Raw genomic sequence first — 288358 nt, 5'->3', positions numbered from 1 at the left:
ATGAAGAAATAAAGAGGACAAAGAGAGGTAATAAAAGGGTTACAAACCAAGAAGTGTATTGTGACTGTGACCAACAAGGAAATTTGGAAATGGGTGACTGAACACCCAAGGATGTCCTGTCAGCTAGTCACAGCTACATCTGTTCAAAACCTGACAACTGCTTAGCACCATTTCAAGGTGTCACATAGAGATACATAGCAAATGACAGTCATGGATGTTACTTTAAGAGCACTTAAAATTTAATAGATGAGATAGCACAATTAAATGCCTATATATCCATAAACAATCTGGCCCTTGCTTGCCTCTCTACTTATTCTTTATTTCTTTCATAGCGTGTGTCACAACCTGCAATACTTAGGTTATTTATTTGTGTTCTTGCTTGGTGTGGCTTCCCTCCAGCTGGGATTTGCCTGGTAGGAGGGAGAGCATCCATCCCAATTATTTACGACTGCTACTCTAGATCTTACGCACAGGAATATAAATTCCAAATAAACAGGGACCATATCTACCTTACTTACCATTGTCATCTCAGGACCAAGGAAAGTGCACCTAGTAGAATCTCGAAACAATTTTTTAATAAGTAAATACCAAAAAAAAAAGAGCAACACCTATATAGAGACATCATATAACTTTATCTTCTGAATGCTGCTGCTAATCATTAATACAAAATCAAGGGAGAACCTGATTCAAAGACATAAGAAAAAATTTGAAAGAATTTAGATGAGAAAAAAAGAAATCCCCCGACCCAGGAAATCTATTCCTACTTCATTTTCCTTAGTGAATATTGAGATCATAAATCAGAAAAAAATTAGTAGAACATGAAAGATCCTATAAGAATCTCATCATGTGACCTTTAATTAGACTTCAAGAGCAGTGGGGTTCTGCTGGTACTCACAGACTTTTCAAGGTTAAAAGCAGGATAAGACTCATAATAACCTCGTTGAATCATCCAATTTAACTCAGTCATCCCAACTGTAAATGCTAAACTAGTGAAGTTCAAGGGTATGGCACTAAACACCAGATAGAGGAATTTCATTGATGACCCTTAGATTTTCATTCCTTGCATTGTGCTTTTTTTTGCCCCATGTGCCTTCCTTTGGCCAATGAGATGTTAGCAAATATGATGGATGCAGAAAAGTGCCTGCACACTGGCCCACGCTCTCCTTTTGCTTTCTCCTTCACTATAGCCACGAGGACAGGCCTGGACTAACCTTCTGGAGGAGAAGATACATCGAACATAGCTATTGTTCCTCGTCCCAGCTGAGGCTATCCCAGACCAGCTGAAAGAGTTAGCCTTCCAAAGTTCAACCAGCTGCCTGGGCAGTCACTATAAACACATAATGAGCACAGCCAAGATGGTAGCACTTCCTTGCTGGCCTATAGATGTGTACATTGCTGAGTTTTAGAGGGGTTTGCATCATTATTGTAGCAACCTAATAACAAACTCTTATAGATTAATAAACATTAATTACCAGTAAAATAATACTAAATGCAAATATGTTTGTTCTTAATGAATTAGGTGTTTATAGTTTAGAGTTTTGGTTTCTCTAAAACTGCACACATCTTCCCTCTAACCACATCTACATCACTGGTGCTGAGCAGGCCTGAGAAGGACGCACTTAGAGAAGAGATGTGAAAAGCCACAGCAGGTTCAGCAACACAGTGGTAGATGTCACCTTTGTAGCACTGTTGGAGAGCCAGTATTTTGCATACACATCATCCAGGATCGAGAGCACAGCCTCCATGGCCTCCTCAGAGGTGGGCTGGATCTGAGCTTCATGCAGAAGAAACCCCTCGGTACCATTGTCCCTCAGCTCAAATGTGTATGAGTAGGGGATCCCGATGTCTCGAGCCCAGTCTCTTGAAGACCCTGATGTGGGATCTGTAAATGAAAACATGAAGACAGAAGTAGAAATCTCACTTGTAAAGGACAGATTTCCTAGGGAATAAGAGCTCAGTCAATATAAAAAGGGAGTGGTTTCATTAAGAGTTCCTGGAGATGTCTTCTCCATCTCCTGATGGGCTGCCCCTACACTGCAGGGACTGTGTCTTATTTAGCCTGTCTGCTCCCATAATCTGGCCCTGCACCTGGCACATAGCAGAGGTTTGGTTGGAGCTTCTTAGCTGAATCAGAGTCTAGTTAATCTCATAGCAAAAGGCAAGAGTGAACTGGTAGGAACAGAAGTAAAATGACCCACAAGAAAACTTGATGCAATATTACGTAGGTGGGATGCCAGAGGGCAGAGGAAGTGGTGGTTGGGGCTGGGAGAAGCAATACCCTCTTTTTGCAACTAAATTCTTTTCTTTTAGTTTCTTTCTCCAGGACTCATTCTGCTCTGCTTTCTTAGCTTGATGGAATTGAATTAACTGGCCAAGGGTCAGTGTACAATATCCATACTGTTAACTCCTGTGCTTTCTAACTTGCCAGCTCTTTTTAACTGGAGCCAGAGAGTCTCTGGTCTGAGACTGTATTTTTTTTTTTTTTCTTTAGTTCATACCTTATCCCTAGAGAGTATAATTCTGGACTTGAAGAGGTTCCCTTTTATCCTTGGTCATTTTGATTTGTACAACTCCCTGTTGATCCTAGGAGCTCTTCTATTCCTCTCCTGCCCACCTCACCACCCAAACTCCATTGATTTCTTTTGTGCCTTAGATACTACTGAGAAGGAAAAAAAAGATACTTACATAAAATATCTGCACTTGATCCAACTCTATAATTGGTTCCATGCTTTGCTTTCAATGCATTTGCTGCCTTCTGTCCAACTTGAATCTGTAGGTGGGAAATGCAGAGACAGATATCTGGTGTTAAAAATAAATCCGACAATCCAAGCGTTTGGTATTTTGTCCAGATCGATCTGTAGAGTTTTAGATCATCTTTCCAACTTCCCATTGAACATAAACATCTGGGTAGCCTGTTGGTATCTCAGATTAAAATACTCACTTTCAATTTCATCATTTCTCCCACCAATAAGACTGTTCTGACTTTACTATTTCTGGCATTGCATGCTCCTTAACATACACGGAAAATCCTGCAATATCTTTGACTCTCCCTCTCTGTTACCAACTTTCATTTCCAGTACCATGACCATATGTCAGGCTCATTACCTGAACTGGTCTGTTGCTTCTTCTAATAAGTTTCTCTTTCTCTCATCAATCCTTATCCCAATTTATTCCACCTGGCTTTCAGATGAGTAGAGCCATGATCATGATCTTGCTGAAAAGCTCCTAATAACTCCAGATTGCTCACTGAATTAAGTACAAATGTTAGTCTAGTTTTTGAGATCCTCTACAGTATGGCACTAACCCAGCTTTCCAACACCATCTTCTGGACGTCCACCCTAGAGTATAGTCAAACTCAAATTTCCCCTGGGTTCCTCAGTCTTTCTACTTTTCCTCAGTATGTTCCCTCTCTCTGGGATCTCTATCTGTTTAAATTCTACTCAACCTCAAAGGGCTTTCTGAGATGCCAACTTCTCCATAGAGATTTATCTGGTCACCCCAACTGGATTTCATCTTTCCACACTTCAAATCTCCCACAGCCCTTTGTCCACACCTCTTTTATGAGTCCTCTTATTTTTCTTTATTGATATTTGATGACATCTCTCATAAAAATTTCTGAGCTGGAAGGCACATTTGTCCCTGTACCCACCATGTCACCTTACTTCACTGGAAATTCCTTAGAAACATATGATTTCTAAGGTCTCAACCTTATTCCCTGCAGACCCTTTCCTGAGATCAGTTACTGAGGTCTGAGTCTATTGGCTGTGCTTATTGGCATTCTGATAAATCCTACTGCATAGATCTGTCCTCACTCAGACCCTCAAAGTATTCCCCACCCCAGATTCCTCCATGTTATATTCCACCCACCAAATGGTGCATCCCAATACTTTTTCTAGATTCTACAAAAACACCACCAATCCCTTGTCACTCCTGCCTGTACTATGATCCACCATTGTTTTAGTTGGGCTTATAGATGCGTCGGCTCTCCTGACTCTCACTAATGCTGGGCCTAGTTTGAGATGCTGACTCTCCTTTCCTGGCTCTGCACTGCCCAGATGAATGCCAAGATGTGACAGAGGAGTACTTGGGTGGAGTGAGGAAAAACCCAGGAAAATTCAAAAGGAAGAATAAAAAAGGCAGTCAGTGGTGGTGTTGTTGTTGTTGGTGGTGTGTCTGTGTCGTACGCAGCAGCTGTGGACAGCATCCTTTGGGAACTTGGGACTTTCTGGGTCTGGCTAAATTAAAAGAAAAATTTAAAAACATGTTAACCTGAGCATCTCTGCAAAGTTGTTACCTTTTCTCCACTCACCGCTGAGAATTCTACCTTTGCTCATGCACCTGCTCTCTCTCTCTCTTTCCCCCATCATTCTGAGTCTGCCCCAACTCCTGGGTTTGTGTTGCCTAAAACTCAGATAATGGGTAGGAAAGGCTGAAGATCTACAAGGTATAAAGCTTGTTTAATAGCTTACAGTGTAGAAAGAAGAGAAACTTATAAGACGGAGGGGAGACTCAGAAAGAGATCTCTAGGGAGAAAAATGCAAGCAAGGAAATGACCGTGAAGGGTGGAAAGAATGCAGGGAGCCGCTGTGTGACGTAGGGGAGAGCAGGAGGCCTGGGGAAGCACCGCTGTGATTTTTATCAACGACATCTTTCCTGAGTTCCTTGAGAGTTGTCTAGCAGTGATATAAATTGTTTTCAATTATTTTTAATTCCTATGTGTGTCCTGTTTCTTTGAATGAAACTCCATATCATCTGATCCATGGTGGGCCTTACCTTTCACTTGGGATTCATGGATTAGCCCCAGGCTACATTTTCAATCCAAATGATTCCTTACTTCCCCTCACCCTGAGCTTACCCCTGACAATCATTTCTTCTTTCCATTGCCAGCCTTATGTTATTCTCTATAGTTCCTTTTCCTCAAATCCTGGCTGTAGGGTAGGAAATAGTCTTCCCAGAAATAGTCTTCTCCCCCATCTTTACAGACAAAAAACTCAAAACTTTTGGACTTTATTTTTTTTAAAGAATTTTCCAGGCTGGGGATGTGGCTCAAGTGGTAGCGCGCTCGCCTGGCATGCGTGCGGCCCAGGTTCGATCCTCGGTACCACATACAAACAAAGATGTTGTGTCTGCCAAAAAAACTAAAAAATAAATATTAAAATTCTCTCTCTCAAAAAAAAAGAATTAAAGCTCCAAATTATTTTTAAAAAAAGAATTTTCCATTAGTAATTACTATGGGAAAGCAGATAAGGGATATATATATAATTTATTTATACCATATATCATATTTAAAAATATATATCATATAATATTATATATTTCATATATATACATATATGTATATATATGTTTGTATATATATATATATATATATATATATGTATATATATGTTTGCGTGTTTATATATATTTTTGTGTGTGTGTTTGTGTGTGTATACCCACAAATATGAAATGGTCCTCAGCTTATAAATCAGGTGATTTCCAAGAAGATGCTGTGGAATCCCCCAGACTTTTGACTTCAATTTCTGTCTCTAGGGTGGAGCTCTGAGTATACTTCTCTCTCCTGATGCTGTATTGCAAGGCCACAGAGATTCAATACCTCTGTGGCCCTTCTCAGGTTAAAAGTATTTCCTGGTAAAAATGATAAAAACTCCTTTGCCAGTAGAACATGATATACACTCTAAAGACCTCTATAGCCTGATGGGCAACTCCTTCTCCAGGCCTAGAGAAATGCCTGTAAGCATGAATTCACAGGCAGGTGTATGATTAAGGACCTGGCATGTGCAGGGAAGAACCAGAGCTTGGGATGTTATAAAGAGGTTTATATGAAAATAATTAAAGTGGAAATAATGGAAGCATGTAAAACATTAGAATTCTTAGAGTTATTCTAATTGCCAGAGCAGTTTAGAAAAGGAGCTATATATAGTAATGTTTCCCCTACATAGTGATTGCCAAAATGTCTGTCATGCAGTGTAATATTTACCATGATTTCCAAAAGTTTTTGGTTTTGTAAATACAGATAGATTAATTGCTAGTCTTTGGTGATTGTAAATAATGTTAGAAATGAAAATCTCTTTGGAGCAGTTGGCTTGATTCTGTGTCTTTGTTCAAAGCTTACCTACCCTGACAACATAAAAGCACCACTAAGTGGCTTCAATAAGGTTGAAGCATGATTGCTAATTTTTCACACTGAAAAACGAATTATGGAAAATTCTTAGATTAAACATTTATGTGAACTCTTCAGCACCTGGGACTGTAAGAGATACAAGAGAATTTTCCAATTTCTATGTTTAGTACTAAGGATTTGCTAGTATTCTTGTCTTAGAGTTACCACCTCTAGTGTCAGCGTGATTGCCCCAAGTCTCTCCTGACTTCTTACTAACTCTATAGCCTTTGTCACTGGGATCTAACCAGATAACCTGTCAGTAACACAGGCCTTCTAACCTTTGAATATAGACCTTGCAAAATAGTCATGTAGTATCTGTCTTCCTGAGCCAAAAAGAGAAGGAAGAAAAGTACTGGGGTATATAAATGCTGGTGAAAAGCCATTCCCACCAAAGATCTTTCTGTTGGTGAAGACCCCCTTCCCATTAAGGATCTATAATGTCTTTGGAGAGTCCCTTGGCTTTGTCACAACTCCTTTGAAGGAGAAAGTAGAAATCTACAACTAAAATCACAGAAACTGAGGATGTAGAAGTTTCTGAGCTTCTTGACTGAAATCTCTTCTCTGCGTATTTCTTTATTGAAGAAACTTCCAGGGCTTATCGATGAGGAAGAAATGGCACATAGTTGACTGGGACTCTAAATTATCATTGCTGCTAAAAGTTGTGAACCCTTTCTGAATAGAGAGAGACAGTGTAAGAATAATGGCACCAAGGTGGTCATGGGAGTCCAGCTGGGCCTCCACCATTTCCTGTCTATAGGGGTCTGCAAATATAGTTATCCCAAGGTCTCAGTTTCTACATCTCCAAACTGAGATTATTTTGTTGTTATAAGGATCAACTGAGATAGTGGCTGTAAAATCCCTTTGTAAATAGTAAAGATCTAGTCAAATGTGGGTTACTTCCACTGTCTACAAAATGACCGCAATACAAGTTTTCCTGGATCAAGGGAGGAAAAGTTATTGTACAAAAGGTTCTGGAGTATTGCTGGATATTTTAAACTGCTGGTGGAAGGTTTCCCTCCAATAAAAATCTGTAGTGGGTTTTCCTTTTGTATCCAGATCTTGTGTTTTATGGGTCATCTTCCAGTAAGAAAGGGTGAGGAAGCATAACATAACCAGCAGGCCTCTGAGATAAGTCTGTCTCACATCCATTCCAGCATTTGCACATAATGAGGGGCTTCTTAAACAGAAAATAACAAGCATTAGCAAGAACATGGAGAAAGTGAACTCTATGCATTGTTGGTGGATACATAAAATGGTGCAGCCGCTATGGAAAACCATCTAGTGTTTCCTCAAAAAGTTAAACCTGGAATTATATGATCTGGCAATTGCGCTTCTGGATATATATCCAAAAGATTTAAAAGCAGGGTCTTGAAGAGATATTTGCATACCCATACTCATAGTAGCATTATTTTCAATATCTGAAAAGTGGAAGCAACCTAAGTGTCCATTGGTGGATAAATGGATAAGCAAAACATGACCTATACATATGATGAAATATAATTTGGCCTTAGAAAGAAATTTTGACAACATCCTACAATACAGATGAACTCTGATAAAATAAGTCAGCTATAAAAAGACAAATACTACATGATTCCATTTATATGAAGAATCTATGATAGTCAAACTCATAGAAACAGACAGTGGAATGGCAGTAGCCAGGGGCTGGTAGTAGAGGGAAACAGAGAGTTGTTGTTTAGTGGGCTTCAATTACACAAGATGAAAAAGTTCTGGCAATTAGTTGCACACCACTGCGAATACTCTGGTCTCTACAGTTAATAAACGGTTAAGGTGGTAGATTTTCTATTAAGTGTACTTTATCACAATTAGAAACTGAAAAAAATAATTAAAAATAAAAATAGTAAATATTACAACAATTGTGTATGTGCCCTCCCTTTGTTTTGTGACTATTGTTCTCAGGTTTACAAAAGAGCAAAAAGTCCACTTCTTTTTAGCAGTTCTGCCCACCAGGGCTTGGGTAAACTGCCTCAGAAAGGAACGTGGATAAAACACGAAAGAATTTTCCTGCACCAGCTTGCCTCTTGTTGGTACTTCCCCTTACAGATATTCCCCGGCAAATGATGTAGAAAGAGTTTAAAAGAAAATAGAGAATTGTGTTTAGCAGAGAAGAGAGCAGATATTATTTAGCCGTGTTATTCCAGATATGCCATATTCCACTAACAGCTGGCAAGTTCTTTAAAGCATGGTTCAAGAGCTGTAATTGCCGATTGGAGCTTCAAGAGAATTTACAGAAATCTGCAGATTATTAGCATAATCATCTCATTTATATTATAGGCGAATACCTAAGATGTCTCCCAACTTGACACTTTATGAAACAGGTAGTTAATTAATGTAGGTAAAGCAGCATTTAACCCAAAGCCTTCTCAGCAGGCATCTGGCAAGGAACGAAACACAGAAAGAAAGAAAATAAGGATGAGCAGAGAGAAGACGAGGAAGGCTGCAGGCTCCCTTGCAAAAGGAGACGAGGAAAAGGAAAGCGGAGGGCCTCCTTGGGTTTCTCTAGAGACCTCAGGGCTGTGCTGTGGACTTACCAGTTCTTCGTGGTTACTTGGTTTATTTTTGGTGTAGCCATATGGAGTGAGGATGAGCTGCCCGTAAGAGTGGATGGTCAAGAAGCACAAAATGTCTTCCTTCTTGCTTTCTACAAAACTGGAGACAGCTTTAGTCTCTGGTTCAGACACTGGTTCTGTCCCACAAAATGTTAAATCTTGGCAGTTTTTGGAAGCACCAATACCTGTGAAAGTACAAGAAACGACAAAGAAGCCTTCATGATCTCCGCCTGGAAATGAATGAAGGCAAAAAGTCATCCTTGCTTGGAGCATCTGTGGGTGGTATCAAAACTTGACCTTGGTTGACTAAGTCAATCCCGAGTAAATCAGTCGGCTTGGGTAGTCACCAAGGATAATCAGGCAAGAAGCAAGTCAGAAAGGCAGGAGGCCTGACATTAGGATTTAGAAACCAAGTCCATGGCTCAGGAGAGAGAGTGCAAAAATGAAATGGCATTTCGGTAATCTTTCACTTAAACCTGAGGTGAACCCTGAAACAAATGTTTGGGAATCAGTCTCCAAGTGCCTAAGTCTGATTCTGATAATTTTCTTGGCCTAAGTCGCTCCTTCAGTGTCTTACTGGCTTAAGTCTCATTAGAGCTATTTTGCAAGGATGTAAGTAGTCCTCCTTATTAACAATAATAAAGCTCATTAATAAAACTCAATCAAGTTGAGCACCTCTTACATGCTCGGTCTGCACCCAGCCTCTCTCTCCTATGTAGCATCCCATTTAATCCTCATGGTGACCTTCTGATAAAGGTGGGATTATGGTGACTCACATTTTACATAAGAGAAAATTAAAGCAGAAAGATGAAGTGATTTTTTTTTTCCAAGACCACTCAGCTGCCAAGTCTGAATATTAACCCTTGCCATCTGGTGAGTGGTGATGCTCTTAACCATTCCTGCCTCTATCTGCTTCCAATTCTTTGGGCAGACTGAGATTTGGAAACATAATAGTGCCATAAGGAGAAGAAAATGTTTGCTTTGCTTATTGCCACCTCCCTGCTGTACAATAATCTCCAAGGATAATGCTCTGGGTTTTCTTTTCTTTATGATGATCTAAATATCTTCAAACAAAGTGAAGAATTTTAGATATATCTGTACTGATCTAGGTCTGCTTTGTCCTTGTTTAACTATCTGCACTTGAAGAGAGTCCTGTACATGAGTGTCAATGACTCTTACTATAGACATATAATGTCAACTCTTGGAATAAAACTGGACAGAATGCTCAGAAAGAGGTACAAAATTTTTAAAAATGATATCTTTAGTAATTCACCTCACTCCTTGTTTCTTGCCTCTTTTTCCCCTCCATCAATTCATTCAGTAGATATGTACTTACTACACCAGGACACATTGAAATTTCGATTGAGATCCGATCCAAAACATGTACCATTATTGTGGGATGAACGGGATTTCCTCCAAAGACGATCCTGTAACAGAGGAACCAAAAAGGATGTTGCCATTCCAAGGCTTCATAAATCACAGTGTTAGTGGTGACAGGTGGTCCTTGAATGTGAAAAATGTTTCCTAGGATTATCTGGAAAAACTTGCTTTTAACATGGCGAAGCCTATGCATGTAATTTTTAGTCTGGAAGATAGACTAGCAACCCCCAATCATAGAAACATCTGTACAACCAAAAGCATTCAAATGTGTAAACAATCAAATTGAAGGAAGTAGTTTGGCTTTTTCCTCTGGAGCAGATCAGCTGTGCCTGTGGACGTGACCCACTTACTCAGAGCAAGTCTCTGAGTCATTTTTAAGGGCTGAGTAATACAGGATGAAAGGGAAATAGCTTGACAGATGGAAAAAGGCTGTTCCAGGTGTATCAGAGATGGTCTCTGCACGTTTCTGGAAGCAGATGACTGATGAGGGGAGATGGAGAGAAAGACAAGTTTCACCAGCCAAGCTCGGAGGGAGGGACTCAATTCACACAAAGGCAAGAAAGTCTGTTCCAGAGACAGAGACACCCCCCACACACACACACACACACACAAGGGACTTTGCGGGAGGGGAGCAGAGGGAGGAAGAGTGCTCTCTAGAAAGAGGGAGTGACAAGCTTTAGAAACATTGTCAGGACAAAGCTGTCTATGATCTACTCCACAAAAAGACCTCATGGGATGTTTGCCCTTCCATGAATGATCACATCGAGAAATATAGCTTTGTTTAGTTTTTAAACATCATTTATTTCCTTAAGCCTCCAGTACTGATCTGAGGCAGATACAGGTTGGTACATAAGTTTTATATCCATATAATTCTAACTGGGTGATGGGCAATTCAAAAACATCATGAAGATAGTCAAGGAGAAAATTGGACTAGAAAATTGGGAAGGTGTCAGAAACCAAGAAAATACCCTAGACTTCAACTCCAAGAAGGCTGTAGGTTTGCTCAATCTTAAAATTGACTTTGACTCTTTGATTAAAATATGTCTAGCTGATTTTTATCCCATGAGGTTTTCATTTATTTACATGGGTACCACATATTTTTATAGCTAGAACAGGGGAGGTTGCAGTAGGGAGCCGAATGGAACTTTAGTTCATGAACGCATCCCAGGACCAACCCCGGGTACTCACAGTTGTCCACGAGTAGATGTAGCCATCTATGTTAAGAACTGGAAGCACATAGAAGTCCAGATTCCTAAGGAACCTGTTTATTCTTGGATTATCTTTATAGTTTTGTAGAATCTGGAAATTTAAGAGATAAACGTTTGATTCTAAGAAGTTTTTTTCCTCACGATTTTCTGTGGATTTCAATTTATCACTGCATAGTACACCTCTACCCTCCAGTTCCCACCCCTCCTTAGTTATCTTATTCTTCATAGTTGTGGTTCTCAAACTTTATCATGCACCAGAATCACCTGGAGGACCTTGTAAAATAGATTGTCCGGCTTTATCTGCTTTCCTTTTACCTCCCTCTCCTCCTGAGCTTCTGGTTTACTAAATTTCAGATGAGCCAAGAATTTGTATTTTCACCAAGTTCCCAGTTGATGTTGATGCTTTGGTTTGGAGGCCACATTTCAAGAAGTACTTCTGTGGGCTACTTTATTTCTATACATATATAAATAAATTGAAAATATTATATGTAATACTTTAAATATTATATATCACATAAATATATAAAATTATAAATATGTATTTATATTTAGGTTTCTGAAAACACTGACACAAAAAGTATCAGATTACTTTTAAAGGTTTCTTACTCCCCTAAAGGAGGGGGTATAAATAATATACAAAAATTCATTGTGCTGAGTATTTTCCATATGCCAAATCTTTTAATCCACATGGCAAACCCATGAAATAGCCATTTCATACACCCTTGACAGGTGAAAAACTAGGGTTCCCAGTGTAGGAAATTTGCCCAATACTATTTAAAAGAGACAGACCCAGGGTTCAAACTCATCTATGACTCCCAAGATGTATTGTCTTTTATAGTTAAATATGTATATCCTCCAATAAAAGTGACTTTGGATGTACTAGAAAGAGATCAGGATACTAACTTTTCAGAAAAGCTACTCATTGACTCTCTTTCTTTCTTTTATTTTATTTTCTTTCTTTCTTTCTTTTTTTTTTTTTTTGGTAGTGGTGCTGTGGATTGAACCCAGGGCCTTGTGCAAGCAAGGCAAGCATTCTACCAACTGAGCTGTATCCCTAGCCCCCTAACTCTATTTCACTTGAGGTAAAGGATTAGTTTCATGAAGAGTTTCATTGTTAACATGTGAAAGGAGCATAGATTCTAAGTTGCCAAGAAGTAATAGGTGTTTTAAGAAGTATTTTACCATTAGGAAGAAACTTAACACACTCACTTCTTTCACAAACCACTGACAAAAAGCAGGAGCAATCCATTCTCTGGCATGAATTCCACAGTCCATCCAAATGATCTTCTTGGGGTTATCGGATGGTTGGCTGATCTGTGGAGCGGGAGCATCCATGCTCGATTACCAAATAGTCACTTATTATTGTAAGCCACTGTTACAGGGTGAAAAACTAGGGTTCATTCATGAACATGAACTAGGGTTCATGTTCATTCCCCTGCATCTCCCTTTCTTATTGCACTCTGGTTTCAAGAATGTGACAACATCGTTTGTGGAGTCATCCAACAATGTGACCCTTCCCCCTGCTACTCTTTGTGTCCTGCTTGTTGACTTCCTTGGTAGTTCTTCTCTGGACCATGCACACCCACCCAAAAAGTGGCCTTCTCCACACCCTAAGTTATTCCCTAATGATGGACAAACATATAAGTCCCCAAAGCCACAAGCCAAAAGGCTAAATTCCTATAAACCTTATGACAGTTTTATACATAGAGTTCATTCAGAGTAGCAAAGTTCACAAGAGACAATGTTAAAGAATCAAAAGGATTTAAAATGAATCCCAATCTTAACCTTCCTGAAACTGTGAGGACATCAAAATACACAATCTCCTGAAACACTAATGGAATTCTCCTTTTGCTTGGAGATTCCTCCAGGCCCAGACAGCTCAACCTTCTTTCTTCTCTGCACGTTTGTTATTCTTGGACATAGTCCCGGTTCACTTCAGCAAGAAAGATGCCCTCCTTCTTCAGAGGAGTGGGCATATAGGAATTAAACTAGCAATCGTGGATTCTCCTTTGTGGAGAAAGGGCTGTAAATAGTCCCATGCTTTAACAGTCATATCTGTTTTACATTTGTTAGTGGCCTAGACCAGTGCTTTTTATTGAAAATCACTGGAAGCTGGGCTGGTGAAGGCTCTCTCCCTCCAGGAGATACTTAAAAATTGAGATAAATACATGGCTGGACCAATCATATTCAAATTCCTTAACCTCATCTATTTTTCAAAACTTCCAGGGCAACTCCTAATTTACCTCCTAATTTGAATAATTGCCCTATTTTATCAGAGCATGTGTGTTAATTATAAGTTTACCTTTATTGCCTCCTTATTATATACTCGTTCTATGCTTTATCACATGCCCTGGGAAAAGGATGTTGTGTCATGTTGTCTTAGTTCAGAGTTGAGGGTCTATTGAAAATCAGGTTGGCAGGTGCACCGTTCTTCCACATCACCAACTACTTCATCCCTGGATAAATTTTATTTCTGATACACACACACACACACACACACACACACACACAGTAGTTGTGACACTCTCCATATGAGGTTTTGCTTTGTAGATTGACATTATCTGTACAAGGAGTATAAAAGCAGCAAAATAAATAACACTATTTCTTAATGACAGACTATTTTGGTGGAGGTACCTGAAGAGTGGACTTGGCCAGCAATATCAATGTCTCTGAGGTACTTGTTCTAAAAATCAAGTGTGCATCAGGATTAGCAGGGACTATTAAAACACACGTGGTTAGAATCCATCCTGAGAATATGCTTTTCTAGCCAATTCCCAGGTGATGCTGATGCTGTGAGTGCAAGGTCCACCGTTTGAAAACCACTGGTTGGGTGCAGTGGTTGTTAACTCAGCTAGAGATTGAAATCACCTGGGGAGCTTTCAAAGCATGCCTGGACCCATCTCTGTAGGTGTCACCTAGGCAACAAATTATTCTGCAGTTTCCAGGCTATTATTATGTGTAGCCAGCATAGAAAACCAGTGGTCCCGAACTGGGAGCCCAGAAGTCCTGGCCTTGTGGAAGAGTGGCTGTCTAGTCCAAGTAGTTTTCACCATGTTACATGCAAAAGGGGCAGCAGAACCTGGAGACCTGGTTGTTCCCCTGGCTGTGGAATTATTCAGCTGTGGGACCTTAAAAAAGTCACCTTGCTTCTCTTGATCTTTGTAACTTCAAATTTAAAATGAAAGAACTAATAATGAAGATTGTCTGCAACTTGAGAAAATACTTTTATGAAAAAAAAATTCTCTCTCTCTTTTTTTTTAATAAAAAGAGAGAACACTTTAGAAAACATTTAAAATGCAGATGGCAAGTGAACTGGCTCTGGCGGAGGCATGAGTGGGGAACGGCCGCCTCTGGGGCCTGCTGCTTTTAGTCCTACCTCTCTAGCCCCACCCACATGATCAAGGCATACACATCAATATGTTTGGAGTTTTAAAAGCCCAGTTTGGAGTGGAAAGGAAAATGACTTTCTGCTCTGCTCCTTTTAACTTCTCCCACATTTCTGATAGAGCCCTTCCTTAGTTGTCAACATGACCCTCAGATGGAGAAGGGGTTCTCCAAGGAAGGCCCTTCTGGCCCTTTCACTCACCTTCAGGTAATACATGGGCCTTTTCTCAAATGTCATTCCCAGGAGATGCTGTGTCACCACTTCTGCATGCTTCTCACTGATCTGGCTCATCCACAGATAGATCTGAAACAGCCCAGGAGACCATGGCTATCAATAGGAAGAGCCTTGATTACCTCTAAGATAACCTTTGCTCTCTTGTTTACTGTTGTAAACAAAACAGAAAACCAAACCTGTGTACCATTTCTCTCCCACCTTTCTTTTTCTCTAAAACTCTACTCTGCCTACAAGTCTTAGGACACCCTGCTGAACTAACTTTATGAATAAGTAATTGAGAATTAACAACTTTAATAATCCACCAGGAACACTGAGAGACAATGTATAGCACAACCTTTTCACCATCATTAGAATTTGCTTTCCTGTGGCACATAGTCAAGCCAGAAATTTCGGGTTAAGCTTATCTGGTGGGTCCTTCTTCCATCTTTATGGATCCCAATGATTGTGGTTTGGATGTTGTTTGTGCTCCAAGGGTTCATGTGTATTGGAGACTTGATCCCCAGTATGGTGATGTGGAACTTTTAAGAGGTGTGACCTAGTGGGAGGTCATTAGGTTATTGGGAGCTCTACCCTAAGAAGGGAAAACCGTTCTCTGGAGGGAACTCTCTTGGGGATGAATGGTGACAAAAGCCTAAGCCTGACCCCTAGACTCTCTAGCTTCCTGTTTGATGATGTAATGTCTTCCTCCCACATATGATCCTGCCTTTGCCACCCACCATGAGCAGATGCAGCTAAACTAGAAACTGCACCATGCTCTTTGGACTTTTCAGGCTTAAAATTTATTTCAGCAAAATAAACTTCTTCTTTATAAAGTTAAGCCTATCTCCCTCAGCTATTTCATCATAGTAATGAAAAGCAGACTAATGCACCAACAATGTCTTTTGCTATGTTCTAAGATTAGAAAAAAACCCTGTTATGCCCTTCCCCAAACATGTAAACTGAGGTTTCTAACTCCTTATTTTGACATGGATATTAACAAAGAAACCTCTCTTGTGCATCCTTAAAACAATCATGACGTCCGGCTCCTCCCCCATGTAAAGTCCTTGCTCACCTCCTCCATGGGGTGGTACTTGTTGTAGGAATAGGTCTCCAGGTTCTTCCACGGACTCCCTGTCTTGTCCACAACCTGACTTCTGTGTTGTGCTAAGGATCTGCAAAGGGAAGAACACAGGATCAAAAGCAGTGAAGAAACAAAGGATATTCTGAAGGTTAGAAAGTTGATCAGAAAGGTAGCAGAAATCAGTGTGCACAGGATTTGAAGTACAAAAACCAGTGTTGAATCTTGGCTCTGTGATTTACTAATTGTGAGATCTTGGGCAACGATTTAGCCACTCTGAGCTGTAATTTCTTTATCTATAGGGTGAGGACAATCATTTCAACCTTGCAGGGAAACTAGGATGATTCAATAAGACAGTGCAGATAAAACACACTTTTAAATTTGTTAAAGAAATAATAGCTAAGATTTATTGAACTCAAACTTTTTATGAGACATGCACTGTTCTAAGCAATTTAAATCTCATTTACTTCTCTCTAACACTCTGAGATAGATACTCTTATTATCTCTATTTCAGACATGAAGAAACTGAATCACCTGGAAAGTGTTATTGGGATTTAAACCTTAACAGTCTGACTAAAGAGCATGTAATATTAACCACTGTGCTGAATATAATGGTGAGAACTAATCTTTATACAGTGGTTTATCTTTTCTTTAAGTAAACATTTTTAGAGCACTCTTAGGTTCACAGCAAAATTAAGTGGAAAGTACAGATGGTCCCATTCACCCCATTTTCTCACACATGCAAAACCTCCTGCCATTATGAGCTTCCAACAGCACAGTGGCACATTTGTTACAACCAATGAACATAAACTGACACATCATCACACAAAGTCCAAAGTTTATATCTGGGTTCATGCTTGTACATTCCACGGGTTTGTACAAATGTTTGATGACACATATCAAGCATTATAGTATCCTGCAGAATAGTTTTACTGCTCTAAAAATTCTCTGTGCTCTGCTAATTCAGCTTTCACTCTCCCAACCCCTGGCAAGTACTTATTTTTTTCTATTGCCATAGTTTAGCTTTTGCACAATATCATATAGTCAGAAGAATACAAGATGTAACCTTTTCAGACTGGCTTTTTTTCAATGACTAATACACATTTCCTCCATGTCTTCTCATGACTTGATTACTCATCTCTTTGTTGAGTCTGTATAATATTCCTTTACTTGCATGCACAATAATTTATTTAACTATTCATCTATCAAAAGGCATCTTGATTGCTTCCAAGTTTTTGGCAACTATTAATAAAGCTGTCATAAACATTCATGTGAAGGTTTTTGTGATGACATTTTTTGATTCATTTATTCACTTGAGTGAATCCTAAGAAGTATAATTTCTGGATCATAGGGTAAAGTATGTTAAGTTTTGTAAGGAACTAACTTCCAAAATTGCTGAAACCTTTTGCATTCCCACCAGTAATGAATGTGAGTTCTGGTTGCTCCACATCCTCAGTAACATTTGGTATTGTCAGTGTTTGGAATTTGGGTCACTTTAGTAGATATGCTATGGTATATCATTGTTTCTTAATTTGAAATTCTCTATTGACAGATGATATAAAACATTTTTTACATACATTTAATTACCATCTCTATATTGTCTTTGGTAATGTAACTCTTCAGATTTTTTTGTCCATTTTTAAAATCTGATTGGTATTTTTTAAAATTGATGAGTTTTAAGAGTTCTTTGTATATTTTGTACCCAAGTTTTTTCTCAGATCTACCTTTCCTAAATATTTTCTCTGAGTTCATGGCTTGTCTTCTCATTGTCTTCACATTTGCTTTTGCAAAGTAGAAGTTTTTAATTTTAATGAAGCTCAGCTTTCATATATTGTGCCTTTTCTGTTGTATCTATAATTTAATTGCCATACCCCAAATCATTTTAGGTTTTACCCTAAGTTATCTTCTAGAGTTTTATGGTTTTGCATTTAACATTTAAGCCTGTAATACATTATTGAATTAATATCGTGATTCACTCTTTTGTGTCTGGATGTCTAGTTATTATCCTGGTATTGTGTGTTGAATATTTTGCTCTGTTGTATTATCTTTGCTCCTTTGTCAAAGATAAGTTGGCTATATTTATGTGTATCTATTTCTGAGTTACCTGTTTTCTTCCACTGATCTGTCAATTCTTTTGCCAATACTACAGTGTCTTGATTACTATAGCTTCATATTTAGTTTGGAAATCAGGTAGTGTCAGTTCTCTGACTTTATTCTTCTCTTTCAACAATTTGTTAGCTATTCTGTGACTTTTATTTCTCCACATAAACTTTAGAATCAGTTTTTAAAAATATTTTTTAGTTGTCTATGGACTTTATTTGTTCATATGTAGTGCTGAGGATCGAACCCCAGGGCCTCACACAATCTAGGCAAGCGCTCTACCACTGAACCACAACCCCAGCCCTAGAATCAGTTTGTTGATAACCACAAAATAACTATCTGGAATTTTGATTGAGATTGCATTGACTTTATAGATAAAGTTGTGAAGAAATGACATCTTGACAATTTTTAATATTCTCATTTATGAGCATAGAATATGCCTCTATGTATTTGGTTCTTCTCTGATTTGTTTCATAAGAATTTTATGGGTATGCTGGGTTTACTAGATTTATGCCTAAGCATTTCAGTTGGCAGGTATTAACATAAATGATAACATGTTTTCTTTTTATTTAAAATTACCTATTCATTGCTTAGTACATAGGAAATCAATTGATTTTCCTATTTTAACCTCATCCCAACAACTTTGCTATAATCATTTATTTGTATTGGGAGTTGTTTTGGTTCCTGATTCTGATTTTCTACACACACAATCATGTCATTTGCAAACAAGAACAGTTTTATTTCTTCCTTCCTAATATGTATACCTTTTATTTCTTTTTCTTGTCTTATTTCATTAGCTAAGGCCTTCCATCAGAATGTTGAAAAACATTTGTGAGGACAAGTATTCTTTTTTTGACTGATCTTAATGGGCACCCTTCTAATTTTTCACCATTAATTATGATATTCGCTACAGGGTTTTTATGTTCTCTATGTATTTATTATGTTCTTAATTATATACTATGAGTAAATATGTTCTCTTAGGGTGCTAGTTGAAGTTGTTCTTTTTATATCATAAATGAGTATCAGATCTTGTCAAATACTTTTTCTACATCTATCAATATGATCATGTGATTTTCTTTCGTTAGCCTGTAGTTGTAGTGGATAACATTAATTGATTTTTGAATGTTGAAGCAGACTTGCATAACTGGGATAAATTCCATTTGGTCATGGTATGTAATTCTTTTTATATATAACTATATTGAATTTTCCAATATTGTGTTTATATCTATGTTTATGAGGGATTTTGTTCTGTAGTTTTCTTTCCTTATAATGTCTTTGTCTGATTTTGGTTTTAGGGTATTTCTGGTCTCATAGAATGGATTAGGAAGTATTCTTTGGGCTTCTAACTTCTAAAGGGATTATAGAGAATTGGTATAACTTCTTCTTTAAATATTTGGGAGAATTCACCAGTGTACCCATCTGGATGTGATACTTTCTGCGATGCTTTCTGTTTGAGAGGGTTATTGATCATATATTCATTGTCTTTAATAGATTTAGGCTTGTTCCAACTATCTACTTGTGATTTATCTTTTAGCAGTTTAATAAGACCACACAGTTCCTCCTCTGTACCAGATATTGCATTAAAAATTCGTACAGCCCTCTGAAGTGTTATTATTTAGATTCTACAAGTAAGACCAGGAGAAATTAAGTCACTTGCAAAGAGTCACAGAGCCAGTAAGTCATACAACTATTAGTCTCTCTCTAAACCACACAAACATTTGATGAATGTTTTAGATACTAGCCAAAAAGCTTTGTTTAAGCAAGAAATTGGGTTATGATTTCATTGTAAAAGCATACTGTTAATTCATTTGCCCAGTAAATGATTACTATGGCAAGGGAACAGGGGTATGAGTTTTTGATGATGCTGTGATGCAAACTTTTGTACATTATCCTGAATTGCAAGAGAATGTGTCAGAGATCTAATGAGCTAATATTTCAATAACGTTTATCTGTTTTTCCACTATCAAAAAAGGAGAAACTTTTATGGTATTGTCCCTTCTTTATCTCTAAGTTTTCATTTCTTTATTTGTAAAATGAGAAAATAACAGCATCTTCTCAAAGGATTCTTATAGGGATGAAATAAATTAATCCATGTTTAACAATTAACACAAAATTTCTATGAAATCAATTACTTATAAATTTTAAAACACAATAATTCAAAACAAAGCAAAAAACACATTTAGATGCGATGCTATTAAAAATAAAAATTTTACTAAGAATAATTTAGCCATCTAATTAGTATTATTCTTAAACTATGCCAAGCTACAAAATATTTTGATATAATTAACTGAAACACAAATTCTAACCATTATCTAAGTCCAACAAATAGATAAATTATATTTTAATTTTTTTACCTAGTTCATTTAGTAGTATGTACCACAACTAACTACTCTAATGGAAATTGATTTCTTCACAGAATTTCATAACTTTAAACTTGGAGTTGCATTAATTATTCTTAATTATTAATAATACTTAAAATAATAATTTGAATTTAACAGAAGCTCTTTGTCCTCAAAATTGTAAATGTTTAATTACACTGTTGAATGAATATTTAGCTTTCCCAAGTGAAAATATCAAGATATTGGATTATCTAAATGATTAGCTAAAACAATGAAAATAAATTTTAAAAGATTTAAAGAAACAAATATTATTTAAATTGTAATAGTTGAGGAGCAAAGTGCTTATTCATATTATTCATAGATTCATTTCTAATGTTTATTATTCACACACACACATATATGTATAGGTTCAAGTAATATGTTGACACTGATTGTTCTAAAAGATATCATTTTGGAAGGAAGAATACATATACCCCCTAGTGTGTTTCAAATTTATAAAAATTCAATTATAATTAAATGTAATTTAAATGCACATTTTATGTCTATTAACTAATCAGAAAATATACTTTACAATAACATTAGTTAACTCTTACTGAGCACCATATGCAGGGTGCTGGTCAAAGTGCTTTATATCATCCAATTTATCTATTCAACGACCAATGGGTATGTCTTCTTATTACTTTATATGAAAGTAGTAATTAGTAGTAGTAATAGAAGATTTCTTTCTTGCATTTTAAAATCTACTTTGAAAAGCAAAACTAATTTAGCTCTTAAATAACAAGATAGGAGATGTAATAAACAAGTACCTGATTAACAATTAAGTGTTGCTCAAGGTATATAAAAGTCAGGAAAGGGAGAATTCCAAGCTCAGGCTTAGCCAATAACAACAACCACCAACATTTTACTAGAACTGTTTTCAGAACTTGATATCTATGTATCTATATCTATATATCTGTCTATATGACTCATTTAACTTTAATAACAACCTTTTGATCTTGACTGCGAATACTATCATTTTATGTTCTTTTTTTCTTAAGACTTTAATACATAGGCTCAACTACTTTGTATTACACCCTAAAATATCAGTTGAAATGTCTACTAGCCCATTTCTAATTTGGCTACTTTTGATTTTAACTACAAAGAGAACAATAAGTATCCCTGTTTAGATGTCACTAGAAAATACTTTTAACCCTTTTCAGAATGGGGAGAAGAGGAAATGAAGCAAATGAATGCCATCTTTCTAGCCTCTTCTCGAACCTGGTTCCTCACCCTGGTTGTTCTGCCTGTCATTCTTTCCAGGAAACAAGGTCCCTGGAGACACTTGCACAGCAGTGCTGCTTACGAGGGTGGTAGCTGTTCTTGGTTCCTTCACAGAGTTGAGCAATCGTCTGGGGTTTGTCTTATCATGGTTATCTGCTCAGTGGAGTGGTAAAGGGAGTGTAGTCTTCCCTTGGTTCCCCAGGAGCACCCCCTGCCCTAAGATGTTCAAGTCCCTTAGATCAAATGTTGTGGTATTTGCATAATACTTACAAACATCCTCCTGTGTATACTTTGAGTAATTTCTAGATTACTTATAATACCTAATGCTGTATAGACAATTTTTATACCGCGTTGTTTGGGGAATTATAATAAGAAAAGAAGTCTGCAAATAGACACAATTGTTTTCCCAAATATTTTCAATCTGTAGTTGGCTGTATTGGTATATGTGAAATCCACAGATAGGGAAAGCTAATGATACACTAAAAAGCAGGATTACACTTGCAGGATTTTTGTTTCAAGTGGGCTGAGATCCCCTGGAAATGTCACAACACAGAGTGGAATAAATTAAAGCAGGGGAAGCCCTCAAGCACCAACGTTTGGCTGTCCCCAGCTAATATTCATGATATGTGAGTGTGCTGTTTTCTAAACTCAGCTTTGAATGACTGGGTCCATCGAATATGCCAGAAACATAACAGGCTGGGATTTGGGTGAAAACCACTAATATTAAAAGTGCTTATCATTTTTATTTGAAACTAAAACAATACTTAAACCCCAGAAACTCTAATACTTAGTTCAAGTGAATGTTTAAGCCATTTACTTACAAAGGCTGTTCCCTGTTTCTAGGCAATTTCTCGGCTAATGCATAATACATGTAGGAAGGAGAAGAAAAAGCAAATTATCACTAGTCTCTTCTCACCAAGCAAATGAAAAGATTATTGTACTTTGTTTTATTCTTTTTGAACAGAAATTCATAAAATGTTTAACAGAGAAAATGATCCTTTGGGGTGCATTATTAATAAATGCTACAGATCAAAGATTGCTTGAATAAAATTTTCAGTGGAATTTATAAAGAGGCTGAAAATAATGAATATTGAGGCAAATTTTGTGTTTTAAATACTTAGTGAAGAAACAGTCATATGAATATTTCATGTAGCAATATCTTTCCAATTTTTACTTTCCTGCTTACAAATTTAACATACTTTAAGTATATGTTATAAATAATAGTAGAAAAATAGATAAAGGAAGAAAGGAATAATCTCAATAATTCCACATCCTCGAGTGAATCCCTGTTGATATTTTGACGTATTTCCTTTCAGTCTTGCATACATTTATAGCAAGTTAGATCTCTTTGTATGATTTTGAATTTACTGTTTTTAATTCCATTTCTTACCAGAGACATTTCCTTGAACCAATTTAAACTCTTTTTAAGCATTATTTTTAATAACTGCATAATATTTTACAATTAATATATAGTATCATTTATTTCAATATTTTCTCTGTGCTAGATTAAACTATTTCTTTTGGGGGAGTAGTCATTATAAATAATTATGCAGCTAATAACTTCTTGTATAAATATTTATTCTCATTTCTGATTATTCCCTTGTCAAAGAGGTCAAACATTTTCAAGCTATTTGATTCATATGGTTAAATCCAAAATGATTTTATAGATGCAGACTTTTTAGGGGAAGTATGAAATATATATAAACAAGTATAAGCTTGTAATATCTATTAGTTTTAGACTACCATTGTATATATTGTAGTGAATAGAGAGTTTTGAAACTTGCAGTATACCTATAGGTTTTGAGTTGGTAAAAGTAACATGAAGGTGAAGATTATTTTATATCAGCAAATAATAACAAAAATAAAAATACTCAATAAGGACAAAGTAAAAAATATTTGAAATATCTTCACTGAATGCAATCAGAGGAGTTGTCCAGTGGACACCCTGTGTTCTATGTTCTTCTGCCTGAGCCTAATCGCTAATTGACTTGGACATGCCAATATTTTTCTTTAAATGAAAGTATTATGTATGTTCATTATGTAATATTTCAAAGTAAAAATTAGTGGAAGAAAGGGGAAAAATTACCTAAAATAATAATTACCATTTTGGCATATATTTTTAAGTATTTAATTTTATTTTGTACTTATATCTTTTCTTCAGCATAAAACATAAATTTTCTCATGCTATTAATTTTTTAAATATTATTTTTGAGTGGAATGAATAATATTTCATTGTCATATATCATACATCAGCATTTATATAACCATTATATGGGACATTTAGGTAATTTTCAAATACTATAATCTTTATATTAAAATAAAGCTGCATCTCCATGTGTAAAACTCTTTCCATATTTTAGTTGATTTCCTCAGTATAGATTTCCAGACATAGGGACATTACATGAAGAGATGTATGTTTTAAGGTTCTTGATATCTTTAAGCAGGCTAATTTTTTCATATTTTCCTTGTGAAAGAAATAAGAGTCTTGGTCTCGAATGATGGATAAAGAGTCTCAAAAAGGAAGGTAAATGCACTACATATATGAAAGCAAGTCAACTAATGTAAGAACTGAGACAGAAATGTGTATACAGGTTTTGGGCCTCACATACATCCTGAACTCTCTTTATATATATTCTAAATCGGTCTGTCTGAGGTCACCCATGTGGGGCAAAACTCAGGGTGGGTTTCCCTGCTCTGTGAGAACAAGTTTGTTGCAAGATTACTTTAATCATGAACCATGGATAGTTCATGAACCACACATAGTTCATGAAATATGGCAAAGGAGGGAAACAATGAGCTATGTATGAATAAGGGAAAATATACTTTATTAATGAAACTACACACACACACACACACACACACACAGAGAGAGAGAGAGAAAGAGAGAGAGAGAGAGAGAGAGAGATTAACATTTGTTATATATTTAGAGAAGTTATGATCCCTTAAGAATAGGCAAAGCACCCAAAATGGGCAAATGACATGAATGGCAAATAGAGTTTAAAAAACTGAGTAATAATAAGACAAAGTATTTCACCTGATTAAAATCAACAAAGTACAAAGAAAGTCAATAGTGGATATTTTTCACTTTGACCCAGTGATTTCACTTTTTATAACATATTAGGAAAATAAAAATTTGGAAAATAAACAATTATTTAGCTGGTTACTCAGCATGGCATTATTTGTAAAAATGAGAAGACAGAAATTAATGAGAAAACAGCAATTGCAGAAGGTTTTATTAAATTAATTACAAATACCACAGGAAAATCTTTTCAAAGGAATTTAACTGAAAAATTTCAGTAATAGTGCCATAAACATAATTAGGTATCTATCTATCCAAAATATTAACAGTAATTATTCCAGGTGAAATTATTTGATAATTTTAAACACTTTTCTTAATAATTAGAATAATGTGATTTACCAGTTGAGAAACTATGAAAATAGGAGAAGTAAAATTTTTATTATAATTTCCTCTCTCCAATCATAAAACATGAGATAGCTATTGGTATTTGTCATAAATTGTTCTAGGAAATGTTTGTGAGATATTTATTTAGTAAAGAATTATTAGAGTAATATTCCATGATAGAACCCCCAAATCACTGTTATTTTGGTGGTGTACATACATCAGAAGTGGGAATAATCTAACTGCACAGGATCTTGAAAAAAAATTTCCATTTAGACAGTCTAAATCATAAAAGTCCCTCTTCCCACTTCACACTCACCTATCATATCCCAGCCCCCTAGGAACCAGCATCCCCAAAAGGTAAAGGGTCCCAAGAAGTGGCTTCATTCTTCTGCAGACAGAGCTAGAAAATCCTTGGCCTCTATTTCTGGTCAGTAACTCAGTGTCTCTGAGAATGCATCAAGCAAGACCTTGGCTCACAGACAAGATAAGATAAGTCAGTCAATGGATGCCTCAGCAGAAACAATTGAGCAATTGCTTCATTAACTCCATCATGTCCTCAAACACTTTACCACTTTATATCTCATTTCTCCTCTAGAAGCCAATTTATACAAGCTCTTGATTCTACCAGACCCCAGAGTAAATTTCCTCAGCATTTATGTAACCCAATATGGGACAAATAAAGTCCCATCTGTGTTTCTAAGAATTCCTGTGGCCTGTGCTCAGGAGCCACTACTACTGCTTCTCCTTCCATGCAGGCCTGCTGGACCCAGGAGATGGAGTGTCTTTTACTCTTGTCATGGTGGGCATGGTCATTTATTCAGAATCCACTCCTTCTCACAATCTAAGGCTTGTTCAGGATCAAGTACCTTCTCGTGTTCTGATGGACCACTTCTTGTGCAAACCCAGGTCTATCCAGATGTGAACAGTGAAAACAGTTTAAATTCCTTAGGTGATTTCCCCCACCTTTGTCTCACATAAAGGACTCTATTAGACACCACACTGTGTTTTCAGACATGCCTAAGTCTCAAACCAATGACCAGTAAAAACCAAGTCAGTTTGCAGCTAAAGATCTACTTGAGCAAGATCAACCTGAATACAGAACAGGTAGAGGATTTAAATGAAGTCCTTTGCCACCTAGAATCCCACTGTGCCCCAGAACTCAAGTGAAGAAAGGACTTCAAGAAAGTGAGAATTATTCACGGGGTCAAATGCTAAAAAGTGGAGTCAGACAAAGTCCTAGAACTAACTCCATCAGGTGTCCTGGAGACCTTGATTAGAGCTATTTCAGTAAACACATCATCGGGGCAAAAGCCTGACTGGAGCTGGTTACAAAAGGAAAGAGGAATAAGAAGGTGAAGGCAGTAACTCCGAATAGCTTACCTAAGACAAAGCTCCCCAAGGGAAGCTGCACTCTTCCGATCTTCCATCATCTTCTTAGGATATAGTTAATTCAGCAATCTCGAATTTAAACCTTGATGTTCTGAACAAGGAGTAAAATGCACTCCCCATAGCACCCTTCCCCTCATGAAGGCATCTGAGTGGTACTAACTCTGGAGCAAGGGTTTTAATGGAGCATCAGTTCCACATAAAGGAGTAGGACCTAAGTTTGAGGGTGCCTTCTTTTCATTTCCTGCTCATTAGAATAGAAACTCAAGATGGACTCAGGGCAGAAGGATGCATGGATAGTCTAAATAAAAAGCAAGGTTACCATAACACCTCCAACAAATGCCCTTCCATACAGTCATTATGAGACAAAGGAACAAAAATAAAAATACATGAAATGCACAGTCAAATAATACATACAAATGGTCAGCAGGAAACGGCAAATAATTTTTTAAATGTGTTGTGAGGACGTTGGCATTACTACACGGGGTTTTTCCTAACAGCCACTGATAATTGGATTTTCCTCAATCCCCATGTCCAATTTCAGTGTAATATGTGGTCTCCTGCCAACCCCACTGGCCAAAGATTATCTTTCTATAACCTTATGGAATGCAAGCGGTAACCCAGAACACTGGGGACAATGAACTGTAACCATGGGCTCCTCGCTAACAAGGGTGAATTATTATCACATCTTTCCTGGTGATTAGATTATTCCTTATCATTGTGTTTTATAGCTTTCTAGTTAGTCATCTCGGTACAATTTATTCACAATAATAGTGTTTTTTATTATTGCTGTTTTATAGTTCCTATAGCTATAAAATTTATTTTCAACTCTATTATTACAATATTCAACTACTAATGGAATTCTTGTTTTTATTTGATTGTGTTTTAAAGCCATAACAATAAAATTTACTCCCAAAAATATTACTGCAAGTTTTATGCTCTTTAAACTACTTGATAGAATGCCTCCAAACACATGTGGTTCTTTAAGCCACATGAGAGAAGGCCTGCCAAAATATAAACATCATTCTAGGAAAAAAAAAAGGGGGGGGAGAATTGGTCTCTATTGTGGTGAGACTGTGTTCTTTGATATCTAAGTAATGGACTGAAAGAAATGAAAGGACCTTAGAGATCTTTAGAGGAAGATTAGATTCTAAGTGACAGAAATATTTATTTTTAAAAAACAACTTCTTCCTAATATCTGCCAATTCCTACACATTTCCACTATCTTCATCCTCTCAAGTAATGTGCTCTCAAAATAATACCCCTGATTTCTCCAGACTCAAAGTTGCATGGCTGGTTGCCATATTAGTTGGAGAGAGGCTGCTATGAGATATTACCAAAGGCCAGGATCATTTGGAAGGTAAACAACTTCAGGGACTTAAGAACTGGAAGGCACACAGCCAAATCAGTTCACTGCCTCTGCTGCTCCTTAGCTGCTGGCATTGACCCTGAACACAAGGACATTGCAATAAACCTCATCACCTGCTGTGTAGGTTTTATGCTTGGAACACTGAATCACAGGACCTAAAACCTGAATTATAATCCATCTAGGAGAGCAAAGTACTAGTAGGATTCAAGCAAGAGGTATGTCAGACTAGCAGCAATTAAGGTATAATTAAGGGCTTCGTCTCCGATGATTGATCAACGGTTACAAGAAAGGATGAAGGCAGATTGGGTGGAGATACATACTGGTTGATGCTCAGAGATGGTGGTCTTTATAGCAGAAGAGGCAAAATCTAGATTTGATTTCTAACAACAGGTTCTGACAGAAGTTTTGACAGATTGTTGCTGTCATCTAAAGCAATACATGAGTGGATGAACGAATGGATGGAAAGATGCATGGATGAATCCACTTGATCTAGCCGCTCACATATAGTGTAGGCACTTAGCTTGCTGTGACCATCTACTTCCCTTTGCCCAGCTGTGGTAGCTATGCAAGTGCACAATTTAGATCAATTTTCAAGATTAAAACTACTGCCCATCTCTGTCTGTAGGGGGTCTTCAGAATCTTACTAAGTATTCAAACTGAGATTATGCACTACCTGAATACCCCCAATCAATGAATGAGCACAGAAGTGGTTCAAGGGCTCACCATTAGGAAAACTCTTCTGGGAGCTGCACCATAGTCAAGTGCCCTTAATACCTAATTTTTTGCCTTGTTTTGCTTTCTTTCCCTTTTATCTCTCCCAAGGATTATATCCCGCTCCCATCATCTCTTCCAATTGTACCTCTATCTTGGTATCTGCTTTTCAAATGATCCAACCAATATATCAGCCAGGCTCCAGGGCAATGGAAATAAATAAATGCAGTTCATATTGAGTCATAGTGATCTTTTTAGACCGTCTGGATAATTAGAAGCAGAAGCAAAAGTGAAGTTTGGAAATAACAGGGATAATCCTAGATGGCCAGGCCTTAGCAAGCTTTCAAAATACAGCCAGCAAGCTACCCCAAAATCACATGCTAGCTAAGGAACACACCAGACTAGCTAGCTAAGCAAAGAAAAGCAAAAAGAAGGGAACAGAAGGGAAGAAAATAAGAAAGAAAGTGTTTTCTATCTCACTGCCTTCTTGCCCTGTCTAATCTGTCCACAATGACTGTGTGGTGGGAAGAGTCCTCAATTTTTTGTGAAGATAAACTTTGCTCCTACCCTGGGGTTAAAGTAAAGGATTGTCAGGAAAGGAAGAAGAAGAGAGAAGGAGTGCATGCTCTCAAGTGCCAAGAGTGGAGGTGGGAAGATCAGGAGGCTGAGGAGATGCCAGAGGGGAGCCTGGCTTTTGCACAGAACCCCCAACAACCTGGCTGGGCATGGAGAAGGGATAGATACAGATGACAGGAAGGGAAATCAGCTTTGGCAATAGCTAATGGATGCATTTCCATCTCTTTCTCAGTTGAACAATATTTCATTTGGCATCAGCCACCACCTAGTTTCCAGAGAGAATACCTCTGATTCATCACTGGAGGTCATCACCCAGGAAAACTTGATGAAGTTGGTTATCATTCTAGGGTCAGCTTCCATCCATCTTTCAGATACTTAAAGGGAAGGCATCCCAATGAGAACAGGATTCCTTCCCTTCTCTGTATTTTGTCCCAGGTTCATTGCCCCACACCTTCTCATTTCTATCAAATATATTCAGAAAGATTATTATATATTATGACATTCATTGTCAGAACCTCAGTGCTGAGGGTAGATGGGATGAATGCAGAGCACTAGATTAGAAATCCAAAATGGGTTTGCATCCTAGTTCCATTTATCATCTATGTGATTTTGGGCAAACATTACCTGTTTTTCTTTGTTTAAATAAACCAAACAAAAAACCCAATCTCTCTCTCTCTGTGTGTCTCTCTCTCTCTCTCTCTCTCTCTCTGTGTGTGTGTGTGTGTGTATACATATACACACTCCTGTCTTGTGCCCCCATTCAGAGTTGCAGAGCATCTTAAATAAAATATGGGAAAACACTCTAAAAACTGTAAAACCATCAAGCTATATGGTGTAATTATCATTGACACTAATAACAATGATCTGTAACTAGATTATAGTTCTATACAGGGTTACTCCAACATGAGTAACCACACAGTACAAAAGAGAAAAACCAAATTCCCCAAACAGAAAATGTAGACCTGTTTTCTCTTTCACCATAAAAGATCTTATCGTAAAGTTCATCAGAGTATTTTCCCCAAAGGGGGAAGGGAGTGGATGGAGTTTCCCAGCTTTATATATATATATATATATATATATATATATATATATATATATATATATATATGTATATTGGAAAAAATATATTTCTGAAATGCAGCATGTGTTTGAAATGAGCTATATCTTAGCTACAAAAATCAGCTATATATAATCTACTTCATTCTAGCTCTGTTTATAAAGTAATAACACTTTCCAGCATAATTGACTTTTTCTATAAAAATATCCCTAATCTAATGTAATTCATATATTCCTATTCCTGTAAATTTACCCTATATCTCTAAAACGATTTCTATAAAAGGATAGAAATTAGACTCCTACATTATTTCATAAATTAAGAATTAATCTCATACATAGAAAAATAACTGCTACTAAAATTATTATGGGGTTTAATAAACCCAAATATATTCAGATGGTTCAAATCCGCATTCGTACATTGGGCCCAGCCAGATTTTACAAGATTCTTACTTGTTATTTCTATTCCTGGAAATACTTTCAGTGGAGGGGGAACATCATTTACTCTCAATTTCCCCAGCTCTGCTTGCTTCTATACATTTTCCTAACTCCCCAGAAGGGTACCCTGTAACTCTACTGGAAAGTCTTTTTTAACATTTAAAGTAAATGATGGAGTTATAAATAAAGTTGATAGAATAATTACTATGTCCAAGACACTATACTTTGATGTGCAAACAAACGTTACAGAGTAGGATTAATTATTTACCCCCAACTACAGAAAATGGAGTCACAGAAAAATCTTCACTGACATCTCTATCTGCTATAATCTGAATGTGTCCCCGCACCCCACACCTCAAATTCATATTTTGAAACATAATCTCCAGTGAAGTTATGCTGGGAGGTAAGGCATCTGGGTGGGAGGATTGGGTCATGAGGGCAGAACCCTATGAATGTGGTTAGTGCCCATAAAGAGACAAAAAAGAGTGTGTTGCCTCTTTTGCCACCTATGGACCCAGCAAGAGGGTATCATCTGTGAAATAGAATCAGCCCCCTCACCAGACAGAACTTGCAGGTGTCTGATCTTGGAGTCTCGGCCTCTGGAACTGTAAGCAATACATTTCTCTTTATGAATTACTCAGTTGAAGATAACCAGTCAAAACGGAATAAGATGCTAATACCTAAAATCTGGGGTTGAAATGTGGGCCAGAAACCAGGAGCAGCAGCAGGATGAGGCACTCTCCACTCTTAGACCCCCCAGGCCATTCCATTTCCTTACTTCCTATCTATCTGTTTGCTCACCATGGGTCCTGTCCCCTCCTGCTAGCACTTCCTTCACCCCCTAGTGGGTGTCTGGCTGCTCTTTCTGCTGTTCTTTCAGTTGGAGCCTTTTTCCTTGAGAGGGCAGAAGATCTCCCTCTGCCTTTCATCCTGGGTGGACTCTTTGTTTTTACTCTCAGTCCCTAGAGCAGATCCTGGCATGGTAGGTGTCTGGAAAACATTTGCTGCATGAGTGACTTCTTTTTTCATATTTACACAAAAATAGCAATGGTAAAATTTTCTCCACCAGCCACCCACCCTCACCCCACTTTCTGTCTTTTGTCTTCTTTTACAGCAAGTCACAGAGGCATCTCTAGACAAATCACTTAGTCTTCTTTTATGTCCAAGAGTGAAAATACATCGATCACAGGGTTCCTGGGTGGGTTCCTTAAACCAAAACCCACACATAAATTGCATAGCCCAGCAGTTCACCAATTTGGATTGATATTAGGTCACTTGGGGAGCTTTCCCTGGACTCCTGTCTCCTCAGACCAATCATGTTGGAATTTTGGGGATGGGGCTCTGGAATCAGCATCCTGGCATTCCCATAGAGGATTCTAATGGGCACTCAGGGGTAGAACCGCTGGCACCCATTGCCTTGTATATTGTGGATGCCAAGTAGAATTTAACCTTGTTTATTATTTTTCTTATTCAGGCCTTGTCTCTGAATAAGAATAGATCTCTGAAGAGACCACACCGGTCTCCACCATCTTTTATCTTGGCTTGTATCCTCCCTTTTTCCAGCTCTAGCTCCACCTCCTGCAGGTGTTCTGAAGTCTTAGCTATGAAATCCTAGTTCCTCTCTGGAAGCTTCTTAGTTATTCCAAACCTGATCTTCTTTCCCTCTCAGATCCAGTGGCAAAGTGAAAACTATTATAAAATTGACTTCCTGCCCTGATTCTTTCATATGTAGTTTGCAGTGGCTTTCTGCCCCTTGGCACATGTTACTAGATCCTGTAAAAGGATTTTTTAAAAAAATATAAAATTGAGACTCTCACATGAAATTAACAAGGGTCTAAGATTTTATTTAATAAATCAGTTAAGGAGAGACCCATTAATATGTTACAACCACTTCAAAGGAGAATCAAAGAACCACATATACAGGCAATAAGAAATGTTGTGATGAATTTACAAATAGTTTAAAAGGTAATCCATTGCACCCCACTGAACACTATTCATTTGTATTTCTATGGAAAAGTGCAATTTGGATTATTGTTCATTTCCTTCAATGTGCCAGAGTTGCAAAATGGATTGAAGATATTGAAAGAGATAACCACAAATAGTATTTTAGACATTGTCTAGTTGTTATCACAGGATAAACATGTCAATTTAGCTGACCAAGGATGTCTGTGGAAACAGTTCTAATTCTTACTAAAATAAGAAACCGAAGACTCAGAGATATTTTCAGGGAGATATTAGCCTGCTGAACAGGAATCCCTTATGCAGGGGGGCGGGGGAGCAGGGCTCACAAAGAAACTTAAGATATTGTCCCTGTTTTCAAAACCAGGATAATTATAGTGACCTAAAGTTATGAGAATTGCAAAGTTTAACCACATAATTATGCAAATCTCATTTCAACTGCTTTAAGGAAAAAATTTCTGTAAACATCTAACTTTAATATTGCAGTTTAAGATATAATTTCCTTTTTTTGAAATTAATATAAGTATTTATTTAATTAGATGTGTGAACAAGGTTTCTCATGTTGAATACAAATTTTAAAATTTTTAACAAGTACAAATTATTACAGAAACTCTCCTTATATTTGCATTCTGACCAATGTATTTGTTTTTAATGAAAGAATGCTACATCAAAGGAAAGCTCTTTTGAAATAGCATTTTATCATGAAATATTTAGTTTAATTAATATTGACATACTCATGATGATTTATTAGCTCTGATAAATGTTGACATGTTACCAAGAGGAGAGACTGCGTGAAGGGTACATATGAGTTCTCATTGTACTACCTTTGAAGTCTTCTGTAAAACTAAAATTACCTCTAAATGAAAACGTTCATGATAATGACAGCCAATGTTTTAAATGTTGAGTTATAAGAAATGTTTAAGTCCAAACCTCTACATCAAGCTGAATAGTGTTGAGCCAGATGTGCTCAGAGAAATCCTATGACTCAGCCTTGACGAAAGCATGACATTGTTACTGCACAACTATGAGAGTAGGAGTTACACGTTTTTCTTGGTTCAATTCTTCTGTTTAAAGAGATTTGAGAAGTTTTGCTTACTACTTCTTTTACTTTTCACTAATAAAAACAATGACTGAGTAGATGAACATAAATGTCCACTGTATTTGAATATACAAATACATTTTAGTCATTCCTGATTTTTATGGGAATGAAAGTCCTTTTCTTTGACACTCTATCCATAGATATTTTTGAAACATTTTTTACATTTTTTTTAATTTAAAGAAATAGGGCAAACTTATTTCCTTGAATGTAAGTTGTATTAATTGCTTGTATTTTGCAATTTGCACTTAAGATCTCAATATTTGATCTACTATTTTTTTATTTGTTCTAATTAGTGATACATGACAGTAGAATGCATTTTGACACATCATATATAAATGGAGTACAACTTCTCATTCTTCCGATTGTGCATGATGTAGAATTACACTCATTATTTAGTCACATATGCTCATAGGATAATAATGTCTGATTCATTACCCCTATACCCCCTCCCCTCCCTTCACTCCCCTCTGTCTAATCCAAAGTATCTAAGCGCCAATTTCTAAGTTCTGTTTCTTCCTCTCACAAAACTATTTTTCAAGTAGAATTTATTTATTGTTTAAATGCTGGTCCCCTCCCTCTGCTTAATGATGGGAGGGTCCCACTGGATCTACAGGAATTCACTGAGAAGTAGAATTTAGAGACTAAAGAGACATTTGGACCTGCCAAGGTCACTTCCCAGCCCTCCTTTAACCCAAGTCTTCTCTACTAACATTCCACTCCCATGACCTCACCCCACCCAGACCTTCTTATCTGGACACTCTGGACACTTCTCAAATCCTATTTAACCCAGCCCTCATGCAGCTTGTGTCAACAAGGCTCTGCCAGCACCCTTAACATCTTCACTCCCTGTTACACCTGCCCTGCCAATCCACTGATTGCTGTAGATCATTATTAACATTATCTACCTCTGTTGTTCTCCACCCTGGCTTCTGAGAGCCATGGGTGAAACCTTACAACTGCCACATTTCTGATGCATAACAAACCAATACTTATTGAGCACCCATTATGCAACAAACTATATGCTAGACTCATAGGAATAAATCAGTAAATGAAAGAAAAGATCTTTCTCAGAGCATATAGCCTAAATAGAAGGGACTGGGGATATAGCTCAGTTGGTAGAGAGCTTTCCTAGCATGCATAAGACCCTGGATTCAATCTCTAGTACCACACATACACAAAAAAAAAGTCTAACTGGTTGGGGGCACATAGAGTTAAAGAGTCACATACAGTGTGATGAACATTGTTAGAGTGGCAGCACAGACAGAGTACTGGATGTGCAAAGGAGGACTCTAAGGTTTAGATGGCCAGGGAAGGCTTTGCCACTTCAAATTCATGGTCATGACTTCAGTGGCCCTGGGGACAGCTCAGTGATCTTTTCATCATGTTTGGTCAGCTCCAGCTCAGTTCCCCCAGATGAGTGGTCAAACCTTCATAGCTCCTTTTAAGATCCTACCCTGTTCTCACTTCACTCACACTCAGTGGCTAATATGGCCTCTGACTATAGAGAGGTAGTCCATTCTACATTTTAAAATCTGCCTTCATCTCAGCTTCTTCTCTCCTGACTCAGAATAGAAGGTACCCTTCCTCCGATCTTTTCCCTAGTTCAGCTGGGACCAGAACCTTGACAAATTAACTTATTTCTTCCCTCACTTTTATTTTCTTAGGTTCAAGCTATTCATCTTAACTACTCAGCCCCATCTAAGAAACATATATAAGCCTCTTGTAACATAAAAAGCAAATTACAAATAATTAAAGTGAGCTAAATGTTCTCAGGCTTTATCAGCATCTAGATTAAATCCAATTTGTAGCAGACTGGAAAGTCTCAAGCACCTTGCTGAGTATTCTAACCGAGCCTGCCTCTCTCCTGCCTCTTGCTTTCTATGTGAATGATGAACCCAGTGTTCATCATTCACATAGAATTATATGTGAATGATATATATTGGGTATTGCCAAAGAAAAGGGAACCAAATGTTTGTTGTTTGTTTGTTTGTTTGTTTGTTTATTAGAGAGAGAGAAGAGAGAGAAAGACAGAGAATTTTTTTAATATTTATTTTTCAGTTTTCAGTGGACACAACATCTTTATTTTATTTTATGTGGTGCTGAGGATCAAACCCAGTGCCTCGCGCATGCCAGGTGAGCGTGTTACCACTTGAGCCACATCCCCAGCCCCCAAAGTTTATTTAAAAACTGAGTTCACTGTTGCCTTACTAGAGACCCACCTCTCCCAGCCCTCCTAATCCCCCATGTTGAGATTCCATCAACCACCACTAGAGAGTTATGGTGTTGCTGCCTCTGATGATCCCAGCTGAGTGAGCAATATTCCTGATTTCTGACCTCAGTTCAGCTTAACTAGGGCTCCATGTAGAGTCCTACTGATGGCTCTAGCCACTGGTATTCTCCATTTAATGGTCCTAGTTCCACCAATCTCCACCCTCATGGTGCCTAGACAACTGAGATAAAAAGATAAATGAAGGTAATGACTCCTACCCCTCTGCCTTCATTTTCATGAAGAAACCCACTAGCAAGCATGGCCTCAACAGGCCTGATGCCTTGCACAACTCCAGGGGGCACTGTGCACATTGCTTTCTATGTGAATGATGGACCCAGAATGCAACTTCCTGGAGTTCTTTGCCTTGGAGTCCATCCTGCCTTAATAATCTGGTCTCTACTTGCTCACCTCAAACTAAATCACACTGGGTAGACATGTTCATACACATCTACACCCTTATTGTAAGTGTAATGCAAGATGTTCCAGAAAGAGCCTCAGCCTCCTATAAATCTATGAGTGTCAACAAATAACTGGGTGTGGGAAAAATGTCACAACTCAGTGGAACAGTGTTACACAAACCAGGGAATAGTCATGGGATGGTGGAAAAAATGAAGCATCTTTCCCCTGCCTTGCATTCAGCACTAGCTTCTTCTTTCTCTTCTTTTCTTCACAGCCAGACTCCTTGAAAGAATCAGTTGCGACCTTCATTCCATCATTTATTTTTTACCAATTTAATATTGTCTTCTTTTAAAATATAGTTGTCTATTCACTTGGTTTAAAAATTGTACAAAATGTTATCCCAGGCTATCAAATGTCTCCCTCCAGAAGCAACCAGCTTCTTGTGTATCCTTTCAGGGATATTTTATTAAACACAAGCAAAAACATGAATTCCCACATTTTTTAAAAATAGCAATATCATCTTGCAGATATATACTCTTGCTTTTCCCCCTTAATATTATATTGTGGGGATTGTTTCATAACAAATAAAGACAAATAAAAACCTCTTTTGGAGGTTTCCCTTTGCAGGGGGACTAAGAATATTCTAGTGCTTAGTTGTACCATAATTTACTTAACCAACTTCATATTGCTGGACTTTGGATTATTCTCAATTTTTTTTAGGGGAGGGATGGCAAATGGAACTGGATTTTGTTGTTGTTGTTCATTTTGTTTTTTTTTTTGTTTGTTTGTTTGTTTTTGTTTAAATGCAAGCTTCCACTGAGGTACTAAGATCTGGGGGGTGGAAGATCACATACTTCTAAAGCAGAGGGAAAACCAGCTATGAGACTTCAGTGGCTCACCAAGGATACAAAAAAGGTGCGGCTTGGGGATTAGGAAGTATTTGGCAAAGTGCAATGAATCTCATCACTTTGGGGATGAGCACCGGGCATCCTTGCCCTTTTTATCATACCAATGGAAGAAATTTCCAGAGTTTCATATGTAAGCCCTGAAATTCTGGAAACCATAAAGTCCACCTTGAAAATCTGAATGACCAGGCTAGCTGAATGATTAGGCTAGCTGCTCAGAAGTCAAGTAGAGGTGGCTACAGGGGAGCCAGAGTTCATAGCAGCCGAGATTGTGAAAGTATTTCCTTAGGACTGATGGAAGATCCCAAGCAAGGACAGTGTGAAGTGTCTTAGGTTTTGTTTAAGGGGAACACCTGAGCAAACCTGAGCAAACCCAAAGCTGAAGTCACCAGCAAACAGACAAGGACTGAGAAAGGCATAAAAGGTCAGTGGTAATAGAGATGGATCTACCTTCATGGAGGGAAAGTCAGAGGTTCCTTGGTAATGGGAAATGTGGGACACAGGACTCTAAGAATCCATGAAAGATCTCAAAGAAGAGGTGAGTTTAAAACAAAACCAAACAAACTCCCACAGCTCACACCAAATCAGTGTTGGTCAAAGGAGGCATTTCCAGCTTCAGCACTTCCTCTCTTTCCCACTGTTCCCATCCTGTAATGGTCTGAGAACAGAATGGAAGGAAGTCACAAGAACAGGTAGATGATGTCCTCCTCTTCCATGGCTGGAGTCCAGCCCACAGGTAGCCTGGGGCTGACAACAGGGAAGTGTCTAGTATTAAATCAGATCGAACATTTGGACTACTGACTAGAAGACCTTGTTATTAACTAAAAATGATCATAAATGTCATGGGGCTTATATTAGCTTCCATTCAGGAACTGAGATCTACAGATAAATCTAGGGAGACCTGGTGAGAATTCCACTTCTTCGAAGGATGTAAAATGTCACAAGAGCCTGGTGCTTTCATGGTAGCAACAAGAACACTCCAGAGAAGTTACTAAACCACAGTTGTGGGTGTGATGGTGTTTGTTTGCTTTTTAAATCTGTAAGAAAACTGAGGACACAAAGAAACCTGGACAAATTAAGTTTCTGAGTGACAAGCCCTCCTGGGGAGAAAAGAGAATTCTAGGTGTAGTCATTACTGGCAGAGTGGTGGGGAAGGAAAATCTGATGTAGACAGGAGGAAGGAAAAGCCAGACAAAATCTAAATGAACTTTTTTTTTGTATTACAACTTTTTAATTTTCATTATAAAAATTTTGATTAACATGTTTTAGGCATACCTATTCATTGGATTCAGTGCAAAACTACAATGAGATAGCATTTCACCTCAGGCAAAATGGCTATTATAACACACACACACATACACACACACACACACACACACACACAAATACTGATAAAGATGGAAGTGAACTTTTAATGTCCACAGATACACTAGCATAATGGAATTGAAATGCAAGGATCTCCAGCCACAGAACAAGTCTGTGCCAATTTAGAAACTCTTTCCCATAATTCCTCACTAAGTTTATGGGGTCAGCTCTTGGAAGGTCAGAGACAGGGCAGCAGAACTGGGAAAAGTCACCTCTGAAGATCTGTAGGGAAGAATATGGAGCAGTCGAAATGGTAAACAAGTTTATATAGAGATACACAATTATCGATTGTCTGAAGCAAAAAATAATAGTGATGTATTTGGGGGCTTTTAGAATATGTAGAAATAAAAATTATAACCACAAGGACCAAAGGGTAGGAGGAGGAATCAGCTTTATTGTATCATTGAAGGACCCTATTCTTTGGGCAATATAATTAAATATTATTCAAGGGTAGACTATGTTAAGTTAAAGATACATGTTTTAATATCTAGAGCAAATGCTCAAAAAGTGCAACTAAAAGATCAATAGAGGAAATAATTTTAATTAAAATATCATATTCAATTATGCAGTAGAATTCATCAAAGAAGGACCAGGGAAATAAACATTAGGTGGGGGAGTGAGAACTAAATAGCAGTATAGTAGATTTAGACATAACCTTTCCACTTAATTCTATTAGTTTTAAGTTAATTGAATGTTCCCTTTAAAAGATAAAAGTTTACCAAACTGTATTAAAAATCTAAGATACAACTCCATACTCTTTGCAAGAAATTTACTTTAAATATAAAGACAAATAGATGAAAACTAAAAACATGACCTAAGATAAATACCACAAGGATTGTGTGGCTACAGCGATATCAGACAAAGTAGATTTCAAGATCAAGAACAAAACCAGAGTTAAAGAGAGATGTTACTTAATGACAAAAGAGTTAGGTCTACAAGAAGATATAACAATCTTCTAATGAGCATTTATGTAATAAGAGTTTCAAAATAAATGGAACAAGAGCTAAGAGATTTAAGAGGGGAAATAGAAAATTCATAAAGTTGGAAATGTTAGCACCCCTTTATTAGTAATTGATAAAACAGACAAAATCAGTAATACTTAAAAAGTATGAAAACTGGTATTAGTCTTATAACTGATTGACATTTTAGAAAATACCCAATATCCATATCAAAAAAGATACATTGTTTACAAATGCCCAAATATTCAACATAGAGTACAGGCATGTTCTTTGCCCACCATATTATGTTAGAAATTGATCATAATATAACATTTAGGACATCTTCAAATACTTAACAAGTTAGTTATACAAATCTAAATAACCAATGGTCAATGAAATCAGAAAGGAAATTAGAAAACATTATTAACTTGAATGGTAATGAAAATACAACCTATCAAAATTTGTGAGTTACACTGAAGCAATATTAGGGGGCAATCTGTTACTGTAATGCCTACACGAGAAGATAAGAATGGCATATTCAGATCAATAATCTTAGTTGTATCTTAAGAAGTTAGAACAAAAAGAGAAAATTAAATCCAAAGCAAGTACAAGAAAGGAAATAACATATACTGGAATTGGAATGAATGAAACAGAAAACAGATTTAAAAAATGGAGCTAAAAGCTTTTATTTTAAAAAATCAATAAACTAGTAAATATTTAGCAAGACTGATCAAAGATATGAGAGAGAGAGAGAGAGAGAGAGAGAGAGAGAGAGAGAGAGAGAGAGAGAGAGATTGAAAGAGGCAGTTTCCACTGCAGATCTATAAACATTCAAAAGGTGATAAGAGATAAACACACTCCTGCCAACTTTGTCAAGACCTGTGAAGACTTCCCTTTGTTTGTAAGCTTAAGAGTTAGCCTGCCTGTGTCAGGTATGCTGGCACAAGACATGAGACTTCTGGGTCAGAGACTAAGTACTTTATTACTCATGACACAGCATGAGCCTCGCATTACAGTCAGCTCCCCTGTAAACCTCAAGTCCCATGGGATGACATGAGCAGTCCAGGTGGATGTCATGCTCACAGCTGGTTTGCGTCAGAGCTGAGAAATCTCAAGGCCAAGAAAACCCAGTCTTCAATAAGGAGCTGCAAATAAACCTCCCTGACCTTTGCCCCAGTGGGAGACATCATATTTATTATACTGGACAGCAAACGAACCTGTCTCCTTCTTTAGTCAGAGAAACCATCTCTGTCTTCCAAGTATTCAACATACAAACAGCTTGGAAAGATAATCTGGTACAAAAGCTGCCAATGTTCTGCTCACAGGACATACAGAAATGTGACAGACCCTGAGAATTGTCTCCCAATATGAATTAAGTTAGCTGGACAAATTCCTATTCCTTGAAAAATACAATTTACAAGAAGTGATTCAAAGACACAGAAAATTAAATAACTCAATATCCAGTAAATCAATTCAATTTGCAATCAAAATGTCCCACAAAGAAAGTTCCAGATTTCATTATTCTACCAAAATTTTTAAAAATAAAACTTTCATGAAATAGATGAGGAATAAACATTTCCAATTTTTATCATGCTAGCATAATCCCAGTAACAATCCTTGACAAAAGTATTCTTTAAAATTATTGACCAATACCCTACATAGTTTTAAATAAATTTAATGAAATACTATCAAACTGAATCTGTCAATACATAAAAAAACATGACCCTGTGGGTTTTATTTTAGGAACATAAAGCTATTATTTTAAAATTCAATGATTGATGGTAAAAGAGTAAAAAATTTAAATATAATTACATTAATAATTAAAAAGAAAGCATTTAATAAAATTCATTGCCTATTATAAAAATTCTCAGCAAAGGAAGACTAAAATGGCACTTTTTCAATGTGATAAAGGTCAGATACATAAAATCTATGGGCAATATTATACATCATAAAACTGTAGACATCTTTCCTGTGTGATCTGGAACAAGACAAGAATGGGTGTTTTTATAATTTCTATTTAAAATTGTACTAAATCTAGTCTAGGTTGATAAGAAAAGAAAAAGAAATAAAGAGCATAAATATTGGGGAGAAAAATGTAAAATTGACTATTGTAGATTACATGATTAAATGCATGATTTTGCATGTAAAACATGAATCAAAATTTATCAGAAGATACTAGAACTAAAAAGTGAATTGGGCAACACAGTATGATACATGATCAATTTAAAAATCCACTGTATTCCCTTTTATTAGCAATAAACAATTGGAAAATGAAATCACTTATTAAATTATTTTAATAGTATCTAAAGATCAATGATGGTGTAATGTGATGGACATCATTATCCAAAGTACATGTATTAAGACATGAATTGGTGTGAACATACTTTATATACAACCAGAGATATGAAAAATTGTGCTCTATATGTGTAATAAGAATTGTAATGCATTCCACTGTCATGTATTTAAAAAATAAAATCAATTAAAAAAATAAAAATAAAATAAAGATCAAATAACTAGAAATTTTGTGTGAGATGTGTGAGAACTATAAACTAAAAATTAAGAGACTTCTTAGAAAATTAAAGAACAAACAAATAAATTGGAATATATATATTGTGTTCATTAATTGAAAAATTCAATATTGTTACTGTGTCCATTCTCCCCAAATTCATCTATAGACTTGACATAATCCAAAAATATTCAGCCAAGTTTTTCAAAGAAACTCAAGCTGGTCCTAAAAGTTTTCTGGAAATACTAATATTTGAGAAGAGCCAAAATGATTTTTTTAAATGAACAAATTCAATAATTTGGAAGATTTAAACTCAAATAAATAATTTCTATAAAAATGCAGTCATCAAAAACATCTTGATATTGCCATAAGGAGCGGAAAATAGATTAATGAAAAAGAATATACAGTTAGAAGCATGGACTCACACAATTGATTTTTAACCAAGGCCCTAAGACAATTCAATGGAGAAAAAGTCTTTTTAGCAAATGTGGGGGAGGAAAACTATATCTGTAGGGAAAAAAGAAACCCCAAATGAACCTTGTCATGAGTTCTGTGATGCATCACCCCTACCCTCCCTCAGCCCCACCCCACTTCACCCTCACTTTTGCTGTGACTCAATTTTTTCAGTCATGGGAGTGTTGGCGGCTGTTGATGGCTCACAGCTGAGCCTCTTCCTGTCCAGGAACTGTTCTGGCCAACCAATGTTATAACCTGTCCCTAGTAGCAGCCAGAATCCAGTAACTGGCCCATTAAAGTACAAAAGTCCAGCTCTCTCACATTGTTTGGGACAATACTACCATGTTACCTATCTACCTTCAAAGATGGCTTTAAATAAAACCTATTTTCCTCCCAATTACTCCTTGAATATTTGTGGACAAGCATATAGCCTAGCCTCTTTCCCTGAGCAATGATGGTATGTCCCAGAACCAAAAGGACCATCTCAAGTATCATGTTCCCCAAAGGAGCAGCATAGTTCAACTTCTCCCTCTGTCCAGTTCTGCTTTCTGAGCCTTTCAAAAATATTTTTCCTTTGAACCTGCCCCCCTAAAAACTTCCTACATGAAATTCTGTTTCATGAAGAACTCAAGCTATGACAAATTTGACCTCTACCTTGCTCCGCATTGAAGGAAATATTGGAGATGAATTATAGATCTAAATGAGAAAGCTAACCAACACAACTTCTAACAGAACTCATGAAGGAATATCTTCAGAACTTTATATTAAGCAAAGATTTCTTAGAACACATGCCATTATCATTAAAAGGAAAGAGTGTGAGTGATAATTTGGATTTCATTAACATTAGACAGGCTTCATCATCAAAAGACACCATCAAGGAACTGGGGATATAGCTTTGTTGGTAGAGTGCTTGCCTTGCATGCAAAAGGCCCTGGGTTCAACACTCAATGCTAAAAAAAAAAAAAGAAAAAAAAATGAAGGCAACACAGACTGGAGCAAGGAGAGAGTACATATGTACATATGTGAAAAAAAATGCTATCCATAAATATAAAAACCTCTTTACAAATAAATAATATAAAGACAAATAACCCAGCTAAAACTAGACAAAACAATTTTAAAAGAAATTTATGAAAAGCCAATAATCATATGAAAAGATGTTTAACACCATTAGTTGTAAAGGAAGCACAAGTTAAAGCCACAATGAGATACTGTTTTACAACTGCTTAAAATGAGCAAAATTTAGAAAGACTGATAAGACAAGGATATGGAGTTTCCAGAACACTCGCATGGTTTTTCAGTGGGGTGTAAAATTCCATAAAAACTTTTTTTTTATTGGTTGTTCAAAACATTACAAAGCTCATGACATATCATCTTCCATACATTTGATTCAAGTGGGTTATGAACTCCCATTTTTTACCCCAAATACAAGATGCAGAAAACATTTTCTGACAAAGTTAAAAATGTATCTACTCTGTGACTTAATAATTTCACACATAGATAAGAAATGAAAACACATCCACAAAAAGGCTTTTGTAATAATATTTCTAGCAGCTTTACTTGTATTAGCCCCAAACTGGAAACAACCAACAGATCCCTTAAAAGAACAGATAAACGCATTGTGTTATATTCAGTCATGGGAATACTATTCGGCAACAAAAAGAGACGAACCACAAATACACTCATCAATATGAGTAGGTCTCAAAAACATGCTGAACAAGAAAAAACAGTCAAAGGAATAATGGCTCTTGATTCCATGAAGTCTGAGTAGAGAAAAAATATACCTAAATTGATATAAATCAGAAGACAATTGCAAAGGGATACGATGAAATTTCTATTGAGTTTGAAATGTTCTCAAGTGCCTTTGCTTGCAGGATTTTAGAAAGAGTTTAGAAAAACTGGACTTTCCAAATAAAGGACACTGCAGGTATTGGAGGAAAAAACTCCATGAGGTTACCAAGGCTAAGTTCAGGATGGTTAAGTTCAGGATGAGAAAAGCAACAATTTCCCCACACAATCATATCTCCAAGTTTATCATATATCTGCTAAATTCAGTATTGTCAAATTCAGGGATTACTTTTTTCTAAATAGTTAGCAACCTAATAGAAGTATTCAAGGTTTTGTTTATTTTAAAGACTGGTATCAAACAGTGCTTCTTTATTGGTTTTCCTTTCTTTTGCTTTCATTTATCTCAGGATGTAAAGAGCTTTTTATGTTTTGGATTTTTGTTTCAGTTTTTTTTTTTCTACCAAGGTAGCCAGGTTAGAGATCACTTTTGCTTCTGAGAATCAGTGACCCCATCCCAACCATGTAGATTTTTGAGAAGAATATTAAGGCATTTTTTGCTGTTGTTATACCACATTCCTTACTCACAATAGTAAAAGTCCTACCATTAATCACTAAGAGACCATGAATCAATACGACAAATACTATGTCAATTATAGTAATCTTCTTATGGGCCACCTTTTGTGTTTTCTACTGGGACAGTCAGTACTGCTCTCCACTTTGGGGGCATTTGGAGAAGTAAGGGAGCATTTTTCCATTGTCAGAGTGACAGAGAAACATCACTAATATTTCAGAGTAGAAGATCGAGATACTACATATCCTACCGCATGTAGGATAGTCCTGCACGATGAAGGATTGTTCTAACCAAAATTCCAGTAGTATCCTTTCTTCATCTGTCAGTACTAACATAACAAAATACCATTGACTGGGTAGCATGAACATCAGGACTTTATTTTCTCATAATTCCGAAAGCGAGAATTCCAGGATCAAGGTTCTGACAGGGTTCTGCTTCTGGTGAGGGCTGTCTCTGTGACTTGCAGATGGCTGCCTTCTCACTGTGCATTTATGTGGCAGAAAGAGATCTCTAAGGTCTCTTCTTATAAAGACACTCATCCTATCTGATTAGGGTTCTATCCTAATGATCTCCTTGGACCTTAATTACTTCCTTACTCCAAAAGCAGTAATATTGGGGTGAGAGTTTCAATATATGAGTTTCAATATATGAGGGAGACACTATTCAGTCCAAAAGACACCCTATTAAAAACAGCAAAGGTTAGTCCTTTTCAGCTCAATGTTATGCCAAGGCATTAATACATGACTCCCTTCAGATGAAAATGATGCCTTGAGGATCAGTCCAAGCTCCTGTTTGTGGCATTCAAGACCCTTTGTATCCTGCCCCAACCTGCTTTTCTAGCCTTTTTTACCAGACAGTTCTCCAAATCACTACTTCCCTAATTCCATCCCCACTTTCAGACATCTTTGACTTTGCCCATTTATGCCACAAAGCCTTATCTCTTTTCAGTCTAAGAAACACTTACTCAACCTTAGAAGTCTTAGTTCCTGTGACCTCCTCTTGACAGGCTTTTTTCACTACCATCACCACTGACAGAGTTCAATTGATCTTTCTTTGGATTGCAATGAAATTACTACAGCCTATCTCTTCCAACACAATTCCATCTCTTTATCTACAGCATATAACAGTACAAGGTATGTGCTTAGCAAATATTTCTTGAGTTGCATTAAAATTTAATTGATGTCCACTGTGACATCATTTATTGTTATCTACTCCCAACTCTGCCTCCTATCTCTTTTTTATTCTGGCTTTCTGTTACAGAAATTATGATGTAGCATCAATATCAATCCCATGCCTTCATTTCTTCTCTCCCTGTTGTTTTGATATTACTATGTGACGGCTTTTTTTTTTTATTGATTGTGACGGCTTTTTTTGAAGTGATAATTCATTTTTTACTTTATAACTATGTATGTATAACAATGGACAATTATATTTCGTTCTATATATTTGTCCTTTTATTAGAAAATAAATATTTTCTAAATTATAGTTGCCTCTTATCTTAGACAAGACATATCTTGTTTCTTAAAAAGTCAGCATCACAAGAGTTTTGAAGTGCTGGTGAAAACCTCTCTTGATATAAATTTTGACTTTTTCAAGATCTACAATGATAACTTTGTTTGAAGGGTAAAACTTTCCATTACATATAGATGAAACAAAAAAGCTAAATATATTGCTTCCTAAGCAATGAATAGCTACTATTATAAATCTCAATCTCTCTGAATAAGACCAGACTTAATATCATAAAGAGTTTTAGGAAGTGTGGGGTTCACAGATTTGCAGACTCTGAAGCAGGCTGACTTTCAGCTTTGGAGTTTAGGGACTGGCTGACTTTCAGAAACAGTGTCTGGGGTGACACTGTTCTTGACTGACCCTCAAGAGCAAGGAATTATCCCTCATTGATTAGGATGGGTTTAATACTTGTTTTGTGGTTACTTGTTTGCCACCTTGGACTAGAACCAAAGAACCAACTTTTCATCCTCATTTTCAAGTTAGGAGGCAAGTCCTTTCTGGTTAGGGCATATTTCAGAACCACCTGAAATGCCTATTAACACACATCCCTGGGCATCTTCCCAGAATTTTCTATTCAGTAGGACTGGAACTGTGTACCCAAGTATGTGCATTTCTAACAAGTTTCCAGGATGCTGATGCTACTGGTGTGGAGAACATACATGGAGAATCTCTGAGTTAGGTAGTAGAAATGTCGCAAATCATTAGACTTGCTGAGGTTTAAGAACTGTTTGGTAGTAGAAATCTACAAGGTGAGCTATGCTGTACTTGGATAGATGAATATTAACAGGCATGGGCAAATACAAAGACTAACCATGAGAGCTTTCTCAGGTGCTCATGGGTGGCAAGGCTTAAAAGCTACTGCAGGAAATATCTGTTGGAGAGTTATGACAGTTTGCTTACCTCCTTCTGGGCAATACATGCATGACTTTAATTTCTAAATTATCAGATGGTCAAAAGAAGTTACTTTAACTTATTTTTTTTCCTTTTTTTTAAAACTCAAATTACATAACTGGAATAGGATTTTAATCTCCCCTTCCTTCTCAATGTAATGTACATAAATTTCACCAATCCTAATCAGCACATTCATTCAAGGTGGTAGATCCTTTTTTCATCTGAGCAGGCAGTTTAATGCCTTAAGTAAAGGAAGATCCTCAGAAGAAAAAAAAAGTGCATCATCAGTTCCTAACACATGAAAGATGTATGTTGAAAAATCAAGGTCCATGCCCAAATGTGTAATATTTTTTTTTTTTTGGTCTTAAATCCATTCCAGCACAAGAAATATGGTTTCAACTAGATTGAAGATTTTTCTTCTCTTAAGAAATGTGATAGTTGCCAACTAGTGATGGAGTTTCCAGCATTCTTCTCCCAATGCTTAACAGATGAATTTATTGGATGCAAAAGGAAGAGCAAATCCGAGCTTCTCTGGCAGCATGCCCAAACTTAGCAACAGTGATATCAATAAGTGTCACGTGGAAGCATGCATAAAAGATGGGAAAAGAGTGAAGTAAACACAAAACCACTAAAAAAGCAGCAAAGTTAAGCATATCCGACTTTGATGGACCATTGGAGCCCGGGTGAGAGCCTTACTGATCTATTAGCATTGCTTGGTGGCACATCAGGGTAACTATAGGGAACAAGGGACAGTGTCCTCCCTAAAGTAATGAATGCTCAAGAACACAGCACATACCTGCCTTTCTGTTCTCTACAAAGATTATGACGAATTTAGCCCTCCACAATAGGGCTTCTGTCCACAGTCGTACAGACAACTCATCAATAGCTTCAAGAGAAACTCCTTCAAAGCTAGAGACTACATATATCTTTACTTTGAAATGACAGAATCTTCTTCCTGGAGGAATGCAAGAAATTGGGCACAGAAATTCATACTTCTTCCTATTTTTAATTCTAAGCAGCTGATAGTCGATGGCTCTCTATGCTTATTTCTGCCTGTCTAATAGAGTGAATCGTTTACCAAGTGTGCAAATTTTCAGCCAGAGTAACATTTATTTCAAAAATACTTTAGTTTTAATTTTTTCACAGGGAGTAAGCAAATTCTCTACAGGTAGATTATGTTCTTCTGATACTCTAATGAGTCTCATGCACAACTCCAGAGGGCCCTTAATGACACAAAGTGTCTATAGTATACAACTTGTGAACTTTCATTTCACTAAGTGATGTACTGATTGGTCTTTGCTGATACAGAAAATATTTTTGTGCATTGACCCTGTGCTGTGCACTTTCTCTGTGCTAGACTTCCCAAGTAGCTGGAGTGTGTGATCACCAACAAGCATAGTCTCCTGTTTCCCTTCTGTCTTCTTAAACCTGATATTACATAATTAGGGTTCCATTTCTTTGGCTCACAACATACAAGAGCTTTGTTTCTTGCTAAAACTGTAAACAATCTTAGACAAATGATAGTCATTTAATCTTTTCTGCCCTTTAACTCAGTAGCATGAATGCTTTCCAAGAAGTAGATTTCGGCTAGGGAAGGATGAAAAGTCTGGGATCTAAAGAGTGGAGAGAAAGGTAGTTGGTAAGAGGCACAGGAATACATAAGCCTGTTTCTGTTTTCTACCCTACTCTGGGACTCAGCCCCTTACTCCAGTGTGTGTGTGTGTGTGTGTGTGTGTGTGTGTGTGTGTGTGTGTTTCAAATGTCTGGCTTTGCTTCTCAAAATATGGTCCCTTAGCAAATGCTATGGAAATTACCTGGAAGTTCTGGTCTCCATTCATAGGATGTAAAGTATAACTGACAAGTCAAAAATCTATGTGTGATTAGCTGTCACCACCACACATTCAAAAATTTAGCAGCTCCATTAAATGTTTATTGAATGCCTACTATGTGTCAGTCACTGTGTCAAGTTCAGTAGAATAATGTGTACAGGTCTGTCCCTTGGGGTTTCCATTTCAGTGATGGAGACAATTTATATGAGGTTGTGGAGTGGGAGTGGGCCATCATACCTCACCTCATCTGAATGAAATTATCATAAGTACAGAGAGATGCTTAGAACTTGATGATCCATGATGAACCCACTTGGCAAAATATCTCTTACTTTAAAATTTGCAGTTTCACAGAAGAAAGTGAAAGGTATTTTCTCATGCTGGATGGAAGACTATAATCTTTTGCTTTCTAACCCACACTACTCTCCAGTCCATGCAAGCTTCTAAAAGGCCATTCACTTTTCTGAGGACTGTGAGTTCTGCTAGCTTAGACCCAGAAACCAGTTGATACAGAAGCATGGGAAATGTAACTTGCAAAAGTCCAAATATCATACAAAGCTGAACAAGGAAGGGCAAGAGACAGATCTATGGAAGATTCTCTAACCAACATTAATTCTCATATTATTGCTTGACCACAGGGAAGTCAGTCTAAGAGAGTCCCCTTCAAGAAATTTCTAGAAGGTCCACAGGGTATATACATGCATTAATTGATTAGTGCTGATCATTGTCACTACAGTGGCTTATCAAGGCTTAGCCTCAGGCACCCACAGTTTCGCCACAGTCCCACTTCAAACTACAGCTCTGCTTCCAAGGCTACCACTGCTGTCCCGCCATGGTCCTGAGCTGTAACTCTCACCACTGCACCACAATGGTGGTGGATTGAGAGCTCAGCAGAGTCTGACGCTAGCAAAGCTGGCATAGTAACTACCTCTCTTTAAGGCAAGAAATCTACACTATTGATTTTTAGAAATGAAAAGGAACACATACTTTTGTTTTAATGTTAAAAAAGGAGGCTCTATGCTAAGTTGTACAAGTCTCAAAGCATTGTAGACTAGTGATAAACCTTTGTCCATTCTCATGTGGTTATTTTCTTCCAGGGCATATAATTTATGCTAAGAGAGACTGGAGAAATGAGCTCTCATATGAGCCACCAAATTATAAATGAAAAAAAAAACTCTCCTTCAGGCCCTACCTCCGTCATGCCTCCCATTTCCTTTACTTATGGTGAATTCACTTGAAGGTCCTGGATAACATTTCCTAACATGTCCCTCGATTTATTAGACATGATTGTGTATGAGTGAGCCACCAAAATTAAACCTTGGGTAGGGTTTAAATATTTTCCCACCACAAATTAGTAAAGGAAAATAGTTAATTACATTCATTAGCCAAAACATGGACCTCTGATCTGTATCCCCACCCTTCAATGTGTTGCCCTCCTCTGCTCACTGTTTGAACTAAAGGTAATTTTAGATATTTCATTTGAGGGTTTGGTTTTAAGTTCTAGAAAAAAATGAAGTTGAAAAACAAAAAAATGAATTGCCCATGGCACAAGGTTAGCTAATGCAATATAAAGAGGTATTTAAGTAAACCAGATAGACACAAACTCAGGAGGAATCAGAGGCAGGAGGAGGATACATGGTATGCCAGGAAAGAAAAATAATTAGACTAGGGAGAAATTAACTTAATTTGAAGAAATAAACCCATGCAAATTAAAAGATTACCTATTTATCATCTATCTATCTATCTATCTATCTATCTATCTATCTATCTATCCATCCATCCATCATCTATCTATCTTCGGACTATGATGAAAGAGTCCAGTTTTCTTCAAGAGTCATATCATGTGTTCTCTAATTTTCTCTCTTGAGTTATGGAATTTACTTCTTCCCCAAACTCAATGAAGACCTCTCAAGGAATACTGAATGAAAGTTGGTCCTCCCTATCTCCAGGTTCCACACTCATAGATTCGATCTCATGTACTTGAAAACAATTGTGTCTATACTAAACATGGACAGACTTGTTTCTTGCCATTATTCCTTAACCAATATGGCATAATGACTACTTACATGACATTTACATTATATTAAGTAGTAGAAATAGTCTAAAGATGGCTTAAAATATGTGGGAGGATGTGCTCAGGTTATATGTAAATACTACACCAGGAACATGAGTATCTGAGGATTTTGGTGTTGCTGGGGTGGGGGAACCAATCCCCTGAGAATACTGAGGAACAACTCTTAATAATGTTGACTGAGTCCACTGCATTTAGTAGAACATTACACAAAGCAAGAGGGACAGGCTGGCTTCCCACATTAGGATTGTGATAGGGCTGTCATGGAAGCTTCTCTACTCTCTGGTGATGAGGTCTCATCTCTGGAAAACTATCTTGCTTCCTTGTGACTATGTCCACATCTATAGAATGTGGCTGTTATGGTTTGGACGTGAATTGTCCCCCAAAAGCTCAAGTGTGAGACAACGCAAGAGGGTTCAGAGGGGAAATGATTGGGTTGTGAGATCCTTAACCCAATCAGTGAATTAATGCCCTGGTAGGGATTAACTGAGTAGTAACTGAAGTGGTAGGGGTGTGGTTGGAGGAGGAAGGAATTGGGGTGTGGCTTTGAGGTATGTATCTGTCTCTAGCAAACAGAGACCTCTCTCTCTGCTTTCTGACCATCACATGAGCTGCTTCCCTCTGCCCACATTCTGCCCTGATGTTCATCCATGAGGAATGGAGCCTGCAGTCCACAGACTGAGACCTCTGAAACCATGAGCCCCCCAATACACTTTTCCCCCTCTACAGTTGTTCTGGTCGGGTGCTTTAGTCCAGTGGCTAACTCCTAAACCCCATCCCTCTCATAGAAATGCTGCTTGAATTACAGTGGGCAAGAGATGGCTTTTAGTGATTTATTTCTCAGGATTGATGTAAGATAACTTAAGAGGAGTAGTGAGATATGGAAATTTAGATGATTATTTTTAGGTATGTATACATTTAATTTTGATAATAATAAAATAAAAAGAAATTAAAACCATGATCTTATTTGGAGTTTGAGATGGTAATCATTCCCCCTCTCTTCTCTGTACTTAATAGCTACATGGGCTACAAAAAAACAAAATTGATTTGTGTGAGTAAAATTATATTGAAGAACATAGCTTTGATTTAAGGCCTATATGGGCTTCCTCACACTTCCTGGGAAACACAATGCACCAAAGGACCTCAAACCTATACTCAACCTACTACCTGCATAGAGGACTGGGTTGCCTTATCCCTTCAAGAGTGCAGAAGGCCTTGTAACCGAGTGAGACCACAAGTACATACAACCTTTCACACACCGATTCCACCCTTCAGCAGATCACTGGACAACTGGTCCTCACCATCACACCAAGCAGATAAATTTCATTCCTCCTTCTGTGGGAAAGTACCAGAAAAAGGGAAATCCTAGCCTCAGACAGTCTGGAATATTGTTGAACAGGAGCAATAAGTAATGAGACAAGAGTATGTTATTCTCACAGGTCCCACCCTCCAAGCAAGAAGTCTTGGTGACTCAGCTAGGAAAGGGATGGTGGCAGCCTGGCAGGGTGCTACTTTTAAAAGCACTTACTGCAGCTACCAGGACAAGACACTGCATGGTCATGGAGTGCAGGCGGTGGAAGGATGGCCTCCCTCTTGCACTGACGCTGACCACACCAAGAGAAGTTAAGGGTGTGCAAGTGAAGACGAAAAAGGCCAGGAGACCAAACAGTCGATGTCTAGGGACTCCATCTTTCCCTATAGAGTTAGCTGGAATGTGGAGGTTGCAAAGTCTTTTTTTAACTTTGATAGATAAAGAGGGCAGATCTTCACAATATTGAGGAGGAAGCAGCTGCATATTTTGGCAACCGTTGAGAGGGAAAGAGTGAATACATGATATATTGCTGCAAGAATATAAAGGAGGAATCTAAATAGACAGCCAAGAAAAGAGTGAAGAGGGGAGAACAGGAAATTTAGGAGGTCTCCATATGATGTGGTTTGTCAAAGATAGTGTATAAAAAAATAACAGTCAGGGAGCAAGGAGAGAGGGCTGGAAGCAAAAGGCCCGGAACAGTGAGCACCAAATTGAGGAAGAACTTTCCTGAGAGACACTTAAAAAGTAATCAGAGAAACAGACTAGAGACCCAGAAAGGGCAGTTTGTCTGGAGCTCGGAATGGAAAGAATCACAAGGAGATGCCACCTACTATATCAAAGTCTTAATGGACCGAGAAATCTGCTGTGCTAATAGCTCTGAACCAATTCCTTTGCATGAGATTCAGGCTTAGTCCAAATGACTTTGTCAAATTTCAATTTCCCATTTGAAACACAGAACAAATAATAATTTCAAGGTGTGTGTAGCACTAGCACTATCAAGTTGACTTATGGGAAAGGAGCCTAGGTGTTTTTATACCCAAGAGTCTTCGCCTCCCATTCCAAGGAAGGCTCCATTGGCCACTTCTAGACACACCTCCCCTCTTCGCCCTTCTCACCTTCAGCGTGTGTTTTGCTTCCTCCTAGCTCGTTCCTGGAGAATGTTGAATCAGCACTTCCCTGTCTTCTCTCGTATCTGGTGAACCCACTGATAGATTTGACGTGGCAAAGAGAATTAATTGTTGATATAAATTTACAAGTTTCTGTGGCTTTAGACAAGGCTCTGTTCTTATGCTGACTACTTATCTTACTTGGATAAAAGGTGTACCATTCACAGATAACCGGTTGGTGGAATTTGCTGAAAGCAACCCTAAAAATTGTCAGTTGAGAGCTGAAATTAAAATCAAATCAAAGCCCAGCTGATAAAAGCAGTACTCATTAAAGGGTATTAACTCTGGACTATCACTGAATAAGAGATCATTTAGTCAGGAATTTAAATGTCTGCATCTCTAAATGATAACATTTGGATAGAGAGGATTGATCAAAATATTCTGGACTACCTGTTGGAAGGAGTGTAAGAAAGCTAAAATTTAATGAGAAGCTCCTAAATGCCATAAACTTTGCAAGTTAATTTTGTAGACTTTATCTCATTATGGCATGGCGTATTACTACCTTCATTTTAAAGGTCTGAAAACTTATAATCAGAATTGAAGTCGCTCATTCAAATTCACACAACTGTTAAGGGGCAAACCCAGAATCCATACTTCAGGTTATTGATTTAACTCTGAATTTACTTTTTCATGATCATCTCAAATGACAGGGGGGAAAGTCCAAAAAATCCAACATCCTTTCTTGATTAAAATCCTCAACAGTTTAGGTATAGAAGGAAGCTTCCTTGACATTTATGAAAAACCCACAGCTAACAACACATTCAATGGGGAAAACTGAAAGGTTTTCCACTAAGATCCCATACAAAGCAAGGATGTCCACTCTTACCACTTCTATTCAACACAGTGCTGGAAGCACTAACAAGAGCAATAAGATTAAAAAGTAAATAAAAGCAACCAAATCAGAAAGGAAGAAATAAAATGATCTGTTTGTACATGGTATGCTCCAATGCATAAGCCCCCCAACAAAGATTCCACCAAACAAATTTTTTAAAACTGCAAGACTTAAGAAATGAATTTGGCAAAGTTATAGGCTACAAAATCAATAGACAAAAGTCAGTTGAAGTTTTATATATAAATAACATTAAAACTGGGAAAAAAAGAACTTTAAAAAAGGTGACATTATTTCTAATAACATCAAAAACATTTAGGAATAATTTTAATCAAGGAAGTGAAAAATCTGTACACTGACAACTAAAAGATGTTGATGAAGGAAATTGAAGAAGGAAAAAACAAATGAGAAAGAATATCCCATACTCACAGCTTAAAATAATTAATATTGTTAAAATGCCAATACTACCCAAAGTAATTAGATTGAATGTAATCCCTATCAAAAATCTAATGGCATTCTTCACAGATACATAAAAAGAAATTCCCAAATTCAGGTGGAAACATGAGACCCAAATCATCAATACAATTCTTACAAAGAAAAAAAAGAAATTGAAGGCATCACATTTCCTAATTTTAAATTATATTACAAAGCTATAATGAAAAATGGAACATGTATAAAAACAGACACACAGAGCAACAGAACAAAATAGCCCAGAAATAAATCCAAACATATACAGTCAACTAATATTTTATAAAGGTACTGAGAAGACACCGTGGGGAAAGAATAGCCTATTCAATAAATGCTGGTAGGAAAACTGCATTTCCACATGTAAAAGAATGAAATAAAACCTTACCTTATACTATCCAGCACAAATTAACCCAAAGTGGATAAAAGGGCTAAATATGTAAGACCTGAAACTCTAAAACTCCTAAACAATAAAATAGGATAAAAGAACACAGAAACGTATAACGTTGACAATAATGATGATTTTTTGAGTGTTTTCTGTGTCAGGTTTTTGTTTATTTGTTTGTTTGTTTGTCTCTGTGACAAATACCTGCAAAATACAACTTCAAGGTGGAAAGATTTATGTTGGCTCACAGGTGTAGAGGTTTCAGCCCAGGGTCAGCAGGCTCCATTGCTATGGACCTATCGTGAGGGAGGAAATCAGGGCAGAAGGGCCTGGTGGAGCAAAGCTTCTCAGTTCATGGCAGCTTGGTAGAATGTCAGGACAGGCTGGGGACAAAATATAGACTCCAAGGGATGTCTCTAAGAACACACTCCCTCCAAGCATGTTCCCCCTCCTATGATATCCACTACCTCTTGATAGTCCATTCACCTATGAACCCCTGGGTGGATTAATGCACTGATAAGGTCAGAGCCCTCATGATCCAGTTACCTCCTAGATGCCTCACTTCTATACATTATTGTATTTGGAGATCAAGCCTTCAACGCAAGAGCCTTTGGGGAACAATTCAAAAATAGGAAAACAAATAACCTGATTAAAGAATGAACAAAAGACCTAAATAAACATTTCTCTAAAGACGACATAAAACGATTGTCAACAGGTATATATGGTAAAGTACTCAACATCATTAAACATCATGAAAATGCAAATCAAAACCACCATGAGATACAAGCCTTTACCTGTTAGGTAACTATTTTCAAAAACTCAAAAGATAATTGTTCATCATGTTTACCTTGTGGATATGGAGAAGAGAGAATTCTTATACACTCTTGGTGGGAATGTAGATTGGCAGTGTCTTTATGGAAAACAGTGTAGAGGTTTCTAAAGAAATTAAAAATTGAACCGACTGTATGACCACTAACCTCTCTTTTAAGCATATACCCCAAAGAAATAAAATCAGCATTATGTAATGACATCTGCATTTTCATATTCACTGAGGTACGATTTTTAAAATCCAAGAGATAAAATACCTAAGTGTCCTCTGACACATGATGGATAAAGAAATGGTTTATATGTGTGTATACATATTTACATGTACATATATATACATACATATATATATATATATATACATATATATATATGTATGTGTGTGTCTGTATACACACACACACACACACACACAGAGAAATATTATTCAGCCCCCCAAATGAATGAGATTTTGCTATTTGTGATGAAATAGTTAAGCCTGGAAAAAATTATGCCAAGTGAAATGAAGCAGACATAGAAAGAAAAATATTGCATGAATTCACTTATCTGTGGAAGCTAAAAAATATCAAATATGCAGAAAGCAAAACAGTGGTTATAGAGGTAGTTATAGATGTAGGCCAGTGTGTATGAAATAGCAGACATGGGCCATGAACAAGTCTAGAGAGCAAATATACAACATGAAGACTCCAATTGGGAAAATTGTGCTCTATTCAGGATTCATGCTGAGTAGATTTCAGCTGCTCTTGCCACAAAAACCACAAAATGCAAAATTTTGGTACCTCTGTAAAATGATTAATATGTTAGTTTTTTTAACTATACTAACTTTTTACTATCTACATGTATCCCACAACACAATGCTGTATACTTCAAATATATACAATTAAATTTACTTTAGAAAATGTCATCCGCAAATAGTGATAATTTAAGTTCTTCTTTTCCGATGTGTAACCGATGTGATTCTGCAATCTGTATTTGGGGTAAAAATGGGAGTTCATAACCCACTTGATTCTAATGTATGAAATATGATATGTCAAGAGCTTTGTAATGTTGTGAACAACCAATAAAAAAATTATACACCATGGAGTATTACGCAGCACTAAAAAATGACAAAATCACGGAATTTGCAGGGAAATGGATGGCACTAGAGCAGATTATGCTTAGTGAAGCTAGCCAATCCCTAAAAAACAAATACCAAATGTCTTCTTTGAAATAATGAGAGCAACTAAGAACAGAACAGGGAGGAAGAGCAGGAAGAAAAGATTAACATTAAACAGAGACATGAGGTGGGAGGGAAAGGGAGAAAAAAAGGGAAATTGCATGGAAATGGAGGGAGACCCTCATTGTTATACAAAATTACATATAAGAGGTTATGAGGGGAATGGGATAACAAACATGGAGGGAAATGAATTACAGTAGATGGGGTAGAGAGAGAAGATGGGAGGGGAGGGGAGGGGGGATAGTAGAGGATAGGAAAGGTAGCAGAATACAACAGTCACTAATATGGCAGTATGTAAAAATGTGATGTGTAACCGATGTGATTCTGCAATCTGTATTTGGGGTAAAAATGGGAGTTCATAACCCACTTGATTCTAATGTATGAAATATGATATGTCAAGAGCTTTGTAATGGTGTGAACAACCAATAAAAAAATAAATTTACTTTAGAAAATGAATAAAATATATATCAATCAAAACTGACTAAAGTGTGTTCAGTTAGCAGTGACTGTCATTTTTTACTATCCCATCAAAAAGTAATAATAATGATACTGATAATAGTAGTGGTCAACATTTACTGGCTAATACGGTGTGTGTAGGCACCCTACCCACCACATTACATGGGTGTTTAATTCTTGTTTTCATTTCTACCCTGTAACACTGGGTCTTTTGTTACCTTCTTTTGATAATGAAGACACTGAAGATTAGAGAGATCTAATAACTTAGACACAGTTACATAGCTAGCAAGTAGTCAACTGGGGTCCAAATGTGGGAAATTAGATTTTAGTCTTTAACCTTATATACAAAGATATGCAGTGAGATATTTATCAGCCAACACCATGTGGGGAGACAGAGTGTAGCACTTTCCAATATTCCCAGCATGGATGACTTTAAACTATTAAAGTGACATCATTGGCAATTTAAAAAGTATACCTGCAAATTTAAAAAGGCTCTTGTGAAAAGTAAAAAGTTTTCTCTCATAATAGGTGGAAACTAGAAAAAAATTAAGGGGAAAAAAGGTGGAGAGACAGATCCCATGAAAACAGAGGGGAGTTCAGTGGACTAAAGGAAGAGAATGGAGGGAGAAGGATGAAGGATGGGATAGGGAGGAACTAGGCGACGAAATGGACCAAATTATGCTACGTGCATATATGAACAGACCACAGTGAATTTCACCTTTATGTATATCTATAAAGCATCGATTAAAAAGAATAAATAAGTAGAAGAAAGATCAGTAAAGCAGAGGAAGGAAAATGGAGAAAGGACAGAAGGGAAAGAGAAGTCACTGGGGACTGGAGTGGAGCAGATTATCTTCTATGATGTATGAGTATGTCAGGATGAACCTCACTATTATGTTTAACTATCATGCACTAATAAAAATATTTAAAATAATAAAAAACAAAATGAAAATTGTCATTTTAAAGAATATTTCAATAAAAGTAGATTTTTTTTAAAGGCACTTGTGATCTGGTACAGAGTGCCTTTGCACAACACCACACATGCATTCACTACAGAGCCGTGCAGTCATAGCAAGTAAGGACTTCTTGGGGAGCAGGAGAATCTGACTGGCCCAGAGTGGAGGGTACCTTGGGAAGTGTCTACAAAGGGTCTCACTGTACAATGAGATGTGCCTTTGAAGGTCTTCAACGGGTGGGGGCTGGGATGGTGAGCTCCCCTGGTTTGGACTTTGGAGGAGGTCATGATACCCATCCAGGGCAGCACCTCTGGGAATTCTGTTACCTACCCAGAGATGAAAAATCCCCAAATGTGGAAGATGCTCAGTCACGTAAGAATTATTTTGCGGGAAATAGGAGATACCAATCACCTTTTGAACATTTCATTCCCAGGGGGAAAGGACCTCTCATAATGATAGGTTCTGCTACTCTAAGATGCCCTTTCAGGTTGAAGCTGTAACTCCAATATGCAATTCCAGCCCAGTTCATCTGCCTGTGGGAAGGATTTTTGTCCACAGATACAGCTGGCGAGAAAGATGAGGCTGAAAAGAAGTCCTGCTTTATTTTTCTGGGTCATTTTCTGTGTCAGAGAACCTGGTCTTAACACATTTTATACCAGCAACATAATAGGAAACACCGAATCCACAATAATCACAAGAGCAAATCTTTGCCCAAACGCAGGCATGTAAATAGCTACAATAACTAGAGTCAAACTCAGAGCGTCCAGGGAGGGAATTCATAAACACTGTACAAAGTGGTTTATAAATGTCATGTTATTATTTCTTAAAGTGGGTTAGGCAGGTGTTTAGCCATGCTTTTTTATAGGCCAAAATGATTCTGCGTCCTCAAAACCTTTTCTTGTAGACTGGAAATGGTTCCGGGCGGTCTCCAAAGGAGAAAACGAATGCATAAGAGTGCCCAGCTGGAAAGGGGCTGTGTCCTGGAGTCCTCATGCTGAGGCCAGGAGAGAGAGCTAAAGTGACTTGCCTCTGGCTACATCTTGGACATATGAATAGATGAGCTGGGCCAGAAACCCATGTCTGCCTGCTCTCAGTCCAGGGTGATTTTTATAACACGCAGGGGAGCGAGAAACTAAAGTGTCATATAATGACTGGAAATGCTAGTACAAGTCAGTAATGCTAGGGCATTTTTAAAAAGCAATTATAAAGATTATTACATGAAGAATATGGTCTGATTTTTTTAAGATAACAAAAGCAACAAATGGAAGGTGGAGGAATGAAACAATCATCTTAGCAACCAGAGATGGTCATTAATTGAGCCTTGGTATCCATGCCTCCAACACATCTATGCTTACGTGTGCTTTTAAACCTCCTCTCCTACACACACAGAGCCATGCTGTAACCCCTACCTGATAGCCAGCTTAGCCACTTATTTCAAACAGCTTTCCAAGTGCATATTGCTTCATCCACATTATTTTTTATGAACAACTAGCATCCCATGGCATGGCTGCTCCATAATTTACTAACCCAGATCCTAATAAGAGACTTCTTAAGACATGGTTTTGAAACTTTTAGGTACTAGAAGCAGCAGAAGCATGGTGTGATAACAAAATGGACTCAGCTCCTTTCTGGATGAGCTTCCCTGGCACTTTGTCAGCATGGACGTCATTAACCTCTCTAAGCCATTTCTGCAGATAGCAATCACACCTTTTTCGCAGGCTCATTTGGAATCTTTAGGGAGGTAGTGCTCACGGAGGACGTGCTCAACACAGGTGACTTCTTCAGTTGTTATTTACATATATAATTATTATTAATAGCATTTCTGCAAAAAAATCATTATAACTAAATTTTTGTGCACATGTTTATTTCCTCAAAATCAGTTTTAGAAATTGTATTATTGAATCAAAAATATATATGGATTTTGCATATTTATGAATGAAGCTGTATCACCTGCCCATGAAAAAAAAAATCAGAGTGCTCCCTATCTTGCTTGATCTTCACCAATGTCACTATGATTTTTCTTTTTTGCAATCTTTGCCAAATTAAATAGTTCAAAAGATACACCATTATTGGGTTTTTTGTTTTTCTTTTTTTCCCTCATTGTGTTGAAATGTTTATATCTATGTTTGGGCCTGTTAAATTTCTTCTCTTTCTATTTTTTTTTCCTTCTCTTTTTCTTTTTTAAGCTTGTCTCTGGCACAATTTGCTCTCTCTGGAATTGGCCATAAAGTCCATTTAGCAGCTTCTTTGGGTCAAGAAAAGAAACAAAGAAACATAGCATTAAGACTTTGGCTTGAGGGCAGGGGTTGGGCTGGTTTCCTCACTATTACTCCTCTCTAGAATGTCTGTGAAACAGGAATGAATGAATGAGTGAGTGAGTGAGTGAGTGAGTGAATGAATGAATGAGTGAGTGAATGAATGAATGAGTGAGTGAGTGAGTGAATGAATGAATGAATGAGTGAGTGAGTGAGTGAATGAATGAATGAGTGAGTGAATGAGTGCGTGAGTGAATGAATGAATGAGTGAGTGAGTGAGTGAGTGAGTGAATGAATGAATGAGTGAGTGAGTGAGTGAATGAATGAATGAGTGAGTGAGTGAGTGAGTGAATGAATGAATGAGTGAGTGAGTGAGTGAGTGAGTGAATGAATGAATGAGTGAGTGAGTGAGTGAGTGAATGAATGAATGAATGAGTGAGTGAGTGAGTGAATGAATGAATGAGTGAGTGAGTGAGTGAGTGAGTGAATGAATGAATGAGTGAGTGAGTGAGTGAGTGAGTGAATGAATGAATGAGTGAGTGAATGAATGAATGAATGAGTGAGTGAGTGAGTGAATGAATGAATGAGTGAGTGAGTGAGTGAGTGAATGAATGAATGAGTGAGTGAGTGAGTGAGTGAATGAATGAATGAGTGAGTGAGTGAGTGAGTGAGTGAATGAATGAATGAGTGAGTGAATGAATGAATGAGTGAGTGAGTGAGTGAATGAATGAATGAATGAGTGAGTGAGTGAGTGAATGAATGAATGAGTGAGTGAGTGAGTGAATGAATGAAAGAACACATGGGTAAGTGGAGGGCAAGGATATAGGATGGTTTCCAGGAGCAGCCCTGTGGCACAGATCCCAGCTTTGCCTAGTCTTCCCTTCATTTTATTTGAAGAAACAATTTCCAGACTGGGGCCACGTTGCTGGTAGAGCTCTCACTGGCAGAATCTTCCTACTGTGACAGTTTTCTGGATCTGTCACCAAGGGCACTGACATTTCGGGTTCTTAGATGAAGGGTTAGAAGAAGAGAGCCTGAGCAAGCAGTAATACCATGACTTCCAATTTGAAATAGACATTGTGTGCCTACAGGGCAAAGGAGGCTAAGGAGAAGCAAATACATTAGAGGTAAGTGGTAGGGAAAGCACAGAGCTGTCCCAATCCTCAAGGACAGGGGTCCCCTCAGGCCTTCCAGAAGCTGCTAGAGCCAGGCAGGTAAGTAATGGTGGTCCTGCAGTCAGGTGCCAGCATGGGAAGCATGATCTTGATCTATAGGGGATGGTTAACCCTTAGTTCCAGCCTTGCCAAAAACATGGGGCCATATTTGCCGAGATTCAGAATGTTATGTGTAATCTCCCCATTGGGTGTGGGTTCCATTTTTTAAACATTAGTTAGATGCCAAACAAAAGGTTATATCTGGCTCATGGGGGTAGTTTGTGACCAGGAAGCTAAAAGCCCATAGAAAATAAGCAGCCAACCTGCAAATAAGGGCAGGTCCGAAAGTGCTGGAGATGATGGGGAGGAAGTAGTGGTTGTAGGGTGTGGCAGTTGCAGACAGAGATAAGGCACGAACCTCCCTTGGTAGGCCAATGTTCAGATAGCCTAGAAGAACCATGAAAACATTTATGAATCTCTCCATCTTTAAAAATCTATGACCACAAGAACGAGTGTGCTAGGCATGGTCAGGGAAGAGTATGTCAGTAAGTAGATGTATGGTCAAGTATGAGTACTAGGACCTGGTGGATTCAGCAAGATATCAGAGAGCTACAGTTTGGGGAAAAACCACAGGTCAAAATCTCAGCAGAATGGACTCCTCCATACCTTGCAGGTGCAGCTGTTACCCATTGTTGATTTGAAAATTACTCACCACCAATGTTGGCCACCCACAAATAGGTGTAGTATGGCTTTTACAAAACTCAGAAGACTCAAAAGCCTTACACTGCAGAATCTGTCCTGGCAGACTCCCATGCACCATTCTCCAAGTGCTGTCTATCCTTTTTCTCTTTAAACAGAGACTCATGTATGATGTTCTATTTTTTTTTTTTTTCCTGTTTGGAAATGCTCCAGCTGCACACTTGCATGGTTGCCATGGCAACTATCAGGTAGCATCGTCTTGGGCCTGAAACGGAGGCTGCCAGCAAGAAAGCCAATACAGTAGTATATTGTTTCTTCCTGGACTAATCTTTTAAACTGTAGCCTATAGTGTTCCCATAATATATTCGATCAGAAGCTTGAGTGGTTTATTGAATGTAATGTGCCATGGCTCCCCTCTGAGCAATCCATTCAGTAGGAGGCCTTTATTTTAGATTCTTGCCTTTGCCATGAAAAGCACAGGGCCCACTTTGCTGCACGTTTTGTGATTTCTACAATTCTAAGGAAGAAAATGGATTTGTACACGCAAACAGACTCTGTCTTTTTAATCTCACACTTGTTGAAGAATTATTCATCTTATTTTGACAGGACCTAAGTGGGCTGTTTGCCAAACATCAGATGTCTAGATAGCATATATATCACCAGGAGAGAGAGAACATATTTTGGTAACTGGTGAACACTATTAAAGGGCAAGAAGTAAAAGCTGGCAGGTTCAAGTAAACCAGCAGCTATCAATGTCAAGTACCCCAAAAATGACCTCTCTACCTATGTCCAATGGGGTGACCATGTCTACTGGCCTTCTTGAGCAAGGGGGAGGAAAGGTAAGGTGATGTTGGGGGTATATTTAGTGCGGGGGGCGGGGCAGCACAGTGGAGCATCATGAATAGGAGTATTGTATCGGGTCAAAAAATGAGAGGCTCAGCCGGGCACGATGGCGTATGCCTGTAATCCCAGAGGCTTGGGAGGCTGAGGTAGAAGGATTGCGAGTTCAAAGCCAGCCTCAGCAAAAGTGAGGCACTAAGCAACTCAGTGAGACCCTGTCCCTAAATAAATACAAAATAGGGCTAGGGATGTGGCTCAATGGTCAAGTGCCTCTGAGTTCAAACCCTGGTACCAAAAATAAATAAATAAATAAATAAAATGATAGGCTCAAGTGTCTCTGAAAGTTTTAGAGTACACTAGAGACTAGAAGAGAAACGGATTTTAAAGAGCATGGAGCACCTTGTGCTTGGACCTTTACATGTTTGAGAGGAAGGTAGATACACAGTGGAGTCATTTTGGGGGGCCATGCTGCTTTCAGTGTGAAACCTCTAGGGACAGGACTGAACCATGTGCATAAGGGCTTAAACCACAATATAATTTTTTTAAATTGAATTTTTTTCTAGCAATGTATTGATACATAGAACTGTTAGCTAATTATAAAATATTTCATATTGGGGTTGTCATTCAATGGACTTTAGCTAGGCACCTCCTCTGTTTGGGTTTTTAAGAGTGGACCATGGACACGTAGACTGTCATCATTGGTCCAAACATGGACCTACTTGGTAATGTACCTATCATTTATTTACTTATTGGTAACTCAATGAACACTCATGAGCCCATCATTTTCTATTCATAGTTCTAAATGTTGTGGCCTACAAAAATAACCAAAATGAGCTATTCCTTTCAAGAGGCTTCTAATTTGGTGTGGTAGGCTGATAATGATGGCCAAAGACATGTCCATGCCTTCGTCTTGGTGCCTGGAACCAGTGAATGTGACCTTTATTTAGAAAAAGGGTCTTTGCAGATGTGATCAAATTAAAGATCTAGAAATGAAGAAATTGTACCGATGGAGTCCAACTACTGTCCATCACAAGCATTGTTGTGAACAAGAGGGTGATGAACTCACATAGACACAGAGAAGTGTGGATACAGAGGCAGAGGCAGAGGCAGATGCTAGAGTGATGTGGCCACATGCCAATCCATGCCAAGAAATTCCAGCGGACACCAGAAGCTGGAAGAGTCGAGGGGCTGCTTTTTGCCCAGAACCTCCAGAGAGCACAGTCCTTGACTTCAGCCCTCTGGTCTCCAGCTGTGAGAGAATATTTGACTGTTGTTTTAAGCCACCAGGATTGTGATATTTTGTTACTGCAGCCGTAGGAATCTAATACATTGCCATGGCTGCCACTCCAATGACTAGCATTTACTGAAAGTCTCTGTGCTAAGCATTTCACAATTATTATTTTTTAAATTCTTCAAATAATACTACCAAGCAGTACCATCATTATGTCCATTTTTTACATGAGGTAACTGAGACTTAATATGTTAGAAAGCTATCCCAAAGTCCTATACTTAACTAGTGGCATCCAAGGGATTGAAATACTAAGTACTGAAAAGATCATGGTTAACTTGCTATCCCATTTCTGTGTAATTCAAAGTGGACACAATGGACTGGGGTGGTGGCTCAGTTGCAGAGCACTTGCCTAGCACGTGTGAGGCCCTGGGTTTAATCCTCAGAACCATATATAAATAAATAAAATAAAGGTCCATGACAACTAAAAAAATATTAAAAGAAAAAAATCTTTAAAAAAGTGAACACAAATGTGCATGCGCACACAGTATTAAAGTACAGATCATCCATGTAGGCTAAAATTAAAATATCTCTTTCTATATTTTCTAAAAGGAAAACTCTGACGTTTCACTATACTTGGGGGCTTCACTTTACTGGTACTCTTCACCATATTTCAACTGTCACCTAAAAAAACTGCTATTTCTGCATGACACAAAAGTATGTAAACTATTTTTGGGAAACACTAACTGGACTGGTTTTATGATGCATAGTTGTTTGTATCAGATAGTCACTGGGAGGATAGAACTTTTGTTCAAATCAGATTATGGTGAAGGCAGAAAGTCCAACCTAGGAGTCTGCACTTGATCCTGTAATTGGAAGTTGGAGGAAGAAACTAGGAAAAGATAATTTGACTTGTAGCTGGGAGATCACTGGTGACATTTAAGCTTAGTGATTGGGGGTTAGACAGTGGAAGATTACAAGGATTTAAGAAAGAACTGGGAAGTGTGAAAATGGTAGCACGTGGGATAATCTCCACTTTGGAGGTGCCTGGAGTGGGGTTAATGAGAAGGAGGGAGGGGTTGGGGTGGGAAGGTGGATGGGTGGGCAGCAGCAGGTCAAGTGAAGCTCTTCTTAGAAAGAAAGACCTGGTGGGTGTAAGGAGAAAGAAGACAGAAAAGGAAGCCAATGATTTTTAACAGCCCCAGGATGGAAGCATATGCTTTTCCTGGATTTGAAAGCAAATGGATTAAACTCAGTTCAGCAATTTCTGAGAGCTTTCTAGGAAGTCTCTGGAGTGTGTAATGGTCCTTTGGGGAGACTAAAGTCTAATTTCAGAGAAACTTATATTTTTGACAGTCTTTGTTTTTTGCATGAGCCAATACCATCATTCAAAAAACTATTTTACTAATATTGAAATATTTTACTAACATTGAAAGTATTGAAAGAAAGTATGTGTTAGCTTCTCATCCTGGCCCAGCTCTGGGTCCAGAGATGCCCAGTGCAGAACCTGTGTTTAATCACTATGAGCTGAAGGGATGAATGGTGTCTAATAGCATTGCTCTGCTGCCTATGAGTTCTATGACCTTGAGATTGTCTAGGTTTGTCTCCTGGTCTGTAAAGTGCAGATCCCATTCACAGTATCGTGAGCATTAGCAGCAATAATGGATTTAAAGCATACAGCACGGCAGTTAGTACATAATACATAAAGGCATGAACAATATGTTCAGTTGTTTTGAGGAACATATAACAGAGTGGTTAGGACAGAAACTACAAGACAGGCACATATATCTTCCAATCCATTTCAGCTGCATACCATTTACATAAACTTCAGCAATTAGCCTCCCTAAAGCTAGTCTTTCATTTATAAAATGTGCATAACAATATTTACTCTATTATGGATATTGTGAGGAATGAATGAGACATCACATGTAGGGCTGATTTCTCACTCCTTGTAAATTAATACACAGATTTTAAAATAATATACTCCTTTAAATGAAAAATAAAATTGTAATATTCAGTAAAAACTATTTTGATATGTTCTCTTATTTTCTAATTTTTAAAAATTAACATTGCTTTCATTTCTTCTGTATTTTCTCTTTTTGAAAAAGTTAATGGCTATGAACTGGTAAATTTAATACCATTCTTTCTCTACACTGAAAAGCCTTCCCTGATCTCTATTCTGAATGGTATAAAACTTTACAAATTTTCATGTAAACACAAAAACATGAAACTCTGTAATATTCCTTATTCTTGTCTTTCTGGCTGGTTTCAGTTCTTCAAGGTATGTAAAAAAAAGTTTCACACTTTCTATACCCCAGATGATGTGAGACAAATGGGAAGGGTAGCAAAAAAGATTTGAGAAGATTTCAGAATGTAGATTTTCACAGTTCACACCGCCTCTGAGTGCCAGTCCGTAATATCACTTCTAGATGATTATTGAAGACATGAACATGAAAATATAACAATTAGATGTGACACTTCAGGGTCTCAAATCCCATGAGATTCTGCTTGATTAAATATGGACCATGTGGAAACGTTCCAAATCTGTAACTTAAATATATTAGAAAATCTTCTCATACATACTAATAGCAATTACATGAACTTGATACCAGGCCCTGGGTGTAGTCAAACATGTGCTCTAACTTTCACTTCAGATGATTCACTGTACAAAATGAGTGCATGTTCATGAGACTCAGGGATGATTAAAACAAGGTCTCTATCATACAAGGACTCAAGGTCCAATGGTGGAGGAAAATATTTGATGTGTTAAAATAAAGAGGCAGACAACAAGTTGCAGAAATACACCATTTATAGATAATGAAATTCTTACAATATATTAAAAACATTTAGTGATTTGAATCTCAAAATTCACTACCTACAGATTGAGAAAGTTTGTAGAGCCCAATTTTTAGCTGAATATTAAGCTCTGCTAATTTCACATTCTTTCTTTTTAAGATCTCCACCCTTTCTGCCTCTGATCAGAAATTGAGCTGCCATGCTACAATGCATTGAAAAGAAATTTACTGGAAAATAGATTTGAAAAGTGTATGCATTTAAAAACTTTAAAAACTTGGACGTATCATTGTTATTTGAACTATACTGTATCAAAATATTAATTTAGTAGTGAATTATTGTTACACTCATTTCTTATTAACTTGGTAGGTATACATGTTACAAAATAAGTGAATTCAGTGATAATAAAAGGTTGCAAGAAAACGAATGTGTCAGGAGTCATAAGAAGACTCATATTATTGGAATGAAGGGCAGAAGAGCCAGCTAAACAGAAATTTCAAAGATGTTAATACATCAAGGTTCAGATGAAGCTTGAAAATCTTTGAACCAAGAAGTGCAGGAGATGGTTCTTGTCCTCCCTCTAACTCTACTGGTCTGGACAAGTCATCATCCTTGACAGCCATGTCCTAAACCTATAAAATAAGGGATTTGAATTAATTAGAACTCTTTTAGATGCAAATGAAGAAACCAAGTTTGAGCTGGCTTAATTTAAAAAGGAATTTATTGAGTTCTATAACTGAAGATGATATACTGACCCCTCAGGCCTAACTGCTTCCCCATGTTCTTCCTCTATTAGCTTTGGTTTTTATTGTGTCCACTTCAACCTCCAGCATGTTCCCTCTGTGTGATGACAATATTACTCCCTGCATCTCCTCCAGATTTACATCCTAAAATTTCAAGCATACCAAAGAAAGAGGAGGAGGAACAGGAGAAGGAGGAGTGTACCTCACCATAACTAAAAACAAACAAACAAACAAAGAAACTCCTAGAATTGAGTTTCATTGGATTTGATTGACTTCATTCACATCTCCAAAACACTCATTACATAATAGTGAGCGTAAAGTTCCAATTGGTCAGACCTAGGTAAGCTGTTCTCCTCTGGAGCTACGGGTACAGTCAGAGCAAAGACCAAGAGTGAGGGAGGAAGGAATGATTTCCAAAGGAAAACCAAGAATTAGCTATGAGATAGAGGGGAAATGGCTTTGGGGGAAGACTCCAAACAAAATATGCCCATGATGGGGAAAAACTAGTCTCCAAGGTGACTTCCAACCCCTATATGTCTGAAGTTATCAATTAAAAACTTTCTTTTATAAGGAGATTGTTACCCAGAAGGTCTGATAATTTGCCCACATGTCCTGGCCAATGACAGAACCAGAACCCTGGTCTCACCTCGCAATGCACGTTCTGCCTCTTTTCAAAGGTTCTAACTCCAGCAAAAGAACACAATGGACCCTAGAGAAAGGGGTTCACAAACTGTGCCTCCCTCCATTTCAGGCAAATGTCATAGTGAAAGCCTTCTTTTCTATTTCTTCTGAAAATGTCAATCAGGAACCTCTAATAACCTCTGGAAACATGTGCATTGCCTCACTTAGTTGGCTGAATCTACTGTGAACCTGCTTCATGCGGCACCTGCTTTTAGTCCAGCTAAAGATGCTTTGAGTTCTCATTTTTTAACGTCGAAGAACACACTCACGGTTACCATAGCAACTATCTAGAGGTGACTCCTTATGCATGGAGATGGAGATGCCAGCCATAATGCCGGTTCTTTGTCTTGATCTAGACTAGCCCAGATGGTAGAAGGAGGACACCCAGGTCTGGCTGATTTTTTTTTTTTTCAAGCTTTTCTGATGGTAATGTGCTGCCAGTATTAGGAATTCCTGGTATAACCATTTACATTTTTATTAAGACAGGTTTGACTGAAAGTTCACACAGTTCATTCAATTTCATACCCCCTGTTTCACTGAAGAATGCCCCATAGTATATACCTGGTAACTTATTTGAAATTGCATTATTTTTTCTCTTCTCAAAGGATTGTGTCCACTCTGGCACATCATGTGATTACTGGCTTTCCAAGGTGCAAACTCATGAATATTCTTAATTAGAACTGTGGTTTCCTGATCTTTCAAATTGAGCTATGTTGGAATTTAATTGCAGCAAGGGACTAGGAACATCTGGCAGGTCTAACAACCATGATCTGTGCTTCTGACTCTGTGGTATGAATCACCAGCAGAGGGGCGCATCTCTGTGACTGCTGATACGCTGAGGAGATGTGGAAGACGAAAGAAGCAAAACAAATAACGACCTCTCACTTAAGTGTTTCCAAACGCTCAGATGAGGCAAAGTTTATGCATCTGAAAACACGAACAACAGAAAGCAGGTGCCCCCTTCCCACAAAAATTTAGGAATGGTGAGAAGAAATATCCCGTTTTTTTTTTTTTTTCACATTAGCAGAATGTCCAATGTTTGGTAGTTCATTTCCAAATGATTTGACTTTCCTCCCTTCATTAGTGTGAAGTTTAAACTAAGTTCTATTCAATTTCATATTATTTAATCAATTTGTGTCAAAACATTGTACTCCTTATGACCTAAGGAGTTAGGATCTTCAAGGAAACGTGACTTGATATTCAAAATACAGTCCTTAAAAACTGAGTGAGAAATACTTAGTGGAGAGTTTCTACCTTATTTAGTTTAAATTCAGATAATCATAATTGAAAATAATGAGGAGTATTTTGGTAAACAATAATGGAGAATTTATTCAGTAAATATTTGTGCAACATTGCAAACTCTCAGGTAGGCCCTGTAAAGGATAAAAATGAATGTTCTCGGGATGCCTATAATGGAGTAGAAGAGATGAAAGCATTGTTAATAACTAGAATGCTAGGCAATATGCAATAAAGGATGATAGGAGTTCAAAGTAGGCCGACTTTGAACTTGGCAGGGGTAAGACAAAATGAAGTTCAAAAGCAAAATTTTATAAGAAGCAAAGTGAAAAGGGAAGGTTGGAGTGAGAGCCATGAATATTTACAGTATGAAAAACAGGTCATAGATTTTTTTTTACATGTTATCATATTTAATTCTTGAAATAGCCCTATATGATTACTCCCAATTTACAGATGAACAGAATAAAATCCAGAGATGCTAAGCAATTTATCAGAGATTACTAAGGCAGTAACTGTTGGCAGTGGAATTTAATATTCATGTTCAGGGAAAAGCGAACAGTACAGCTCAGCTCATTTGGAAGGAGGTCTCAGAAAGGAGGCTAGAATGCAGTCAATTAAGGGAAGGGCACATGGGGCTCAGAAGACAGTATGGTAAGTTTAAAGTCAACCCCACATATAATACAAATCATTCATGATCTAACCCAAAACTCAGGGAACCCATGCTGCCTGAGTTTTGGGTTAGATCATAATTGATTTGTATTTGTATTGCTGTGTTGGCAGACTAATGCCACAACCTGTGGCTACTGAAAGCCCTTCCACATTCTCCATGCTTTCTTACATTTATATCCTCTCATTTCCATGCTTCTGCACCCTGCACATCTTCATAGATACAATGCCCAACTTCATGAAGGTGTCCACAAAAAAATCTGCTAGCTATAAATCCATTATAACTTTGGAAGATTTTCTAAAAATAAATGGAAGATGGGGAAAGATTATATCAAGGAATGGGATATTCTCTGCCATCACCTGGATCTATTCCTCTATCCTTGTTTTTTTTTTTTTTTCTCTTCCCTTCCCTCCTGGCATAGGCAAGAAGCTCTGATTATTGGTCTCTTGTGGGGCAGTTCCACTCATCTCTGTGTATGTCCTTGGCACTTCTTCATCTCCCCCAATACCTTGAGGTATTTCTTCTAAACAAATGCAAGGTTCTCCGTGGAAGGATTTCTTGTAGGAGAGATGGATTGGATCAGTGAGAGCCAGAGGCTCCTCTGCCCTTCTGCAGCATGAACCAATAAGGACTTTACCTGGATGTTGGCAGTAAGAATGGAAGAATGGAGAGTGGACATCAGACATTAGAAAGTATCAACTATTTCTCAAATAACATGAAGAAGAACTTTTCTAGTTTGCAGATTCCTTTGCACTTTGGAAACTAAGTTTTTAATGAGGTTTATGGTGTGTGTGTGTATGTGTGTGTCAGTGTATGTGTGTGTATTTTTTTTCCTTCCTGTCAAAAATCTTTAGTTCTACCTAAGTTTTGGATATAAGGCAGTTCTCTCTACAGATATGAAATAGAATATCAGTAGGTGGCCTCAGAAAAAGAATTTTCCTAAAATGCTCCACACTTTTATCACAGAAATTTTTTCATGCCATTAGACTTTCTTTTAAGTCATGATTTAGTTTCCAGGTACTTAAACCTTTGTTTCCATTTAGTTCGCTCTGAAAAGCAGCAGATTAGCTAGAGCATAAGATTGCCTGTGATCCACTGAGCAGCAAAGATCACTGACGCAGCAAGAGAGCAGGCAAGGCAAGTGATTTGTCTTTTCAGCACACACACACAAATGATCCTTTTCTGCCATATGTTCCATAGAATTCTTTTATTTCCCTTCAGGTATTTGACCCCCTATTGAATAGAGGCATTGATCAAAGTTGAAGCTGTGGAGTGACTGATAGAATAGCTCCGCTTTTCAGTCAATCAAATCTTTGAAAGAATTGAAAGTAAAATTCTTGATATTTAATTCCAATTCCCGAGTCTCTGACTTATGTGAACGTGCGGATGTTGTTTAACTGTCCTGCATTTCTGGTTTCTTTTCTTTCTTTTTAAATAGTCACAGCCAAGAAATTCTACAATAAGAAAGAAAAAAAATTTTTTTTGACTGGTACTGACCTCTGAGTTGGAGCTCTTAAGTGAAGGATGGTAATTTGAAATAAAGCTCCATGTGCCTATTTCCAAAGAATTATGACTTAGAAGGTTCATGTGAGGTGAAGGAGAACAAGAAGAAATAGACGTCAAGTTGAGATGCTGGGCCAAACATCTGCAGGAGAGAATGAGAGCATTATGGGAAAACAGATGGAGGGAAGCTTGGCCAGATAAAATTAAAGGCAACTCTGCTCAGCATCTGATTAGCTAAGAGAATTCTACTCAAAAGGAAAGTATCTATAAAACCTGTACTTTAAATAGCCTCTTGACATGAGAACACTTTAAAAAATTAAAGCTCTTATCAGGCATTGAGGTTTACTTTGAAGGTTCTAATTTACTAATTACTGAGCGCATTTTTGCCTTTTTTTTTTTCATTAGGAACAAGGCTGTAATTGATAACCAAAAGGCGTATAGATAAAGACCCATGCTAAAAATTATTTCTATGCTACTTTAATTAGCCTGCTGAAATTCCATTTGAAAAATTAGGGTCTAAATTATGCATTTCTGGGTAAGAATATCTGTGTTTGTCAAGAGAACCTGGTAAGGCCTCTTTAGGAAGTGGCTTTACCTCTACAAAGAAGGGCTCACTTTGTTATATAAACATTTCATACTTTATCTATATTGAACATAGGGCCAAAGTCACAAGTTTTGCAAAAATACAATAAAATTGATTGATTCCAAAAAATTTTAAACTTTAAAATGAAAATTAATAATAACATCAAGAATATATAATAATACCCAAGTCAAAATTAGAAAAATGCTTATACATTTTTCCACAATGAAATCCTGTATGGTATTCACTGTGATAATGTGGCATAAGGACTTTAAACTCAAGATGTGCAGGTCTCACAGAGGTCCTAAAATTGCCCTCCTCATGTGGTGGGAGCATCCTTCTGAGAGAGCCCAGGATTTGTGCCATAGAGATACCTTGCAGCCCCAAACTCAAGTCCCCTAGCTTTCAGGAGTCACCTCTCATTTGCTATCCAAATAAAATATTGTGTCCCCAGTCCATGAACTGGAAGAAGCACAGCTGGGCCCTCAAGAACCTACAAGCCTCCCTCACTTAGCTCTTGTCCAGACTTCCTGCTTCTTCTGAATTCTCAAGCCCTGTTCACCCCAACCTCCCCAGGGTAAACTTCTTATTACCACTTTCTGTGACATGAGCATCCCTGTCACAGACTGCCAACCTCATCTTACCTGCTGGTTTCTTTTGCGTTCCTATTATTGCACTCTGCTAACAAAGACTTCTTTTTTTTTTTTTTTTTTTGCCCTTAACTAAATTTGGCCACATCCTTAAAATGCAGATGCTGCCAAGTATTTCCCTTGTATTTATTTATCTATTTATTTATTTGGAATAGTAATTTTCCCCTTCCTGTCACTACTCTTCCTAACCCATTAGGTACAGCCACCTTCCTCTTCATTTCTTCAGTAAAACTTAAAAAAAAAAAAAAAAACTTTCTCTCATCTCATTGAAATTCACCACCAACCAAAAGCCATTGTGCATGCCAGACTTTTCTGAATGGGAATAATGAAGAGAAACTAGCACCTCCTGGAATAATAAATAACTGAGAAGTGACAAGAGAGTCCTACACACACACAATCCTTCAGTCATCTCCCTAGGGTAAACTTCTTATTACCACTTTCTTGCCTGGGGCTCTGGCCGGCCACCATATTGCTGGGCACATGATTCCCTATCAAGATTCTCATTTTCCAAATTTCCTTTTAATTCAGGCTCCCAGAAGGCCCTGCCTACCAAAGAAAACATGAGCATCCCTGTCACAGACTGCCAACCTCATCTTACCTGCTGGTTTCTTTTGCGTTCCTATTATTGCACTCTGCTAACAAAGACTTTTTTTTCTTTTTGCCCTTAACTAAATTGGCTGCATCCTTAAAATGCAGATGCTTCTAAGTATTTCCCTTGTACTTATTTATTTATTTGGAATAGTAATTTTCCCCTTCCTGAAACACTTTTCAAGAAGAGCCATATGGGTCAAAATAACAAACAGCATATGGTTTAGCAAGATTTCCTTCCCCTCAATAACTTTTTTTCTTATTTGCTAAGGTTTTTGGGAAAAAAGAATCCTTGGAAATTCATGTCCTTCATTACTTGACTGAGCAGACAAAGTACAGACAGCCATGGGACCTAGTTTTTTCTTCCGTAGACCACCATGTTTCAACTCAAACACTGGTTGAGTCCAAGGTAGGGATTTCAGGAATGGGTGATGCAATGGAGACGATCATTATTAGAAGAGTTAAATGGGAAGAGGCAAACATAGGGCTGAGAAGCCAGCAAGGGCCCCAGGGGAACGGTACTGTGTGAGTCAGGCCTTGAGAGAGAAGGAGGCTTATTTCCTAAGAATGCTAAGGAACCCTTTGCTTCCATCTTTACCAAGAATGTGGCCAAAAAGACATCATCATGTTACAGTGATATAGCTCAAAAGGATAAAACCACAGTGTTAGTTTGCTCCACAATTATTGAAAGAATTTTCACCAAATTTGCTAGAGTATAAATGGATTCAAGGTACTCTTTGATTCTGACCTGGGCTCAGTGTACTATCTCCCCCCCCCCATTTAACTAATGAAGATTACTTATAACCTAATATATGATAAGCACTGTGCTAGAAGACCAAACAGACATGAAGGAACACGTGTGATCTCTTTAATGGCAGAGTGAGGGATGATATAGTTGCAAAAGAAAAATAGTAAATGGCATAACAGAAATGGACAAGAAGAGTCATAAACACAGAGGGTGACCAGCTCTCTCCAGGGATGTTATTGGATATTTCTAATAGAAGCTGCCTTCTGAGTCCTTGTCCACAGATGAGTGGAAAATCCCTGGTAAAAGGAGAAAGACAGCATTCCAGGGAGAAGGGGAAGAATATGAAAAGGCAGGGTGACTTTTATGATTTAGATTAGGTATCCCCCAAAATCTCATGTATGAGACAATACAGGAAGGGTTAGAAGTGAAATGATTGGGTTATGAGTGCCTTAATCCAATCAGTGAATTAAGCCCCTTATAGGGATTAACTGAGTACTAACTGAAGGCAGGTAGGATGTGGCTGGAGGAGGTAGGTCATTGAGGATGAGCCTTTGGGTTATATATTTTGTATCTGGCAAGTAGAATCTCTCTGCTTCCTGGTATGATGTCTTGAGCCACTTCCCTCCACCACACTCTTCAGCCATGATGTTTAGCCTCACCTTTAGCCCTGATAAATGGAATTGGCCATCTATGGACTGAGACCTCTGAAACCATGAACCTCAAAATAAACTTTCCTTTTAATATTGTTCTTGTCAGGTCCTTTGGTCACAGCAACAAAAATGTTAAAACATGGCAATGAGTGGTTGGAGTCTAAATTTTCCCGAAGCAGTGAGGAAGTGGAGGGAGGAGAATAGAACTTGAGGATGCTCATACAACAGGTTTAAAGGATGCTACTGAAAAGGAGGGCACCGGTCAAGGTCATGAGGTTGACTCTGCCCATACCACTTCCATAGAGCAACAGGGGAAAAAAAAAGAAAGTGAATCTCAAAAAAAATGCAGATGATAATGAAAAGCAGGAAATGACAATGGGAGATTTGTGATTTAGAAAGACAACATCAGCATCAGTTAGAAGGCAGATTGGAAGAAATGGAAAGCAATAGAGTGTTGCAATGGTTCAGGCAAAAGGTGATGAAAACTTGAATGAAGCCATGATGTAGATTAAGAACTAAATGTAGCCATGAAAGATTCCCAGTGTACTTCAGGACACTCCATAAGATAGGAAAGTGTTCCAAAGATTTAAGATTGTGTTGAGTGAAAGGGGAATAATCAATAGTACATATAATATAACTACTTATTCATTTCACTTAGACCCTGTGCCTCATATTAGCAGGAGGGGGGATACCAAAATGGGTCCAGTAAGGACTCTCTTCATGTCCCTGTCTTCTTTATTGGTAGAATTCATTTGGCAGCTGGTAATGGTAGGGTAGAGGGTGGGGAGTGCAGGCAGCAAAAAGATGACAAAGTCTTGGGGTGTCAAAAGGGTTTAATCTGTTTTCTGATTCAGATGCAAGATTCTCCATGCAGAACCAGAGAACTATGTGCTCTGGTGCATGGCATCTTCAGTCTAAATATTGTTTTTATTTTTTTATTGATGCATAACAGTTGTATATATTTAATGGGTGCAATATGGCGTATATACATGGTGTAGTGATCAAAGCAAGGTAATTGGCATATCTATCACCAATTTTTATCTGTTAAACATATGTAATATGTTTATCATGTTTATCTGCTTAAATATTTGTCATTTCTTTGGTGTAAAAGCATTAGCTGGGTGTGCTGGTGCATGTCTCCTAGCAGCTTGGGAGGCTGAGGCAGGAGGATCGTGAGTTCAAAGCCAGCCTCAGCAGAAGGGAGTCTCTAAGCAACTCAGCAAGACCCTGTCTCTAAATAAAATACAAAATAAGGTGGTGATGTGGTTCAATGGTTGTGCCCCTGAGTTCAATCCCCAGTACCCACCCCCCAAAAAAAAAAACATTAAAAATATTCTCTTGTAGCTGTTTGAAATATACTGTGTGTTATTTATTGGTTATCGTCACCTCTTGTGCAAAGAGTATCAGAAATTATTCCTCCTTTCTAATGGTAATGTTGAGCCCATTTGACCTACTTGTACTCATTTCCCCTCCCCATTTCCCTGCCTGTGGTAACCACTACTTCCCACTTCTATAGGATCAGCTTTGTGTTTATTTTTGCTTTTGTTGCATATACTGTTGAGGTCTAATCTAAAAAATCCTTGTCTTGATCAATGCCATGTAGTTTTTCCCTTATGTTTTCTTCTATTAGTTTCATAATTTCAGGACTTACATTTAAGTGTTTAATCCATTTTGAGTTGCTTTTTGTATATATTAAGAGATAGGGGTTAGGTTTCATTCTTTTGCATGTGGATATTCAGTTTTCCCAGAACATAACCACTTATTGAAGAAACTGCCTTTCCCCCATCTTGTGGTCTTAGTACTTTTGCAAAATGAGTGGGCTAAAAATGCACAGATCCCAGAAGGTCTTTCTACCTAGAAGCTTATAATCTTCATTCTTTTTTCAATAAATACTACTCCATTCTTCAAACCTTTTCATGTCCTCTGTAAACCTTCCCTCTTTTTATGCTAATGTGTAACAATTTACCGTTCTCTGAACTACCATTATGGTAGAGTGGTTAAGAACTAGGGGCCTTGGATTCAGTCAAGATTGACTGTGAATCCTTGTTCTGAAAGCAAGTTACTGAGTGAATGCTGGCAAGTTATTTAACCTCTCTCTGGGACCAGGACACTGTGGTCTGATTCCAGAGCTTGACACTAATCACTGTACTTTGCCATCTCCTCATACCTGTGTACTGAGGTTGTGGGTTGTAAGAGACAAGTTACTCAAAAAAGATGAGTACATGAAATCCTTAGCATGGTGCCTGTGCTCCCTAAATGAAAACAGTTATTGGTATGAAGGATGGATTAAGATGGCCTATTGAACCAGGCACAGTGGCGCATGCCTGTAATCCCAGTGGCTCAGGAGGCTGAGGCAGGAAGATTGCAAGTTCAAACCCAGTCTCAGCAACTTATCAAGGCACTAAGCAACTCAGTGAGACCCTGTCTCCAAATAAGATATTTTTTAAAAAGGGCTGGGGATGTGGCTCAGTGGTTAAGCACCCCTGGGTTTTATCCCTGGTACCAAAAAAAAAAAAAAAGGCCTATTTAGATTTTATTATTACCCACTTACCACTTAGATGGTCACATGTGTTATTGACTCTGTATCTGTCCCATATTCTTACCATATTGTAGTGTCCCCAAGAATACCACAGGTCTCCTGTCTACCCTAAATATACATGTGTCAGGCCGGGTCTCCCATCTAATTCCCCATTGCACATATTGGAAACCATGTGCCAATGTATATGGATTACAGATAATTCTAGACGGAGGCTGTGTCTGCTGCTGTGTTTTTCCCCCTCATTTAATCTGAAGGAATCGCATTATGGCAGAGTATGTGTTTATACACATTCTTGTCTTGTGTCTTCATAACATGCGTTGGCTTGAAACACATATGAGTCATCGACCCTGTCACAAACCAGAGATATCAAGAGAGAGAAAAAAGGGAACAGGAAGAGAGGAAGAAGAAAGGAGGGAGCCAGGGGGAAACGGAGAAGAAATTCTTTCTCCGTTTCAAGCATCTTCAAGCATCCTTTTAAGACAAGCTGTGACATTCCTCTGATGACATTTCTCTATGTATCCCAAACCCCAACTTCAGAGGGTGATTGCAGGTTGTGTCAACCACCATGTGGGGAGATTTTTTATTCCTTTTAAAGAGCAGGCGAAATCAAGCATGTGGCAGGTCATGAAATTCCTATCCTTTTCTAACAGAGTCGGCACTGCCACCTTAGGAAGGGGGAACGTGAGTCCTCTGCAAAGTTGTCAAGGAGGTTTCTATTTTTAGCCTCCAGTCTGTTTCAGCAGCGATGAGAAAAAGCAGGCCAGAAGAACACACACACACACACGCACACACACACGCACACACACAAAATACTTGAGGGCATCTGTAATATCTGTGGAAGGGACACGGAAGGCACTTGCATGTATCAGATGGAGGGGAAAATTGGAAACAAAAGGAAAATCTGGAGGCAGATGATTTAACATTCATTTATGCATTCATTCAGCAAATATTTGCTGAGTGCCTGCTTGATGCAAAGCCCAGCACAGGGTGATCTTATGGAGGGTATGAATATTAAAGAGGCTCAGCTCCTGCCCTACCTTACAGTCAAGTTGAGGAGATAAGACATGCACATATTTATTATTTAGTGGTGTCGTGTAAATGTTCATGTTGGGAATCTGTGGGCTAAAAGGCTATATTAGTCACGCCACTGATGAAGATACAAATCGACCCGGCCCACAGCATCATTAGCCAGCACGTGGCATCTGCTCACCTGCCTTACCGTGAACCAACAGCACCAGGCCCTAGATGGCAGGTCCAGACCCAGGAATGCAGTTGACAAGTCATTTCGCCTTCACAGACATCCATGAGTGTATGAATTATGCTTAAAAACCCTTTATTCAATGGCAGAGGTTTCAACACTCTAAAATAGGTGACTTCAGAAATTCAGGGAGGCAATGTCCCATGGTGATTGAGCATAAAGGCTTTGGAAGCACAGTCAGAGATTTGCTTCTCGACCCTGCCTAGTGGTTCCTTGACAAATGAATCTCTCTGAACCTGTTTCCCCTCCTGAACATGTCAGTTAAGAGGATTCTCTGAAATAATCTTGTAAAATGCTTAGCACAGTGTGCTCAAAAGGCAGACAAAGTTGTCGCGGTCATTTTGTGTTCAAAGAGTCCCGTACTACTGAGCTAGGCCCTCGTCCTGGAGCCTAGTCTTGATTCTTGCTTTTGTCTTAAGTGATGTGAGGTTACCCATCTCATCATGCTCTTCCTCAGCATTTCATCATTATGCCAAACTCTACATAAGATTTATCATTTTAACCATTTGCAAGTGCAGTCTAGTGGCATTAGGTACATTCACATGGCTATAGAACCATCACCACAATCCATCTCCAGAAATTTTTCATCTTTCCAAACCAAAACTCTGGATGTGTTAAACAATTCTCCATTCCCCCCTCTCCCAGTCCTTGCCGCCATCCTACTTTCTATCTCTGTAAATCTAACTGGTCCAGGTTCCTCCTGTAAGTGAATTTATTCAATATTTATTGTTTTGTACCTGATTTATCTATGTTGTAGCATGTATCAGAATTTCGTCCCTTTGAAGGCTGAATAATATTCCACTATTTTGTATATGTCACATTTTGGTTGTTCATTCATCCATCAATGGACATTTGGGTTATTTCTACCTTTTGGCTCTTGTGAATAATGCTATATGAACATGTGTATTCAAATATCTGTTTGACTCTAATTTTTTAAAAAATGTTTTAAAATATTAGTTTTATATTTTTAAAATAGCTTCTTGGGCTGGGGATGTGGCTCAAGCAGTAGCGCACTCGCCTGGCATGCGTGCAGCCCGGGTTCGATCCTCAGCACCACATACCAACAAAGATGTTGTGTCCACCAAGAACTAAAAAAATAAATATTAAAAATTCTCTCTCTCTCTCACTCTCTCTCTCTCTCTCACTAAAATAAATAAATAAATAATAAATAAATAAATAAATAAATAAAAAATAGCTTCTTATCCCTCTGAGTGACCATATAAGGATTGGTGAAGTAATTCAATTTAACCTACTCTGTAATCATGGTGAAATTCTCTGGAAAGATGCTTTATTTTGGTGCTGGAGAGTGTTCTTTAATAAATCTCTATAATCATAAAGTAAGTATCCTTGTCACCAATACAAGTTTAATTAACACAATTTAGTTATTTTAAAAGTCACATTTGAAAATATACCACTGTGGAACTTTTAAAAAAGCATTACATTTTTCCTATAAGGATAGAAAGTATATGGAAACCTTATACTTTCAAGCAACCACAGAGATCAGGGATCAGTTAATGATGGCCCATGAGGCAAAGTCCAGCCCACTACCTGGCTTTTTGTGAGCTAAAAACTAAGGATGAGTTTCACACTTTTTCAATGGCATATAAAAAAAATCACTGGAAGAGTAGTACTTCATGATATATGAAAACTATGTTCATATATACTTTCTTAAATTTCTGCACCTGTAGATAAAGGTGTTTTATTGGAACACATCCACACCTGTGTGCTTTTATATTGTCTGTGGTGGCTTTCAGGTTACAGTGGCAGAGTTGAGCAGTTGTGACAGAGACCACACAATTCTCAAAATCTAAATGCTTATGATCTGGCTCTTTAGAAAAAAAAAAAAATTCCAACCACTGATATAAATCTTGATCTGAACTCACTTCTTCATTTACACCTGAGAAAACCAAGGCCCATGTTGGATCACAGATTTCAAATCTAAGAGTGGTTAAAAGCAATCCAGCTGTCCAGACTCCCACCTTGAGTTCCTAAGCCACATTCCCAGGTGTTCTAGGGAGGCAGCATAGCGGTTCACCTTACAGCTATAGAGCATGGACTACAATAGCCATCACTTCACATTAACAGTGAAGAAAGCCTAACTGTACCCTTAATTTATTCTGCTGAATCCAGCAATGGAACACACTTATTTAGGGAGGGTCACTGGGAGGGTCGCTTGGTTTATACCTGTATGTGTTGACCTCTGCCTGTAATTTCTTATGCATGATTTTATATATTGAAATTGCTTCCCAATGGCTTTCAAGATAAAGTCTGAATGTGTCACAAGGCTCTTATTGACCTGGCTTCAGCTTCCCTTCCCATTCTTACCTCCCCATCCTCTCCTTCCTGTCTTCTCCCTTGCCCTCCACTGACAGGAATTCCCCTGAACACTCTGAACCCCTGCAGACATATCTCACCTCTGAGTCTTGGTTCATGCTGTCCCTTCACCAGAAAGACTATCTCCTGATCCATCAGGTCCAAGAGCCTCTCTCCTTGCACATCCTCCCCAATTCCTACCTTAGGCAGAAGTCGTAACTCCTCTTTGCACTTTGGAGGGAATGTCCATACCCAGTCAGGACCTTGTACTTGTCTATTTGGGTTTCTATCTTCCCAGCTCTATATCAGGAGGGAAGAAAGATATAAGGGGGGAAAATCCACTTGAATGCCAGTTTTCAGCCACCAATAACCTTGTTGTATATCATGATGTATAACTTCTGCACAAGTTTTACTGAACCTTGACACTGAGGTCAAAGAGAACAGAAGATCAATGTAAAATTGTGAACACGGGAGAGAGATAAGACTTAATTTGTTTATTTTTTCTTTCGCTCAATTCAACTGTTCAAAGATCATTTACTAAATATCTATAATGATTCAGAAACAAAGACTAATGAAACTGTTTCCTTGCTTTCTAGTAGCCAAGAGTCTACGAAGGGCAAATTTGGGCCTAAACTGAAAAAAAGGGATCAAGCCACTAAATCAGTGTTTTTAAAATTTATGGTCAAATACATTAATGAGTATGAAATCAATTTATTGGGTTATAGCCAAAATTATTTACAAAGAAAATAAAATAAAAGAGAAAATATTAGAATGTGAGGTACATAGTGTAAGTATTGTTTCATGAAGAATTTTCAGTTAGGCTTTGAGTGTGGTTTGTATGTGTGTATTGGATTACAATGTGAAATTATGAGGATTATGGTGAAAACATTGAAAAATACTATAAAAACATCAGAATTTAGTATAAGAATAAAGAGGAAATTATTTTATAAGTTTTAGACCAAAGAGGATGGTCCATAAATGTATCCCAAGTTCTTAATTCATAGAAATATAAATCAATGCTATCCAAATGGTTTTTAAAACACAACTACAAATTCTTTATCATTTTTTCCATTGAGAAGTGGGACCTACATACACTTTCCTTAAATTTGGTGGGTTCTGTGGCTGCTTTGGCAATGAAATACTATGGATGTGACACAATGGTACCTCTGAAAGTAAGTCATGAAATGTCATAGAGCTCCACTTTGGTTTTTTGTGCAGTCTTGGGACACCATGTGAGTTCAACCAACCTAAGGTTTAAGCAGCACGTTTGGCTTTCCAGTCAACAGTCCCATCCCAGATGAGCCTTTGGCCATTCCTAACAATACCTAGACTCATGAGTGAAGCCATCTTGGATCCTTTATATCAGTCATTCTCCAGCCAAAGGCCACTGAGTAAATTCATTAATGCCAGGTGAAACATAAGGATCACCCAGCCAAACACTGCCCAAGTCCCTGATCATGAAATCTTGAGATAAAATAAAAGTACCTGGTGCTTAAAGCCACAAAGTAGCAGTTGTTTTTGTTTTGTTTTACAAAACAATAGATGCTCAAAACACCCACTAAAAGGATGTTTTTAAGCGTAAGGACACAATTCATGAGTGGGATAAGAAGTCAGCATAGTGGGTAACAACTAGAATTTGTTCCATTAACCAATTCAATAGTAAAAATAGAATAGAGGGCTGAGGTTGTGGCTCAGTGGTAGAGTGCTTGCCTAGCATGTGTGAGGCCCTGGGTTCAATTCTCAACATCGCATATAAATAAATAAAATAGATATCCATTGACAGCTAAAAATGTTTTTAAAAGATAATAGAAAAATATTAGAATACATAGTACACAGGAAAGGCACTGTTTCAAGATACTTTTTCAGTTACATATAAATGTGTATGCATTTATGGGCTTCCAATATGCTTTTCACTATACATAGATAAAATCTTTTGAATAGCACTGTGTCAAAACACCTGAATTTATTATAAAATAGACAAGAAATTATTTATAAAGATTATCAGGCAATATTACATCAAAGAGGAAAGTCCACAGATATTCCCCAAGCATTTAATTCACAGAGACATGAATCAATGCCATTTGCTCATCATAATTCACAGAAGCTTGTGCCATCTCCATGTGTTCTTATAGCAGTTTGGGCCATAATGTTTAAATATTGTAACTACAATTTCTGAATCATAGTGCTTTCTAATTTATATATAAAACATTATGTTTTGAAAATAAAATATTTTCTAGCATTTATTCTGACAGGTCATTAGTATAATAAGCTCAGAGCCTTATTTTGATGAGTTCCTACCTAATAATAAAGTCTTGACCAACTTGAATTCTGCATTTGAATTCTTTGCACTCTTGTTGGACTGATAAGACCTTGGTGTCAACATTTATCAGCTCTTCTAATAAAACCTTCTTGAAGATGCTGTAGCATGCAAGAGAGAATACAGAGAGTTCATTTTTTCGTTGGCAATTATAGATTTATGTCTTGGTGTTTTGCAATAAATTAGATTACTATGGCGACTTGAAGGAAAACATAAATCACATGTTCAATGGGCCTTTTGGATCATTTCTACCATCATTTCCTCACCACCCTTTTGATTTTCTTTCTCTTTCTAGTGTGCACTGACCAGGGACAATAGAATTTCCACTGGGGTGAACTATAGAATAGCCCTCCATAATTCAGGATTCCTGAAACCTTCTCTAAAAATAACTGTAGAACTGAACAACTGACTTTGTGTCAGAGAGCCTGGGTCCAAGCCTTTTGTCCTGTCATAGATTGTTACTTTGGTCAAGTCAAATCTCTCTTAGTGAAATAATAACAGAAACACATACCTCCCAGTTTGTTTTGTTGAGAATGAAATTATGTGATTATTTTCACAGTCAAGATTGTCAGTAGTAGACACTTATTCAAAGGGTAATCCATTAAAACACATCTCTACAAATGCTTGTCGGGTTCCAACCTGCACAGTGCAATAAAAAATAAAACAGGTACCCGTCCTGCCTTTGTGGAGCACAAACCTGACTCTGAGATAGTAAAAAAAAAAAAAAAAAAAAAAAGAAAAGAAAAATTAATACAGAAGTAAATTGTGCTGTGTTATGAAGTGAGCAAGTAGTCCTGAGAGGACACATGCAAGGGACAGACTAGCTTAGTTTCCACCAGGTGAGAAGGCACCCGACATGGAAAGTGTGAGGGCTCTAGGTGAATGATCAAAAATTAATCAAAGCCAGACTCCAGGGAGACCACAAAGACATTCTCCTCCTGGGAGAGTAAAGGTGTTTGATCTCCTGGCAGGAAGAAGGTTTTGCACAACACACTAGATCTTTCCAAGCAGAACCTGGGGGACAGAGGGATGTGTTGGAAATCCTGGAATTGCATGGATCACAACACCCAGGTATAACATTATTTAGAAATATGTGTGAAGAAGGATCTTTTGCATTTCCTGTGGTAAAATAGTGAGTGTTGTATCTATCTTCCTGAGGCAACCCCAAGTCACACGTCTGTTGGAGACAGTAGCATGAGACTTTTCAGATTCATTCATTCATTCAGGGAACATTTGTTGTGGGCCACACAATCTGTGTGCCTGGCATGGTGCCAAGTATTGGAAAAAGATAAAGACACAGTCCCTACATTCTGGGGGCTCAGAGCCCGGGCCAGAATAGTCAATTAACAGAGCAGTCCAAGGGAACCCATTATGACATGACAGAGAAGGTAAGCTTCCAGTGTGATAGATGAGGGGGTTCATTCAAGTTAAAGGGCATGGCAGGTAGAGAAAATCTTCCCAGAGTTGCCACATAGTAATACCCCAGGGCATGAGACAGCAGACCCTGCGTCAAGTCCTACACTGGGTTGTTTCACTAAGTGCTAGAAGGCCTGAATTCTGGCCACCCTGATCTCTACTGGCCCAATTGGTTGGGCCAGGGCAACAGTACAGGTGAGACAGAATATGAAATTTCTCTACACAAAGAATGATTAGCGCTGCTCTCCAGGAAGCTCCGTGAGCCTGAGACTTTTCCAAATTGAGAAATGAGGGAGACATAAAACCTTTGGCCCTTTGGATCTGTGGGTTCCGTGCCCACAGATTCAACCAACCACAGACTGAAAATACTTTTAAAAACTAAATCTGTAGTGAACACATACAGACTATTCTTGTTATCATTTCTTAAACCATACAACTACTATTTACATTGCATTTACATTGTATTAGGTATTATAAATCATCTAGAGATGCTTTAAAGTATGCAGGAGAATGTGTGCAAATACAACACCAGTTTATAAAATGGATTGAGTCTATGTGGATTTTGGTACCTCTGGGGTCATGGGACTCATCCCCAACGGACACAGAAAGAACTGCACTCATCTACTTGATTCAATAACAGCCCACTTTAAATACAATACTTCAGAAGAGTTCTATGGCAGCTCTAGAGTCCAAAAAATGCAACAGGTAGACAGCATAGAGCAGAGAATCACTTCAAATGAGAGGGTGGAATGAATCTTATCACAACATTTTTGCCTCTTCCAAGGCTCTATTTACCCAAGGGATCTAAAACATGAATCGGACCATTTTCTCCCACACAAACCCTCCCAAACCTTTTCCATTGCTCTCAGAAAACAATCTGCCCTCCTTCCCAGGGCCAACATACCACCTCATCAGACCCCTGCATCCTCTTCAGTGTCAACCTGAAATTCTTCCTTACTTACTCTCCACACTTCAGTCATACCAGCCTCCCCTCCATACAGCTCTTCCCTCAGCTCAGAGAATTTACACATGCTGTTCCTCATCCCTGGAACTCTCTTCCTTCACCTCCCGTGAGACTGCACTCTTTCCCATCCATGGCAGCCCCACTTAAATGTCAGCTTCCCCAAGAGATCTTCCTTGACTTCCTTGACTTTGTGAATCAGAAACTCTGGAGGTAGGCCCAGCACACGCTGAACTTGGAAAACACTGTCTTAAAGAGCATATGGAAAGAATTACAGTATAAGCTGGGGAGATTCCGAGTTCTAAGAAATTTAAGCACCACTACAAATTTATTCAGATAAATATCCCATGTGCCTATCGTGCGTGGTTTACATGATATGTGCTATAGAGAAAAAGAATAAAATGAAGACCAATGATGATAGTGTGCCATGAGCCCTGGGGTTCACAAAAATGCATTCGTTTATCCATTTAACACAGCAGTGACATTGGCCAATGTCACCGAATGGGCCAGTGGGGGAATGCAGCCTGCATTCCTGAATCTGCCTTGAGTTGACTTGTGAATCAGAGGTGCCGGAGGATTTGAGGGAAGCAAGGTCAAGACAAAGGCTTTAAAGCAGAAAAGAGCTGGGTTTATCTGAGAAACGGAAAGGAGACCATTGTGTTTACAGCACAAGACCCAGGGCCGGGGGAGAAAGCTGAAAGTACATGATCAGCCAAGAGCCAGATTATATGTGACTGCGGTGAACAGTGCAGATTTCATTCCCCTTGCAACACCCAAAGTATGGTAAGCCGCCATTAGAATCTCTAGTGAAGAGATTCTCAGTTTTAGATTATTCTGGGCGCTGCCGTGGAGAATCGTCCATGGGTCAGGGGTGTAACTGGTAACACTGATTAGACACTTACGAGGCTTGCAGTATCCCCAGCATGGCTTCAAACCCTTGATAAGCAGTCACTCACGATATTCAGCAATACCCCACGATGGAGATACACCACTCACCCAACTGTGTGAGTGAAGCAACGGAGGCACAGAGAGCTCAGTTACTTTTCTGAGGTCTCACAGGTCGTGACAGAGCCAGAACTCAAACCCAGGCAGCCTGGGTTCAGAATCTGGGCTCATACCACGGAGCTAAAACAGTCACGCTATTCCTGCCTTCCTAACTGACAAAGGACTGCTCCGAGCTCAAAATAGTATGCGCTAGTAAAGTGCTGTGAATATTAAGAAGGCTGCTGTGTGAATTAACAATGCCATTATATCGTATAAATATAACTCATTAAATAAAGTATAATGAATTGGCTCCTAATCTTCTGTATATTGTGGTTAAAAGCAGCACTAATATTTGCAGCAAGAAAAACAATTAGCACATTCATTAAGGAGAGTCCTGCTTACACTTCACTCATTAACTTTAATCATCTATGAAATGCTTGAACTACGCTAACCCGCCAGCAGCAGAGTCATTAGTGCCCATCAGCACATGATGATGCTTTAATTTTTAGGGTATGTTTTAATTTTACAGACTAACAAAGAACCCATCTCAGTTACTGTTTTCCCTTAATGGTATGTATGATCAAGATATTTGGATATTATTTAAGCTAAAAAAATTATTATCCTTCACAATAGCACCATAAACTGAACTCTAATTAATGGCTGCATTTATTTTCCTTCACTTTCCCCAATGTTATCACTTTTCTTTGGTCTGTAAACAGCAATAAACATTCTGAAATAAAACATACTTCTGATGTGCTATAGTTCTTATGTCTAAATCAACCCAAAGAATTCCATGTGCAATGCTGGGTAACCAGGAACATTTAGAAGAATAGTTCTTAAATTGTTTTGGGAAATCACAACACCCGTCTTAAAAATCTAGCAGTCAGAGAAATGCAAATCAAAACCACCCTAAGATACCATCTCACTCCAGTAAGATTGGCAGCCATTAAGAAGTCCAACAACAACAAGTGCTGGCGAGGATGCGGGGAAATGGGTACACTTGTTCATTGTTGGTGGGACTGCAAAATGGTGCAGCCAATTTGGAAAGCAGTGTGGAGATTTCTTGGAAAGCTGGGAATGGAACCACCATTTGACCCAGCTATTCCCCTTCTCGGTCTATTCCCTAAAGACCTAACAAGAGCATGCTACAGGGATACTGCTACATCGATGTTCATAGCAGCACAATTCACGATAGCAAGATTGTGGAACCAACCTAGAAGCCCTTCAATAGATGAATGGATTAAAAAAATGTGGCATCTATACACAATGGAGTATTACTCTGCATTAAGAAATGACAAAATCATAGAATTTGGAGGGAAATGGATGGCATTAGAGCAGATTATGCTAAGTGAAGCTAGCCAATCCTTAAAAAACAAATGCCAAATGTCTTCTTTGATATAAGGGGAGTAACCAAGGACAGGGTAGAGAGGAAGAGCTGGAGAAGAAGATTAACATTAAACAGGGATGATAGGCGGGAGGGAAAGGGAGAGTTAAGGGAAATTGCATGGAATTGGAAGGTGAGCCTCAGGGTTATACACAATTACATATAAGAGGAAAGGAGGAGTAGGATAAAAATTATATAAGTGGAGGAAACGATTTTTAGTAGAGGGGGTGGAGAGAGAGAAGGGGAGGGGAGGGGAGGGGAGGGGGGATAGTGGAGAATGGGATAGACAGCAGAATACATCAGTCACTAGAAAGGCAATTTATAAATCAATGGAAATGTAACTGATGTGACACAGCAATCTGTATACGGGGTAAAAATGGGAGTTCATAACCCACTTGAATCAATCTGTGAAATATGGTATATTAAGAACTATGTAATGTTTTGAACAACCAACAATAAAATATTATAAAAAAAAAAAAGAAATAAACACACACACAAAAAAAAAATCTGGCCCTAACATGGACCTCCTCCCAAGAAAATGTACATATATATGTACACAGCATTAAGAGGCTCACCAAACCCCTGAAGTATATTCTCTGATACTAAGAATTCCAGATTAAGAATTTGGGCTTTCAGACCAAAAAAGCCAAGGCCAAATGTTCTTTCTGATATGTGGATGCTAACACACAATAAGGGTGCAGGAATTAAAACAGACATTTATTGGATTAGACAAAGGGGAATGAAGGGAAGAGAGGAGGATGGGAATAGGAAAGATAGTAGAGTGAATCAGACATTATTTCCTATATTTATATATGAATATATGACCAGCGTAACTCCACATCACATACAACCACAAGAATGGAATCCTAATTAGAATAATTTATAATCCGTGAATGTATACTATGTCAAAATACACTCTAATGTCATGTATATCTAAAAAGAACATTTTTTTTAAGTTTAGATAAATAATACCTTCACAAAGATTTGAAATACTGTTTGGGTTTGTGAACTTTGAAATTCTTTTTTTTTTTTTTTCACTTCCAATGTGGACAATAACACATGGCATCTCTTAATGTAGAAGAAAATGTAATGTCAGTTTGGTTTTTTGGTTTAGATCACCTGTAGGTGCACTGTTCTCACTGCCTCATTCAGCTTAAGAAGACAATAATGTTGCTAGCCTCTATGTTGTTTGTTAAGATTTTAATTAAATTAAGTTTGTATTACTTTATTTTCTGGTTACATGAAAACCCCTTGGGTGTACATATTGTTTCTCCTTTGTTTCAAATAATTATTTTCTTTTATTAATAATGCTATTATTAAAACTTTGAAAAAATCAGGGCTTTAATTTAACTTGACTATGTAAAGGCAACTAAATTTTATGTTTAATTGAAGGCTAAAACCTTTCTTTATAAGAGAATGTTATCAAAAATTTATAGAAGAAAGGGTAGAAGTAGAAAACTCACCCCCTGTGAAAATTTTAATAGATCTCATGTTAGGTAGCTTTAGGATATTTCTTGGGTGACATAATAACATTGTGCTATGCAGGTGAGTATTCTCATTTTTAGGAGATGCATGTTAATCTATTTAAGGATGAAGGGCCATAATGATGCAACAAATGAGATGGTTGACAGAGGATAGATGAAGTTAATCAGGGGACATATTAACAACTCTAGAAACTAGGTGGTAGGTATGTGGTTCCTATTTTCCTCTTCCTGAAAATTTCTTTGCTGTTTGAAATTTTTATAATAAATATCTGAAGAAAAAAGATCCCAGTTTTTGAACATTTGGGGTACCAGGCAAGAAAATATTAATGTAATTTTAAAGTCTAGGGGGAAAATTAGGGTTTGTGTGGATATTCTAATGTAGACACTGATACTAGACTATTTCAAAGAAAAAAAGAGTTCAGATTTGTTATAGAAACAAGGTTAGAAATCAGTACAAACAGGCATGTCTCAAATTATGGTCACAAATTATCTCAATCCAACTTAATTCAAGTAAACTGAAACTTCATTGCAGATTTGGTTTATTTAATCTTTTGCGAGTGCTGCTGTATGTATGAGTAATGTAACCATGCCATTATTTTGTTTAAATATAGTTCATTATACAAAGTATAATAAAGTGTTTCTGATCTTCTGTGTATTGTGGTTAAAAGCAGAACTAACATTTGCAGCAAAAACAAGCAAACAATTAGCATTTTCATTAAGTAGAATCTTGCTATCAGATTTAATCACTAAATTATAAGTTTCTTTAAAAATCCATTTAAAACATTGATCTGATTTTTGGTCTATCAGAATTTGAGAATACCAACAGTCCAGGCAGGTAGAACTATTGTTGAACAAGGCCCTCTCCCTGAAAACAGATTCACTGGATGAAGGTAATTTTAATGCATTGCTAGAAAATATAAGAAAACAATAAATAGATGTGCCACATTCCTGGATGGGAAATCTAAATATCATGAAGGTATCAATACTCTCTAAATCTATATGTACATTCGATGTGATTCTCATCAAAATCTTAAAACAGATTTTTCATGATTCTTGATAAACTGATTATAGAATTTGTATTCAAGTCTCAGATTGTCAAAAATAGAAATAAAAACTTCCTCATCAATAAAAAAGGAAAACAATTAAATCACACTAGCAGATATCAAGCTCTAGTTACAAATACAGCATGATGTTGGTGCGAGATAAACACTTAAATCAACCAAACAAAATGGAATCTGGAAACTGATTCATACAATATATGGAAAATTAATGTATGACAGAGGAGACTTAGCATATTAATGAGGAAAGAATAGATTTTTGAATAAATGGTCCTTGGACAATTATCTAGATATATTGAAAATTATGGAAGTATATCTTTTATAATATAACCAGAAATGTATTTCATTCAGATTAAAGTTTCAAATGCAAGTTTCTATATAGACTTACCTTTGGAAATAATTTTCAACATAAATTTTAAAAATTTTAAAAAATTGATATTTTAAACTATAATAAAATTTAAAACTTCTAAACTTAATTAAAGGATATTATTTAACAGGTGAAAATTGGTAGATGGTCTTTGCCACTCATATAATAAAGAAATTAGCATGCAGAATACTGGGAGGTTCTTTAATTTTTTTTGGGGGGGGTACCAGGGATTGAACTCAGGGTCACTTGACTATTGAGCCACATCCCTAGTCCTATTTTATATTTTATTAGAGACAGGGTCTCACTGAGATGCTTAGTGCCTCACTAACTTGCTGAGGCTTTGAACTCGCTATCCTCCTGCCTCAGCCTCCCAAGCTGCTGGGATTGCATGCCTGGCTGGGAGGTTTTTAAAAATAAAAAATAAAAAACAACTTAATGGGAAAGATATATAAACAAGCATTTTGTTGAAAAATAAACACAAACAGCTAATGAATGTATAAAATATCACCACCTTATTAGACATTGAGAAATTAAAAATTGAGACCACAATAAGTCATTAGTGACACCCACCAGATTGACAGGAACTGTGAAGTCATAGTCTCCTATATTTTAGTAAGGCTGTAGAGCATCAGGAACATGTGCATGCCTCTAATGGTTGCATGGGAACACACAATGGCTCATCCACATTTTCCAATAAATTTAAAAAGTTCATGTACCCATGACCCAGAGATTTAGTTCTAAGTACATATTGTAAAGGAGAGAAATCACATGTATACCAAAAGACATATGCAAGAACATAAATGGCAATCATTTTATAATAGAAGAAAACTGGAAACAACCTAAATGATCAATATGACAACAAATAAATTGTGTTATAATGACCCAGTAGGATACCATACAATTGAATGAACCAAACGAACTACAACTTCATACTCCAATGTGAATGGCTCCTAAAAATATAATATGAAAAAAGCAAAGATAATAATATCACATTTTTATTAAGTTTAAAATATGCAAAAACTCACCAATATATTGTTAGGGGTACCTGTCCATGAAGTAAAATATATTGAAAAGCAAAGGAATGATAAACTCAAAATTCAATACTATAGTGGTGGTTTCTGTGTTGAAGTGGATTTTTAATTCAATTTCTTAAGCCAGATAGTAAGACACAGTGTTTGTTTGATTGTTACTGTTCATCATTTTACATCCATGTTTTTCAACCTCAGGTAATTCTTTGGATTGGCTGCAATGTGTGTCTGTAAGGTGGATAGCAGAACTCCTAGCCTTTACTAACTACAAGAAAGTAGCACCACCCTCCTGGTTGTGATATTCAAAAATGTCTGCAGACATTGACAAGTTTTCCCTAGGATACAAAATTCACCCCCAGTTGAGAACCTCTGCCATACACACACACACACACACACACACACACACACACACACACACACACATTCTTTTTTAATGTATGAAATATTACTTATATTTTAATAATGAAAGAATTTAACACAGTTTTGTGACCAAACTCATATAACTAGTCATTGACTAAATTAGACTTGACAGGGCAGATATTTTATTTTTTCTCCACTGTTTCTTCAAGCTCCCTAAACGAACTTGATCTTTTTCTGTCTCTAGATTATACCTCAGGCAGGTTCTACAGATTTTTTGATCTACAAAAAAAAGAGCATATTTTAATATGGTTAAACCTAATAAATGGAGAAGCTTTATCAAGCTCTTGGGTAGAACACTCAGATAATGAAGATGTCATTTCTTGCCAACTAAAGCACAGTTAATAAAATTGTAATCATAATCTCAGCAGCAATTTCATTAACCTTGATAATGATTCCCAAATTAATTTGGAAAGATAAAAAAACCCAAAAAGATGAGAAAGAGAAGGGGTATAGGGTTTTGCCCTATTAGCAATAAGACTCATGTGAAGGTAAAATCTTATGAATGTGGTGATGGTGTTTGACAAACAAACCAATGGGAGAACAGAAAGCTTGGAGTACAAACCATGAAGGATCAGTCAAGGCAAACTATGGGAGCGCATCAGTCCTGACATCTTGGTGCATTAGCACTTAGTTTGCTTCTTGCTCACACAGAACTCAATTTTTAGTCCTGATATGACTCTCAGGTCAGCTCTGTCTTGTGTTCTGCATCCCAACCCACATTCTTCAAGCATCCAACACAAGAGAAGAGGGAATCAGAAAGACTGAACAAGGGTCTTTCAGAGTCTCATCCCAGAATCAACACACATCATTTCTGTTCACAGGCCATTCATTGGCCAGTACTGCCAAATTGGAGAAAAACTGGATGATAACGTCTTTGTGATGTCCAAGTAGACCAGATATGGGTGAACACTAGCAAAATTTATCTTTGATGAGAATTTGAGGTAGGAAAGAGGTGAAATTATGGATCATTAAGAAAAATGAAATGTTCCAAACCTGTGAGTGGGTAAATTATTTTTCACATAAAAAAGTATTAAATTAGATGCCTACTTCACATTGTGCTCAAACATGCTAATGGAGTAAGACTTAAATGTTAAAAAGAAGAAGAAAAAAAGAAAGCTAAAGTTTTTTTTTAGTAAAAGTTAGAGATTATTATCTTCACTAATTCTTCACTAAATTTACCTTCACTAAATCTAATAAGAAAATATTTCTTATCAAGATTAAAAGAACCAATTACAAGAAAATGATTGATAAATTCAAGGAAAACAAAAGAACACAGCTTAAAAAATAGATTTGAAAATATGTGCATTATAAAAAACAACATTGAACTATATTTGGAAATTTAAATAACTTCTTCAATGAAAAAGAAAAAGAAAATGGTGGGAGGAACACCAAAGAGATGAATTATATGAATAAGCAATTCTGTTTCCAGATACAAATATATTTATTGGGACATTGTTGGTAGCATAGAAAACTTACAAACAATCAAAATGTTCAAGAAAAATACACTATGACATATCTTAAACAATAGAATTCTAAATTAGAATTAAAATGACAATGGAGATCAGTTGTATCAATGTGGATAGGAGCTGGAAAACATCATATTGAATATAAATGCAAGTCATGGAACATGGATGGTAATGATGCCATTTATGTAGACTTGTATATATTGTTTATTCATACGCATGCACAAAGTCAGATATGGAAAGGGAGGGTATCCATCAACTTCAGGACAGGGCTTGCCCTTGAGGAGGGAAGGAAATGGGCTTGGAGAAGTCCTTCCCAGCTTTTCCCACAGCATTTTGTTCTTCCTACCAGACACACACACACACACACACACACACACACACACACACACACACACACCAAAGATCTGAAGCAAAAATGGCAAAAATATTTGCATTTTTTGAACCCTAGTATTTGATAACTGTGCTTGTTATACTTTTCTCTATATTTTTCTGTGGGATAAAAATAATTCTTAATAATCAAGGGACATGAAAGGACACAGAAAGCACTAGAAGATCTGATTTATTAAAATGTATAAACTCCTTTTGATCAAGTTAGAGCTCCCAAATTAGAACTAATGCACAGAAACCATATTCATAGACTCTCAGAGATGGATTTCCCAAATGGAATTGGGAGTTAAGAAATCTGACTTTCTTTTTCTTCCACCAGATCTTAGTTTTCTCACTAAGAAAATTTCCTTGTAAGGGCAAAGCAAACACTGTGGTGTTTGTAAGAATAGCTCCTGCCTGGGCATTAGAACTATTCAGAGGTTCATTAATGTTTCCAGGTCAAGGATATAATTTAATCTACAGAAGTAATAATTTAAATAAAGACACCTGATGGCTTATAAAGAGTAACCAATCTTACAAATAGCCTTATTTTATGGTTAATGATATGCATGGGTCATGTTACTGCTAATAAGGTGCTCTGAATTCCTAAGAAAAAAATAATTATAATATATTATTTTACTTTCTTTTCTATTTTTGGATGCCAATGGCATTTTAATAGCTGCCATCATTTTGGCTACACTGTAAAGTCACCCATATATCACTGCTGTTTACGAGGCTCTCTGGACATCTGTTTTTTACATTAGGTAATTAGTTTAGACCAAGTTATGTTGAATGACATATATTCAGCTGACCATCTGCCTTCAAAATGCAGTTCACTTTTGAGACACGGCTCTTGTTCTGTGTCACACCATCAATAAAAGGGAGAGAAAAGGGGAATTGCATGGAAATGGAGGGAGATCCTCATTGTTATACAAAACTACATATAAGAGGCTGTGAGGGGAATGGGAAAATAAACAAGGAGAGAAATAAATTACAGTAGATGGGGTAGATAGAGAAGATGGGAGGGGAGGGGAGGGGGGATAGTAGAGGATAGGAAAGGTAGCAGAATACAACAGACACTAGTATGGCATTATGTAAAAATGTGGATGTGTAACTGATGTGATTCTGCAATCTGTATTTGGGGTAAAAATGGGAGTTCATAACCCATTTGATTCTAATGTATGAAATATGATATGTCAAGAGCTTTGTAATGTTTTGAACAACCAATAAAAAAAAAGAAAAAAAATATTCACTGCATAGATAGACTGCACAAAGTTCCATTTCTGCTCACTGATCATCTGTATCTTAACTCTTTCCAATAAGATTTACAGAGCAGACCCACCAGTAGCACAAGGGAGATTTCACTTTAGAGAGATTTAGTAGATGTGATCAAATCCCTTTAAAGGTAGCCTGACCAAACGGTTACAAATGATTGTTTTTATATGTGATGTGGTTTTTCTAAATCAACAAATCTTATTTTACATTATACATCCTCCTAACTATGACACCTGAGAGCACCACTCTAAAACAATTTTAAAGTGTCACAGCCAATATCTGGCATTTCTTCTCAGGAAGAGCAATAGTTCTCAGGATATCATGGTGATACCAGCTTTGAAATCATCTTGAATTTTTGTTATGTTCAAAGCTGACTCACATATGCTAGCATAGCAGCCTTTCTGGCTCCTTATTCCACTCTTTGCAAAAGTAGATTTTCATATTCGTGAGGGTTAAAAACAATTTTTTTTAAAAAGCAAGACATAAGGAGGAAGAAGAGAGAGAAAGAGAGGAAATATTATTTTCTAGAAGATTTAAGCTATAAAATGCATTGTGTGTGTGTGTGTGTGTGTGTGTGTGTGTGTGTGTGTGTGAGAGAGAGAGAGAGAGAGAGAGAGAGAGAGAGAGAGAGAGAGAACGTGGAATTTGAAACTTGGCTTTCCATAAGTTTCAAAAATCACTTCATGGTGGCATTATTCCCATTTTAAATTGCCATATTGCTGTTCCTACCTTACCAAAAACTATCCCAATTTTCACTTGTCTGAGTTTTCTAACTTTTTTTACAATGAGCTCATGTTAAATCTGTAAGCAGAAGGGGGGAAAAAAGCACATTAATTCAAAAATGCTTTGGGGTTTGCCAAAATATTGTGATTTCATCATGTAACTCTATTTCTTCCTTATCTTGGTCTACCATTCACAGATGTAATGTGTTGGTAAGTAGAAATTACTTTATCTCCATTGCTTTGCTGTAAAATTGAGGTAACTCTGCCATACTAACTACAAGTGTATTGTTTTGCCGTTACTAGGAGACAACATTCAAGTGGCAAATGTTAACAAGTAACGAAGCAAATGCAAACACCATTTGCTTTACTGGTATTTTAATAGGCTTCCTCTGAGGTAAGGTCCCCTGACACCATAGATATATATGCAGATATTGCTTAAATAGTTAAACAATAGCATAATGTAAGTGGAAGGATAATTAGATACCCACAAACTTAATGTACTATGAGACTCAGCTAAAATAGAGAGTGAAACAGTAAAGTGTGATTTTTATCTACTGGATTAGACCAGTCTGAATAGATGCTTTAAAGGTCAGTAACTATAGAATCACCAACATGTATTCAGTTTGTCCCTTTGTTTCCATTTCAAGGCTCTGTTCAAATTGTACCTCCCCCATGAAGATTCTTTTGTTATTTCTGGTATGTTCCCAGGCTCCCTGGCCTTAAAAAATTATGTATTTCTATTACAGTGTCCACTACTCTAATAGTATCCATATGTTAGAGTATCCACTTCTGTCTCATACTGCACTGTCCCCTTATTTGAGGCAGATAATTGTTCTCATTTTAACATTTCTGAAGTGAAGGTGCATCCTATAACCAATATATTATGCAGCCAGCCTTCCACATCTGTGGATTTCACATCCATGGATTCAAACAATCTTGGACTGAAAATATATATTTTTTTAAAATTGCATCTGTACTGAACATGACATACTTTATTTTCTTGTCATTATTCCCTAAACAAAGGGTATAACAACTACTTACATAGTGTTCACATTGTATTTGATATTATGAGTAATCTAGAGACAATTTAAAGTATGTGGGAGAATATACATAGGTTATATGCAAATATTATACCACTCTGTATAAGGGATTTGTGTATTCTCAGATTGTATATCCACAGGAGGTCCTGGAACGAATCCCCCACAGATACCAAAAGACAACTGTAGTTAATGTAGTACTGTTTTCTCTTCTTCTTTCCCTCCTGCATGCTCAAATCAGCTCTCATTAAATCAGTGGAGCAATATACAATTGATCAAGCTGGGAATAGCCTTACAATCCACCTACCTGGAAGACAGGTAGCCCATCTGTTGATACTTGCACTCTCTAAGAAGATAAATCATTGTGCTTGCAGAATAGAGACCTGGGGAGATTGAAATTAATAACCTCAGGCTCTCTTAGACTGAGAAAAGAGAAGAATTTTAAAGAGGTGACCACCACCAGGAGGAATTTTTCATTTATATAACTGGAGTGTCACCTGATGATTTCTTCTCTCCAAATTTATATTAGTATTCCAAGTTTTAATCTCAGACAGTTCTATGATATTGTATTTGTCCATATAGCTACAAACACATCAGGCTTTATGTTTCGTCTAAGTGGCTTAAAGTTGAAAGCCCCACTTGCTTCTCTTTCTGAAATGGACACTGTACTGGGCCCTTTCAATGCCTCCACCCTTCAGTACTGAGTCACTCATTCCCCAGCTCCTGGGAATATTGGTGCCTGACAGCTCATAATTGATTCCTGCTGCAGAGATTGTTCTCTTCTAAAAAGAACTGACTAACGTAACTTCACAGCACCTTCCTGAGAACAACCCATTTGCAACAACTGGTCAGGACTGTAAAGACTGGTCCCTCTGCCACAATTTGGGATGAAGATACAGAGCGACCACAGTTCCAGAATAAACAATGCCATTGGCTGAGGGCTTGATTGTGAATGGTTCACAACGCAATTTATTTTTCTGTGCACTCTTGCTTCTTTCTCTTTCCTTAAGGGTTGATCCAGAGATACTATCTCCAGAGAACCTAGTCTGTGACAGTTGATGCATTGGGAATGATCAAAAAAATGCTTCAGAGGAAAAAAGAGATGATTTTGAGCTGGATCCAGTAAGCAATAATGGGCTTTATTATTATTGATGGAAGATAAATCCCAGAATGAGGAAAACTTTTCACTGATGATAAACAAGGACAACATACTAGTGAATTAGCAGGTCTGATGTGTAAGATATTTGAGAGTAGAGAAGAAATAGTGATAATATTGGTACTTGATCACCAACTAAACATTAGGTGTGAAAGTTGAAGCCTACTTTCCAGGATATCATGGGACTTTCATTTCCTGCCACTACGAGACAAACAAAATTGAGAATAATGATCATGATTTATACGAATAAAAGAAGCAAAACTCCCAATGATTCAACATCCCTGGCAAGTCCACTATGCCAAGGTTGTGTCCTTGATTAGGAAGGGATGGGATCTTGAGGCACAAAATGGGAATGTCTAGTTGATGCACTCAACAATTTTGAGTCTCAGTTTCCCTGAGTCTGCTACAGGAGTGACCCACTCTTCTCTGTTACAAGCTAATGCCCCTTGAGCAAGGCAAAGGGACTCTGCCCCTGAAAGACCATATGGACTCCAGTCACAATGAAAGACCAAAGGATCTATAGGATCTAGACAACAGGTACTGACAGGGGCCAGGCTAGTAGATACAGGACTGAATTCTAAGGATTAAGGAGCCACATGGAACATAAAGGTGGGTATGGAGAATTTATAGAAATGAGAGTAATGTAGAATTTAATACTCAGCAAGAACCAGTTAGACGGTGATAATATCTTAGTAAGAGGTTCCTTGGGAGGCTAGAGAAAGCAATGTTCCACACTAAGTAAAGTAGTAACATTATAACATAAGCTGGAATTCAAAAGCATTAGAAAAGCAGGCAATTGTGAGTATATCAGATAAAGTTGAAAATCCCACTTGATGATGCTGATCCACAAGTGGGCATGGAAAGCTTTCTGTTAAACAAAGGAAGAGTAAGGTAATAGTGCAGGGGGCCGGCAGCAGTACTGAGCAGCTCAGGGTGGACAAATCACGGTAGATCATGCCTGACAGTGGGAGAAGTTATTACAGAACTGAGCTCATTTTTGTTAGCAATGTGGATCACTGGATTCCCAAATAATAAAGGTAGGAAGGGGTGACAGTTAGCTATCAGAAGTAAGGTGGGTACAATTATTGCAATGAGCAGCAAAGAGTAGTTGCCATGAAGAGACAATCCTTAGAAACTATAGAGATGCTTAAAATAATGGGCCATCTCTAGAGATGACAGACAGCAGCAGGGGATGTAGCTCATCCCATTAAACTTCCCGCTTTAAAGTCCTCCCAGGAAAAGAAGGCCACTAGAATCTCATATGAGGAGTTCCCAGGACATATATGAACCAAGTAGATCTGAATGAATTAGGGTAGACTGAAGTGAACACGGACAGGGTTGTGCCATCCAGATCCTTTTTCTCGGTCCTGCAGCACTCATTCCCCAAGATGCTAAGAGCTTTGGCAACTGACAGCAAATGACTGAGTCCCTCTCTAGGAGATTGTCCTCCACCAAAGAAAGCAACTCTACCCAAGATTATGCTTCCCTCCTGGGAGTAGCCAATATCTAGTGTTTGGTCAATCAAGAAGTATAATGGTCCATTTCCCTAACCTTAATTCAGACAAAAATATGCAGAGCTATTCTAGATCCAAAGCTTTCCTTGGAATTGACCAAGGTCTTTTTTGTAATCACTTCACACCCAGCCTGACTTCCTCTGCCATATTCTTTCTCCTTCATTTTCAAGAGATGCGCCCCAGTAAACTTTCTGCATGCAAATCTCTGTTTCGTGGGGAACCTACAACACTCCTCCTCTCACCACATTTTGCATCAACAGTTTCTAAATATATGCTGTTGACTTGCTAGAGAAGAAACACCTAGGGAAGAGAAGAAAAGCCTATTCCTCCCATTCACTCCATACCCACAAAATCACCAACTCTTGGATGGATCTCAGGGTTGTGAACTTTTTAAAGCCCCTGCATGTGATTCTGGTGGGCAATTTGACGTAGAAACTACTGCTACATCAAAATCTCAGACTTAAATCAGCCTATGATTTATAATCTTGCTTCATCATCCCATTTCAGCTTATTACAGAATGGAGAAGCAATAAAAGGTCAGAAGCTTGGTGTCAGGTAAATAAAATGTGAAGAACTTGTTCTCCTAAGCAACTAGTATATTTTGGGCTATTGGCAACTAATCCCATTTCCTTCTTTCTTGAGAAGCTCAAAACAGGATTTGTGGCCAACTTCTGGCTTGCAAATGGAACTTGATCACGTCTTCTGCCAAATGTTAACCTCACCCCTGGCTGTCTCTCATTTTGTGATCCAATTTCCCTTTCACCTCAATTTCCTCATCTATTTCTTGTTATATTTTATATTTCACATATTTCCTTAGGCAACCTCAAGTCCATTTTGTTCTTATTATGGGGAACAAGTGGAGAATCAATTAAATGACGAAGGAAAAGGAGGAAGGGAAAGGAAAGGAAAAGAGAAAGGATTGTGTTTGTGAAATGGAGGCAGGGGTGGACATGCAGAACTTGAATTATTTGGAATACAGATTATCATGAGCTGCTCTTAGCATTCTTATAGTGAGAACTCAATACTGAACACGTTTTTAAATAATGGTCAGTTATAATTATAAGAGGCATACTCAGGTGAAAAGGTGAAAAGGAGTAGGCAGATGAACTTGGCCATGATTGATCTGAGAGCCCTGTTGACCTAGCTGAAGGTTCTAGTTCCAGTGACTGTCTGTAGACACTTCCAGGTCTTCCTAGCTGGTACTGGGTCTTCAGACTCAGAGGACTCACCGTGTGGACACAGGAAGCCAGTGGGAAAGGGGAGGGTTGGAAAGAGGGCTAAGGGATATGCTTAGAGATCCTCTCATCTTGTCCCTGGAGAGATGTTTATTATAATCATAGCTCCCCAGATTCTCATTTGATTCTATCCTTTTCCTACCAGGTAGCCCTATGTGTTTTATATTAAGATTCCATGTCATGAGAGGGTAAGTGAAAAGCTTTCTCTGGAACCAAGTTTCTCTGGAAACCTAATAATGTTTTCATCAGGCTGGATAAGTGTCCTAAATGAAAGTGCCAAGAGAGTCTGACGTTATGTCCCCAGTTACAAGCTTTTTCTCTTCTTCTGGTAATTGGAAGAATAAAGCTACGGTTTCCAAACATATCAGAAATTTAGAAATACATCTTGTAGAAATGGAACTTCATTTTTTCCTCTTTGGAAGATCAATGTTCATGATTAATAGTATTTCCACTTGTGGAACTCCTGGGCCCCTTAGCTCCCTAAGGAAAAATGAGAAAACAAAATCAAACTAAAATACATTTGTCTTCATCTCCAGAGTATGTGCACTTTGCCTCTATTAATTTAATGGTGTTTTGTCTATCAGTCTTTGACTAGGGTTGCTAACATTTTTGTGTCTCCTAGAGGATTTATAAAGGCACTGCTGCATTCCTGGGCTCGCTCCTGAACTAAGCTTGTCACTCAGTCTAGCCGCCTGTCTTCCAGTGCCCTCTGGTCCTTTAGAGACATCTGCTTTAGAGGGAGCAGCAACTGAGGACTGCTCTATTTATCTTTAGATCTGACTGCTCTACTCAAATTCAGATTTCTATCAGTGAATGACTGAGCATCTCAAACTTGCCTCTTGACCCTCTTTACCCTCAAGCCCCACCACCTGAATCCATCTCTTCTCCCAGTCGTTCACTCTCAGAAAATGGCACCACCTTCCGTGTGTCACTTGACCCCAAAATCAAGGCATCAACTATGACTTTTTCATTTTTCCCTCCACCTTGACAACCACTTCATTCTATAAATCCTGCCAGTGTCTGTCCGTCAGCTTTTCTTGAATCCATCCACTTTCCTCCATCTCGATTGCTTCCACCATCTAAACTGTCACCATCTCCTATCTGGACCATTGCTAAAAGTTATAGAATCTCTGGCTGCTAGACACAGTATCCAAATTGTCTATGTAGATACTAGACAACAAGTAGTTCAGTCTGAATTTCTCTCCCAGGAATTTGAATCTTTTCTTCTTTTGTAATAAGAACACTTATAAAATATATTCTCAGTGAATTTTTGAAAACACAATATTGTTAATATACATATAATGTTGTGCAATAGATCTCTAGGATCTATTATTCAGCTTGCCTAGCTGAAAAACCAAATTTTAGTTTATACCCTTGACTAAAGTAACTTGAATCTTAATCAGGGAGCACATTCTCCATCATATCTGCATTTTAGGAAGCTAGTGGAGCTGAGTAACAATGTTTGACCCCAAGCCGTCAATCGAAGGTTCCTAACTTGGATTCATATCCAGCGGCTGATAAGGGCTTGATCCTAGCATTCTCTTGGGTGTTGTTTCTCCAAAGCTGGTCACTCAGCTTTTCCTTTGATTTGGTGAGCCATTTAATATCTCTCCCTAGGGAAGGGTGTAGTGGAAATTTTTCCTTGAATCCACAAATAAGCCCTAGTTGGATGCCCTCCATGACAAATGACACAAATCCTTTATTACAACAGCACCCTTCCTGGTGTAGGCAAACAGGTACCTTTTTAAATTTTAATCACCACTATATCCTTCGTGCCTCAATAGTGTCTTACTGATACTGCAGTATGTTAACAAAATGTTTTTGAAATGAATAAGTGAATGAACATCAGCCAGGCAAAGAAGGAAAGAAAGAGAATTTCAATAGAGAAAGTATTATGTTGAGATCAGGATAATATGATGTGTTTAAGAAACTAAAAGAAGGCCAGCTTGGAGGTGACCTAGTGTGTTGGGGGTAGGGCTTGATGGTTAAAGATAAGGCAGGAGAGATAATTCAGACAAAAGTTGAACTTCATGGAGGAGAAAAAAAGCAAAGTGTCTTATTAAAATTTTAAGCAGGGGAGAAAAGGACAAAATTTACATTCAGAAAGGACAGTCTGGTTGCATTGTAGATTTAGATTGGGAGGGGAGATGGACTGGAAATAAGGAAGACCAGTTCAGAGTCTGTTGAAGTAGTGCAGGCAGGAGACCTTGATGGCTAGCCTAGGGAGGTGCTAATGTGCAGCAGGATTCTGAGAGGGAGTTTTAAGCAATAATATCATGGTGATTATCAGTTAACAGGTAGGGTTGATGTCCTAGTTTCTGCTTAACAGAAAACTTTTTTTTTAATTTATTCTGATTTGTTATACATGGTGAGTTCATTTCATGTTACACATATAGAGCACATTTTTTTCAAGACACTGGTTATACACAAAGTATTTTTACACTATTTGTGTCTTATACATGTACTTACGGTAATGAATGTCTAACTCACTCCACCATCATTCCTATCCCCTTGCCCCTCCTTTCCCCTCCCTCCCCTTTGCTCTATCTAAAGTTCCTCCATTCCTCCCATGCTCCCTCACCAATTTCCATTATGCATCTGCATCCTCATATCAAAGAAAACATTTGGTCTTTGGTTTGGGGGGATTGGCTTGCTTCACTTAGCATTATCTTCTCCAGTTCCATCCATTTACCTGCTAATGTCATGATTTTATTCTCTTTTAATGCTGAGAAATGTTCCATTGTGTATATATACCAAAGTTTCCCTATCCATTCATCTACTGAAGGGCATGTAGTTTGGTTCCATAATTTAACTATTGTGAATTGTGCTCCTACAAACATTGATATGGCTGTGTCCCTGTAGTATGCTGTTTTTAAGTCCTTTGGGTATAAACCTAGGAGTGGGATAGCTGGGTCAAATGGTGGTTCCATTCCCAGTTTTCCAAGGAATCTCCATACTGCTTTCCATATTGGCTGCACCATTTTGCAGTCCCACCAGCAATGTATGAGTGTACGTTTTCCCCACATCCTCGCCAACACTTACTGTTGTTTGTATTCTTAATAGTTGCCATCTGACTGGAATTTTTGATTTGCATTTCTCTAATTGCTAGAGATGTTGAAAATTTTTCCATATGTTTGTTGACTGATTGTATATCCTCTTCCAAGAAGTGTCTGTTCAGTTCCTTGGCCCATTTATTGATTGGGTTATTTGGGTTTTTTTTGGTGTTAAAGTTTTTGAGTGCTTAGTATATCCTAGATATTAGTGCTCTATCTGATGTGCTTGTAAAGATTTGCTCCCATTCTGTAGGCTCTCTATTCACCTCACTGATAGTTTCTTTTGCTGAGAAGCAGCTTTTTAGTTTTATTAAGAAAGTTGGGGCCTAATCCAACATGATGGAGATCTGAGCCTACTTTTTCTTCCATTAGGTACAAGGTCTCTGGTTTAATTCCTAGGTCCTTGATCCACATTGAGTCGAGTTTTGTGCATGATGAGAGATAGAGGCTTAATTTCATTTTGTTACATGTGGATTTCCAGTTTTACCAGAACCATTTGTTGAAAAGGCTATCTTTTCTCCAATGTGCATTTTTGGTGACTTTGACTAATATGAGATAACTGAAGTTATGTGGGTTAGACTCTGTGTCCTCTATTCTGTACCATTGGTCTACAGGTCTGTTTTGGTGCCAATACCATGCTGTTTTAGTTACTATTTCTCTGTAGTATAGTTTTAGGTCTGGAATAGTAATACCACCAGCTTTATTTGTATTGCTAAGGATTGCTTTGGCTATTCTGGATCTCTTATTTTTCCAGATGAATTTCATAATTGCTTTTTTTCTATTTATATAAGGGATGCCACTGAGATTTTGATTGGGATTGCATTGAGTCTGTATAGTGCTTTTGGTAGTATGGTCATATTGAGAATATTAATTCTGCCTATCCAAGAACAAGGTAGATCTTTTCATCTTCTAAGGTCTTCTTTAATTACTTTCTTCAGGGTGTTGTAGTTTTCATTATAGAGGTCTTTCACCTCTTTCATTAAATTTATTCCCAAGTATTTTATTTTTTTGAGGCTATTATAAATGGGGTGGTTTTCCTAGTTTCACTTTCACCAGATTTGTCACTGATGTACAGAAAAGCCTTTGATTTATGGGTGTTGATTTTATATCTAGCTACTTTGCTGAATTCGTTTATTAGTTCTAGGAGATTTCTGGTGGAATGTTTTGGGTATTCTGAGTATAGAATAATATTGTCTGCAATAGTGATAATTTGAGTTCTTCTTTTCCTATCTGTATCCCTTTAGTTTCTTTTGTCTGTCTGTTTGCTCTGGCTAGAGTTTCAAGAACTATATTAAATAGAAGTGGTGACAGAGGGCATCCCTGTCTTGTTCCAGTTTTTAGAGGGAATGCTTTCAGTTTTTCTTCATTTAGAATGATGTTAGCCTGGGGCTTGGAATAGATATCCTTTACAATGTTGAGGTATGTTCCTGTTATCCCTAGTTTTTCAAGCATTTTGAACATGAAGGGAATGCTGTATTTTATCAGATGCTTTCTAAGCATCTATTGAGATGATCATAGGATTTTTATCTTTAAGCCTATTGATGTGATGAATTACATTTATTGATTTCTGTATGTTGAACTAACCTTGCATTCCTGGGATGAACCCTACTTGATTGTGGTGCACTATCTTTTTGATATGTTTTTGTATCTGATTTGCCAGAATTTTATTGAGAATTTTTGCATCTATATTTCTTAGAGATATTGGTCTGAAGTTTTCTTTCTTTGCTCTGTCTCTGTCCAGTTTTGGAATCAGGTCTTGATATTGGCTTCATAAAATGTGTTTGGAAGTGTCCCCTCTTTTTCTATTTCATGAAATAGTTTGAAAAGTATTGGTGTTCGTTCTTCTTTAAAGGTCTTGTAGAACTCATTTGTGTATCCATCCAGTCCTGGGTTTTTCTTGGTTGGTAGGCTTCTGAGGGCATCTTCTATTTCCTTGCTTGAAATTAATCTATTTAAATTGTGTATATCATCCTGATTTACTTTAGGCATATTGCCTCTAGAAATGTGTTGATGTCTTCGATATTTTCTACTTTATTGTCATTGTAGAGGTCTTTCACCTCAAAATTCATTTTCAAAGTAATTTCTAATTATTTTCTGTATTTCTGGGGTATACATTGTAAAATTTCCTTTTTCATCACAGATGTTAGTAATTTGAGTATGCTCTCTCTTTTCCTTCGTTAGTATGGCTAATGGTTTATCAATTTTATTTATTTTTTCAAAGAGCCAACTTTTTGTTTTGTCAATTTTTTCAAGTGTTTTTTTTTTGTTTCAACTTTATTGATTTCAGCTCTGATTTTAATTATTTTCTGTGTCCTACTGCTTTTGGGATTAATTTGTTCTTGTCTTTCTAGGGCTTTGAGATGTAATGTTAGGTCATTTATTTGTTGACTTTTTCTTTTTTTAAGAAATGAACTCCATGCATAGAACTTTCCTTTCAGCACTGCCTTTATAGTGTCCCAGAGATTTTGATATGTTGTATTAATGTTCTCATTTACTTCTAAGAATTTTTTAATCTCCTTCTTGATATCTTTTGCAACCCATTGTTCATTTAATAGCATATTATTTAGTTTCCAGGTGTTGGAGTAGCTTTTATTTTTTATTTTATCATTGATTTCTAATTTCATTCCATTGTGGTCTGATAGAATACAAGATAGTATCTCTACTTTTCTATATTTACTAATATTTGCTTTGTGGCATAACATATGGTCTATTTTAGAGAAGGATCCATGTGCCACTGAGAAGAAAGTGTATTTGCTTGTTGATGAATAGTATACTCTACATATGTCAGTTAAATCTAAATTATTGATTGTATTATGAGTTCTACAGTTTCTTTGTTTGGCTTTTGTTTGGTAGATCTATCTATTGGTGAAAGAGGTGTGTTAAAAGTCACCCAGAATTATTGCATTGTGATCTATTTAACTCTTGAACTTGAGAAGAGTTTGATTGATGAACATAGATGCTCCATTGTTTGGGGCATATATATTTAAAATTGTTATGTCTTACTGATGTATAGTTCTGTTAAGCAGTATGAAATGTCCATCTTTATCCCTTTTGATTCACTTTGGCTTAAAGTCTACTTTATTTGATATGAGGATGGAAACCCCTACTTGCTTATATAGGCCATATGAATGATATATTTTATCCCCACCTTTCACCTTCAGTCTGTGGGTGTCTTTTCCTATAAGATCAGTCTCTTGAAGGCAGCATATTGTTGGGTCTTTTTAAAAAATCCAATCTACCAGCCTATGTCTTTTGATTGGTGAGTTTGAGCCATTAAAATTTAGGGTTATTATTGAGATATGATTTGTATTACTGATAGTTTTTGTTTATTTGGGTATTTAGCTTGACTTGGTTTCTCCTTTGGTTGGCTTTTCTTTTATTGTAGTTCTTCCCTCTGCAGATTCTTATTGTTGTGTTTTATTTCCTCCTTTTGGAATATTTTGCCAAGAATGTTCTGTAGTGCAGGCTTTCTTGCTGTAAATTCTTTTAGCTTTTATTTATCATGAAAGGTTTTTATTTCATCATCAAATTTGAAGCTTAATTTTTCTGGATATAAGATTCTAGGTTGGCATCCATTATCTTTTAGAGCTTTGTGTATGTTGTTCCAGGATCTCCTAGCTTTGAGAGTCTGGGTTGAAAAATCTACTGAGATCTGAATTGGTCTTCCCTTGTAGGTAATCTGATTTTTCTTTCTCATGGGCTTTAAAATTCTATTATTTTTCTGTATGCTAGGCATTTTCATTATAATGTATCTTGGTGTAATATGTTGTAATTTTGTACATTTGGAGTCCTCTTTTGTTTGATTTTCCAATTCATTCTTCATGCTTGGGAAATTTTCTGATATTATTTCATTGAAGAGATTGTGCATTACTTTGGTTTGAATCTCTGAACCTTCCCCTATCCCAATAAATCTTAAATTTGATCTTTTGATGGTATCCTATATTTCTTGGATGTTCTGTTAGTGGTTTCTTACCATCTTCACTGTGAGGTCAGCTTAATTTCAAGATTGTATATGTTGTCTTCATTGTATGAGGTTTTGTCTTCCAAGTGATCTAGTCTGTTGGTGATACTATCTATTGAGTTTTTTAATTGGCTTATTGTTTTTTTATTTCAAGGATTTCTGTTTACTTTTTTTCAATATCTCTCTCTCTCTTTCTTGAAGTAATCTCTTGCAACCTGTATTTTCTCTCTTATCTCTTTGTTGGTGTGACCAATGGTTGCCTGAATTTATTCTCTTATCTCTTTGTTGGAGTGATAGATTTTTGCCTGTATCTGCTCATTTAGGTCATACTTAAATTCCCAAATCATTTTAGTTATGTATATTCTGAACTCCTTCTCTAACATTTCACCTACTTCACTATCTATTCTATTGTTGTAGTGTCTTGGTTTGTTTAGGGCACTTTCCTCCCTTGTTTTTTCATTATGTATATGTGTCTTCCTCTCTTGGAGTATAGATCTGAGGTATTACAGCTTCTGCCCTATTGTCTTATAGTGTGCCTACCCATTACCAATACCTTTCTTTTAAGGAGAAATCAATATTATAGCACTAAATGTATCCAATGTGCAATCGTATATCAGTTAGCTTCTATTTTTACATTTACAGTTTTGTTACTCTAAACAGAAATGATGAGTTCGGTTATCTTCAACCATATAATCAATAAGTTTGCGTAATGGTTTACAATTTCTGATGGTGGAATGGAGGACTGGAAAGTTGGCTGAAATGTTTATGAGGTAGGATGTGAGAATATGGAGGTATTAGATTACATGACTAGTGAGAGGATAATTATAGGAAGTTGGCTGTTAGTAGGGAAAACAAGAGATAGGCAACCCTATGCAAGACTCCTTGTTACCTTAGCAACAGGATAACTGTTAGCACCCCTAGTAAAGAAACCTGTGCAGCCAGGCCACAGGGACCTTAGTGACATCTTACCAGGTCCTTACTGTTGTCTCTTGATATAAGCAGAGATATCCCAGTTTTGTGATGGTGGCAGCCTCAAGCGTGTATATTTCCTAATGTTGGGCTGTGGAGCCATGCTTTGGTGAATAAGGAATCCCAGCATAGGGTGGCTCTCAGTGCATGTGTGGGGTGGTTCTGTCCTGGAACTTCAAGCCACAGTGGCGCAGGGCAGGTGGGCTCTGCCTCCCTCTGGCTTTCCTATTAAAAAGAGTGGTGATGCCTTTGACTAAACTAGGGAAAATTTTGGGAAGAGAAAGATGTCAAGGGAATGGTAATGAGTTGAATACTGGATGTGATAAGTTTAGGATGTGCAGATGTAGAGGTCTAGAAAGATCTGGAGATATGGGTATGGAGCTAATGAGAGAAGTATAGGAGACTTGACTGCAAATTGGTGAAACCAATCCAGAAAGCAGTATGGAGATTCCTAGGAAAACCGGGAATAGAAATTTGATCCAGCTATCCCACTCCTCGGTTTGTACCCAAAGGACTTAAAAACAGCACGCTACAGGGACTCAACCACATCAATATTTATAACAGCACAATTCACAAAGATATATTGTGGATCCAACATAGATACCCTTCAGTAGAATGAATGGATAAAGAAAATGTGGTATATATACACAATGGAATGTTATTCAGCATTAAAAGAGAATAAAATTGTGGCATTTGCAGGTAAATGGATGGAGTTGGAGAATATAATGCTAAGTGAAGTTAGCCAATCCCCAAAAACCAAATGCCAAATGTCTTCTATGATATAAGGATGCTGATTCATAATGGGGATAGGGGGGAGCATGGAGGAATAGACAAACTTTAGATAGGGCAAAGTGGAAGGAGGGGAAGCAGGGTAATGTGGGTAGGAAAGATGGTAGAATAAGACAGACATCATTACCCTAAGTAGTTGTATGAAAACACAAATGATATGACTCTACTTTGTGTTCAACAAGAGACATGAAAAATTGTGCTCTATATTTGTAATATGAATTGAATTGCATCCTGCTGTTCATATATAACTAATTAAAATGAATAAAATTTAAAATAAATAAAAACATGGCAGTACCATAGCATCTTTAAGCAATGAATAGATGGGCACCATATAAAAAAGAGGGTAATAAAGAAAAGATGGGTTAGAATGTACCATGAAAGAGATTCTAAATGCAATCAACATTGAATTTCAAGTGTTGTCATTTTTCTGTTTCTTGGTAGTAGATCCTATTTACCACATCCAGGTACAGGGTTCTGGAATAATCAATATGCACTGAGACCTCCTTCAAATATGAATTAGGGTGGGAGCTGAATACAGTGAACAATGTAATTACCACTATGTTGAGTTTGTTAAGTTGTTATAAAGTACAAAATTTTAAAAATAAAAGCCACAAATAGAAAAAATGGATTGAAGTATGTTCATGTATGAATAACTGAAATGTGTGAAATATTCTAATTGTATCAGTTTAAACATGACATTTAAAATATGTACTTTCCAATGACTCTCTCAGTAATAAACATCTCGGTAAGTCACCATCTGGGCATCATCAGTAAGACAGAGGGACCCTTCCCCAAACATCATAAAATGAAACCCACCCCAAAGAAAGAGAGCAGTCGCTAAAGCAGATCCAAGGAACTGTGTGGCCGCGACTGCTAAATACCTCCCAACATCATCATCTTTCTCATCTTCCTTTTAGTAATAGGAAACTGTCTCAGGTGGGGACTCAGCAATCCAACTAGAGACTCTAGGCTCCCCTGTAGGAAGACGTGGGCATGCGATGACACTCTGGACAATGGGATGAGCAATTTCTTGGTTCTGTTTTTTAAAAGGAAGCAGATTGCCTCCAATTCCCTCTTTTCCTTTTCCCTCGGGCTAGAAAGAGGTTGGGACACTTACCACCTGACTTTGCCTATGCAGCTGTATACGACAATTTAAGGAAAAACAAAACAAGAAGTTGGATGGAACCTGGAGCCCAAAATGAGCATGGGTTTAGAACAATCTATCCATCCCACCTCTGGACTGATACGTAAAAGATGAGAAAATGTCCAGCTTATTTGAGCCTTTGAATTTCTAGGTCTCTTTGTTATAGCAGCTGAGTCTGACCTTGGCGAACAGATAATTGCTTCTAGGTAACAGGTCCCCAGATGAGGAACCCCTACGGGTATCTCCCACAGCCAGTTAAAGATACCCACATTCCAACTAGAGCTCAGTGACCTCTAACACTCACATCACAGCACCCTGAAAATGGCCACAGCTCCTTGCTTTCCTGTTTACACTCTCTCCCCAACCTGAGTCTACAGAAAGCACTGAGACAGAGATGACAATATGGTGTGACATACTAATGCACAGCATACTGGTCTTGTGGGTTTCTGTTACATTCAATGTCACAGTAGCAGTTACTTATATCTCACTAAGGTATTCAAGGGAGAAAAAGAGCCAGTGAGTTAAAGTAAAGATGCACTTTGGAATCGGGGTGCCTGGTGAAGTTGGCGGGAAATGCTAGGCAGCAAATCCTGATCTCCTCACAACACAGAAAGGAGAGCAAAAAGGAAAATCAGAATGAAGAGGTGGATGACAAAAGAGATGTTCTCAAACTCAATATTTGAGAAGATAGGCTACCGGAGTAGAAAACAAACTAGGAGTTCCCTAACTCCAAACCCAAACCAGGGCATGAAAAGCAGAAAGAGAAAGGTTGGGGGTGGGGGGAGTAGAAAAATCTCTTAAACTCACCCACTTAAGAACAGTTGGAAAGACAAGCAAAAATTAAAACATAACAGTAACAGCTGGGTCCTTAAAACAGAACAAACAGCTTAAAACCAAATTTTTGGAAAGAAAACTGAGCTGGGGGTCCTCAGCCATCTTGTGGGCCCCCCTCAGCCAATTAGTCACCCCTTAAATCAGCATGGCATCTTCCCATGCCCAGACAGTGGCAAATTAAACCAGAGGAAGTCCCCTGCCGTGGGACCTCTTAAGCATTTGGCCAAAGAACTTCTAGAAGGACCACTACTGGCACAAGATCACTGAAACGCTCCCCTCCCTCCCCCTCTCTGGGAACAAGGGGAACTGACTGGGCTGGTGGGCACCTATGCTGGGAAGTGCACCTAACTCTGCTCAGCCTCTGTGCCCCAGGCAAAGGTGGCAAGTTCTGCACAGTGTCCACTCACTTAACTCAGACAGAGATAGCCACGAATCAGCTTTACACTCAAACAGAGTAGAATGGATTCACCAGGGCCCAATCACAGACACTGGGGGGAAGTGGGCACCATAGGAAGCCTAGGGAGGGTCCTCAGGATTGCAGGCCTGTCCAAGAGGAAAGCTGACTGAATACCCAGTGATGTAGAGACCCGGTTCCCAGATGGTGGCAGCCCTGGGCAGAAGCCTGCTTGGATAAGTTCCCTGAATACCCCCCAGGAAACTTAACCAGAAGGCACATACAAAGATAGCCAGAGGGACATCAGTGAAGGCAGAAAATTACCAGAGCCCACACAGCAGGAAGTGGCTGCTGCCAGCCTTAACTGGCACCCAGCCTGACCACTGATCACAACTGGTGAGTGAAAGGGCATTCTTTGGATACTTGTGAGACCTTGCATCAGACTAACCAAATTGAGGGAATCAACATCCACCATTCACAACCTGGGGCAGTGGAAACAAGAATCCAGGTAAACTACCTGAGTCCTTTCACTATAGTACCCCTGGGAGTGGCATTGGCTGGAGGAATATTTCTGTACCACAGAACACCCACAAAAAACCCACAACCAGAGTTCCTGCACTTCCAGACAGTCACCAGGACCTTCACTGCTGCAAAAAGTATCCTGTAGAGGGGAATAGGTATATGTGACCCCCAGCAATCACAGGGATAGTCCAGAGCCAGCAACCTGAAATCTTTCACATGATAGAAATAGCCACGCTGCAACATTGCACCCTCTGAGCAGTCAGCTGCATACCCTGGGCTGACAAACCAGAAGCTGCTACTAGGAGGTTCAGAGCAACTAGGGAATTAGCTCCTGTGTCCCTGAAAGTTGGGAGAGGCCCACAGCCAAAGACTGATGGACATCTGCTAAATGTCCAAACCCAAATAAAATCTGAACCAAGATTCAACAAGAATTTTCTTCACCCTGATGTGTTTTACTGTAAATAACTCTAATTTCAAGTTTGATCATATAAATACCTCCTTAACTTGAACTGTAATTGTTAACCCAATAGCCAACATTGTACCTTCAGCCCATTTGAATTTATTTTATCTTTGGTTTAAATAATTAATTGGAATCAACCTTCCTATATTGTTTTCCTAGCTCTAGTTTATACTTGCTCCTCTTACTTCTACTCATCCTCTTGCATTATTGGCTACTACCTCATATACCCACCATTCACCTATTTTTCCTTTCTACCTTGGGGTAAATTATTCATTTATATCTTCTATCTATCTATCTATCTATCTATCTATCTATCTCTTTCTGGCTCTCTTTTTTCCTCTTATTTTCCCCTAGTCTTTCTTCCTCCCCACTTTTAACCCTCACTTAAGATTATAGTAAGTTTACTAAATTTAACAACTATTTTTTTTACCTATTTCAGAACTTTATTACAAGTATATACCTAATTTGAAGAACTGTGGAGAACAATAGAAACATATTTTTATTTCTCATAAGGTTGAACAGAATGAGGCTTGGCTCTGAATTATCATAGTAAACAAGGCTCAGTGGCATCTCTTAAAGTGATACTGCTACTGGGATCAGCAGAGGTCACACACTGACTTAAAATACTATTATCTGGATATTCACCTAACCCAGGGCTCTTAAGAAAAAGAGGCTCACAAAGCAGTCCTTCACTCAAAAGAAGAGGTGAGACCTATACAAAGAGATGGGTAGACATACAACTTGAAAAAACAAAAGAACAATTCATCCCAAACAGCACATAATGCTTCAACAACTGATTTCATTGGCACCACAGTGAAGGAAATGTCAGAGAAGAAATTTAGAAAATTCATAGTTAAAATATTCTATAAGCTAAAAGAAGATATAAGGAGTGAAATCAGCGAGAAAATATAGAAAGTTAAAAAAAATCACTTCAATAAAGAGATAGACATTCTGAAAAAGAACCAAACAGAAATCTTGGAAATGAAAGACTCAATAAACCCAATTAAAAATTTAATGGAAAGCATCACCAATAGATTAGACCACTTTGAAGCTTGATTTTCAGGCCTCAAATACAAAATATATAATCTTGAAAATAAAGTTGACAATGAAGAATAGATTACCATAACTAATCATGAGAAGAGTATTCAAGAAATCTGGGATAATATTAAAAAGCCAAAATTGAAATTAATTGGATAGATGAAGGCTCTGAAACACAAACTAAAGTGATACACAGACTTTTCAATGAATAATACTAGAAAATTTTTCAAACTTTAAGAATTAAATGGAAATTCAAATACAAAAAGTATATAGGACTTCAAATATACAAAATCACAATAGATCCACTCTAAGACACATTGTAATGAAAATGTCAGACATAAAGGATAAGAATAGCATTTTAAAAGCAAGAGAAAATGACTGATCCCATTTAGAAGTAAATCAATCCAGATTTTAACTAATTTCTTAATCAAGACATGAAAGCCAAGAGTGTTTGGAATAATATATACCAAGTCTAAAAGAAAATGAATGCCAACCAAGAATACTATACCCAGCAAAATTAAGCTTCAGAATTGAGATGAAATAAAAATCTTCCATGATAAGCAGAAGCTAAAAGAACTCTTAAATAGAAGGAATGCACCACAAAACATACTCAATAAAATATTTCATGAACAAAAAGTGAAAAATAAAATGAAAACCATCATAGGAAGGAATTATACCAGAAGAATGGTCAATTAACAGAGAATCAAGTCTGATTTAAACATTAGAAATAAATAAAAATGGCAAGAAATAAAAATCATCTTTCAGTGATAACATTGAATACAAATGGTTTAAACTCTTCAATCAAAAGACATAGGTTGGCAGATTACATTTAAAAACAAGACCCAACAATGTGCTGGTCTGTAAGAGACTCACTTCCCAGGCAAAGAAATCCACAGTCTGAAGGTAAAAGGATGGGGAAAAAAACAAACATTCACATGGGACTCATAAACAAGCCAGGGTAGCTATTTTCATTTCAGATAAAGTGGACTTAAAGCCAAAATTAATCAGAAGATACAAAGAAGGTCACTTCATACTGCTTAATAGAATCATATAGCAACAAGGTATAATGATCATAAATATTTATGCCCCCCCAAAATGGAGCATCCTCTGCATACATCAAAGAAACCCTTCTTAATATTAAAAATCAAATAGACCACAATACAATAATAATGGGTGACTTTAACACTCCTATCTCACCACTGAATAGATCATCTCAAGCTAAACTAAATACAGATTCTACAGAACTCTAAATACAATAACAGGTATCTATAGAATATTTCATCCATGAATGACTAAATTTACTTTCTTCTAAGCAGCACATAATACATTTTCTAAAATAGACCATATTTTAAGTCACAAAGTAAATCTTTGAAGATGCAAAAAAATAGAGATAATACTTTGCATTCTATTGGATCAAAATGAAATTAGAAATCAATGATAAAATAAAAAACAGAAAGCACTCTAACACATGAAGATAAATAAATACTTTGAATGATGAATGGATAACAAAAAAAATCAGGGGAGAAATTTTTAAAATCTTTGAAATAAATGAGAATAATGATTAAAAATACCAAAATCTCTAGGACAATATGAAAGCAATTTTAAGAGGAAAGTTCATATTATTGAGCTCATACATTAAAAGAATAGAAAAATACCAAATAAATACTCTAACATTACAGCTCAAGACCCCAGAAAAAGAACAAACCAATACCAAAATCAGTAAAAGACAGGAAATAATTAAAATCAGAGCTGAAACCAATGAAATTGCAATTCAAAAAATACAAAAGAGGAACAAAACAAAGAGTTGGTTTTTTGAAAGGATAAAAAAAATTGATAAACCCTTAGCCAAACTAACCAAAAGAGGGGAAAAAACTCAAATTAACAAAAGTCTAGATGAAAAAGGAAATATAAACACAGACACTACTGAAATCCAGAGAATCATCAGGAACTATTTTGAAAATGTATACTAAGCTAGAAAATCTTGAAGGCATGGGCAAATTCCTAGAGACACGTGATCTACCCAAATTGAACCAAGAGGATATAGAACACTTCAACATATCAATTTCAAGTAGTGAAATTGAAGCAGCTGACAGAAGTCTTCCAACAAAGAAAAGACCAAGACCAGATGGATTCTCAGCCAAGTTCTACCAGACCTTCAAAGAAGAAGTAATACCAATCCTCCTCAAATTATTCCATGAAATAGAAAAGTAAGGAACACTGCCAAACTCATTCTATAAAGCCAATATCAACCTGATATTAAAACCAGACAAAGACACATCAAAGAAAGAAAACTTGAGACCAACATCACTGATGAATATAGATGCAAAAATTCTTAATAAAATATTGTCAACCTACGTACCACCCGCCCCCACAAAAAAAACATTAAAAAGAATGCACCAAGATCAAGTGGTTTTTATACCAGGGATGCAAGTTTGATTCAACATATAGAAATTAATAAATGCAATTCACCACATAAATAGACTTAAGGACAAGAATCACATGATTATCTCAATAGATGCAGAAAAAGCATTTGACAAAATACAGCATCCACCCATGTTTAAAACACTAGAAAAACTATGGATTGAAGGAACATACTCAACATTGTAAAGGATATATATGACAAACCCAAGGCCTACATTATTCTGAATAGAGAAAACCTGAAATCATTTCCTCTAAAAACAGGAACAAGACAGGATGCCCACTTTTACCACTCTAGTCAAAGCAATCAGGCAAGAGAAGGAAACTTAAAAGATAAGAATAGGAAAAGAACAACTCAGATTCTCTCTGTTGACTAATGACATAATCCTATATTTAGATGACCTGAAAAACTCCACCATTAGACTTGTAGAGCTCAAAAATGAATTCAACAAAGTAGCAAGATACATGATAAACACTTATAAAATAATCACATTCCTATATTCAATAATGAATCTGTTAAAAAAGAAATTAGAAAAACTATACCATTCATAATAGCCTCAAAAAATTTAATATGTGGGAATCAATCTAAAAAAAAGAGGTGGAGGACCACTATAATGAAAACTATAGAACACGAAAGAAAATTTTGAAGAAGATCTTGGAAACTGGAAAAACTGCCCATGTTCTCAGATAGACAAAATTAATATTGTCAAAATGGCCATATTTCCAAAAGTGCTATACAGATTCAATGCAATTCCCATCAAAATTCCAATGATGTTCTTCACAGAACTAGAGAAAGCAGTTAGGCAATTCATTTGGAAAAATAAGAGACGCAGGATAGTCAAAGCAATCTTCAGCAAGAAAAGCAAAGCATGAGACATCACAATACTAGACCTACAGGGCTATAGTAACAAAAAAACAGCATGGTATTGGCACCAAAACATGCATGAAGACAAATGGAATAGAATAAAAGACACAGAGACTAATCCACATAAATACAATTATCTCATACTAGATAAAGTCACAAAAAACACACATTGGAGAAGACAGCATTTTTAACAAATGGTGCTGGGAAAACTAGAAATCAATATATAGCAGAATTAAATTTAACTCTATCTCTCACCCTGCACAAAATTCAACTCAAAGTGGATCAAAGATCTAGGAATTAGACCACAAACCCTGCAACTGCTAGAAGAAAATATAGGCCCAACACTCCAACATGTCAGCTCAGAAACTGACTTCCTTAAAAAGACTCCTAAATTGAAAGAAATAAAATTTAAAAATCAGTAAATGAGATGGCATCAAGTTAAAAAGCTTCTTCATAGCAAAGGAAATAATAAAGAGTATGAAGAAAGAGCTTGAAGAATGGAGAAAATTGTTGTATACCCAGCATTGATATCCAGGATGTACAATGAACTCAAAATACTTAACACCAAAAACCAAATAACCCACTCAATAAATGATCAAAGGAACTAAACAGACACTTCTCAAAATAAGAAATACAAATGGTCAACAAAATATATATAAAAAATGTTCAACATCGCTCTAATTAGAGAAACGCAAATTAAAACTACTCTGAGATTTCATCTCACTCTAGTCAGAATGGCAATTATCAAGAATACAAGTAACGATAAATGTTTCTGAGAATGTAGGGGCAAAGGTACACCTATACCTTGTTGGTTGGACTGAAATTTAGTGCAACCACTCTGGAAAGCAGTATGGAAATTTCTCAAAAAACTAGGAATGGAATCATCATATGACCCAGCTATCCCACTCCTTGGTATGTATCCAAAAGATTCAAAATCATTATACTACAGTGATATATAGCCTCATCAATGTTTATAGGAGCTCAATTCACAGTAGTTAAGCTTTGGAGCCAATCTAGATGTTCTTCAACATATGAATGAATAAAGAAAATATGGTATATATACACAAAGGAGTATTACTCAGCCATAAAGAGAATGACTTTATAATGTTTATTGGTAAATGCATGAAACTGGAGAGTATCATGCTAAGTGAAAATAGCCACTCCCCAAAAGTCAAAGTTTGAATGTTTTCTCTGATATGTGGAAGGTAATCCAAAATAAGTGGGTGGGGGATAAAAAAATAGAAGAAAAGTCACAGGAGTAGACAAAGGGTAATGAACAGAAGGGAGGAGGGATGGAAGAAGGAAAGATAGTGGAATGAGTCTGACCTAACTTTCCTATGTACATATATGAATATACCACAGTGAATCTCACTATCATCTATATCTACAAGACATTAATTTAAAAAGTATATACGTATAAGTAAGTAGCAGAAAGATCAGGAAAGGAAACAGGGGGAGAGAGGAGGGGAAGAAAAGGGGGCTAAGTTAGAACAAATTATATTCTTTGCTTGATAATTATATTGAAATAAATCCTAATATTATGTATAACTAAAAAGAACTAATAAAAAATTAAAAATAAAGATACACTTCAACTCTTGGTGCCACATTTTAGCAGTCCCAAATATAGGTAGCAATCATCCAATGAAAGATTTTATAAGTAAAACTGACAATGATTTTTAAAAATAACCCTTGTGCATACTGAATGGTCAGCATTTTACTATTATTTGTTCTTTGAACTATTAGCACTGTACTCCCCACACGGCGGCTGTCTGTTACTTTTCTCAGTGACATCCTTCTCATTTTTTTCCTATTATCCACTATACTAAATATATATGAAAATATATATTTTTTCTGAAACAGAAGCTCCTAAATTGCTGAATGGTTCATTAAAACATTTTTATTTTCATAAGAATTAGTGTTTGTTTCTGGTTATAAACCTAATAACAAACATCCTTTTATTGCCTCATTGACAATTACACAGTGTCTCTACCCTCTTTACTTACTGAGTTTTATGGAAACTATTTCAACAGAGTAGACATTTGTCATCATAGGAGAAACTCCCATTTAGACATTAACTACCTTGGCTTTATTAGAAACTCATTTTCCACAGATGTCCAGCCATGATTTGTTTCTTTTTATCAGGAAATAAATAATATCAGGTAATAGCTTCCTGTGGCAGAGGTTACATCTTTATTATACCCAGAGAAATAGATACCAACCAGTCAGAGAACAGCCAGATGGCTCACTGTTCTTATCAATACAATTTAATTTTCACTAAGTCAGTTGCTATCAAGCTAATTTTTAAATAGGAAACAGACATTTAAGAATCATATAAGAAAGGACTGGGAATGTCGCTCAGTGGTAAAGCACTTGCCTACCGTGCACAAGGAACTGGGTTCAATCCCCTTTACTCCCCACAAAAAAAAAAAAAAAAAAAAAAATCTTACAAGAAGCAGTATAAGTCATCTATGAGAGTTTCCAATTTGCACGAACACTGATCTAGTTATTAATACTTGCTTCTTCTTCTCCCTTGAAGCCCAAGGCAGACACTGGGCATCTTCCTTGATACTCAGCCAATCAATTACAAATTCTATCAGTTCTAACTTGTGTTATCTCTTGAGTCTGTATACTCCATATTTCCAATATCAAAGCCTTATGGTAGTGATCATCATCTGTACCTGTTTCCTTGAAAAACCAATTTGGATGCACCCTCTTCTTTTTCCTCCTTGCTATCCAATGGTCTTTCAAAAATGAAAGGAAGTGAATTGCCTAAATGTGGATTTCTTTAAAGTCTGCATGATCCCCTACCTTGCCTTGTTTTCTGACCTCGTTTGCTGCTCCGTTCACACCCTATGCTTACCTCTGACACTATTTTCCACTTATATCAGAACTTGGCAGCTCCCCCAACTAGATCAAATTAACTTTACCTTTGTGCCTTGGCAAACACAATTCCTTTTTCCTCTAATGCCTTTTCCCTCTCCTCCCTACCGCCTGCCATCTGATTCTCTCTTTTATTTTCATAGTATGCATGGCTTTCCAATGAAGACTTCTTAGACCTTCCAGATTAGACAAGGTAACCTTCCTTAGGCTCCCCAGAATCTAACCAAATGTTTGATAAACTTTACTAACAAACAACACCATTGTCAATATTAACTAGTTTGTGGTATTTTGCACAAATGATTGGCAGGGGGAAGGCTGTTCTCAGGCATGATTATTTCTCTAATGTCCAATTCTGATTCATCCACCTCCCACCTTGGACTTGATGACGTCACTAATATGCTAGGGGCTTAGTTAGGAACTGCAATAAGGTGCTAGTATCAGAAAACTCACAGAACTAACAGAAGCTTAAACAAAATAGTTTATTGCTCTCTCACAGAAAAGAGTGTATGGATAGGCAGTCCAGGGTTGATACTGCTGCATACGGTCATCAGGAAAGTGTCTTTAGCATGTGACTTCAATTCACAAAGCCACAAAATGTCTCTGGGTCTCTAGATCTTCAATACAAACAAGGAAAGGTTAAAAGAGTAATAGGGATAAAAGGAGACTCTTCCTGATGCCCCACCTATTGTCTTCAGTTTAGAGCACATTAACTACTCCTAAATGCAAAAAGCACTTTCACCCAGTCATTTACTTGAGTGCACTGATGTCTCCCATAACATCTTACTCTTTAGTAAGGGGATAGTGAATCCTGGGCAGGCAACTAGCAATTTGTTCCACACTCAACCTAGATTTATAATCCATTCTTTAATAAAATAGTTACCTTGTTTCATATATGCAAATTTCATGTAATCTGGGAAATAGTAACTTATTTAGCAATGGGGGTCACAGGAGGTACTTTTAAAACAGCACACTTCAAATATGAATAAGGTACTAAAAATTCAAATTACATGTGATCTTTTGGGAATGCATCTCTAATGCACAGTGAGGGATGCTCTCACACAAAGATCTCACTCATTCACTCAGGTATTATCTACACTGAGCTATTAAGGGGTAACATTGAGTGTACCACCATTTTTGCTCTTTAGCTAATAACATAGAATTATTTTTCCCCATTTTGAGGCAGAGTGAAGTTCAGTGACATATGCAAAATCACATCACTGGTGACAGCAACAACATTCAAACCCAGGTCTGCCCATGCTGTCTCTACTCTGTGGTAGAAATTCTCTACAAAGTCTACCCCACCCCACCAACAACCTGAACTAAGATTCTATCACTCCAAAAATAGAATTTCTATAGTGTCACTCAGTAACTGATCCCAGGATGGCCTGTGCTTAAAGGGAATGATTGACCACTGTCTTGAACTTAAGCACTAGAAGGGTCTGTATAAATCTTTGAAAACCATTCTAATCATTTCTGATGTGAGAACATTTTAGTTACTCCAGTGAACTGAACATAGTCAAACCAATGAGTTGCACTGCCAAGGGAGAATGTAGGCCTCAGGCTCTTGTTAATTCTAGATGTTCTTCCTCTGCATCTCCCCTCAGCTTTCTCTTTCCTAAATCAAAATCCAGCTTACCATCCATTGCATTTTCAAGTCATTCCAAGATTTTCATAATAAGAATTCATTATTCCTTGCTCTCAGCTTAAATTATACTTTGAACATCTGCTATAATACTTCATTTCTTCTGCTCAATATTACTTTTGCATGCTGATGTCTTCCAGATTATAAATCCATTAAAGACTTATTTTTATAAGCCCAAGCATATAGTTCACTGTGTTGTCTATGCTAGGTGTCTAACATGTATTTATTGAATGAAAAAATGATATTTTAACATTTCTTTAAACTGTTTCCATTAAAAGGAATCTCTCTCTAGATTAAAAAAAAAAAGCATGTTCATTTCTCTATATTAGTACTGTCTGCATTGTACTGGTTTTTGTTGGGTAGTTTGTCTGTTTGCGCATTTTAAGTGTCCTCCAGGATAATATAAGTTCTCTACCATTAGTCTTTGATGCCATTCCCTACTGCCCAGCACGACAACAGAGCCGCACCCAAGTACCAAATAAATGGAAAATAAGTAAAAAGATCCTCTTCCCCAGGCACTCATAAGATTTTTGCAATTTCAATCTAAATCTTTTCAGAACCCACAAGAGACAAATATCTCAAAACAGCCATTGCATTCTTCCGAAGAAATAACTGTGACATGTGTTAAAACATCAAACTGGCAGATATGTAACATGTCTTTGGAAAACTGGGAGTGTGGTTGTCAAGGAGAAAAAATATGAGGACAAAAGTCTTTGGAGCTGTATAATTACCTGTTCCCACAATAGTGCTGACTTCTAATCAACCACAGCACTCCAATGGCATTCAACAGTAAGCAATTCTTACTCGTGCCTTTGGGGTGGTTGATTAAGCAATTCTGAAGATCTTAGCTCGGTGGTTCTCATCTCAGACAAACTTACATGTATGGGGAATGTTTTGATGTACAGGAGTCAGTTGGTTTTCAGCCAATATAGTATGTTCTTTGCTTAAATAACTGGGCCTACTTATCTCTGTTTCAAGAGTCTCTAAACACACAACAAATTAGAACAGATATTCTTATGATAAAGAGGGTAAGAATGAAAGCAGATTCCCAAGTGCCATCAAGCCTTTACCTCATGCTTACCAACAACTCCTTGACCTAAGCAAGTCTCCTGACTGAGGCCAGAGTCAAAATGAACAGTCCTATAAAATTATGTAGCAAAGAACTTGGAGAGACAGAGAAATAGTGCTATTATTATGAATTTACCACAGGATAAAGACTGTGTTACTTGCTTACATCTTTTGCCCCAATACATAATAGTAGGCTTAATATATATCTGTTGAACAGATGCACAGATCAATGAATGAACAGAACAATGGAGGAATTAATGAAGCTAGTTTATGGAGCTCTTAGCAGAGACAAGTCATTAATAATTCAACTATCATCTTGATGATGCCAGCAAGAAAACATTGGCCCACAGATTTCTGCAAGGTCTAATGCAGTATCTTACAGAATAGAAAGAAGCATGACTTTATTGAGTCCATCAAGTAGCTCCGAGGATTAATTCTTCAGGATCTTTCTTTGATGAATATTAATTACTTTCCATGGTGTCCCCTCTTTTTTAGTTATCACCAATCTTCCTGTATAATTAAGCTGAGTTTTGAATCACAGTTGTATTAAGGACATTCTAATCTCCAATTCTTATATCCCCACTAAATAAAGTTAGGGCATCAGAGATGTATCTTTGATCTCAAATGTAAACTCTTCATTGCAAGAACAGCAACATTAAAAGCCCCCTGATTCATAGTTAATCTCTGATAAGGACATGCAAAATTTTTCTGGAGTTTTTAGACAAATCTCTACGCAGGAAACTTTAGTGGAGAAGAAAATCCTCCATTGTTGATTACTTTGCAACAGAAAATTATAAACTGAAACTCAAAACTGGTGAAGCCTTCTCTGCATTCCTTTTCTCTAAACCCAGGAACAGGTAGCATTCTAGTAAAAGAGATTTAATTTAAAAAAAAAAAGATGGAGAGGTTGGAATGGTGAGACTTCTATATTTCACTGCAAGGAAATGGTGGAAAAACAACATCCATGTTCCAAAAAATAAATCCAAAGTCTTTTGGTGAGCTCTGAATGGTAATCAAGTGGTAGATATTAATTATTAATACTATGAAACATTCCAATTGCCCTGAGGGACATGAAATGTTGGCTATATATTCCTAATAAAGACTAACATGTATTGACTTTTTTTTCCCCATATTTCTTATTAGTACATTATAGTTGTACATATGGTGGGATTTTGGTTACATATTTGTACATGCACACAAAATAACAATGTAATTCAGTCAATATCATTCCCCAGCCCCTTTCCTCTACACTACCGATCTCCCTTAGACTTTCTTTAGATTCCCTCCCTCACCATATTTATTTTCCTTTTTCCTCTCTAGTTTCCAAACATAAGAGAAAACATATTACCTTTGGCCTTCTGAATTTGTGGCATGTGTTAAAACATATAGCCACTTAACATACAGTCTCAAGTTCCATCCATTTTCCTGCAAATGACATAATTTCATTTTTCCTTGTGGCTTAATAGAACTCAGTGTGTATATCTACACCACATTTTCTTTATTCATTTATTCTTCGAAGGACACCTAGGCTGGTTCCCTAGTTTAGCTATTGTGAATTGCTGCTGTAAACATGAGTATGCATGTTATTATTTTAGTATGGTGACTTTAATTCTTTAGAATAAATACAAGGAGTGGTATTCCTAGTCATTTGAGCAAACTACATATTGATTTTCATAGTGGTTATACTAATCTACAATCCCACCAACAGTGTAAAAGTGTTCTTACGTTCATTGACTCAGGCTCTGTGCTAAGTGTTCTTCATTTATTATCTCACTTAATCCTCACTACATCTCATAAGATGGATGGGTATTTTTCATATCTCTATATTTTTCCTACACATTTTATAAAGGAAATATCTTCTTCTAATAATTGTATGGTAATCATGGCTCCTGGCTTGACCCAAGCACTAATATCCTGGCATAATAGTTAACATCATCTTTTACTCTCAAAAGTGTTTTGGTCTGGATGATAATTATGGTCACCTGATAAGGAAACTTGCCCAAATAGTTACTAAATGGAGGAACCAGGACTAGAAGCTAGGCCAGTCTGGTACCAGAGCCAGCAACTCTGCCACACTGAAAACTTCCTTGTCTTATAGTCAACCAAAATGATGACCGACACAGACCATTCCTCTAGAACTAACAGCTTATGTCTGGGAACTAAAGATGTAGAGGTACTCAAGTGCATTAAGACTACAAAGTGGAATTTCAATTAATTCAAGTTGTATATATCACAAAAATACTGGAAAAAATCTGAATTACCCAAAGAACTGGAAAAAAAAAAGGATAGATGTTGACCAAATCAAAGTCCCTGATATCAATCTTTTAGACAGAACTAAAATATATATATATATATATATATATATATTATACTTACATTAAAATATATATTTATATTTTATACATTATATATACATTAAAATATATATTTATATTTACACACATATTTATATTTACATATTGTATATAAATATTTATATTCACGTGCGCACACACACACACACACACACACATATATATATATATATATATTTTTACACATTGAAAAGTCCAAGATTCTATTTCTGCTCTCAGATAAAAGGGAAAAAAATTTACAGTTGGTATATCCTTCCTCTTTCCCATTAATCTTGCTACCAGTAAATACACTAATTTCTATATAAGCAACAGAAAGGATAGTTTGTATCTCCAATGAGGGCCAATTTGAGTAAAACAGAAATTCACAAAATTGTAAATTCCTTCTTTCACAGTCCCTTCTCCCTACACTAGTAAGAAATACGTACATTAGCAACAGAGAAATAAATGTAAAGTACCTAAAGAAGAAATTTGTAGGGGAAAAGGAAATACATGAATGTCTTGTATTTACTCATTATGCATGGATTTCTTAAGAAAAGGCAATCACCCCAGTTCTTCAGGTCTATTGACTAATCTGCTAATGTATAGACTAGCAATTCAAGCACATTCTTATGCAAATCAAGATGGAAAAAATTAACTTGGAGGAGTGGATGCTTGTTCATATAGAAGAATCACCATTAAATGCATTTGATAAAATATATTGACTAAATTAAAGAAGGGGAAATAACTAGTCCAGAAAAATGAAAATAGTAGAAGTCAGTCCAAATTATAAGAACAGAAATCAAAACACACTCAGAGAAGGAAAAAAGCAACTAGAGTAAGCACATGAAAATGTGAAAGAATAGAAATAAAAATAAAGCCTTCTTGCAGAATAATAAGAAAGTGTGGTAGTGACATTAGGAAGTTGCTCCCCCAAAGTATAACAAACTGAGGGAAACCGGGGAACATCTGAATTCCAGGGCATGAAGTACAGTAAAAAACAGATGTTTTCAGTTGCTCCTCTGCCTGAAGAGAACTACAAGAGCAAAGATGAACATCCCACTTAGGATAAAATAAGGGAGAAAGACAGAGAAAGAGAAAGGAAATTCACTGACTCATAGGGAAAGAAAGGCATTGGGTGGCCTTTTAGCCATCTGCCTGACATTATCCAGAGCCACACCTAAATCATCCCAAGCAGATGAGACCTCTGGAGAATAGCTCCCAGGGTCCCCCTCAGACACAATGTTCCAGGATAGAATACTGGTCAGAATGCTTTTCTTCTTACTATTCGAGCCCATGCCCTAAGATTATTCTCTTTCATTCTGTTTGCAGTAGAGATAGAAAGCAGGCAAGCCCCTCACTGCCTAATTTTCTTACAGAGCCAACAGGCAAACGCATTACACTGCAGTATAAAGATACCACCATCACCTCCCATTGTCACCTCCAGGCTCACTCATTTGATCCTCTATTTGGGAAATGAAACTGCATCCTAGTGGTGGCTGTCTAGACATGGGTTCCAACTGTAGAGATGCCTATATATACTAAAGGATGACCGTCAGACCACAGAGAGGCAACGAAGAACTCAAACCTGGCCAACAGAGGCATAAGACAGCTCGGTATTTCGATAGCTCTCATTGCTTCTGTCAACTCCTGCTGGAGACCCTTGTAGGTGGGGCAAGTACAATATTACTAATACTATAAATAATAAGAAGAACTATAGAAAATTACATAGTTACTATTTATTTGTGCTCACTGTGTATGGTGGCAGAAAAAATGACCTCCTGTCTCATACTAACACTATTCTAATCCTCAGAAACCATGAATACGGTATTCTGCATTGCAAAGGGGAACTAAGGTAGCAAATGAAATCAGGTTGTTAGTAAGCTCAAAGCTTTTCTGCTATGATAAGGAATAAAGCAGAGAAATGTCCTCTCACCACCGCTTTTCAACTTCATATGCTAGTCCTAAATGATGCACTAAGACAAGAAAAACAAATAACAGGCATACAGAGGAAAAGGAAGAAATAAACCTGTCTTGGCAGATGACATGATCTATGTAGAAAATCTGAAAGAATCATCACAATTATTGGAGCTAATAAGTAATTATAGCAAGGTTGCAGGACACACACAAAAAAATGTGAGTCAACAGCTATATACCGATAATGAACAAATGATATTTGAAATTAAAAATATATGTTGCTATCTACATTAGCAAAGTGAAATACTTAGGCATAAACCTAACAAAATTTGTACATCTTTATGTGAAAATTACAAATTTTTGATAAAGATATCAAAGAAGAACTAAAAAATAATGAGATATTCTATATTGAGGTATAGGAAGACAATATTGTCAAGATGTCACTTTTTTTCTTTTGATCTATAGACATAGTATGGCCCAATTAAAAAAAAAACAACATTTTATTTTGTAGATGTTAATAACCTTGTTTTAAAGTTTAGATAGAGAGGCAAAAGACACGTGAGTTGGCAGGTAGAATTAAGGTTGTTTGTTGGTTAACTGATCCTACAATGGAAAATTATCCTGAATTATCACAGAGCATACAGTCTAATCACAAGCAGCCTTAAAAGTAAAAGAAGGGGTAAAAAAAAAAAAAGTCAGTGTCAAAAAGATGCAATGTAAAGAAGACTTAACTGGCTACTGCTGGCTTTGAAGGTGGGGGAAATCAGTGAATGCAGTCACAGTCCAGTGGCTGGAAAAGGAAAAGGAAAAAAAAAAAAAACTGATTCTTTTAGAGATCCGGGAAAGGAAGACAGCCTTACCCACACCTTAACTTTAGCCCATTTATACCCAATTTGGACTTCTGACTTTCACACTTTAAAGTAATAAATACGTATGTTTTGATCTACTTAATTTGTGGTAATTTGTTATATCAACAATAGGAAACTAATATACTATGCTAAACTTTGGGATAAGTGTTTCATACCCAGTTAATTCTCACAAGCACTCCAACTAAGTAAGCCATGCTGTTGGGTTTCTACAAATGAAGACACTCGGCCCCGGATGTAAAGTGGTGCTGTGATTTGGATGTGGTTTGAATGTGTTCCAAGGTTGATCTTCAGTGGGGCAGTGTTGGAAGGTGGGTGGAACCTGTAAGAGGTGGGGACGGTGATTAGGTCCCTGGGGTCTCTGACCTTGGAGGGGATTAACGTAGTTCCTGTGGGATTCTGGTTAGTTAGAGCAAGCATGCCACCTCCCTGCTTTCTGGCTTCCTGTCTCACCACGTGAGATCTCTGCTCACAAGCACTTCCACCACATGCCAGATGCCACCTGTATTGATGGGATGCAGCCAGGGCTACACTTTCCAGAGCTGGTGTCATGCTGTTTAGATTTCCACCCTTCAAAACTGTGAGCTAAATAAAAGTCTTCTCTTTCTGAAGTAGCCAGCTTCGGCTATGTTGTGATAACAATTGAAAACAATCTAATACCAGAGTCTTGTCCAAGGCCCCAGTAAAATACAGAGCTGGTAAATCCCAGTCTGTTGGACTCCAAAGTCTATTTCTCTTTTCTACTAAAAATGAACACATGTGCTATCGAACACTATACAACCTTTGCTCCACGTTCTGTTCAGATATGCACTGCTCCACCTCACCACCTCAGCTGCCAGACTGACTCCCGAGAAGCTGAATAAAGCAAAAAAAAAAAAAAAAAAAAAAAAGTCAGTGCCATTTTAAAATAGCTCCCTATCTAAATGGCCAAATGAAAGTACTATTTTGGTCTAATTGGTCCAACTGGCTCTGTTTGATACTTCATTTATTCAATGTATGTGGCTCTTTTGAGGAAGAACATGGAAGGGGCAAGGGGTGACTCGTAAGTGCAGCCTAAAAGCTTGGCTGAAAGAGCTTTAAATCAATAAGCAAGGCAATGCTTTGGTATGGGAAATTTACTAGTCAGGTTTGAAATGCTTTTTTTTTTGTTTTTTCTTTCATAATTAATTACTGTTGATAATGCTTTCTGTTATTATTTTTACAATTAATTACCAAGCAGTGATAATAGGCAACATTGGTTAAATATACAGAGATAAGAAATCAGAATCAAAACTGGAGTGCACATTCATGGAATGCTAAAATGCTCACATAAGAATTACACACTAATTCAACTACAATAAAAAAATTACACTTGAAGAGCTTATTATATACTATTTCTTCCCCTTCTGAGAAACATTTGAGCAGAAGCCTAGCATGGTTACCATGGCAACTATAATGCAAAATTGGCAGTAACTTTATGAATTGCAAATTCCTCTAAGGGTGTCGGGGATTTTTTTCTACTTCCATTTTTAACCATCTCATATGCATTATTCCAGCAATATGTTAAACAAGATTTTTGGGAACTCATGCATCACTTTGAAATAAGCTATGTTTTAAACCCTCAAATTCCATTATTCTAACAAGAGCAGGCTAAACAGGGAACACCTGATTTACCGAATTTTATATCATCCATTGTTTTTAACTGAGTTCTTAGCACATTTGATCACCCTCACTTTTTCTGAACAGGATCCAGGTAGTCAGTGAATGACATCACTGGATTCTTCCCCATCATCAATTCTTGAATCTGAGACTGGAGAAAAGGGATAGTCCTGTTGAAAAGAAAAAAAAAAAAAACACAATCTCACAATCTGTCTCTCTAAGTAATTTCAGTTGCATCCAGCATCAAAACGATACTCAAGTAAATGGTCAGTTTTCTTTGTTTTCCATTCTCAATTCCATCTTCTCTCAAAGACTACAGCAAGCATGAAAATGACCCAGAGCAACTCCTTGGGTAACCAGAGAAGTATATAACACCCAACAAGGACTGTTTGTCTTGGGAGTATAGACACTTGCAAAGGTAGCCAGCATAGAATGCATGTATGTACCTCTTCATTTATAAATACTCGGAATTGAGAGCAAGAGTTACCCCAGAATCACAATTGGTTCAGATCTTACCATTGTCATTTTCTAGTCCTGTGACTTTAAATCACTGTGGGCATCTGCCTCCTCATCTGTGAAACACAGATTTTAAGTTTTACCCAGTCCATTTTACAAGTCTGTTACAAGACTCACGTGACAATATGTTTGAAGAATGCCATGTCCTATTAAAATATTACTATCAATTGTTCTGAAATTTTATTTCAAACAATCAATAGTTAAGAATCTCCAAAACATAAACACCCTTTGTTTTCAGAACCTAGTATCAAGAAGAAATGTGCTGATTTATGAATTGGGTGTTTGGGAGTTTGTGAAATAAATTGAAATATAGCTTAAAAACAAAAAGATAAGGATTAAATCCTGTTTCATAAAAGAAGACCTAAATTATTGAGTCTCCACTTTGGGAGACCTATTTGTTTACAAAACAGCAACACAGAAAATGAGTGCATTCACAGCATTTTTCTAAGTGTCCATCGTGTGCTCAGCAAACACAAGGAGCATCAGCATTTTGTGAAAACAAGCAAGCTTACTGGTTTCTTCTTTCCTGGCCCATTTTATTGTAACTTCCTGTGGTCGAAGGAACAAGTTAGTTGTCTCCTACCCTTGAATCGTAGCCTTCAGAAAGGATATAAGTATGGTGTGAACCTCCAATGAACATAAATCATGGTATCCAAGGTAGTGGATAGCTGAGGAATATGGTGGAGAACCTTGGAAAGACAGACCTCTTGGCTTCTGAGTACCTTCTGCTCATTCCTTCCTTCTCCTCACTCAATATTTACTGAAAGGCAATGGTCCTCTGCTCTGGTAAGTGAAAGGAAGAATCAGACATATTTTCACTCATGAAGAGCTCTCTAGTGCAGCCCTACTGTGCAACCCTGGCTGCGTCTAAGGATTTGAGAACACAGAGGTGGCAGCAACTAACCACAATTAGGAAAGGAACAAGTGAAGAGAGACATGGCAAGGAAGCGTTGCCCAATCTGCACTGATACAGGAGCATCCCTGGAGAGAAGAACAGGCAGGGATTGCCAAGGAAAAAGTATGTGGAAAGACTGCAGCACGAGATCTGAACATCAGTGAAGACTTCTGAAGAGCTGGAGCACAGGATACCAAGGATCAGGAGTCAGGGATCTCAAAAAGGGGGTTCAGGTCCTACTTGACAGAACATGCATAAGCAGTGAGGAATCCTGAATTTTTTAAATAAGTGGAAAGAATGACATTATCAAATCTGGGTTTTAGGCAGGACCCTTTAGGAGTATCAGAGTCCATCAAAACAAGTACAAATGTCAATCAAAAGTCACTGCCATGTCTCCCAGAAGAGCCTGCACTCTCTAGAGCAGACACAAGGCCCAGTGCCTCATGGGCATGAGAACCCTGGGAGAGCTACAGGAAGGAAGTTAGAATCCACTGTACTCCACAACTTCCTGATGAGTGAGGAAAATTTTGGAAAACTGTCAGCATTATCTCAGAAGGTGAGCGCACAGATTGCAGAGTATTTCTACCTTTCCAAGCTTGGCAACAATACAAAAATGTGGTAGATTCACTCCGAGTAACTCATACCAGATGCTGATGCCCTTAGACTCTTCCTCAGCTACAGTTCCCAAAATCATTTCTTTCCAGAGGTCAGGCATATGGAGCTCATTAAATTCCATACAGCAACATTCTAACTGTGTGAAACTTTCTGTTTGCAGTGCAATTTAATGTTGAGTTTGATTTACGAAGCACTGCATATTCTTAGTCCTGGGACGACAGTCTATTCTTCTATGAGCTTAAATCATGTTTGGGGGCAATGGGGTTGGAAATAGAAATCTGGGCTTATGCAAAGCATTTGTAAAGAAGGGAGAGCCTCAGTGTCTCAGAGAAGGTCTATCCCAACTTTATTTTTTTTTAATTTTTTTTTGTTGTTGTAGATGGACATGATATCTTTATTTATTTTTATGTGGTGCTGAGGATCGAACCCAGTACCTCACACATGTGAGGCAAATGCTCTACCACTGACCACAACCCCAGCCCCCAACTTCATTTTTATACAGCCAAGCAAAGCAAGACCTAAATAATTTAAATGATAGAAGTTGTGACTGGAACCCAGGTATTCTGGTCCTCAACCCAGTGGCTCCCCTCCCCTCTCTCTCTCTCCCTCTTTCTCTTTCTTACAGTTCAAAGAAAAAAAAGAAATAAAGAAAAAAAAGAAAAGAAAAAGAGGGGCTTTCTTATCCATGATGAAATTTCTTCCAAAGTTACCCATGTACATGTACTAGGACTTTCATGTCTTCGTTTAAAGATGAGAGAAAGGGGCTGGGAATGTGGCTCAAGTGGTAGCGCGCTTGCCTGGCATGCATGCGGCCCAGGTTCGATCTCAGCACCACATACAAACAGGGATGTTGTGCCCGCCGAAAACTAAAAAAAAAATAATAAATATTTTAAAAACTCTCTCTCTCTCTCTCTCTCTCTCTCTCTCTCTCTCTCTCTCTCTCTCTCATCTTTAAAAAAAAGATGATAGAAAAATTAATATTTCATTTGTTTGAAAATGATTTGTTTCCTGTTTATTATAAAGTTTTCTAATACATAATATGTAGCTCTAGAATCAAACTTAAAAGTTTAAATACTTTGCTCAATGTCATGTGGCTTTGGTAACTCTAAGTCTGGGTTTCTTCTGCTGAAAAATGGGCAAGATAGTAATTACTTCAAAATTGGATTGTTTTATTTAATTAACCTTTGAGAAAAATGCTTAAAAGAGAGTGATTGCTATTATATTTTGTGTTATATATGTGGGTTTGGGCTTCAAATAGCCTGCATGGGAGACTCACCGAACACTCATTCCCATGATGCTGTTATTGTTCAAAATATTTTGTGCATTTTTCTTTTGGAACTGCCTTAGAGTTAGTTTTTGAGTCTTAAGAGAAAATTATATCTTTATGCCTATACTGCTATGTTTGGACGAATCCCCTGTGTATTGCCAGTCTGTGGGGCTTTGAGGAGGTGATGCACTTTTTAAGAGGTGAGGCCCAGTGAAAGGAAGTTAGGTTACTGGGGACATGCCTTGAAGGGGTTTTTGGAGGCCTAGTCCCTGTTTCTCTCTTTGCTTACTGGCTGCTGTGAGATGAACAGGACTCATCCACCACACAACCCTGCTGTGATTATACTATGTTACAACAGGCCCAAAACAACAGGGCCAAGCAACTGTGAACTGAAACTTCTGAAACCATGAGTCAAAACAAACCTTTCCTCCTTTTATGTTGTTTGTGTCAGGTATTTTGTCACCATGATGAAAAACTGACTAATGTACCTACATTTAATCAAATAATGTCACTCAGTTTTATCAATTTCATTCACCAAGGCTTGCTGAGGTAGCCTAAAGTGTTTAACCTAAAGCTAGATATAAAAGATGAACATTTGCCAAAAATGAAGATACACAAAAAACTTTGTGCCATTGAGTGATAGGACATATTTTCTATTTGTTGTATAAGGCCCAGAATATTTGGGAAAGTCATAAGCCGTGGAATCAAACCCTGCTCTAGAGTTAAGAAGGTGGGGAAATATGTTGCTGATGATTCAAAGTCAACCCTGGGAAAGCTAGAATTTTCTGGAATTTTTGAAAGAGAAATATTGCCTCTCCAAAGCAATCACATGTGGATTTTCACAAGCAGAAAAGATCACTGTAGCTCTGGTAATAATTAATGCTCATTCTGTGGAAGGACAGAAGGAAGGAGAAGCACTCCTGACCTTGAATGCAAGGCAGGATGTGAGAGGAACAGGAGAACTGGGTCACTCCTCTCTTGCCCTTATTCACGATACACTTTTTCCCTATCCCAGTCCCTTCCCCTGGGAGACATAGATGCGCGCACGCACGCGCGCGCGCGCGCACACACACACACACACACACACACACACACACATGCTTACACACATACACCATTAAAGAATAAGCTCCCTGCCTCTGCTCTACTAGAAACTTCCAGAATTGAGGGTTAGCATTGTGCCTGCAACTTGCACCTCAAACATCTCATTCTTCATGTTGTTATCATTATAACCCTATCATTACACTGCTGGTTAATCATGATTAAAACAATAAACAAAGGGAAAATTCTTTCCCTGGTGAGCATAAATAATTGCAGATGAATACATCTTGTTTGGGCCCTACACCGTGTAATGTTAGATGCTATTAGGAACAGTATTACAGGATGTTTTATTGTCTGAGATAATTTTTTCTAATTGTAATGTTCACTCCCTTCAGATTTCAACCTCATCCTGAAGGCCCAACAAAGTCACCCAGAAGGATTTTGTGGCTCTTGCCTACAGTTAATGGAAAAAGTGGTTTTTTCTCCTTGGTAATGATCCTAAAGTGAGTGTGCAAAACCAAGCAGAAGGGGACTGGGTTTATTTTTTCTACCAGGTAGGGTGTGAGCTCTAGAATGAGCCTAGCTTCTGGGGTGGGAGAGGAGAGGAAATATATGGGTTTGCTTGGAAGCCTCTCACTAGGGGAAACCAGCTTATGAAGGGGGCCAGCTCAGTAGCTAGGCTGGAAAAAGCTTAGAATTCTTCCATCCTCTGCCTTTCACTCTGGATTTCCCAGCCCTCCTTTCCCACCCAGCAAGGACAACCCCAGCATACGCCAGAGCATGCCTGGTCACATTTAGGTATCAGAAGGCTTCATTTTCAGGTTCTCTAAAAATCCCATCTATTGATCTAGTCTCAGAACTGCCATCGTTCCTTTCCTTTCCGCAGCTCAAGAATGAGCAGCTCAGAGGAGGAGGCTCCCATTTTGTAGAACCTCTCCTTTTGCAGTTAGTCTGCTTTGTTCTTCTTCCCATCCTCCTGCTCCGGTCACTGTGCTGCCTCTGGCTCCTCCAGGGTCAGGATGGAGAGGAGGGAAAAGGGGAAGCTATTAACTGGTGACCTTGTATGTTGGGGGGTTGCCCTTTGTGGGTAAGATGCTGGCTCCTCCAGGCAAAATGATTCTTAAGAGACACCCTCCACCCCACCCCCTTTTCCCTGGCTGCAGCTCTCTCATGCCATTGTGCTGTCTGTCCTAACTCTGGAGACTCACTCTCAGGCTGCCTGTGAAAAGCCCTTCAGCTTCTTTTTTGCAAGCTCTGGCATGGAGTCCTCCAGGGCAGATGCCTTTCAGGATGATTCAAACCTGCTAGTTTCTGTGGCTTCCACACAATCCACAGGAAATATGCATCTTTGCCATCCCCTTTCCCCAGCAAAGCTTGAGAGGCTGAAGCCCTCTCACAGCCACCTCTATTTTTCTTCTGCCATCTGACAGGGCTCCAGGCAGTTTTCTGCCTTTGGGCTTTTCCAAGCAAGAGTAGGTTCCTAAGTCCAGCCACCTTCTCCCACCTCACCCCCATTCCGCCACAGCAATGTTAGAAGGATCCACATGAAGTGCTCAAAAGGTTCTGTGCCCTGGCTTCTGAGAGTTATTTCATGAGTTATGATTCTACCAGAGTGAGTGAACAAAATCCAAACCACCAGACATGCCCTTCAAGACTGGATCATGTCCCCTCATCCTTCCTCTCCATATACTGGGCTCTGCCAAGGATTACAGATCATTTTTCTCTTGAGCCTATTTCAGCTTTTGACTGAGCTGAAAATTTTAAACATAACACCCTTCTCTGTCATCATCTTAGGCAATTTACAGAGATAAACTTATGACTTCATATCTATGCTACATAAAGTATGGATGTTTCAGATTCATTAGAATACATAATTCTCACATATAAAAGTTTATGCCCATGAACAGTATTTCCACAATACTCAAGCCAAAGATGATCTCATTATCTATATGATAAAATTCGTCTCTGGTGAATTTAAGTTGATCTTGCAAATCTTGTGAACCACATATACTATATGATACTTTATACATTTATACTTGTGAAATTAAGGAATAATTAGATGGATGGAGGGATGGATGGATAGGTGGATGGATGGGTGGGTAAATGATATATTCTTAAAAAGTCACATCTAAGAGGTGAGCAGGGAATTAGAGATGTGTGTATGTCTTATTCTTTTAAATAATAGTTGACAACCCTGGAAAATGTCATTTAACCTTAGTGTCTTAATTTCTTCATCTATATGAGCAGTAGATAGGATACTTTTGGGAGCTCTGAAACTACATAGAGCAGGAAGGTGTTAGTGGGACAGAACAGGATCTGCAGCTCTGCTGTTGTCTTGAACAGTTGCCTGTTTCTAGACCTCACTTTTAATAGGTGCAAATAGGACATAGGAAGATTCTCTCTAATTCTCCTTGGAAGGTAGTTCATATAGAAGAAATAACTTTGATTTCCTGGCCCAGCAGTTCTAACTAGCTGTACAATTATGGACCTGTCATCAAAATCTCTATGCTACAATTTCCTTAACTCTTAAAGTGGATGAGGATTACTACTTTATGGGGTGGTGGTAAGAATCAAATGTCTCAAAGTACTACTATGCCTAGTACATAGACACAATGGTTGGATTCTGTACCATCCTGTGGATTTCTAATTAAAAAAAAATACAGTGGGGTTTCTTCCCTCCTTTACTGCCCAGGTTCAGTCATTTTTGAATAAGCTTAGTTGCTATAGTTACCCTCCAAAGACACCACGTTTGAAAATGTGCTAGGAGATGGGGATTGATGGCAGAAGGCTTTAGTGGAGGACACAAAGCAACTTCAGCAACGGAGACATTTTAATACATGTGAATTCTTTCCCTTAGAAACCAGTCACATTTTGCCAAAATGAAAATGAACTCAGGAAGTGGAGTCTCAGAAGTTCTGCATTTGGCCAGCCTCCTTCTTCCATAACTGAGACCTCAAGGACAGGTATATCTGGCCCTGAACCAACTCTGGAGCATCTCAGTTTCCTCCCCCAGGATCTGGCAGTCAGAAAGATGTTGGTTGCCAGACAGAATTCATCAGACTCACTTCCCAGATGCTATCGCTTCTGATGCTGAAGGAAAAATAAGTTGCCCAGCAATTGAGGTTGGAAAGGATGGCTAGAACTGGGAAATGCACAGTGTTACATACAACAATGGGCTATTCTTGTTAAAATTGATTATCAGCCATTTTTTGTATTTTTCAGAAGTCCTTGCATATCTCCAACCCCACACTGAGTCTCTAGAGGAGCTAGCACTAACATTCCAGGGTAAACTATCCCCCCACAGCGGTGTTACAAATGGTTTTTGACCTGTCAAAATCAGTCATGGCTCCAACAGCTCTCAGCAAATGAATAAAAGTTGGCCTGACCCTGCTTCCTGATGCCTACTAAAGCAAACCCAAGACCCAATGGGGCCTCTCAGGCAAAAATACTGTGCACTCAGTCCTACCAAAAAGACTCTTTCTGCCTGGTCATTTCCCACCCCCACCCCCAGATATCCCAGGGAGCTGTCCTGCTCTCATTTGAAATTCAAACCAGAAAAAAAGTCACCCCTGAAAATATCAAGTGTCCCACTTGTAGTTTCATGATGATTCAGCACCACCTAGAGGACGTTGTCATTCTTTTCTTGCTATTTCCATTTTAAACTGCTTTTTAAATATTGCAACTTCCTCGGCCCATGAGAAAGCAATAGAAGCTTCTCCGCAAGTAGTTTTCAAGATTTGGCTCCAGATCATTTCAGCTGGAAACTTTGATCAAGCAGCTTATCACACAATGATCACTCTCAAGGGTTGTGGTTGACATATACAATTCACCATGGAGAATTTGCTTCATTGTTATAAGAACTACCAATTATTAAGCATCTACTCCATGAAAAGACATATATATATATATATATATATATATATATATATATATATATATATATATATATATATATTATTCCTTCAAACTGGGAATTAGCATCCCCATTTTAGAGATGAAGAAATGAAGGCTCTGAGAGGTTGAAACTTTCCAAAGATCCTAAACCAGGGAAGGCTTACTCTTTCTAATGCAAAATGCTGTCTCTCTACATAGCAGTGGGGCGGTTCATTTTAATGACTCTGAATCAGAATATTCGAATATTGCCTTTCAAATAAGTCACTTTGAAGCCTATTCTGTCATTCCAATACCTAATGCTCATAACATAGCTGAGTCTCTGCTGTGCAAAGTGCCTTCAGAGCTGTCCATGAGTTGCACACATAATCTCAGTACCTTAGAAACATAGTGGAGATACATGACACCAAGCTGCATAAACTTCCAGGCCAATCCTCTGTGGAGTCTTAGTCCCTATGTCTGAAACAGGCCAGGAATTTATATTTTTTGTCAAGTAGGCAAGTGATTAAAATCACCAGGAACGCTTAAGAAGTATAGGTGGAATGATACAAACTTTGGGGTCAGAAGGACAGCAGTCCAGCTCTGCCTTTTTTCTAATTATTCACACCTAGGAAAAACACTGAAAGTCCTGGAGTATCAGCTTTACTATAAAATGAATATTAATGTTTGTTAATGTCCGCCAAACAGGGTTGTGATGAGGACACATGTGACACACAGTAGGCACTTAATACTCACCATTGTTACTTAGTTTAATCACTTACTCATCAAATTTGCCTTACATAGAAGCTTTTTGACATTTTCAAAAATTAAATTCACACTGAAAGGATATTAGGATACATAAAATATATATTATACTTCATTAAAAAACTGAACCAATAAAGACCTTTAGGAGATGATAGATGATAGATACAGGTAGACTGATGATCAGATGATCATCTTTGGGATAAGAAAATATTCCAGAAATGAGAAACCAAACACTAAAACAATTTGACACTAAGGAGAAAAACAAGCTTCCAGAAGAACACACACATTGATAGAAAATGTAGAAGCAACTCAAGTGCCCATCAACAGAGGAATCCATAAACAAAATGTGATATATACATATAATGAAATATTTTTTAGCCTTAAGAAGAAAGGAAATTCTGACATATCCTACAACATGGATGAGCTGGAAGAACATTATGCTAAGCGAAATAAGCCAGGCAGAAAAGGACAAATACTGTATAATTCCACTTTTATGAGGTATCCAGAGTCTTCACATTTAGACAGGACTGGGGCAGGGTACTTGCCTGGTATGAGCAAGGTGCTGGGTTCCATCCCAGTATTGCAAAAAAAAAAAAAAAAATTATAGAGATAGAAAGTAAACGATGGTTGCCTGGGCCTAATGGTAGAAGGAAACAAGGAGTACAGAGTTTCTATTTTGTAAATTTAAGATTCTACAGATGATACTGATTATTGCACAATACTGTAAGTATATTTAATGCAACTAAACTGTACACTTAAAGATAGGTAAGATGGTAAATTTCATTATGTTACTTTACCACAATTTAATTTTTAAATAAAAAATGATACAAAACTCACAGGTAAATTTGAGAAGGATCTTGTTAGTTTGTATGGCTAGGACAAACAGCACTATGTGAATGAGAAAATGTGGCTTACAAGTGAGCACACAGTTCATTTTAAAAATGAGCAAATAAATTCACAAGTAATTTTGCATTCACATTCTCAATTAATGTGACCAGCACTGCCTAGATTGCCTGTTTTTCTTTCAAGCTACGTCTTTACCCAGCAAAGCTCAAGAAATATTATAGAGCGAAAAGGAGACTGTGACTAGACAGCCTGTTCTGTCTTAACTCCCATGGCCTGGGAGAAAGTTTTGAAAATTGGCTCAATCTACGGAGCATGATATAAATGGAGGGAGCAGTACCTTCCTCTGTGCAGCACAGTGAGTTGTATATATCTGTGTGCTGGGACAACTGGGTACAGAGCAGACGTATCAGAGGCATGTCTGTGGACTGGATCACAGAGCACCCCCAGCCTCAACCACAGCTCACAACAGCAGGGGATGTATACCTTATTTGAACCTCAAGTTGATGAAGAGGGCATTGCCCCTCAGTTTCATTGAATTGATTTTCTTCAAGACTAGGTATTCTTCAAGATTAGTCTTTAGTAAGATAGGTAAATATTTTCTGGTGACTTTAAGTAACACCCAAGCACTTCAATTTCTTTGTCTAATTTAATTTTGTATCTTTCTCCAGTTCCACGTTTTTTGAACAAAATCAAGGCATGGATTTCCTGAGACCACTGGGTAAAATATTGATGCCATCCCTTTTCCCTCTTCATGATGATGTGTTTCCTAGTGTAAGGAGATTGCTGAGAGGGAACTGGCAAGAAATGCAGTGAAAATATGGGGAAGAAAGGTGAAAATTGAGTGCAAGAAGAACAAGCAGAAAACCAAGGCAGGTTTCCTCTCTCACCTGCCAGGAGAGCTTTCTCTGTGCCTGGAGCAACGTGCTGAGGGCAAGGTCACATGTAAACCCAACTGCAGTTTATGTGTTATTCCTAGTGGTTCTTAGTAACAGCATGTGTTTCTCTGACCCTGAACAAAATTCTTTAAAGCAAAATTCAGAAAATGTTAAAGAAACGTTTTTTATTTTTTTTCATTCTACCACCTATATAAGCATATTATCTGTGATATTGTCATTAGTCAGCATTCAGTTGCTGATAACAGAAACTACTCTATTTAGCACAATATGTTTGGAGGATAATTTCTGGCCATTCATAGAAGACTCATTCTGCTTATATGATTAGAAAAACTGAAGAAATGTGTAGTTTAGTCTGACTTCCAGCAATGACTCCCTAAACACCATCACAGAACAGACTGTCCAAAGAGCTGCTATCTCTGCTGACAGCCCAGAAGCTGAGAAGTCATGAAGATGCTGCCCCATCTCTGGTTCCAGAGCCACATTACCTTAGCCACAATCCCCACCAGCAAAATGGACATCCTACATACTGCCATACCACCCTGGAACCTTTGCTATTGCTACTCCAGACAAATAAAATGTTCCATGGCAGTTTGCTGGCAGAACCAACAGAAGCATGATTTCCATCTCATTTAACCCTCCTAATTTCAGGTGGGCCCATCTGCATGAAGAAAGCTAGGCCACAATTGGAATTCAAGCTGGGAGTCTCAAAAACGTAGACTTCAGCTTTATCTGGGATTATGGGTGACCAGAACATGCCCATGTACACACAAGGGTCCCAAGTATGTCAAGAGATATCTATCTAACTCCTCAGTCTTCTGGGTAGCCGCAAAGACCTAGGTGACCAAAGCGCTGTTGGTCAGTGATCTCCTAGGGCTTCCAAAAGGTAGCCCAAATATGAAGGGATCTGACAGTCCCACTCTCAGTTCCTGTGGTTAACAACTATGAGAGGCATCTAGCCTTTGCTGCTCTGCTGTGATATTATGTGAAGCCAACAGTATGTCCCATCAATGGGACAACTATGTGAGTAGTCTGCTGCTGAGTGAACCATTGACCATTGTACACAAGGGGAAATGTCAGTAAAGTGAAGTCAGGTGGGGTTTGAGGAATGCCAGCTCCTCATAGGTACAGCTCCAAAAGATGCCCCAGATCTGTCTTATGGACAGAATTCTATGTACTTAAGAGATATTCAAGGGTGACTACTCTAACTGTGTGTGTGTGTGTGTGAGTGTGTGTATATATGTGTATGTGTATGTATATATCTCCACTCCATAATTAGAATATCATCATTCTTTAGAAATACTTCAATTGCATTTGAGATCCATTTGTATTATCACACACAAAAAAAGATACCAATACCACACATTCTGTCAATGACAGAATAGGAAGATTTGTTAGGTTATAAACATAATTTTCAATTTTGTATGGTTTTAAAAATAAATTGTTTCATTAGCTACTTTTGTAGATAGTTTGTCAATGCTAAATATCAAGAATTTGAAGAACTTATTAAAGTGTCTTGATCAAGAATTGCACGTACAGGACTAGGCCTGTGGCTCAGTGGTAAAGCACTTGCCTAGCATATATGAAGCTCTGGGTTTGATCCTAAGCTCCACATATGAATAGACAAATAAAGTGAAAAATCTATTGGCAAAAAATATTTTTTAAAAAAAGAATTGCATGTACAACAGCCAGGTATGCTAGTGCATGCCTGTAATCAGAGCTACACAAGAGACTGAGGCAGAGGATCTTAAGTTCAAGGCCAGCCTGGGCAACTGAGCCAGAACCTATCTCCAAATAAAGGGTTGGGGATGTCGCTCAGTGGTAGAGCATTTGTCTGTCAAGTGCAAGACCCTGGGTTTAAACCCCAGCAACACCTATTTAAAAAAAAAAAAAAAAAAGAATTACATGTAATCATTTCAATCACACAATGAAACATCTAATATCTTCTCTAATGCTTCAGATTTTACTGATTTCATTTCTTATATAAGGAAAATATTTTTTGCTACCAACTTCCAAATAGAACCCCAAATGCTCTACAGCTAGTACTATGGAAATACTATCTTTTTCCATGTGTGCCACAGACTTGTGGTTTCCAGAGGACCTTTTAAAGATGAGGGATATGTTAATTATCTTGATTGTGGTGATGGTTTCCTAGGCATGTGTATGTATATCAAAATTTATCAAATTGTATACCTTAAATATGTTTATTGTATGTCAATTATACTTCAATAAAGCCATTTTTAAAAACATGGAAGAAAAAAAAAAACACAAAGTACATTCCAGAAAGGTTGTTTACATCCCACTAGTAGCATATGCAAGTGCTTACATCATTACACCTTCATTAGCACTGCAATTCTTAAAAGAAAACCAAAATACTAATTTGAAAGGGAAAATATCTCAGATGTTTGTATGTGCACATATTTACTAGTAGACTGCAACTGTTTCTTGTTGAACAGCTCTCTGCCCATTGTTCTTTCATTGCCACAAAAGGAATAATGCTAACATTAGTGATGTAGTCAAAGGGAAATGTCTTCTCATCTGCTATATCAATCAGTTCAAACTCAAAGAAAATTACTACTCCAAATGGCAGTTTAAGTATTCATAAATTTGTCCAATTCTCTGAATATGAGTCATAATTAACCTCTAGAAGAAACTGATACACACTTAACATTTAAAGAATGAACCCTAGTTTCTCTAATAACAGAATATTCTCACCTCATTCTGAAACTTATAAAGGTTAAATCACTTGGCTAAAACTAGACGATGTCCAATTTGGAACCAGAATCCAGACCACTTGGGATGAACAGCCCTGAAATAGGAAGATGCAGAAATCAATGGCATAGCTGAAACTTCTGAAAAATAAAATTCTTTGAGCCTTAACTTCTTCATCTATAAAATGAAAGAGGTCACTAAATGACCACTGAGCTTCTTTTTAGGTCTAACCTTTCCTAAATGCAGGCTGCATTAAGTTGATAAAACCCAACAGCTATTGTCTTATTGCTGCAGTTTTGTTTTATTGCCAGCCTGGGGAATCCTCAACTACTTTTCCTGTAAGCCCATGTCAGCTCACATTCAAACCTTAGCCCTGACCAACTATCTGCGTAGCCTTGGTAAATAACTTATCCTCATTCTAGAGATGAGGAAATGAGAGCCCAGAGAGAATCCTGAGAGCCGATATACCTCAAAAGGCTAAGACAACAGAGAAACTACACATGAACACTGAGCAGTGCCCAGTATCTAGTAAGATGTCTAGGAACTACAAGTCTTCTGTACTTGTTGGTAGAATAATACCAGTTTACATGAAACCCATACTGCAAGCTCCACAAGTGACCCAGCCTATTCACCACCATATCCCCAAAAACTCAAATACTGGGTAGACAAGTACAGAAAAAAATATTTAAACTGCAACAAATATTTGAATAAGAGACTAAATAGACACAATTGAAAAAATAGTACTCAGGTCTGATTCACCACACACTTCAGCTATATATTTAATTTGAAAGATCTCATAAAATGATGGGAGAGGTAAAGAGGAAGAAAATAAGAGAAAGGAATAACATAAATAATGGCAAGGTATTACCAACTATGCCATCTACGTACTATCTCATCTGTGTTTCTCCACCTGCAGCACTGGTTGCAAAGGCAAATGCCATCCTTATCATTTTTAACATGCTGCCTCACTAGTTAACATCCTCTACAACTTGAGTACCAAGACCAATTGCTATCTGGCCAACACTTGAAGTGATTTGGAGGTATAACTCCATGTCATAGAACAGTGATAGCAGAAGTACGTATTCACAGATTTCAAACACAAAGACACACCAACTTGCCTATGACCCATCAAAACCAGCTAAGAAACAAATTTTTTCAAATATTAAAGCTGGGGAGAAAAAAAATGAAACCTACAGCTCTTGAATTTGTCAAATATCTGTATAGTAGAGGGAACAGGTGTTGGGAAAATGATCCTTCTGGAATTTTTTCAATATATTCTAAGGTACCAGTAATCAACACTTCTGTCATTCTTAAAATTAACTTGAAGAAATGAAGCAACTTTTTCTGTCAGATAAATTTCATTGATAACTGAATTTCAGTCTTTTTTTTTTTTAAAGAGAGAGAGAGAGAATTTTTAATATTTATTTTCCAGATATCGGTGGACACAACATCTTTGTTTATATGTGGTGCTGAGGATCAAACCCCGGCCGCACGCATGCCAGGCAAGCACACTACAGCTTGAGCCACATCCCCAGCCCCGAATTTCAGTCTTTATTAAAGTTATTTTTATAAATGCATATGTCCTAATATGAAAAGGTTGACTTTTACTTTAATATGTGCTTTGCAAATTTGCATCAGCAGAAGGAAGGGCTTCAACTGAATAAATTTTAGTCTTCAAAAATGTGACCACATCTTCCATCTTTAGTTTTTCCAACTCCCACTTGTTGACCTTAACAGAGAAAGAAGAAAATAGTCAGTTTATGAAAAGATAACACACATACACAGAGGAAAAAAACTAATGTAGGGATCAAACATATTAAAGTCAACTGCTTTTTAAAAGCAGTTACCTTACAATTACTCATATTTTAAAGGCCAAATGAGATGATAAGCTCAGAATGAGTAAAGATATAACAGTAAAAATTATAAAAATTTTAAAGGTCCTCTAAATGGTATAAAAATTACTTTCTGGGGGGAAATCTTCCTTAGAATGTATATCACCAGTATGAAAAACAAAATCTTAAATAGTAGTACATCAAAAGAAAGAGGCTATCTTAATCTCAGTAATCTGGACAATCTGCCCCTGGATACTAAAGTATGATAATGGAGGATCAAATATTTACACTTTACATTTTGTGTAGGACAAAACCAGTTGCACTGAGATGGATTCCAAGATTATCATAAATTTATTTGCAAGATTCTTGCTACAGACAGAAACGTCTGCAGAGACTGTTAAAGAAAAGCTGTGTTGCTTGGGATCAAAGGGAAGCATAAGAGGGAAGAAGAGGAACCATCATCCCCAAGCTATCCAGGAAACAAGCACTCTCCAACAGCCTCACTGGCCAGGGAAAGCAGAGCTTTAATATTTTTTCTTCCCTGTTCAAGATAATTGAGAAACTGAAAATGGTTTCATGTGTCTTCAATTATATAAGAAAAGATATTAGTTTCTTATCAAAAAATGATAGTAATCAGCTGAGTAGAAGCCAAGTCATGTATTAGAAATGTTCTTATTAAAACAAACAAACAAACAAACAAAAAAAACAGTGGGCTGTGGCTCTGGCTCAGTGGTGGAGTGCTCACCTAGCACGTGTGAAGCACTGGGTTCAATCCTCAACACCACATAAAAATAAATAAATAAATAAATAAAGATATTGTGTCCATCTACAACTAAAAAAAAATATTAAAAAATAAAACAAACAACTAAAGCACTTATTCTAATAATGCTCACAATTTCTCTATAGAGTCCTAGTAATCAACTTCACCATTCCTGGTAGCTGTTAGAATGTATAACAGAAATTAAAGAGTGTTTCATATGCATTTTTTTGCTTACCAAGATTACATGAAAACCCATTGCATTCAAATGACGCATTTTCACAGCAAAGAATCCTCTGGGGTGGTTTGAATCCAAACAATAAACAGATCTAGGAACACACAGCACAGCTACTCTGAAAACAAAAATAAACAATATGTGAACAGTTATAGAGACCACCATTTACAGCCCTGCTGCCTTGATGCTCTTTGGGGGTTTCTAAGTGGAGCTCTTCACTCACCACAGTCCTTACCATTCCCTACAATCTTAGTCCTTCACCTCTTTCCATTACTTGGCATCTGAAGATGCTACAAAATACAAAGATTACTTTGTAAACTAAAACCTTATCATTAATATATAACAAAGTTATCCCTCAGCCATCTTTAAGGATGGCTATTTTTTTGAAGTAGAAACTTTTCAGATATAAAAGCACTCTTTTTAAAGGGTTTCCTGTGTGCTAATCTCTGATCTGAATACAATTATCCAGTAGAAGCTCTGGTGGAGGTTAACACCAATGGTAATGCTCTTCTTGTACATACTTCACATACTCTAAAGAACAATATTTAAAAACCACAACTTAGAGAACACAAAGAAATCCCTAAGAGAAAGGAAAGACTAAAAAACGTAAAATGTGTAAATGTAACAAAAATGTGCAAGGTGTCACTTAATTTTTTCATTGTTCTTTGCATTTTGGAAATGAGTAATGAATTCATTAGGAGGGGAAAAAAATGGAAGGAAAAAAAAAGACATTAAGACTATTGTCTTCTCTACCCTGGCTGCTAAAAGAGAAATTTCATATTTTTAAAGAAATGTTTGCTTCTTCTCTTCTCAGTACTTCACGCTGAGAACTATATTATTTTATTATGTAAGAACAATGATATACCTAAAACAAAAAAATGACCTGTGACTAGGATTAGAGAGTATTAATGGTTTGGATATGTGGTGCCTCCCAAAGTTCCTATGTTAATATAGAAATATGCAGATTTAAATGATTAGATTATGATATCTGCAACCTGACCAATCCATTCTAGTTTGAATGAATTGACTGGGTAATCTTTAGGTCAAAGAGGCATGACTAGCAGGGTGGGTCACTGAGGGAGTGCCCTGCAAAGGTTCATCTTCCCTGAAGCCCCTTCCCCTTTCTCTCTCTGCTTCCCATCTGTCACGTCTTGAGCAGATCTCCTCTACCACAACCTTCCACCATGATGTTCTGCCTCACCTTGGAGATCCAGAATAATGATTTGGCAGACCACGGACCAAATCATTGACATCATGAGCTGAAATAAACGTTTGCTTTTCTAAGTTGTTCTGGTCAGGTATTTTGATCACAGCAATGCTAAACTGACTAACACCAAGAGAAAGCCTTTTTTGAGCAGATGGTAACAAGGGCAGGGAAGACAGCACATGAAAAAATGGTCCAGAAATAGCCAAATGAATTCAGAAAGGGAAAACTTACAGAACTTCACATGAATGGAAAGGAATGGGTAGATAAGAATTTGAATCCCTGAAGATTTATTTTGCACCTTCCTCTTTAATATTTATGTACCTATCCAATAGAATAACAGGATATTTAAATTCCACACGGTTGACATTCATATCTGATTCATGTTTGTGTGCCCCACGGGGCCTAACAGAGATTTTCCACAAAGGCTGACTGAATAGGGGTGTGTGTGTTCAATGATCCCATGATCACACACATCTGCTGACCAGGCAAGACATTCCCTCATGAAATGGCATCATAATTTTCCCAAAGGTACTCTATTTATAATGTGTGAGTCAAAGGAACAACTATGATTACCTTCGATGGGCTCTGCTTCGTATACAACACAGCTTAATTAAGAAGTTAAGGTTTCTCTACTTTTGAAAAGGTCTTGTGATACAGCAAAATATTTAGTAGGTATTTGATTTTTGCAGAAGCTTCAAGTATCTATGGTCATTATTATTATCTTCTCAGAAGTTTATACTGCAGTGATAGTTTCAATTATTTTAGCTTCAGAACATTTTTTAAAAAATGTCTATTTTGGTAAGTGACCGAACTCCAGTCCACTGTATTCAACAAAATGCAAACATTTGCACCTAAGCAACAGATTTAAGGCTAAGAAGTCCCACGATACATTGCAGGCTCCATACAAATGTAAGGTCTTGGTATTATGCTATTTCACATGAAGTCTTTCGGAATTAAGATTTAAATTCAGAAAGTCCAGCAAATGAGCCAGGCGCAGTAGTGCACACCTGTAATCCCAGCAGCTGAGCCAGGAGGATCATGAGTTCAAAGCCAACCTCAGCAAAAACGAGGGGCTAAGCAACTCAGTAAGACCCTGTCTCTAAATAAAATACAAAATAAGGCTGGAGATGTGACTCAGTAGTGGAGTGCCCCTTAGATCAATCCCTGATACCCTCATTCCCCCCAAAAAAGAAAGTCCAGCAAATGAGTATTGGTACGCAACCTTTGCATATTTGTAGCAGAAGTCACATCAATGTCAGAAAATGAAAGCACTTGGCTCCTGTTAGTATCCATTCTGATTTCAAAATCTGAAAGAAAAAATTTGATATTAATGTTTCAACATTGCTCAAAGTGATTTTCTGTTTGAAAATGTGTCTAACACTAATAATATCATTAATGATAATGATAGCTAAACATATGGAGAGCTAGCCATGTGCCAAACACTAATCCAGAGACTTTGTAAAATTTCCTTTATTGGCCACAAGAATCTTATGAGATGGGTACTATTATTATTGTGCTTTTGCAGATAAGTAAGACACAGAGCAAGAATCAAAGGCAGGTCCAAAGGCAACACTACACTGCACTGGACATGCTGCAGTAAACTCCCCAACCTCTGAAAGAAAATAAATAAAATTAAATAAAGAAACTTCTCATACCAATATGATAATTATGTGGCAACTGCACATCTTTGGAGAAGTATCCTTCACCACCTAGAAGGCTAGTTAGTGCCTCTGTAATCTCTGCATTCGGGCGTGGTGGTGGTGATGGCTGCTGTGGTAGTGAAATGTCTTTGGCCTTCTGATAAGGAGTGTCATCCAGTTTTAAACAAGTATCAACAATGTGAAGCTTATGAACATTCCTCTCAATGTCACCTAGAAAGAAAGAAAGAAAGAAAGAAAGAAAGAAAGAAAGAAAGAAAGAAAGAAAATGCATCATTATGAAAAATATTAATGCCACATTTTAAAAATTACACTGCATCTATATTTGTAATCAGCTTTCTTATTATAAGAACTCTATCAATGTTGCCCTACTTTCCAGGGCCTGGACCAGTGCCCTGTACCTGTCCAAGTTTTAGGCCTTAAAATATCTTTAGAAGTGATTTAGTCTAAACTCCTCATTTTATAGAGGCAATATCCAAGAATGTTAAAAGAAGCCTCATGTGTAATTAAAGGCAAAGTTGGGACTAGAATGAAGGTTCCCCTGGCTTTAAGGCTGTTTCTTAAATATACTATTTGAAAAATCAGCACATGGAATTGACCCTTCACAACTCAATTTTGGGATTTTTATAACATTGTTTTAAAAAGGATTACAACTAACTTATTCTCAGATACATCATCAAGTTTTGTATGTCTATCCAGATATTTATTTTCCTTATTTAAAAGCCAACAATTAATTTGGTTCTAATAAATAAATTCGCTAATTTGATAGCTATTTAGTTATTTATTCTAACAGGCTGTGTCCTCATTACAGGTCACAAGTAACCAAGTGTTTACAGCTATAAGGATTGACTTAAGTGGCTTTAAATGTGACATGTACAGATTAGGAAATGCAAACACCTCTGATCTAGGCATAAAGAACAATTGGAACATTTAGCCTTTGTATAAAAGCATACAGTGTAAACAAAAAAGTGTAATGCTGTTTAAGCTTGGATCTTTAATGTTCCCAAAGGCCTACATGCTAAAGGACTAGAGGTCATCCTGTGGTGCTACTGAAAAGCAGTGGAACCTCTAGGAGGCAGAGTCTAGTGGAAGGAAGTTAGAGCACTGGGGGTTCCCTTGAAGGTCACTGGCACTCTGGCCCCTTCCTCCCTCCCTCTCTCCTGCCTGGCTGTCATGAGGTAAGCAGCCTTCTCCATCATGTGTTCCCATCATGATGTACCATGCTGCCACAGGCCAAAGGGACACAGCCCAGCAATCATGGACTGAAAATTCTCAAACAGGACCAAAATAAATGTCTCCTCCTTATAAGCTGATCTTCTTAGGTCTTTTTGTCACGGGATGGAAAGCTGACTAACACAATGATGCCATCCTTTTTCTTCTCTTCTATACACAGCCCCTTGTCACTACAGGAGGCTCAGTGGGTTTGCTGGTTTCAGCACTGACCTTTAACTTCACCATTATCAGTCCTTTCCTCAGAAACATCTGTTCTGCACATTTAACTCTGACTGAAACCCCATTTGGAATCACAAGGTAGACAGTGGTAGTGACTTCTTTCAGTCACTATTTGCAACAACGTCCTACCTGATGTCAGCAGCTCATTGATCACATTCTTTTGGAGAAGCTGGTTAACAGAGGCCAAGGGGAAATAATTAATCACACAAAATGAACATATTGCATTCAGAAGGTTTTCAGAAGAGATGTGATGAAGACAGCCGGTCAGAGCACTAGCCATAATTTCCAGGAACCTTTTGGGGAACAAAGAAAAACCAGATTTCAAATATACATAGAAGACACGGTTATGGAAGACCTAATTAGCTGCTATAGAACCAGCATCCTTTAGAAATCCAAAGTAAAGAGAAAAAAGCGGGCTTGTAAATAAGTTTTTACACACGGTTTGGGACAGGCTGCTCTCTCACAGAGTATGTATCAACTTGCTGTTGCTATTGTCTTGCACAAAAAGTGTTTTACACGCTTTCATTTAATTCCTATTAAAACTCTATGGGCTATTATTACTATTACCCTCATAATAAAGATGAGTAAACAGGCTCAAAGAAGTTGAGGAACTAGCAGTATATGAACAAACAGCCAAGAAGTAGCAAAGACAATATCAGAACCTAAATTGTCAAGATCCATAGCCTTTTAATCATTATATTATATTTTCTTTAAGGCTGGACCATCACTGCAGATTTGTAATCAATTAAAATTCCCTAGCTATCAAGTTTTCTTTCTTGAGTTTAAAACCTGAGAAAATATTCTGGGTTAAGAACTGTAAACTAAGTTTACCACCCAGAGCTAATATTATACAGTATAACAAAGAATTTTAGCATCGACTCAGAGAGGAAAGATCAAACTTCGGTGAGGTTATTTACCCAGAATGATAATACTAATAAATGGCACAGATATTCTTTGAGCCCAGGTCAGTCTGACTCTCATGGAATCTTTTATTTGTATCATTATGTAAGAAAAAAATAAAATACATAGAAAGTCCTGTGATAATACAGAGGAAAAAAAAAGTAGAGTAGCATTTGGGAGAATTTGAACAGGTAAAAAGATGAGAAAAGGGAAGATCAATTGAACGGAGCCCTGAAAATGTATGCTATTTCAGTGTCAGTGAATAACTAGTGAGAGGAAAGCACAGAGTAGGGATTCTTACAATAAGGGCAAATATGCCTAATTAACAATGCAACTGAAGGGCAACTGAGAGATCCCACAGACCCAGCTGATTGGGTCCAGGAGGAAGGGAGGCCTGGTAGGCTTGGAGAGCTATAGGTGTTACAACAAGACAGAGAAATTTAACAGATCTTATAGAAAAAAATGAGATATCATTATTAAACTGATGGCTGATTTCACTTGGATTGTGTAATTCAAAGACAGGTAGGACAGGGTAGGGCCACAGATGATGAAGTCTGGAGACTGGGTGGTGATTACCTCTGCATCTTGTCTCCCTCTCTCCTCACCTGTACCCTATGCTTTCACAGCCCCAAGCTGTGTGCTGCTTCCTCACATGTTCTGCTGTTTCTTTCAGGTCTTGTAAACACAGTGCCTTTTACTCAGCATGTCCTTTCCTGCTTCTCTTCCCCTATGATCTCCTATACATCCGGCTTTTAAGACCAGCTCAGATACCATCTCTTCCTGGCAGCACTGAGTACACATTTCCTGTATGTATCTCTATCACTCTATTTTTCATGCTATATTTAACTGCCAATTTAGATGTCCAATTTATCTATTATACCAAATCCTCTGGTGAGAATGACTGTCTTATTTATCTTTTTGCCTAACTATCCAGGTGTTTGGTAAACATTTAATGGCTAAATGAATAAATAAACTTAGAAGAAGAGACAGAAGGAGGAGCACATTAGTAGACAAGGATGAGTCAATAATTATGAACTCACTTCCAGAATTACTGAAACTTGAGACACTTCAAGATGTACAGTGAAGACATACAAACCCCAGAGATAGGTTTGGAACTCAGAATACACTAACAACCAGAGATGCAAATCTGGGATTATCCATAGGGTGGTAAATGCAGATCAAAAGAGAAGAATCCAAAGGATCAAAACGACACGGTATAAGTGGTAAATGTTTTCTTTCTTGAGTTTCAAACCCAAGAAAATATTCTGGATCGAATACATCCCTTCCTCCAATAAAATGATTAATGTACACAAAAAGGGCATTCATTACGCTAAGCCAAATTTGGCACCACCATCTGACCCAATTCCTCTCTTCTAGTCAATGTCTTTCCAAATGCTTAGCATTATGCTGCTTCCATAGCTTTGCCACCCCTGTCACTATCTATTCTCTTTCCTTCATAAAGCATTCATTTGGTACCCGGCACCTGCCTTCCTCTGGATAAACAAGATGTGTCCTCCTAACTAGACTAAGAAGGGAATACAAACTTCTTTTTTATGTCCTCAGAGTAGAAAACTCAGGCAACTACACATTCATGACTGACTAACCTCGATCTACTAACCGCACTTTGGCTGTCCCCTTTCTCCAGAGAAGAAATGTTGAGATGGGAGACTAAGGATGAGATCAATCTCAGCACTATGGACACTTAGTTGGATGGCTCCTTGGTGTAAGAGGCGGTCTATCCTGTGCAGAGCAAGACGTCAGTAGCATCCCTGGGCTCTACCCATTAGAGACTTCCTCCAGTCATGATAACAAAATATCAAAAAATGTCTCCAGCACTGTTCAATATTCCTTTGGAGGCAAAACCACTTCTAGTTAAGAACTACGAGGTTAAATAAAGGCAGAGCAGACAGACAAAAGGGTAATATTTATAATTTGCTTCCTGTACTAATTCTGTTCCTGCTGTTTTATTGAGTTTCATAGCTTTTTTTTAAACCTCTATTATTCCCCCTCTATTTCCAATATAAAATTTTATTGGACAAAATTATCTTTGGGGATGTCTAGAGTCAGCTAAAAAAACTCCCTAAATGGCTAGTGCTTGTTTTCTAATCCCAAAGAATCTGTGGAACTGTTTCTGGAGTTTTAATTACCACTTAGCTGGATACCGTTCATCTGAAATGTCTACGGGGTCGCCAGGAGCCAGCCTCATAAGAAAACCGAGCAGGGAAGTAGATGAAGGATGAATCTGGGTGAAGTTCAAGACAACAGGAACCTGGGTCTGACTCTAGAGTGCTTGCCAACTGAGAATCAGAGGCAGATTAATTAACAAACAACTATAACTATGTGGTCAAGGCTCTAAGAGATCTATATGAGACATGGCAAGCATCCGGGCTCTGAAGGAGACAATTAGGAAAGCACACAAAACGTGGTTTGAGTTGAATTTGTCCACTCGCTATAGAGCATGGTGGCCAGTTGCTTTTTAGGTGGCTCAGTATGACTCTGTTGATTATCTGCCCACATCAGGTAGATATCTGTCCCAAACCTGGCTGGATTTTGTGGGTAAATTTGAATAAGAAAAAAACAACATGATAGAAGACAGTTGTAATCAAGCCAGATGATGGCAAAGGGATGGATTGTGAATACTGCCATGAAGACTTTCAGAACTGCGGTAGTGTGTTCCTCCAAGAGCTGTGACCTAAACTCTACTTTAATTTTTAATCTAAAGATTACTTTGGATATTAGCCAAATTATATTCTTATGTTGTGGACATGTATGAATATGTAACCAATCCCACCATTATGCACAATTATAATGCACCAATTGAAAAATGTGGAAAGAGAAAAAATAAAGATCACTTTGTGCCAGGGATTAAGAACCTGGCATGGATTTTCAAAATGACCCAATGCAACTACAAGTAACTCAAGCCCATTTTAATAATGAATAAATCAAAGCACAGATAAATAACTTGTCAAAAGTCAAGTAGTTTCTGAACAGCAGAGCTAGGATTCAAACAAAAGAAAGCTATCTATGCTTTTAATCGATCTTCTAACAGAAGACATTTTATATACATATCTAGTTTTTAATGACTCCTAACTGTTCCAGAGAGAAAGAAAGATCTAAAGGAAGAAAAGCAAAGGCATAGAACAACTTGTAGAACCTAAGAAATTGTTACATGTTTGTGGTTAAAATAAAAAGAAGACAATGCAGTAGCACAGACCAAATAAACTATAGTGGAGTGAGTCAGCAAGATAGCAGAATAAAAAGGTCCAGCCCTAACTGCCTCACAGAAAAAAATGATTTAACAAAAATATATAGATCAGAAAGCCCTTATGAGGCTTTATGGAAGTCCAGAATCCAGTTAAGACATTTTAGTATTTCAGATGCACACAAAACCAAGAATAGCTGCATGGACACAGATAAGGAGAACAATTTCTTTGCATGCCACCCCTCCTGCCAGTGGGCACAGCTCAGCAGCATAAGAGATTATCTTGGCCTATAACTACTCCCATGGAGCAAAGAGTGGTGCATGCACTGAATGTGCTGGACTTTTAGCATATGGACCAAGGGACTGGTTTCTGTTTGGTCTCACGTGAGGTACTGATGGAACCAGACAGTTCAGATGTCTAAAGGCAATTAAGAACAAAGGAAAAAGGGTACGTGACTTTCTACACCCAGCACACCTCCACAAGATTGAGAGAAGGTGCAGAAGACAGGGCTTCATTCCAGGGAGCAAGGGAGAGGAGTGGAGCATGGCTTCAAGCTCACAGCTTTCAGTATGCTGAGGGGTCAGTTTCTATCTTGCCTCGAATCTCCACGCCAATACAACAAGCAGAATTCAGAAGCCAAGGAGAAATTAAGAAGAAAGGAAAAGGGATTGGTGGTTTGCAACAGGCAACACAACTCTCCAAGATTAGGAAAAGGGCTCATCTCAAAGCTACTCCACAAGAGACAGGAAAGGAATAAGGTATACCTCCAATGTCCTACCTGCTGGTCAGTAGACACTAGAGGAAGGAAGAGATCATGGCTTCCTAAAAACAGTGGAACTAATAACTATTTCTAATTAGGAATCTATGAGTACAGAGAAAAGGTTGGTGATGCTCCATATTCTGTATCTGGACTGACTGGTAAGGGTCTTTCCTTGACAAAGCCAGTCTGTAAAGACAGGAAGATGCAGTTGTTTCTTTAAATGTGTAGACATGGGTGCACAGCTATGAGGCACAGAAACATCAGAAACATGGCAACAATCAGAGGAGCACAAAAAATCTCCAGTAATCAACCACAAAGAAATGGATATTCATTAGCTAACTCACAAAGCATACAAGATAATTGTCTTAGAGAAGTTCAGTAAATTTTAAGAGGACACAGACAAGTAAATAAAATCAGGAAAATGATACATGAACAATATGAGGATATCAACAAAGAGATAATAAACCACAAAAATAAAGCCAAAGAGAATTCTAGACCTGAAGACCATAACACCAATGACATGACTTCCTGGCTGCCAAGCCGCACAGCCAGTCTGCTGGACCCTGCTGAGCAGTGGCAGCAGAGTAGTAAAACAGTGAAGAGGCAGTCCAGGTGGACAGCAGCAAAGCAAGCACAGTCTGCAGCTGTGTGGGGCCTGCCATGTAGGTAAAGCAGTCCTGAAGTACTGTAAGCCAAGGTAGGTTGACCTGTCACCCTTTGAAGGTCAGACCTGGGCATGACACGATGCCTGCTACAGAAGGCCACTTCACGCAGCACAGCATCAAACTGCTAGCATAGACCATTCCGTGACCTCAACCTTCCTAACCTGTGGTAAGAAAATGGCAGTGGGGCAGGCCTGAATGGAAACCGGGACTCAAGAATTGACTAATAGTGTTAATGTTTCCAAATCCTAATTAACATAAATTTGAACCAATAGCAACGGTATTGATATTGAACCAATAGCATTCTTTCAAACTCTAATTAGCATAAGCTTAGACCAATAGCAGTTACCCAGTGCTATATAAAACACCTAGACTAGCACTTGTGGGAGAAAAACTGCTATTGGGTCCTCTCCTGCATTGCAAGAGTTTTGTTCCTGTATCCTACTCTTACACTCACTTATCCTAGTCTGTGGATTTCATTCTCTGAATTCATGAGACAAGAATCCAGAAAGAATTAGAAATTGATGGTGAGTTGCTGGGTTCTGCTACAACACTGGACAGCATGACCCACCATTAAAAGCAGCAACACTACTCAGCTGCAGAGGCCTGCAACTTTATGCAGACCCCACCCACCAGCAGAATCAGAGAAACTCTGTTCCCACCTGCCAGCAGCTGCAGGGAATCAAACCTCTGGTTTCACCTATACTGAAAAGTTCAGTAGAGAGCTGAAAGCACATTTGAGCACAAAGAAAAACATCAGCTAATCCAAACACAGGTCATTTGAAATTCTCTAATCAAAAGGATGGGAGAATAAAAAAGTATTAAGAAAGTCTAAAGGACTTATGGGACATCATCAAGCATACCACATTTGTATTTAAAGAGTTTCAGAAGAGAGAGGGAGGAGCCAGAAGTTCATTTAAAGGAACAGTACCCAAAACCCCTCAAAATCCTGGGGAGAATAATGGATGTCCACACTAAAAAAAGCCCAAATGCCTCCATTGGACAAACCCAAAGAAATCTATATCAAGATACAATGTAATCAGATTGTCAAAAGTCATAGGCATGCGTACCACCATGATGGTGCTGAAAGCTAAGAAGGAAGCTCTGCCCCTCCCAAAGCTGAAGCTAAAACAAAAGCTTTGAAGGCCGAGAAGGCAGTGTTGAAGGGTGTCCATAGCCATAAAAAGAAGAAGATCCACAAGTCCACAAGTCACCTACCTTCCGGCAACCCAAGACAATATGGCTCTGGAGGCAGCCAAAATATCCTCCGAAGAGCACCCTCAGAAGAAACAAGCTTAACCACTATGCCATCATCAAGTTCCCCTTGACCACAGAGCCAGCCATGAAGAAGATAGAAGACAACAACACACTGTATTCATTGTGGATGTCAAGACCAACAAACACCAGATCAAACAAGCTATAAAGAAGCTCTGACATTGATCTGGCCAAGGTTAACACCCTGATCAGGCCTGATGGAGAGAAGAAGGCATATGTTTGACTGGCTCCTAATTATGATGCTTTGGACGTTGCCAAAAAATTGGGATCATCTAAACAGAGTCCAGCTGTCTAATTCTAAATATACTCTTTTTTTTCAACATTAAAAAAAAAAAAAACTCAAAAGGCAAAGACAGAATTTTGAAAGAAGCAAGAGAAGAGTATATCACCATATACATATATATGGGAACCTCCATAGAACTATCAGAGATTTCTCGGCAAAACCCTGCAGGCCGGAATGAAGTGGGATAATATATTCAAAGTGCCAACCAAAAACCAACTATTCTTGGGATAATATCCCAACTATCCTTGGGATAACAGCCCTTTAAAAATGAAGGAGAGACAAAGACTTTCCAACAAATGAAAGCTGAGGGAGAATATCACCACTACGCTTGCCATACAGAAATGCTAAAGGGCATTTTTCTAGTTAAAATGAAATGACACAAAATAGAAATACAAAAGTGTATGAAAGTTGCTGGACTACAGGGTACATGCCTGTGATCCCAGCAACTCAGGAGGCTGAGACAAAAGAATCATAGGTTCAAGGCCCACCTGGGCAACTTAGTGAGATCCTATCTCAAAATAAAAAAATAAAAAAGGTCTCAGAATAAAAGCTCAGTAGTAAAGTGCCCCTCAGTTCAATCCTCAGTACCACAAAAAGGAAAACTATATACATATATACAAAAGTAGAAAACTCACCAAAGGTAAATACATAAAAATATAGAAGACTATAATACTGTAATGAATAGTATGTAAACACTTTTAATTCTAGTGTAAAAGTTAAAGAATAAAAGTATTAAGAGTACTATAATTATAAAAATATATTAATAGAATCCTACTAAATTGAAACATCAGTGGGGGGAAAAGTGTACAGTCTTTGTATGTGATTAAAGCTACCATCTTATATACATTGCTACAGTGATGTTTTATGTAAGACCTATAGTAGCCAGAAATAAAATACCTATCAAGAATACACAAAAGAAAAAAAAAAAAAAGAATAATAGCACATATCCAATTATAAAGGAAGACAGCAAGAAAGGAAAAAAGAAAAAGAATTACAAAATTGAAAATAATGAAATGGCAATAGTAAGTCCTTCTCTTAATAATTAATTAAACATAAAAAGACTAAAGTAGCTAAATGGACTAAAAAAAAAAAAAAAAAAAAGAACCAAATATATGCAGCGAACAAGAAACTCACTTTAGATTTAAGAACACAAATAATCAGAAAATAGACGGGGAAAAATATATTCCATGCAACAATAGACAAATAAGAGCAGGGGTAGCCATATTTGTATCAGACAAAATAGATTTTCAGTTAAAACCTCTCATAATAGACTAAGAAGGTTACATATAATGATAAAAGGGTTAGTTCATCATGAAAATACACCAATTATAAAATATAGGGATTCAACATCAGAGCACTCACCTATAAAGCAAAAACTGACAGATCTGAAAGGAGTAATAGACTGCAGCATAATAACCTTACTTTGAATAACGGACAGAACATCCAGAAAGAAAAGCAATAAGGACATAAAGAACTTGAACAATGCTATAGATTAAATGAGGATAACAAATACATATAGAACATATAGACCAGAATACATTTTCTCAAGTGCACACAGAACATTCTTAAGGTCAGTTCAAGTGTTATATCACAAAAAAAAAGTCTTAAGAAATTTATGAAAACTGAAATCATATCAGGTTCTCCTTTTAAACCACAATGGGATAAAAATCATAAATTGATAACAGAAAGAAATTCACAAATATGTGAAAATCATACAATACACTCTTGAACAACTAACTAGTGGGTCAAAGAAGAAATCAAAAGGAAAATCAGAAAATATTTCAACAAAAACATGAACACAAAAAATTATGGGATGCAGAAAAAGTACTATAAAAAAGGAAGCAATAAATGCCTATTAAAGAAAAGAAAGATCTCAAACAATTTGAATTTATACCTCAAAAAGCTTAAAAAAAAAGAACACACTAAGTTTACAATTAGCAGAATTAAGATTATAATAGAAATAAAGGAAATAAAGAATAGAAAAAAAGTGGCAAACCTAAGACTTGCTTTCTTGAAGAGGTTAACAAAATTGACAAACCCCTAAGGAGACTAGCAGGAGAAAAGAAAAGAAGATTCAAATGAATAAAATCAGTTTTGAACAAAGATATATTATAACTAATGTCACAGAAATAATAAGATCATAAAAGATTACTACGAAAAATTACATGACAACAAATTGGATAATCAAGAAGAAATAGAAGAATTCCTAGAAATATATAAAAAGTCTAAACAGGCCAATAGGAATAAGAAGACCAAATTAGTAATCAAAACCTCAACAGGACTGGGGTGTAGTTCAGTGGCAGAGCACTTGCCTACCATGAGTGAGGCCCTAGGTTTAATTCTTAGCACCACAAAAAGAAAAGAAAACAATGAAAAAGTCAGGACTAGAATGGCTTCACTGATGAATACTACCAAATATTGAGAGAAGAATTAATACCAGTCCTTCTTAAATTCATCCAAACATTTGAAGAAGGGGGAACATTTCTAAATTCATGAGATCAGCATTACCCTCACACCAAGGCCAGACAAACAGCTCTACAAAAAAAATCACAGGTTAATATCTTTGATGAACATAAATGCAAAAGTCCTCAACAAAATACCAGCCAACCAAATTCAACAGCACATTACAAGTTCGTATACTACAAGCAAGATTTATCTAGGTATGCAAGGTTGGTTCAACTTACATAGTCAATTAATGTGATACACCAAATTAACAGCGTGAAGGATAAATAGCATACAATCATCTTAATAAAGAAAAGAGTTTGAAAAAAAATGAACAGTCTTTTGTGATAAAAAATCTCAGCAAATTAAGCATGGAAGGAATATATCTCAACATAATAAAGGTCATATATGAAAAGCCCATAGCTAACACCATATTCAATGGTGAAAACCTAAAATCTTCTCCTTAAGATCAGAAACAGGACAAGAATGCTACTTGGAGCAATTAGGTTAAATAAATAAATAGAAAAAAAAAAGAAAAGAAGGAAGAATTCACCTAAGAAAAGAAGTATTTGCTTTATTCCCATACAATGAACTATCCAAAAAAAAAAAAAAAAATATATATATATATATATATATGTATGTGTATGTATATATACATATAAATCAATTCCATTTATAATAGCATAAAAAAAGAATAAAATATTTAGGAATAAGACTAACCAGGCAAGTAAAAGACTTATGCACTAAAAGCTACAAAACTTAGATGAATTAAAGACAACATAAATAAATAGAAAGACATCTCATATTCACGGATTGTAAGACAATATTTTTAAAACGTCCATACTATTTCAACATGATCTACAGATACAATGCAATCTCCATCAAAACTCCAACAGCACTTTTTACAGAAGGAGAAAAATATAACCTTAAAATTCATATGGGAGTCACAAAATTGCCAAAGCAATTTTGGTAAAGAAAAACTAAGCTGGAACTGTAACATTTTTTGGATTCAAAATATATTACAAATCTACATTAATTTAAAAAAACAGTGTGGTACTGGCATAAAAACAGACAAGGGTGTCTAGAATGAACAATGGAAAAAGCATAGTCTCTTCAATAAAAGTGTTGGGAAAACCGATATCCACATTCAAAATAATAAAATTAGACCTTTATCTTACACTATTCACAAGAGTTGACTCAAAATGGATTAATAGTTTATAACCTAAAATCTGAAACTCTAAAACTTGTAGGAGGAAACATGACAGGAAAAGCTTTATGACACTGGTATAGGCAATGATGCTCTGGCTATGATACCAAAAGTACAAACAACAAAAGCAAAAACAGACAAGGAAGTCTTCTGCATAGCAAAAGAAACAATCAACAGAATCAAAAGGTAATCTATAGAGGGAGAAAATATATCTGATAGGGGGTTAATAATAATAATACTTAAAAATTCCCAATTTCTCAATCAAGCTTTAAAAAAATGAACTATGAATTTAGGAGCTGAAGGGATAAACTGAGAGTTCAAAATGAAAACTCCAATATTGAATGAACAAATATAAAGAACCAAGAAACAAGCAAAACAAAGAACAACAAAAATAAAACAAAATTCTGTTTAACTTCATAATTGAGTAAGAAACACTAGGTTTTATCTCTTGACATGAATGATGGCTGTAGATATGTTCCCTCGTGGTAATTGATTAAACATTTGGTTGGCAATCTTTTCTGTAAGTATGCAATATGACAAAAAAGAGATAAAAAGAAAAAAGTACATACTCTCTGTCCTGGGAATCACAGAAATGATTGAGAGAAGAATATACATGAAGAATAGGGACAATGCTCCTCAAGCTTAAGAATGAAGGCTCCTCTACTATTTTCTTCATAAACAAGTCCATCAAACCAACATGTCGAAATCCAAAGTTTTCAAATAAAAGGAGGAGAAAAAGAACCTTAAAAAGAATTGAGGAGAAACTCATTAATTAATAGGCACATTATGCTACTAGTAATTTTTTTAATCTCAAAAAAAAAAAAAAAACCAGAAATGTGCTGTCACACAGAATACTCCCTAAAAAGGAAAAATTATCTTTTCCTCATAAAATCTGTTTCATTAGTTGTTGAATGAGATATCAAGTTAATAAGCAATCTCTTTTTATAAGTTAAGAATTAGGGCATACAATGATTTCTTTACTTCTTATTCCACTTAAAAATAAATTATTTCCAACATGTATTTCATACTACTGATCTGAAAATTACTTTTAAATACACCTTTTCTAGAGCTTTTCAAAGACCAACTCAATCTTGAACTGCTCCCACTTCCAAACCTAAATATTTCCTAGTTTCTAATACATGTGATAACTAAAAAATTTCTAAATTTAATAGTAATTTCTAAAAGAATGGAGCAATATTATTAAAATAAAATTTCCAGTTTGCCTCCAATTTCTTTTTTGGTCTTTATCACAATAATTACTTCTCTTTCTGAAATCAATTTCATAGTACTCAAATTCATATTACTCTCCAAAGTAAATTGAACCTTGTGGTCCACCATAGTTACCACCTACTTCACTGGAAAAAGGAATTTCTGCTAGTTTGATTTATTTAGATATGTATGTTATTAAACACCACTCTTAAATTGAAACTTTTACTCAGAAAGAAACAATGGACATGATCACTAAGTAATAATATTTTATTCTTCAAAAACTACATACCTGTCATAGTACCCATCTCTATGTTTCAAAATCTAACAAGGAAGATGTATAAACAATGCCAAGTATCTAACTAAAGTACCATACAACCTTTTGAAAACCAAATAGAAGAGAAAACTTCGGACTTTTAGATTTTTGTTTCACATAGAAATATGATTAAAAGATTGAACAGGAGGGGTAGAGTTGAAGCTAAGTGGTGGAGCACTTGCCTTGCACATATGAGTCACTAGGTTTTCTCCTCAGCACAACACAAAAATAAAGAAATAAAATAAAGGTGTTGTGTACATCTACAATTAAAAAATAAAATATAAAAAAAAGATTCAACAGGAGCAGCTCAGGAGGCTGAGGTAGGAGGATCCTGAGTTCAAAGCCAGCCAGCCTCAGCAACTTAGCAAGGACCTAAACAATTTAGTGAGACCCAGTCTCCAAATTAAAAAAATTATAAAAAGAGCTAGGGATGTAGTAAAGCACCCCTGGATTCAATCCCTGGTACCAAAAAAAAAAAAAAAAAAAAAAAAGATTGAACAGTATATTAACAAATAACTGATAGACATAAATAATAAAGAGCTTATTTTTCAAAAGTCTATTTAGCACTGAAATATTTTGATATCTTAAATGGTACAAAGCAGAAAGAGAAATACTTAAAATGCTAAGTAAACTAATATTCTTCTCAAAATTTTCTGAAGTTTATTCTCAACTGATAATATACTCACTTGTTTTAATTTCCAGATTTCAAAAGTTGTAGCCACATAATCTGCTATTCCCTTGAAGAGATCTAAATTCTGGTATCGGAGGTCTTTGCAGGACTGCAATATGCTGATCAATATTTTAAAAGGACATCCATGGATATTATCTTTAAGAATGAGTTAAATAAACAACCAAAATTACCAGTTTTGGATATAAGATTCACAATGCTCAATACTTTTTGTTTCTTTAGGAAAAAAACAGCAATGTATTTTGTCAAAAAACAACACTACAACAAAAATAAAGTTTAGATATAATCATATCATCATATTTTCTTCATACCAACATAAAGTTTTAAAAACATAACACATACAATTTAAAACAGTAGGTAAAATGCTACAAATCATAAAAAAAAAAAAATTCCTCTTACCTATGACCATCTTACTGCATTCATTCAGGAGTATAACAGAACGGTGATTCATAGCAGCTAATACCTCAAACATGCGTTGGCTATTCAAAACAGAAAATCTGTCTAATTCTTTCAAGGCTTTCATCTAAAAAAATAATAAGTTCATATTTAATTTATCATTTGTAGAAAATAAACTTTTATTTTTAAATAAAAAGGATGAAGTTTAGAAAAAATAACTCAAATAGACAAGTAAATATGTTAATTCACTTTAGCAAAGCCAAACTCAAATGCACAGCCATGTCTTCCTAAAAAATTGACTTTAGGAAGTGATAGCAGATCATAAGACTTTTCTCAAATCTTACCCTTCTAGAGAAAATTCAGTTATTTACCTCCAATTTCCTTTTAAGAGCAACTGGTGTATCCTTTCCAATATATTTCATCACAGTTTGTAAAGTAAAGACACGTTCTATTTTCCAAACCTGCTGATCAACTAGTATCCTATAATTAAACACAATAAAAGTTATAATCCTAGAATCTTCAAACCAGAACAGAAATCTTAAAATTTCATTTGGTCGAGCTCTCCCTTCCCACAGGCAAGAAACATGAAGCCCATAGACATGAACCTGTCTATCAGAGTGTAAGTAGTTAGTAAAGATCTAGAACCAGTCTAGCCCCACTTCCTCTCACATTATTACACTCTTTATTAACGAGCAAATCACATCAGAAGATTATACTGGGATATCCTAGGAATAGCCAACAAAGATATAAAATTAACTATTATACTCAATAATCTATGCCATTAGATCAGTTGCATCGATTTTATAAATCCCCTTTCAAGCTGAGTCAATGTCATGAAACCCCTACACAGTGCCCAAATAACCATTCTGAATTGAATATACATGTCAATCTTCCCCATTTCATATTGGTACTGATTTTTCATTTTTTCAGTCTTTTTGTAGTGCTGGAGATAGAACTTACTGCTAAGCAAGCACTCTACTTTCTTTTAAAATACATTAATTTAGAAGTCAGTGTTGCCCACAATTTTTTTATATGGTAAACCCTTAAAAAAAAACAGGTATTATTTCTAACTTTATTTCATACAAAGTCAGAATTTTAAGTTCAATAAAGAAGTAAAGACTTTACCAACAGTGCCTTCCCTCCCTCTATTCTCCTGCTCATTTTCATCTCAATTTTTAATTTCCAGTGTCAGAGGAAGAACAGAGAAAAACCACATGAAGAAAGCATAAGAGAATTCTCACCACAATCCTGCTCGAAGAACATGCACATTCTTGCATGGTTTCATTGCCTCTAAAATAGTTGACAAAATGGAAAGACATCTCTCATCACACTCATTGATACGTTCCTATTGAAATATAATTAAAAAACACTAAAGATGATGAGCACTTAGTAGACTATCTCCGTCAAGCAAAACCACTGACCTGATGTCTTTAAATAAAGGATTAAGTACAAAACTGAGTCAATATAGTCAGTCAATAATAAACAACTTCTCTGGGAAAGAAGACATCATACTTAAGTGAAGTTACCAAATAACAGATGCATATTCTTTTATGCATCCATACATTTTTATATTTAATTAAATGACAAGTTCTATCAAACATTATTTTTACCTCTTCTTAGGACCCAAGACTATCATGAAGGCCAATATGATACAGTAATATAAGATCTACTGAAGTACACAGAGCAACTTTCTCCTTCCTAAAGACCCTTAGGAGGCTGTGTTCTTATAATTTATCTATCTTTTCCTGAGTATCTTTCCTGAACCTATTAACTTCAGTTGTAAATCTCCTGCCACATTTTACTACCGCTATCTGGGTCTCAGGAGCCCAGGCTCCAAGAATCCTTCCTTGAGGTCTCTTTATTTAGGGTACTAATTTTGATTCCAGAAATGGCAGTGAGCATAATTTGGAAAATGAATAGTAAGAAAAAAGATTACCTGGTACTCCACAATTTAATCACAACTACCCTATACACCTCATAAGGTTAATTATGATCACATTTGAGGAAATCAGGACAAAAGAGGTACACTCTTTGCTAAAATAACATCACTAACCAGTTATAATGTATTGAGTCAGAACCAGATAATGATAAAAATGAATAAGTCTGAAAGGAAAAAAAGATTTTGTTACCATAAGACAATCTGTGGTACTCCATCAATACCTGCTCTGAAAGGAAAGTCTATCTGGCTGTGAGTGAAGGGCAAAGTCATTGATGGCAGTGAGACATAATCATACACACAGATATTCTGACTCCAAATATCCATGGCTTCTACTTCACCAGTGTAAATGCAATGCTGATGTGAATACCTGTCCAAGATCTAGTACCAGTAAGAGGATCACTGACTAGGTAGGGTGATTTATTATAATCACTTTTAAGTAACTACATAAGAAACTAATATATAATCTACCAAATAAGCATGGATATTCTGTGGCTGAAATGAATATATATACATACACAAAATAAAAATTAGTTCTTAATTGAAGACATAAGGAAATCACAGTAATGTAGAAAGTTAAAGTTAAAAACTCTCATACACCTATGAACCTAATTCTTGAATTCCACAGCTAGATAATATATGTGTCAAATTATCTTCAAGAACTTCTTTCTTTAAAATAAACATTATTTTATTACTATAATTTCAGTTTAGAAGACTGAGGTGTTTACAAATGATTATTTTAATGAGCTAATCCTTCCTGACATCTGGTAAATGACATCAAGCAGAACACTGACACCCTTGTTTGAAACCAAAAGTTCCCCTATCCAATTTCATTCTTCCTTCCAATGCATTTTCCACTAATTCAGAGACTGAAATACAAATCTGAGCATGTCAACCTTTGGTTTAAAAACCTTCAATGAATTCCCATTGCCTAAAAGATAAATATAAACCCCTGAAGCAGGCATAAAAGGTTCTTTACAATTTTGCTCTTATTTCTTCCTAGCCTCATGTTCTACTACCAAGCTACTTGCTGCCCCGACTATCCCACTTGGCCACAATGGGCACAACTTGCTTCCCATCCATTCAAACACACAGCCACATCATTCTGTTCTTCAACAGGATGGTCATCCCTCAACTGCTGGTCATCCCTTGGTCTCAGCTTAGGCATAATTTCTAACTGGGCTTGAATCCCAATTCTACCATGGATTAGGTGTTCATTCAATCAGTACCTTACCAAGTATAGGTACTGCATCCCTAACCCAAATATCTGAAACTTAAACATTGGCACTAAAATTTTTGGATTTTGGAGCATTTCAGATGTTGGGTTAAAATGGTCAAGGTTCAAGTAGTAAAGTCTACGCAAATACTTCAAAATCTGAAAACTCCAAAATCGGAAGCACTTCTAATCCCAAGCATTTCAAGTAATGGATACTCAATCTGTACCTAAAGATAGGGACAGTAACAGGTACATGTCTTGGCCATATAATTAACCTAAGTTTCAGTTTCCTAATCATTAATGAGAGTAATAATACCTATGTTAAAGGGCTATACTAAGGATTACATGGGACGATTCTGTATTTAAATTTTATACCCTGCTTCAAACACTGATCCATCTCATCTTACCATCATGAAGACAAACTAGATTGGAAACTTATGTTATACCCTCTCATATAACATATTTTTCTTTTATTTCTTTGAGAGCTCTATACGGTCAGCATTCTGTTTATAATTGTATTCCCAAGTGTTCAGAACAGTTAGAAAGCACGGCTCATTAAAGGAATGTTATTTTTGTAATTTCCTGCAAAATATGTCTTCCCCTCTAGATTATAAGCTTCATGTGTATTAGATTACAAGGTTCATGTGTATAAGCTTCATGTGTATTTTATATCCCCACTGACAAATGCAACAACTTGTTGACAACTAATATATGTTTATTACATGAATAAATGAATCTACCAGCTGTGTGACCTTAGTCAAACAGCTTAATATCACTGGGACTGATTCTTCATCCTCAAAATAACATTGATCCCATAAGGTTAAGAGGATTAAATAAATTATATAAGTAAAAGGAAAAGATGCTCAATAAACATCAGTTCCCTTCCCTTCTCTCCTTCCTTCAACTACTCAACCTTTCTTTGTAAATCTTGCATCTCTCCCCATTTTAGCCTATTCACAACACTGGAGAAAGTAAAGGGGGCAGACTTTCACAGATTTCCACATCAAAAGAAATGACCTAACTTGAGGTCTCTAAAAAAGAAATGAAAAAATAAATGATCTCTTTTGGTAGCTACACATCAATTTCCCTTCACATTCTTTTGAGATATGATAAACTGAGTAAAAACACATTTAAGTCGCCCTTAAATTTTACCTGGATAAACCTCAGCAACGTCTGTACCAGAAGAGTATTCTGAGGGACTCCAAGCTTCACTATAGCATGAAGACTGAACAGTAGGTGGTCATAGTGCATAATCTTGGCTTCTCTTATCGTTTGTTCACACAACTGGTTAAACGCAGGGTGATTAAACATCAACTGCTTTTCGAAGTGTTTCTGGTCATCGGACATCCTTTTGGCAATTGTCCACATTGCTGACAAATAGTTACTACTAGGAAATGTAGGTGCTTTGGAAAATATATCTAAAACATCACACAGGGAATTACATTCCTCAGACAGTTTTCTAGAGGTCACAGGGGTTGGTTTTGTTCCCTTGGTGAACATATCTTCACCAGAGGCCTCATGATGGAAGTTTACTTTCTTCAATCCATTATCAGATGTACCAACAGAGACAAGAGAATGTGTTGAGTCAACGGATAAGCTTCTAGAACAAAGTAGTCTGTCAACTTTAAAGACAGTGACATTGCTTAGGTCTTTTGTTTGAAAGACACTATATCCTGATTTTAAAATGAATGGACCCTGAAAGAGATATCTAATGGATGTTTGCATTCTATCATGAAAGTAATTTAACAGAAGGTTTCTTAGCTTCTGGTTTGAATGAGCATTTTTTGGTGTGCGAAATCCCAAAGAATACTGCCTCAAAGTTCTGCTTTTTGGAACTGAAGTACTGAGTTGTCTGAGGTTCCACAGAAAGGAACTTGTTTTGTTGTTCATTTTGCTATCCACTGAAACACTTTCAAATGTGTTTAAAGTTGCCAGTATAAAACAAAAGTCACTCCTATTTGTGAAAGAGAACGCATGCTGTCATTTTCCTGTAAGGAACAGAGTAAAGGAAGAAAGAAAAATTAAACCAATCTTCTACTTAAATAAACACAATGCATTTAACAGAGGCTAAGGTGGGAACCTACCAATCCAACAGATTTACATTTAAAAGGTAAAACTAGTTCACCAATACAGGCATCCCCCATTTTTACCACAATGTGTGCATTGTTTTAAAGTACTCAGGGTCAACCACTTTAGAAACAATTTTTGCAAAAACTAGCTTGAAAAGAAACAGAAAAAAAGAAGAAGAAAAAAGATTTCAGATGAAAAGTTCTTCCATAAAGCTTCCTCTGCGGAAGAAATTTTTGTTAGTACTGCCTTTGAAATATCTTCAATGGAAATAAAAAGTTTAACTTTGATGGATACTTTCCAACATGATGCTTTAGCAACGACAGAACACGGACTGTTAATAATACTGACTTGGACAAGCTGGACTTGCTCGGGACAGGAAGCAGGAAACAAAAATGATGTGCCCCACGCTTGTAAGATGTCACTCACCGGACCCCACACCCCGTGTCAACATGCTCCTGCAGCTGGGACACCCAGCACCAGCCTACCTCCTTAAACTCACTGCCGGGGCTACTCCTCAGACCTTTTTTCATAAGGCAAAAAGTCTCGGGTGTTATACTGCCGGTGGCCCCACCTGTGCTCGTCCTCCAGTCACCTTACAGCAGAACCCGTGCCACTATACGGAGGCCGCCATGATAACTTTGCCGATGAGCACGCGAATCGCGAGATTTTACGGATTCCCTTACAGGTCAAAAAGGATATGTTCCTGGCGGTTGCAGAAGGGTATGTTTGGAGAGAAAAAAAAAAAAAAAAGGCTACCAAAAAGAATGACTAGTTTTATTGAAGGCAGAGATGGAAACTAGGAGTGGAAGAAACCACGAACCTTATAAAGACAATATATGATCGTACAGTGAAAGTAACCCATTCGAGTCACAACTTTGAACGCCCAACTATCTGGCTGGGCGGCCGAGTTCAATGCGGCAGACTCAGACTGCGCCTGCGCCACTCTTGGCGGCGCGGGTTGCCCAGAAACCGTGCCGCCTCGGTCGCTAGCTCTAGGTTTTGTTTAAACATGGCCAAATTCGTGATAGCGGGTGAGTGATCCCCGCGCTCGCTCGCAGATGACTCAAAATGCCAACAACTCTCCTCCCATGGCCCCTTAAAGTGTAGATTGCTCTTCTATCTTCGTTCCTTCATTCCACTCAATCTGGCTTCTACTTATGCCTCATATGGAAGCTGTCCCCACCGAAGTTACCAGTGACTTTTACTAAAGTCTTAGTCTTATTCAACTTCCTCAATTCATTGAACACTGTGATCTTATCTGGCTTCTATTCTAACAACTCCAGCCTCTACGGACCACCTCAGGCTTTCTTGTGCTTTTCAAAGAGTTTATTGGATTGTGACAGTTTGCCAAGCACAGCTGAACACAGGGAATACAGGTTTTTGGTTTTGGTTTTTTGGGGGGAAGGGGGGCATTCTTCGGGGAGTATTCGTTCTCATGAGATAAAAGCACATAATGAAGTACTTTTGATATGGTGTGACTAATGTAATGAGGGAGTGGTACACTTACCTCTGGATGAATACACCCCAGATCTGGAGGTGGGGGTGGGAGTAATAGGGACCCAAGGAACTCACTAGGGGAACTGAGTTGTGAAGGTTTGGATAGGGAGGCCATTCCAGATAAAAGCAGAGGGTAAAGCCTCATGGTCTAATGGAGGACCTGAATGTGGGTCTTTGGGGCTAGATCTACAGAAGCAAGAGACAATCTTACTTAGACAAGTAAGGGCAATTGTTTTGCACTTCCTATACACCTAGCAAACACGTTTGAACTGTGTCTTGAAAGGAATGGGGAGTTCAAAAAAAGTTATGAAAATTTTTAGACAGGAGAATCCTAATAGGCTTGCATTTTAGGAAGTCCATCTTGGCAGCAATGCAGGGTCAGAGAGGGACTAAAGTGTGGACTGGCAGCAAAGAACCGTGGAGGGGGCTTATATCGTACCTGTTTCCTCCTGTTCTCAGCAAGTTTTTTTCTTTTTTTAATTTGTTCGTTTTGAGAGTGAGGATTGAACCCAGGGACACTTTACCACTGAGCTACATCCCCGAGCCCTTTTAGTTTTTATTTTGAGACAGGCTCTCACTAAGTTGCTTAGGGCCTCAATAAATTGCTGAGGATGTTCTCCAACTAATGATCCTCCTGCCTTAGCCTCCCAAGTCAACTGGAATTACACACGTGAGCCTTCAGCATGTTTCTTAAAAGAGTAGATTCCTCTTCTATTTTTATTCCTTCATTTCACTCAATCTGTCTTTACTCAATCTGTATCATTATGGAAACTGCCCCACCAAAGTCACCAATGACTTTTACTAAAGCTGTTCATTCTTTGTCTTATTCAACTTCTTTGATACATTGAACACAATTGACATTTACCATCTGCCTAAAATCTATTTCCTTTGCTTCATTAAAAGAATATTTTTGAGCATTGACTATATGTTTGAAAGACTGAAAATTTTACAGAAAATGTTTTGTGTATGACAGTTGCAAGGCAGTGTTCTTCAGTAGTGGTGGCAAGGAATCTTGGACAGGTAAGGGCTTCCCATAGGGAGCAATTTTAAACAGCTGAAAGATGAAAGTCACCTAGAAGAGAAGAGATAGGGCAGAGCAGAGCAATTTAAACATGGGTATCAGGGAGTGGGATAGGAGTGAGGAGAACTAATTTGGTGATACTTGAGAATATACAATTAGCATAAAATTGAAGTAAGTTTAGTAGGACTGGAGCAAAGAGTATAAGGAAGTGACTGTCTCGAGCTGAGGCCTGAGATAGATAATGTAGATTGTTCTGAGCCACATTTAGTAGTTTAGATTTTATCCAAAGTGACTGGAAGGTTTTTGGAAGGGGAGAACATGCCTATTTGCCTTTTGCCTGTCTGACCATTATGGACATGGTGTGAGAGAGAAAGACTGAATGCCCACAGACAAGTTAGGAGACTGGCACTATAGATCAGGAAAACATTGGTGGTAGCCTGCCCTAGCACCGTGGACAATGGAAATGGAGAGAAGTGAGAGATGGAAATGGAGAAAGATAAGGGAGGCAGAATCTATACAACTGATTGTCTAATTGTTTGGGGGAGATCAGGTAAGGGAGAAGAAATAATAAAAATTATTCCCAAGCAATAGTTTGGATAACTGGGTCTATTAGGAATCATTTGAAAAAATTGAGCAGAAGAGTAGGCTTAATACTCCAGATAGTCTTAATATTCTTAAGTAATTGGGGAGATGGACATAAAAAGAACATAGGAGAAGGAGCACATTTGGTAGGGAGCTAGCATAGACATGTTGAGTACCTATAAGACATTTAGAAGGAGATGGGAGAATACAGGAGGATATATTTAGACATCTAGGTAGGTATAGGGATAGGTCTGAGCTGAAAATACAGATTTCTACATGAAACTAAGGAAAAATACATAGGGTACAAAGATAAGTCATTTGAAGTCTGATGTTTTTAATGGGTCAATAAGGGAATAAGGACCTACAAAGTATAGAGAACAGCCAGAGAGATAGAAGGAAAACCTGCAGAATGTCCCATTATATTTAGTGTTTTCAAAGAATGGAGGAGGGTGTCAGTAGTGAGTGCTCCTAAGGGTCAACAACAAGAAAAGGCTTTTAAAAATACTAGGGCACAGATGACCCTAGTAACTGAGAGAACTGTCAGATAAGCTAGATGGCAGTGGGATGAGAACTAAATGAAAGTGGAGAATTGAGGGTGGCAGTATGGAGTGTTTAGAAGGGCATATAGAACGTTGCATTTTTTTAACACACAAGAAACAACATGAATATATTTATGTATGTCATAAAGGGAGCATTAGAAACAGATAAGATTCTATCTGTGGAAGATAATCAGTTCAGCAAGGTTTCTTAGAGGGCAAAAGATGCAGTGATTCAAGTGGTAGGATTAGACAGAGAGAGGAGAGGGATTCCTTTTTCAATGAAAAGGAGAAAGGAGGAAAGGAGGAGTCCAAATGCAGACTGGCTTGCAGGTGTGATGGCAGAAGTCTGAGGGATTTCCCCACTGAGTCCATTTTGTTTAGTTTGGTTTGGTTTTTGTAAAGTAGAAAGCAAGGTGTCTCTTACCATCATCAATGTTGTCAGTGTTCTCCTCCTTCTGTTTATTTTTTCTTTGTTCTGATGCAGTTCTGGGGACTGAACCCAGGACTCACATTTGCTCACACTCCACTACTGAGCCTTATCTCTAGCCCCTGTCTTCTGATAGTGCAGAGAAACTGTGGGGTTGGGGAAGAGATTTGGAGGAAATGGACATAATTTGGAATAGTCACTGTGGAGAACAGAATTGAGTGCTTGTAAGGGAAGCAGAAATCTCACCAGGCAGAGTTGAGGGCTAATAAAATCTGGTGACCATGAATTTATAATGTTGTCCGTCTGCTTGGTTCCACCATGTTTCTTCAGTGGTAATTAGCAAATGGGACCCAGGCACAGAGAAGGCAGGTAATTGAGTTCACTGAAGGTGAAGGACTTTTACCAAGCTGATTTCCTGAGACAGAAGGCCCAGATTATTCAAATCATGAGCCTTAGAATGATGGGCAATGTATTTGAACTAGTCAGAGAGGCTAATGGACAGACGGAGCTGATAACTTGGGAGTTCCCATGCTGTTGACGAACTAGTGACTGGAATTAATTAAGGGAGAATGTTACAGAGAAGTTTCAGCACTTGTTACCTGTACCTCCTGCTCTGTCTTAAACCCATACCTATTTCCTATGGTGGATTTAACCCATTAATGACTGCAAAATGTGTGTCTAAAACCCTTATATAGCACATGAACTTGAGACTAACTGCTGGTTGTGCCCACTTAAATACACTACAGATATCTCCAACTACACCTGTCTGAAATTAAACTTCTTATCCATAATTTCTCTCTAGTAAAGCCACAAACCTCTATCCAAGTCAGAAAATAGAAGTTATCCCACACTCTTCTGTTTCCCTCAGTCTCTCCCTCGCCACTAACTGTGGGCCACACATGAAATCTACAGGTGCCCTCCCTCATTACAACTCCTCGTTCACCCTTTGGCTTTGAGTGGTTTCTGGTGATTAGTTCATTGCTTAATTGATAGTACTTAGCAGCCTCTTAATATAATAAAAATCAGAAGTTTATGTCATAGCAGTTTATACTACAATTTTGTTATAAAATTATATTATAACTATGATTAATTCCATAACTTCATGATAATTTCTGTGTGATAAAAGAAAACATTTGAACTCTCTTAGGTAGAGCAGATTGTCCATATTATGCAAAAACAGAACTTCTGGCAGACTATTTACAGAAGAATCTTCCTGATTTTCAGATATATAAAATTACACAACATCCTGATGTTTGGGAGGTAAGATTCCTTTTTTTTTCTTGTTGTTTGTCTTTTTAAGAAGACTTGAACCCAGGACTTCCCATGTGCTTAATTTGTTAAACTTGTATGTGCATAAAATTACATTTTAATTTGATTAAATATTAGCTAGTGTATCATATTGACCTCCAGTAATAAGTGTTCATGTACTAATGATGTTTGAATACTATAAAATGAGCTCTTGCTTATCAGTCTCAAAACATCATTGCTTTTTCCATAATACCTAGTAGATCAAATGAAACCTAACCATAAGTAGAATAAGTTTGGCTCTTCCATCACCAGCCCAACCAAGAATTCAGCTAGCTTAAATTGCACTTGTTAACTGTACATTTTCTTCCAATGCTTAATCGATAGTATTTAGCATCCTCTTAATATAGCTGATTCCTAATAGGAGGAGGATTTATTTATTTTGAAATACCCATATTTGTGACTAAGTTGCCTCATAAGCACACTTTGAGAAGGAGCTTTGGGTGCTTTGGTTATGAAGGTAGAAGCTGGACTCGATGGCATCCTCTTTAGTACACTCATTATGCCTTTGGACCCATATGATCCATGAAATAATTTATGCCATCTAGTAATAAGTCCTCCAAGATTCTGGTTGATGTCTTTCCCCAGAGAAACTTTTCAGGAGTAATATTAGTCAAATTACCTATATTTTCAACTGCACATAGTTTTCAGAACCAAACTGACTCTTGTCACCTCTCTTCTCTACTATCCATTATATATTCCCTTCATCCTCTACTGGTGTAGGAGACTTATTAGGTGTGGTGACCTTAAGGGATCTGATTCCTAGTCCATTTTCAGGATAGAATTGGTACACTTGTTCATTTACTGTCAAAATCAAGCAGGGAAATAACAAAGACACCCCAGTAGAACCTAGATCCTAAATATTCTTTACTGCTTATGTTGGGCAATGGCTGCTCTGTATGCTCATCATCAGCAGGGTAATTATTCCTTCAAGCATGGCATCTCCTCTCCTTGCCTGATACTTGGCACAGGAGCTCAATATGACTAATGGAAACTACAGCTTAAATTTAGTGGTACTCTTCCTGTTTCCCTTGATAGAAACAGTCTCCCTTTAGGATTTAGAATCTCACACAGTCTAGAATAATAGAGTCTATGGAAGCACAGGTTACCCAAGTGGGTCCCTGGGGGTGATGGTAAGCAGGATCACTCTTAATTCTACTCCTTGGTTCCTGGATTCAGGTATTCTACATATTAGGGCAAAATATTACATTGATTTATGATGTGTATAACATCCTGAAAGAGATGCCCCATCCTTCCAAGGTATCAGTCTTTAAGCTAGCACCTGTACCTTTGGTGGCCTGTCCTGCCCTCTATTATTCTGGGTGATGTGATATATGATAAGGGCTGTGGAACCCATGGTTACATGCTAAATACTGCATCTCTTTGCTGTAAACTGAGTCCTTTCATTCAAAGTAATTTTGCAAGCCCTAATCCATACTGGTCAAAGATCTAAGAGTAGAAAAGGCAGTTATTTACCCAGAATACATGTAAATGCAATTCTAAATAAATCATTACTCTCTTTAGGGTGATAGGAGTTCAGTGTGATCAATTTGCCATGAAAGTGCATTGGTCTTTGTTGCTGAACATTTAGCAGCACAATAACTAGGTAGACTTTACTGAGTGGCAGCCCATTCTCTTGAGCTATTGTATAACTTCTGTCTCTTCTGTGAGCAGACTGCAACTGCTATTTCATCCCCTGGCGTTAGTTATAGTATTTCTTTAACAGTAGATGTTTTCTTCTGCTGTCTCAGATCTTTTTTTTTTTTTTTTTTTGAACTGGGATTGAATTTAGGCGCACTTAACAACTGAGCCACATCCCTATCCCTTTAAGACAGGGTCTCCCTAAGTTTCTTAGGGCCTTACTAAGTTGCTGAGGCTGGCTTTGAGCTTGCTATCCTCCTGCCTCAGCCTCCCAATCCCCTGGATTACAGGTATGCACCAGTCTGCCCAGCTTTCTCAGATCTTATCATTGGGAGGCCTAGTATACATAAACCAGAAAATGGTAATTTACGCTTTTTCTGATAAATATTAGCAGATACTCCCAAGTGACTTTTAGCTTATTCAGTCTGAATCATATAAACAGTGTTCACAGAAAATAAATATCAAAATGTGTGTGTCCCTAAAACTGGAAATAGGTCATATATAAGAAGAATACAGGGGATATAAGTCACTTTTTAAAAATAAGTCTAATTAGAACATCTGGCCTCTCTTAAAAATTTGTACTCCAGGTTTCCAAAAGACTAACTTTCAGTAACTTTATTTGACTAATGAATTTGAAGATTTATTCTTTCTTTTTTATTAATTTGTAACTTAAATCATCATTATTTTTCTATACTTACTTTTTACTGTTTAAAGATACCCAAATTGGTATTGAATTGAATTCTTGGGCAGATCTAATATATGATTTTTTTTGGAGTGTCATTCAACAGGAATGGCTGAAAGATGTGTGTGAAAAGAATAAGTGGAATCACAAAAAGTCTCCCATTATCTGGAGAGAGCTGCTGGATCGTGGAGGAAAGGGTTTGCTTTTGGGAGGATATAATGAGTTCCTGGAGCATGCTCAGGTGCATAAATTAACTTGTCTGTTCAAAAAAAATATATTATTGTATTACATTATTATATGTTTCAAATGTTATTTTCAGGATATTCTGTCATCTCTCTTTGAGTTAGAACAAAAATTTTCCATTATGACCATTATTGAGTGATGATCTATTTTCTGAGGTTGACTTTTTCATTCTCCATGTTTAGCTTTACTATGATGTCACCTCTAACATGATGACTGAGCTAATGATGGTAATTGCTCATGAGAACCTGGAGGCACATATAGAAAAAGAGGTGGAGAAGGAAACCCAGAAAGATCTTATCAGCCCCTTGCAGGTCTGGATCACCAGGTGAGATAGTCAAACACTAGGATTTAGGAAATTGGCTTTTATTTTTAAAAAGAACAATAAGATGGGATTAATTTCATGATGGAAGAATACCTGAATGTCAAGTTTGAGATATGTGTTGGGAGCATGCATGCACATTTATGGTTAGATATGTGTGTGTGTCCTCCATTGTAACCCCATGTATGAGTTCTAGATTTCACATATAACGCGTGCATACACACACATGCACACACACCCACTTAAACTGTACAGTATGTCTGCTTTGCCAGATTTCTGTCTCTGGCGCTGGTCCTCTTTAACCTTTGCCACTTGCTAAGTTTCCTTGGCTCCTCCTCTTGTGCTCCCCTTCTGTGTCCCCACTCCCCTCACCTTGTTTTTCCTTCTTTTTTCTCCTTCTCAAGTTTGCTTGCCATTGATCCCAGTCTGGGACACATCCAGTCTTCCCTATCACTGTCTCTCTTTCTTTGATTTGATTTAATTTGATTTTTATTGGTGCATTATAGCTTTGCATAATAATGGTATTCATTGTGATACATTCATACATGCACAATTCACATTTTAGTCTGTTTAATTCTCTTGTGTCCTCCTTCCCCGCTCCCCAGCCCCTTCCTCTAATCTACTGATCTCCCTTCTATGTTCATGAGATCCCTTTTATTTCCTTTTCCTCTCAAGCTTCCACATTCGAGAGCAAACATACAACCCTTGACTTTTTGAGTCTGACTAATCTCACTTAGCATAATGTTCTCCAGTTCCATCCATCTGTACTCTCTCTTTTTCATCTCTGTACTGTCTCTGTCTTTCTTGCTCTCTCCCTCTCCCCCTCTCCTTTCCCCACCCCTCCCCACCCCTCAGTCTGACTCTCACATTATCCTTCTGTAGAGTAAGAAGAATGTGTGTACCTAACATGTGCACTTACTTTAAAGATTATTGTTATTTTGAAATATTATAAATACTCAAAGAATTGAAAATTGTTTAGTAAACATCTAGGATCCTATAACCCAGCTTTAATAAATGCCACATCTAAAGAGCATCAAAATGGTATAGATACTGTTGAAACTCCTGTTGCACCCCTCCCCAAGCCCATTGTGAACACCAGAAATTCTCAGATGCAATTCCAAACTCCCTACAGTTGATTATCACAGAAATAGAAGACCCAGATACTTGCAAAATACAGTTAAAAAGATACCATACACAGCCTGTGTTGATCCTAGCCATTTTTACAAGGATTTGTCTTTGTGGAAATTTGGAAAAGATGGTCCTTTCTAAAAAGAAAAAAAAAAGTCATTACTTTATAGATAAATGTATAAAATTTTAAAAAGCTGTGGCTAACTGAAACTTAGGTCTTTTTCTTTTAAGAAATGTAAACGTTTAATTGAAGTAGTGTGATATATCTCTTTGAAATTTTGCTTTCTGCATATGGGGAATTCTGTTTTATTTGAAAAACATATTACACAGGTACATGTCTTACTTGAGATTGTTTTGAGATACCCAGAGCAAGGAGTTATTAAGGAAAAATTTTTTGTTCTATTTCCAATTTTTAGCCTTCAAAATGTCTATGCAGCTGTAGAATGCTTAAAAATATTAAATCATCCTACAATGCACATGCAGAAATATCTATTAAGAATAAATGCTTAAGAGGGCAAAGGATCTAACCGTTCACAATTCAACTCTGCATTTTTATCAGTGCAACCTCTCCTGCCTGCTACAACCTCCTTCCCATACTGACGAGTGGTGAAGTGTTTGGGATGCAGACAGAAATTAGCCTAACTCTGTTTGACAAGGAGCAGTCAGAAGAACTACTCAAAAGCCTGGTGATGGAGACACAGGACCTGGCGTCTCCTGTCCTCCGTAGCGTCTCCAGCTGTACTACGGAGAAATACGCCTTCCACCAGGCCCATGTGGTCATCGTCCTTGACGACAGCACCGAGGAGGAGGTGTACGGTCTAGAAGAGTGCCTGAGAAGCAAGGTGCCACTGTGTCGTCTCTACGGACACCTGATTGAGAAAAATGCTCACGAATCTGTCAGGGTTATTGTGGGAGGAAAAACCTTTGTAAATCTTAAAACGGTCTTGCTTATGATGAACGCCCCAAGCATCGCCCACAACATTATTGCGGTGGCTCTGGGGGTGGAAGGACAAGCCAAAGCGGCAATAGCCAGAAAATTGAAAACAACTGCTTCATGTGAGTGAACTCCTGCTAATGTTTGTGTTTGTGCTTTTAAACAACAGGATTTCAAGCAGCTAGGAAGAAGGTGCATCCCCTTGGATTTTCTGGAGCTAGAATGAAAGTAGAAAGTAGATACTAACAACTTATTTAACTACAGTAGTCCAACTAAAGTAGTTTGCCTTAGTTAGGGGATATATTCTAGGACCCCCAGTGAGTGCCTGAACCCACATATAGTACTAGACCCTACATATATTGTTTATTTCTATATGTACATACTTGATGAGGTGTAATTTACAAATTAGGAACAGTAAAAAGTTAACAATAATAACTAATGATAATATAGAATAATTATAACAATATATTATAATAAAAGTTCTCCAAAACATGAATTATTTCTGGAATTTTCCATTTAGTATCTTTAGACTGTAGTTCATTGAGAGAAACTGAAGTCATGAAAAGTAAAATCTTGGATAACAGAGACAACTGTACTGGGCATTTTTTTTTTTAACCAGCTTTTATAATTGACCTGGTCCTTCATTATAAACACTAACAAACATGGGCTAGGGTTGTAGCTCAGTGGTGGAGCACTTGCCTAGCATGTGTGAAGCACTGGGTTCAATTCTCAGCACCACATATAAATAAATAAAATAAAATAAATTAATGAACGTATATTTGATATAAGGCCTATACTAGTCAAATAATAATTTGAAGCCTAATATTCAATTTTTTCTCAATAATGGTCAATTAAGGTAATTGATGCTTAAAAAAATTTAGAGCTATGTTAAAATGGCTTTGCCCCACTTCCCATCCATGTGACCTTGAGCAAACATGCTGTTCCTCAGTTTTCTCATATGTAAAATGAGGATGTTAACAGTATCTCCCTCTCAGAATAGATGTAAGGATCCAATGAGATAATATTTCTAAAGTACCTGTGTGCAGGAATACCTGGCACATGATAACATTTGCAAGGATATTAAACTTTATCAATAGGCTTATAATATCTGGTCAGTGCTCCTATTATCTTTGAACTGGTAGACATCAGAACCATCTGAAGATGAAACTGGATCACAAAATGGATGGTTTTATTTTCAAGGTCAAGAACACATCTGACATATTTTAGTTCTTTGTGCCCAGAGATGGAGCAGTTGCAACACTGAGAATGGGTGGAGGCACAATACTTTACAAGAATGAAACACAAGGAAGTGCGAACCTGGAATGCCTAAACCAGGCCATGGAAGACTTGAATGAGCCCCTGATATTAGAGCCTGTTCTGCTTTATCTGTTTCTTCCCAGTGAAACCCCAGGAAGTATAACTCCTTGTATTCTTGTATACATATCTTTAGTGTCTAACCTCCACGGTAAAACTCAACCAGACTAATGCTAAAATTATTCAATAGGAAATGAAACATTTCCTAACCATTTTATCTCTGTCATTGACCTTATAGTTATATATGTAGATACTGATTTATCACAAAAGATTCATAATACACTGATGAAAAATGTCAAGAAGAGGCAGTGATAGAAAATTTTAAATGAGGCATATGTGTTGGGGGCTGGTAGCCTAGGCTTTCAACTAGAAAGTTGCTGTCTTGTGGGTCTGCTGGTGCCATAATTATAAGTTCTGCTCTACTTAAAGCAAATAAGCATGTGATGAGCAGAAAGAAGTAAAAATAGAGGAAAGCCAGGAAGAGGAGGGAGAAACATTAGATAAATAGTTAATTGAAGTGGAATTGTCAGTGAAACAACAAGGAGAAGCCAGTAAAAGTAAAAACACTTAAGCAAAATGATGTGAAAGTGGGAAACCATTAAGGAAATCATTCAGGGATCGTTGCAGCTGCCAAGAGATTGGCAAACCTTTCCATAAAAGCCAGGTTCAGTGTATCCCTAAGTTCAGTTCACACATTCTCAGACCATGTGTAGTCTTAATTGGTACTCTGTGTTACAAGTGATAGAAAGTCAACTCAAAGTGCCTGAAGTGGTAGTTTTTTTTAGGCATAGCTGAACACTGCGGCTCCAATGATGACATCAGGACTCATGGTCTCTTTTTCTGGCTGACCATTCAGTTAGTTTTACTGTAAGGTAGGCTCTAAGGTGTAGCAACATGGCCACTGGCATTCTCAACTCAGAAGTTGATGACTTACCTAACCAGTAGAAAGAGGACTTTCTTCCCTGCTGGTTTGTACAAAAGTACTACAAACTTATTGGCCAGGTTCAGACCACATGCCTATCTCTGAATCAGTCACTGTGTCCAAGAGAGTAGAATCTGGATCTCATATGTCTATTGCTGGATCTAAGAAATAACAACAGCCCCATCCAAACCATATGGACTGAGATTGAAGAAAGGATAATTATTTAAAGAAAACCCAGGATACTGTTAAAGAAAAAAAGAAGGAGGAAGAGAGACAAAAAGCAGCAGATGTTCACTAATTTTCTGAATCATAATTTAGGGTTTTTAGAGCTATAAAGAGACTCAGAGCCAGTAAGAAAAATGAGACCCAGTGAGATTAAAAGTCTTCTTTAATCTCTAAGAAGAAAATCTACCTTATGTTCACCTGGGGCTAGAGAATAATTTTCCTGTGTGGATCATGAACTCCAAAGCCTGACTACCTACCCTACCCAAGCTAATGGATGGACCCAAGTGCATATTATAAGATCTCTTGGGAGTAGGGCAGTGAAGGGAGAAGTAGCTATTCCAATGTCATGAGCCATTTTGGTATAAAAGAGAATGTCAGAGGATGAGATAGGCATTGATGGGAGTCTACTTGAGTTCCATTCCCACCTTCTTCTTCCCTACCTGTCTCTTGCTAGAGATCCAGGACCAACCCCAGTGATATAATTTTCAGTAGCAGTTTCTTTCAGGGAACTTTCAGTATTCCTTGATTTTAATCATATACCACACCTTCACAGAGCATTATTAGTGATTGCCAAGTGCTGATAATTAGAGAGATGATCCACACCTTTTTCAATATACTCTCCAGTTTATTTATTTTTTGGGACACAGTATCTTTATTTTTTATTTACTTATTTTTATGTGGTGTTAAGGATCAAACGCAGGGCCTCACATGTGCTAGGTGAGTACTCTACTGCTGAGCCACAACCCCAGCCCCCTCCAGTTTATTTTACAGCCAATGGAGCATTCTAAAATAGACAAAAGTAGGATTCAGGTAATTTTTTATATTAATATTATATAATGTTATGTTAATATATTTGTATTAATGTTGTGATATCATTTATTATGATTATTTTTATTTCTATTCTCAGGCATCAAAGATGTGATAATTTGGGGTAATATCAGTGGAAATAACTATGTTGATCTGAGGAAAACACGGGTTTACAAATATGACAGTGCCATTTGGGGACCTCCTGAATTTTCTCGCCCTGTTTTAGATGTGATTTTTGATAGGTACAGTATATTTTTAAGTGATGTATACCAACAATGTTAAATAAATATATGATAGTTGTTACTTTCTTTAGACGCATCCACAAATCTTTGTGCAAAATTAACTCATATTTTTACTCATATTTGTTCATGCTTTCTTTTAAGGCAAACAGAAAATTCTACAGAATATCATCAAGTTGCTCCCAATCCTAATTTTTTTTTTAAAGAGAGAGAGAGAGAGAGAGAGAATTTCAATATTTATTTTTCAGTTTTCGGTGGACCAACATCTTTCTTTGTATGTGGTGCTGAGGATCAAACCCAGGCCGCACGCATGCCAGGCGAGCACGCTACCTCTTGAGCCACATCCCCAGCCCCTCCCAATCCTAATTTATTTGATTTTGAAATTATGTTTTTTATGTCAGATGATCCTTAAAGTAGTTTATTTACGTTATTAAACTTATCTCTAAAACAAATATATGTAAAGGTAATCTTATTTAGTGTAAAGACAGATATATATCCAAGTTTAAATTATTTGATGCATTTTAAGAAAGAGGAATTAAAGATAATAAGCAAACCAGGCCATGCTGGATATTGTGTCCCAATAGAGGCAGAACTGAGAGGTGGTGAGGCACATAATCCCAGGACCAAGCTGCTTGGGTTGGAACTCTCAGCCACCTATCAGCTGTGTGGCTTTTGAGAAATCACTTAATCTCTTTATGCCTTAGTTTCTCCATCTGCAAAATAGAAACAGTAACATGAGATAGCCCATACAGGAATGCTAGGGACATGAAATGGATTAATCCAGGTAAAGCACAAGAAACACCAGCATTGTGATGAGGCAGAAGAGGAGACACCAGCAGGAGTGCCTTTGAAGCATTTTTCTAAACTCTACAACACTTTCCCAGTTGTCTCATATCCTTTCTATTTCCCCTCACTTTCCCCTCCTCACAACCTAGGAACTTGGTCTGTGTCTGGGAATGATGTGTCCCCGGTTTGCCCTTCTGGAGCCAGATTTCTCTTGTGTGCTGCCTACACAGGGCCAGTGTTGCATGGAGCTGTGTCATGTGCTAACCCATTAACAGGGGCAGCCTTTTAGCACTCGTTCTAGCCAAGCTAGGCTATTCCCTGAGTTTAGATTCAGACCATAAAAACATAATTATTCCCTAAATCTCAGATGAATAATTCAGTGCTTCATGAAATTGTTTTATTTTAAATGAAGGATATCACTGGTTCCAAAATAACAACTACATAGAATAAATTCTTTGTAATGAAAGTAATTTTCCCTGCAGTATTTGGCCACTTTTCTGTGTTCCATATTCATATTATCATGGTGTTAGTTTGAAATTTTGGGATTCCTTTCTGCTACGCTTGATTATTTTTCCATCAACTTTTTATGGGGACTGAAGTCAGTTGAAGAAAGGGCATATGAAGTCATATTTCAGTCTTGAGTATGTATATAATTCCTAGTACTTAGTTTCATTGAACCAGAGAATATCTTTTGTAATTTGCATTCCTCTCTCCATTGTAAAATTGTTTCTTTTTCTCCTTACAGTGAGTGGGTAAAAAGAGAATTTGTGATGACCATTAAAAGTTTGACCTCCACGGGAAAACAATTTGGACGCATTTTAGCTTCACACAGTATAGCCACTACGTTGAAATATTGGTACCATGGCTCACCACCTGGGGAGATTGTGTCTTTAGGAGTACTGAGTGAAGGTAAATCTGGGTTTTTCATTTTTTGTAATATTTAAAAACCTCTTGTCTAGGTCTTAAAATGGTCTATAACCTCTGTGAACTTTTATGTTACCATAATTCATTGTACAGTTATTCATTCAAAAACTCGACAGTATTTTGTATGACTGCACTGGAAACACATTAGGAATTTACCTGGCATCTTCCTTTAGGAAATCTACAGTAAAGAACAGCCAGACACACTCAGTTTTATGAAGGCAAGAAAGGGAAAGCAAAGTCAGTTCTAGGCTGGGAGCAGGAAGAAACAGGGCATTTTCATAATGGACATCTTCACTACAGGAAGCCACAAAGTCTGAATGATGCTGAACTGGAAGACAAGAGTGAGAAGAGCACTGGTTATGGGAAGCCCTGGGAAGAAAGATGCAGAGTAGGATACAAATGAGTGCAAGAGCACCAGGCAGCACTAGAATGTGAAAAGGTTGCTCTCTGTCCACAAATACTAGGTAGAAATGTCTACAGCCTTAATGTTTTAATCTACTAAAACCTATTTAGCAGATAAACACTAGCTAAACCATCTTCTGTCATTTTTACAAAACAGGAAAGAGAATAGCTAATATTCTGTCCTCCATAGTTCTACCTAAAGCTTCTCTTCCCTTTGTGTTTTCCTGTCTCCCTTAGCAAGCTTAGTTTCTTCAGTGCTGTTGGCCAGGGCCCCTCTGCAGAGTTCTAGCCTGCCAAATATGGCTACCTGTTTAGCAGGTAACCATGCTGTCACACGTAACACAACCCAACGTACACCAAACGGAACTTACTGTCTTCCTTCCCAATCTGATCTACCTCTTGCATTCCTTGTGTTATTAGCAGAATCATCACCATCTTCCACCTTGTTCCAGGGACTTCAGTGCATTTTGAAGACATCTCTCCAAATTCCCCATGTCAGAATTAACCTGTCTTCTCCTCTATACTCATGTAGTATTTCGTTCATCTGTCAGAGAGCATGTTGTAGTCTGCCTTTTTAGTTATATATGTGTCCTTTACTTGAGAATGTGCACTCTGAGGGAAGGGGCTTTGTCTGGGTCATCTTTCTACACCTTCCTATAGGAGCATTTTGTATGGAAAACACTCAGTGAATCTTATTCAATTGAGGTTAAGATTCATGAACATTGCCACAGTGTGATTTTAAATCATTGTATGTGACTTTGTAGGAAAATGGGTACTTAAAACCCTTTATTTATAGAAATAAAGTTGAATTAATCTCTATAGGAATTTCATTCAAAAATGAAAGGGGGAAGAAGATATCCTAGTGACTACATTTTCAGTGTCCAGAATGGCAGGAATCATTTTCTTATTTGAGGCATCAAAGAAGGGGAGTCATCTTATCTGAATGGTGCTCAATTAGTAATAAAGAATGCCAATCTTTTTACAGAGAGCACAATTCAAATGAGGTCCTGGAAACTGCAAAGAAATAGCCAACTTTCCTGCCCACTTCTTTCCTTTCCCTGTCCTTCATACCCTGGCAATAAGACTGCCATAGTAGGCTAGAAGACTGGAAGACCAGATTGGACAAATGACTTTGCTCATGGGCTTTATAGGGAGCCATGGAAAAGTTGTAGGAAACAGATACAAAGAATCCAGGCAAGATTTAGAAAGGAAAGAGTGCATTAACCCTTGGGATAGGAGAGAACTGGAGATGGCAGTACTGTCAGCACTTAAACAGGTGCTCAGCCAATACTTAGAAAGTGAGGGCTTCAGTCCTCCCTTGAGGAATTTCTAGAAATTTAGTTCACCATTCTCATTATAAGTTGTCTATTATGTGTGTCCTTTTCTATAACACTTAATAGGGTTTGTTTTTCTGAATGCTTTTGTTTTGCTTTTCTTTGTATCTACTCACTACAGGCCAGTTTGGTATTCCCGAAGGGATTGTCTTTTCTATGCCTGTGAAATTTGAGAATGGAACATGGGTGGTTCTTACAGATCTCCCAGATGTTGAAATAAGTCAACAAATAATGACCAGAATGACGAGTGATCTAATTCAGGTAATGCCAGAGTACATTCAAGGGAACTGACTTTGACAATACTGAAACTGATTCCCCCAGGGCAAAGCATACATTGGTTTTCTGTGGGTTCAGTTTGTACCATATTCCTAAAAATAATGAGGCAATGAAAGTTTGAAGAAATCTGCAGAAGAACACTACTCATCTGATTATATAACGTCTGGTATGTTAAAAATACCATTTATTTAACATGAAGAATCACAGCATTTTTCTCTTTAAATAATAAGTAAGTAAGTATGGTCATTTAATTCTCTGATTATAAAATTTGTCAACAGGAGAAACTTGTTGCGCTTGGAGACATGCTGACTTTTCAGCCATATCATTCAGGTAACCTCTTGAATGTGGTGTTGTGTTGCACTGCTATTAAAGAGTTTTAAATACTTGTTACAACAATCATTGTTAATATAGATGACTCTAATCCATGTTTTATTATTTTTAAATCAAATTATTGACAAAATAAACTGCCACGTTCAGTATATCTTTTGAAATAAAACAGAAGAATGCTAAGAAAATCATATCTTAAAAATGTCATGACCTTATAACTTTGGGGAATAATATATTAATTAGTTTTTGAGAACTACTATAACAAACTACCACAAACTGTGTGACTTAAAACAATAGGAACTTATTTGCTTACAGTCAAAGGACTGGAACACCTAAATTCAGCCATCAGTAGGGCCATGTTCCCTTTGAAGGCTCTAGGAAGAATCTTCCTTACCTCTTCTAGCTTCTGATCCGACACTTGGTGTTCTTGGCTTGTAGCTGTACCACTCTAATCCCTGACTTTCCTTGTATATGTGTCTTCCTTTTGTGTGTTTGTTTCTAAGTCTGTCTTTCCTTAAGAGGACGCCAGTCATTGCATTTAGAACTCACCCTAATCCAGTAAGTCCACATCTTAGATTGATTATATCTTCTAAGACCCTATTTTCAAATAAAGTCACATTCACAGGGGTTAGAACTGCAACATACCTTTTTGGAAACATAAGTTAAACCACACCACCATATTTACTTTTAGATAACTTTTAGATAATTTTTAGAGAAAATCCCACCTTAACTGTGGAAATAGGCATGTAGAAATAAATTAATGTACATGAAGAACTTTAGCCAAATGTTTTTTGGAGTCCAACATTTTCTTCCACTATCACTTATGGATTACCAACTGTAAGTCAGTGCTAGGAGCTAGAAATACATGAATAGATACAGTAGACATGATCTTGCTCTCTTGGAACCTACAGTCCACTAAGGGGCCACATGTATAAATGACTCCGTTGTGGTACATCTTAGGACTGAGAAGTACAGAGTGCTGTGCTGTGAGAGGCTTGGGGATAGGAGGAAAGAACTTGAAGCAGAAAAGCAAAGATCAGCTTGTTTGGGAAAAAAAAAACTGCGAAAAAGCTTATGTGGCTAAAGCCTAAAGAGGTTGTGTGGAGAGAGCCATAAGGTGTGGACCCAAGAGCTATGGGAGGCTTCTGGGTAGAGAATAACATGATCATGAGCAGGTGGCAGAGGAGCATGAGAGAGGGGTAGTCAAGAGAAGGATGAGCCTCTGGAATTGCTCAGGTGGGGATTCGTTTGGAAAATATGCTGGAATAAGGTAAGGCTGTCTGCAAAAAGACTAGTGTTAGGAGGTGGCACAGTGACACGAGGAAGAGAGCTTTATAGCCAAGACTAGAGGCAAAGCAATTGGAGAGATCTTTAGATGTGATTATCAAGATTTGATGATGGAATAGGGCATTATGTAAAATTGTGGATGTGTAACCGACGTGATTCTGCAATCTGCATTTGGGGTAAAAATTGGGAGTTCATAACCCACTTCAATCTAATGTATGAAATATGATATGTCAAGAGCTTTGTAATGTTGTGAACAACCAATAAATAAAAAAAACTGTGAAAAAAAAAAAAAAGATTTGATGATGGGTTGGCTCTGAGGAGTCCCAGAGGACTCGGGCTTCTTTTGGTTAAACAACTCGTGGATTTCCTGAAAGGTTTGGGAATTCAGAAGCGATTCTGACCGTTGGTCAAGTCAGAAGCAGTCCAAACCAAGAAGCCCAGAGACAGAGCAGAGGTGGAAAGTGCAGGCACAGAGGGTTGTGTAGAACTCTTATTCCCAGAATTTAGAGGCTTTCTGGGTGGCTTTCTGCATTTGGCAGACTAGAACTCAAATTCCTTTTATCAGAGAGGGCTATAAAACTGTTGTCCTAAATTTGACTCCATTTACTTGTAGCTGGTCCTACATTTCCCATCTATGTTTGCCTTATAGAGAGTCTTGAAAAAGAAAATGACCTGATAATATGCTGTGTTCTTATTAACAAAGGTCAAGGGGTGGGTGGGTGGGAGGGTGTGCGTAGGCATGCATGCAGGAGTATTTGATTGACCTTGACTCTGTTACCTTTGAACCTTTGCAGGGATCCCAAACTTAGAGCATTGAAGTAATCAGAGCATTGCACACTCACAGTTTGGAGAACTTTGCTTAGTAACTTATCACTGATATGATTCGTGTATGACTTTTTTTAATCTCTTCAATTAATTTAATGCTTACCTTTCTGACTTTTAGAAACTGAATTATCCCTAAGAGATAGAAGGCTCTCCTTAGCCAGCACAGATGACAAACAGGAAGAACAAAATGGTAGGTACACATAAGGAAAAGCTGCCTTTTTTAATCTAAAGGTTAACATTAAATTTCAAAGAAAAGAATTTGATCATCCATTAACTACAAAAAGGGAGTTAAGTCATTTGTCACCCTTATCACATACTAAAAAATAAGATCATATTTAAAATTTATTTAAAACTTTGGAGGAAATAACCCAAAATTTGTGGTGCATCTTCTATTTCCTGGTTGCTGGGGGACACAACAGGGAAGCTGGCCGCAAAAACCCTGTAGAGGAAAGGAGCCTTGAGACTCTGAGGTTCAGGACACTCAGTGAATTAGAAAACATACTAAGTTAGGGCACCATAGGGTGAAAGAAAGTACATAATAAGTAACTCTCTAAAACCTCACAAGGAAAGGAAGGATCCTTTATGTAAGATGGAGAAAGAAACTTGAAATCTACCTGGGACTTAAGATGGCTAAAGATAAACAAATTGGCATTTATTTATTCAGAAACTGTGCTAGTTCAGTTATATAAGTTGAAAAGCTTCCAGAGATCTGCTGCACACAATGTACACATAGTTAACTGTGTCCTTAAAATTTTAAGAAGGCAGATTTCCTGTTATATGTATTTTGCCCATAAGGAGGAAAGAAAGGAGGGAGAAAGTGAGGAAGGAAGGGAAAGAGGGAGGGAGGGAGGGAGGGAGGGAGGGAGAAGGGGTGCTATATGATAGGAACATAAAAATAAACGTTAACATCTGCCCTAAAAAGTATTTACCATGGAGCATAGGAAATAGCTAAGAGAAAATTACCTCACTAAGAGATGTCTAAGTTTGTTCAGGCTGCTATAACAAAATACTATACGCTGGCTGGGTGCAGTGGTACACGAATGTAATCCCAGTGTCTCAGGAGGCTGAAGCAGAAGAATCATGAGTTCAAAGCCAACCTCCGCAACTTAGTAAGGCCCTTAACAAGTCAGCAGGACCCTGCCTCAAAATAAAACATAAAAAGGCCTGGGGATGTGGCTAAATGACCCTGGGTTCAAACACCAGTACCAAAAGATAAACAAATAAATAAACTGAATAGCTTGTAACAATAGAACCTTATTGGCAGATTTGTTGTGTGATCAGGTTCCATTTCCGAGTTCATACATGGTGCTTCTCACTGTGTCCTCACATGGTAGACAAGAACAAACAAGCTCCCTTGGGCCTGTTTTATAAAGATATAATCCCATACATGAGGACTATCCTCATGACTTAATCACCTCTCAGAGGCCCCACTTTTAGTATAGTACATCGGGGTTAAGGTTTCAACATAGGAATTGGGGTGGAGGGATAACACAAGCATTGAGGTCCTATCAAATGGTAGGAGGTCCAGGGTGAAGTGGAAGGACCTAGGCTCTCCTAATATAATATTAGGAAAGCCTTTCCAGAAGAGATGACACGAGACCTGCTCTGGAAAGATGAGTAGGGATCATTCATTTGATTTAGAGAGACCCTCCTTCTTAGGAGGTTGTAAAAGTATCCACCAGGGGAAAGGAATGTGGCAAAGGAGGCATTTCAGGAAGTCAAGACTTAACCAGAACTTTCAACCTAGAGCCGTAAAAATAAATAAATAAGTAAATAAAATGATTTCCAGAAGATATAAAGTAGGGTAGCTGGGCTAAAGCAGAGAATGTAAAAAGGGTGAGTGGAGTTGGTAAGGTAAGGAGGGGCCAGGTACTATTCAGCGGTATGGTTATCAGTGTGGCTGGTGGACGGCGGGACAAAGCATGAAATAGATGGCTTACAGAACTACTCTGGATGTATCATAGGCCCTGTAAAGGTTTTTTACATATCCCAAATCACTGTCCAAATGAGCTTGGTAAACTCAGTCCTAACCCGAGGAGATCTCTCAAGAGGGCCCGTTAGCTAGAGCTACGTCTGGGCATCTGAGTAACAGTACTGTCATTCTAGTTGACCCAAAAGGTATTAAGCAACACTCAGGGAAAGAACTGAGAGGGAACTGAGAAACTTACAAGCTCTGTTGTGAGGAAGGTGACTGGCAGATTTCCAGGATAGAGGAAGAAAAGCCAAATTGCAGAGTGTGAATTCCATAGAATACATAGAATTTAAGTTACCAGTTAAAGTCCTAGGCACTAAGAACTCGTACCAAGTAATATTCTTATGAAGACTCAAAAGCTTCATTAGTGATAAAGTGAAGAAAGTAGCATAGATTTCAGGTTGATTTGGGAGCTATTTGTTGAAAATCAAGAGGTACTTACTATAGGACTTTCCATATTGTGGAAACAACCCCCATAACCTTACTGGGTTGTTTAAAAAAAAAAAAAACTAGTGACTAATGAAATCAATTTCATTACTAGCATTTTTTTCATCTAAATATTGTAAAATTGATAAGAAAATAGTAAAAATTCCAGGTCCTTTTTGCCCCCAACAAACTAAGATTTTTAAGAAAAAAATAAACAAGTATAGATTAGATAATATTATTTTATATAATTTTTGTTTCATTTTAATGTATAAAAGTGTATGTCCTGGTCTATAACATAAAATGTACTCTTGACTGTGGATCCTGGTCTACCACCCTTGAAAAACACTGGCTTAGAACATCTCATAGGCTGTTGTTTATATTCTAAACCCAATGTGTTTTCTTTAATGTTACTTTCAGACCATCAAGATAGCATATTTTCTGATCAAGCCCCAGATGACGAAAAAGATGCAGTGCTGTCAGACGGTAAGTCACTAGGGCTGTGGACAATCTTTGTGGTGCTCATATTCACGGCTCATATCAGCCAGTCTTAGATGTGGTGGTCAGAAGAACATGCCCAAAAAACCAGAACAATTTTTGAAAAGCTCTCTGTTACTTTTCTTACACTTCATAAACACTTTGAATGGGGGGATAAAAATGTCAATAATTATGTTTAAGACTGAAACTGTTTCCATTTCAGACTCACTTCAGACTCTCCCAAAATACTCCAACCTCAGCTCTGGCCCCTTGTGTCTTGTCCTTCTCACATTTCCTTTTTCTACTTAATTCTTCTTTACGAAGCTGAAATAGCCAATATGGCTAGACAGGATCGTTCTCGGAAAGTGGGTCAGAGGAACAGACTGAGAAAGCCAAGTTAGAATTCTCCTAAGAAAGGAAATCTGGTGATTGCCCACCCGCTTTCTCTGTCATATAAATGTCTATATCACATATATAACTTGCAAATATTTATGCAGAGGATCACATATTTTCTGAATCTTCCTATACAAATCACATGTCAAAATAATAATAATAATCTAGTCTGCTTACATTTTTACTACTTCTTTACCTCTTTGAATATAAAGAAGCTGGCAAGCACTGAGATGTTCCCCAGTAATTTCTGTTGTGAGGCCATGGCTTCACAGGAAGTTGCTAAAAGCTGCTATTTGGCTGGATTCAAGCCATAGTCTTACATTGAGATTCCATAAAAAAAAAAAAAAAAGTGTTCTAACATCATACAACTCCTCTCAGGGAAAGGCACTGAGAGAAACTTGAGTGAAAAGAACAATATAGGTGAAAATGAGAATAACTGCAAAACTCAATGTGCTTTAAATGCTAAAAACTATTTTGTTAGTTCTTTACTTACTACAGTAGAGTTTTTAGATTTGATTCCACAAACCATCTCTGAAAGTCAGAATCAAGAACCCATAAATGGTCGGTGGGTAGACAAAACATTAGTGAATATTTTCTTATTCTACAAACAGAACTGGGCAATAGAAAATCCAGTTTTCTTGTTATGCAATTCTTTTTAAATTCTTCCTGCTCCCACATCCCCAGGCACTCAGCCTGACTTGCCCACTCTTCTGGAACCTAGCTTCCCTCTTTTATAATCAAAGCTATAACTGCAAGATCCCTCATCCTTCCCTCAGAATGAATGACTGTATAAGGAAGAAAACAGACCAGATATATCTGCAAGTCCAGTTTCCAAAGTAAGTTACTGAGTTCTCCTGATATCTTATGAAAACAAGGCAGACAGATTTCTTTGTAGTTGACCAATCAGGATGTTCACCCAAGTCTCCACACTTATGCAAATGTTCAATAAGATGGACACAATCTAGTGCACCTTTTATTCTGATGGGCTTTGGAATGGAGTTAAGCACAGAGAATTAGAATTGGTGTATTCAGGAGAAGCAGAACCTAGAGATGAAATGGAGCTGAGAATATATCTGCATACATAATTCACAATGAGAAACAAAGGAGCCAAAAGAGAATGCACATGGAAATGGCGTAAGGTCAGGAGAGAGGCCAGAATTCATTTTGAAATATATGAAAATATATTTTGAAAAAAATATATGAAAATATCTAATGATGATCTTCTGGTTTTATTTCCCCATAGAATCTACCTGACACATGGACTCCCTTGGCCATTGAATCAGATTGAATACAGTAAACCAGTAAATAGAATGAAGAGAGGAAAAAATGAAAAACTAATAAAAACCATAGCCTACTTGATGTATTTTTTAAATTTTTACATCTTTTGTTTTTCTTTCTTGTACATACTCTAAAGGCAAAGCTGCAGAACTATAACAGATTCGATTAGACCAAAATGAAGTTATTTGGTACTGCAACAAATATAAAAAGACCTGTGAATATCAGTATTTAAGAAAGAATAATTTTGAAGAATTTATTTCAGTCTTAGATAATATTATTCTAGGCAATTAAATAAAACTGATAGAACAAAATGTCAAGAGTTCAATCATTTTGTGGTACCTGTATCCGTTACTATGTTTATTATTGCATTTTCTCAAATAGTTTGGTGTCAAATATTGTTTTCTTAAATAACATTTAAACAGTTGTCAATCATTGCATCTTTGCTTGTATATCCTCCTGAGAGAATCAAGGAGACCACTTATTTATTAACTTGATCTTCCTTTTCTAAAAAAATACTTGAACTGAGACAAATGAATGAGTAAGTTTGTGTCTGAGTGAACTAAAAAAGACCACAAAATTCTACCTATGAGATCTTCAGGGCTGGTCAGGTTTGGTACCTCCAGACCTGGCTATGTGCTGTGCTCTCTGGGATTTGCTTGAGATGAGTGTCTTTGCAACAAATTGTATTTTTGTCTTTAACTTCAATTGAATAGGTTTTTATTTTTGACACCAGATATGGCTTTAATAAGCTGAATTTTGAAGGAAAAGCATAGACTTTGACTATAAAATTGCATGCTTGAAATAAAAAAATTGTCATTAAAAATTTCTAACAGGGCTGGGGATGTGGCTCAAGCGGTAGCGCGCTTGCCTGGCATGCGTGCAGCCCGGGTTCAATCCTCAGCTCCACATACAAACAAAGATGTTGTGTTCACCGAAAAACTAAAAAAAATAAATATTAAGAATTCTCTCTCTCTCTCTCTCTCTCTCCCCCTCTCTCTCTCCCTCTCTTTAAAAAAAAAAATCTAACAAATGCCAGGTAGAAACTTTTGAAGTCCAGGACTCTTATTATAAAAGACTGAAGTTGTCTGTGCTTTTCCTGTACTTTTGAACAGCTCTTAAGGTCCAGATTGCTTTCTGAAAATCAGGAGACGTTCACATGCCTCTATATTGTTTCTATACCAGCATATAGTGAAATGGATAATTTCAAAACTATGACTGATTTTTGCTTGTCTTTAAGGTTAGCACTTGATTTGATGTTATTGTGAAGAAAACTTTAATGTCTGTGTTAAGGACATCAGTCTGTGCCCTAATCTACTCTCACTTCCCCTGCCTTTCTTTGTGGACTCCTTAGCCAAAGTAGTGTGGCCGCAAAGAACAATAATTGAATGAATTCTCTACACATAGCTGCAGAACTTTTTCATGGTAAAAGTGAGCTAGGTTAAAAAATGTGATTCAGACCAAGAAGCCAAAGAAAAGCTTCCTGTTCCATTTTCTTTGAACCAGTTATGTGAATCACAGAGCACTCAGGATAAGGTGGAAAAACTGAAACAGAATATAACCATGAACACACATTACCTCTCACCACAGTGGCCCTGCTACTTAGAGACATTTTTCCCAATAGTTGTTAAGTTCGAACCAATAAGATAATGTTTTTTTCTGCAATTGATGGATATCAAACTAGAGAGAGACAGGCAATTTTGTCCTCTTGCAACACATTCATCCCAATCCTCAGCATTCTGTACTTTCCAGCATAAATATGAACTATTTTTTTTTCAGAGTAGAAATTTGAAGTTTATTAAAGGACAGCAGAAAAGACTTCTCCCGGAGGAAGAAGGGGACCCAAGAGGTGGAATCCCAAATATGAACTATTATATAGCATGCGCTAGGAGAGACTCCCATATGCAAATGGAACAACTTGACCTTAATCACTACATCTGCTACAACACCCTTGTCCCAAATTAATATAAAATATTACTCTGGGAGAAGAGTATTCATGTTTGTTATTTATTTAAAAATAATGACAGTGCCATCTCAAAAATAATTTTCAGGGAGATTTTAGTTTTTTGACTCTTACACTGATTCTCAGAGTAGTCTGTTACCAATTTGGGAAACATCTGGTTTCTCCACTAGAAATAACTTACTTAAGTGTGAGATTATTTTTAAAAATTCTGTTATTAAAATTGACATGGTACAGGCATGAGGAAGGGATATTTGGTAGAAAAATTAGTGCATGATTTGGGGAAAGGTGGTGTGTGTAAAACAATTATTGGTCACTGAAAAATGAGTTAAGTGTATATAAATCCTTGTGACTTTAGCAGTTATCAGTTGCTCCTCCCACATCCCTGCCCTATCATCTTAACTAAAGAACTCTGATTTTGTTGGGATGAGCCTAATACTAGGGAATAAATATTGATACATCTAATTTAGTCCCTATTTGACAGTGATTGGTCTAGGGACAGGCATGTTATCCAGTTTTGGACAATGACACATAAAGAGTAGTCTTTTGAAGACCTGTATGCAAGATATAGGTCCTCCCTGCTTCCTTCCTTCCTGCTTAAAATGATATCCTACTGTATTAGAGGTTTTATTTTTTATTTATTTATTTTTTTACTCCTGTGAACAATTTTAGAAGAAGAAAAGTCTATTTGGAATCTCATGGATTCAGAGGTCTTAGTTCCATAGGCAGCAGGCTCCTTTCCTTGGGGCTTGAGGTGAGGCAGAACATCATGGCAGAAGAGTATGGTGGAAGGAAGTGGCTTCAGACCTGGCCACGGGAAGCAGAGAGAGACTTCAAAATATGCAAAATTTATGTCCCAAAGGCATGTCCCCAGGCCCACCTCCTTCAGCTGCACCCTACCAGTTCTCAGTTACCACTCAATCAATCCCTACTGGAATTGATTCACTGATTACATCAAAACTCTCATAACCCAATCATTTCACCTTTAAACTCTGATGCATTATCTCACACTTGAGCTTTTAGGGGACACCTAATATATAAACCATAACAATCCAAGTTGGACAAATGATATGTGCAAAGGCAAGGAAGCAGCAAATCTGAATCTTATAAAATTGAGCATGGACTACAGTGGATGGTATTAAAACCCTAAAAGAATTTACTGGTATGTTTCGAGAATTCTGTGGTCAGAAAGTGAAATCCAGACTACAATATCTGGGGTGAAATTAAGGATAAAATGAGTTAGGGAGTGGTTGATTTAGAGGGTGACTGCCTACAGCCTAGGGCAGTGGTTGCCAAAGTATGATCCCCAGAACAGCAGCATCATTATTTCCTGACAACATGTTAAAAATGCAAATTCTCAGGCCCCCCCTAAACCTGCTGAATTGCAAGCCCTAGGTATCATAAACCCAGCTATCTGTCTTAACAGTTGGTTCTGATTTATTCGGTCCTACTGGTCTAGGAGTGAAGTAGGTTGATGGCAGCAGATATTCTGGCTAGAATTGGGGAGAATATTAAAAATATGAGTTAATGCAGGTTAATCCAATCAGTGAATTAATCCAGATAGGGATTAACTGAATGGTAATGAAAAGCAGGTTAAGATGTGGCTGGAGGAGGTGGGTCATTGGGGACGTGCCTTTGGGGCTTATATTTTATCTCTGGCAAGTGGAGTGTCTCTCTGCTTCCCAGCACCATGTTCCCACTTGCCTTCCTCCACCGCTCTCTTCGTGTGTTGTTCTGCCTCACCTCAGGCCCTAAGGAATGGAGTCAGCCATCTCTGGACTGAGACCTCTGAAGCATGTGAGCCCCCAAATAAAATAAGTCCTTTGGTCACAGCAGTGAAAAAGCTGACTAAAACAGAGTGTCCCAAAATCTATGTCCCTGGAGTCTTTTTAGGTCTGACACTATGGAGCAGTCTTTTCTCGATTGGCCAAATCATTACTTCTTTCTCTTTATTTCATGGAGATGAAACATATAAATTATAAGACTCCAAGAGACAGAAGTAGGATATATCACTTTCCCCTCCTCTACTTCCTGTTACAAGTATGAAACTTTTGTTTGCCCCTCTGCTGGCCTTAAAGTAAGCATCTTAACTCCAAAATGATCCTGATCCAGAGATGAATGCTTACTCAGTCTGCAGAGGACAGAGAAAGGTTACCCAAGCTTGCAGCTGAGCTTCTGGAAGCAAACTAGTAACCCTCCCAACAGTGAGCAGCTGCTCTGCCCTCAGACTAATTTTTTTTTCTGGGCAGAAATTATGAGCTCACAGAGATCACTAATCATAAATCTCTCATTTCACTGGTACAAAGAAGCATGGCTTGTATATAAACGAGCCATAATCAAGGATTTTGCAGAGTGTGCACAATCTCCTCCCTCCTTGTAGGCATGCTGCCTATCTCTGGAAAAGAGGTCACAAATCCAAGTGCATCATGCTCAAGAACAACATGCAAGCATCACACTCAAATCAAACTTCATCCACACACAAAATTACCTCCATGTTTGCAAAATCATAAGACAAGCTCTCAGTCTTTCCTTTGATTTAGATGTGGTTTCCTGTGTTGCAAGATTGGTCCCCAATGTGGCAATGTTAAGAGATGGTGAGACGGTTAGGAATTGAAGCCTAGTGGGAGGTCAGTTGGGGGTGCTGCCCCAGAAGGGATTGAGATAGTTCTCATGGGAACCTGTTAGTTTTCTAAAGAGGGTTGTTATAAAAAGAGCAAGTCTGGCCTCTCCTCCCACTCTGGCTTCCTGTCTTGCCATGTGCTCGCTCCCTCTTGCACAGGGTCACACTGTGATGCCATCTGCCTTAATATGATGCAGCAAGGAAGGCCCTAGCTAGAGCTGGCACCATGCTATTTGGACTTTTTTTTTTAACAATGAGCTAAATAAACCTCTTTTATTTTTAAAGAACCCATCTTCAAGGGGTTTGTTACACTAATAGAAAATGGACTAGTACAATTGTCATGCTTTCTTGACCTATCTGCTACATTTGACATGGAAATTAGGAAGCTTTTAAAAACAGCAAAGAAGCTAGCCAGAATGAGCACAAGAGAGATATAGGATGGGTTTGGAGAAAAAGGCAGATCATGGACAGTTTTATTAAGCCTGGGTTAGTAATTTGGATTTTGAAGCTATGAGCAAGTGCTTATGAAGATTAGAGGAAAGTAAGAGTAGATAAAAGCATGCACAGGGAAACTGGTGGTATCCCAAGCAGGGGATGCTGGGTGCCCAGATCAGGGAGGTGGCAATGGGAATAGAAAGAGGGAGAAAATTTGAGAAATATTTTATAAGAAGCCTTTATAGGATTTGAAGACAGAATAAATGTAGTAAGGAGATCAAATACAAAAGAGAAAAAAAGATTACCTGGTTTTGATTTGAACAACTGGGTGAATGGTGGTGCCTCTTCCAGAAATTTGGATGAAGGAAACAGATGTGAAGATTATATAGAACATCAGTAACATGTCAAATTTAACATCTAAATTGAGGTGCCAGGTTATCAATGAATGTACAGTTTAGACAAATAGCCAGGTCTAGAATTATCAATTTGTGAATTAGTTGCTTATAGGTAATTAAGAGACCTACATACTGTATAACATACACAGGAAGGAAAGGGGAAGGAAGGAAGCCAAAGACTTATTCTTTAGGTACTCTAGTAATATAAAAATTCTGATCTAGAAAGAGAAGCCAATGAAAGAAACTCAGAAGAAATAGCCTTCAGGTTGGAAAGAAGATAAATATTATGCAAATAAACAAATATATCAATAGTTTTGGAAGCCAGGATAATCAATATTAAAGAAGGATAAAACAAAATAGGGAAAGGAAAGCAAGAACCCTTGGTTTCGGATTATTGGATTGGAATTTAAGATATCACAATGAACTTATAAAGGGGCCTAGCAAACAGTGGTATCCCCATAACAATGAACACACTTAGCACACAGATTTGAGATTCAACAAACATTCCCCACATAAAAAGGAGGGTAGGTAGAGAAATTACTGATTCTAGGACAGGAAAAGTATGTAAGTCTGGAATATCTTGTTGAGTCAGAAAATAAGAAAATGTCAAAAAGAAAAAAAAAATGGAATGAGAAATACCTAAAACCACAAACACAGCTTGAAAGGATAACACCTTAACCAAGTGTACAAAGCTAATATCATGTAGTAATTAGATAACCTGAGAGCCTGTGTCTTCTGATATAAGGCACTGAGAAGAATAAAACATCCTGTAGGGTGTCCATACCCTGTTCCATGTACAAATTGAAAATAATTATGGGGAAACAGCATACAACCCAATTTGAGACATTCATTACAAAATAAATTGACCCATACTATTAAAAAATGTCAATGTTATAATAAACAAAGAAAGATTAGGAAATTGTTCCAAATTATAGGGGACTAAAGATATACAAAAGCTAAAGAAAATGTGTAATTCTGGATTGGATCATGGATCGGGAAAAATATGCTATAAAAGACACTATTTGCAAAATTTGAATAATATCCATTGGATAATAGTAATGTTTAAAGTTAAATTTCCTGATTTTAAAAATTATACTGTGGCTATATAAGGGAATCTGCTTGTCCTTCAGAAGCATTTAAGAGTAAAGGCATAAAATTTCTGTAACTTACTCTCAAATGGTTAAGGAAAAAAAAGTCTGTGTGTGAATGTGGATGTGTGTATTTATACAATAACAGTTTGTGAATTTGGATGGAGAGTATATAGGACTTCTTTGTCATGTTCTTCCAACTGTTATGTATTTTAAAGTTGCCAAACCAAAAGTTTAGTAAGAAAAAGCTAAGAGAAAGGCAGAGAAATATACTTTGGATTTAGCAATATATAGGTCACTGATGATTCTGATACATAGTTTTAGAAGCTCAGCCATGAAATCATGGCCTCTGACATCTTTCTAACTAAATATTTTACAATATTTGTCCTACTGTGAGTTAAATTTTTAATTATATTTTCTAACTGGATCATTGGTATATTTTTAATGTTTTTTATTCCACAAACTGTGACCAATGCCATGAAATAAGAAACAGAAGATATAAAACAACAGGAAACAAATAAAACTATGATTATTTACAAGTCATACACCTAGTAAATACCCCAAAACACATTTGGTATAGTTTAGAATAAATAAATCTTCAGTAAAACAGAGAAAACAGTGATGATGATAATAATAATGCCATTTTTGCCAAGGAAATAAAAGACTTGTACACTGAAAATACAAAACACTGATGAAAGAAATTAAAAAAGATACAAATAAATGGAAAGATTTAGTGTTCATGGATTGGAAGAATTAATACATGGTTAAACTATCCATACTACCCCAAGTGACCTATAGATGCAATATAATCTCAATCAAACTTCTAATAACATTTTTTTTGCAGAAATAGAAAAAATAATCCTAAATATGTATGAAACCATAAAAGACTATGCATATCCAAAGCAATCTTAAACAAAAGCAGAGGTAGCTCACTGCCTGACTTTCAAATACACTACAGCACTATAGGAATTGAAACAGCACATGCTGCCATAAAGCCAGACACACAGACCCATGGAGCAAAAGAGAGAGCCCAGAAGGAAATCCCCATACTCATGGCCAATTGGCTTTTGACCAAGCTGCCAAGAACATGCCATAGGGAAAGTGCAGTGTTTGGGCTATTGGGACAACTGGATAGCCACATACACAGCAATGAGATTAGACCCTGTCTCTCACCATAGACAAAAACCAACTCAAAATGAATTAAAGATATAAGTCCTGAAACTAAAACTACTAGGTGAAAACACAGGGGGAAAGTTCCATGGCATTGGTTTGGGCAACGACTTTTTTTTTTTTTTTTTTTATATATGACTTCTAAAGCAAAGGCAACAAAAGCAAAAATAGACAAACAGGGTTATAATAGTCTCAGAGGAAACAATCAGCAGAGGGCAGAGACAACCTACAGAATGAGAGAAAACTATTTATAAACCATACATCTGATAAGAAGTTTATTTCCAAAATACATAGGAGCTCAAATGACTGAAGAGCAAGCAAACAACCTGATTTAAAAATAGGCAGTTGGGCTAGGCATGGTGGTATAGGCCTGTAATCCCAGAGACTCAGGATTGCAAATTCAAGATCAACCTGGGCAATCTGTCTCAAAATAAAAATTTAGAAGGACTGGGGGTGTAGTTTAGGGGTAGAGCACTCCTGAGTTAAATCTCCAGTAATACACACACACATACACATACTCGCACACACATGCATACAAACATACACACAAGCATACACACACAGAGATAGGCAAATGACCTCAATAGACATTTCTTAAAAGAAGACATACAAACATTTATAAAAAATTGCTAAATATCATTAATTGTTAGGTAAATGCAAATTAAAACCACACTGAACTACTATATAACACCTGCTAGAATGGCTACTATCAAAAAGAAAAAGAAAACAAATCTTAATGAAAAGGAAGCTTTTCACACTGAGACTGTAAATTAAAAAACAGTATGGAGGTTTCTTGAATTTTTAAAAATAAAACTAGCATATGAACAGCATTTAAACTACTGGGTATATTTCCAAAGAACATGAAATACATTTTGAAGATATATCTGTAGATAGAGATACTACACAAGAATCAAATGTTAATCAATGGATGAATGTACAAAGCAAATATAATACATATACACAATGGAATACTTTTAGATCCCAAAAAGAAGGAGATCCTATCATTGCAAGAACATGGATGAACATGAAGGATGTTGTGTAAACTAAAATAAGACAAGCACAGCAAGAAAAATTCTGCATGATCTCATTTATATGTGGAATTGAAAAAAGTTAAACTCAGAAGCAAAGAGTAGAATGGGTAGTTACCAGGGGCTGGGATGGGGGAGTGGTTGGGAAGATATTGGTCAAAGTATACACAATTTCAGCTAGAAAAGAGGAATAAATTCAAGGAACCTATTTATAATAGATTTAAATCACCTGGTGATCATCAGCTGATAACAATGTGTTATATTTTTGAACATCATTAAGAGTAGATTTTGTTCTCACCACAAAAAATGAGGATGTGAGATAATGCATACATTAATTAGTTCCACTGAGCACCCCACAATGTGTACTATCTTATGACATCATATTGTACCAATAAAAATTACCAATTAATTTTTTAAAATAATTATCAAATTCCTTTACAATATCAACTGAAATTATCACTTGATTTCCCTTTTTGGACCTATCAATACATTACATTATGTTATCAATTCTCAAATGTCAAGCATCCTTGCTTTTGTCCCTAGAATAAATCCGACTCAATTGGGTTGGTATTTTAGTTGGTCTTTTAATGTATGGTTTCTAGGAATTGTTTAGGAATCTGTTATGTATATTATAAATAACATTGGCCCACAATTTTTATGAAAATATTATGAACTAGAGAGAAATTACAATGCTTTATTTCAGCATTGTGTTGTGCTGGCTTCATAACAATTTTCATAGCTTAAGAATCTGTGTATTTTAAAGCTAAAAGGCTTGACACAGGGAGTTATCTGGGCTCAGAACATTATATTTTTAATTCATTTGAGATATCTTCCTTGGTATTGGTTTTCTATTTTTTCTTAAGTTAATTTTAGCCATTTAAATTTTCCTCTGAAATTGTTCATCACATATGTAAATATATACATAAAATTATCCTGGCATTTGCATAAGGGGCTACCTACATATTTTTAGGTATAATGTATCAAGGCTACACTTTCTCTCTCAGAAGTTATGATCTTAACATGTTCACGTGTAATGATCCATCAGAGCGTGAACAAAACACTGGCAGCCTCAAACAACAGTACCCATGCACAATAAGGACAGTGGCCCAGTTTCTGGCTGGTGTGGAATTTGTATGTCTAAACCAGGCCAAGTGGAGATTGCAAAGAAAGATTGAACCCTATTCCTCCCGGCTTCCTCAAGGTGGAGCTGTTTCAGAAGGTAAAGACTCAATTACCAGTGACAGTAGGACCATGTTAGAAAAAAACGCCACCTTATCAGTCATTTTGGAGGCAAAATTATAATAACTGTTTTATTTGTAATCCTGAGGAGAAGAGGGAAGGTCAAGAGTGGAGAGAGGAGGGGATGTTTTAATGTGACTACATTCATCAGAACTTGAACCAGAGGATGCAACAGTAACAATAAGTTTCCAGTTAACAAAAGTAAGTGAAACAAGTCTTTAGATCTTTTCTCTAAACCTGTCCCAAGTTCAGCCAGGCTAAAAGCTCAGGGCTAGCAATTGTCCATTTGCCCAAGTTACATTTCATTGTATCCTAGTTCATTCTATATTTAAATATTTAGAACACTTGTCTGTTTAATTATGTTATTTAATTGGAACTCTTTTTTGGATATTGATATTTTTATTTGAGAAATTAACCATTTTCAAAGTTTCAAAATCCATTCTTCATAAATTCAACATTTTTCATGGGGATAATCTTAGATCAAGCCCTTGTGAGATTTAATTGGAACTTTGGACAACTTTTTAAATTTTTTTAAGCAAGATTCTACAACTGACCCATATCCCCAACCCCCCTGGTATAAGATTCTTGACTCACAGAATTAGTCAGTGCTAGAGCTTTGCTCAAATCTGAACATGGCAGCATTCAAAAAAAAAAAAAAAAAAAAAACTTTCAAACCTCCTTCTATGGCCCATACCTCAGATGTTATGGTATGTCTTGATTCAGTTACAACGGAATCTAAAACTTCTAAATGTTATTTCAACTTTGAGTCTGCAGCATTCAACCAGATGTAGATTTTTGTACAAAATATATTTGCTCTCCTCCTAGATTTTTGTCTTATCTGTTCACAGGAGGTCAGTATGATTGGCATAAATGATCAATCGTTTTCCCCTCCACTTGATCCTATTCTTGCCCCATTACTCATCAATTTTCATTTGTAAAATGTCCCAAGTTTCTGTTTTTAAGAGGCCAACAGTGTGATGCTAATACTTTTCAAGAAGAAAATAGTAAATTGAGTGTCCTTCAACTTCATACACATTGTTTAAGGTGATTTTCTTTTTTTTTTACATTTTTTATATCTTTGTTTTATTTATTTTTAGGTCGTGCTGAAGTTCGAACCCAGTGCCCCACCCATATTAGGCAAGTGCTCAACCACTGAGCCACAAGCCCAGCCCCATTCAAGGTGATTTTCGTTATGGGACATTCTAGAGTGGATTTGTATCCACTTAGAGCTGTTTTAAGCATATTAGTTGGGACCATGTATTGCTCATGGAGTATAATATCTCATCTGGAGGTTCAAATGTTTTTGAAAGATAAAGCAAAATTGATTCCCTACCTCTTCAGAAGCCTGAAAATGTTAATGGTAAAGTTCTGATATGTTAGGTTCATGTGATGCCCTTTTCAAAAATTCTAGTAGAGTTAGAAAATGTTATTTTTTTAATGTGAACTATTTTAGAAATAAGACATTTTGGGTTATACTCAAAACTTAAGAGAGAATGTAATTATCCTTTTGAAGACTTGTCTATTTAGAACCTTTTATAAATGTGAAATCATACCTCTGTATTTTTGAAGAAATTAATACAATGAGTTAGATTCCATTCATATGTAACTCTTTTCTGGATTTGTTTGTAACGTTGCTGTTACCTGAAATACAGAGATGGTAACCCCTGCTCTCAACAACACCCAGAACATGTTTTATTTTCCTCTCCTACAAAGCACACTAAAACAGAAATGGCCCTTTGAAACAGAGATGTACAGGTGGCCTTAAATTATTCAAGATCTCTATTACTAATGAATGCACTTGAGCAAGACTTTATAAATAGTGCAACCTCACACATCACAGTTTTGCATGCAACTGTTGGGACTGTCAGAACAACAACAACAAAAAAAAAACTCTACATGGAAAGACCACATCTGAGTCTGCAATTACCCAGCTTTTCCCTCTTTCAGAACTGCTGAGTCATTTATGCAGAAAGTTTGACTCAAATGCTTCCCCAGGAAAACTAAGAAAGGTAAGGACATGGCAGAGCCATCTCCAGCTATACTGACTGGACCGGGGGTTGACCCTTCTGTGCCACCTGGAGATCTCAGGAAGCAACCAGAGAGTATTTGTATTCCAAGGACAGTGCTGACCTTATTTCTTTTGCTGCAACTTTTCAAAACAGATCATACCTAAGTATATTTGGAAACTACCTAGATTTTGGCAATCTCTGATTTCTACTATTGCTATCATATTTTTAGAAAAGTAATGTAATCAGTTTTTGCTTTAGTTTCTCTCCATGTAAAATAATATTTATATACCCAAATAATTTGTTCATTCATTCATTGGTTCATTGGAGAGAGAATACTGTTTAAATTTAATTATTGTGTAGCTTTTTGGGAGGGTGGGTACCAACTTTTAAAAACCAGTTTTCAAATATGATGTCAACAAATGCAATGTCATTTTCTTGGAAAGGCTTTCTTGTAGAATAACTCATTGTTCAAAGGATATGCTTTGAACAATGTTACAACATGAAACTATTAACAAGGTAACTAATTGACTGTTTTTGTTAAAATATTGACTGAATTCTATGTAGAAACATAAATGTGAATGTTTGGAAATATATGGTATAAATAGTATTGGTTAGAGACTTTATATATAGACTAATTTAGCATAAGTCTAATTTGACATGCAAATAATTGAGTTCCGATTTTTGTTCTTAAAATTTAAGCAAATTCAGATTTTCTTAAATTAGAATAATGTCTATTTTTTTAAATGATAATGTCTCCAAAGTTCTGGTATTGATAGTATTAGTCTCAGGAGCTGTTTTCAGTTTTCTGAAAAGTGTGGCCAGTATAAGAAGCCTCTACCTTACATTCTCCTTTTCATCTCCTTAAGAGATTTCCCAGTCCCCCTGCACACCGGGTGCTCCCTGTTCCATGGATAAAATGATTCCTTTAATTGGCTTCTTGTTCTCCCCTGCTCATTCCCCCATTTCAAAACCTTCTGCATACATATCGGTTCATTTCTAGTTACAGGGACCATCCTGCCATCTGGTATTCAGGAAATTTGTGAAATGGACCCTGATAAAAAAGGTGAGTATTATTGTCAAGTTTCTGAACATAGTTTGTAAATTAAAAATTGAGGGGCAGATGTACCCTCAGACCTCTGAGAGTAGAAGAGTAGGCACACAGCAAATTTTTGGCTAATAAAGAAGTTATTAGTTAAGTAAAGTGAGTTTCTCTCTCTTCTAAATAGAAATTCATAATGCATTGAAAAGTATTTAGTCTGTTGTCTCTGAAGCACCAAAACTAATTTGACAAAAGTTTTCACATCCCATAATTATGTTTTAAATTTCTATTCAAACACACAAAAGTGTCTTTTTAAAATTTATCTTCATAGTTTGCTATTTAAATGACATCATTTGATATAGTTTTATGGGAAGAGTAAGTTCACAGTACAACATGAGTGCAAAGTTCCCACAGTTGTCACTATATGAATATTTGATAAATGAATATGGAGAAACTAATTCCTCTTTCTCCCTACATCTCTGTATTGAAAGTTAAGCCCATGACTAGTCTGTGACTTTTTTATTTCTGGAACTATTTGCAACCACTTTCTCCTAGCTAATACAGATTGTTAACTTTAGTTGTTTGATATAAAATTCTGTATAATCTCAAGATATTTATTGAAAACAACATTATGAGTCAAATTATTTTGGGGTTTCCCAAATTGGAGCCCTCCTACCAGTAAACCCAACACAAAACAGCAGGTAATCTGTTCAAAGCTCAATTTTTCTCTCCCTAAAGCAGTGTTTCTCAAATCATTGGAGGATTTGTTAAAATGCTGGAGACCTCCTGTCGAGTTTTATTCAGTAGGACTAGGGTAGAGACTGGGAAGGTTCATTTCTAATAAGGTCCTGTGCAAAGCCAATGCGGCTTGCCTGGGACCACGCTGGAAAGGCCACTGACCTAAAGTATCTATTTCTGGACCCTTGAACTAGATGATGGACAGTTGAAAGAGATCTCACTACATTCATCTGTAAGAAATGAACATAATGATCTAGCTAAGCCCAAGTGAGGATTGTTAGAAGCAAAGACGTTTCCCAAATTGCTTCTAAGAAACACACATGCAGTTTATGTTATTATGTCTTCAAGCATCTAAAACTACTTTGTTCATAGCTTAGGGCCTGATGCATCCAGCAATGTCTTCCTTTCTTGAGTTTTCTCACACTGACAGAAAAGAAGATTTAACAATGAAGCCTAGTATAAGCAGGGCTGCCGGCAGCTCACCTGGGATACACATTCATTTTCCACATCGCACAGCTTGCCAGGTTACGCTGCATAACTTCATCAGATGACACTGCAAAGCATCACTTGACAGGAGTGATGGGCCAGATGGCAGGCAGCTACAGAGTTGCTCCTCCACCAAGAGCTGCATCTGGGAACCTGCAGAGACCCTGGTTTACTGATTCTCTTAGTGCACCTGGGAGAAACTGGGGCACAAAAATTGGACAATTTCCAGAGGAACAAATAATGCTGGGCATCACATGTTGTCAATTATTTCCACACTATTATGCATATTTCCAAAGAGTTTTCTGACCTCTCCCATTCTCTAACATTGGAGTTTTCTCTGAAAACTAAGAATTTTTTAAAACAAGGAAATATTGAATAGCAAAAGATGTACAGTGAACTGTGGATTCTTGGATATGTTTGCACTTGGAAATAAAGGAACAGAAGTAGAGGGGCCTTGAACAGGATCTCTTCTTTAAGTGGGAATATAGGTGCATAGCCTACATTCACCTTATGTAAGTGTCTTTGACTCATAATATCAATTGCTGAATCATTATACAGCTAGTTTTCCCTTGCTATCCACAAGAGATTAGTCTGAAGATCCCCATACAGGTATGCAAATATGCAAATGTTCAAGGCCTCTATGTAAAGTGTTCTTAATATTTTTATGTAATCTCTACACATTCTCTGTATACTGAAAATCATCTCTAGACCTCTCAGAATACATAATAAAACATTACTGCTGTGTAAATGGTTGTCAGACTGTATTGTTTAATAGTAAGGGGGAAAGTCTGTGTTCAGTACAGATTTAATTTTTTAAATATTTTTAATCCTCAACTGATTGAATGCATGGATACAGAAATTTGGGATACAGAGGGCTAACTTTTCATTTAGGGAGTAGGTTGTGGTACACTCTATCTCCTTAAAGTTGGGCCTGGCCTGATTCAGCACTGTGACCCTCCCTCAGTGGTTTGGCATAGTGCTTGGAGCTCAATATTCTTATGTATAAAAGTGAGGACTTTGCTCACAACACTGAATGTTCATTTTCCAAATCATATTCAAGTTATCGTACTTTGGTGTGAACTTTAGACTAAGTTTGGGAAGAAACCATCCTTTGGAAACAGACAGAAACCTCTAAGGTTTTTATCTTTAACACCTGTTCAGAGGTCCCAATTGATTGCTGATCTGTCATGGCTGCCACTTGCTTGCTTTTTGCCTTTGATTTTAGGGTCCACTTAGAGACATGGGGCTCTGTGCCAAGATTGCACACAGAAGACTCTGCCATCCCTGGTCTCTGGTCTCCCTGGTTGTGCCATACCATCATTCCTTCTACTAGCATGCCTACAGTAAGAGAAACCTCTTGGGTTTCTTTCTTCCTCTGCTACTTAGAAGATTATGTTCCTCAGAGTGTTACTTAGTCTAATTTTTTCTTTACTAAATATATTCTACCTAGACAATCTGATTAGTGAACATGGTATTGCCCATATCTAACATCTCCATATCCCCCAATCCCAACTTCTGTCCAGGGTTCAGCTTCTCTCCCCACTCCAGGAAAACTACAGATCAGTTCTTCAATGGGGCTGTCTGTCCCTTCATAGTAAGTAAGGCCTGAGTGGTGTGGACTTCATGAATGGATCCTTAAATTCAAAACAACTGTTAGATCACCCCAAGGAGTAAAAAGAGCTTAGACTTTGAAACACACAGAGGCATGGCCATGGGAACATTTTCTGTTCAATCTTTAAATGCTCTCATTGCTGAAAGAATAGGAAAAAAAATAATATGGCCACAACCATGAATGATCTTGTCACAGATATTTGAATTAATGAAGTCCACCTAGTAGTCCCTCATTTTAGTTTTGCTTGGGGCCCACTTAGCAAAGGCTAACGGACTGGCTGTGTTTCTAGTCACAAAACTTTCCCAGCACACAGGCCACTTACTCTCAGTTGCCTGAGTTTTATGGCAATCAACTGATGGTTACATTTGAAAGTACTTTATTTCCTTCAAGGCTTATTTCTCTCCTGGCTCCACCTCCCTGACCTATACATGCATTCTATCTCTTGCCTTTGAAAACAAATTTTCATTTTACATGTTGTTTCATTATGACGCTCTGAGATTAAAGATCTTGGAAAAGTTGCCTATTTTAGGCTTTCTCTTCATCTTACATTCATTGCTTAATCCTCTGCAATTTGTTGTTTATCCCCCTCACTCCACCAAAACTGCTCTTGCAAAAACTTCCAAAGATCAGGTAAACCACTAAAAAACAGAGGACACTTCTCAGCCCACAGTTGATGATCTTGTAGCTTGCAGGTAGCAGGTAGTGGAGCTTTGGCTTGTCTCTACTTTCTGAAAGTTACTTTCCTTGGCATTTCATCAATTGCGCTCCTCGTTTGTCTTTCCCTTCTCAGTCCTCTTAGGTTTCTCTTTCCTCCTCTGCTACTTGGATGATTATGCTCATCAAGGTGTTGCTACTTAGCCTAATTTTCTCTTCACTAAATATGTTCTACCCAGACAATCTGATTAATGGACATGGTATTGCCCAAATCCAACACCAACAACTCCTAAATCTCTAGCTCAGCCCAACTAGCAGCCCTGACTCCAGCTGCAAAATCAAAAGTTGAAGCCCTCTTCAGAACCTTGAACAGCTTCCCCTCCCCATATTCTCTAAAACGGAGCTGTCAGTATGTAGTTACCGGCCATCTGTGGCTACTGAGCAATCCAACTATGGCTAGTCTGAATTGAGATGTGCTGCAAGTGTAAAAATGACATGGACATTCAACGACTAATAATATAAAATAATTTATTAATAATTTCTGTATTGATTATACAACAAATACTATTTAGGAACTTAAAACTGCCTGTTTTATTCAATTATTGTTGGTACACAGCAGCGGTCCTCAAAGTGGGTTTCTGGGCCAGCACCATCACTGTCACCTGGGAACTTGGTAGAAATGCAAATTCTCACCAACTCTATCCTGTAGAGGTGAGACTAAGCATGTTGCTTAAACAGGCCCTTGAGGACATGATGTAAATGAAATAGTATTTGTTACAATCCTGTTGTAATTAGAGAAGGAAACCCCAAAGAATTCTAGTTATCAGCACAGATACACTGCTACTCTGAAGCAAACAAATAAAATATAAACAAATAAAATATAGGATATCATCGCTATCCTCTTCACACTGCTGCAAAAAAAGGCTCCTTGATAGACCTTATCCAAAGAGCCCTTCGCTAATTTGGTACCAGTGGTTGGATTTGGCACAGGGTGATGGATTGAAATTTATCTGCTGTTCCTATTTGGGAATTCCAAACTATGCACACACAAACACACATAAGAAAAACATTCACAGATGATATTGTGTTTTGCAGATGATAGGACTGTCTATATAAATAATCCCTAAGAATCACTTGCAAGTTGACTGGATCCAAGACAATTGCACTAAAATCAAGAAATTTCCTTCATTCCAGTTGTTTTCAGACTTTAGTTTACATCAGATTTTATTTGCATCATGTCCTCAAGGGCCTGTTTAAGCAACATGCTTAGTCTCACCTCTACAGGATAGAGTTGGAGAGAATTTACCAAGTTCCCAGGTAATAGTGATGGTGCTGGCCCAGAAATACACTTTGAGGATCACTGCTGTATACCAACAATAATTGAATAGAACAGGCAGTTTTAAGTTCCTAAAATAAATCAAACAATCAATGTGTAAGACCTTTGAAAGCTTTGCTGAATAACATAAAAAATAACATGATAAAATGGCAAATTCTGCTTTATAGTTTTTAATTTTGCTAGATGTGAAGACTGATTATTTCAGTGTTAGACAACAACCAACTCTGAGACAACAAAAAGCTCTGTTGTGAGACTTTACATGTCTCTTCAACTAAATAAGAATTAAATTTTGGAAGATTGAATATCTAAGCTATGGGAAAGTAAGGGAAACAATTTAGTAAGTATGTTACCTTCATTCTCTTATTTAAATCATGCAAATACCCTTTGAGGAATGTATTATATTCCCTATCTATCTGATAAAGAAACTGAAGATCAAAAAGTTAATTAATTTCCCCAAAGAGAAAGGGAAACTATAGAATTAGGCAGGACTGGCTCTAGAGCTCTGTCTTCTCCTTCATATAGTGAAATGGGAAAATTCACTATCAGTGCCTTAAAAGTGCTCTTAACTGCTATCCATCACAGCAGTGATGATGGTGTGAACTTGAAATAAGATCTAAGGATTCTTTTTTATTATAAAAATAACATGCTTTGGGCTGGGGTTGTAGCTCAGTGGTAGAGCACTTGCCTAGCATGTGTGAGGCACTGGGTTTGATCCTCAGCACCACATAAAAATAAATAAATAAAATAAGGTATTGTGTTCATCTACAACTAAAAAAAATTTAAAGTAACATGCTTTTTATAGACCATCTAGATAATAGCTAAAATATAAAATAACTAAAAAACACTAATAATTCCAGAATTCAGAGATGCCTACTGTTAACTAAGGTTAAACTCTTCACAGGAGAGAATTTTTATCTGTTTAGTTAACAATAATATTTCAAGACTTAGACTCATGTCATAGAAGAACTCAAGAAATATTTACTAAATACTTGAGACAGTTTTTTTTATTTTTTTTTATTGGTTGTTCAAAACATTACAAAGTTCATGACATATCATCTTTCATACATTTGATTCAAGTGAGTTATGAACTCCCATTTTTACCCCAAATACAAATTGCAGAATCACATTAGCTGCACATCCACATTTTTACATAATACCATATTAGTGACTGTTGTATTCTGCTGCCTTTCCTATCCCCTACTATCCCCCCTCCCCTCCCCTCCCATCTTCCCTCTCTACCTCATCTGTTGTTGTTCAGTTCTCTCCCTTGTTTTTCCCCCCCTTTCCCCTCACAACCTCTTATATGTGATTTCATATAACGTTGAGGGTTTCCTTCCATTTCCATGCTATTTCCCTTCTCTCTCCCTTTCCCTCCCACCACTCGTCTCTGTTTAATGTTAATCTTTTCTTCCTGCTCTTCCTCCCTGCTCAGTTCTTAGTTGCTCTACTTAAATCAAAGAAGACATTTGGCATTTGTTTTTTAAGGATTGGCTAGCTTCACTTAGCATAATCTGCTCTAATGCCATCCATTTCCCTGCAAATTCCATGATTTTGTCATTTTTTAGTGCTGAGTAATACTCCATTGTGTATAAATGCCACATTTTTTTATCCATTCATCTATTGAAGGGCATCGAGGTTGGTTCCACAGTCTAGCTATTGTGAATTGTGCTGCTATGATCATTGATGTGGCAGTATCCCTATAGTACCCTCTTTTAAGGTCCTCAGGGAATAGTCCGAGAAGGGCGATAGCTGGGTCAAATGGTGGTTCCATTCCCAGCTTTCCCAGGAATCTCCATACTGCTTTCCATATTGGCCGCACCAATTTGCAGTCCCACCAGGAATGTACAAGTGTACCCTTTTCCCCACATCCTCTCCAGCACTTATTGTTGTTTGACTTCATAATGACTGCCAATCTTACTGGAGTGAGATGGTATCTTAGGGTGGTTTTGATTTGCATTTCTCTGACTGCTAGAGATGGTGAGCATTTTTTCATGTACTTATTGATTGATTGTATGTCCTCCTCTGAGAAGTGTCTGTTCAGGTCCTTGGCCCATTTGTTGATTGGGTTATTTGTTATCTTATTGTTTAATTTTTTGAGTTTTATCTATATTCTGGAAATTAGGGCTCTATCTGAAGTGTGAGGAGTAAAGATTTGTTCCCAGGATGTTGGCTCCCTATTTACTTCTCTTATTGTTCCTCTTGCTGAGAAAAAAACTTTTTAGTTTAAGTCCCATTTGTTGATTCTTGTTATTAACTCTTGTGCTATGGGAGTCCTATTAAGGAATTTGGAGCCCGACCCCACAAGATGTAGATCGGAGCCAACTTTTTCTTCTATCAGGTGCAGAGTCTCTGATTTGATATCAAGCTCTTTGATCCATTTTGAGTTAACTTTTGTGCATGGTGAGAGAAACGGGTTCAGCTTCATTTTGTTGCATATGGATTTCCAGTTTTCCCAGCACCATTTGTTCAGATGCTATCCTTCCTCCATTGCATGCTTTTAGCCCCTTTATCAAATATAAGAAAGTTGTAATTTTGTGGATTGGTTTCTGTGTCCTCTATTCTGTACCATTAGTCCACCTGCCTGTTTTGGTACCAGTACCATGCTGTTTTTGTTACTATTGCTCTGTAGTACAGTTTGAAATCTGATATCGCTATACCTCCAGATTCACACTTCCTGCTTAGAATTGTTTTGCTATTCTGGGTCTTTTGTTTTGCCATATGAATTTCATGATTGCTTTATCTATTTCTACAAGAAATGCCATTGGGATTTTGATTGGCATCGCATTAAACCTGTAGAGAACTTTGGGTAATATCGCCATTTTGATGATGTTAGTTCTGCCTATCCATGAACAGGGTACATTTTTCCATATTCTAAGATCTTCTTCTATATCTCTCTTTAGGGTTCTGTAGTTGTCATTGTATAAATCTTTCACCTCTTTTGTTAGGTTGATTCCCAAGTATTTTATTTTTTTGAGGATATTGTGAATGGAGTGGTTTTCCTCATTTCCATTTCAGAAGTTTTGTTGCTGATATACAGGAATGCCTTTGATTTATGCATGTTGATTTTATATCCTGCCACTTTGCTGAATTCATTTATTAGCTCTAATAGTTTCTTTGTAGACCCTTTTGGGTCTGTTAGGTATAGAATCATATCGTCTGCAAATAGTGATAATTTAAGTTCTTCCTTTACTATTTTTATGCCTTTAATTTCTTTCGTCTGTCTAATTGCTCTGGCCAGTGTTTCGAGGACTATGTTGAACAGAAGTGGTGAGAGAGGGCATCCCTGTCTTGTACCAGATCTTAGAGGGAATGCCTTCAATTTTTCTCCATTCAGAATGATGCTGGCCTGTGGCTTATCATAGATTGCTTTTACAATGTTGAGGTATGATCCTGTTATCCCTAATTTTTCTAGAGTTTTGAACATAAAGGGATGCTGTACTTTGTCGAATGCCTTTTCTGCATCTATTGAGATGATCATATGGTTCTTATTTTTAAGTCTATTGATGTGGTGAATAACATTTATTGATTTCCGTATATTGAACCAGCCTTGCATCCCAGGGATGAATCCTACTGGATCATGGTGTATAATTTTTTTGATATGTTTTTGAATCCGATTCGCCAGAATTTTATTGAGGATTTTTGCATCTAGGTTCATTAGAGATATTGGTCTGTAGTTTTCTTTCTTTGAAGTGTCTTTGTCTGGTTTAGGCATCAGGGTGATGTTGGCCTCGTAGAATGTATTTGGAAGTTCTCCCTCTTTTTCTATTTCCTGAAATAGCTTGAAAAGTATTGGTGTTAGTTCCTCTTTAAAGGTTTTGTAAAACTCTGCTGTATACCCATCTGGTCCTGGGCTTTTCTTAGTTGGTAGTCTTTTGATGGTTTCTTCTATTTCCTCTATTGTTATTGGTCTATTTAGGTTGTCTATATCCTCCTGACTCAATCTGGGCAGATCATATGACTTAAGAAATTTATCTATGCCTTCACTATCTTCTATTTTATTGGAGTATAAGGATTCAAAATAATTTCTGATTATCTTCTGTATTTCTGAAGTGTCTGTTGTGATATTGCCTTTTTCATCCTGTATGCTAGTAATTTGAGTTCTCTCTCTTCTTCTCTTCATTAGCATGGCTAAGGGTCTGTCGATTTTATTTATTTTTTCAAAGAACCAACTTTTAGTTTTGTCAATTTTTTCAATAGTTTCTTTTGTTTCGATTTCATTAATTTCAGCTCTGATTTTAATTATTTCTTACCTTCTACTTCTTTTGCTGTATTCCTTTCAGGATACCAATATCAACACAAAATCAGATTATAAAAATTAATTTAGAATCTATACTTACATATTTAAACATAAAATTAAAAATTACTTCCATCATATAATATATGAATTTTCAAGTCGTATGTCTTATCTATAGCTGAACATGTGAAACTGTAAGTTCAAATGTGTCAGCAATGGGCCATAAATTTTTAAATTGTCTACAGAATCCTCTGAGAATTCTCTTTGATAAATTTATTTAGAATTGAATATTATGATTTTCTTTTCTTATACCATTATCTAGGTAAAATATATTAAAAATATTTATCCTGTAAAAAAATTTTCCAAAATGAGGTTACTTGGGTCCTAGCCATGAAAAACAACAGGCATTCAGCATATCTAAAATTATTAATTTTTCACATGTTCTTCATTGCATTAGAATAATGAGTTTGTGCAAAATTATTTTGACATTTATATCAGACTTAAAAGAAGTTGTGTTATATAGATGACACTTCTATTGAAGGTTGTCATTTTTTACATTTTCCTTCTATCTGATAAGCTATATAGACCAATGGTTTTCAAATTGTGCTTCATGAAGTATACATGGTGTGAGGTAAGGTACAACAGGGTTAGCAAGGTGGGAAGAAGAGGTATAGGCAGGGTGGGAATACTCAATGGCCATATCCTCAACAAGAACACCCTGTTTATGGCTCTCCTCCATACTGTGCTTCTGTACCAGATTTATCCAAAGAAGGAATTTTGAGCTTTACAAAAATTTTTCTTAAATAGCTGTTGTATAAAAATTCTTCTGTAACTATTATTTATTAGAGGAATAAACAAAAGGCAGAATGTGCTTATTAAAAATTTATCCCCAATTATGTCATTTTTCCTGGAGATTTTCTCCCATTAAAGAAAGTAGTGAGCCCAGTACAGATTCGCAAGCCTGTAATCCCAACAGTTCGGGAGGCTAAGGCAATAAGATAGTGAGTTCAAAGCCAGCTTCAGCAAAAGCGAGGCACTAAGCAATTCAGCAATTAGACCCTGTCTCTAAATAAAATACAAAATAGGGCTGGGGATGTGGCTCAGTTGCTGAGTGCTCCTGAGTTCAATCCCCGGTACCCCTCTAGGGAAGGAAGGAAGGAAGGAAGGAAGGAAGGAAGGAAGGAAGGAAGGAAGGAAGGGAGGGAGGGAGGGAGGGAGGGAGGGAGGGAGGAAAAGTAAGTTATTAATGAAAGTTCACATTAAGTTTCCATCATTTGTACCTGGAAATAGAGAATGTCAATGGAGGATGTACTTTTTTAAACCTTTTTGTTATCCTTGGCATCAGAAGAAGTGAATGTACCTAATACCCATGAGAAATATTAGCAATACAGAAAATCAGTGGTTTTGAAAAATTCGACCTAGAAAAGATATTCAAACAGACATTTAAAAACAAGAAGGCCTAAACCTGAGATAAAACATGAACTCCAAGTAGCAGGATCTGGAGACTATCGCTGTGTAAATCTCACAATGAGATTAATGGGCAGCACCATTATCTGGTTTGCTGTAATACAGACCTCTCAACAAAAGATAAAACACCCTGTATTCAGAATGCAAGGTCCAGGTGATAGGATTTGTGATTGAATAACAATGGAAGAGTTTATAGTTTCCACCACTTGCGGCCAGGTTTTTATTTAAGTCACATTTTGGAAACATGCTCCTCTGTTTCTTAGACTCTCCCCTTAAAAAGCAATATCAGAGAACAAATAAAATATTTTATTTACTTGCTTGATTTCTTTTCTGTGAGGGTGATTTAAGAAGTAGAGAGAACACATGGAGTTTTATCCTTTCACAGACTGAAGTGTTTTCAATGCCAACCATTCTAGAGGCTCTTGTGACATCCCTATTCCTTGGAAGGCACAGGGGGTGTTTATTAATTTTGTCTGTCATCCTGTGTCTGCAAGAAAATAGAGAGTTACCTCTATTTCATTCTTCTTTCTTTTCATTGCCTTGTAAAATTTTTAGAAGATGGTAAAACACATATATATGTATATGTGTGTGTGTGTGTGTGTGTGTGTGTGTGTGTGTGTATATATATATATATATATATATATATGAGAAATCATTATTTTTTGTAAGCAGTTCTAGTTTTATTAAGTGCCTTCTTTAGATAATAATATTGATGGAACCAAGATTTTAAAAGTGATTTGGCTGAGGCAAGGGTGGGACCTAACGAGTCTGATAATTCAGCAACTGCTTTTATAAAGATCACTGGGGTTTTGTTTGCTTTTTTTTTTGAGTGTGTGTGTGTGTGTGTGTGTGTGTGTGTGTGGTGCTGGGGATTGAACCCAGGGCCTTATGCATTCGAGGCAAGCAACTTGTTTGTTTTTTTACTAGGGCAATTGCATCTTAACCCAAGATAGTCCTTCTGAAGCTAGGCTGCAGACAGGAAAAACTGTATTTAGACATGAAAGGTAAACTTTTTCAGTCCACTGAAAGCAAATTATGAAAATATTTTCCCTGATGGGTGCATTGGTACTCACCTGAAATCCTGGCGACCTAGAAAGCTGAGACAGGAGATCACAAATTCAAGGCCCACCTACCAAGAACCTGTCTCAAAATAAAATTTAAAAAAGGGCTGGGGATGTAGCTCAGTGGTAGAGACCCGGTGGGTTTAATCCCCAGTAACACACACACACACACACACACACACACACACACACACACAAATACTTTACCCAATTTGTCTCTACAGCCTCTTAACTTCCTTGGAAGGCTTATTTTTCAGATTTTTTACTTCTCCTTTTAACTTCATTCTATAAAATGGCATCCTAGAAAATATACTGGCAATAATGTTTTAACTATGCTTTACCAACAGATGTACTTTCCCAAAATCAAATTGACTGTCAGAATAGAAATGCCTGAATTACACACAAAGCATGTGTTCTAATAGTGGTCATATTTAATTCTTTTAAGGAAAATAGCTGCCAGAAAGAAAATAGTCTTGTTTAAACACTAGAAGACATTTGCTTTATATGAAGCCATTTGTTATCATCAGAAAAGAAGGTTCAGTTCTTCATTTGCTTCCTACAGTGGACTTGATCGACAACTCCCTGATTGAGCAGGTCCTTCTACATGGAAGATTCTGGGAGGCCAGGGAGAGCTCCCTTTCTGTGCATCAGCTTCTTCAGGCACTCCAAGATCTGTTTCAGAGAACTAGGGAAGGAAAATCAGGATAAGTGAATCCCAGAGCTTCTGAACTCACTTTGAGCCTTCTCAGGACCATGTATGACAGGTGAGGATGTGAATGTCACATCAAGCCATCAAGGGCAATGTATAGTTGCCACTAGTCATTGGCCATTGGGTGTTTTTAATGTTTGCTTGAGATTTGGTATTAAAAAAAAGCATTATTAATTTGTCTGTTTCCACAAATTTATTACTCATTTAGGAAGAGAACAAAGAAGGAAACCCTTATCCAGGTCACTAGTATAAATGTCCCATGGATAGCAAGGAAGGAAAAAACTCCACACTACTCTTTGGAGAAATATGCACTTTTTGCAAGGAGCATTATACATCTTTATTTTGCTCTTGACTCCCTCAAAGTATGTTTGTTTCCCTGCTCATTTCTTTGTAATTCATTAGTAGTTGAGTTGTTGGATTGAATGGGGTTGAGTAGCGAGCACATGGATGACTAACCTATAGGCCAATTTAGAGCATGTCGAAGAGTTGATTACGTGTACTCTGCAGTCAATGGCTTTGCTAATCTGTGTGTGTGTGTGTGTGTGTGTGTGTGTGTGTGTGTGTGTGTTATATGTTTTGCTGGGCTATAGCTTTTACATTCTCTGTTCCTCCTCATTTTGATTTACTTATGTAATCTTGATTCAGCAGACCACGTCCTTTAAAATGAACTTTTAAAAAAATCATAGTGAATACAAAACACTTAGAAAGTAGAAAAAAAGACCAGAGAAGAATATTACCCATAAACTGACCTCCCAGAGGCAAGCCCAGGTTGAACTACTGGACAAATTCCTTAGTTGTTTTCTTTTCTAATTTATTATTTTTAACTGCATAAGTAATATATATTCTCAAGTTATTTTTAAATGATTTCAGCCTTCTTAAATGTCAAACTTTGGAGTATCACTGCAACTATGATGCTTGTTTATAATAGCCTATCTGCCTTTGATAAATTATTTTACAGGTTTTGTAAACTTACTCAGCCAGTGGGTTAAACATGATTAGCCCCTGAGCTAGGGCTAGTGAACTGGTGGATTTTGTTCTGTTTGGGTTTTTTGTATGTTTGCTCCTTTGGGCCTTTGTTTGATTTCCATGCAGCTTCATCCTGAGGAATTAAGACTGCCTGCTCCTCAAGGACAAGAAGTACCCCATAATCCCCAGTCTCCGGAACAGTGCTCAGCACAGAGAGGCATCCAATAAATATTTGTTGAGTAAACGAATGCTGAAACATTTTAAATCAATGCTCTGTTTTGCAAAATTCTAGATATAGAAAAAGAGACCATCAAAAACTACAACTTATACCACCATGTAAGAAATGTCCACTAATAGTTATATATTTCTAATAAACCACTTCACCTATATTAACCCTGCCCTTTCCATTGTCTCTGTGATATGTTCCATGCAGCAAAGGAACGGGTTTTCTCAAGCTTCTGCCTGTGGCTGTTTCCCTAATTGCTCTCTCAGGGGACACCCCTCTTACAAAATACCGAGGTAACCTATAGGAGTGTTGTGTGCTCTGAAATACCATGACACCACCATCTTCACAAATCCCCAATGCATTATCTTTTCCACCCACTCTTCTATCCCTGTAACAATGACTCTTTTTCTTCAGCATGTTCTCAGCATGACTGACTTGTTTTGATTTAAGAAAAATGTTTAAGATTGGGAGAACTTGGGATTTTTTTTAATGATCAATACTTTCTAATTATGCATTGCTTATTAGCCTTTGATGCTTGGTAGGGATTATTCAGACACCACCAATTATTGTTCTCTAAAGACTGAGATCATCTTCACTTTGCCACTTACCAACCTCATGATCTTCATCATAGAAATGCTGAACTGTCAAGGGGTTGAAATGTTAATGGGTTTTCATTAGTTCTCCAATAATCGAGACTGGGAAGCCCTCAAACAAGCAAGCAAATAATCAAGAATATAATTCTGCCTTCCTTTCTCTCCACACTCAGAAAAAATCTTAGATCAAAGCACATACTCTTCAAGAATACAAGTATTCAACTTAAAGATTTATTCCCTGCCCCTTTACCTGTCCAGCTGTATTTCAGCTGTATGCAGAAAATAACAAGGGAGATCATGATTCTGGAGCACGCATGACTCGAAAGATTTTGAGAAGTCTATTAAGAGATTTACAGCAGGTAAGCCCCTAATATTTAATTCTAACTTTGTTTCAGTTATGTTGGCCACATGTATTATCAAAGAATCTGTTTTTTATTGTGTCAGTTCTATCTTTATATAGCTTTCCATGCAAACTTGCCCCCTATTATTTGAGTATGATCCCATTAACTTGAATCTGATCTATGGCAATGGCATCCTAACTGGTTTCTCAAGCTTAAGCCACCCCTTCTCTATCTCTTCCTCTGAACTGAGTCAGTGGCCTTTCCAAAATATAAGTGTCACCTGGGTTAGTCAGCTTTCCATTACAGTAATAAGATACTTGAGATAACCAACTTTAAAAAACAGGAAAGGTTTATTTTGACTCACAGTTTTCAAAGTTTCAGTCCATGGTCAGTTGGCCCCTGGCTTTTTGGCTATGGTAAACATATATAGAGAGAGGAAGAGACCAGGGTCCCATAGCTACCCTCAAGGACATAAAACCTCCCACTACGTCCCACCTCTCAAGTCTTCCAACACCTCCAATAGCACCAGCTGGGAACTAAGCCTTTAACACATGGGCCTTTGGAGAACACAGAAGAACCATAGCACACCCCCATACCTAGAAGGCCTCACTGCCCACTCATGTCCATTGGATAAAGCATAACTCCTTAGCCTCACAAGCAAAGCTTTTGTGATTTGACCCAATCCTCCTCTTTTTGAAAATAGGTGAAATTATTATTTCCATACAAATATAAAGGAAACATGCAAAAAATCTATTTTATTTATTAATTAAAAGAAGGCACCTTTAAAATGTCACAACTAGTTGAAAGTGGGGCAGGGTAAGCCAAGAACAAACTGCAAGATTAGGAATATTAAAATGAATTGCAGATGGATACAACACTGATTTGGGGCAGGGGGGATTGTCTCTCAACCTGGACAGAATTTATTTACAGGTCCACAGACAAGAATTGGCATTAGTTTTCTATAAGTTAACTTCAGTCTCTGCAGAGTTATAAAATTCCAAGTCAAAGAGTGATACATCATCTCTGTAGGTTCAGATAAGCACCACTGAAGAGATAACCAGTGGTCCCTCTTATTCCAAAGTGTTTGATTTTTCTTTACGCTCCTTCCACTCCTTTAACTTCTGCACATCAAAATCCTTATTGTCCCTGACATGCGCACCTTCTCCAAGCTCGACTTCTGCACTTTCATCCCCTGGAGCTCCATTGCCTGTATTACCACTTAACAAGCCGTTCATCTTTCAAGATCATCAAATAGTAGTCACCTCCTCACTCAGAGTTTAACTCCCTATGCAGAACTTTATTACAGCACTTGGAAAATGTTATAGGAATCTTTCCCACCAGACTCAAGGGCCTGGTTTCTCAAGAAAACAAATTATATGTAATTCATACCTACATCCCCAGTCCCTAGAACAAAAAAAGCCTTCAACAAATGCTTAATGAATGTATAGGTAAAATGCAATACTGAATATCCAAATTACAATTTTCCATCCTTTCCATTGTTTTAAGAAAGTGCAAATTTGATATTGTTTTTATCCCTATCGGGCAAAGGGATTTAAATTGCTTTAATAGGTTGTTTTCAGTGGTAAAATAATGTGAAATTAAATAACCAAGCAAGAACTTGGTTTACATATGGATTAAGCAAGTTCCAGATTGTCTTGTGTGTAAGTGGTTGTTGTCCTACTGTGCTTTAACTTATTTGAAGGATGTCTTCGTTCTAATTTCACATTCTGTAAAATCCTATAGTTTAAGTTCTGTCTTGTGAAGCCATTGTACCTCTTTGATATTTTTTTCTCAATGGTCTGAACCAGATATTCTCAAGATCATTCAAATAGTAGTCATATCCAGACTCCATATAATCCTCGTGATCATGATGGAGAGGTGTGTGGGGTAGGCAGAAAGATTATCAAAATCACTAGGACAGGAGATATGGTTTGGAAAAACCTACCCCAAGTAAAACTATCTTTGCTTTGATTTTTTAAAATTATTTTGGATGTTTGGGGAACTATTAAAGATTGAACCCAAAGCCTTGCACATGCTAGGCAAGCACTCCACCACTGAGCTATATCCCCTACCCTTTTTATTTTATTTTGGGACAATCTCACTAAGTTGTCCAGGCTGGCCTTGAACTTATAATCCTCCTATCTCAGTCTCCCAAGTAGCTGGAATCACCACACCCAACTTGACTTTTTCTTAATAACAATATTTTATGTTCATGTTGGTAACAATAATTAATATCTAATTTATTCTGAAAATTCCAAAATTTGAGAAGTTCATATTTCTTAGTTTTTTAAATGCCAGATAAGAATTATATGTATGGGGATGTGGCTCAAGTGGTAGCACACTCACCTGGCATGTGCGGGGCACTGGGTTCAATCCTCAGCACCATATAAAAATAAAATAAAGATGTTGTGTCCACCAAAAACTAAAAAATAAATATTAATAATTCTCTCTCTCTCTTTAAAAAAATTACATGTATTTATCATGTACAATATATTGCTTTGAATTATGTATCTATTGTGGAATAGTTAAATGTAGCTAATTAACAAATGCATTATCTCACATAGTTTTATCATTTGGGTGGTAATAACACTGAATATCCACTATCCTAGAACTTTTCAAGAATACAATATATGTCAATAATGATAGTCACCCACTCCCAATAGTAGATCTCTTGAATTTATTCTTCCTATCTTACAGTAGTTATATATCTTTTGACCAATATCTTCCCATTCTTTCTCCCCACTAACCATGCCAGCCTCTGGTAAATGCCATTCTTCCCTCTACTTGTATGTGATCAATTTCTATGGGCTCCACATATGAGTGAGATCATGCAGTATTTGTCTTTCTGTGCCTGACTTATTTTATTTACATAAATCACACCCGGTTTATCCAGGTTGTTGCAAACTACAGGATTTCCTTCTTTTAAAAGGCTAAATCACTGGGCTGGGGATGTGGCTCAAGTGCTAACAAGCTCGCCTGGCATGCATGGGGTGCTGGGTTCAATCCTCAGCACCACATAAAATAAAATAAAGATGTTGTGTCCATAGAAAACTGAAAAATAAATATTAAAAAAATTCTCTCTCTCTTCTCTCTTTCTCTCTTTAAAAAAAAAGACTAAATCATATTCCATTGTGTTTATGTAGCATACATTCCTTATCCACTCATACTTAGCTTGCTTCCATATCTTGGCATCAATGGTGCTACCCTAGTATGAGACTGAAGGCTTCTAGAAACTCCCTAGAAAATCACTGGCAAAGTCTGCTTTGGAAGAGCGAAGGAGCGCTGATATCCTGATGTCCTCTGGCAATCGAGAATGAGAATAGAGCTTGCATTTGCTGCTGCTGCTGCTCCCTTGTTCTTCCAACTTTTATTCCATCCAAGCCACCATCCTATTGGAAGGTGCTGCCCACACTTAGGGAGAGTCTTCACTTCAGTTCACTATTTCACATGCTACTCATTCCTAGACACACTCTCATTGACATGATCTTCAGCATCTCTTTATCCAATCAAGGTGACAATTCAAATTAGCCATTACAGGGAGTATAGGCTCCCATTCACACCAAGATGGGTCTGAAAGCTTAGCCTACAGATATCAGCTTGAAGTTCAGGGACCCTAGGGGTATGCCTAGTGCTAGGTTTTACTGCATTGGGGTCCAGTGCAAATTACTACACTTACCTCCTCTTTCTCCCAAGAATGGTACCTCTCAGCCCTGTTCTGCCTTGGGTTGGGAGAGAGGTAACAGGTAAATATAAAACTACTCATATTCATATTTTTTTCAATAGGTCTTTTATTGTGATGATGATATAACCAGGCACTATAACCTCTTCTCTGCTTTCCTTAGCTCTTCAGAAGGTATTTATATGCATGGATAGTCATTCAAATTGATGTCTGGGTAGGAGGAAAATTATTGAAGACTCCTATTTCACCATCACGCTCCACTTTCCTCTTCCTTCCCCCCAAATGTTCATATTTCCTAAATAAAGTGATGATTTTTAAAATTGTATCTAGTTAAAATATTAGGTATAGATCTTTCAAGGTCTTATGCCGGTTGCATCAAATAGTTACTGCTACCAGGTTGTTTTTGCTCTCTCAGGCATGTGTTAGGGAGCCATCACAGGAGATGCTCTTTTCCAACAACCCCACATCCCAGCATTCAAGCAGTGGGGAGCCATGGAGGGCAGGATAATCTCTTTATCCATTTATGCAACCAGACTGGTTTAGAAAGTGAGTGTGATGAAAGGAGATGGCTAGGGGCCATTTTCCTTCTCCTCTAGAGATACTTGTGTCTTCCTCCTGACTACTACCACTGTTTCCAGGCTAGCACCAGGTCCAGAGGGGCCTAAAAACTCTGTCTTTGTTCCAAATATAACAGTTATGGTTTGGGAAGTAGGTGTGCCCCCAAAAGCTCATGTGTGAGACAATGCAGGCAAGTTTGGAGGTGAAATAACTGGGTTTTGAGTGTCTTCACCTAACCAGTGCATTACTTCTCTGATAGGAATTAACTAGATAGTAACTGTAGGCAGATTGGGTGTGATTGCAGGAGGTGGGTCCCTGGGGGGTATGTTTTGGGGATACATATGTTTTGTTCTCTGTCTCTTTGCTTCCTGGTGCCCCAACTCCAGCCACTTTCCTCCACCACACCCTTCTCCCGTGAAGTTCTGCCTTGCCTCAGGCCCCACAGGATGGAGCTGCCTGTCATTGAACCAAGACCTCTGAAACTGTGGGCACCAAATACATTTTTCCTCCTTAAAATTGTTTTTGTCAGAAATGTTGGTCACTATGGCAAAAAAGCTGACTGAAACAGTAACTCATTTCAAAGATTTGTTGAAATGGCAGCTGGTACAGCAACTCCCTCCGCTCCCCACAGCCCCACCTCATTCATTAGAATGTTCCTGAGAAAGAGCTATTAGGAAGGTGGATATTTGCATAGCAAATTATCATTCCATTGACTTGGCATTATGGACACAAAGATGGATTTCCACAGAAAATTCCAGACTCCACTATGTGATCCAAATCCTCATGAAGAATCCTAATTATCTTTTCAAGTACCATTCTATTTGTGCCAGCATGTCATCTAACCACATTTAGTTCTTCCATAGAACACCTGCAAGATATTAGTCAAATGGGCAATTAATACACAAAATCTTTGTGCACACCCTTAAAGGCAAAAACATAGGTGGAAACCCACGACAGAAGTGAATTTTCTTTTCACTAGTGTTAGGATCACAGAACTGGCAAGTAGATCTCCTGTTATCCACCTCTCTTATGTTACAAATGAAAAGAAACTCTTGGCCAAAGCTCAAGAACACCAGAGGAGGGCCAGTGTCGAATCAGCAACACAGTCTAAAGGAGTGGTCCAGTTAGTTCATTAGCACCCAGAAGCCAAAAATGAGTAATGAGTTATTTTTTTCAGACAAAGGCCAAATAACATAGGGAGTAGTTACTTACATTTGACTGGTGACAGGGTTATTATCAATTTAAAGTACAAGCCATCTTGTCACTATTACAAATGTTTGTTGAATTCTGCCTGGCTAATTGTCAGCAAAGAGGTTCTAAGTGCCACTTTCCTGATTAGAAGAATGTTTATTCCAGTTGATGGACTCAGCAGGGGGGGCATTTGAGATTACTTCTGAGCTTACAGGCAATGCCTGCCACAGCCCACACTGTAGAAGACATCGGATGAGAAAGTGGGACTATTTTAGTCAGCTTTTCTCACACTGTTCCCAACCAGAACAACTGTAAAGGAGGAAAGTTTATTGGAGGGCTCGCGGTTTCAGAGGTCTTAGTCCACAGAAGGCCAGCTCCATTCCTTGGGGCTTAAGGTGAAGCAGAACATTGTGGCAGAAGAGTGTGGCAAAGAGAAGTGGCTCACACGGTGATGATTAGGAAGCAGAGAGAGTCTCCGCTCTTGAGATAACAAAATAAATACCCCATAGCCACTCCCCGAACCAACCACTTCCTCCAGCCACAGCCCACCTGTCTCCAGTTACCACTCAGTTAATCCCAGCAAGGATTAATTTACTGATTAGGTTAAGGCTATCACTGGAACATTTCTCCTCTGAATCTTCTTGCATTGACTCACACGTGAGGCTTTGGGGGATACCACACATCCATACCAAAAAACAAAGACCAAATGGGAATAAGTAGAGGTGACAAGTAGATAAATCTGTGCATATAGATAGTCACAAGAGGTTCTTAGTCCCTTAAACTCCTTGTTGTGACTGTGGTTATAATATGGACACCACAGTATGAGGGAGTATACATTAGTCTTTGGAATATCTATAAAGTCTGATGTTACAAAGCTTTTTGAAAACTCCTCAAAGTCTTATTGTCACTCAGACTTCTGAAGTGAGATCCCAATTCTGCACTCAACCACTGAGCTACATTCCCAGTCATTTTTATTATTTTTTAAAAATTTTTGAGACAGGGTCTAGCCAAATTACTTAGGGCCTTGCTAAGCTGCTAAGGATGGACTTGCACTTGCTATCCTTCTGCCTTAGCCTCTGAAGCCACTGGGATTACAGGCATGTGCCACTGTGCCCGGCTAACTTGCTTCTTTGATCTTAAGCAAAATGTCAAATCTCAGTCATCCCTTAATTTTTAAAAATACTTAATTGACAAAGAAAAATCACACATATTCTAGATGTAAATTGGGTGTGGTGATGTGCACAGCTGTTCCAGCTACTCAGAGGCTGAGGTGGAAGGATGACTTAAGTCCAGGAGTTCAAGACCAGCCAGGCAACATAGTGAGACTCTGTCTTAAAGGAAAAAACAAAACAAAACAAAACCAGAAGAACCACCAAACTCTTTGGGATCATAATAAGTGGAACAGAAGCCATTCCTTTACCAACCCGATTGCTAGACTTTCTTCTTTCACGTTTCCTCCTCCTCTTCTTCCCACTAGTTAACTCACTGTTTCAATTCAGACATTACACAAAACCCACAAATTTATTTGGTTTGCTTGGATTGAGACAGTTCATCCAATCTCAGACACCCAGTACTTGTGAGTTGGTGGCTGTGAGATGGTCACTCAGGCCTGCTGATTCAGGTGGCCACAGATGCCTGCATGCTCTCACAGCTGACACAATTTTGCCTCTTTCAGATCCCGACCCTTGTAGGGGAGAGTCACACTCTGTGTCCTGTGGAAAGTGCTGTCCGCAGCTGTTTCCAAGGGGTGAGTACCTTGGTGATGTCAGAGTTGGGCAGATGTACTTAAAGAGTGTGCTCAATTTAAATTAGACTCCACGGGGCCCCCAGACAACCCTATTCAGGAGGTACATTTGCCCCCAGGTTTTTGTACGATATGCTTGTTGGGCAGAACTGACAGAAATCAAGCTGGAAAAGAATACAAAAAGCACAAAGTCATACCCACACATGTTCTTGTTTCCCAGGTGTTGAGCCCAGGAATCAAGGAGGAGAAATTCTTATCTTGGATACAGTCTGAGCCTCTCATCCTCCTGTGGCTCCCAATCTGCCACCGTTGGTCAGCCACTGAAACGGTCACTCACCCTGTTCGGTGCAGTGTTTGCAGGACGGTCCCAATCGTCGGACTGAGGTCCAGTCATCATTGGTATTTCATGGATGGCCAGTCTCCAAATGGGTCCAGCGTCAGAGCTGCTTCTCTCCAGATGCTTTCTGAGGTCATCCTTGCACATCTGGAATTCAGTTGACTCTTCCAGCTCAATAATTCCCTGCCTCAAGCATCCTGGCTGAAAATTAATTTATCTCTGATAGTCAATGGAACATTAAATTCTTCCACTGTCTCACACTTCGATCAGTAAATATTCACCTAAAGGGAAAAAGGAATGTCTTAAAAAAAAAAAAAGACTTTGGAGCCATCCATAATCATAACAGTAGTTTACCTTTGTTCAGTGTTAAGCAAATGCTAAAATGAGCAGTGCACATGGGTCATTTCATTTAAAACATGTCTACATGCCTTACAAAATGGTATCAGAACATCCAATTTGCAGCAAAGTTGAAAAAACTTGCTCAAGTTCTCATGTCAGCAAGTGGCTGAGGCTGGCAGTCTGGATTCACAGTCCCTGCTTTGCATTCGTGGTGCTATGCTGCCACCCTGTGCAGAGAATGAGGTATGAGCCAGAAGGGACGGTCTGCATTTGTGAGAGCAATTCAGGCCTTCCCTCCCCCTAGTGACAAAGGCTGATACGAAAGCTAAGAATTGGGGTGAGGTAGGACTGGAGTTCTGGGACACTCAGTTTAAAACAAGTCACAGCTAGGGAGTCCAGAAGGGGAGGGCCCAGAGGATTCAGAGCTTGGCTCTCTCTCACCTTGTTCCTGTATTTCCTGAACTTAACTAAACTAGGCCTTAAACGTGTTCCCTACATTTATTAAATAGACCTTTGGTACCCACTAAAAACCTGGATGTTAAGTTTTAATTTTGCTTAGAAAATGCATTGGGTTCACAGGTGATTTTAAGGACACAGTGAATTGTCACTCATCTTTGCAAATAACTGAACTTGTAACTTGAAAGTTGTGTTTTATATAGTAATAGAACTGCTACATGTCCTCTACTGGGCCAGGTACAGAGTTAACTTTGCAATAACAAGACACACCATTTTATATTGAATATTTTTTGTTCAAAACCAGGATACAAGACATAAATCACATATGGTTACTTCTATTTTACAGATGGCATGAATTGAGGCTCAAAAAGTTCAAGTGATTCTCTCAAGTCACCCCAGAAAACAGAAGACAAGAAGTTCCATATTTTAACTTTCAGAATACATCCTTACCTATTAAGAATGAGATTAAGCTTCCACCTAGAAATGCTTCTGTTGAGCTCTCTTTACTCCTAGATACACAAGGCAAAATAAAATAAAGGCTGGTGTCAAATGATGTCTGGGGCTTCTTTCAGCTCTAACTTTCTGAGTCTATTAAAAATTGTTCAGATCTATTATAATCCTAATCTTAAATTTGTGTTATTGGCTCTCAGAAAATGTAAGCAATAGCTTTGGGCTTAGAGAAATTAATAAAGCCATTTGAGGGTAGAAGCAGTCACAGATCTGAAGGTAGCAGAACAAGGGCAATGACTTGGCCTTCTAAAAGCCAGGGATTGTCCCTAATCTGTGTAGACCTAGGGGTTTATTTTAAGGGTTACAGCTCTTGGTACTCTACATATAAAAGGCATTTGACATTTGGGGGCAGTGGGAGAGAAGGGTAACTCAGACCTTTATATTACAGTTTGCTGGATAGAACCATATTAATATAATGCTTTTAAAATATTATGAAAAGATTCATTTGGTTAAATAATTTAATATCTCTACCAACTTTGAGAGAAATCTTAGGTTAACAGGATAGTTCAGACATCTCCTGTAAGTTTTCATTCTCCACCTGAATATTATTTCTTTGCTGTTCTAGTGGTATTGATATAAACTGCATGTTCATTTTAATTGGCAGATACCACTGTCTGAAGTGTCTCAACTTTGACATCTGCCAGGTTTGTTCTTTATCCGGTCTTCATAGCGAGTTCCACCAGAAGTCACATCCTGTAATTGAACACTGTGTTCAGGTAATTTCTAATGCAAAATACTAAAGTATTCATTGATTAAGTTCTAATGAGCTATAGCCTTGAAAAAATGCAGTGGTGCATGGCTGTGATCCCAGCAACTACCATGGCTGAGGCAGGAGCATCGATAGTTCAAGGCCAGCCTCAGAAACTTAGGGATCCCTAGCACCCTTCCCCCACAAAAAGGTCTTCCAACAAAATCACAGATTCTGCTTCTACCATACATTATAATATTTAAGACTAAGGTTACACCCAACCTTAACTATCTCTTGATATAAATATGCTTTCTTCAGTATGAGATTCCATGGAAATCTGGGAATGAAACCACCATTTGACCCAGCTATCCCTCTCCTCGGGACTATACCCAAGGGACTTAAAAACAGAATACTACAGGGACACAGCCACATCAATATTTATAGCAGCACCATTCACAATAGCTAAACTGTGAAACCAACATAGAAACCCTTCAGTAGATGAATGGATTTTTAAAAATGTGGCATATAGAGATTTCCAGTGCGCGGGATGCGGCTGCAGGGGCTTGGTTGCGGGCGATTTCTCCGCACGGAGGGTAGCAGTACCTGGTCGGTGGACCGCCCCGCGGATGGAGTCTGGGGCGAGGCGCTAGTTAGCGGCAAGGTACCAGAACGGGATTACAGCGAAGCGGATTCTGGAGGCTCCTGCCAGCGGCGCACTGGCCACACTGAGTGCTGAGTTCTGGCCTTGAGATGGAGGAGAGAACCGGTCCAGTTCGATTCCCGACACCGGTCGGAACACGGAGGAGGTCAGCAGCCGCCATCTTGGAGAGCTGATGCAATCATCCCTGTTTTCTACTGATCTCAGCTCATTCAACTACGGAACAGGTGATTCCAGGCTGGTATTTGCCTGCGTCTCGCAGACAGATCGCTCAGGCTCGGGACTGGAGATCCTGAGGAGAATACTCTTCGGGGCTCACCCCTGGCAAGGCGGGCGCCGGACTTTGAGCGGCCAGATTCTAGCTCCCCGGGTTGCTTTGGCCCAGGGTGGGGTATCCTTCGGGGACTCCGGGCTGAGGCCAGTTACAAGTGGATTTTGCGCTGAGGGGTGGCATGGCTCGGACTCCCGGAACAGTTTTGGCCCGGGGCTAGGGAGCCCGCGGGGACTGCATCTTTGACCCTGCCCCTGGCGGAGCGTACACTGAGCTGGGAGAGGTTGGAGCAGCCAGGCTCGGGCTCCCGGGGCTGCTTGGGCCTGAGGCTGGGGTACCTCTGTGGAGCCTGCTCCTAGCAGAGTGTGGCAGGGATCGGAGAGGCTGGGTTCTGGATCCCGTAGCTGCTTGAGCCCAGGGCCGGGAACCTGCGGGGACCGCGAGCTGAGGCCAGCTACAAGTGAAACTTGCGACGAGGGGCAGCGGGACTCTGACTCCGGGAACAGTTTTGGCCCGGGGCTGGGGAGCCCGCGGGAACTGCGTCTTTGACTCTGCTCCCAGCGGAGCGTGCACCGAGCAGGGAGAGTCTGGTGCGGCCAGGCTTGGGCACCGAGCAGGGAGAGTCTGGTGCAGCCAGGCTTGGGCACCGAGCAGGGAGAGTCTGGTGCGGCCAGGCTTGGGCTCCTGGGGCTGCTTTGGCCTGGGGTTGGAGAACCCGCAGCGGTTGCTCTGTGGAGCCTGCTCCTAGCAGAATGTGGCGGGGACCGGAGAGGCCGGTTCCTGACTCCCAAAGCTGCTGTGGCTCAGGGTTGGGTATCCTACAGGGACTGCTTCTTGGTCCGGGTCCTGCTGGGTGCTGCGGGGGCCTGGGGGGCAGAGTGGAGCTGCCACCTGCACCCAGAGCAGGCTAAGGGACCCGCCGGTGTGGTATCACGACACCCCAACTGCAGCTGGGGCCAAGGAGAGTAGCCGCCCACGCCTGGAACAGGACCAGCGACCCGACGGCAGGGTAGCCAAGTCACCCCACTTGGAGTGGAGGCCGTGAAGAGCCGCCGTCTGATCCTGCAAGGTAGGCAGACCTGCGTCCCACTGGCAGGACAGGCTCGGCAGCCTGCCAGTGTGGTGGACAAGTAGCATCGAGGCAGTCACGTCACACTGGTTGGAGTGGGGGTTGAACAGAGCCACCGCCAGTGTCCGGAAAAGGCCCAGCGACCCGTTGGAGAGGCAGTTAGGTACCCCCACTGGGAGTGGAGGCTGAGCAGAACTGCCGCCCAAGCCCGCAAGGTAGGCAGATCTGAGACCCACCGGCGGAACAGGCTTAGAGGCCGACCAGCGTGGTAGACACGTCACACCAATTGGAGTAGGGGTGGAGCAGAGCTGCCACCCACATCCGGATCAGGACCAACGATCCGAGGATGTGGTAGGAACGTCACCACAATTGGAGTGGGGGCAGAGTAGAGCAGCCACCCGTGCCCGCAGGGTGGGCAGACCTATGACCAACCAGCATGGTAGAGAGATCACTCTAATTAGAGGAGGAGCACAGCCACTACCCGCCCTACAAGAGAGATCTCCCAACTATACAAGAGCAATATAAATAAATAGGGGGAAAATTTCAAAAACACAACAGTTTCACCAAGCAGAAAGAAACACAAGCAATATGAAAAGACAAGGAAAGAAAGGTCCACAAGCAATGCAGGTCAACTCAACTCTAGAAGAGGCAATAGCTGCAACAGATGGAATGTCAGATAAAGAGTTCAGGATATACATGCTTCAGATGATCTGGAGTCTCAAAGAAGACATGAGACAGCAAAATCAGACAATGAAAGATCACATTGACAAGGAACTACAGAAACAAATCCAGGAAGTAAAAGATCAATTTCACAGGGAGTTAGAAGTAATAAAAAACAAACAAATAGAAATCCTAGAAATGCAGGAAGCAATAAACCAACTTAAAACCTCAATTGACAATACTACCAGCAGAATAGATCACTTAGAAGATAGAACATCAGACAATGAAGACAAAGTATTTCAACTTGAAAAGAACATAGACAGCTCAGCAAGACTGCTCAGAAACCATGAACAGAACATTCAAGAAATATGGGATAACATTAAAAGACCAAACTTAAGAGTCATTGGGATACAGGAAGGCACAGAGCTCCAAACCAAAGGAATACACAATCTATTCAATGAAATAATACGAGAAAACTTCCCAGACTTGAAGAATGAAACAGAATCCCATATCCTAGAAGCATACAGGACGCCGAAAGTGCAAAATCATAAGAGATCCACACCTAGACACATTATAATGAAGATGCCCAACATACAGAATAAGGAGAGAATTTTAAAAGCTACAAGAGAAAGAAAGCAGATTACATTTAGGGGCAAACCAATCAGGATAACAGCTGATCTCTAAACACAGACTCTGAAAGCTAGAAGATCCTGGAATAACATTTTTCAAACACTGAAAGAAAATGGGTTCCAACCAAGAATCATGTATCCGGCGAAATTAAGCTTCGGGATGGAAGATGAAATTAAAACCTTTCACGATAAGCAAAAGTTAAAAGAATTTGCAGCCAGAAAACCATCTCTTCAAAAAATCCTTGGCAAAACATTACAGGAAGAGGAAACTGAAAATAACATTGAAAACCATCAGTGGGAGGTAGGACAGTAAAGGGGGGAAAGTAATCAAAGAGGAAAACTAATCAGGTTTAGTAACATAAATAAACAAATATGACTGGAGGAACAAACCAAATCTCAATAATAACCCTAAATGTTAATGGCTTAAACTCACCAATTAAGAGACACAGGCTAGTCGAATGGATTACAAAACAAGATCCAACAATATGTTGCCTACAGGAGACGCATTTGATAGGAAAAGATATACATAGACTGAAGGTGAAAGGCTGGGAAAAATCATTCCACTCATATGGAATGCAGAAACAAGCAGGAGTGTCCATACTCATATCAAACAAAATAGATTTCAAGCCAAAGTTAATCAAAAAGGATAAAGAGGGACACTGCATACTGCTCAAGGGAACCCTACACCAACAAGACATAACAATCATAAATATATATGCCCCAAAAAATGGTGCAGCTACGTTCATCAAGCAAACTCTTCTCAAGTACAAGAGTCTAATAGACCACCATACAATAATCATGGGAGACTTCAACACACCTCTCTCACCACTGGACAGATCTTCCAAACAAAAGTTAAATAAGGAAACTATAGAACTCAACAACACAATTAACAACCTAGACTTAATCGACATATATAGAATATACCACCCAACATCAAGTAGTTACACTTTTTTCTCAGCAGCACATGGATCCTTCACAAAAATAGATCATATATTATGTCACAGGGCAACTCTTAGACAATATAAAGGAGTAGAAATAATACCATGCATCTTATCTGATCATAATGGAACGAAACTGAAAATCAACGATAAAAGAAGGAAGGAAAAATCATGCATCACTTGGAGAATGAACAATAGGTTACTGAATGATCAATGGGTTATAGAAGACATTAAGGAGGAAATTAAAAACTTCTTAGAGTTAAATGAAATCACAGACACAACATATCGGAATCTATGGGACACATTGAAAGCAGTTTTAAGAGGAAAATTCATTGCTTGGAGCGCATTCCTTAAAAAAAGAAAAAACTAACAAATAAACGATCTCATATATCATCTCAAAATCCTAGAAAAAGAAGAGCAAAACAACAGCAAAAGAAGTAGAAGGCAAGAAATAATTAAAATCAGAGCTAAAATTAATGAAATCGAAACAAAAGAAACAATTGAAAAAATTGACAAAACCAAATGTTGGTTCTTTGAAAAAATAAATAAAATCGACAGACCCTTAGCCATGCTAACGAAGAGAAGAAGAGAGAGAACCCAAATTACTAGCATACGGGATGAAAAAGGCAATATCACAACAGACACTTCAGAAATACAGAAGATAATCAGAAATTACTTTGAATCCTTATACTCCAATAAAATAGAAGATAGTGAAGGCATCGATAAATTTCTTAAGTCATACGATCTGCCCAGATTGAGTCAGGAAGATATAGACAGCCTAAACAGACCAATAACAATAGAGGAAATAGAAGAAACCATCAAAAGACTACCAACTAAGAAAAGCCCAGGACCGGACAGGTATACAGCAGAGTTTTACAAAACCTTTAAAGAGGAACTAACACCAATACTTTTCAAGCTATTTCAGGAAATAGAAAAAGAGGGAGAACTTCCAAAGACATTCTACGAGGCCAACATCACCCTGATACCTAAACCAGACAGAGACACTTCAAAGAAAGAAAACTATAGACCAATATCTCTAATGAACCTAGATGCAAAAATCCTCAATAAAATTCTGGCGAATCGGATTGAAAATCATTTCAAAAAAATTATACACCATGATCCAGTAGGATTCATCCCTGGGATGCAAGGCTGGTTCAATATACGGAAATCAATAAATGTTATTCACCACATCAATAGACTTAAAAATAAGAACCATATGATCATCTCGATAGATGCAGAAAAAGCATTCGACAAAGTACAGCATCCCTTTATGTTCAAACTCTAGAAAAATTAGGGATAACAGGATCATACCTCGACATTGTAAAAGCAATCTATGATAAGCCACAGGCCAGCATCATTCTGAATGGAGAAAAATTGAAGGCATTCCCTCTAAGATCTGGTATAAGACAGGGATGCCCTCTCTCACCACTTCTGTTCAACATAGTCCTCGAAACACTGGCCAGAGCAATTAGACAGACGAAAGAAATTAAAGGCATAAAAATAGTAAAGGAAGAACTTAAATTATCACTATTTGCAGACGATATGATTCTATACCTAACAGACCCAAAAGGGTCTACAAAGAAACTATTAGAGTTAATAAATGAATTCAGCAAAGTGGCAGGATATAAAATCAACACGCATAAATCAAATGCATTCCTGTATATCAGCGACAAATCCTCTGAAACGGAAATGAGGACAACTACTCCATTCACAATATCCCCCCAGAAAATAAAATAATTGGGAATCAACCTAACAAAAGAGGTGAAAGACCTATACAATGAAAACTACAGAACCCTAAAGAGAGATATAGAAGAAGACCTCAGAAGATGGAAAAATATACCCTGTTCATGGATAGGCAGAACTAACATCATCAAAATGGTGATATTACCAAAAGTTCTCTATAGGTTTAATGCAATGCCAATCAAAATCCCAACAGCATTTCTTGTAGAAATAGATAAAACAATCAGGAAATTCATATGGAATAATAAAAGACCCAGAATAGCAAAAACAATGCTAAGCAGGAAGTGTGAATCAGGCGGTATAGCGATACCAGACTTCAAACTATACTACAGAGCAATAGTAACAAAAACAGCATGGTACTGGTACCAAAACAGGCGAGTGGACCAATGGTACAGAATAGAAGACACAGTAACCAATCCGCAAAACTACAACTATCTTATATTTGATAAAGGGGCTAAAAGCATGCAATGGAGGAAGGATAGCTTCTTCAACAAATGGTGCTGGGAAAACTGGAAATCCATTTGCATCAAAATGAAACTGAATCCCTTTCTCTCGCCATGCACAAAAGTTAACTCAAAATGGATCAAGGAGCTGGATATTAAATCAGAGACAAGGCGTCTGATAGAAGAAAAAGTCGGCTATGATCTACATACTGTGGGGTCGGGCTCCAAATTCCCCAATAGGACACCCATAGCGCAAAAGTTAACAACTAGAATCAACAAATGGGACTTACTCAAACTAAAAAGTTTTCTCTCAACAAAAGAAACAATAAGAGAGATAAACAGGGAGCCTACATCCTGGGAACAAATCTTTACTCCACACACTTCAGATAGAGCCCTAATATCCAGAGTATACAAAGAACTCAAAAAATTAGATAATAAGATAACAAATAACCCAATCAACAAATGGGCCAAGGACCTGAACAGACACTTCTCAGAGGAGGACATACAATCAATCAACAAGTACATGAAAAAATGCTCAACATCGCTAGCAGTCAGAGAAATGCAAATCAAAACCACCCTAAGATACCATCTCACTCCAGTAAGATTGGCAGCCATTAAGAAGTCCAAAGACAACAAGTGCTGGCGAGGATGCGGGGAAATGGGTACACTTGTTCATTGTTGGTGGGACTGCAAAATGGTGCAGCCAATTTGGAAAGCAGTATGGAGATTTCTTGGAAAGCTGGGAATGGAACCACCATTTGACCCAGCTATTCCCCTTCTCGGTCTATTCCCTAAAGACCTAACAAGAGCATGCTACAGGGACACTGCTATATCGATGTTCATAGCAGCACAATTCACGATAGCAAGATTGTGGAACCAACCTAGAAGCCCTTCAATAGATGAATGGATTAAAAAAATGTGGCATTTATACACAATGGAGTATTACTCTGCAATAAGAAATGACAAAATCATAGAATTTGGAGGGAAATGGATGGCATTAGAGCAGATTATGCTAAGTGAAGCTAGCCAATCCTTAAAAAACAAATGCCAAATGTCTTCTTTGATATAAGGGGAGTAACCAAGGACAGGGTAGAGACGAAGAGCTTGAGAAGAAGATTAACATTAAACAGGGATGATAGGCGGGAGGGAAAGGGAGAGAGAAGGGAGATTGCATGGAACTGGAAGGTGAGCCTCAGGGTTATACACAATTACATATAAGAGGAAAGGAGGGGTAGGAGAAAAATTATATAAGTGGAAGAAACGATTTATAGTAGAGGGGGTGGAGAGAGAGAAGGGGAGGGGAGGGGAGGGGAGGGGAGGGGATTGGGGATAGTGGAGAATGGGATAGACAGCAGAATACATCAGTCACTAGAAAGGCAATTTGTAAATCAATGGAAATGTAACTGATGTGACACAGCAATCTGTATACGGGGTAAAAATGGGAGTTCATAACCCACTTGAATCAATCTGTGAAATATGGTATATTAAGAACTATGTAATGTTTTGAACAACCAACAATAAAATTTTAAAAAAAAAGTAAAAAAAAAATGTGGCATATATACCCAATGGAATATTACTCGGCAAAAAAGAGAATAAAATCATGGCATTTGCAGGTAAATGGATGGTTTGGAGAAGATAATGCTAAGTGGTTAGCCAATCCCCCCAAAAAACAAATGCCAAATGTTTTCTCTGATATAAGGAGGCTGACTCATAGTGGGTTAGGGAGGGAGAGCATGGAAGGAATAGATGAATTCTAGAGAGGAAAGAGGGGGGTGGGAGGGGAAGGGAGGAGGCAGGGGATTAGCAAGGATGGTGGAATGTGATGGACATCATTATCCAAAGTACATGTATGAAGACACGAATTGGGTGCCAACCTACTTTATATACAAACAGAGATATGAAAAATTGTGGTATATATGTGTAATAAAGATTGTAATGCAAAAAAACCCCACAAAGTACATGTATAAAGACATGAATTGGCATGAACATGCTTTATATACAAAGATATGAAAAATTGTGCTCTATTTGTGTAATAACAATTGTAATGCATTCCGCTTCATGTATTTAAAAAAATAAAAGCAATTAAATAAAAATGCTTTCTTTAGATTGAAGGGTTTTTTTTTTCAGTACTGGGGACTGAACTCAGTGGCATTCTACCACTGAGTTATATCCCATCCCTTTTTATTTTTTTATTTTGAGACAGACTCTCACTAAGTTGCTGAGGCTGGCCTTGAACTTGTGATCCTCCTGCCCTAAACTTTCAAGTCACTGGTATTACAGGAATGTGCTGTCATGCCTTGTTACATCACAGATTTGGGGACAAGAAAAGGCCAAACAGAATCTAATCTGACCATTGATTCCCACACAGGATACTAGAAAAGTCTGTGAAAGTTAGAGGGGGGAAGCATTAGAAATTGGCATGGATGAAAAAAAATGAAAAAAAAAAAAAAGCTCTGGTTTGGTAAAAATGATGCAACAAAAATTCAGGTTGCTGGTATACTTTTGGAGAAGTTCTGGTTTTGCATGTATTTTCCCGATTCCTAAAATTCAAGTATTTTTTTCTTTAAGGAAAAAGAATGAGATTATTATCTCAGTTTTGACTGTAAGAGCTGTATTTGAGGTTTTGTTTCTGTTTAAGACAGTCGATTATTAGTACCCAACAAGTAAATTTAGTTCTAAGAAAATAGAGAAATAGAACAGTGGATTTTGAGCAAAAAGCATTCTCACTTTCCCCAGAAAGAACGTTTTTCTTTTCACGATTAATTTGCCATGTATCAGTTCCTTCCCGCAGATGGCGCCACCGTCCCCGCCATGCCACTATAGCGAAGAACGTTGGATTGATTTTGCTGAGGATAGCTCTCCCTTATTCTCGCTTTAACGTGAATAGTCAACAAAAGTCAAGGGCCCGCGTCTTGCTAAATATTTCCCGCGGGGCACTGCCTTGCTGAACTCTACGCCTTCGGTTCTACAGGTCCAGCGGTCTCTGATCCCTCTGTCCACGCCCGAAGCCCAGGGTTAGACGATGCTACAGTGCCACCGTGTGGTCACTTTGTTACTGCACTTCAAATTTGAAGAGCGGAAGACCTTTTAATGCACCCTTTCCTTCCTTCTTTGTTAATTTTTAAATTTATTTTATTTACTTATTTTTTGCAGAAATTCTTAAGGTGAGGTGGAGGAATGGACTTCAGGTGGTCCATGAAGCCACTGAAAATGTCCACAGGATTAAACCCATGATTATTTTTCTGGAGATCAATTCATGAGTCATCATCCAATTCTCAAAGGAATCCGCAGCCCAAGATATTAGCAACCATAGACTTACTCCTCTTCCATTCCTTCTTCTAGCTTTGCATTTCCAACTTCCTGGGTTCCTCTAATGAAGAGGAGTTGTTGAGAGAGGTGGGGATGAACTATTTGGAGTCTCTGTATAAACATGCAATGTGTATGTTTATACAGAGAAGATAAGGAAATTCTAGGGGTAAGGAAGTAAGATGATTTTCCCAAGGGCATAAAAGTAAGAGAAATAATTCCCAAAACTTTCACTATGGCCAATCCACCAATAAAAGGAAAGACCGTGTTTAGACTGATCTGATGCCATTTTAATGTTGGCCATTTCAGCGGATGTCAGCAATGGAAAGTACAAAACTCCTCCGGATGCTCAGAAAAAACCTGCTCCAAGGGTGCTGTGGGAGAAAAGAAGCTATGAGAAAGCGGTGGTAGCTGGACCAGGTGCATCCAAAGGACATGGCTGACCATGCACAGGCCAGTGAGTGTCCATGAGGGACAGACCATAAAATGGCAGCCCAGAGCACCTGGGTATTTGTTGCACAGACAGCACGGGGCCTGGTGCCAACTTTTCTAATACTGAAGATTCTAAAGAAGGCAGGTGGTAGAGGGGAGAGAGGAATTAAAGTACCTCTTCCCTTTAGAAATGGTCTTTAGTTTTAGAGTAGAACTAGAGGCAGCAAGGCCTTTTAATGGCCATCTAATTGAAGGCATTAGAAAGACAATGACTTTGTTTTAGATTTCTAGTTTTTACTGGTTTGATTTTGAAAGTCTAATTCAGAGTTGATGCTTTATTTGAAAAAAAGAAAAAAGAAAAGAAGTAGGAAGACCCTTGAGTATCCCACTACTCACAGATGAATGCTATTCACATTTTAGCATGACCAACAAAATAGGGATTATTCTATGAATACAATTTTTCACTCTTATTTTCACCTGCAATAAATGGAGAGCATGTCCCATGCCATTAGTTTCCTTTTGTAATAGCCTTACTCTCATCCATGTAAGAAAATGCTATAATTTATAAGCAATTGCTTACTATTGAAACTTTTGATTATTTCCAGTTCCTGCCCCCTAATAATTCTATAGTCAACATCCCTGGGCATGCATCGTTCTACATATTTTTATTATTTTATTAAGAGAAACTCACCAATCTCCCCAGTCTACTTCTAGTGCCACAGGCCAGAAGAGCCTTTCCCAACCTTGATCAGATTCTGTCACTCCCCTACACAAGCTTTCTGATGGCTTTCCATTGTTCAAGAAAGCAATGTTCTCCCAATGGCCTTTTGCCTGGCTCTAACAGATCTATTCTGCACCAGCTCTGAGCCTCTCCTGTGCCTCTCCCTTGACTTGATGCACTCTAGCCATATGCTTCTCCTGCTGCTCCTTGAACTTGCCAGGCATGCTGCCATCTGGGTTACCCTAGACCATCTCCTGCATGGCTCGACTCTGCCCCTCCTAAAAATCCACCAAAAGTCTTTGCTCAAGTGTGATCTCATCCTCAGTGCCTTTTCCTGATGAGCATTTGACATTTCAGCCCCTGTCTGCACACTAGCACTATGAGTCATGTTCCCTTGTTTTAGTCTTTAAAGCACTTCACTCTTTGACACACTGTGGACCTTACTAATCTTATTTATTTATTTATTCCCGTGTCCCCCACTATAATGTAAACTCTATGAGGGAGGAATCTTTTATTGTTTCCATTTGTATTTGCCAAAACCTATAACAATGTCTAAATATGATAAATGCTCAATAATGCTAATTGAATGAATGAATGATAAAATGGATGTATACATAATGGAGAGTCTGTGGATAGATAGATGAGGTGAGCCCCTTTAGAATGAACCATGAAAGGGAATTGGACAGACTGAGGGGACATAATGTGGGAAGGAGGAGAAGTTTGATGGAGTCCACAGAGACAAAGAAGCCTTGTCCTTAGCCAACTATCTGTGTGGCCTTAGCAGAGTCACTTTATTTCTCTGTGACCCAATTACTTCACTTAATAACAAATAACCTGACATTCATATTCTTGGAATAGTATTTGCGAGGCTAAGATAAAGAAAGGGAACTGCAAGGGCTAGGTAACTCTAAAGGTTATTTAAATTTTAGTGTGTTCTATTCTGTCTACCCCAAGTACAATAGGGTTCTCCCAAATTGATGTTATGTAATAATTTTCAGTTCAGCCTGGATATTGATGAATTCAGAAGTTCTGCTCAGTGTCTTACCTAGGGAAAGTTAATGTGGAATATTCGTATTTCACAATGTGATAATAGGCAAAACACATCCTCGACAGCTATCAAGTTGGCACTTTAGCAGTGACCATCTTCTAAGAGATCAATGGTGATTGCCTAGTGATGACATTGAATTTATTTCATGATTCAACAGTTTGCATAGTAAAAACTTTCTTTCTCTTGATGTGGATTTACTTACTTTACCTACAATTATTCACACTGAGAAAAGAATACTTTTATTTACAAAAACATAATTGAAAGCTAGGAGCCAAATATCATCAGTGTTATTAAATATTTAGGGAAACTCTTACAAATACAATACAAAGAAAATTGAAAAGAACAGACAAAATGACTTCCATTTACAGTTAATATGATTCTGAATCCCCAAGAAACCTCTAGCAAAAACTACTAGAATTAATAGGCTTTGAGTGATAGTGGAATATAAAATAAATATGCACAAAATTCAGTGCTCTTCATTATACTAGCAATAACCAGCTGGAAATTTTATAAAAATCCCCTTTGTAATAACTGTAAAAAATATTTTTAAAAGAAACTAGGGAAAAAGTTTAACAAAAAGAAATGGCTCGTATAAAAAAAAAATTATACTACTTTGTTGAGTATAGAAAACAAGACCCAAACAAAAAGAGAAACATACCAAATACCTAGAAGGGAAGACGTTAGCATAAGAACGCTCATTCTCCAAAAATGAGGATTGACTAATCCTCATTATGCATAAATTCAGTATTTACAAATTTGCTTATTTGCAAAAAAGTTATTAGTAATCCAAAATTAATATTCAAGGTACTATTCCAGTATTTACAGACATGTCCAGAAAGGCCAAAATCTTGAGTTGCCTGACATACATTCCCAGTACATTGTGCTCTCTTTTTGCTTCAGCTCTCATACTGTGTTGTGGTTTGGATCTGGAATGTTCCCCCCAAAGACTCTTGTGTCAAAAGCATGGTCTCCAATGCAGAAAGTTTCAGAGGTGGGGCTATTAGGCAACCATTGGATCATGGGTGCTCTAACCCCATCATCCAATGGATTCATCCACCTATAGCTGAATGGCCTACTGGAAAGTGGGACCTAGTTGGAGGAAGTAGGTCACTGGGGACGTATCCTGGAAGGGTTTGTCTCCTCCCCAGTCCCTTCCGCCCTACCCACCCCCTGCTTCTCAGTTGCCATGAGCTGGGCAGCTTCCCTCTGCCAACCCCTTCCACCATGAAGTTTCTACCTTGGACCTAGCTGACCATGGACTGAACTACTGAAATCATGAGCCAAAAAATCTTTCCTCCTCTAAGTTGTTCTTGTCAGGTATTTTGGTCACAGCAACAAAAAGCTAACTAACACACACTGTAAACAAGTATGTCCACATAGTCTATTTGGGGCTATGTTTTTCACATTTTTGTACTTTTTGATGTGATTTTAGTGTTGCAAACAAAGGCCCCCAAGCATGGTGCTGAAGTGCTGTTCAGTTTCCTAAGCACAAGAAAGCTACGCTAGACCTAAATGAGAACATGTTGTGTTATGTGAGCTTTATTTAGTCATGAGATACAGTGCTGTGGACCATGAATTCAATGTCAGTGAATGAACAATGTATATTTAAAAAGATATCTTTAAACAAAAACCCACATAAACAAAGGTTATGTATTGATTGGTGGGTGGAAAAGTGCCCAGGAACATAACCCTGTATCTCCCCTAGGAGCCATGGTTCAGAATTTGCTAATTCAATGTTCAAGGTGACTTTATAGAACACAGTTCTTGTGAATAATAACAACTGACTGTGTTTCAATTAAATGCATTTCCAAATAAAATCTCAAAGCTTTCTATGTAAGGTAAAAGAATTTTGAAAACATAGTGGAAGAATAAATGTGCAAGAATAGTCAAACTTACAAAATTGAAGACTAGTGAGAGGGTTGTTCTTCAACAGATGTTCAAACTTGCTATGGAACCTCTATGACCAAATGATACAGTATTTTTAAAAAATGGACATGTAGATATGAGGAGAGAATATAAAATCTAATAATTGATCTGGCACATATGGAAACCTAATGTGATAAAGCTGCTTTTTCAATACAACAGAGAAAGAACACATAATTCTGAAATACATCTGATAATTCATAATCCATCTGAAAGAAAAAAACCTGGCCTTTAGTTTGCCTCATATGATAAATTCCAAAAGTAAGATTTAAATTTAGAATTAAAAAATAGAACAATAAGAAATCTATGACTGGAGAACACCTTCCTAAGAAAGAGAAAAAAAATAGAAATCATGAAGGATTGGATAGGCAGGTGTGTATGTCAGCATGGAAGTTCAAACATTTTCCTACAGTAACAATGTCCTAAACAAAATCAAAAGATGAGCCTTAGACATGGAAAATAACTTTTCAACAATAAGACAAGTCAGGTTACTCAGAGGTTAGGTTATGCAAAGTGGTAAGAAAAACTCCAGAAGAACATAAGGAAAATGAGCAGGACAAAGAGGAGGAGAAAAACACACCAAATTTGTAAATAGGCAATCACAGAAGAAGAATTTCCAAATGGTCATTAAACACCCCAAAAGATCTTCAACCTCACTTATGGTTAGAAATGTGAAAAATAAAAGGAACCACGAGACACCAACACCTAGCAGAATGGCAAAGGTTCAATGACAGTACCCTTTGCTGCTGAAGATAGAAAAAAATAGACACCCTTGAAACGTGGTAGAAGTACAAATTGCTATTGACTTTTCAGAAAATCATCTGAAAAGCATTCATTGACTTGCTCAATAAATAATTATTTGTCATTTAAGTATTCAATAAATATTGAACACTGTTCTGGGCACTTTGGGATATATTTGTGAACAAAGATCTCTACTTTCATGGTGCTTGCATCCTGGTGGAGGAATGAGACAAAGCAAAACAGGTAGATAAAGGAATGATGCAGTGCATTAAAAATTTTAAGGACTAAAGTAAAAGGTGGGGGTGGGAAACAAAGTAAGAGAGAAGGAGACTGGAAGGGAGAGTTGGTGGCAAATTTCAATAGGATGGTCACAGAGGGCTTCAGTGAGAGGTGACATTTGAAGAAAGCCTTGAAAGAGACGGGGAGTGAGTCAGTTTTATCTGAAGAAAGCCAGGGCAAAGTGGGAGCCTGCTTGGCAGGTCCAAAGAACAGTGGCGGGGTGGTGTGGCCGGGGGCAAGAAGGACAAGGGAAATGACAAGAGAGGGAAGGAAGATATTAAAGGGCCTGGCAGGTCAGTGGCAGGGCTTGAGCTTTTCCTTAGAGGAAGCATTGAAGGGTTTTGAGTAGAGAATCTAACTTCAGTTTTAAAACTGCCGGTCCAGTTGTTCTGTTGAGACTAGACTCGGGCATTAGAAGCAAGGCTGTGCAAATAGTTTCCTAATTTTTCTCTTCGTGTTTCTATTTGGAATTATTAACTTAAAATTTCAATGAATTTATTTTAGCTTTGCTTTCTTTCAGATAGGCAGTCAGGTAGGTACTCTTTTTCCTACTGAATTAAAATTCCACCTTTGTCACATATAAGTTCCCCGATTGTTTTAGTCACCTTTTCACTGTTGTGACTAAAAGACCCAAAAAGAACAATGTTGGAGGCTCATGGTTTCAGAGGTCTCAGTCAGTAGACAGCAGGCTCCATTCCTCAGGGCTCAAGGTGAGGCTGAACATGATGGCATAAGAGTGTGGGAGAGGGAATGGTTCCCATAATGACCAGGAAGCAGAGAGAGAGACTCCACTTGCCAGATATAATATAGACCTCAAAGGGACACCCCCAACAACCTGCTTCCTCCAGCCACACCCTACCTGCCTTCAGTAGTTAATCTTGTTAAGATTCTCACAACCCAATCATTTCTCCTCTAAACCTTTCTTGCTTTATTTCACACATGAGCTTTTGGGGGACAGCTCACATCCTAACCATCACATGTATGTACTTGAATCAATCAAGACAACATCTCTTCTCATCCTCAGGCCTATCTGTCTGTTCTTGTATTTACAGTAAACAATATGGTCATGGTGGTTCTGGAGTAAACAGAAGGTAAGTTTGCAACCACCTGAGGAGGAGGCCACAGGTAGATCATGTTTGTGGGAATAGATGGGTTAGGTTTGAAACACTGGAAGTTTGAGGTGGCTCTTAGACACTCACGTGGAGGTGAGGACTAAGCAGTTGGCTCTCTATATCTACAACTTAGGGAAAATGTATGTGCTGGAGCTCCAAATCTGAGAGCTGTTGGCATGTATGTAGGGTTTAGAACCATGAGATTATGCAAGATCATCAGAGAGTGTCAATAGAAAAAAGAGGACAATCAAGGACTGAACCCTTTGACACTTCACGTTACAAAGTTTCAGAGGAAGAAGAACCCACAGGGAAGACGGAGGAAGAGTGGTGGATGAGGTGGGAGGAAAACCCAGAGAGTGAGGAACACTAGAAGATGAGCGCACAAAGGACCCCAAGAAGAGGGCAGGGTTGTCCTATGTGCAAACCTACTGCTAAGTCAAGTTGGATTGGGCAACAAGGACCTCATCAATGACCTCAAACAGAGCATTGTAGGACAGTGGTAGCAGAAAAAGTCAGACTAGTGGCAGTGGATGAGAGAACGGGAAGTGGGAAATTGAAGACAGCAAGTAAGAAAATTCCAGAACTCCTTAGTATAGAGAGAATAAATAAATAAACAAATAGCATAGCTAGAAGATGACTAAGGTTAAAAGAGTATTTGTTGTGATGGGAGGAATAATAGCATGTTTGTGTATTTTAAAAAATGAGGGCTGAAGATGTTGCTCAGTGGTAGAGTGCTTGCCTAGCATGCATGAGGGCCTGGGTTCAATCTCCAGCACTGTAATAAAATAAAATAAAAATAAATGAGTGAGCAAGGGGAAAAAAATGAAGATCTGTTAGGAGGGGCGAATTGTTGGCACAGTCAATATGGGGGTGAGATGCAATGTGGAAGGATTGGCTTTAGAAGACTAGTTCCCACAAAGTGGTAAAATAAACACAGGATTCAGCCAGTGACATTCTTGCAATTCTACCCTGTAGGAATGGAGGTACCACTAGATAGTAAATGAGAATGTTTATTTTAGCATTGATTGGCAGGGTAATAAATCAGAAACAACTTCAGGGTCGCCTGTCCCCCCAAAATTATAATAATAATAATGGCATACATATGATTCAGAATACAACAGAATCTAATGAATCTGTTTAGAAGAACAAGTTTTAGCTCCTACCTATGATGATAGAGTATATTCACCGTCATACACAATGAGGAAAAAATTAAGTAGCAGAATAATGTGTAGGGAATGATTCCATTTCTATTTCAGAATCAAATCCAATAACTGTTTTGAAGTTTCTAAATGTTTGCATGAGTACAGAAACTATGTATGTATGACCATGCTGTCACCCTAATGTCAGACTTCTAGCCTCCAAAAATGTGAAAAATAACTGCTATTTAAGGAAACCAGGTTGTGGTATTTTGTTATAGCATCCTAAGCTAAGACAGAGCAATAGAAGGGATTAGAATTATCTCTGATGGAGCTGGACATAGTGGCACATGTCTGAAATCCAAGCTACTTGGGAGGCTGAGGCAGGAGGATCACAAATTCAAGGCTGGGCTGGACAGTTTAGTGAGACTATGTCTGAGGGGGGGGGGGAGAGAGAGAGAGAGAGAGAGAGAGAGAGAGAGAGAGAGAGAGAGGCGGAGAGAGAGAGGGAGAGAGAATCTTCTCACGTGGGGAATAGAGTGTTACAAAGAAGCTACAGGTTACCCCAAATGCCCACTTCTTAAAGACATAACTAAGTGTACCACAGAATAATCACTTCTTGCCCTATGTTCTCATCAGGTCTTGTAGAAATTATCACAGCATGTCAAAAGTAATTGAGTGTTTGTCTATTCATTAGATGGGAACTCTGTGAGCAGAGAGCTCTCTGCTTTTTTGTTGTTTTCTTTCTTTTTTTTTTTTTAAACCTGCAATAACTCAAGATGGCAAGATGCTTTAAAAACAAATTTTGAATAAAGGAATAAAACTAAGTGGAATTATATAAAGTTGAGTCTGCCTGACCTTCAACTGGTCTATTCTGTGTTCTTTCAGATATGACATGATAAATATACACCAGTACTTAGAATCCCTAGTATCTGACCTGGACAAGATGACCTACAAGATTTTCTGCCATCGTCCCTGGATTTCTTTGCATTCGCACATCTAGATTGTCAGGGAGAAGGAAAAATGGGATTTCCATTCCTATTATTGGTTGATTGGCTCTCTGTTGACTAAATTGTCTGGAAAAGAACACAGAGAAAACAGTTGAGCTACTTGATTACTATGGGGGTTACTGACTTCAACATCTGATTTTTAATATTTAAAAAAGGTTTTCCTCAATATCATATCTGGTCATTAAAAGTTGCTACAACTTCCTGAGTAACTGCTTTCTAACATGCTTTCCATCCGGTACAATAGCTCTAAAGCACCAGTGCACACAAGGCCAATTGGAAGAGCAGAAGCAGCCTCCAGACGCATGCGTCAGCCAGCCTCTCAGGCTCAAGGAGCAGATGTCAGCAGCCCACATCACCAGGTGACCCACGGCAAAGGGGATGGGCAATAATGCACAATGGGTCTGGACCATTTCATAAGAGTGAAGTTTGGTGAACCATTCTGTAGTTTAGGGAATATTTTCAAGATGTTAATGTGATCAATGAAAAATCTGGGAACATGTATTTTAAATAACAATTTTATCTCCAGTCATAAAGGGATATATATTTATTTTAGAAAATGTGGGAAAGTCAGAAAAGAAAGATGAACAAATTAAAAAATATAAACAACCCATGATGTAATCACGAATAATATTTCAATATATGTCCTTCCCTGTAAATATTTTTAAATTAGTTTAGATCATACTACAAAATGTATTGACTAAGTAGTCAGTAGATAGTAACAGAGGTAATCATGTTCCATTGTCATTACAATTATTCAAAATCATCTTAATGGTATTTAAGTGGACATAACATTATTCATTTAAGTCTTCCTCTGTTGTTAGGTTATTTCAAATTTTGACTATAATTTAAAATTTGCTTTTAAAATTCTTACATACTATTCTTTGTGTACAGATCCCCAATTATTTCCTTAGAATACATTTCTGAAGTTTAATCACCAGAAAGAAAAGTAGAAATGTTTTTAAGGCTCTTCGTGCCTGTTGCAAAATTGCCTTTTTGAAAGTCATATCAAATCACACTCCCAGTGGATACAGGCAGCCAGCTCACCTGATACAGGCTAATATTGGTTATTACTATGTTTTGAGTTTTGTTCATTTTATGAGCAGAACATATTTGCCTGACTTTGTATTTCTCTGATTGAGTGGAATGAGACTTTTCCCCAAATAGTTTAGAAAGCAATTGTGTTTTCCTTTCTTTCAGTGCCCTTTGCCCGTTTTTATTGGTGCATCAGTTTGATTTATCAATATATTTAAACTTTCTGCATTTGAAGTTTCACTAAGTCAAATATATCTTCCTAGTTATTTTCTTTTAGACTTATTCATAACCTGACTTGCTATATGGTTGTTTTCAATTCTTATGAAAATGCTATCAATCTTTGCCTTTGTAATTTCTTACACAGTTTTATGCTTGGAAAAATTTCCCCACTAAGAAACCAAGTGACTCCTTAGCTGTATTTTATTTTAACTTGTTTCATCCTGACATTTAACTTTTAAATCTATCTGGCCTTTGTTTTGATGTATGATAAGAGACAAAGATAGTTTCCTACACCTGTTTTTTACTTCAATAAATCTTTTCCTTTTAAATTTCTGTATTATGCTCCCTTTAATATATACTAAAATCTTCACCATTTAAGGATGTGTTTTACTGCTTTCTATTCAGCTCAATTGCTTTTCATTTTATTTTCATATAAGAACATTATTTGATAGGAAAGGTAGCAGAATACAACAATTACTAATAGGGCATTATGTAAAATTGTGGATCTGTAACCGACGTGATTCTGCAATCTGCATTTGGGGTAAAATTGGGGCTTCATAACCCACTTCAATCTAATGTATGAAATATGATATGTCAAGAGCTTTGTAATGTTGTGAACAACCAATAAAAAAAATAAAAAAATAACATTATTTGAATTATTCTAACTTTAGTCCTATTAGCATATTATAGAACAAGTCTTAAATCACTGTATTGAGATACGATTGACACATAAAAAGCTACATATAGTTAATGTATACAACTTGATAGGTGTGGGGATAAGTATACACCCATGAAATCATCACCACCACCACCATCCTTGACATAAAAATATCCATCACTTCTCAGTTTCCTCTTTCTCTGATTATTATTTTTGTTATTATTAGGATGTACATATGTATATGTTTGTGTTAAGAATATTTCATATGAGATCTATCCCCTGAGCGGGTTGTAAGTATTCAATAGAGTATTGTTGACTATAGGTGCTACACTGTATACTAGTTTTCCAGGGCTCATAATTCTTGCATAAGTGAAAATATATACCCTTTGACTATCACCTCCCATTTTTATCCTCTCTTTTTCTGAATTATTTTATTGGTGCATTATAATTGTACATAATGATGAGATTTGTTGTTACATATTCATTTATGCACACAGTATAGTTTGGCCAAGATCACTCCCTACCTTCCCTTCTCCCACTACTGATCTCTCTTTGATTTTCATGAGATCCCCCCTCCCCCACCCCTGCACCTCTCTTTTCCTTTTTCCTCTTTAGCTTCTACATATGAGAGAAAACATATGACCCTTGACCTTCTGAGGTTGGCTTCTGAATGAATCTCAATATCCATTCATTTTCCTGCAAATGACATAATTTCATTTTTCTTTATGGCTGAATAAAACTCCATTGTTTGTGTTTGTGCATGTGTGTTTCCATCAGCTGCTGATGGGCTCCTAGCCTGGTTCCATAGTTTGGCTATTATGAATCACATCACCTCCCTTTTATTTTTATTTTTTTATACAAGCTATTATAAAATATTTTTTTCTAGAATAATTTTGAAATCATTATAATCATTACAGTGTGATCTTCTAGGTCTTCAAAGGATGATGTTCTGTAATACTTTTCAATCATCAAAGAGAAATTAGTTCCCATCTTGCAGCTATACTAGATAGAAGTCAAAATGGAAAGTAAGGCCTGTGGCCACCAGTGGCCTGTGCAGTCATCTCTGTGTCATGTCCTGTCAGTCCCTGTGCACTTTAATCATCAGCTTACGGAGTGCAACTCATTCAAAAATACCCGTGTGGGATATCCAGCACGGTTGGTGGAGTGCTCAGCCGAGAGCTGGGCACACATGTGTGAGCACAAAGAGCTGCTCTACTTCCTGCTTTGAATAAAGGGGAAGAAAAGACATCGCCACAGTGCAGATTTGTCTGCATGGTAACCTTTATTTATTCTGTGGGAAACTGCAAAGAGGTTTTGCTGTTTTTGTTTCCCTTACACTCTCCTCTTTTTCATTTTTAAAAATTGCTATATACCATCTTATGTATGTAGTACTTTGTTTTTATTAAAAAATTTTAATTATACAAATAAGACATGAATCTGATTGCTTTAAAAGAAATCAAGATAATACACAGAAAGTTATATCCTTTTCAGCTACAAATCCTAACCCAGGTCCAATCCTCAGTTCCCCAGAGGCAATCTGTTTGGGATATATGTTTGCATGTCTTTTCTTCTGCGTTTTCAAATGTGCATGTGTGTATGTGTGTGTGTGTGTGTGTGTGTGTGTGTGTGTGCATATGTGTAGACATACCCAAAGGGGACAAAGGAGCAATATCTCTTAAACTGAAAACCCGAAAAACTTGAATGTGTACAAAAGGAAACATTTAGTTTTATTCACAGCATCACTGCTTTTAATTTTGAAAAACTGGAAATAGACTAATATCCTTTAATGGAAAAATGACTCAATAATCATGGTATCTCTTTAATTGATATGCCATAGTAGGTCCACATGTACAAACCTGAAATGTTTCCCAATTACAGAAAAATACGTACCATATGGTAGTATTGATGTTATTTAAAAAGTTACAGATTTGTTTTTCCATCTTAATAATATAGAGCTCACTGATTCAAAGGCTATGCTAAGCATATGGAAGCCATTTGAGTAGTTAAATGGAGAGGCAGACGGGCATAGGTCACTCAGAGGGGGCACAAAGGCCACATAGCAATCAGGAAGTGTAACTTTAAGTCTGTGTATAGCTCAGTTTCTTCTGCCCTTCCTTCCTTCCTCTTCCAAGACATTCCTATGGGACAGTGCTCCTTTGGTGGCCAGATGCACCTCCTATCGTTTGCAGGGAGAAGGAGGCTGTGCAGAATAACAGCCACAACTATTTATCAATGTAAAGCAATGAGATCCAGTCTCTCATCCAGACATGTGAGAGTCAGGGGCTGGAACACTATGCCCCAGGAGTCTGGCCCAAGCTTAGTCAGGCCAGGACAAGCCCCTGGCTGGCAGTTCAGGGAGCCGAGTGTGATGTGAGGTTTGATGGGAAAATCCTGAGAGCCCAGCCAACCATTATTAGTTAACAGACTTGGTGAATTCAAAGAGAAGCAACATCTCCAAGTAGACATCCAAGTAGGAAGCAATGAAAGATAAGAAAATTTAAGTAGAAGATAGAAAGAAGTGAGAGACTTCTTATATCAAGGGAAATAAAGTGGACCCAACTGCTTTTTTAGAGGTCTTAGGGGAAGGAGATGTTCAGGATGGCAACGTAACTTGGGCAAGAGACTATTGTAAATTATTCTTCAAACCTAAAATTTTTCTCTATGTTTTAATTTCTTTTGTGTCAATTGAATTGTGCCAATGTACTTTTTGCGTCATTGTTTATGGACATAAACCAAAACATCAGCTGTCTTTAAAAATAGGTGATATTTTTATTAAAAACATTATTCTTACAATGGACTTTTAGGAATGTGGGTTAAAATCCAACTGAAACTCATTTTCCCTATTTCTTTCCTTCTCTATACCTTAATCAGCATTAAGAATGAACTGTGGAGGATTCACGAATCCATCAATGCTCTCCACAGGGAAAGAAGGTAGGAACAGAGTGTGGATGCACACACAGCAGGCTGCAGAGATAAATCAGTAACATTTCCCTTGGCTTTGGAAAAGTTTTCTATAAGGACTTCACTTTGCTCTTTTGTTTTTATTTTGGAAGGAATTCTGTAAGCAGAGAAATCTTGATTCCAACATGAAGGTAAAAGAGCAATTTGACATTACTTGAGTAGTTATGCAGAATAAAAATCAACTGGGTACTAAATTTTTACTCTTGATTACCTGAGCTTTTTCTCTGAAAGTTGGCTCAGCACATTCAGTGAGGTATTGATTCTTGCATATGTCTTGTGTGTGTGTGGCTTATTTCTAAAGAAATCAGTACAGTTTCTCCAGCAACATCTAAATTCTCCCAAATTTATTATGTTGATTGGAGACAACCTACCTTCTCTTAATTGTATGTCAAGAGCAAATCACTCCTTGGGCTTGTCACTAGTTGTCCTTCCTGTAGAAGACAGAATTCCTGGCTCCTCATGCAGTGTACAGTCAATAAGTTAATGATACTCCCTGTATATGTATGATGAGATATGCTTCATAATCATCACCATCATCTAACTGTACACAAGATAAGAAATAGTTTCCAAATTCTGTGATCACTCATGTGAACAAACTTAATAAACCCTTCTAAAGTAACTTAAGTGTTAAAATCGATTTTTTTTCTACTTCATGGTATGAGAAAAATGTTAAAAATAAAATTAAAGAAAACAGCATCAAAAAGCAATTTTGAAACTTAAAATGTAGAAATAACAAGGAAACTTTTAAAATTTAGTTCTTTAAAACTTAATTCTTAAATTAATTCTACTACACATGGTATGGGTATCCTAATAAAGTATTTAGCATTACAAAGTTTACCAAAGTGTGGGGCTGATTAACAAGATACAAAATGAAGGCTCCATCTTTGTTTTTGTCTGCATCATCACTACTCTCAAATGCATGCAGGACATGGTACTAAAAGGCACAGATGAGGGGCTGGGGCTGTGACTCAGTAGTACCTTGCACATGTGAGGTACTGGGCTCGATTCTCAGCACCACCTAAAAATAAATAAATGAAGATAATGTGTCCATCTACAACTAAAAAAAATATTTTTTAAAGAAAGGCATAGATAATAAGCCAAATAACAATTTAGGATCCATAAGATTTCACAGGATAAAATAGTGAAACAATCAATAAAGACCAAATTTTAAGGGATTAAAGAGAAGTCTTCCAATTGTATGTTCACAACAAATAGTGTAAAAAATATGTGATGTATAGTTGACTGCAAGTTCAGTAATAGCCAGCATTATGCCACGGATCTCAGGCTGCGTTAACAGGAAGAGTATCACTCATTTGTTGGTTACTGATTCATCGGTGGGTGCCAGGAGCCACAACCAAATAATATGAAATAATATGATGCATGGCACTTTTGGTTGTAAGGTGACACCAGCTAGCCATTGAGATGATATGATTATGTTAAGATTTACATTCATATGGAAATTGGACTCCTGCTGTTCACCTTGGCCTGCTACGGGACTCATGTTACGGGACTCCTGGAGAGTTCCCATTGGTTGGGGAAGGATAGTAGGAGGGAATTCCGGGGGAGGTCCTGGGCCCCGGTTCCGGGAGACGCGACCACGTGGGGGAACCAGCTTGCTTGCCGGGCATGTACGGAGTATTGGCGGCATTTTCAAAAATAAAGTTTTGTTCCTGCTTGAGTGGCTCATGATTCTGTGCCCAGTTAGACTGCGGCAATTGGTGGCCCGGACGGGGAACGCCTGAAGCTTAGAGGTGAGTAAAATTGCTCGCCCCTGAGAGAAGGCGACAGAATGGGTGACCATTTCAAAAAACAATGTGTTCTTGTTTTGATTCATTTTGTTTTTATTTCAAGCTCCCTAGCCCTAGAATTTTCTCAGGCGAACTGGGAAAAATGGTTGGCTCAAGGTTTGAAGTTATTCGGCCCTGAGAAAGAGAAAATTGATACAACCATTCTCTGCTCCGTTTTTGTTTCATTCTGCTTCGGCTTTGTTTTATCCTATCTTATTGGGCTACATTACCTTTATAGTAGATTAGAATCTAGTAAAAAACAAACCGAAAGACTGTTAAGTAAATTGTTAGAGATCCAAACTATGGTAGAAAGAACGTTAGGTCAAACAAAAGAGAAGGTTTCTCAAGCTAGTCAGACAGAGGAAAATTTAAAGAAAGAAAGCTTAGAGGAAAAACAGCCATCAGGTGGAGAATCACAACAGGAGGCTGCTACTAACTCTGTTCTATCACCAGAGGGCGTAATTCAACCAACAGCTCCATCTATAGCTGAGCGGCCCTCAACTCCCGTAGTTGATGGACGGAATTCTGAGGCAGGACCCCAAAGATTAGCATGCCCTGTACTTGAGCAGGCAGGAAGACAACGAATTCACCGTGCTTTACATTTCAAAACAGTAAAGCAATTAAAGGAGGCTGTAACAACCTATGGCCCTCAAGCACCCTTTACGATTAGTATGGTCGAATCTGTTACCAACTTGGACATGACACCAGCAGATTGGGCTAACATGTGTCGATCTGTGCTAAATGGAGGACAATATTTGTTATGGAAGGTTGCCAATGAGGAATTTTGCATGGAGACAGCTAGGCGAAATGCAGAAGCCGGTTACCCTCAAAGAAATCTAGATATGTTATTAGGAAAGGGACCTTATGAGGGTCAAAGACAACAAATTGAATATGATCCTGGTGTATACGCACAAATTGCTGTAGATGCAGTTAGGGCATGGAAAACTTATTAGGAAAGGGACCTTATGAGGGTCAAAGACAACAAATTGAATATGATCCTGGCGTATACGCACAAATTGCTGTAGATGCAGTTAGGGCATGGAAAACTTTACAGGGGCATGGAGATTTACAAGGTCAATTATCTAAGGTAATACAAGGAACTAATGAACCTTACGCTGAATTTGTAGATAGGCTTATTCAGACAGCTTCTAGAATATTTGGAGATACAGAACAGGCAATGCCATTTATAAAACAACTGGCTTATGACCAAGCAAATCGTTGCTGCAGAGAGGTCATTAGACCATGGAGACATGAAGATTTAAACACATATATTAAATTATGTAGAGACATTAATGAACAAGGGCAAGTCTTAGCAGCAGTACAACAGGCTTTAGATGCCAGGCCAAAAACATGCTATAATTGTAATCAAACAGGACATTTTAAAAGGAGTTGCCCCATAGGAGGAGGGTTTAACAAAGCTAGATATCAAAGGAATAGAATACCGGGTATTTGCCCACGGTGCCATAGAGGGAGACATTGGGCTAACGAATGCCATTCTCAAACCACCATAGAGGGTATTCCGTTATCAAAAAACGGACAAGGACCAAGTGTTTACCCACGATATTGTGGAGAAAGGTATCAGGCTCCATTGCCAAAAAACGGACTAGAGGGCCCAATGCCCCGGGGCCCAAAACCACAAATATACGGGGCAATGGAGGAACCCAGCAGCACCATCAAGGTAGTGCCCAGGACGCATTATCCATTAAATCCCTCATCAGACAAACTAGAGGGAGCACAGGGTTGGACATCTGCACCTCTGCCAGAGCAGTACTAACTCCAGAGATGGGAGTTCAAATCATTCCCACAGGAGTAAAAGGACCTCTTCCCCAGGGAACAGTAGGCTTATTATTGGGATGCAGTTCTTCTACACTAAAAGGACTTATGATAAGTCCTGGGGTAATTGATCCCGATTATGAGGGTGAAATAAAAATTATAGCTAGTTCTCCAAGAGGTATATCAGTAATTTCACCAGGAGATAGAATAGCACATTGGCCATTACAACAAGCCACTCAAACGCTTCGAGGCCTAGGAGTGGCAACAAATCCCCATAGAAGTGCTATGGTATTAGATTGGAGGGATCCTGAAGGATGTGAAGGAACTATACAGCCCAATGTATTGGATCATCTTCCTGTAAATTTATGGGGACGAGATGTCCTAGATCAATTAGGATTGACATTAACAAATAACATCAATCCTAATGTGCCCACTACTAGGGCTAGACAAGGCTTTAGGAAAGAAAAAAGATTAAGAGAACAAGAACAAGGTATGACAGCACCAATTCAAATAGATCAAGAAATAAATAGACATGGATTGGGTTTTCAGAAAGGGCCACTGAGACAATCAAAATTACTTGGAAATCAGAAAGACCAGTGTGGGTTCCTCAGTGGCCCCTGACTAAAGAAAAGATACAAGTAGCCCATGACCTGGTCAGACAACAATTAGCGGAAGGACATATACAACCTTCCGTATCCCCCCATAATACTCCCATTTTTGTCATTAAAAAGAAATCTGGTAAATGGAGATTATTACAAGATTTAAGAGCCATTAATAATGAGATGGTTATTATGGGACCTGCTCAATCAGGGATTCCCCAGTTGTCTGCTTTACCAAAAACCTGGCATGTTTTAGCAATAGATATTAAAGATTGTTTCTTTTCAATTCCAATTCATCCCGAGGATAGTCCACATTTTGCATTTACTATCCCTGCACTGAATCATGAAGGTCCTGATCAAAGATATGAATGGAAAGTACTCCCTCAAGGGATGGCTAACAGCCCAACTATGTGTCAAATTTATGTTAATAAAGCAATCCAGCCACTTAGAAATCAAAATCCTGAACTACAAATATTTCACTATATGGATGATGTGTTATTGGCACATAAAGATAAAAACACATTGCTAGAATGTTATGCCACACTTACGAACTTATTAAAAAATTATAATCTAGAGATAGCAATAGATAAAGTACAATTAAATCTTCCAATTAATTATTTAAGAGGTCTATTATCCTCAACCATGGTCCATCCACCAAAAATTCAAATACAAGTAGATCAACTCAAATCACTTAATGACTTTCAAAAGTTATTGGGAGACATAAATTGGATAAGGCCTTATCTAGGCATACCAACAGGAGAGTTGGGACCTTTATTTGATATTCTAAAAGGTCCATCAGATCCAAATTCACCCTGCATGTTAATTCCTGAAGCAAGAAAAGCATTAAAAATCATTGAGACATATATGGAAAATATGCATTTGGATAGAATTGATATAAGTTTGCCTTTATTATTTATTGTACTACCAACAAAAAATATTCCTACAGGAGTATTTTGGCAAGAAGGTCCATTATTGTGGATACATTTATCTTATTCTCCTAACACTATTCTTACTAGATATCCTGAGGCTGTAGGACAATTAATACTCAAAGGAATAAAAGCAGCAAAGGGAGTGTTTGGGATTTCTCCCAATAAAATTATTACCCCATATACTATGGATCAAATTGATGAGTTAGCTAATGAGTTAAATACTTGGGCAATAATCATGTGTAAATCTAGTCTTTCATTTGATAATCACTTACCATCTAATCCTTTGTTGTCTTTTTGGTCTAAGCATCCTGTAGTTTTTCCAAAAATGACAAGAAAAACCCCTATCATAAATGCTCCAAATATATTCACTGATGGGTCAAACAATGGTACAGCAGCAGTAGTTACTCCTGATCAAACTTTTACATTTTTAGTACCCAAACAATCAGCTCAAAAGGTAGAGCTTAATGCAGTATTACAAGCTTTTATGATGTTTAAAGATTCTGTATTTAATTTATTTTCTGATAGTCAGTATGTAGTTAATGCTATAGTATCCCTTGAAGATGCTGGTAGGATTTCACCTTCTTCTACTGTTTTCTCTTTGTTTTCCGCTATACAAAGTCTAATCTGGGACAGAAAAGATCCATTCTTTATAGGACATATCAGGGCACATACAGGATTGCCTGGAGCCCTTAGTATGGGCAATGAACTAGCAGATAAATCTACACATGACATACATATTTTCTCCACAACAGAAGAAGCTATAAATTTTCATAAAAGGTTCCATGTCAATGCTAATACTTTACAAAAGCGTTTTAAAATAACTAAAGAACAGGCCAGACATATAATAAAACAATGTCAAAATTGTGTGATATTTTTACCACAAGTTAATCTTGGAGTCAATCCAAGATTAAAGGACTGATACCTAACCATATTTGGCAGATGGACGTCACACACTTGCCAGAATTTGGAAAATTAAAATATTTGCATGTTACAGTTGATACTTCTTCTGGATTTTTGATGGGCTCCCTTCATGCTGGAGAAAAAACTAAAGATGTTATAGCTCGTTGCTTACAAAATTTTGCCACTGTGGGCATTCCAAACAGTTAAAAACGGACAATGGTCCTGGTTATACTTCCACCTCTTTTAAACAATTTTGCTCATCATTTGGCATTACTCACATAACAGGAATTCCATACAATCCACAAGGACAAGGCATAGTTGAAAGAGCTCATCAAACTATTAAAATGTACTTATTAAAACAAAAGGAGGGAATTGGAAAGGGGTATATATCCCCCAAAGATAAACTTAAAATAACCCTTTTTACTCTAAACTTTTTAAATTTGGATTCATCAGGGCTTAGTGCTGAGGAAAGACATTTGTACCCAAAAAATGCACATAAGCCTAAGGTACTTTGGAAGGATATTCTAACAAGACAATGGAAAGGTCCGGAACCAGTGATAGTCTGGAGTCGGGGCTCTGTCTGTGTTTTTCCACAGGAGGAACAGCAGCCGATTTGGATTCCAGAGAGATTAACCAAAACAATTTCTACAGAAAAAGAAGATGATTTGACTCAAATCCATAACAGCTGATATCCAGAGCTCCAGCTTGGCTATTCTTACATCTGCGACAGTGATCAACCAGGATGCTTTTTTCAATATCTATTTTATTATTGCTTTTTCCCACATCATAAAGTTCCATTTTATTTTTGAGCTCATACAGACATAAATTAATGTTTTTCTGATCAGTTTTATTTTTTGACTATGGAGTTTTTAAACATTGCAATGGAGATTTCACCTAGGTAAATCTACAAGGCCTTTACTATTGTCTTATATGTTGTATGTTACGTGTGCACATTTCTGTTTTGTGTTGTATGTCTGTATGTGCGTATGTCCATATATCATATATGAGGAGCGCTCATAAAAATATGGATCCCAATTTTTTTTTTTTATTATTCACGTGATTTTAATGGTTTAATTTAATTTGGGTAAACAGCTGTTGAAGACTGTTTTAATATGTGTACAAATAAGCAGGTTAACAGATCTGTTTGTTTACTTTCACCTTTCCATTTCATTATATTTAATAATTCTGTTCAGGATAATGTAAATTGTTCTAAAAATTGTTTTCTTAATACCTGTTGAAATGTTACATTTTTTTCTTTTCTTAACATCATTGTCAATCCCTATTTTCATCCCAGTGCCGGTGAAGACAAAGATGAAACCAAACTACAACTTCTTCAATAATTATCACAACAAACTGTATAAACTGATGCATCAATGAATAATAACTCAACAAGTAATGCTCAATCACTGAGTCGATTTATTTTGGGAGGAAATGGACATATTGATAGATTCCTCCACTTTGAACTGCTTACAAAACTTGCCTGGACTATGTATCACTTGTATGCATTGTGCTCTATTTGTTGATACAGCAAACTATGGTAGTGCTGGCGTATCTTTGCTGATGTGTCACCAGTGATGCAATTTTTCCTAAAGAGCCGTCTATTGACTTGATGTCGTGGCATTTCTGTATCCTCCTCCCTTCTACTAGTGATGGTCTAATTTTGGGGGCCAACTGAGGTGAGGCAAAGAACCTCACCCCCCTACCGGCACCAAGGCCAAATTTGGGGGCCAACAGAGGTGAGGCAAAGAACCTCACTCCCCCACTGGTGCATAGGCCTATCCACAGGTATGGCTATATACTGGACCGGTAGTCAGTGACGGGTATGATTCAGTTGCAGTGGTATCAACCTAAGACAGGAGGCTGACGCCTAGAGGTCAGTTTTCCGATGACAGGTAAGAACCATATGTTGAATTGGACATACCTAACAGGCACGGTCCCTAGCCACATTGCCTGTTGCTTAATTAAACAGAAGGGGGCAGATGCTAGGAGCCACAACCAAATAATATGAAATAATATGATGCATGGCACTTTTGGTTGTAAGGTGACACCAGCTAGCCATTGAGATGATATGATTATGTTAAGATTTACATTCATATGGAAATTGGACTCCTGCTATTCACCTTGGCCTGCTACGGGACTCATGTTACAGGACTCCTGGAGAGTTCCCATTGGTTGGGGAAGGATAGTAGGAGGGAATTCCGGGGGAGGTCCTGGGCCCCGGTTCCGGGAGACGCGACCGTGTGGGGGAACCAGCTTGCTTGCCGGGCACTACGGAGTATTGGCATTTTCAAAAATAAAGTTTTGTTCCTGCTTGAGTGGCTCGTGATTCTGTGCCCAGCTAGACTGCGGCAGGTGGGTATTGTGCTAGGGACTCATCAAGAGAAGTTATCTTTCACTACTCTGTGCGTGATTAGCCTGCCTTGGGAGCATCTGGAATTCTTTTAAAGGCCTAGAACATGGTGGACTCAAGCCATTTAGCTCTAAAAAGCAGAAACACATATAAAGATCTAATGCAAATTTCAGGTCATTTGATTAGAATAATTTCAGATAATCTGAACTGTTTGTTAATAATAGATATCTAACTAGAAAGTAGGGATAGACTCCCAGCTGCTGAAAATATGTGTATCAGATAAATTGTGTTTATCAGAAAAACTCACAAGAAAATCTCTCCTTAAAAATTTTTTTTAAAAAATTAGAGTAAGGAGAAACTGTATTTCTGATTGGCCTCTGTGTGCTTTCCCCTGGATTATAGGGAATGCAACACATGTTTCCTAGCTATTCAAACACAGTGGATTGGCCAATGAGGAGGCAGGGCTCTTAGTGTGGACAACATGGGAGAAAGAGAGACTGTTGTTGTTAGAGATTAAAACAAGCACAACACCTTAGGTACAGAGAGCACTGTACTCAGAAGCCTCCTAAAATGGTTTCTTTGTTGTCGGTTATATAACCCCTCTGAGCTGACACCTTCCTGAAAACCCCATCGTATGTACATACTCCAGTTACAGTCAAGGAGTAGAACTCCTGTCTCACCTGAGTGACGGTCTGGGAGTTTTTCAGAGTCATATGCTGTGGGTAGGAGCCCAAACTGTACCAAGGCCTCTCCAAGCATTATGGAGACTAAGAAATTCAAAGGTTCTAACTTGAGAAATGGTACCTTTCTCACCAGATAGCCAATTTATCCCAAATTCTACACATATGCCAATGACACTGATTAAAGAATGATATTATATGCAGATAATTTTAATCATGTAACTACTATGTGACAGGGAATGTTTTAGGTCAGGTCCTGGGGACATGATAGTAAACAAAATATGAAAAATGTTGCCAGAATCAAGAGACAGAAAGCAAGTAAAGAAGTAACTGAGTAATATATATGCAAAATAATAAGCAAAACAGGTAATACGTCATAGAGCATGCTCTCCAGAGGCTTAAAGGGTAGAGGCTCTACCAAAATTTGAGGTCTCTTCGAGCTCTGGAAGCAATTAGACATGGGGATAAAGAAGGAAAGGAGATGTGCAGGGTCAGAGGAGAGGCTGGGGTCATGGTTTGTGATTTCTACTGGGCATTAGGGAAGGCCTCGTTGAAAAGAGAGCTTGTTAGATAAGATTTGAAGTGGGTGGGGGGAGTGAACCAAGTAGGGACCCGAAGAGGAAAAGGGGGTCCAGGCAAAGGGAGCTATCTGATGAAAGAATATGCCCTGGTGTGTTCAAGATAGCCCTGTGTGGCTGAAGGGCAGTGAGTGGCCAGGGAAAAGCAGATGAGATGAGCTAACTCACCTTTGTAAGGACTTCAGTCTATGCCAAATAAGAGGGGAGTCACCAAGATTTGTGTGTTTGGTTTTTGTACCAGGGATTGAACCCAGGGGCACTTAACCTCTGAGCCACATCCTCAGCCCTTTTTATTTTTTATTTTGAGGCAGGGTCTGCTAAGTTGCTTAGGGCTTCACTAAGTTGCTGAGACTGGCCTCTGATTTACAATCCTCCTGCTTCTGCCTTCTGAAATCCTGGGATTACAGGTCTGTGCCACCATGCACCACTTATCAAAGGGTTCTGATGAGAGAAATTACATAATCTGCCTTATGTTTTAAAAAGAATAATCCCAACTGCTTTGTTCATTCTTGAACTAATAAATGGCTAGAGAGGAAGAGAGGCCAAAACAGATCCACAACTCATGAACTGTGTAATTGGTCCTTCCCTATATCCTGGGTATTCTGTGTTTAGCCATGTTAGGTATACTGTTTTTCCGAATGGAGTGTTTCTAGACAAAACAATAATGAATAAAGTAAATATTCATATTTAAGCAGCTGGTGAAACTATGCTGTCAAAAGTCATCCAAGCTGGGCATGGTGGCACATGCCTGTAACATCAGCAACTCAGAAGCTGAGGCAGGAAGATCGCAAGTTCAAAGCCAGCCTCAGCAATTTAGTGAGTCCTTAAGCAACATAGTGAGACCTTGTCTCAAAATAAAAAAAGGGCTGGTGATGTAGTTCAGTGGTAAAATGCCCTTGGGTTCAATTCCCAGTACCAAAGTAAAAAGTCATCTGAGACATGCCTGGTGAGTTTTCTAATATCTCTAATGTCAGTGAGGTTCTCAGGGGAGTTGCTACATAATGGACACCATGGGAGCTCTGAATGGTGAACAAAGGCATACAGCAGTGTAGACAGGTTAGCCAGCAATCAGGGCACAGGCTTGTCTGTAGGAGGACCTGGAGTACATCTGGTTCCAGCTCAGGTAGGGAGCTGGCCTCACCCTTCCAAACCACTCTTCTCATTTCAGAGTCCTTAAGCTATAGTTCAGCCAATACAAAGAAAAGTTGCAAGCATTCTACACCTACCAGGAAGAAAAGAATTGCAGTTTCGAAACAAAGATTCATGCACTTACAACCCATCAGGAGAGTCTATGGACCAGGCTACAGCAGATGGGACAGGACCTACAGGTAGAGAATGGAGGGGGCGGGGGGGGGGGCACTGACCACCTGGACTACCTGAAGTCTAACCTGAGATCCTCCTGCCAAGGGAGAGAGGCAACCCAAAGCTTCACACCTCACATGGTCAACCTCAAGAGAAGAGGCCCTCTTCTCCCCATCCCTTAACCTCCTCCCACTTTCACCCTCCACTCTGTATCCTTCCCCTTCTCGAAGACTGCAGCGGTGAAAGAAGGTAGGGTCGGTACCATCTATAAACAACAGAGCTGGGCAAAGCAGTTCTTTACAGTAATTGGTTCTTTTTCTATTTTTTTGTTCTTTTTAGTTATACATGACAGTAGAATGTATTTTGACATATCACACACACATGGAGTATAACTTCCTATCTTTGTGGTTGTACATGATGTGGAGTTACACTGATTGTGTATTCATATACGAACATAGGAAAGTTCTGTCTGATTCATTCTACTGTCTTTCCTATTCCTGTCTCCCCCCTTCCTTCATTCACCTTTGTCTAATCCAATGAACTTCTATTCCTCCTTTCCTGCCCCCCTTTTTTTGTGTGTAAGCATCAGCATATCAGAGAGAACATTAGGCCTTTGGTTTGGGGGGATTGACTTATTTCACTTAGCATGATAGTCTCCAGTCCCATCCATTTACCTGCAAATGCCATAATTTTATTCTTCTTTATTACTGAGTAATATTCCATTATGTATGTATACCACATTTTTTTAATCGATTCATCTGTTGAAGGGCACTTAGGTTGGTTCCATAGCTTAGCTATTGTGAATTGAGCTGTTGTAAACATTGATGTGGCCGTATCACAGTAGTATGCTGATATTAAGTTCTTTGAGTATATGTCAAGGAATGAGATAACTGGGTCAAATGGTGGTTCAAATCTTCTGGATCCCTCATATATCCTTAAAATTCTTTGAGGATGTCAAAAAGCTTTTGTTTCTGTGAGTTATATCTGTTGCTGTTTATAATAATTAAATTTAAAACCTACGAATGTCTTTAAAATATATTCATTAATTGGTTAACATATAAAAATAATAATGCAACATTTTAAAACAATAACTTAAATTTTTAAAGCCTAGAAGAATGGCATTATTTTATATTTTTTACAAATCTCTTCAATGTCTTAATTAAAAATATCTGAAATATCAGAACTGGTTAGCCATATCTCTGTTGCAACAGGTTTTGGTTAAAGCCTATGAAGAAATCTGACCTCATATATGATTACATTTGAAAAAAAGTATTTTCATAGGTTTTCACATAACTGGGGATACTTTTCTTTGGTACTACACCAAAACACAATAAATGATAGTTTCTTAAAGCACAGAGCAATATGGAATCTGAAATGATGTCTATCTCATACTCTGTTTCATTACAACCCAATGTTCTAGTATGTTCTTTGATTAGTCTACCCATGCATGATTTTGTTAACAAACTACATTGGTCATTTAAAAAATGTTGGTTCACTGATGTTGAACCTCCTAAGCTCACCTATTTTATTATACAAAAGAAATTCACACTCATTAATATAATATCACCACTAATTTCATCAGAAAATTATAAAGCTATCAAGGTCATCGTGAGAAATGCAAGTTTTTCTAACTTCTGCTCGAGATTGACTATTATGATTGACTACAAATACGGTTCATTTTTGTCCTTGCAGTGACATTCTCATTTTGTTCCTTTATGAACAAAAAAATATTTGCAGATACCCAGATATGAAAAATCATAGTCTGTCTGTCAATCCTTCTTTGGCCCAGGAGGTAACCTTTGTATTCTGCATGATGCATCTGAGATGTTTTATGTACACTTCTCATTTCACCACACACAGTATTAAGAAGGCAAGGGTTATTATTATTAAAATCAAGAATTTTTTTATATTCCATCAAAGGTATTCTTACATGGAACTTTTTATTTATTTATATTTTTAATCAGGTAGTGTATGATGTTGAGAGAGCCCCTGTTGGCTCTGTGTGGTAAAGCTGTCTTGACTCCTGCTCAGACACTGACAGCTTTACTTATCATTAATTTTGCACTATCAGTGCAAGCATCAAATAACACAGAAGTATCATTAAGAGCAAAATTTTACTTCACAGACCCCTAAAAGGTCTCAGGGATTTCTAGGGCCTGTGGACCAACCACACTTTGAAAACTGTGCTTAAAATAGAGCACATCCCTAGATTGTATTCCTCTGGCTTTCTGTGAACCCCTCACAACACAACCACTACACAGATCATGATGAGCATGTTTTGTTGTGATTATGTTTATTGTTAAATTATATGTCAGTTCAACATATGCTTATGTTTTCAGAAATTCCTTATGATGTTTTTAGAACCAGGAATTTTTTTAGAACCTAGATTTTACCTCCCAAATCTTGTGATTATTACCTGTGAAATTTTATAATCTGAGCTGTTCCAAATCTTGGAAAGAGTTATAGATTGATATTGAATTAACAACATAAAATATAATTAATAATATATTTAGAGAGGAAAAAGAAATGTTGTTTTAGCATCTCCTGTTAGATGATTGAAATTTAATGCTTTTGGGGAAAAAAGTAAAATAAACTTTAATTCTTCATAAATAAGATTTTTCTCTACCTAGGCAATGTTGCAGCCACTCCATCCTGTATCTTCCCATCAAAATACAATGTTCAAGGTTGACCATTTTTCAGCTGTTAAGCCTCTGAAGAGAGGTGATATTTCTCAAATGGAGAATGTCACTGAGAATAGTTCAGAATGGGAACCTCTTCCTAACCCTGCCATAGTTAATGGAAGTCAAGCAGATGCAGAGAATGCTCTACCAAATTTGGAATCATCAGAGACTCTTCTGCAAAGCACCAGACTGCAAAGCTATGCCCAAAATATTCCCAAGGAAATCCTTAGCTCCCTACCAAGCTGTCAAGAGGGATTGCTACAGGAAGACCCCCAAATTTCTCCTCCTGAAAAAAACAGACCTGCTCTGGTACCTGCAGAAAGAAAAGAGACAGCTAACATCAAAGAGAGAAATGATGATCTGGAGGAAGAGGAAGTCCAAGAACTATTGTCAAAATTCATGAATGCCTTCAACCTAGAAAAGACACCAGGTAAAGTTTTCCCCATCAATAGAGAAAGTAATGGCCAGAGATTAAAATACTTGATTTTATAGTATAAGACCAATGGGTGTAGTTTATCTAGTCTGTAACATTATTCCGAATCTTTTGGACATCAGTAGCATCTCTGAACTTGATTCCTAGTGTTGACTAATTCATAGGATTACTGTGAACATAAAAGGGAATAAATCATGCAAGATTGTAGAACAGCACCTGGCACACAGTAAGCATTAAATAAATTCTTATTATTTTCTTATAGCACTTATTAGTATCTAATAGCACTTATTAGTATCAGCCTTAAATCATATATACCTGTGCAGCCTTGTATCTTGATTTTAAAATGGGGATAATAATGTTGTTGTCTTTCTGAAGAAGAATTGATTAACTTTCTAAATTAGAAGAAGCTTGATCATTATAATCTCCTTCATAAGCTGTGATCCATTGCTAAATTCTGAAAGCCTTTTAAGAAACCCTTTACATAGTTATTTCTTCTGCTTTGGAGTAACATTATCTTAAATCTAGGGAGAACATATATACTTTTGAAAAAGTCTAAACTCTTGTATGGCGGAGGATTTATCTAAAGACTCATGGTAAAACAAAGCATAACATTCTCATGTATGAATGTTCGCAAAATATTTCTTATTTGGGGGTTGGAGTGTGGTTCACTGGAAGAGCTTCTGCTTAGCATTTGTGAGGCTCTGGGTTCAATCCCAGCACCACACACAGCAGTTTCTGAGTGGGTTTATTAGTTTTTCAGAGTTTTTATAACAAAGTGCCACAAACTAATAGGTGACTTAAATAAAAAAGAAAAAGAAAAATAAGGAAAAAAAGAAAGAAAGGAAAGGAAGAAAGAAATTGATTTTCTCACAGTCCTGGAGGCTAGAAGTTCATGATCAAGGTATCAGCAGCACTGTCCCCCACCCCCGCAGGCCTCTCTCCTTACCCTGTTGATGACTGTCTTCCACCTGTGTCTCTATGTAGTGTACCCTCAGCGTATGTTTAAGTCCAAATTTTCCCTTGTTATAAAGATAACAGTCATATTGGACTGGGGCCTATCCTAATGACCTCATTTTAACTTAATTAACTCTTTAAAGACCCTGTCTCCATATACAGTCAGTCACATTCTGAGGTTTGGGGGTTGACTTCAATATAAATTTTACGGATGAGGGGACACAATTCAGCTCACGACAGCTGGAGAACTATATATTAAGCACATGATAACATCAGTTTTATACTTGGTAAAGTCAAGTCAATGAGCTAATTATTTGGTGATTTTCAAAAGCTCTACAGTAAATGGAGTTGGAGTTATAATCTTAGTATTAGAGGAAATGAGTTCACAGTGATATCAGAGCATGCTCAGTCTGCCTGAGACAAGGACAAGACGAGAACTCCTTGTGCCTGGTTCTTAAGCCAACAAAAAATTCCACCCATGGTATTTCCATCTAAATATACTTGGGGTCATTATGAGCATTCAAAGCAAAGTCAATATCCACTTGACCTTTTTCTTGAAAATTTTCACATAAATATTGGACTTTACAGAAAAGGATTTTAGTATTTGACATCTTCTTTTTTTGTTTTTATGTTTCTCCAAATAAGCTGATGAAAACTGTTGATTACTAAAACTTTGTGTTGGATCAGCTCTCACAAATGTAGTTATTATAATACACATTTTATATTTATAATACTAGGTTTACTACTTCTTTTTGGAAGATAATATCTCAACATTTCCCCAGTTTACTATCTGAAGGTAAAGGATTTGTGCACATTTTAAGTGATTTATCAAGGTCTCTATATAAATATATCTATCTATACATACATAATTATATCATTAAAGGAAAATCATGAGTAAATATATATTTCTAAATTCAGGTACTGTGAGAATGTATCAATATGTAATTAGTATTATCCAATCTTGTAGAAAATATTTAAAAATCTCAACACATTCATCTGTTTCCACTTACAATCTCGATAGAATATAGATGTTTTATAGGAAGCATGTTCTATAAACATGCTTATGATATTAGCAGAAAATGCTTGTCCTTTTGTTATTATAGGACTCACTACTTTGTGATGATTTAACAAATACTAACATGTTAACCTTTATGGCTACTGTTTTGTACTGTCACTCATCACTCAAATATTTCTACTTAAGCTAGGATCCTTATTCAGTCTGGTATTGAATATAATCCTGTTTTCAATTCCAATTAGCCATTGGCAATTTCTATTATAAAACTATACTTCATTCATTCTACATAATCTATACATGCTAGCCAAGATTACACCAAACTTACTCAAAGACAGAAGTGTAGTGAAAATGTGGAAAATGAAATGAGCTAAATTGAGGTAATGGCTCCCTTTATTTACTCTATTTTTATCGTGGAAACATTAGATAATAGCAGGAAGTTTTGGTATCTTTACTGTTTGATTTCTTTAAATTAGAAAATTATTGGACAAATTAGAAATACTTACATTTATAACATTCTAAGATTGACTCAGATAAGTATTGATATATTCACCCATTGTGGTGATTATCCCAGTAGTTGACTGCCCTTTTGGATTACAGCTTCACTAAGAAGTTACTGTATCTTGGTTATTGAGATGAACTTCATGATAATTAAAGGCTTAATAGGATTAAAAAGTAAACCTTATGATGATTTTTGGGCAATCGTTTGACATTAATTGAATAGAGTCATTCAGCATTAAGATCTAAGATAAAAGGACTTCAAAGATGATGAGAGCATAATGAAAAGAGACAGTTATGTGTAAAGAGGTCCCTGAACCTCTTTAAATTCTGAATGTTGGATTGAAAATCAATAGGAAATAAATTTGTTAAAAACTTACAGTAAAGAAAGTAGATTTGTGGGCTCAGGTTGTGGCTCAGTGGTAGAGTTCTTGCCTAGCATGTGTGTAGCATTGGGTTTGATTCTCAGCACAGAAAGAAAAAAAGAAAGAAAGAAAGAAAGAAAGAAAGAAAGAAAGAAAGAAAGAAAGAAAGAAAGAAGATTTGAAATATGGTTTAGTACTCTTTGCTTCTGTTTTATTAAACTGTTTGCTTTCCATCTGAGAGTGAAATTTCCTGTGTACATGTACTAAATTATTTTGTTTCTATCTCATCCAGTTTTGCAATACATTTGTCACTGTGTATTTCAGTCATGAGGAGGAAAGACAGAGGAGGAGGGTGGCAGAATTAGGAGAGCATGGTTTAAGAACAAAGATGGCGGTTTAGACCAGCATGAAAGCACCTGGAATAGCTCCTCCTCAAGGCTGAGTGCAAAGCATGCAGGCTAATAATACTTAAATCTCATCTTTTTACTCAGGAGAGAAATAGTTGGACTATGCATCCATCATTCTACTACTTCTGGGGACTCTCTTAGGGACCAGATTTTGCATTGCCTGTCTCAGAATACTGATAGTACCTCTCACACACTAGAGGCCTGAGAGTTGCTAAGAACAAAGGTAGCAGTTGGGACTAATATGAAGACTTGAGAAGCTCCCAAAATTTCTGACTAGACTGATTGCTGAGGATCCTCTTCTGTATGAAAAGACATGAAGAGTATGCATTAGAGTCCCTGACCTAGAAGTGGCTATTTTTTCTACTGTATATATACAAATACAGAGTAAAGAAAGGTGAAGGAGCATGGGAATATGGTACAAACAAAGGAATGAGAATGCTCCAGAAAAGGACCCTTATGAAACAGAGATATATGAATTACTTGACAGAGAATTCAAAATAACCATTATGATGATGTTTATGAGCTGAAGAGAAGAAGAACAAAATGACAATTTCAACAGAGATTTAAGCTTTAAAAAGACCGAATAGAAATCTTGGCACTGAAAAAATTCAATAACTTAAATGAAAATTTCAGTACAAGAGTTAGACAGCAAACTAGAATCAAGCAGAAGAAAGAATCAGCAAACTCAGAGTATTTGAAATCATCCATTCAGATGAGAAAAATAGGGAATGGGGGGGCAGGTAAATATGTTTGAGACAAAAATACCATGATACTGAAACAGTGATGTATAAATCACTTTCAATTTCAATGCAAAAGTTAAAGCAAAAGTATTAAAAATAATTATAACTAAAAATGTTTATGATATACAATATTAAAAGGTGTGACTTTTTCAGTAACATAAAATATGGTGCAGCAATTAAAAGTAAAGAGTTTTTCTATGCAATTGAAGTTGTTATCAACTAAAAAAAGACTTTTATAACTGCAAGATGTTTGATGGAAATCTCTTGGTAAGCACACACAACAAAACCCACAGAAAATATACAAAATAAAATAAACCACAATATGCAAAAAGAAAAACTGAAAAGAAAGGAAGATGATAGAATAGGAAAAGGAAATAAAAGAGCTGTAAGATAGAAAACTAACAAAATGGCAAAGCAGAACTTCCTCTCCAATAATCACTTTAATTATAAATGAATTAAAGTTTCCAAACAAAATACATAGAATTGCTGAAAGGATTTAAAAACTAAACAAATAAAAAAGAGATCCAACTCTGTAATGTCTACAAATAACCTACTTTATATTTAAGACTGAAAGTAAAGGGATAGAAAAAGATATTCCATTAAAAAGAACCCAAATGACATCAAGAGTGGCTATCCTCATATGATTCAAAATAGACCTTAGGTCAAAAACTGGCACAAGAGAAAAAAAAGACACATAATGATAAAATTGTCAATTCCTAAGGAATGCATAATAATTCAATTAATATGTGTACTTTACATCAGAGTACCTAAATACATACAGCAATCATTGACAGAACTTAAGAAAGAAATACACAGTAATTCAATAATTTTAAGAGGGTTCAATACTCTTCTTCCAATAATGTATAGAACATCCAGACATAAAGTCAATAAGAAAACAGTGGACTTGAACAACACTATAAACCAAATGAACGTAAGAGACATGCAGAATATTTCACTCAACTGCAAGATAATATATGTTCTTCTCAAGTGCACATGGAACATTATCTAGGATAGGTCACCTGTTGTCAGAAAACAAGTCTTAACAAATTTAAGAAGACTAAAGTCAGATCTAATATCTTTTCCAACCACAACATAATGAGAGTAGAAATTAATAATGGAAGAAAAAAATTCATGAAGATACATGAATGATCAAAAAGCAGAGTAGAAAACTATTTGAAGAAAATGAAAACAAAAACACAGCAAGCATACCAAAGCTTGTGGGATACAGAAAATATAGTCCTAAAAAGGAATCTTCTAGTAACAAACACCTACCTTCAGGGGACAAACACTTGCCTACCATGCATGAGGCTCTGAGTTCCATCCCCAGTACAGAAGAAAAAGGAGGAGGAGGTGGAGGAGGATTAGGAGGAAATGAAGGTAAAGAAAGCAAAGGAAGAGGAAGAAGAAGAGGAAGGATCACACACTAAAAAAAACCCTGAATATTTCTCCTCAAGTAAGTGGAAAAGGGCAGGAGTTAGCCCAAAGTTAGCATAAGGAAGGAAACAATGATTGGAACAAAAATAAATAAAATATAAAAAACAATAGGGGAAAAAAAGCTGACTTGATTTTTTAGAAGATCAATAATGTGATAAAACTTTAGCTAAACTAACTAAAAGAAAAATTCAAATTAATAAAATCATAAATGATAAAGACATAATTAATACCACAGAAATAAAAAAGGATCATGATTATTACTATGAACAATCATGCACCGACAAACTGGATAATCTAGAAGAAATAGATGATTTCCAGAAACATACAACCTACTAAGACTTAGTTATGATGAAACAGAAAATTTGAATTACTAAAAAAGAAAAGTCCAGGACCAGATGACTTTACTAGTAAATTTTAGCGAATATTTAAAGAAAAATTAATGTTTATACTTTTAAATTCTTCCAAAAAAATTGAGGGACAGGGAATACTTCAAAAATAATTTTATGAGGTCAGTATTACCCTGTTGCCAACACAAATTAAAAACTCTACAAGAAAAGAACTGCAGGCTAACTTCTCTGGTAATAATATATGTAAAAATACTCAACACAATATTAGAACATTGAATTTAACAGCATATTAACAGGTTCATACACCATGAGCAAGTGGGAACTTTCCTTGAGATTCAAGGATGTTTTAGTTTTTGCAAATCAATAAATATGATACTGTACATTACAGAATAAAGGATACCAATCACATGGTTTGTTTCATAGATATAGAAGAAAGCATTTGAAAAATTCAACTCTATCGTGATAAAAATTCTCAATAAATTAGGTAGAGAGAGAAATTATTTCAATGGAATATAGTCTATATATGAAAACCCACAGCTAACTTCATGCTGAAGGTGAAAATTTGAAAACATTTCCTTTAAGATCAAGAATAAAGCAAAGGTGGTTGCCGTACCTGAAGCTTAATTTTGCTGGATACAGAATTCTTGGTTGGCATCCATTGTCTGTGGAATCAACCCAGATGCCCTTCAATAGATGAATGGATAAAAAAAATGTGGCATGTATACACCATGGAGTATTACGCAGCACTAAAAAATGACAAAATCATGGAATTTGCAGGGAAATGGATGGCACTAGAGCAGATTATGCTTAGTGAAGCTAGCCAATCCCTAAAAAACAAATACCAAATGTCTTCTTTGATATAATGAGAGCAACTAAGAACAGAGCAGGGAGGAAGAGCAGGAAGAAAAGATTAACATTAAACAGAGACATGAGGTGGGAGGGAAAGGGAGAAAAAAGGGATATTGCATGGAAATGGAGGGAGACCCTCATTGTTATACAAAATTACATATAAGAGGTTGTGAGGGGAACGGGATAATAAACATGGAGGGAAATGAATTACAGTAGATGGGGTAGAGAGAGAAGATGGGAGGGGAGGGGAGGGGGGATAGTAGAGGATAGGAAAGGTAGCAGAATACAACAGTCACTAATATGGTAGTATGTAAAAATGTGGATGTGTAACTGATGTGATTCTGCAATCTGTATTTGGGGTAAAAATGGGAGTTCATAACCCATTTGATTCTAATGTATGAAATATGATATGTCAAGAGCTTTGTAATGTTGTGAACAACCAATAAAAAAAAAAGAATAAAGCAAAGATGCCCATGCTCACCACTTCTGTGAGACATAATGCTGGAAGTCATAGCCAGAGCAATCAAACAAGGAAACAAAATAAAAACTATTCAAATCAAAAAAGAAATAAAATGATCTCTGTTTGCAGATGACATAATTTTATATATATGAGGGCACAGGTAGGGTCAGGGATGTGGCTTATGCCCTTTTCCTTTCTTCCTTATCTGGAACCATCATTATGAATTATTATTTTAAATGAATAGAAAATAAAGTTTCAAATTTAACAAATTATGGGGAAATAAACAAGAATGTCTTAGCAAACTCAGGAGAGAAAAGTTCAACATTGTATCTTTATCTAATCTGTTTGAAGATAACCTCAAATGATGACTGGGAGTCCAAGCAGTGTTTATTGGAAACTTAATGGACATATATCTTTTATTCTATCTTCTCTATCATTATACATACACACACACACAAAAAAAAAAATCGAAGTAAATTTTGATGAGTAAAGGAAGAGATCCAGCAGAAAATATACCTACTTGGTTCGTCATTAAATCACTCATTTATTCACTTAACAAATATTCATCAATAATCTACTCTGTGCCAAGCACTATGCTTGCTGCTTGGCATTCACGGCATAGGTTTGTATTTTTAAGACATCCTGGCATTATGTGGAGAGTAGCCTGGAGAAGGGCAAGTGGGATAACAGACCAGGAAAGAGCCTACCGCAGGGTAATGGTGTTGGTCTGGATAGATGGTGATATTTTATTACAACAGGGAACACTGTGAAGACTGACAGGGGGGTCAGAAAAATCAGGTGCTCTGTTTTTAACATATGAGGTGTGAATTGCCTGAGACCTTTCTAAATGAATTGTCAGAGAGGCAATCAACATATATAATCTGCATCTCAAGGAAGAGGTCTTAGCACAGAGTAGATATTTAATGAATATTGATTTGCTTAATTAATGATTGTTGTAAGAAAGACATGCGTTCAGTATTTCAACTGCCTAGGAAACTACTCATAGACTACACAGCCTAATACTTTCAAATCTCTACACCCAACATTCTAATAGCCTTCTCTCACATCTTTAATTTATTCAGGGACCAGATAGGCTTTTAAATTATATTTAAATTCATTGTTAATTTAAATTACATTGTGATTTTCTCTGGACTGTCAATTAACATCTCCTTAGGCATTTACCTATATGCTATATTAATTTAGTCCTTATACATGTTGAGTCCCCAGAGTATGCCAAGTAACATGTTATGTACTAGGTGCATATCTTTGGCTTTTTTTTTTTTCCTGTAACATTACAAGGGACTTAAGCTTAAAAAAAAAGTAACAGGAAAAGCTCTCATTCATGAAAAGATGAAAAGGACTATACTCCCTTATTTCTTTATTGCTGTATTTAAGGTTTGATCACTGTGGGCTGAGAGGCAATGTCTTAAAATAAGTTTGCCTCTGAACAAAGATTTTTAGTCAGGCCGTGAAATATGATTTATTCAAGGTCCTTGTAGCTCTGGAGCAGTGTTAGAGAATAGATGAAGAAGAATGGTATAAGTTCTCTCCTCCTGAATGTTCAATGCAAAATAGCACAGATGGAGCTACAGGTACCTGAAAAGTATGTAACTAACAAAATAAGCCTTTCTGTGCTTTCAATTCTTGTTATTTTATTTTTCATCAGTTACACAAATAATACAATATTACATTTTTGGTAAATTAAGATGCCACAATGCACAATTTTCTAAAAATTAATTCATCTTCATGCCCTCCACTTCTCCCACCTTTTTACTAGAGGTTTAATAAGTTTTCCTTCACATGTTTTTAACTGCATATGTACATGTCCTTACTTTTTCATCATAAGTCAGATTACACTATACTTTTGCTTTTTTCCTGCTTCCTTAGTGACATTGAACAATGTCATTTTTTAAATTCTATGTAGCATCTCATAGTATGAGTATACTATATTTAGTGATGTATAATCAAATTACTTTCAGCTTTTCATGATCACAAAGGCTTTGGTGAATATCCTTATATTTCCTTGTGCTTATGTGTAAGCGGTATTCTTTTTTGTATATTTGTATATTTTGTATATTTAAACTATGAAGAGTTCTTAGTTTAAAGATTATGCACATTAAAACTTTGATTGATAACCACCAAATTGTAGATCTTTTTATAGCACAATCTCCTTTTTAAATTTTTTATTCTAATTTATTATATATCACAGCAGAATGCATTACAACTTGTATTACACACATAGAGCACAATTTTTCAAATCTCTGGTTGTATTCAAAGTATATTCACACCATTCGAGTCTTCATACATGTACTTAGGGAAATGATGTCCATCTCATTCCACCATCTTTTTTACCCCCTTGCTCCCTCCCTTCCCCTCCCTCCCCTTTTCCCTATCTAGGGTTCATCTAATCTTCCCATGCTCCCCCTCTCAACCCCACCATGAATTAGCCTCCTTATATCAGAGAAAACATTCGGCATTTGTTTTCTTGGCGGGGGATGGCTAACTTCCCTTAGCATTATATTCTCCAGCTCCATCCATTTACCTGCAAATGCCATGATTTCATTCTCTTTTATTGCTGAGTAATATTCCATTGCGTATATATACCACATTTTCTTCACTCATTCATCTACTGAAGGGCATCTATGTTGGTTCCACAGTTTAACTATTGTGAATTGTGCTGCAATAAACATTGATGTGGTTTAGTTTGAATTTATCCCATTTATTAATTCTTGATTTTAATCCTTGCACTACAGGAGTCTTATTAAGGAAGTAGGGACCTAATCCGATATGATGGAGATTTGGGCCTATTTTTCCTTCTATTAGATGCAGGGTCTCTGGTTTAATTCCTAGGTCCTTGATCCATTTTGAGTTTTGTGCATGGGGAGAGATTGTACAGAGTTTGCAAGACACTCGTCTGGAGTGGACTTTCTTAATTTCATTTTGTTGCACATGGATTTTCAGTTTACCCAGCACCATTTGTTGAAGAGGCTATCTTTTCTCCAATGCGTGTTTTGTCTAATATAAGATAACTGTACTATATGGGTTAGTCTCTGTGTCCTCTATTCTGTACCATTGGTCTACCAGTCTGTTTTGGTGCCAATACCATGCCATTTTTGTTACTATTGCTCTGTAGTATAGTTTAAGGTCTGGTGTTGTGATGCCACTTGCTTCGCTCTTCTTGCTAAGGATTGCTTTGGCCATTCAGGATATCTTATTTTTCCAAATGAATTTCAAAATTGCTTTTTCTGTTTCTATGAGGAATGTCATTGGGATTTTGATTGGAATTGAATTAAATTTGTATAATGCTTTTGGTAGTATGGTCATTTTTGCCGCAGTCTTGGCTGGGCACAGAATCACGAGCCACTCAAGCAGGAACAAAACTTTATTTCGAAAAAACCGCCGCCGGCAAGCCAAACCCGGTCCTCCCACGCGGGCGTCCACCGGAACCGCGCGTCTCCCCGGAACCCGGGGTCCCCCGGACCTCCCCCGGAATTTCCTCCTACTATCCTTCCCCAACCAATGGGAACTCTCCAAGAGTCTGGTAACATGAGTCCGTAACATGAGTCCGGTAGCAGGCCAAGGTGAACAGCGGGAGTCCAATTTCCATAAGAATGTAAATCTTAACATAATCATCTCAGTGGCTAGCTGGTGTCACGTCACTTTACAACCAAAGGTGCCATACATCGTATATTTGCTTGTGGCTCCTAGCAATTTTGACAATATTAATTCAATAAGAATTACATTTACTGATTTCTGAATGTGGAACCAACCACATATGTGGATGAACCCCATTTGATCATGGGGCACTATTGTTTTGATATGTTTTTTGTATTTGATTTGCCAGAATTTTATTGAGAATTTTTGCATGTATATTCATTAAAAATATTGATCTGAGGTTTTCTTTCTTTGATGTGTCTTTGCCTCGTTTTGGAAACAGGTAATATTGGCCTCCTAGAATGAGTTTGAAGTGCTCCCTCTTTTTCTATTTCCTGAAATAAATTGAAGAGTACTGGTATTAGTTCTTCTTTAAAGGTCTTGTAGAACTCAGCTGTAGCACAATCCCTTTTAAAACTGATATCGGGTGAGCACCTCAAACCTTAGCTGTATCAGTATCACCTGAAAACTTATTACAGATACATATTCTCTGCCTTATCCCCAACAGACCAAGTAACATCTCTGGGGATGGGTCCAGCATTCTGTTTTAACACACTTCAGGTGATTCTGATTGTACAGAGATTGCAGACACTTGTCTGGAGTGGACTTTCTGGCACCTCAGATTTGTGCCCTGGGAAAATGCATCTTAAGAACCTACAACTTCTTTGGATTAGTGGTATTGATCATGATTAATACAGCCATCTAATTTGCCTTATAACTTAGAGAAAAGGCATTGTTTGCAGGAATTGAGGAAAGATGGGTTCCATATCATCTATGTGCAAAAGCTTTATCCAGATCAGCTTAAGAACCTATAAGTAGGTTTCTCTGAAAGACTCTCCTGTTTCTTGATTTCAGGGCCACAGTCTTCAGTGAACATGGACCTATATGGAGAAGCTGAGCAGGTGTGCAGGGCTTTCTCTGCCCTTGTGGATCAAATCACTTTGCCCAACTTCAAATGAAAAGGAGTCCAGACTCAAAGGCCCCCAGGTGTGATGACAAAATGCGTTTTCAAAATCTGAATTAAGAAAATTAAGTTTTCTACCTCTCTCTCAATAATTGGTGTAAACTCTAAAGAAGATAAATCCTATTTTGAATCTCCTTTTTAATGGATCTTCTTTAGAGTAAGGCCATGAGGTGAAGAGTAAATGAAAAATAAATTGAATCCAGGTGTGTGGAGTTTCTGTCACAAGGTCATTCTTTGGATATTTTGGTAGTAATAGTCAAATGTGTGATCTATGTCAATGAATGCATCTTCTTCACATATCATTCAAATTAGTGATTGATGATCTAATTCTCCATCTGGATGCTCCTCCTTGGGAACTGGTATGACAAAGAACTACACACACACACACACAGGAGTGCTTGTAAGACAAGTGAAATCTGAATAAATTCCTTGGGTTGCATCGATGTCAGCTTCCTGCTTGTGATACTGACCTATAGTTATGCAAGATGTTCCCATTGGGCGAAATTAGATGAATACACAAATGTCTCTATTATTTCTTATAATTGTTTATAAATAAAAAAGTATCTCAAAAGACTTATGTGAATGTTTTCAAAACCTCCATCTCATGAGTTTCACCAAAGCACCTGTGTGTCCTTTCTCTGTGTGTTGAATTAGATTATAGATATGCTTAACTCAATATCCAAAGTAGGAGCTAACAATTTTTTTTTACTGATACAACACTTAGCTTTAAACACTTTATATGTACTAACTCATTTAATCCTTACAACAGACCTAGAAAGCTGGTATGTCATTTTATTTTTTTAAAATGGAGCACAAAGACATTTAATAACTTAGGCAAAATCATTTGGCTGGTACTTGAAGTTGATATTTGAACCCAGCTCCTGAGCCTACAATCCAATCACTGATCTCTAATTGCTCTCAATATAAATTATTAGGATTCCATTCAAAATCTGTGGTCCATATTATACTCTGAGGGATTATAGATATACATATATGTGTATGTATACATATGTGTGTGTATGTGTGCTCTATAATTCCTAGTACTGTTTACAGAGTAAAATAATGTCCAGTTGGATAGGATTAAGATGAATTTATCCCTGTTCAATCTCATCCTAATTTTTATGTTTGTTTCCCAGCCTATCATACATCTTTGTTTTGGTATTGTCATTGGACATATTCACTCTTCTTTCTTCAACCCTTAGTGCTCCTTATACATGGGATAATATGCCATAAAGCATGATGGTTCAGCAAACCACAGCCTGTGGGCCAAATCCTGCCCACTGCCTGCTTTGAACAGGCTGTGAGCTAAGGGTGGGTATTACATTTTATAAGTGGTTGAAAAGGACACCTGGAGAGTATATGGATTTAAATGATGGTGTCCATAAACCAAGTTCTATTGAAAAATAACCATGCTCTTTTATTATGTATCATAGTTTCTTTTATTCTACCAAGGTAGACCTGATTAATTGCAATAGACACAGGAAAGCCAACAACCCCTACTCTTTACAGAAAATATTGACAACTGCTGTTGGCATTCTCCAAGAGTGGTATCTATTTACTGATTTAAAAGAGGTGATGAGTTTATCAGATGGTTTTGAAGAGCAGGATGAAAGGCATTAGAGAAAAGAGTATGAAAGCAAAATGATGAATCTATGTAAAAATGGTAGCCAAAGAGTGGCAGGGTTTTTTTAAAAATTTTTTTTATTGGTTGTTCACAATATTACAAAGCTCTTGACATATCATATTTCATACATTAGATTCAAGTGGGTTATGAACTCCCAATTTTTACCCCAAATGCAGATTGCAGAATCACGTCAGTTACACATCCACATTTTTACATAATGCCATATTAGTGACTGTTGTATTCTGCTACCTTTCCTATCCTCTACTATCCCCCCTCCCCTCCCCTCCCATCTTCTCTCTCTACCCCATCTACTGTAATTCATTTCCCTCCTTGTTTATTTTCCTATTCCCCTCACAACAGGTTTTTAATATTCTCATTCTCCCAGTCAGCCAAACCCTGAGGCTGGACTTCTTCCCCCATTATTAGGATTGGCTAATCCTCAGATGAAACTTTGTCTTCTGATAATAACCCTTTAGATAAGATTTCTAGCTTTAGGAGGGTCCCAAAGGCTTCAGTGAAACATTTATTGAGATTTTATTCAGACCTGAAAATAATTTGGATTTGAAAATACCAAGAGAATAGCTAACATATCTGAAATTCAAACTGGCTCTCCATCATTGGTTATGAGAGAATGGTTGGAAACATGGGAATAATTAGAGATAAAAATAGCCTTATGTCTGGAACGCAAGTCAATTTGCTAATTGGACTTCACTGCTATGAATCTCATTCAGGCCTGGTCATTTTGCTAGGAAAAATTATTTATATGTTTTTCTCTTATAATTCTGTTTAAGTGTGTTTTGCTTTTCAGTGCAAACTATAGCCACTTATACAGTTTTAATATTTCATCAAATAGCACATATGTAATTGGGAGATAATTGATACTTATGCTATTTTATCAGAGTTTGGGTATCTTTAGTGGAAACATTAAATATTGAGATAAAGAGACTCCAAAACATTACTTGGTCCAGAGCATTTATTAATTTTGTTTCCATAAGAAGAATGCTTTATTCCTCCAGTTTTTTGTTTCATTTTATTCGTTGCTTCATTCAGTATTCAAAAATATTTTCTCAAAGTGTAGTATCACAGATTGTGGTAACTAGCAATTAATAAACACAGTTCCTTTTATGCCAGTGCACAAGCAATTCAGTGGTAAATGGCTTGGAATTCATGCAATGTATTCAAGTTAAATGTATGGCATCCCCAGTCCATTAACAATGTCAAACATCCCCAGACAAATTATCAAATTAATACAGAGTATAGTCTTCCAATCCCCAAGTCATCTTCGGAGGTTAACTCTTAAATGTTCTGGCAGTAATCACTATTTGAAGGAATATGCTAGCAGCCTAAAAGAATGAAGCTTTAAGTATTATTTAATTTTCATATTAATTTTTATCTCTGGACATTTTCACCAATTAAAATAAATAAGTGATCAATATTTAAGAAAAATATGTATGCACTTTTTAATTCCAAGGCATGAGTTAGCTCTAAGGTTAGATTTATTTTCTCTTTATTTCCAGGTTTACTTTTCCAACGAATCTAGACCCACTCCTGTGCACATACATGCTTATCCAATCTTCAATCAACTCTTTCTTCTTTAGGAAAGGGACTCTTAGGAGCTGAGAATATGCACCTGAAAGCAGAAAAAAGAAACTAAAGGTCACCAAATGATTTTCAGTTGAATTAAATATCAGTAAGTTGTTTTTTAAAAAGGAAAGTAGACATTTCTTCCATTCTTCTATCAAAATTCTATATAAACTTATTTCATATATAATAAATTTATATTTATGAAAAGTTTTTTGTCCTATGCAGTTTACCTATATAATATGAATGATGTAAATTATAAAAACATTTTCTCTTGTCAATTACTATGCATTATTTTTCTGATTAAAAAGTTAAAATGGTCTTTATATAATGTTTCCTATAAAAATATAAATAAAACATTTTAAATCACACACAGTATAATCTTTCTGAGGTAGTTTTATACACATGTTTTATACCATAATTTATTTAACGATCACTCTATTGTGGGGGTTTAGATTATCTCCAGGTTTCCTGTTACTATAAATCGAAGTGCAGTAAAGAACTTGAACCTCTGGATGTTTCTTAGAGTAAATTTCTAAGTAAAGAATTGCTGAATATGCTGCTTAGGAAATTTCTTGGAGAGAGCAAAGTAGGAAGTCAAACACTGTGGATCCATCTATGTTCCCAAAGCATTGTTCTATCTTGTGTTTAGTGTTCAAAAAATAAGCACTGAATATTTGTCAGCTAATTTGACACCAACTGCAACATCATTAGTTGATAAATCTAAATTTTCATTTTCTCATCACAAGAAAAACAAAGAATAGCAAATTTTCTAGAACATTCAGACTGCCAAGCCCCAGAAGATAATTTTTTTCTGTCCTTATTAGTGACAGAGCAAGGTTTGTTGAAGGAAGAGGCCATCATTTTTGACACGAACAAGGTTATACTTCAAAATCTCTTCATTTGAATGGAAGTCTTTACTACTGTGTGAGTTACCCTAAACTGTAGCTTACTCTTTGGGAATTATCGGTGTACTCTTGGCCTAAATGAATCAATCTCTCTCTTTCCTTCTCCCTCTCTCTCTTCCTCGCCTTCTCCCTCTCTCTCCTTTTTTCTCCTCTCAGAATTTAGTGCTTAAGCCTAGGTATGTCCTCTTTATATTCCCTTTATATGTTCCACCATTCAACTGTTAGTCAACATCTTTCCAGACTAAATAACAATAACTTTTAGGGTATTTTCTCATAATGCTATCTCTAGCCCTTAGAATTTCTAGAATTCTCATCTCTGAGCCTCCTCTGTTTCTACTTTTCATTGTAAATAGCCACAGTGTCCAGGTTATCACCCAGCTCAGTCAACTCTCCTTTGGGTAAAGCTCTTCTAGATTCTTTCCAGAGTTACATTAGTTTCTTTCATATATTCATTTTTTATAGGATTACATAACATTAGAACAGAGAACTTGAAGGTATGTCAGAGGTTACCTAATTGATGAAAAAACAAAGTACCAAATGCATAAATTAATTTCCCCAAGGTTACCTAGGTATTTGGTATCTTTTGTTTTCAAATTTATTGATATAATATTAGCAAATATGATTTAGTCAAATGGAAAATGGCAAGTTACATATTTTTAGCAAAGCATGATTCATACTAAGATTTTGTAAGTGGATCTAAACTATTTGATTTAAAGTCATCAAAATAGCAAAAACCTATTTGTATATTATGTACACATTTATTTTATTCTTCTTCCCTTCTGCCCTGATGATATGATTTCCCTGAGAAATATACAGAAAAATACCTCTTCACCCTCACCTTCGTCCAAACATGGTAACATATTATCCCCCCCCCCTCCCGAGACAAAAGGAAAAATTATTAGAAGATCCATGCAGGTACATCCAGAGCCCAGTTGAGCCACTAGAGATTTAATCAAGCCTCTTGAAAGGAAATCTCAATGTTCCTGTAACTTTTTAACTTCTGGACATGTATCTCCTTGACCTGAGACCCTCTTTGACTGTGGTTCTGCCAACCAAATGGAAAGTCTTGTTTCCTGATCTGCAAACAATTGTTTGTACCAAACATTAAAATAACTTCAACAAAGAGAAATGCTCACTCCTATTACTTGGCTACTTGCAAAGCAACAGTTCCTAAAGTTTGAAACCAGCTGACTCAATAGCAACTTTGTAGTGAGATAAAGGAACTGGCTTCTATGGCTGGAGATGGAGAATTGTGTGTGTGTGTGTGTCTCTGTGTGTGTGTGTGTGTGTGTGTATAAACATGTATACATACATATAATTATTCTCATATTGAGAACACAAATGTTTTCTTTAGACATTTCTCTGAGCTATTCAAGGTGAGTACAAAATACAAAATATAGTTGTGATTATTTGAGCACAACAGCTAAGTGATAAAAATGAGAGAAAAATCCCTACAGATCACCCTCCACCATACAGAAGAGAATATGTAGTCCTTACTTATGCTGACACCTGAGCAGCCTCTGTTCAAAATATTTTAAAAATAGTGGCAACCATGGACTTGGGTTGTGGCTCTGTAGTAAAACACTTGCCTAGTATGTGTGAGGCCCTGGGATCGATCCTCAGTACCACATATAAATAAATAAATAAATAAATAAAAGGTATTGTGTCTGTCTACAACTAAAAATATTTTTTTAATGGCAGCAACCAATGCTTAAAACATTTCATCTGTATTTCTACTTTAGTATCAAAGCTGCAGAGAGAATATAGCCTGTGAAAATTGAAATTAGTTTAAGTTATAATTACACTTATCAAAACAATAAACTTATTTATAAATAATAGCAGTGGATTATCTGGTTTTGTGTGGCAGCAAGTCATGAGGATTTTTAATTACTGAGGTTAAAACAAACTTGATCTCTAAAATCTTCAATATCTTAGGAAAAGGTAGTCCTAAAATCATAGCTATTAATCATTATTTTAATTATTTAGGAATATATGTCATATATCAAAGGCATAAATGACAATTTTTTTCAAATGTAAAAATTATTTATACTCCAGTTTCCATTGGTACATAAATAATTCTAAAAGAGTTACTACCACCTAAACTACACTTGCTGCGATGCTTGAAAGCTTAACGGCTGAAGTGACACCAAAAATTGAACAACAACAAAAAATGAATAGAACTCAGGCATCTCTTTGCCCACTTATTGACAGGATCTCACTCACCTTCATTCCAATTTTATAAAGGATATTACTTCTATACCCTTAGAGAAGGCTGTATTTGAATGCAATATTTACTTTGGTGAAAATTTGTAAACTTTTGGGAAGTTACTAAAAGTTAATTATTTGATAAAAGTTAACTATTTATCTGAAATTCACTAAAAAAAAGGAGTGAATCTGCATGCCAGTTGATTTTTTCTCCTAATCAACTAAGTACCTCTCAAAGAGCCCCTCCACTAACGTGAAAGCAATGTTTTGTTTTGTTTTTCAATTTTAAGGGGGCAAGAATTCATGTGCTACAAATATTCCCCAGGCTTATATTCAAGTTTTCCCAATTCCACAGCAAGTAAATATCAATGCCAATGTTTCAGCTAGTGATAAAATAGTGTTGATCTTGGGCATACCTTTGTACCTTTGCCCTGTATTTGAGGAATCATGCTTTTCCTTATTTGCCCTTCTTATTCTTTCTCCTTAGTGTTCACATGAGCTATGAGGATAGTGACAACATGATCATCTAAATAGTTATTGTGAAATGCAAAAGAAAGTGCTATCTATCTTTCTATTACTTCTGTGCTCTTGAAAAGAATATTTGTGGCATTTGTCCCTTAAAGCCATTTCCCCCTCCCTCACAATTCAGCACATTCATATTTGATTGACCCTTTTAAAAGACATGGGAGCCGGGGCTAACCACCTTGTTTATTCCCTGTGTGCTGTGGCTGTGCTGCTGAGATTTTCTCTTCCTTTACAGACAACTGCCTCCTTCCTAAGCCATGGTTCCTGGAGAGGACACAGTCCACATAGATGTCCCAGAAGAGTTGAGCCAGATCCCAAAACAGTGCTCCATGCTTCAAGTTCTCAGATGTCTTCAGGTAGATCATGAAATCCCAGAAGCCCGACACAGTGTTGGAAATGCGAGGCTTTCGCATTTCCAGGAGGAGCACTGAGGAGGATTCCCAGCACTGAGGATCAGCTTGGTTAAGAGCCAGTAGGTCTGTCTGGCTATGACAGAAGAAAGGAGACACACAGCACATTCCCACAATGAGCAGGGAGCAGGTGAAGCTCAAGGGGTGATGGATCCCTCTTCTGATCCCAGGATCAACCATGGTCCTGAAACTGCACAGGATGGAAATACATCAGTCCCTGTTCCACTCAGAAGAGAAAATAAGTGTGCCCTTAAGAAACATAGACCCAGAAAAGGAAACACGTCATTGTCACAAAATAGGAAAAGTCTTACCTTTCTTCCCATAACCCAAGTCTCCTTCTATCTAAAATGACTCATTGCCAGGCCAGATCGTGTAAAATCGAGATATTTGGGCTAAGAAGTATTCCTAATATATGTTCTTTTGTTAGATGTATAAGAGAACTGTTTTTCCCTGGTACAAAATAATACAGTTTAAAAGAATATTAAGTGAAAACTTAAAAATCTTGCTGCATGGCTTTAATTAATTAATATCTTAAACCTAGCCATCTAAGATACCTATGCAATTAAGAATTTAAATATATTTTTATCCTTGTGTACTTTTCTATTCACATTGGCTTTTACTTTTTTTAAAAAAGGCATTCAAATTATAAAACGTTATAATAAAAATAAATACAAGATAGGTGCTAAAAGGTGGGTAAATATATTTGGAAACTGAAGGACATATATTCATCCCATTAAAGTAGAATCAAAAGACATTTTACAAACACCTAAAATGTTCTCAATTCTGATATAAATTTAATAAAGATACTGTTTTTAATTTCTCTCTTTTTGTTATAAATCTCAAGGATTTTAAAGAAAATTCTTTGCCTCTCATTCAACTTTTCTCTCAATGCCTGTTACAATAAAATCAGGGCAGCTACATATCATCTTGAATTCGTTCTTATGTTACCACTTCAAACAAGTGCAATGAGAAATTAT

General features: G+C 37.5%; 5 protein-coding genes and 1 pseudogene across 7 annotated transcripts; 3 read left to right on the top strand and 3 right to left on the bottom strand.

Moving 5' to 3' along the window:
• Nucleotides 1–1619: 1619 nt before the first annotated feature.
• CPO (carboxypeptidase O) lies at nt 1620–25480 on the bottom strand (the record flags this gene model as incomplete). The annotated part of the gene is made up of 9 exons (XM_081261741.1): nt 1620–1882; nt 2686–2770; nt 8713–8915; nt 10067–10157; nt 11299–11409; nt 12528–12632; nt 14905–15006; nt 15989–16088; nt 25413–25480. The coding sequence occupies 9 exons, from the start codon at nt 25478–25480 to the stop codon at nt 1620–1622; spliced, it is 1128 nt and encodes a 375-aa protein (XP_081117867.1).
• A 120240-nt stretch (nt 25481–145720) lies between these two features.
• On the bottom strand, nt 145721–170644 carry FASTKD2 (FAST kinase domains 2). 2 transcript variants are annotated; one of them, XM_081260538.1, is made up of 12 exons: nt 170498–170644; nt 169095–169930; nt 166032–166135; nt 165162–165270; nt 164794–164917; nt 164393–164532; nt 162754–162926; nt 151582–151745; nt 149998–150213; nt 149565–149649; nt 147139–147253; nt 145721–146040 (listed from the first exon to the last, which is right to left on the bottom strand). In XM_081260538.1, exons 2-12 carry the CDS (start codon nt 169830–169832, stop codon nt 145921–145923), a joined length of 2088 nt encoding a protein of 695 aa, XP_081116664.1. In that variant the 5' UTR covers nt 169833–169930; nt 170498–170644; the 3' UTR covers nt 145721–145920. The 2 variants fall into 2 exon arrangements, with proteins under 2 accessions (XP_081116664.1, XP_081116665.1); XM_081260539.1 differs by having other exon boundaries at nt 170584–170640.
• LOC308630452 (large ribosomal subunit protein uL23-like) lies at nt 158055–158475 on the top strand (annotated as a pseudogene). The gene has a single exon. The product of its transcript is annotated as a large ribosomal subunit protein uL23-like (transcript).
• A 255-nt stretch (nt 170645–170899) lies between the features above and the next one.
• MDH1B (malate dehydrogenase 1B) lies at nt 170900–193271 on the top strand (the record flags this gene model as incomplete). Its single annotated transcript, XM_081261740.1, has 12 exons — nt 170900–171047; nt 175230–175338; nt 177813–177947; nt 178132–178274; nt 179956–180452; nt 183699–183840; nt 185369–185532; nt 187405–187544; nt 187838–187889; nt 190117–190188; nt 192814–192879; nt 193195–193271. Exons 1-12 carry the CDS (start codon nt 171022–171024, stop codon nt 193269–193271), a joined length of 1623 nt encoding a protein of 540 aa, XP_081117866.1. The 5' UTR covers nt 170900–171021.
• A 10983-nt stretch (nt 193272–204254) lies between these two features.
• On the top strand, nt 204255–280123 carry DYTN (dystrotelin; the record flags this gene model as incomplete). Its single annotated transcript, XM_081261739.1, is given in 14 exon segments — nt 204255–204453; nt 207483–207545; nt 219672–219814; nt 219818–219873; nt 221218–221303; nt 221862–221962; nt 229048–229119; nt 229337–229500; nt 231363–231474; nt 241470–241567; nt 249807–249921; nt 265213–265356; nt 267961–268441; nt 280020–280123. Coding segments are annotated over 14 exon segments (1938 nt in total).
• Nucleotides 280124–283248: 3125 nt separating this feature from the next.
• On the bottom strand, nt 283249–287561 carry FAM237A (family with sequence similarity 237 member A; the record flags this gene model as incomplete). The annotated part of the gene is made up of 2 exons (XM_081261680.1): nt 283249–283382; nt 287150–287561. The coding sequence occupies 2 exons, from the start codon at nt 287559–287561 to the stop codon at nt 283249–283251; spliced, it is 546 nt and encodes a 181-aa protein (XP_081117806.1).
• Nucleotides 287562–288358: the final 797 nt, after the last annotated feature.

Source organism: Spermophilus citellus (assembly GCF_964194105.1).
Source record: "Spermophilus citellus genome assembly, chromosome: 11".
Taxonomy (NCBI): domain Eukaryota; kingdom Metazoa; phylum Chordata; class Mammalia; order Rodentia; family Sciuridae; genus Spermophilus; species Spermophilus citellus.
The sequence above is the reverse complement of the archived record's forward strand: the minus strand, read 5'-3'. Positions and strand labels throughout refer to the sequence as shown.

Bases quoted from the DNA above. Each gene is read 5' to 3' on its own strand.
- FASTKD2 (XM_081260538.1), bottom strand. From the start codon at position 169,832: ATGAACAACAAAACAAGTTCCTTTCTGTGGAACCTCAGACAACTCAGT. The intron at 164,918-165,161 runs GTAAATAACTGA...TTATTTTTTTAG, and splicing joins CTCTTAAAAGGAAATTGGAG to ATGAAAGCCTTGAAAGAATT. The intron at 164,533-164,793 runs GTAAGAGGAATT...TCATTCTTAAAG, and splicing joins ATGCAGTAAGATGGTCATAG to ATAATATCCATGGATGTCCT.